This window comes from Tetrao urogallus, assembly GCF_951394365.1.
Source record: "Tetrao urogallus genome assembly, chromosome: 6".
Taxonomy (NCBI): domain Eukaryota; kingdom Metazoa; phylum Chordata; class Aves; order Galliformes; family Phasianidae; genus Tetrao; species Tetrao urogallus.
In genome coordinates this window covers 53,241,278-53,500,331 of record NC_136819.1, presented here as the reverse complement: position 1 = coordinate 53,500,331, position 259,054 = coordinate 53,241,278, and the positions used below count along the sequence as shown (strand labels likewise).

Sequence of the window (259,054 nt, the reverse complement as noted above, 5' to 3'; positions counted from 1 at the left end):
GAAAATCCAAAATTGTCAAGATTATGAAATGGAGCCGATTCATGTTCAAGGGTGTGTCGAGTTACTCATCATTGGAGTAGGAGCACTGAAATCTTCCTAAGGATTCTTTCTGACAACATATTTTCATTTTCTGTTCAGAGGTGGAGAAGAAGCCACAAGCCACAGATGTTCATAGTTTATATTAATTATGAATTCTCTTCAGTTTCAGAAGAGCTGTTGGTAATTACTACAAATGAAGTCATCGCCCAGAGGCCAAAATTAAATCCATGGGCTTCCTCTGCAACACGATGGGAAAGGCAGAAGCTTTTACAGAGTCCAGAATATTTACAGGATGTTGAGGGAGCTGCTGGGAGTTAGCTAATAGCAAATCAAGTATGAGAATGACTCTGAAAACCCATCCCACACTTCAGGCAGGGCTACAAATGATGTACTTTGAGTTATGTGCCATACAGAATCTAGCCGAAATCCCAATGATAGTTGGGATTACAAATAATTGGGAAGAGTTCACCTTTTCACAGGGCGTCTGCCCACTGTCATTGTAACTGTTTACCACATAGAGCTCTTGCCTGGAAAGGGACTTTCTAAGCCTTTTTTAAAATATGATCACTGGTATTAATTCACTGTCATTATAGTTCTCTTCACTGCAGATAAGTGGAGAACATCCACAGTATCACAGAGAACCTTCTCCTTTCATTCTGCTGAAAGTACCAGTGAGACATCTCCTTCAGTCTTCCATCTTTGGGATGCTATGTGCTCTGTGTCCTGGGGCTGAGTCTCAGGAAAAGGCCAGGTGCTCTCAGTGATTCTCACCACAGCTTGCATTACCAACTGCACCATTTTCCAGATAATGCAGCCCATGTATCCCAGGGCAAATCAGAACCAGTATAACCAGTATTTTGAATGGAAGCAGTACTGCAGACTCTCGCTCTGAGGGTTGTGTGATCACTGCTGTTTTTCTTAATTGTGAAGAAAGTGCTCAGGATTATGTGGGTGTGTGCGATATTCCCTCAAATGTAAATTAAGCTTTAAAAATATCATCGTGAAGTGAGCAATTAAAATTTTAGTGGCGGATGATTTAAAATATGTAGGAGGATTTAGTGTCTCGCCCTCAGACATCCGAGTCCTTAAGTCAAGTGCATTGTCACGATGGATCAGTTCTAGAATATTTACTTGGCTCGGGAAGTAATGGGGACTCAGAGGGATCCACTGGGCTCAATTCAAGGAAACTACCTAGTTTCAAGGTAAATCTCCTACTGTGGCAACTGCCTGACCCCATGGTTGTCTGAAAATTCCTGCCACCTTCTCATTTGTCCTGGCAGTGGCACAGGGCACTGAGCAGAAATGCCCAAGGATGCCCAGGCAGCAGTGACAGGTAGGGCCAGGATCTCAGCTGAATCCTCCTGTGGTTCAGACACACAGCAAACACACGACCTCATTCCACCTGAAACCTTTGGGAGCTCATTTGGCTAGGTATGCTCTGTGCCTCGTGGCACCGAGTTTGTCTCTGTTAACAGAAATATTCAAATATTCACCTAGGGGGTGAGAAATCTAAATTCAGTTATAGCTGTGCTAGGTGATCTGAATTGAGGGGTATTGGGAGTTCCAGTTCTTGCGTTGGAGCCCCCTGAATCCTGCCTTTGGATGGAATGAAAGTTAAGCAGCTGAAGGTTTAGACTCAGGGTGTGAAAGTGGTTGGAGCCGGCCAAGGACGCGAGATTGCTGATTCACAGAGCTGTGGTGCAGCTGTGCTTAAAGCACAGAGAAGAAGCAGGAGTTCTGCGTTAATTTGCCTGCACACCTCCTAATACCACCCTCGTGATCTGCTATGGTTGCTGCGAAGCAAGCAATGAAATGGGATGTACAGAAAGAGAAGCATAAATTATGGAGGGAATGGGAGACTGCTTATGTGTTTGATCACCATGTTTCTGGAAAGAAAAAAGTCATTAAGCAAACTTGGCTGGAGGAACTTGCAATGTAGGTTCAACTGCTGAGAAGCCATGTTCTCAGGATTGTTTTGTTTTGCCCCTTTATTGTGCTAGAAACTACATCCTGCTGATGAAGGAGCTTTTAAAACCAGCTTAGCCAGGCTGGTCTAAGGAAGGCTAAACAGTGTTCATGAAAGGATTGCAGTTGTCATGCTCCCCCATCTTAAATTTTGCTTTTTTTCTGCCTAATCTCATGTTTTCCTCCTTATGTCTTGTAGATTGAATGCTTACTATACGTAATGCAGCTTTGCCATATGTGGCTGTCCTGCTGTCCACCTCTATCTATGTATGTAGAGGTGTATGCATGCACACCTCTTTTAGTATGCTTTCTTACCATTAGCTCTTTCTGCTTTCTCACCTTTTGTTTGCTTTTGTTTGCTGGGAACCTACCTAGGTCCCACCTAGGACAGAACTCTGATTTTTTCTGGTGAACCTGGACTTGGTTAAGACACTGGAGATGCACACTGACCCAGTTGCTTGTGAACATACTGTATGTCCTTGGATGAGCGTGAGAATAATTATCCAATGTCATTTACACAATCAAATCATAAACAAATCCTAGCTAAAATGATTAAGTCTGTAGATAGAATCACAGATTTCACATTATTCATATGAAAATAGAGCTGACCCTTCTGTCCTAGAGAACTTTGCAGTCTCTGAGTCCACAGGCTTTGAGTTCCATGGTAATGCCAGCTTGCTCTGTGTCGTATCCAAAGAAAAACAGAGAGAGCAAGACAAACTCAAAGTAAAGCTAACAGCCCTCTTTCAAGTGCAGATTTAATAAGAACACCTTCTTAGCTCAGCAAGATCTCTGCCCTTCCTCAAAACACTCAGTAGAGCAGAACCTGGACTTTTATTTTGAGAAAGAAATGGAATGTGAATGGTGCAAGGGGCTGTTCATCATGCTGCTATTGCACACCATGTAAAGCAAAATCTTGGCACGCTGTGCTTTGCTCAAGTGGCTGACAGTAGTGTTTAGCTAAGTAACAACTGCCTGAGAGATTTTTAATGAAAATGCTGTATTTTTTCTATTACTTAACAAGCTACTTTGATTTTTTTAACAGTGCTTGGAAAAACCACACTGCAGGATGTCAGACTCTCTTACCATGAGCTCAGTGTCTGCTGAGGTGCAGTCCACAGCACCCCAAGAACACAAGTAGATCAGTCCCTGAACTAAAATGCAGTTATTTTTGTCAGAGCATTCCAAACACTTGCAGAAACACGGGAAATTGGAATAAATCTCAAATACAAACCTCAGATCATGTTCTCTGTAAGCCTGGCCAAGTTTTATTAGTTGTATCCCTGAACCTGGGCCATGTCTTCAACAAATCTGATATGACACAGCTTTTGACTTAAATGGTTTAAAAGCATAAACTTAAAATGCTTGTACAAATAATTACTTATTGCCTTCTGGTTTCAGCTGCATTTTTGGCCACAGACAGTTACTAATTTAAATGCTCTTTTCATGCAGAGATGGAGGAAGCTTGTGTGTGGGTGGCCCTTGGGAAATAAAGAATGAACACTTGCTTTCTTAGCGTTGAAATACTTTCTGCAGAGATGGTGAGGTAAGAACAATAAACAGATTGAGATGTAAGAGAAATTATTTAGGTCCAGGTTTAGAATTGCTTAATAGGCCTCCAGGGCTCTCCTAGTTCCAAATAAAGCTCAGAGGAGCCAGAAGTTCTTAACACCTCTGAAAGGCATTATGCTGTTACCAGGAGGTGAAAACCTTATAAAGGTATTTGTTCTCTCTGAGCTTCTATATGAATAACACATAGAAGTTGATCCTTTGTAGATCAACTGATGAGAAGTGCCAGAAGAGCTACGTTCCATCAACACCTCAGGTGAACTTCTGAATAATTTCCATGTTGCCTTTCAGACCCAGAAAGTTTCTCATCCCTCTACAAAAACATTTTGTTGAAACCACTGATGTATCCTTGCTGACAATTAAAATCTAAAGTATTAACTTGATAAAATAAAACTGATGCTTTGTAAGAGCTGTTCTCAAGCTCTTCCTCATGAGAAGCACTAACTGAACAGTGCTCAGAAGAAAAGTGTAGGAAGTACAAGATTATTACAACATCTCCTCCCATTGTGCTGGAAAACTGATTTCAAACTCATATTCATGTCTTCTAGCTATGCCAAAATAGTAAAAGCCACTGCACCAGAGTGTGCCGTGTATCGTATATTTGGCATCTGACTGCTTCAAAGAAGTACAAAAACAAAGCAGAGGATCATCGTGAAGATAGCAGGGAAGGTTTCAGGAGAAATCCCTGCTAACAGGTACTGACCCACTGACAGCAAATCCAAACTTCACATGGCCAAGGGCCACATGGCCAGCATCTGTAGTGGTCACCTCCTAGGGCGGCCCTGGGGTTAGGAGGTGGCCCTGGCTGGGCTGGGAGAGGTGTCCATATGGGACAGGTACCCATGTGGAAGAGGTGTCCTTGTGAGAGAGAGCTGTCCTTGTACCAACCCCCCTGCACACCCAGGCTTGCTGCAGGGCAGGAGCAGGACCTGGTGTGGAGACTTCAATTCTTGCTTCCCTGTGCTGTCTGTTCTGAGTTGTGCGTATGACCAGCCCAGTAAAGATGGCAGAAATTCATGAAGGAAACTGTTTAAGAAACAAGCAGGGCTGGATCACAGCTTGCTTCCAAAGGAGGCTTCAAACATCTGAATAGAGCTCCATGGCATTTCACCTGAGAAAAGGTTGGTATAAAGAACCTGGCTGGCAGAGGAGTGCGAAGTTTGCTTTAAGAAACAAAAACCGCAGGACAGAATTTGCAGACTGAGGGCTAAAGGGTGGGCAGCTGCAAAATGTTATCTAAAAGAAGCCAGTGAAAAGATACGGAATGGCTTTTTCATTACTCTGTCTGGGAAAAGATTATACAGAGATTAAGGGAAGGGCATGTTTGCAGAGATAATACAAATTGAGGAACAGCCAAGAGATCAGAGGTTGCCGTAAGTCTCACCAACCAGCCTGTACCTCTCACCCATGAAGGCACACAGTGCAGCTCCCTCCAGAGCCAATGCTGCCAGCACAACACAGGCAGGCTTTACCTCCACTCTGGGCAAGTGCTGTAGTTACAGGGAGCAGAGCAAGGACACATGGGTGGAGAAAGTACCCAAAAACAGTGAATTAGAACTGCGGAGGTCTTCTGGTTAGGTGTTTTGTTGTTGTTGTTGTTTATGCTTGGGTTTTTTTTTTTTTCTTTTGTGATGTTTATGCTTATGTTTATGCTTAACTTATATTTTGTATCTAATTTTCCTTTACCCTCTTCTTCCCTCAGAAATCTGCTGCTGGTCCAGGGTCTCTGCATATCTAAAACCATATGGTGTAAAAAGATGGCTCAGGGCAGAGCCTTGGATCCAAGCGGTGCAAATGAGCATGTGGCAACTCAGAGCAAGCAGTGCTGCCAGGCAGAGAAAGGTCTGAGCTTGATTTCCTTGGTCTTTTACTAGGCTGAGATTATCTCTGCTGATTCTCTGGAGATGAGAACCATCTAGCAGATAAGTAATCAGGTCCAAGCTCTGCTCTTTGCCACTTTCTAAAGCAGAAGTGTTGCAGCCTTTCTAGCTGTCTTTCCTCTTTGAAGTTGTACCTGGTGTGCGTAAAACTGGGTGCAGGCTTAGCAGAAGTCTGCATGTGAATCTGATGTGTGTTGCTGTGTTTTGTCCCACAGAGTTATTGATGCAGGTTTTCATGCTACTGAAATGTATTTGTCAGGAGAGAGATCCATGTTTCTCTTCTGCGAATACGTGGCCATTCTCATAACAAAAATTGAGTCCAAGATGTGAAAAGAAAGAGATGACTGAAGTGAAAGAACAATGCAAATGCTGAATTCATCCCCCCAGATTTTGATGTCTCGCAGTCTCTCTCTCTGGATAACTCATCTGTGTTGTGCTGTCATTAAAATACTTACTATTTGACATGAGCAAACTTATAGAAAATGTATGGATCTTTTTTTTTTTTGCTTTGTCTTTTTCATACAAGTATGAATTTGTGATCTTAACCTTCCCCCAGTATTGTTATGAACTCATTTACCCTCACCAGTGAGCTCCTCCACGCTTTTCTTTTAGAAAAGACATTGAGTGGAAAAAGATACAGCTGAGAAAGGTTCTCTCAGTGGCCAGATATTTTCAGTGTTTGTACATGAGTCAAATTCTGTAGTTAAAAATGTATCTACAGTACAGTAAGACAATTGAAATGGCAATAGAGACTTGAAGAGTTCATGCGCTGAATGATATCTCAGTTCCCTTCTCTACTTTCCTGCACTTTGCTGCTCACACATGAGAGTAGATACAGTATGCATGCAGTGACTTTAAAGAAGGTGATGTACAATCCCAGGCAGGAAATCCCAATCTGATGACATGGGAAGTGGTGCCAAGCAGGAGGGTGTGCATCTGAGCTGCAGGCCCCACTTGGGTCTCACACAGGGCAACTGTGTTGTAGATTGCAATAAGGGCCATTCACTATTACTTACAGGACTTAGGAATGCATGCTATTTCCTACAAATAGGAAACTTACAAACATGTTAAATAATTTGTCCGAAGAACAAAATTTTGTTTTCCTTCACTGACTGCTATATATATGCTATGTAAACAGTAAAATTGTTTAGATCTATTTCAGAGAATTAAAAGAGCATGGAATGAGTTTGTCTTACTTTGCTTGCCACCTGTTTAAATAAATGCAGAAGTTACTGTAGACCCAGCTGTCCAGAGCCTGGGGAGCAAAGCCCATGCGTCATCTGTACGATTGATTTTAATCCTCATCATGCCATGGCTCTGAAGCACAATAAATCAGTGCCTCGGCAGAGCTCAGGAAGAGCACTGGCTCAAAGCTGTAACCCAGCTCTGGATATCATCAGTCACTTTTCTGAGGATAACTTCTGCATCTTCTAAAAAGAATGAGGAAATCCATTGGACTGGGGAAACAAGCCAATGGCAGTGGAGTGAGGCAGGTCATAAAAATGTAAGAAAGTCTGTGTCTTTAGAAAGGCTGAGAGGGGACAGCAAATGGTCACCATGGTTCCACTTCTTTGGGACCATTCACATCTTTGCAAGCAGCAGGTTTACTTCAAGGGCTGGAGTGAAGGCATAGCTCCTCTCAGCATATCAGTGATTAAACTCAAGCCATTATACAGAGTAATAGAATAGGTGGCATGTTCTTATCTAAATGGCATGTAATCTTTGCAATGTGAAGTTATAACCCATATGCCAGAGGCTTGCTTTTCACAATGTCAAGGTCTTTGCAGCCATGTGCGCAAATTGTATTGTGTTCTCATTTGCATTTACTCATTTACATTTACTTATAAATTGTGGGTGAACACACAGATCAAAGAGTTTGAATTCAGTGGGGCAGAGGTAGAATCATAGAATCATAGAATCACAGAATCATAGAATCATTGAATCACAAAATGGCCTGGGTTGGAAAGGACCATAGTGATCACCCAGTTTCAACCCCCTGCTATGAGCAGGGTCACCAACCACCAGACCAGGCTGCCCAGAGCCACATCCAGCCTGGAAACAGGGAGAAGGGGAACACCATGCTGAGCTGCAGCTGGGTTGGACATCTGCTAAATCATGAACTCATGCAAGCAAATACACCTCCCTAAAGGCCACCTGTATGATGTGCATCCAGCTGTGGGGATTCAGCAAACCTTGCCACCACCCACCTGCAAAATGTCAGTGCAGGAAGGAGCGTAGGGCAAAGCCCTCATGTTTTCCTGTGCCTGTCACAACACTTCAGGCACTGGATGCACAACAGCTTCATGTCCTTCCCCAAAATGTGGCATTTACAAGCAAGTTTCACCCACATGGGGCACCAGAGTCATGAAGGACAGCACCTAGGATGTAGATAGCCCACAAATGTCACGCTAAGTGTTGTTCTCATCCTCAAAACTCCTGACTGACGTGAGGATTCCCTACTTATTGTGTTCTATGGGCACATGGTGGGGTTGAAAATAAGGCATTGATGGTAAATAAACAAAAAAGAGTACTGCTGCTTGGTCACCTCAAGCAGGGAAGAGGAGAGATCTCCTGATTCTTGACAGGGAACTCAGTTATTGGCACAGGCACTTTGTTCTGCGTGGAAGGAACAGGAGCCCTGTATTTGTGAGCTGAACAATAGCATTAGTGGAAAAAAGGGGTGGGACTGAACACTCAAGGCTGCCTGCAGGCTGCTGTGACCTGCAAGGCACAAGCTGGCACACACAGGAGGGCAGAAGGGCTTCCAGCTTTCACGTTTGTGCTGGGCAGAGAATGGTGCCAGTGTGTGCATGTCTGCTGGGTTTCTGACCACAGAAAATGCATACAAAAGCATATATGGTTAAGTGTGAAATATCAGTCTGCCCTTAGAGATGATGCTGAGTTTCAGTATCCCTATAAAGCCTTAACAAAGCATCCAACTGCAAAAGGCAAACAAAAGAAGGTGTATGATGAGGAGGGTGCAGCATCCTTCCTTGCACTGACATCCCGCCCCTCTGCCCCCTCATAGGACCTTATACGGTCTGAGATCTTGCTGCAGTAATGGAAGAGGACACGAGGTTTTATTGCCTATCTAATACACTCCCTGAGTAGAAAAAATGAGTCCAGTATTTACCTTGAGATTTAACCTGGACACCAAAGTAATCCTGATCAATCTGTGTTTTCTATCTGTGTTGGGTTTTAATGAGCAAAGTTGAACTGCGGAATGCTTTAGCTTATTGTGTAACAGAAATCATTACTGAAGGCCTTGATTGAATATAGGAAGTATTTTTTGTTCAAAATCTTCATATTTTATAATTATTCTTTGCAGCCATAGAAATCTTTAAAAAATTTCCTGATATAAATGAAAACTAGGCATTCTTTTCTGCACATCACCAAATTCAAAGCAAAAACAAGGCAGAGTTTTCATGTATTGCTGGGTCGTGTTCTTTGCACAGCCTGTGGGAGACTGGCATCCCCATCATTGCTGCCCCATGGTCACCTTTCCTTGGGGAACCTCTGGTGCTGCCCCTGGAAGCTTCTTCTCTCTCCATTTTTCTGGTAGGGAATTCAGATCTTGGAGACAAATTAAACCAGTAAGGAGTTAATGTAGTTGAAAGGCTACACACGTGATGGCATGAGCCAAGTGAGTTCTCCTGGTGCCATCACAGTGGACTTTCCCAGCATAGTCTCTCACGTGTTTCTAAGCTCATCATTCACTTCCACGTGGTTCTTATCAGGACTATAAAACTAGCTACTGCTTTTTAAGATTTCCAGGGAAACACCCCTCCCTGTAACTTCTCTTTTGCTCCAGCTTCACGTCAAATCATTCTTTTAAAGCACACAAGGCAGCATAGATAAAAATTCCTGTCTCTCATGTTTTCATGATTGCAAGGGGATGGTGCATACTGCATGCTGTTATTCTGCACTTAGGCAAGCATGCAATAGATCAAACCAGCCAAAAATCACTTTCTTCTGTTGCTTTCACCTGTCAGCTTTAAGGCTAGAGCAAGAAAGTTTGATTCCATGATGTTTCAAACACAGCAGGGCCGGTCTTCAGACTGTCCTCCCTTCCTGAATGGAGAAACTTGGGGTCACACGCCATTTACAAATATTGGGATACACCTTCAAAACATTTTGTAGAGGCATTTCCAACAGCTAGTTCCAGTGGTAGCAATTCCTGCTTCAATAAATTGCTCCTGAATGCTCATCACTTGCTGGCCCAGAGTGATCACTGTGATTCACACAGCCTAATAGTGAAAGGATAAAGGTGGAAGAGCTTTAAAATAAGAGAAATTCAGATTAGATGTTAGAAAGAATTTTTTTTACTCAGAGTGGTGAGGCCCTGGCACTGCTGCACAGAGCTATGGGAGCCCCATCCCTGGAGGTATCCAAGGCCATGGATGGGCCCTGGGCAGCCTGAGCTGATGGGGGGCAATCCATGGTAGGGAGTGGGACTGGATGTCCTGTAAGGTCCCTTCCAACCCAACCATTCTGATGAGCATTTCAGCTTGCCCCGCTAGATGTCAGTATTGCTTCTGCAAACCGCAGGAGCTGCGGCAGACACCAGGATTCTTACTCTTGTTCAATTGCATTTGCTTTTTTGGATATGAGGCACTCGTTTCTATACGAGCCACGGCAGCCCCACCTTAACACAGCCGTAATATTCCTGATGTCTTCAGTGCCTGTGTCCTGGCAGCGTTTGAAGCTGCGGGAGCATCCTGGAGGATGGGGGTCTTGTCTTCCGTAGGAGAGTGCTGGGCAGGAAAGGAAAGAATATTTCCATCAGTCAGTGTTTGTTCAATGCCTGGCCAAGGACAGCACAAGAAACTGATAGGAAATTGAAAAAGAAAAAAAAAAATCCATTTTCTTCCTCTTACCTAATGAAGGAAGAAAGAAGATGAAGTTAAGAGCTTTCATTTCTGAAATCTTGGAACCCATAAAAGGTAAAAATCCAATCGCAGAAAATGTTCTTTTATTTAAAAAATCAGTTAGTTTTAATATTTTAAAAGCATAAGCTCTTTCCCGATATGTATTCAGGACATTTAAGATACAGTAAAAGCACATTTTAAAGCAAATGATCACTCATTTTTAATTGTAAGCCAACCTCCATCTAGTCTGACCTAGATGAAAAATAATCCCTTTTTTATACCTTAAGAAAAAAAATCATTCATCACTTCTAATAGTTTTATTAAGGAGATAATTAGGAGTCTGAATAAATGCATGTTAGATACAAACTCCTCTGAACAAGTAAAGGTGACAGGTGCCCTCCTGGTTAGTCACACCTCATTAATTCTGGCTGTCACTGAGATCAATCCTTTAACAACTGAAATAACTGTAAGGACCCACTGTAAAATGGAAATTAAAATAGCAGCCAGTTTTGTTTTTTTTAACCAAGGTTTTTCTGATTGTTAAACTCTGTCACCGTTAAAATTCATCCTTTCAATCCATCCCTGGAATGTACAGCTAATTGTCCCTTCTAAACACAGTGCACAGTAGGCAATTGCCCTTTTGCATCTACGTCTCTGGATTGAGCTTTTTCATTGAAATATAATTACAAGCGATCTTTGAAGTTGTCATCAAAATGAAGGATTAGTGGCACTGAAAATGAAGGTTTAATGACATGAAATAAACATCGGCTGTAAGCAACCTCTCTTTGCACTTCTAGCCTTTCACCCCTTTCCCACTTCCCTTTTGGACTCACTGATAGCGAATAAGGAGCATAGAGCCAAATTATGCAGTGAACTTTGTTATTAAAACAGCATGAAGTAATACTTTGAACTGGAGAGATATTTACATTTGTTTTGGTCCGTGGTAGCAGAGGAATAAAAGAATCTCTGTGTCACCCAGGGCTTTCTCAGGGACACTCACAGATGAGCAATCTCATTGCTTCAACGAGCACATGCTGTCCCACATCCAGCATTCCTTTGCTTAGACAAGCAAGAGTCAAGCCTCATAATGAGATGTCTCCTTATATCAAGTAATATTTATAGAAATACAATGTGCTTATGCATGTCTGCCTGCAGCCTTTCTTGTATTACCGGTGAAACCTTGACCTGGCTTCTCATCCCAGGCAGGCGACACATCCAGTTCATTGCACATCTTGTCATCATCTTTGGTTTCCTCCCACTGGCTGGCATTGCAGGTCTTGCTGTGGTCCCACTCTCTTCCACCTGAGCCTGGCCACACTGGAGGGATGGCTTTAGGGTACAGCTCAGCTCATTGAACTGGTGAATCCAGTTAAGATTTCCACTTTGAGTCAGGGAGCTAAACCAGCCAAGCCAGACGCTGATGTTATTCTCTGTTGGTTGCTTTATCTCCCTGAGTGTGGTCAATGAGTTCTGCACAGCCACACATGCCATGGGGAGGGAAAAGGGAGCTGCAAGCAAGCAGACATTCTTAGACATAGTATAAAACAATGCATATTACACCATGATGACATGACCATGTGATTAATTTGTTCATTAAAGCAGATCAGGTTAATCAGAAAGCATCCCAAAAAGTACCTCCACAGACAGCAGTTTCCTGTTGTGTCTGTTGCTTGACATGACCCATTCTGGGGCCTCCCATCACTAGATCTGATGTAGGAGGGTTGGATTTGATGACCTTTAAGGTCTTTTCCAACCCGAGCTATTGTATGGCCCTATGTGGCACAGCTGTGATAGTTCAGCATGGGATCCCATCTCTGTGGCTGCCTGGCTTAGATACAGAAGTGGCTCACACTTACCTGCATAGGTAGAGCTGCCACGAGCTGCAGCCCTGCTCCTCCTTTTCTGAGCTGTCAGCCATGGTCCCATGCATTGAATCTGGTGACTCAACAGAAAACCGCCCACATGCCTTCCTCAGGGCCATTTTTCAGATGCATTGGCTCATTTAGGCTGAGATATATGAATTCCAGAAGTGCCAGTCCAGTGGTGAAGAGGTGAAGACCAGCTGGCTGGAGATGGTAGGGAAGAAGCAGCAGCGAAGTCTTGTGTTAACCATCCTCTCTACCAGAGCCACATCCTCTGCCAGGATTTCTTTGTTCTTCATGCCTATGTTTCATCTGCTCCTTCTCATCTGTATGAGCTTCTTCTCTGCTGGGAGCTCCTCTGCCCTCTTGCTCTGGCCATCCATTGGGACCATTTTGACCCCAGCCACCAAACCCCAGCAAAGCTCAGGCATGGCTTCCATCAGAGGCTGGGGCTTGTCTCACCTCTGCCCACCTCAATGGGCAGGCAATGGGCACAGGCACCTCAAATGACACACTCAACACTACAAACCCTCATAATAATGCATTCCAGAACTATGATCATCATGAAGTTTCCCTCGCGCCTGCAAGGTGTGCTTTTTTGAGATTGCTTTTTCCAACACCAGCAGTACATGTGATAAATAACAAAGCACTGTGCTGGCCTGTATGTCAGTAGATATTCTGCAGAAATTGAAATCCAGAAAAAATACTTATTTCTGCAGAACAAGGGACAGAGACTGGGGAGATGGTGACCAAAGCTGGGACATGATCTGCACGTGGGGGGTGGGAGAGGAGAACTGTGGGGAGCAGGCCTGTGTGGTCCTTCACAAGGATCCCAGAGCTGTATGGAAAAATAGATGGAGAAAACAGGCACGTGGTGGGTGTTGGCACAGAACTGACCAGTGCCCTCTGTGAAGCAGAGCTTTGGTGGTGCAGTAATTCCCCCGTGCCTGGTAATAGGGCCTCAGCAGACAAAAATAGCTGGGTTTGTCATGGGGAGGATGACACTGCCAGGTGGACTGGGCCATGCTGCAGGGAGAGCCTGACACAGTCAAAAAATGCAATAGCCTCTTATTTAGCACACATTTCATTTGGTTTCAGGAAAACTATTTGCCAATCAATACAAAGCCATTTACTCAGGAGCTGGAGGCTTCCTGTACTGCTGCAGAAGGTTCAGTAGCTTGGGAACCTCGCAATGGGCTTAAGGGAGAGGACACAGCCTATAAAGCAGCTTTCAAAATAGATGGGTGTGTAAATGAAGGAACAATTTAAAGACTCCGTGTGACGCTCCCAGTCAATGCTTATCAAAACATCAGAGCTGTCCCATATCATCTATAACAGATGACAGTTCACTAAATATATCCAGGATGCCAACACAAACATCACTAAGTACCAAAACAGGGGATCACTGCTCCACGTGCTGATTTTCAGTCTGCTCTGCACAAAATTGGAGCTGAGAGGACTCAGAAAAAGTCACAGTTGTACAGAAAATGTTCCGCTATACGCAACGGCAACTTCACACTACCTGTGCTACTCAATGAGACTTTTCATCTAGAAAACAGTATAGATCAGAAAATAATAAGGGTAGTGAATTAAAAGTAATAAGTTATTTATATCTTCTGCCCCGGGATTCATTATAAATATTGTCTGCTTTTCAGACATGTGCATATATACTCATTGTTCTGCACCTTTAATTGAACAAGTACTTAGCTCAGATGCTTTTCTGCTGACAACTCTGTGGAGTTACACTAGTAATAGTCCTGACAATTGCTTACTAGTGTTTGCATTGAGGTTCTGCTATGAAACCTAGAATCAAAAGATATTGCCTGAAATCCAATCATAGACATCATAGTAAAAGAACCTTCTTTAGTCTTTGTGTACGTATGAAAACATCAACCTAAAGGAGTCGGGAACACATTTCCTACTGAAATTTAAGAAGCTAGCGTCTAATTCCCTCCATTCTTCTTGCAAATCTCAGCCAACTGAATCATCAGTGAAGAAATACTCATTTTAGTGGGATTCCTAAACAGCACAGGACTCATCCCAAGTAAGAGCTACACACAGAGCAGGGCAGTATCCAGGCAGATTTGTGTTTGCCTGGGCTTTAATCTCCTTGCAGAGAAAATTCCAAACTTGAATGCATGGAAAATTGGTGTTGCTAATCTTATTTTGCAGGAGAAAAGTAGCATACCTCAACCAGCATCTGGCAAGGTACAGGCTTTTAGCTTCTGACTTAGAAGAAACCTTGTATGCATACACACTGCACTGGTTGGTAGTATCTAGGATTACATGTTTTTCCTTAGAAATTTAAAATATGCAATACCAGCCTGAATCCCCTTTTTCTGTATTGTTTACCACTGTGTAGCAACAGCAAAGCAGCACACATTTCATAGGCCATAAAAATCAGAATGTGCTTAATCCTTTTCTCACACTAGATTTACATTCGTGCCCCTGTGAGTAAAGTTGGCAGTAAAGATGTTGACAGAGTGGATGGCTGGCCAGGGCCCAAGGGCACACATTTTTGAAGGTAGTGGTTGAGATTACTCAGTTTTGTTGCCAGAGAAGTCTTAACCCCACATCTTTCTACTGAGGGTTTTTTGTTCTCCATTGAATCATATTGGAAAGCAACTACCTGGGAGTTGCTGAACAGGGCCATGCTACAATCACTGAGATACTAGCATCTAATTCCCTCCATTAGGAAGGTAGGTGCCCTGAACATTGTAATATAGTTGTTGGCCAAAGCAAAACTATTGTGTGTCTTCCCTGAGTCCCAGAGAAAGGGTTTCAGGAATGACAGGAGGCCATCAAACAAAAAGATGCGTCGGTCCTTGGGTGCCTTCTGCTGTCCAGTTCTGCTTTACAAGCCCCTGGTGCTTGCAGACCTCCTGTTGGAGCTTTTTTGCAAAGAAAGTGCTTACCCATTTCTTCTATGTCCCTGAATTCAAACCTAGTATCCAAGTGCTGCACCGTAGTATTGCAGCTTCTGCTTTGGTCAGCTGAATAGAGGGTTTCTTGGCAAGTTTCTCTTACCCAACTTCTCTGCAAAAACTGAGATACCACGCTGCTGCTGGGGTGCAGGGTGCTCCAAGACACCAGCCAGCCCTGGGGCGTGAGGGTAAAGCTGACAGGATCAGCATAGCCTTGATGGCAGGCTGCTTATAGCCCTCTTACAAATACACTGTGCTGCAGCTGTGACGGGCTAAAGATAAAAGATACAGGTTTTTTTCATTAGACTAACTTCATGAAAAAGTGAATAAAACTTCAGGGTTTAAGATAAAGGGATTTCAAGTCTAAAACCTTGCCTGAGTTCACTGATAAGATCAGGTCAAGGTCTGATGATCAGTCTAACAAGCTTCTAAAACTGCTGCACCCACACAAATCATCAGGAATGCAAGGCAGTGAGCAGGACCTGAAAAGGTGAAAAATTTACTTTGAGTAGCATAGATTCACTAATGATGAACCTATTACAGTTTTCCTACAATTTGCTGCAACTTTAGCATTATTAACCTATTTTTCTCTTCTGAAGCTGTGCTTCTCTGTTCTTAAATTAGCTGGTGACCTAACAAAGTATTTAAGCATGTGTAACTTTAAACGTGCAAGTGCTGCCACTGACCTCAGCAAGAACAGTTAGGTGTTAAAGGCAACGTCCCTACCTAAGCGGTCTGCAGGGTTGTTGTCTTATACTCTGAGGAGAATGTCATACATAATGCTTAGATTAAATGGGAGGGGAAAGGGAGCATTCCTAACATGATTACATTCAGGCTTCCTTTTATGTTTTGCAGAGGAAAACAGTATGCAAATACTGCACGTGCCTGCATGGATTCAACCTTTATTTCCTCTTTCTTGATCTCCCTAATTCTGACAAATACATTGCCTGTGGTTGTTGAGCAAGCATCTCTCCTCCAGGGACTGTGCCATGGGCCATGTGGGGGAGGGGGCACTGTGTATTTAAGCAGATCCCTATGCCCCTTGTTTCTTTCCCCCTCCAATGCTCTTGCTCCAGCTGCACCTCTGCAGAGATGGGGTAAAATCATACCTGGGCACTGAGCCAGAGTGAAAATAATGGGGATGAGGAAGGTGCTGTTTTTTTTTTTTAAGCCATTTCTGGATCTGATTGACTACACAACTGCACAAAGAGCTGCACCAGCATAATGGACGGCATGTAAGGCAACCAAAGTGATGCATGCAGAACCACCTTGCTTCCTCTGTGATGCTGTGGCAGCAGGGAGGAGGGAAGGAGAATCCAAAAATGAGTTTCTACTCTCACCTGTCCCCTTTCCTGCTTCTCTATCCTGCATGGGTTGGGGTGAGAGGAGTGCAGCCAGGTGTGGTCATGGAAGTTTCTGGTATGGTGCTGGTCCCTTATTCTCTTGCTGTACCATCCTGATACCAGGTCCAGCTCATACTGTTTGTGTCCATCTCTCTGCTGGATTCTGCTGCCCCTGAACTGTACCTGTTTGTGTATCCTTGCTGCCACCAAATCCTGAAAGCAATCCATCTGAAAACAAAATACTGTTCCTCTGAGCTAGTTGTCATCTAACTCCCAGCTCCAGCATACACAGTGTGCTGGCACAGCACAAAGGGTTGCATGCAGGAGAAAGAGGAAGGTCAGTAGGCCAAAGGTTCATTCTGGCACACCAGAGTGTAAACGTGGCTTGGAGTATCCAAACAAACAGAGTTTACACAGACATCACTATCCTTCAGAGTTAACATTTTATCCAGCAGACGTGGGGAATTTGCTCTCTCCAATGCTGGATTCCAGTTGTGCAAATTCTCCATTGTAGGAGGGACGTCCCACCATGGAATTCATGTCCTTATCTCATGACAGCTTGAGATACCTGGATGCCTTGTATGGGACACACCTTGCAGCACCCAGCTCTGCGTTTGCTGGATGGAGTGGTGTGGGAAAGGCAGGACACACCCACAACTCTTATAAAAACTTCTCATTCCCACTGTGTTCACCTTCACTACTGCTGGTCGAGCTTTGGTTGCCCAGCTTCCAGCTGTAATCTTCCATGAAGACTGATCCACAGCAGCTGCTTGCTGGCCTCCCATACACCTGTCAGGTCTGCAGCAGTTCCTAGCTGGAGGACTGTGCCTGAAAAGAGATTAAAGCTTATTTTCAGAGTTTTAGGTTGTACTGTGTAATCAACAGATGTAACATTTGGATATAAAGTAGGCGCTTATGACTCAATTTTACCTCTGAGTCTCACAATGTCTTTTTAATGGTGTTACTATTTAATTGTCTGCATTATGTCTGCCCAATAGCATCACTTAATGTAATACTTTCTGTTGTGCCTTCAAAGTACTTTATAAGCTAATTATGAAATGAATAATTTAAGTGTAAATAGACACTGTGTGTTTGTATTTGACAAAGCACGTCAGAGAGCTGCAGCACTGTGTAAGCTGAACGAGGAGCTCTACAGCTTACGTCAGAGGGAAAAGCATGGAGTGGTAATGCTCCACTGCACAAAAGGCTCCATGAGACTTTTTCTGCAGTTCCAGAGGGCAAGAGCTTTGGAATAATTATTGAAGTAACAAAGCTTATATTTGATGTTACAACTTTTTCTGTCCCGTACTTAAACTCAAGATTGAAATACATCAGCCAAGGCTAGTAAACAAGTTGAGGATGCTCGTTTCACTTCAAGCCTATGCACAGCGGTAAGCATAACACAGAAGTTAGGAAACTACAGCAGAGGGCCTGAATCATTGGATCATAGAATGGCCTGGGTTGAAAAGGACCACAGCCAACCAGCAGACCAGGCTGCCCAGAGCCACATCCAGCCTGGCCTTGAATGCCTCCAGAGATGGGGCATTCACTGCCCCATCCAATGCAGCCCTCTGCCTTCTGTGTCTGTGGAGTATCAGACAACACCGTCATTGTATAAACTCGATGGGAACCCCAGTGCTCGTTTAGCACAACTCCCTAGTTGATTTAGTACAACAGCAGCATGAATCAGAGCAGGTGCTTGCCAAAGCAGAGCAGTCAGGTTATAACCAGCTTTGGCTGGCACTTCTGCAACAAACTGCATTCTTGACTCCAGCTAAAAAGCAGGCAGGAAGGTACAGGGCTCACTATTGACTGGAAAAGAGAAAAAAAAAAAAAAGTCTTTACAGAAAATCAAGTGCCCAAATTTGGCAGAGCTTTAGACACACCTATGGGCATAAAACACTTGCCTAAGTAGTCATGAAAGAGTGAAACATTTGGTTTTCTAGCCTCAGTAGCTTTAAACTGGAAGAGAGTGGATTTAGACTGGGTATTAGGAAGAAATTCTTTACTGTGAAGGTGGTAAGACACTGGGACAGGTTGCACAAAGGTTATGGATGCCCCCTCTGTGGATACATTCAAGGCCAGCCTGGATGGGGCTTTGAGCAACCTGCTCTAGAGGGAGGTGTCCCTGTCTATAGCAAAGGGTTGGAACTGGATGACCTTGAAGGTCCCTTCCAACCCAAACCATTCTGTGACTCTGTAATTCTATGACCTTATTTGTTTCCACTTAGGTTGGCTGACGTTTTATCAGCACAGATTCATCAAACCACGGAACCATTAAGGCTGGAAAAGACCACTAATATCCCCAGGTCCAACTCCACCATGCCCACTGCCCACGTCCCCCAGTGGCACATCTCCACAGTTCTTGAACACCTCCAGGTACAGTGACCCCCCAGTCCCTGTGCAGCTGCACCACCACTCCTCCTGAGAAGAAATAAGAAGTAGTTTTTGGGAAGCTACCTTTTCCTATGGGTAGCTCGCTGAACTCTGAAATCTCACTCTCATTACCTGTACCCTCTAACTTTGTGAAGTCCACAGCCGAAAGCTACCCAGTACCAAATGAAACAAATAGAAGGTATTTCTTCCTATCCTTACAAAAAAAGGAGAGAAAGAGAGAAAAAAAGAAGCCCACCCTCCTCCGAAGTTCTGAAAACCCTTTAAGTTGCTGTGCCAACACAGTCGGTCCCCATTCACCCCCTGCACGCAGCCCAGGCAATGCCAGCTGCCGCCGCCATTGCTTGGGACCCGCGGAGCGAAGGTGGCCGTGCGCGGATGTGTGCGCGGCGCCGAAAGGAAAACCGCGGTGCTTCGGCCGGGAGCGGCTCCCAGGCGGCGCCGTGGGCAGCCCCGCGGCGGGAGGCGGAGGAGGCGGGGCGCGGGCCGTGCCGTGCCGTGCCGTGCCGTGAGGGCTGCGGCCGCTCCGCCTCACCGCCCGCGGGCGGGGGGGCGCGCTCGCAGCGGCCGGGGCGGGGAGCGGCCGGCGCCGGTCCCTCCTCCCGCCCGCGCTCGTTGCCGCGCCGCCGCCCGCGCTCGTTGCCGCGCCGCCGCCGATGTCCGGACCGCTCCTGCGGTGAGTGCGCCCCGCCGGATCCCGCCCGGCCAGAAGTTCGGCGCGGCGCGGCCCGGCCTCGCCTTTGTGCGCGGAGCGGCCCCCTGCCCCGCCGCGCTCCGCCGCGCTACCTGCCGCTCTTTGTTCCCGCCGCCTTTGTTCCCTCGGTGCCGGCTGCACCTTCGGCGCCGCCCGCTTTCACCCCTACCCCGCTCCCTTCCCACCCTCCGCCGCCTTGTAGCCGGGAGGAACGGACGAGAAGCCCTGGGGCCGAGCGGGCCGCCCGGCGGAGTTCGCTGCGGGACGCGGCCGGAACCGGGCGTGGGATCTCCGCCTGGAGCAGCTCCGGGCCTGAACCCCGCGCTCGGCGGGAGGCGGCGGGGCTCGGGCAGAGGGAACGGAGCGCGGTGGGCGGGAGGGCGGGCGGGCAGCGCTCGTTCCCCCGCAGCTCCGCTTCGCGTGGGGGGCACGGAGCGTTGTGAAGTCCTCATCTCTTCGGTGTCGCGTTCAGAACTCAGCGTGGTTACTTGTTCGGGAGAAGTTCCCGTCGGAGCGAAAAGCAGCAGTGACTTTCCCGTTAGCAGTTACGGAGCCGCTCCCGCCCTGCTAACAGCTGAGGGCTCCCCGCGCTTCCCGCTTCTTTCTCTTTTCCTGCCCCGGGAGCCGTTGGTTCCTGCAGCGGTTGGTGCTGAGCGGTGCCGGCGTGCTCTGCGGCACGTGGGGACCTCGGGCTGTTGCTTGGCAAGTAGCGTGGCTCAGGTGCAGGGCTTGGAGGGAAGGATTCCTCTGTCCCACCTAAATGATGAGAATCACAGAATCGTACAGATTCGGAGGGACCGCTGAAGCCCAACCCCCTGCTAGCACAGGTTCCGTTCAGTAGGTTGCATGGGAAAGTTGACTGGGGGAGGTCTTGAATACCTCCAGAGAAGGAGACTTCAGCACCTCCACGGGCGGCCTATTCCAGTGCTCTGTTACCTTCAAAGTTAAGTCTTTCTTCCCTTTTTGCACATGAGCTGCTGCAGGAATTGAGCGGTAGAGCAGGTGCACATTCCTCGAGTCCGTCCAAGTGCTCAGGCAAAAACCGTCAGTGGGTTTGTTTGAGAGCTCTCGCAGCCTCTCGATCCTTTCTTGGACTGGTGCACCTTTCAGGATGCAATATGTTCCACCTGTCCTCTCCCCCCTTTTTCCAATCGTTTTTGTCCATCACAGCTCTCGGGGTGCTCTCCCATCATGGAACTCAGAAGTGCCCCGTGCAGAATCTTGGCTCATTTGTGGCTTGACTGAAGTGACAAAACCTCCACTCACACCTCTGTTTGAAACGTGATATTTGAAAATATGTGCAAACCTCTGGCACCTGGTGAGCTGTCGTGGCCTTTCACCACCCCTGCGGCTGTTCGGCAGAGCAGTGGCAGCTATTAGTGCTGCCCACAGTGATGGTCCCCACCATGCCACGCTTACAGCTACCTCACCTCACAACCAGGGCGGCCCAAAGAACTGATTTCCAGGATGGAGCAGGTGGGATGGGAAGGGCTGTGTGGGGTGGGAGCAGATTACCTGGAACCTGCTGGGAAGGATGGGGATGAGCTACAAAGTGCTGGGAGTGAGGGGCGCTGGCAAAGGGGTGATTGCAGGGGCGATGAAAACACTGGTGGTAATTGCAGCCAGTGCTGCAGTGATTGATTTTGCAGTAGTGTGTGGTTCCCTTTGTGCTAGATGCTGTACAAATATGTATTCAGAAGTGCAGGTGGTTGTTCTTGTCGTCAGAGTGAAGGATAGTGAATGATAGCTGCCTTTTTACTACAGCTATCTATAGCAGTGTACATCAGAGTTCCTTTATTTAAACAGATACTTACAGATAACTTCAGGAAGCAAATATATCTTAGGTACTGTGGATGTCAACTGAGAACTATGCAGCTTAAGAGGGGCAAAAAAACTTTTTCTCCAAGTAAAACTGATCAAAAATTCACTAAAGTAAGTGGGAACTGTGTTGGTGTGAGCAGCGCTTGTCTAGTCCTGGAGTGTGCTGTGTTTTAGTTATCTGTCAGACAGATTATAAGCACAGACACAATGAAGTAATTCAAGAAGTGGCGTGCCTTAATGATCTAATAGGCTTAAAATGCTTTATCTCCCAGGCTGCTAGTTTTACGTCATCAATGAAAGTAGTGAAAGCAGTTTTTTACTCTCGATTTTATGTTGCTTCTTTTGGTAGGTTTTGGGTAAAGCTGTTTCTTGTGTTGACAAGTCTGCATTTGAGGGGAAAATGGGCCATAGTTTAGCCCTTTTACTGAGTTCATTGTAAGCACTGTAACATCCCTTTACCAGTAATTAATTCCATAAACAGCGAGATCAGTTCCGTTTGGTTTCCTCACCATCTGAATATAGAAATGAATGAAAGAAGAAATCCCAAAGAGTGCAAGAAGAAGCACAGCTTGATAGATCAGGTATAAAGAGGCCCATTCATCTGAGTTTATCTGTAGTACAGGGATATGCCCTTACCCCATGAATCATCTCCTAACATCTGTTTGCAGCTCTGTTTTCTTAGCAACTGCGGCTCTGTTAGATCTGGATTCTCAATGGCCGGGTTTGTACAGGGAGATGTGAAGAGACGATCCAGACTCTCACTACTGAAGCTGTGCCTTTGAGCCAGTTCAACCCATTTGTTTTCTTCCCTGGAGCACAGTGAATACTGGTTTTAAATTCTAGCAGCTGGGATGCTTATATGTGTATGTGTGCAAAGAGATGCTTATCTGTTGCTTACCACAACTGAAGTGTTTCCCCAGCATTACCTGGCAGCGGTGGAGAACTAGCCAGCTGGCTGTGCAGTTGCTCATGTTGAAGGAGGTGAGCCGCTTGTACCACACTTTCCCCAGCTTCCCCTCAGTTTGTTTTGAGCTGTCACGGGGCTTTTAGATGTGGGAGAGGATGTAGTCTCTTCTTGCAGAGTCAGAGAAGCATTTGAAACAGAGACAGTGATTGCGAGAGAACACTCCTAGCGACCTGCCTGCCGGAACATGCAGCTGGATTAGTTGGTGGGATTATAAGTGCGGAGTGCTGTATGAGTAACACTTTGGGACTGGATCCATAAGCTGTGATTAAGGGGAAGGTGACATTTCGTACACCTCTCACCTAATCTTCCTTTGCCTGAATTTCATCTGTGACTAGTGTGGGTAGAAGGAATACTGCTGTAATCGAGATAGAGGTGGCCATGCAGCCACCGGGAGATCAAGTTTATCTGAGTTCTGTTGACTTTGCTCTGAAGAGGTTTGGGGCAGATTATTCAGCTGGAGCTGAATTGATCTGGACCACAAATATGTTATGGGAGTACCACAAGCTTGTCCAGGACCGTAGATCAAAACCTGGTGGTGTATGTTATGTCATAGGACATGGATTTTACTGGTTGCCCTTCCTGACTTGTGTCCATGAAGCATGAAGGGTGTTGGCAGCAAGTAGCTGCTGTGAAGGGTGAACTTATTTTGGCTTGGGATAATGCTGAGAGCGTGAAGACCACTGCATTTGTTTGTGAAGGGATTGTAGAGTGGAAATGGGAAGACTGAAGAGGTTCTGCTAATACTGGCCAACTTTGCATGATCTTCATGGATCACAGGACATGAATCCCAGTACTAGTGAGCATATGAAGAAAGCAGTCTCTGTACATCACCTAGATCACAGTTTTCATAACAGCAGGTAAAAAAATCTGCTTCTCTGGAAGTGCTGAGGGCCAGCATAGAGGGAATGGAGAAAAATCTTGTGTTTCACTTAGCTGAGCGCATGGAAATGGAGAAGAAAAAAGCTGTGCTGGGGAAAGGGCTGTTATCTGCCCATAGGAGGGGAAATGGGGCAGAACTTTGACTCTGGTCTAAACCATAGCCCCTGGTCTGTCTCAAAGAGGCATGTTTGCTTTCTCACCATCCTGCAGCCTGCTGATAACTCCCCACACAATGCAGCCAAGCAAACAGGCTTGAGACATTTTGCTGACCCTGATACAAGAGGTACTCTTTGCAGCAAGGGATGGGGGGAAGGGGGAGAGAATAATATTAGGTATTTGAGCTTTAAGATTCAGGCTGCAAGTTCTATCAAAGGAAATGACAATTAAGATGGAAAACAAAGCACTTACAATTACTTTCATGGTAGTGTGGGGAGGAGGCAGAAATGTGGATTTTACAGGAAGAAGTTTTACTTTTTGGGTCTTTTGACTTATTGATTGCCAGGAGAATCACAAGAAGTTGAAATGAAATGAAGGGTTGAGATTGGAGAGGTGAACACACTGCTGCCTGTGCCCTGTGTGTCTGTGGCTAAGGAATGGTGTACAGCTGGCCACAGTGTGCTTGTAAAAATGTTGGAAGTGGACAGCTTTAGGAATTTTTTTATGTGTTTGTTGGCATCAGAGAGAACTCTGCTTTGTGTTGGGTTGGTTTGGGTTGTTAACATCCACCTGGGTGATGCAGGGAGGGAAATGACAGCTGCCCCACAAGCAGCATGTCTTACTTATTGGGAGCTCTCATGAAGCAAGCTTTGGTTGCAGGTATATTTCACGAAAGCTTGAAGTTCAGTGATTAAACCATAGAGTCATAGAATATCTCAAGTTACAAGGGACCCATAACGAACACTGAATCCAAGTCCTTTTCCATACAGGACCGCCCAAAAATCAGTCCATATGTCTGAGAGCACTGTCCAGATGCTTCTTGAATTCCAGTAACCTCGGAGCTGTACCCACTGCCCTGGGGATCCTGTTCCAGGGAAATGAAACTCTTCTAGCAGAACTAAGCCCTCTCAGTGAAGGTAGCTGTGTGCCATCCAACTGCGGGATGTTGGGGAGGAAGGGATATGCTGGGCACTTGCACCTGGTGCCTTTGGGGAGGCAAACCTTCTCACCTAACTGGAAACACAGAGGTACTTCTTTGTTTATGTCCTTTCTCTCAACTTAAATTGTGAGATTCATCTTGCCAAACTACAGCAAAGCTGTCTGCATGCGAGACAGTAGTCTAGACTCCTTTCATAGTCACCAGAGAGGAGCAAGTGCTTCTGGGCCATGATTCATCCACACTGACATCTAAAAATACCCTGGATGAACTGCCCTAAAAGTGCCTGTTCCTCTCCATTGTTTCTACAGTGTCCAAACAATGGAGGCACATGGAGGCATCTCTGTTGGAGATGTTTAATGTCAGGAGAGCTGAGCCTCAGCCAAAATGTCTAATAGCACAGCACAGGTTCTAGGAGGGCTGTGCGTGTCCTTGTTTCTGTCAGATAGGTTGTGCTGCGTGAGGCAGTGGAGCCTTGAAGGCCTGACCTGGAAGCAGAGGGCAGACAGCAATGTCCTGTTCAAAGCCTTCCTTCTCCCCTAGTCATTCTCTGGATTTGGGAAGGCTTGAAGCTGCACCTGCAGCGCCAGACAATCTTCTGCTATAAATAAGAGGCCAAAGGGGATTTGGAGAGTGGCTTTTTCAAGGTCGCCCCTCAGGTTAGTGGCAGTGATGATGACAGCAGGCTCCCAGTGGTGTGCTCCTTCCCTGTGCTCCCTGCTGCAGCCTTGCAAGCATCCGTGCTCCCAGAGTGACACAGTGAGTGGTGATGGACGGCACCTGGTAGGTAATCATCACCTTTTCATGAAAACTTAATGCAAAATGTTAGGTATATTATTACATTTCTGTAAAACTCATGCTTCAAGCACATCACTGAATTACTGTGTAGCCGTTGGGCTAGTGGGGATAATTGCATGCATGCTCAGAAATGGTTAAACCTTGAAGGAATAAATGTGCTGCACTTCAGGCTTACAGTAGTTGAAGACAGCGTGTATGGTTAATTAATGATGCATGGAAATTTTTTAAGCTCACCTGAAACTTGCAGTGAGCCAAGCCATTGCAGTCGCATGGGCAGCTCTGACCTGGTCTGCCCTGAAGCGTGGCTACTGCTGCAGTCTTACTTACCAGCATGGAAGAGAAAGCATGGGTTTTCTGGGAAAAGCCTGACTTACCTGTGCAGGTGAACCATGGAAGATAGGGCTAAAATTTCTCCTGTGTAGAAAACTAGTTTGCAGCAACAGAACTTCCTTTTCCAAATGAACTGAATATCTAAGGGAAGAGTTTGCTGAAGGAATTTGCTCAACTAACAGATACAAAGTACAGGTGCGTACTGAGCACTAAATGGACCTCCTGCACCTCCAGTTTCAGACAAACACTGGAGCATTCTCCTGTCTTTTTTTGGTAAGGGAGAGAAGAACATGTTAACAGTGAAAGAGAAAGAACTTGTTATGTGAGGCTGGCTTTGATTCCTGAAGTTGTGCTCTCGGGATCTGTGGTTGAGCTGTGTGAGGTGAAACAAATTGCAATTTGATCCCAGGGAGGAGAAATGAGAGGAGGAGGGAAAGAGCAAACTATTAAATAAGAGCTGGCAGGAAAGCCAGCCTCCAAAAATAAACATTGAAGATCAATTCCAGGTACTTCCTGGTATTGTCATTCTGCTTCATCAACCACTTTGACTGTAACAAGTGGTTGCGAAGTTAGCAGGCTGACAGCTTTACAGTTGCTTTTGTATAAAAGCGTCAACAACAACAATCCAACACAATACTTTTTATTAAAAAAAAAAAGAAGAAGGAAACCTTGTCTGATAGATTGTTTGCAAAGCTGTTTCTTACGCAGATTTGGGTGGGATGTTGGTGACGAAATCCTCCTGGGATGGAGAAGGCAGAACTTGTTATTGCAAGAGGAGAGTAAGAGCAGAGCTGGCTTCGTTTGGGGATGGAGAAAAATTTGAATTTTCTTCCTAATTATGTGCCTGGGGTTCCCAAAAAGAAGGAAACAAAGTTGTGCAATGAAGAGTGGCAGTGCCTTGCTGGTGCGGGCAGGCTTTACCTTCTACAAGTGAATGCTTCCTGTTTGGAAAGCTTGGAAGCAACTCTTACCGTGTCTCTTCTTGCAGAGGATCTCAGAAAAGCTGGTCCTATGTTTTACTGTACTCAAAGCAGGTGCATGGATTGTAAGGAAACCAGAGCATATCCTGTTCCTTGTATCCTGCACGCCAGCTCCTTGCTGGAGTTTCACCAAGGGCAGCAGCTCCAAGAGAAAGTGATGCAGAAGCACACATTGGCGTGTGCAGTTGGCCAGAATGCCAGGCTCCTGTTGGCTGTGATGCTGCCAAGGCTGCCTGGCTGGCTGGGGAGAGCATGGTGCAGTGGTGGTGCTTACGCAATGCACATTTACTGTTGCTTGATTGGACTTGTCCATAAGTAACTGTATGTTAGTAATTCTGCTGCCTTTCAGTGAGGGAAATGCGCAGGGCTCATGGGCATTTGTCCTGCTTTGTCTCCATGGTAAGAAATCCAGATTCTGAAGGAGAATAACAACCTGGGCTGGTCTGTGGTTTGGGCACTAGCAAGAGGACTTAGCATCCTCAGGTGGGGAAAGCATGAGATAAGTTAGGCATCCTACTTTCTGAGCTATTTCCTATTTAAGAAAAATAGGAAATCACTGCAAGAAAGACATTGAGGCCCTGGAGTGGGTTCATAGAAGGGCAACAAAACTGGTGAGGGGTCTGGAGCACAGACCTTATGAGGAGCAGCTGAAGGAGCTGGGTGTTCAGTTTGTTCAGTCTGGAGAAGAGGAGGCTCAGGGCAGACCTTATTGCTCTCTAGAACTACCTGAAAGGAGGTTGTAGTGAGCTGGCGATCGGCCTCTTCTCTCGTGTAACTGTTGATAGAACTAGAGGGAATGGCTTCAAGCTGCACCACAGGAGATGTAGGCTAGACGTTAGGAAATACTACTTGTCTGAAAGAGTGGTCAGGCACTGGAATGGACTGCCCAGGGAGGTGCTGAAGTCACTGACCCTGGAGGTGTTCAAGGAGCGTATGGGTGTTGTGTTGAGGGATATGGTTTAGTGAGAACTATTGGTGATGGATGGATGGTTGGGCTGGATGATCTTGTAGGTCTTTTCCAACCTTGGTGATTCTATTTGGAGTCAATGGTTTTGAAATTGCAACTGAATATATATATATATATATATATATATATATATATATATATATATATATATATATATTTTTTTTTTTTTGTATAGCAGGAGTGATTTGTTGTAGCAGGTTAGCATATACCAACAAGTTTTTTCTTGGGCTTTCTATGAGCAGCTTGGCAGTTTGTTCCTCTCTGACAGCAGTACTGGTAGGAATCAGAATGTTGGCCTGGTTTTTGCAGCACACAAAAAGTTATTCTTCAGGCTTGAAACTATGCTATAAATTAGAGATTTACACTTGCATGGGGATTTTTGTATTTCATAAAGCAAGTAATTCTTTGAAAGCAAAGCGAAAGACACTTTGTTGAGAGTAGAAGACAGAAGAGCTCCTTGGAAACTGCTGAGTTTGCGGAGTGGAGCACCAGTTTTCTATCACTGCAGAGTGTCCCACACAGGCATAACAGGGGTTATCATGGTCCATGGGCTCTTTCTGCATGTGCAAAACCCACACAGGCATGTCAGTGTTCAGGTTTTCACAGGCAGGTGTCCAAAGGAGATCCTAAGTGGCAATTTTTTGGGGAGATTTTAGCTGTAGCTTAACTGGGAAATGAGAGGCTCACTGTTTGGAGGGGCAGCCCCTCCAGGTCAGAGCAGGACAAGCAGAAGTTAGCATTGCTGGAGAGAGAAACTGATGAATTCACAGCTGCCAGGCTGGGTTCTATCATTTAAATTATAATTTGCCCTTCAAATTTTGGCAAGCTTTTGTTACTGTTTGTTGGACAAATCTCTCTTTTGTGTTCTCCTTCTGCCTCTGAAGCAGCAAGCGCTGGTGGAGCACTACTTGCAGCAGGATTCCTCTTCTCTGCTATATTTAGTGATCAAAACAAGCCCGTGATCTTTACAGGAATACTGCCAAAGCAGATAGGAGTTGCATGAGACGTGCCCTTTCTCTCTTGGCTCCCAAATACATATTGCATTTAGCTTCCCTCCCCTCTCTTGACGTTCCCGAGGGCTCTGCCTTCTGAGGTCTGTGTGCAGATGTTGTGTGCTGCTGTCTCCAGTTGTTTTGATCTGTAAGAGGAAGTCCTCAGTCCAGCAAAGACCCCTGCATTTATATCTCTGCTATCTCTACCTTTCCCTTCTCTAAACTTCCTGAAAAAGCAGATTATCCCTTTTCAGAAAGATCTGAGAATGGCCTTATGATTTAATTGGGAAACTCCAAGCCGTTACTGCTTAAGCGAGGTTCACTCAGCAGAATAATCTGCTTGTTAACCATCTGACTGTTTCCTTTATTCAGGGAAAAAGGGAATTAGTAAGGCAGTGGGAAGGAAGCAATTTTATTCCTTCAAAGGCAGAGTGTTACTAGCAGCCTGATTCTTGTTAGTGTAATGTCATTCATAAAGAATAGGTATAATTATTACTTGGCACTATTTTAAATACTTTTTACAGTGTATAAAGTGGTTTCAGTATTGGTGGCAGGCTAGCTGTGAGTCTCTCAGAAAACATCAAGCAAAGGTTTTATTTTTTTGAGGGGAAATAAAGATGAGTAAAAGAAACAAAAGAAAAAAATTAGTGTTTTCCAACCCATTCCAACCAGAGTCCCCTGTGTGACAGCTGAAGTGGCTCTGCTTGCAGCCCATGCCCTGCCTCTTCCCTTCCAATTGTAAGGAGAGACCCAGTTCAGGAAGCACAGAGGAAGGGCTGCAATGAGCTGTTTGCACAGTGCTGCAGGATGGGAGCAGCAGGCCTGAGGCCTGCCTGTGCCCACACAGTTGGGTCTTGGTCACCTGGGAATGGCCTAGATCCTGGGATGGTTGAGTTTCTTGCGTTGTGTTTAAAAAAACCCTTCCCTGCAGCCCCTATCGATGTGGCTATGGCGTGGCTTGTGGAGTCGCAGGGAAGCGCGTGCCTGTAGCCCGCTTTGTGGAAGCTGTTCCCATCTGGCCTTGTGGCAGCAGAGCACCATATACCTGTCGTGGCACCTAGCTGGAGATTTTGGCACGTTGTACTTACTGGTTGTGATGTGGAGATTGAATTGTCATTCTGGCCCATGGCCTAACCACCACAGTGTTTTTGGCCTCGTGTGTAGCGGTGTGCTGGACGCGGCGTTGGCCTTCTGAGCCTCCAGGCACCCATTGCTCTACCTTTTTACGCTAACAGTTGTGACTACGGGTTTTGAATGCTTTTTATTAACGATGAAGGAAAACGTGGAAACCAGTTGGAAAATCATGTTTTCTTCAGCTTAATTAAGTATGCTTCAGCAGTGCAATTCCTCTTGGGAACAGATAAATGTGGGATAGGCTCTTGTTCTGAGTGCACAGAGCAAGCAAATGCATCATGCATCTCCGTGGGTCAAATCTTCAATGAGGCTTAGCTCATGTTAATAAAAGCATTTCTGTGTGTTAACAACAGCATGGAATTAATGCTGTTTTCAAACTGTGTACTTGTACCAGGATGGCTGATATATTACCACCCCCCAAAGAAAGAAAAGGTCAGGAAAGACATTTTTCTAACCATGTTTTCAAATTAATTAATGCAGTGGGAAGATCCATTGTACCTCTGTAACAGGAAATATTACTGATGTGTAAATCAAAGACAAACCAGCAACATTTGCTGGCCTTAAAAAAGTGGTGTAGCTTTTGTATACTCAGACGCTTGTCCTGGCATGTTTTCAAGATTATAAATAGATTACTGGGAAGTCCCTGGATGAGAAAAATGTCCTGTTGCTGGTTGTCATAAATAAACTAACATGACGTGTCTTGGTCTTGCAGCTCTTATTCTTTGGAGGAGTCCTTGCTTGTGCTTTTAATTTCAGTGTGTCAGTTCACATGAGTGAAGACTATTTCTGTGGCAATGAGGTGTAGTTTTGTGTCCATCTTTATTTCTTGCACATTCAACATTCTCTGGGATTGGTTCTTTCTGAGCAGTTGTTTGGCCTTTTCCAAGCTTTTGCATTTTGAATTCCTTCACCTCCTGCTGCTTAGATCTTAACAAGACCCAAGGCCAGACCTGTGTCTCTAATGCAGTTTCTTACAGGGCAGATACCCATCTAAAAGCAGTGGGTTTTTATGTAGAATCATCATAGAATCATAGAGTGGCCTGGGTTGAAAAGGACCACAATGATCATCTCATTTCGACCCCCCTGCCATGGGCAAGGTCGTCATCCAGTAGACCAGGCTTCCCAGCCTGGGATCAGAAGGCTCTACTCTCTTTTCCCCATCACCTTCAAAGTGATGGAAACGTAATGGGAGACTTTTATTTCCTCCTGAAAGCAAGGAGAATGTGCCATTTCACTTACTGGATGGTGACAAATACTTTTTTTTTTTTTTTTTTCTGTGAGAAAGTAGTCAGTTCATCAAGCAGTGAAAATCAGGGCAGATCTGTCAATGGTGTTCTTCTGAGTTTTGTTACCTGAGGTTCTGGCTTTGAAAAGAAGGGGATCTGTACGTCTGCTTTGTGATCTCATTCCAGCTGTGAAATTGTATACTGTATGAGGCCACCCCAAAGAGCAAAATTGTCTGGCATTCTAAATGTGAGAAGAATGAGTATCACTTTGGAGTAGGACTTCCAGCAGAAAGAGTGCCTTAATGGAAAGGTACTGGAAAATGCAGGCACGGAAAGCCCCAAAACTGGCATTTAAAAGTGGTGAAACAGTTGAGGAGGAAGGATGACATCAAACTTTAGTGCTATGGGAAGTGACTTAAGACTTAAGAGGAGTGTGAGCACACTTGAAGTGAGTGGAAATGAGCAATCATTGTTAAAACAAAACAGGCAACCCATACATAGAATCATAGAATGGCCTGGGTTGAAAAGGACCACAATGATCATCCAGTTTCAACCCCCTGCTATGTGCAGGGTCACCAACCACCAGTGTCCAGCCTGGCCTTGAATGCCTCCAGGGATGGGGCATCCACAACCTCCTTGGGCAACCTGTTCCAGTGCCTCACCACCCTCTGGGTGAAAACCAACCAAACAAAACCAAAACCTCAAATCCCAACTCGATCAGAAGGGTTTCTCTTTGGTAGTTCTTCAAGACATGTTATAGTGATTTGAATCCCAGCAATTTGCCTCTAAGGAGACTACGTCAGACTTACAGAAGAACTGCTTGCCAAATGAAGGTTCAGCAGCACTCTGTTAAGAAGGCGAAGGATCTTCAGTCCGCCTGCATTGTGGAGTTCTACTTCCTTCAGACAAATTTGCCAGAGATAAAAATCAGCCGTTTCTTGTCGTGACATCAGCTCAGCTAACACGTGAGTAATAATAATCTGTTGCTAGGAACAGCCTTCAGTTTACAGGCAGAGGCCTCTATGGAGGGAAGGTCTAAGTCCCCGGGTGAGCCATAAACAATCAGCAGCACTTGAAAGAAGGAAAAGTAAAACCAAGTGGTTGGAGATGTCATACAAAGATGTCTGTAATACCTATTGCAACACCAACTGAAAGCATGTAGCCAACATAATTGGGAAAATATGAGGCATGTGTCTGTAAATACAGAAACAATGAAGCGGAGACTTACTGACAGCGGATTATAACATTCACCATATAAACCTCTAGACAGGCTTGTTTGCAAGATCTCTGCTTTCAGCTGGAAGGAGTGCATTTGTGAGCTAATTTCATGCCATGTGATTTTTTTGGGATTAGCTCCCAAAGAGGGCTCTGAGGGCACATCTGCCCAGCAGGCTGCAGCACAGTGCAGGGACGCCCAGGGGTTGGCTGGTACTCACTGGGATCGTGAGGCAGCATGGAAGTCGTGCCAGCTAGTTTACCTTGCCATCTTAAAAGTGTACATTATCATTATTTCTTGTAGTAATTTTCATCGTTAATGAGATGTGCATTTTGTATTTTAATTGTAGTTGCACACGTCCTTTGAGAACAGCAGCACTTCTGCCACAGAGGAGCATGCTGCATGATTGCTGTTTTGTTCAGACAATGAAACCCTACTGCTCTCTATACTTGGACTAATTGAAGGATGAAATCTGTAATCTATAATGATCCAACTTGTTCTGTTAAGGCTACAAAATCCTTGCTAGTGAATCTGCCAACATCCATCCCAAACTTTTCCCCCTTTTCTTTGAGACAAGCATGTTTTTATAAAGACGCAGGTGAAGAAAAGTGTCTCTTGAAGTCTCACTGGGACTTAAGTCTCACTGGAGATGTGGAATTTAAGTCAGTGTTGTCTGTTCTCATGATGATCTCTCCAGAATTTAAAGCTGGGGTGTATTTTTAGGTTAGTTTCTGAGATTTCCAGTGTGTTACTTGCTCTTAGATTTCTTGGTCTCTCAGCGTGCCCTTGTTTCTCTGTAAATGTTCTTTTAACCAACTGATGTTTCAGCTCAATTTGTGAAAGAGAGATTTCAAGAAAGTTGGGTTGAAATTATGTATTATGAGCATACTGATGTAATTCCCACCATTGTGAGAACTGCAGGAGAGGTAAGGGAGGGAGTTCTGTACTAACACCCACTAGCAGATAGCCTGGGTTTGGGATTTAGAAGTGTCATTGTCATGGGGAAAACTTTGGTTGGCGTTGAACCATTTGAGTTGCATTAATACCAGACTACACAAGGGAGGAAACACAAAGCATTCTTCTCACCTTTGGTTTATCTCCACTGAAAAGGCATGCTTTTCTTTGCAGTTTGTTTTCAATGCCCTGGATGTCTATTTCACAGTTATTCAGCTTTTTGTGGAACTGAAGGATTTGGTTTAGCTCTGCGGGTGCTTTGAGTTGTTTTAAAATGAAATAATCAAATGCAGAGTTGAAAAGATGATATAGTTCCTGAAGCCTATGAAATGCATTGCTAAGCAATTTTACCAACACCTCCACAGATTTATACCCATCAAAGGTTGACACAGTGCAGTTACACTTAACATGCTATATTTGAATGAAATTCTGGGAGTAAGGGCAAAAGGATGAGCCTCTTGTCCCTGGGTAATCCTGTCTCAGACAATCTGTACCTTGAACCTTCTAAAGAGTACTAATCCTTGCAGATACGTCCTCCAGGAGTGTGTGTGTGTCTCTCTTAAAAGCATATGTGGGGTCTTCTGCTGGGGCAGGACGGGAACCAGAAGCAGGGAAAAATGCATGTGCTGTGTTAGATGGTGAGAGGAAGGTTTCAGGGCCGTGGAAGCTTTGGCATAAACTTCTCATGTATTAGCTCTGCAGTTTTATAACCTGTGCTGAGGATTTATGGAGTGGATTTTTGTTTGGGAAAAAAAAAAAAAAGAAGAAAAAAGAAAATTCATCCTCTGGATAAAGAGGCCTTAGTTTGTCCTTAATAGAAAATAGAATCATATGCTTTTTTTTATTTATGCATGTTCTGTGATCATGTGCCATAATTTCATTGGAAGGGATCTCTGGAAGTTGTCTCATCCTACACTCCTTGCTCAAAGCATTAATGCTTTAAATTTTGCTGCTTTACAACCTGTAAGCTTTATTACATTTTATCAATTGCATGCCCAGAGATCTGAGCTGAGTCCCACCTTGTGAAACAGATACAGGCATGTAGAAGGAGACACTGCCTGCTGTGTTGTTGCTGTAGTTGAGAAGGGATGTGGACAGAGGAGAAACGCTCGCAGAAAGGTTAAAATTGCACTGGGCTTTGTTTCATAGCTTTTGCATCTCTTATCCTATTATCACAGAGGTATTTTAATGCCAGATCCTGTTCTCTTTCTCTAGACTATATGCTCCAATGATTTCAGCATTATGCAAGCCAGGTGGACGTGACTTAGCTCTATCTGTGTCACCATATCAAATTTGGATGCGAAGAAGTCAGACAGATATGTGTGTTTTCACTGCTGGTGATTTGGTGCTGCATCATGTGCCTGTTTAGTTGAAAATAAGGTTAAAGCTGGGAATAAACCTGTGATAAAGGGTAAAAGCATGCATTTCTACTGAAGTTGAGTGTGTGTCCCAGAGCTGCGGGGGAAGGTATGTGGCTTTGAGACCTCTTGCTTGTGGTTTATACTCATGTGGCAGTGGTGGGGGTCTTGCTTGCGTGCTTCTTCTCCTATCCCTCTTTTTTTCACATGGCTATAACATTAGGAAATTGAGGCAGTGCTTTCACCTGTGGATTCATTGTTGCCAGTATTTTCTATTTCTTAATGTCCTAGTTTTAGCCAGGTAGGGTTAGTTTTCTTCATAGTAGCTGGTATGCTTCTATGTTGTGGATTTAGGATGAGAATAATATGATGAGAATAAGAATGATGTTATCATGAGAATGATAACACACTGATGTTGCTGAGCTGTGCTTATACTAAGTCAAGGTCTTAGCTTCTCCTACTGCCCTGCCAGCAAGGTGCAGGGAGCTGGGAAGGGGGACCAGCCAGGACCGTTGACCCAAACTGCCCAAAGAGATACTCCATACCATGACAACACGCTGAGCACTACAACACTGGGGAGATTGGTTGGGGCTGCCCCTGCTTAGAGACTGGCTGGGCAGTCAGCAGGCAGTGAGCAGTGGTATTGCGCATCACTTTGTTTTTTGTTTTGTTTTGTTTTCTCATTTCATTTTTTTACCCTTCCATTCTACCTTTTTTCCAGTCCTGTCTTCCATCCCACTGGATGGGCAAGAGTGCTGAGCTGCCCAGAGCGTTGAGCCACAGCACTTAAACAGCTCTGGAGGCCTACGCTTGGCAACTGGAAAAGTGAAGGTGCAGGGAGTGCAGCAAACTCTGCCTATATCCTGTGAGCATAAAGCTGGAGATCTGATGGTGTGGTTTGTACCCCCTGTTTGGTTCTTGCTGCTTTCTGAGTAGCAATCACATAATCATAACAATGTTATATAATAACACATATCTAACATTATACAGTAATATATATACATATATATATAACAGTAATAACCACAAGATGTTAAGGTTTCCTGACATGTTACATTTTTAGGATTTGGTTGTGTTGCTTGATTTTGAGAGGAGAAGGAAAAAGTTTCCCAGGAAAGATTGTATAGCCTTGGGCAGAGGCAGTGCTGCTGGGGGAACTGGATTCTAGTTTAACACCTACTCAGAATTCCTGCAAGACACTTGCCCTGGCACTTATCTCTAATTTTTTTTTATCAGTGATAGCTAATTGTGTGCTTATTTTCTGGTTGTCTGGCTTGAGATTCAGAGCTTGGGAGCAGAAGGGCCCCATGGCTGGATCGACAGCCGTGAACTCCGTGGCAGAGGACCCAGCAGAGATTTCCATGGCTGCAAGCTCCAGTGTCCTTCAGTAAAGGCACAATCTCTTTCTGTTGTCCATTTCTGAACAGTTCCAGTCTTAAAATGATAGAAGGCCTTTGTGGCAGCTGGATGTATTGAGAGGCTTTGTTAAAACCCAATATTTAGTAATCTGATTTTCATTCTAACTTGAAGGCAGAGTTTATTCATATTGTCTTGTTTGTGTGCCTGTCAGAGATTAAGTAGTCTTTTCCTTCACTTCTGGGTAAGCTAAGCAAACTAAGCCCTTATAAAATATTGCTACCTTTTCTCAGATAATCCAGATAGCTTGTGTCTTTACCTTCCCCAGCTGGAAATACCTTTTCTGGTATCCGGTGCCTTAAATTTTACTCCTGTATTATTGATCACCTGCAGAAAGATTGTGTGCTCCCTGCCAGCTGGAATCAGTGCTTTGGACATGCAATCTATTGCACTGTGAAAACAGAGTCAACTTAGCAATCTTTTTCACCTTGGTGCTCTCTGCACCTTTGCTTGCCATTGGTGGAACACGGGCCAGATTCAGGAGGTGCTGCAAATGGGAATTGAGTGGTATCTGTGAAGTGTTCAAATAGCAGTGATGAGTGCTGTGGAAGATGTTGTGAGGAGCTTAATAATCCTGTCAGCAGAGCAGCTCTTGAATGAAGCACAAGGACACGCGTTGCTCAGGGTGTGAGGAAGACCAAGTATTGAAAGCTCCTCATGACACCGGTGTCCTTAGTTGTGTGCAGGGAGTGAGGGAAACCTGTTTGTGGTGGAGTGAACAGACTTCATCATCATTCATGTGCACAAGGAGCAGAATGAAAATGTCACTGGCTTTTTTTAATGTTGTATTCCCTTACTCATCAGTTTTGACCTGTCATTCTGACATATACCTGGTGGATGGGTTGCTAACGTGTGTAAATCCCAGCACTTCTTATGAAAAGGGCATATTTCTTTTAAGAAACAAAGGCTGCCTAAAGCGAGCCTTTATTTCATCTTCAGCTTTATTTTTGAACTTGTTTAAGTTCTTGATAAAAAATGAGCTTCCTGCAGGGTCAAATTGAACAATATTGCTACAGCAGTAACAGAAACATTGTTATACTTCTATGAAAGGCATAGCATATAACTCCCTGAAACTGAATTAGAGATAAGGGGAGGTATCCAGGGACAGGAGAATGGAGGAGCTGGAGAAAAAATGTACTTCATCATGGGGATTAAGAAGTAACAACACTGTTAAGTAGAACCAGCAGCTGTGATTATCCACTTGTGTTAACTGCTGCTTTTGCATTTCACCTTAATCTTTGCAGATTCTGCATTAATTGTTTCCATTCTGCGACAATCATCTGTGCATGAAGGAAAATACAAAGATGTAAAGAAAGCCTGGGAGGTTTGGCAGCAGCAGATCTGCAGAAGGCTCTGTGAGCCTTTGCCAACCTGGCTTCCTAAAAGGAAGCGTCTGTGTTTGTCTTTCTCTAATCATAGCTTTTGTTTTCATGGCAAGACACACTCGCATCCATGGTTGTGTTGTGGAGCACTGCTGGCCTCTGTCAGACATCAAGTGAGCAGAGCTAAGCAGCAAAAAGAATTGATTCATGCAGTAGGAACATTCACTTCATTCCATGTGAGCTCCAGAAATGAAGTAAAGAAACCCCCAAGTGACACCTAACCTGTGCATTCCTTCACAACTCTGAAATCAGCAGCGTTAACACAGAGCTCTACTGATTATCTTTTCTTTTTGTAATTTCAGTTTGGAAATTGATTAAAGAGTCTCCATTGGATTTAACATGGCATCAAATCAGTCATCTCCCTCAACAGAGGAGCAGGCTTCCTCCGAAATAGATGACCTTTTTCTATCACTGCAAGGTGGGTTGCTGTAGTTTTCTGTGCCTTCTTGATGTGGATTTATGGTGAATTTGTGACCCTGGGCAAGTTGAAGGGAATTCAGAGATACCTGTTAGAATGTAAACCTGATGTTACAGTGTAGTCTGTTCATGCCTGTGTTACTTTGCTAATTTTTCTAACTAATTTTTTTGCAATGAACTGAAAGGTTACAGCTCTGATAGTACTTTCTAATGGTTATTTTCAGAGCCCTTGCCTTTTTTGGTGCATGTGTCATTGTGGGTTCTTACACTTTGTTACTCAGAATACATGTTACAGTAAACTGTTTTCAAGGGACTGTTTTTGCCAATGTGAAAGCAGTTGTGGTATTTCATTAGTTTCCTTGTTTTCAATTTGCTGACAATTAGTTGGTTGCACCAAGCTGTCTTAATGAGTTAACTGCAGTGCTATTTCATTTCCTTTCTTTTTCTTTTATTTACTTTTCAGTCCTTATTGCTTTATCCCATGCACGTGTAGAAAGCAAGCTCATGGACAGAACAAGTAGAAAAATTAAGTGATGTTTTAATGGTCATCAGCACATCAGAGATGGCCTATCACGTAGGCTTTATGGATTTTCCTTTAAGGATTTCCTGGAAAGACTGATTTTGCTCCAAGTGTATTCATGAAAACATTCATTGGTCAGGGAGTCAAGCAGCAGGATGAGCATGGCAGGAAGGCTGATCTTCAGTGTGTTTAAAGCTTGAGTATTCTAGAACAGATGAAGTTAAGTCATGTTTCCACAGACCTATTTGCTTTTAGTTTAGTTGAGAGTAAATATGTTAAAAACAGATGGTGTGAGAGAATATCCTGCCAAATTACTTTTACAATCCATCTTTGCACTAATGTTGCCATTGAAGCCACATGTTTTGATGAGTGACTGTTAACAGCGGTCTGAAACCAAACGTCTTTAGTGGTGAACTTTCTTCTGTTTTGTTTCAGTATGAAGTTTTCAGGACAGAGAGCAAAAAGCCGTAGCAGATGAGTGCTAGCCTGGCTGTAGCACCAAGCACAGTTAGTGAGAAACACATTTGCTGTGCCTGGCACACTCAGCCATTAGTACAGAGACCGAATTGACTATACATGAAATAGGTTTGGGCAACACTGTCTAGCTTTAAGGCATGGAAGTGAGATATGTGGGATTTTAGACCAGGGTTTTATTTTGAAATAATACCACTACTTTCTGGAAAGTGAAATATGTCCAGTGAGAGTGGTGTTGTTTGATCAGTATCTAAATGAAAGAATCTTGCTTATTAAAAATGAAACAACTAAATAATTTTTCTGTGCTGTAGTAATTTGAGCTCCTGGATTATGCTGATGTGGTGCAAATTGGAGCCAAGCTGTGTGTGCTTTTCTAAACACTTTGAGAGGTCCTTAGAAAGTGATGGAAGCAATTTTTGTAATGTCTGAAGATGCAACAAATTTTGTAGACATGTTTAATGTATTGAGCACTGATGCTGCAGCATCTGATCTGGGTCAAATAGACAAAAGGTGATACAGCTGCAGTGAATCACTAGAAACACATCCTGTAATGTGACATACAGAAACTATTAATAAATCTACTACAGATCTGTAGTGGAAAGGATCAGATAAGAACGTTAGGGTCATTCAAGGAAAAGGGGCTGTTTTAATTATAGGGGATCTTGAGGTGGGATTTTTAAAGCAGCCAGAGACTTTGATTACTTTAAATCTGCAGATTCACCTGGAGAAATACTGGAGAAATGTCAGATTTAAGAAGTGACTGCTCTTAACTTTAAAAAAAAAAAAAAAAAAAAAAAACAGCTCAATTTTTGTGTGGCTGAAGGTGGTTGTAGTGCTGGTTGTGATCTGCTTCCCAAATTTTTAGATTATAAATTGAGAATATGTCCAGTACTGTAAAAAGCACAATGTAACAGGAGTTAGGTGTAACCAGATGGCATAGGAAAAGAAAAGTAGGCATGAGGTCTTGTCTGGATTGCTTCTACTTTGTTCTACATTTGATTTTTTTGTGATTCAGTCTTCTGTTATTTCTGAATGGCAGTGATGTTACAGCACTTGTCTGACACATTTAGTGGGTCTTGTCCTAATTAACCAGTCAATTTGGTCATTGTGAAGTTATATGCCTAAATATATAATAAAATTGTTAGCTTTTTTTTTTTACTGCATATAGAACCAGGCACTTTGTTTAGGTAAGATTTGATTGTGATTTAAGTCAAAATCTTCTGTAGGAGGCCTGCATACCTTCTGGAAGAAAAGGAAAGGAAGGGGGGACAACCATAGAGTTGGAAGCGGGACCCATGAGGATCATTGAGTTCAACCTGTCTCCTCACAGGAAGAACCTTAAAATAAGTAATAAAGAGGTTACTTCTTAGCAGCCATTATCATTATACAAAGCCTATTAAATTAATGCCAGGGACTTAATACTGTACAAGTCAGCTTTAGTGGACTTTCTGTAAGTGTGTTCTCAGGTAAAAGAACGTTCAAGGATGAACATTCACTTTTCTTTGTAGAGATCAGTCTTAAAAAAATGCAGTAAAGAAAGTCACTGAGATATGGGTAAAAATCATCTTGTTTGCATCTTTCTGAGCAGCTCAGTATTCTAAAGAGGTACACTGAAGCTTTAAAAACATGAATAAAATAGGTAAAATGAAACTGTGTGGTCTCTAACACAAAGTCCAGACATTTTCAGTTGATGATGCTAGTCACAAAGTCATGAGGCTCCTCTCCTTTGGTAAGAGAAGGTCTTCTGGTGTCTGGAGAGCTGCTGGAGATCTGTCTGCTCCGTGGTGACAAGGCTGAGTGTGGGACTGCAGCAAGGGGACTGCAGCCACCAGAGAGTGGGTGGCTCCAGCAGACACTGACCAGTTTTGTTACTCTCTGGAGCTTTCAGGATGTAAATCCTGAAATCCTATAGGAGGGTGCAACTTCCATCTTCCTCCAAGGAGCAAATACTTTCCCTTTCCAGCCCAGGTCAGCAAACATAGCGTAAGTGTCGCCTTTCCCACCAAGGCTCTACAGAACATTGTTTTCCATTTTTTCTCCACACTTTCTGTGCTAATTCAGACACAAGAGAGTGTGTTTTAGCTCACAGAGTTTGAAGCATGTATTTACTTCACAATTTAATTAACTGTACGGGTCTTAATTTTTGGCTGTTCTCATTGACCTATGTTCATGCTGCTGTTTATTGCTGTAACTAGGGGGATAACATAAGAACATGGGTACTACAACTGTTTCAGAAGAGTGCTTAATGAGATAAGTGAATTATGTTATTTTCATGCAGTTAAACCTGATCCTTTATGAATAATCAAAAAACTATTCCTCTCTGACCAAAATTAAATGCTTTGATATGTATGGATGGATTTTATTGTGCAACTTGTAGTAGATTGCACTCATATCTGAGTAATTGACTTAAAGGAGGATGTTGCTCTGACACACGCTTAATCTTCCAGAGGTCAGGGAGACTTATAATTCTTACCCAACGTTTATTTTGCTCCAGCTTTATGCTTCATCTGTTGAGGCTGGCATGTTATTACAGCTACACGTTCATTTGTTGATTATTTTTTTTAAAACAAAGTGATCCAAAAAAGTCCATTAAATGCTAATGATTTTTCAAGGGTGACTTTTGCAAATGGAAAAGCTCCCAGAGGAGCTGCACTGAAATTTACGCCCTGTTTGCACTGCCTGGGTGAGGAGCTGGTCTGCAGTTTCTGGATCTGAATGGCTTCATGCCATGAGATGGGGCTGACTGAATTGGGAGATGCATGAGATTGGCTTGAAAAAAATCCCTCCCGGATATTTTGGCCTGTTTATAATGCCCAATGAAAAAAAAATAGATTGTGTAGTTGTGTAAATATGTTCCTTGCTAGATAAATTTCAGTTTGCTGAAGGCATTGTTGAGCCAGAGCTTGTTAAAAACTGGCATTACAGTGACTGAGGGGAGTGGGTTGCTTCTGAGCCAGTGGCACAGAGATCTGCTTATGTTTAAGTCCCTGCTCCAGTCTGGGTTTGCAAAAAAAATGTTAGAAAAGCCACGTAAGCCCTTAGCATTAAAGGTACGTTGATTTCTAAATGATGTGATTTAGAACCTTAAAGAATTTAACCTGCAACCTCTGTCTGTGCCCCCAAACACTGCAGTGCCTCACTCCAAGGGCTGTTCTGTTAGTAAACACTGTGATGACTCAGAGCTGCTCCAGGATCCTGGCAATGAGACCAGTGAAAGTATTTAAGAAGGCCAGGAGTGCAAACTCAGTTTGAACAGGCTTCCTGAGTTAGCAAAGTTTTGGGTAAACTGGATCATTTGATTTCAAAAGGAAAAGGAGATTGAGAGGAGATAGTGTAGAAAGTTCCCAGTTGCTGCACAAACGGGGCAGTAGTTAATTAGTTAATACCTGAATGCTGTTTGGATTTAAAAAGACCCATTTCTGTAGAAATATTTTCATCATGTTTGTTGGCTTCTGGAAAAACTTAATCTTGACAGAAAATATTGTTTGTTTTTAATTGCTTAACACCATGTTACTGAACATAAATACTGGAAATAACTCTGTTCCCTTGCTTTCCTGTCTGCTGTAAGTGAGGCCGTGTTACTGTGTGGAAGGGAAGGGACGACGTAATGGGCAGGGGGGAGAATTCCTCACCACTCCCTGAGCAGACAAAGGCATAACAATCCTTCTGGTAGTTCCTGCTGTTTACTTATGTACCTGCTTGGTGCTTTAGTTTGTAGCAGGAATGCTCTTTTGAAGGAGCTCTCCAAGTTAACCATGCTGGCCATGCTGTCGTAGAGTATGGAAGTGCATATTTTGGATGCAACTGGAATATGTGTTCCAAAAAGATACCCCAGTGATTGTAGCCATTCAATCTAGAGCTTCTTGGGTACGTGCTTTTTTTCCCCTGGTACATGTGGTGGGTACACTGACTTCTGACCTCAATTCATCGAGCTCCTGATCTGTTCCTGCACGACTTCCTCTTGTATATCTATCCTCAGGTGACCTGTGTGGTGGAAGGAAGATGCAAAAGCAGCACACACAAATGGTAATTATGCCAGTCAAATCATAGGTGGGAAGATGATAGAGTTGTGTTCATTAATTTCAAAGAATTGCTTGAGTTTAAAGCAAACAAAAAAAAATGCCACGTGGTTGTAAAGGATTCAGTGACAGTGAGGCACCAGTCCTCGCAGTAGAAGAAAATCTCTTGGGTGTTTGGTGACTTCTTTTTTACAGGCAGAGTGGAGCAGGCTGCATCTGCTGTGCTGAGCTGGGGGTTGCTTCCCCCGCTCCCTGACAAGGGAGGGAGTTATTTCCTTGGAGCCATCTCCCACCTCAGGAAAGAAGGAACAAAGGGCAGCCGCGGAGAGGAGATGAGTTTTAACTCTGGCTTTTTTGTGTCACCATCAGAGGAAGGCTGACATTCCTGCCCTTCTCTCTTCTTCCTCCCAGGAGAGCTCAGCGCTGCCATGGCCCCTGCTGCAATCTATCATGTCCCGTGCTCCAGCCCTTAATGATTGGCCTATTTTATAGCACTTGCTGATAGCTCATTGCTGGATAAAACAGCTATTGTCCTGTCCGACAGTATATATTGATTTACAGCAAGTCTATGTGACACGCTTCTTCTGTGCTATTCCTTTCTAAAGAGTTGTTCTGAAGATTAGCTTTAAAATGGAAGGTGAAATGTGATAGATTTTGGATGTTTTCAGATTAGCAGGTTCTCATTTTGTTCTCTCAGATTTACCTTCTGCCTTGGTTAGTTGCATCCCAAAGTGAAAGAAATGATCAGAATTTTTTGATAGCTGTTTTTATTCTGGGTCAGTGGCACTTGAAAACTAGGACAAGATAAAACCAAGGTCACTTAGACTCCGATAAAAAGGTCTGACAAAGAATCCATTCATCCTCATAAAAATAAAAATCCGTATTAATTAACCACGTGGCAGAGATAAGAATTTGAGACCTTGATTAAATCATTAGAGCCTCCAAGCAGTGGAGTCAGGGGAAATGCATTCAGCCTGAAAATTGAAATATGACTGCCTGCCACCGTGCCAGCAGCACATCTGTAACGAGCTGTGTTGTACTGGTAGGCATAAAGTTTTCTTATTGATTCGTGAAGTTTTTTTTTTTAATTTATTTCAATTGGAAAATAAGCCAGACTGCAGCTGAGGCTGCAGCTACCTGAAAGGCAGGCTGGTGAGTTGCATTAGGCTATGGCTGTAGGTTGTGGGAACAGAACTTGTTCTTACACACGTGCAGCAAAATAACTGCTTTCTCCATTTGCTTGTGAGATGTTTGCCTGTGAGCCGCCCATGTGAATCAACACTTGTAGTACCTGGCCCGTGTTGTGTAATGCTTCTGTATGTCAATAAGGAGAGATTAAACCAGAACAAGACCAAGTGTCTTCGTCCTAATGGTCTTTCAGTTACCAACTCTGAAAGCAAGTCCTCTAAATTGGTAGCAGCCTTTGACAAGAGCTACACCTGGAAGAGTTGCAGACGACTGGCAAAGCATTTAATATTTGTTTTCTGCTTCTTTTCAAGTGCCAGAAATTCCAGCCTGATAAAAGAGTGCAACTACTTGGTAATCACTCATTAGGTAATTGGAATAGCACCCATACAGGTATTAAACCAAAGGGTGTGGTTGGGTCCTGTGCTAACATGAAGCCAGTAACTCCATGCTGTTTATGTCCTCCGAGTGTGTGTAGTGAATATGATTGGTGTGTAGCACATGTGTGCTTACTTTCTGTTTTCCAAACATTTTTGTCCACGTCTTTAAGAATGCCTTCATCTTTATGGTTCATCACCACCTCTGTGTTATTTAAAGAAAAGCACAAAACAGTTGATCGAGCAGAGGAAATGAACTGCTCTGTCAGGACTGTAGTATTACAGGTTGATCACAGAATTGTTAAGGTTGGAAAGACCACTAAGATCATCTAGTCCAACCATCAACCCTCATCGTGCTTACTGTCAGTGTCCCTCGGTGCCACATTTCCACAGCTCTTGGACACCTCCAGGGATGGTGACTCCCACACCCCCCAGGGCAGCGTGCCAATACCTCACTGTTCCTTCTAAGGTTTTATTTTGTTTTGTTTTGTTTCGAAATATCTAACCCAACTAAAGAACTGATGGAAGACCAGTCAGCTCCAGGATGCACAACGGTCCTCAGTGCATGCAATGCATGAATGTTTTTCTAGCTGTTCATCCACCCGATGACCCAGGAGGTCACTTATCTGCATTACCTTGACCGTGGCTTCCATAGCCTCTCCTCCTGGCCACCATCGCAGCAGGAGGAGGCCTTGTACTTTTTCTCTGTTTGCATCTCTTCTACCCATCTCACCTCACCTCCCTGGTGCCTGAGGGGAAGGCTGGAGGCAGGCAGACAGGAGGGGCTGAGCTTTGCCTGAGGAGCTGCCCTAGGTGTGTACAGAATGGTCTGCCTCAGCCTCTGGCAGGGGGTGGCTGAATAGGCTGTGAGGCTGGCACAGGCTAAAGGTGGTGGTTTAAGTGACTGGAACATCTGCTCATCAGTGTAAGCTTACGCTCCCTCAACAGTCCACATGATGTGTTTGTAGTGTCTGTGTGGAACCAGTGCAGCCCTATGGGTATTGATTCAAAGGGAGGGAGGGAAGAAGAGGAGGCAACCACCCTTCCGCAGCTCCAGGCAGGTCCCAGAGGCGGGCACTGCTTTTTGGCTTGTTCTTTGAGAAGCCAGCCTGTCTGCTTGCAGTCAAAGCTGATGTGGAAAGGGAGAGAAAAAGGAGGTTGTGTTCATGTGTGCTCCCAGGAGGCTCTGGGATGGCAGGCAGAGGTGGGCTGTGGGTTTTGTGTGTGGCAGTGCCTGTGCAGCATCTGGGTTAGCAGTGAGATGGAAAGGCTGTCATCTCAGCAGCCAACACCTGCTGTTATCTCAGGCACACAGCAGGGATGTATGCTTTTCACAGCCCTGTCTTGGCATCTATCCTGGAGGGGACAGGAGAGCTAGACTGATCTGCTTGCATTGCTCAGCTTTCACACACTGAGGAAAGGGAAGAGCAATTGAATATCTGTAGTAAAGTAAAATTAGGACCTGGCTGAGTCTCTGGGTGATGGATGGAGTTATTCTACATGGATTGTTGTCTAGGATGTTGTGTGCACACTGCTGCTTGCATTTCCTGAGCCTTCAAGAAAGCCTTGGTTGCTCTTTGCTGTATCCAGTAGAGAAGTATGGTTGATAATTGCAGAGCTCCTTACATTATCATCTGTGCAAGTTAAAAAAAAAAAAAAAAAAAAAAAAAAAAAGAAGAACACTAAGAATTGAGAAAACTAATATTAACCTGTATCTACTCTCATATCTGGAAGAACAGACCTTAGCTTTTTGAGAAAGAAAAGTAAAACCAGATGATTTTATTTTTTCATTAACCATTTTGCTTTTCTTTTTTTCCCCAGTGCAACGAGAGTGTACTCAGAAGAAAACATTTACAACCTGGATAAATTCAATATTGGCAAAGGTAAGAAGGGTATTCTTTAAGAGAAGAATGCTTTTTGCCTTTTTTGGTTTGGTTGTGTTCTTAGGAGATTTTTTTTTTTAAATAAACAAAATGAATATAAGATTTTAAGCACTGTCTGGGTAAAGTAGCCCATAGAAAGCATTTGTTTATTACATGTAACAACACTGTATTGGTGATAGTCCAAGGAGACTTGCAAGAGGTGCTTTGTAAGAAGTTGACAGTATCTTTCTTGCTGATTTTGTGAAACAAACTTTTTGCTGAGTTGTGGCATGAATATCAGGGTTTTAAGAGTTTCTAAATTTCTGGTTATTATTACTGTATTTAGGGAAGTATTACTCACTTATGCAAACCACAAACATGAATTTAATGAGATGATCACAGAGCAATTTATACTGTGTGCTGTGGCTCTGAATTGCTCAGATAAAAATCCAGTTTTGGCTTCTCCTTGAGGAGAAGCCATTGAGCTGATGATAGATTTGCGTTGTCCATGTATGGGTGAAAGAGTGACAGCTTAGTTATTCAGCTCTGTAGTCGTATTTGTATTCAGTATATGTTGAAAATGAAGTAAAAATATGAATTAACTGCTAATATTAACTTTCCTTTTGTTCAAAGTTACTTCTTTTTGCTCCATGTCTCCTTGAAAAATATCATAAATGCTTGAAAATGTGTCCTAAAGTAACTCTTATAAATAAAACTCTGAGATGAGGAGAGTGGGAATAAGAAACAAACACAATAATGTGTTAGAAGGAGCTGGATATGGCTGATTAGATGCAGGATTTATATTTCAACTTATTGAAAAATAGAAGATACTAAACAGTTTCTTAACAATGAAGTGTAATAATCTTTCATGTTCTATAACGTGTTGAATTTAAAGTGACTGAAGATGGTGTCACATAACACTGAAATTTATTTTGCAGCATACGCCTCCTTCTGTTATCTCAGACCTATATACAGACATTCAGCAAGGACATATGCTTTTGGATCTGTTGGAAGTGCTTTCAGGTCAACATCTGGTAAGACAGAACAATGCAAATATTACCTCAATGCTTTGTCAAATCCAGAAGAAATTGCAGGATAGTCTTGATTGTAAGGACATTAACAATCCCCCTGAAGTCACAGAGCTATTTGCAAGTAACTTAAGCTTATATCACTGACACTGAATCACACTGAAATAATTTGATCCAAAGTCATTCATGAATCTTTGCAAGACTCTCTGTATCAAAATGGAAATAAAATTAATTTTTACAACTAAGAATGTAACATGTTCTTTTTGCTTTGCAGCCACGGGAAAAAGGATTTAATACCTTTCAGTGCAGAAGCAACATAGAAAATGCTTTGACGTTTTTAAGGAGCAAATCAGTGAGTATTAACTTCAAAATTCACAAGTAAAGTCAGTTTAGCTGGTGGAGCGTTTTCTTTGTTAACAATGATCCTTTTTTCCCTTCCTAGCTCAAGCTTATAAATATTCATGTTGCTGACATTATTGAAGGAAAACCTTCCATTGTGCTTGGCCTAATTTGGACAATTATATTTCATTTTCATGTAAGTATTTCAGTAATGCAAAGGAGTCTTTCAGCAGAGGAGAAAAAGCACAAAAATATGTTGGCTTACATGGCTGCACAAGGAAACAAATTAGTACAAAGCAGAAGATTGTTTTCTGACATCTTAAAGTGATGAGTCAGAAAAGAGATGCACCAGTGCATCCTGCCTGTCTCTGAGCTGCTTCTCCAATGTGATGGTAGCATTACAACTTGGACATCATTTAACTGAAAATGGTAGGAAGTGCAGATATGAGATTTTTAAAAATAACTAGTTAAAAATCAGCTAAACTTTGTCTTGCTAAGGCCCGTGATGATTAAGTTCTTAATGGAGCACCAAGTGGGGCAATTAGCGTAGAGTGGCTCACATCCATCTCCCCCAGGGGCAGACCCCTCTTCAGTCTTGGCTGTGCTGAAGTTGTTTTGTGAGCCTTTGTGTAATTCCTACTCTTTGTTTTTCTAAAACCAAGTATCAGAAATGACATGCAGGATGTTGTGATGTTTCCTACACAAGGTACTGTGTGCACATCTTGTGTGACAGGACATTATGGGGAGAAAGAGAAGTCTGAAAGCATATTGCATTGCTAGAATCCTGTTGACTGCAGAGAATGGTGGAACCAAACAGTTGTCTAGCAAGAGCCCTTTTGCTTTTGGGATCTACTGGTGATAGGGGCTCAGGAAGGAATCTATAAGCAATGTTCTGTAACTATTAGTTGTAGCCCATGTTTTTTCTTGGTAAGGGTATTTTGGTGCTGGAGTATTTGTGCTGTGCCTAGGGGTGTGCATTATCTTTTACCTAAACCAAGCCTCTCTAACCAAGTGTAGATTTCTGAGGCCAATTGAGTAGGTTTTCCTGCAGCCTGAGCAAGCAAGCAAGCAAACTATGAACGTGACTGATAGAACACAAGACAGCACAAAACACAGCTGCTATTGGCTTCCTTCTCTGGTACAAAGAGTAGGGAAGAACACTGAGTGAGAAAATCCCTTCATGACATTGCTGGTACCCATAGTATCACATTAATGCCTTGGGTGAATATTTCCTGCCAAAAATATCAACTGTTCATCTTGAATGGATAACGTTTGGTAATGGTTGATAAACTTTATCCAAACTTTGGGGGCAGAGGACTGCTTTTACAGCTTAATTGAGTCCTTTCTAATTCTCTGTGCTTTTTGCCATTAATGTCTTGGAAGTTTCCACTGTAAGCTGGTTAAATTTTCCCATCATCTCTGACAGATTGAAGAACTTGCCAGGACACTTGCTTGCACTTACAATCAGCCTTCTCTTGATTGTCCAAGTACTGTTGACTCCTCCCCAAAGGCAAGGCGATCAGCTAAAAAGAGTGCTAAAATTAAGGAGCGGTGGAAGATATCTGCTACAAAGGCTCTTCTGTTTTGGGCAAAAGAACAGTGTTCACTGTAAGTTTCATCCAATACATATAAATACTATTTTACATTTTGTATTTACGGCTTTTCCCTAAATGTGATATTTTTCCTTTAGCCTTAGTGATGGCTTAGCAGAAAATGCTTCAGAATTCAAATGATGTTATCAGCACTTTTAGCATCAATCAAAGCCCTAAGCGTTATGAAATGAGCCCTTTAAATATAATGAAGTGAGGCTAATCCTACCATTAAAACACCACAATGTAAATTAGTTTGTTTGGCTTTTCTCTTTTAGGAGCTTACAGTTTCCTGTGTGATAAGTCTAGTGGAATGCTTACATGATTTGCTAGTTTTAATCCTTGTGGTTGGCACCAGTTAACAAAGTTGCAGCACTTACTTATTTTTTAAAAGGAAAATTTGGGGTTTCTAGGATTCAAACATCACTCGTGGGACTTGAGACAGACAGAATGACAAGTATTCTCTCAAAACACTGCATGATCCCCAAGGAGGATCCTAGAAAACGGAACAGGTCTCAGTCCCTAAAGTCTTTGTATGTGTTTTTATTCCCAGTGTTCACATAGCTTTGTTGACTTCAGTGGGAGCATTCACAGCACACAGCCAAAATTAAACATATATTTGTTGCAAGGGACAAGATATACGTTTTACATTTTCTTCAAGGGCTACTGCAACACTCAAAGACATTTCAAATACCTCTTAGAATAATGTCAACCATTTTTCCCCAGCTTTTTGATAGCTTTATGTTCTAATAACATTCTACTAGTATTTGAAGTTGTTTAGTGGCAGAAAAAGGCCTTCATCAGCACAGTTTACTTTCTGAGTGAAATTTTTAGTCACTGTATTTTACATTTTCATTGTGTTTTATCAAAGCAAGATTGACCAGCATGTAAAAGAGAGACCTTTGTCCATTTAATCATTCTTTTTTGATTGTTTTTTATTTTCAGCAGTATTACTGTTTTCAGCAGTATTGCTCTCTGTTCTGTAGCATCCTTTCTGAATGGTGATTGCATTTAATAACTTTGTATCAGTTAATCCTATAGTCTTTGTTAATGAAACAAGTCTTTTTAAAATCCTGGCCCATTGTTTTGTAGCTAAGTTTTAACACCTGAAGCCCTACATATTTTCCACTCAGGAGCATACTCATAATATATGAACTGCTTCTGGAAAGTAGTCCCAGATTGCACTGTGGCTCAGAGCTTTCTGGTCTCTCACAGCATTGTCCAGGCACTGCTTAATGGAAGATGTTTGAAAGACACCAAGTAAGAAAAGAATGTCTCTTCTGTGCTGATAGTTTTAAGGTCTGGATTTTCTGTAATGACAAAAAGGATTCCAAATCTCAGTGATCTGATGGACAAACGCCTTTATTTTATTGCAACAACTTCAGTGTGTTGCTTGTTATTTCTCCAACCCGTGGAATGTATTGACTGTGAGAGCGAACATTGCATTCAGAAGGAATACTGAATCAATAATACTTAGCTTCAGAATGCAGTATAAGAAGAAAATATTGTAGCATTTTGCAAAACCAAGTTTAGGAAATGTCATTGCAGTGATGAGCATTATTGTCTCTATGGTTTTCTGACCCAACTTTTTCAGAAATGTAGTGACAAAGTTCTCTGTAACTACTTTGATTTATTTTATGTATCATGTTGCCAAATTTATATTGTATTTCTGAATTCTCACTCATGACATTTGAGTAAATGTGCTGTTGTGTTTTGTTTCTAATCATTTTTGGGATAGATATGGTTCTATCAATGTGAATGATTTCAAGTCAAGCTGGAGAAGTGGACTGCCTTTTTTAGCTATCATCAATGCCTTAAGACCAGGTCTAATTGATTTGGAGAAGGCAAAGGCTAGAAGCAATAAGGAAAACCTAGATGAGGCTTTCAGAATTGCAGAATTGGAGCTCAATATTCCACGGCTTCTTGAACCAGAAGGTAAGCAATCTGCTTTCCTGTAATGAGTGAGATTAATATAATCCTACACGTGTTGATTTGTAATACAGGCAAAAAGTCAGGCTGTGTTCAAGTTTGAAATGAAATATTGATCTTTACTGTGATGCTCTAATCTGCAGTTCTTTTTTGTGTAACTCAGAGGATACTTGGGATTTTTAGGATTTTTGAATTTGCAGCATGTGCAGGAACAATATGAAGATGACAGAGAATGAAACTTTTCCTTTCATGGGAGAAACTTGTTCATTAGTTTCTCATGTTATATCAAGGTGTTCCCAGGGAAAGAATTTCATTACATACTCATTTCTGTCAGTGGTATATTATGTGAGCTACTGCAAAATAAACATATTTATGGAAATGTGTTTTAATAACTGCACTGCAGTGTGTAATCATGGGATCAAGTCTAGAGGGCTGAATAATTGGTGTATTGGCTCTTGTAGATGTTGATGTTATGAATCCAGATGAAAAATCAATCATGACTTATGTGGCTCAGTTTTTACAATACTCCAGGAATATGCCCGAGACTGAAGACATGCAGGTATGTAATCTGGTTTATCACAGACATTCTGTAACAAATGTGCATTGTCACTGCCAAGATTCTCAGTACTTCCTTTTCGCAGCTTATTGCATGATGCACTAACAGTTATCCTCCATAGTTTGATCCTCTGATTCAGCCGCTGACAGTGTTGAATTGGCTTGAACCTTCTGGTTAGCCAAGACTCAGTGTGATAGATTTTGATGGTGCTGTTGAAATTACTGTGCAGGTGGTCTCGTTTTTAGTTTGTGGGTTTTTTTTGTTGTTTTTTTTTTTTTTGGTTGTTTTTTTGTTTTTTTACCAAGGATGTTTTTAAGCTTGATTGTTTTCATGTGCACTCTCAAGTCAATGTGTGAATACAGATAAATTTGCCAACATGCAGAACAATTAGCTTTAAATTTAATAGCTTGCATGTAGAGTGAGCAGCAGTTGTTGCTTGCAGGCTACGCTGGTTAGAAAACCAAGTTGTCTGTTGTCTATATTCTCCTATACTATGGTGTTTGGAAAACCAAGTTGTCTGTAATCTATATTCTCCAGTAGCAAGGGAGTTGGAACTAGATAATCTTAAAGATCCCTTCCAACCCAAACCATTCTATGATTCCTATTAGAGTTTATACATTAATTGCCTCAATTAATTGCATTAATTCACATATCTCCGTATCGTTAATGTCCTTCCACTAGGGCTGCAATCAGGCTCTTCTTTTAAGATGGCTTTGTATATCCAGGAGACAAGTTTAAAACTTTGGCCTTGCTTTATAGTAGCAGCTGGCCCAAAGCTCATTAGAGTCCCCAGGAAACATTGTTTGTTTTTCACTGGCTTTGAATGGGGTTATCATATGCTCAGTATATGTTGCTTTGTGGCACAATGTGAATTAGAAACAAGGCTTTCAAAACAGAAACATGAAATTTTCTGCTCTAATTACTAGGATAAAGTAGCAGAGACCTTGAGCTGGTTGGCTGTGCAGAGAAAAAAGTTAGCAAATTTGCTGATGGACACAGAGAATGAAACTTATTACCAGAAGTACAAAGTAAGTTGTGTTTTGTATTTAACTGCTTTTTCAAAAGTAAATATGAAGAATGTTCTGAGAAAGAGACTTTCATCTTCATTGCCTAGGCCAAAATGCTAAATGAAACAGGAGGTGGAAACCTTGAATTCAGTAAATGCTCTCAAATGATTGAGGGAAGAATAGGGTAAAATTATTTCTCTTTGGAAACAGATATATGCTGTTTCATTTCTGAGCAGAGCAAGGCTTTTTGGAGAGAGCAATGTGATGTCTTTTAATTAATTGACATAATTGAGAATGTGGACAAGATTCCATAGGCCCTTCATAAGGTCAGCTTCTCAATTGCTGTGATAATAATTATGGTAGATTCAGCTAATGACATAGAGGAATACTTGAAATGTTGACTATAGATTGTGTCTGAAGTAAAATTTCCTTTGGTTTGTATTGTAGTCAGAGTTGGTAATAAAATAGCCTGTATGGCCATAGAGAAATGAGTTTTCCCTCCTTCTTGGTTAGAAGAACCATGTCCTGACAGCACTGACAATATGCTAAGTGCAGATTTTAGTAGAGAATGGCACTTTCAGATGTAATCCCTTGCCTTTCCATGCATCACATCCTCTGAATTTAATGGAGTTCCTACCAATAAGTTCAAAGGCAGTATTCAGTTGCACGGGTTCCATCCAAGTTATCTTCTATGAATTACTCTTCCTTCTTATCTATAGGAAATGATGTCATTTATGGAAGCATTTAACCAAGAAAAAAAAGCATTTCTGCCCCTATTATCATCAAAAAGAAGTGGAGCTGAGCTGAGCGAAGGCCAGCAGCAGATGAGGGAAGAATGGAGTAAACTCGTCTCTCAGGTCAGAGGCAATTCCAGCTCACCTTGTTGCATGTGTGAATGTGATTGATGTGAAAGCCTGAACTTAGCCCAAGAATATACACATGGAAAAGCAGGGGAGGTGATACCTTTCTGCATCAATGAAAGCAGTATTGATCCTGAACCTGAAGTTCAGACAAACTGGTGTACAGTGCCCAAGAGGAGTCTGAAAGGGGCTGTGAATTACATTCCTGCCTTTGCATCTGATTATTTTTGAGCAGCCTTCAGATCAAAGGTTTTGGTTTATTAATGCTTGCAAGGTTATTTGAAGACAAAGTTATGGCTCATAACTTTGCAGCTAGGAGAAATATGATCATGTTTTTTTTCCCACAGTACAAATTGTGATGCAGTTAGATCAGGTTGGTCAGTGATTTACAGTGAGTTTGGCTGTGTTGTCTCCCTCTGTTGCATTTGTTGATAATTGCTCTTTATAGAAGAAATGTCCACTTGTCACTTCACAGAATCACAGAATGGCCAGGGTTGGAAGGGACCTGAAGGATCATGAATCTCCAACCCCCCTGCCACATGCAGGGCCACCAACCTCCACATTCAATACTAGACCAGGCTGCCCAGGGCCCCCATCCAACCTGGCTTTGAACACCTCCAGGGATGGGGCACTTCTTATAACAAACAGCTAGTCCAGAGCATCCCTTGTTCCCTACTTTTTTTTTTCTGGGGTGTGTGGAGCATCAGCTTACAGAACATACAACTGTATCTTAGGGATGGAGAAAGGAATAATAGTGACAAATTTAATTGCTTGTTTTTATTTTTAAGATTAATGAATGGAAAGCAGAGCTGGACCAGATGTTGCCCTCACCTCTGGATGGTATTGAGGCCTGGCTTCAGAAGGTAGAACATCTGCAGGCAGAAGATTTGCCTGATTTGCAGGACCCATTTAAAGCCATGTCTCTCTTCAGTGAAATCATTTCAGTGTTTAAGGTAAGCTGATCACAGAGGAATGTTCTCCTTTAGTCTCACCTAGTAAAGTACTTATCATGGAATTGCTGTTTACTGTTTTGGAAAGTAGTATGGATATGTTTATTTTCTGAAGATGAGAAGCCTTCCAGAAGATACTGTTGATTTTTGTGGGTTTATTCAAGTAACTGCACAGGTCTGTAAGGAAGGCTTCTGACTTCATTGGAGTGAGATTAAATTTAAATGTGAAGTGAATGAGAAAATTATGCTATTTTATGTGGCTCCTGCAACTTGTTTGTTAAGTAATAATGCAGAGTAATTGCATCCTTATCTTTAAATCTAGGCTTGATACTTACCTGTTCAGAAAAGCACTTGCACTCGGGGTTACATTCCATTATGTTCACGCAGCTATGTGTTTAAAGTTAAGTATTTGCTGAATCACTCTGTTATTCCCTTCAAAGCAATGGAAAGTATTCTGATACCTCAGTATCATGCAAGTTATTTACTGTGATCTTGAGGTCTTTACACTGATAACATTTTAAATGCTTTGAATTAGAAAACTTTAAAAAGCATAAGTGTATTGGAGCTTGGTTGGATCATCGTGGTACCTTACTTGTGGTTTTTTTGTGAACAAGGTGAAGTTGAATATTTTTCTAAGTATCTTTGCTGTTGGTTTGAAAGAATAGGAGCAGGAGGTTGTTGTGAGTGGCTTGATACCACCACTTCTTTGAACTGTTGCTAGTCAATTCCTGTTAGGAGAAATGCTTTTTTTCACTAATAATGGCTTTACCAAACATTGTCCATTTCTTCTATGATTTTGGCTGTTCAGGATAAGAGTTAGTAACGTTTTTAAGAATGAGACAGAGGGAGACATGGTTGATTCAAGGCTTTCATTTTTTTTTTCTGTTGACATGTGGATACCATCATTAAGTTTCTTAAGAAAAATAAGCTGCTTTGGTGGGATAGGAAGGCATTCTGCTGAAATTTCCTTTTCTTCCTCCTTTAATCCAATCTTTTTAGTATGGTTCATATAGAGATCTTGTTGCCAAAGTGGTGCCTCTTGATAGAAATTCTGCTTTCTCTCAAGAACTGTGAAATTACTCAACGGTGCTCACAACTGGTTAATGTCATATGCTATCAGCATGAATTTGTTGAGCATTCAAATAAAGTATTAGGCAAGTATGATACAATAAGTTTATTCAGCAGGCTTTGCTTTTAGGTTTTGCTAACATATAACAAGGAAAAACTTAATATCCTGAACCCATTAAAATGACTCATATTTGTTGTAAAGATGATATTAAAAGTGAAGAAGAAAACCTGGTGGTGTAGGTTGTGTAGCTCCATGCACCTCGCATTTTACTAGAGGCCTGCTGGTAAGAAAAATTATACGTTGCACTTCAGAAGGTGATTTGATTGATAAGACTTTCATTACATGTTAATCAGTAAAGACACTGAAAGACTGTCTTGTCTGTCTTGTTTACTCTCACTGTAGTAGCAGATGACTTGCAGATTCTAATGTGGTTTAATACTAGTTGATTCTAGTATTGATATGAATAGCTTACTGTTTCCTTTTCTTCCCAGGGCTTGATGAATTGTTTTGATTCTCACTTGGACACTCTTCAATCATTTGAGAATAAAGATGAGAAGAATATGCCACTAGTAGTGCCTGAAAAGCTAGAGGAAATGAAAAGAAGGTTGTGATACTCGAATTCCTTCTACTATGACTGTGTTGTATTCTAGTTCTGCTGTTGACTTGCACATAAGTTGTCCATGCCTTGCAGAAAAAGAACATTTTCCATTTAAGCACAGAATCACAGAATCACAAGAGCACAAAGGTTGGAAAAACCTACAAGATCATGCAGTCCAACCATCCACCCATCACCAATAGTTCTCACTAAGCCATATTGCTCAATACAACATACAACCTTTCCTTGAACACCTCCAGGGTCAGTGACTCCACCACCTCTCTGGGCAGCCCATTCCAGTGCCTGACCACTCTTTCAGACAAGTAGTATTTCCTAACATCCAGCCTAAATCTCCCCTGGCTCAGCTTGAAGCCATTCCCTCTAGGTCTATCACCAGTTACATGAGAAGCACATGTTGACTGGTATGTTGAGCACACAGTTAATTTGTTGGTCCGTGAAAGTCTAATTATTTGTACAAAATGAAGCACATTAACAGGAGCTTTTCAAATGCTCTGGGCTAGTGTGGATAGGAAGTACCCACTTGGGATAGAAAGCAAATTCCTTGAAAACAAGGATTTTTCTGGATGTGGGGATTCTGCGTCCAATTTTTATTTTTTACCTTTTTGGAAAGCTGAAATTTACAGACTGTGCAACCCTATATAGCTTTTGAAGGATATTTTCAAAAATGACCAGTGGATCTATTCACATAGCATGAGATTCTTTGACGTACAGATAACAGATGCCATTCTCTAACTATTTAAGGCTGCCCATAAATTAAGCTACTATCTTAAAAAGAAGAAAAAAAAACCTGTTATCTTAAAATTTTGTACCACAAAGATCTTTACATGTGGAATAGTAGAATGGTTTAGGTTGAAAGAGGCCTTAAAGTTCATCTAGTTCCAAGCCCCTCCCATGGACAAGGGTCCCAACCACTAGATTGGGCTGTCTCAGGCCCCATCCAACCTTAATATCCCCTCTTTTTGTTTAAAGCCATTTATTTCCAGTTGTCCTATCACTATTAGACTATGTTAAAAAAGTTAGACTCCCTCCCATTCATAAGATCTTATCTGCTGAATAGTCCACCCTTCCATATCTTTCCAACTTAGAGGATGTGACGTGGGACATATATGTTATTCAGGATTTTTAGGCTAAAATCTCTATACATTAATGCCTTCTGCATCCAATGATTTGAGTCAACTTTTGGAACATTTCACTGTTTGCAGATTCAGTGATATTCGTTTCACAAACTCCAGCTCCCTTCTTGAATACCACTATGGACTGTGCTCAGCATTTGCCAATGAGGTGACACTGAAGCTAAATATTTGGGATGTGAAATATGGGACAAAAGAATCTGTGGAATCACTGCTAGAAAATTGGAATGTAAGTTTAAAATAATTGTTTTTCGTAATCACACTGTAACAATAATTCCTCTTCACTCTCTCTGATTCAAAATTGAGTTCTTCCTCATCAGTGAAAAGAGAGAGGCACTTCCCTTTCCTCTTTCACTCCTCAGGAAACCACAGATAGCAATGTGGTCACCCCTTAGCCTCTTCTTTATTCTAGACAACCCAAATACCCAAATGTACTCAGCCTCTCCTCATAGAATATGCTTTTCAGCCCATTTGCCAGCTTTGTTGGCTTTTCTGGGTGCTGAATAACAAGTATCTTATTATCCTTTCAAAATGTGAAGTTTCTGAAGAGTTTCTCTGAAACTTTTCATGCTGGAAAATCCCTACTTAAATTAGTGGAAATTTCATCAGAACCCTAGTAGAAGGCAACAAGAAGTTATACAAAATGTCCCTCTGTCCCTCTCTTTTTTAAGTTTTTTTTAAGTTTTTTCTTTCCAATACTAACATTACCCATAAATGAGGTGGGAATACAGCATTAATCTGTGCTGAGTTTCTTGATGTAGTTGATTTCATAAATACTTATTACTACGTTTTTTCTGTGGTTGTGGTTCATGGAGTAAGGTGCACTTTAGAGTACCTAAGAGCCTGAGGACCAACCCACTCATTCCCTAAGTAAATATTCAAACCATAAGTCTCTTTCTCTACTCCCATTTCTTCCCTTTTCATCTCCAGTTCATATCGTAGTGAATCTTTTTGAAATAAGTAGTTCTGACTCATATATGGCTGTGACTCAGTCAATGGCATTCCAGAGTTTATATTTCCCATTAAGCTACTCTCTGTGTGAGCAGAAAACAAACAGGTCAAATTCAGGCTAAAGAGTTTAGATGAGTTGCTGGATAGGCTTTGTTTAATTTACGTTCAACTCCGAGCAGCCTCATTGCAAAAAAAATGTGTCCCAACCTGTATTTGCTAACATTAAGTTTTATGTGGGTTAGTTTTACCTGTGCCAATTCTTTTTCACTTTGGGTAGAATTTCATTGAAGAAAAGAGACTTAACACACAGCTGGAAACTGCTGCTGACATCTGTGAAGACTTGAAAAACAAAAACTTAAGCAACCTTGACTTAGGTAAGTTCCTGTACATAAACTCATAATGAAAACCTCTGTTTTGAACTGATATGCTGTCTCTAGTTTTAATCCCCACTTAGGTTTTTCTGTTAAGTACTAATTCTATTGAATAAATCTCTCTGTTTCCAAATGTGTAACATTACTTTCTTTTTGATATCCTAGCTGGAGATCCTCAAGAAATTAGCAAACTTTTTAAGACAGTGGAGTCAAAGATTTCGATGTGCAAAGACTATATTTCCAATGTAAACACTACACTACAAAAAGTCCTGTCTTCCTGGAGTAGTTACACAGAAAACCTCTGCTTACTAAAGACATGGCTGGAAGAAAAACAAAATGAGTATCCAGTAGAGGTATGTTGTTGGATTTGTTTTACTCACGATGGACAGAGACTCCTGGAAGGAAAACATTTTACATGACAGTGGTTGTACTTGCTTTTCTGTTCCTCATTTTGGAAATCAACTTGTGGCTGGGCTCTGCTTGAAATTATTTCAATGCTTCTCTCTAGGTCCCTGTGGAAGTGCTGGCAAACTGGAATTCAGTGCATGGTTCATTAAATGAAGCTGGAAACTATCTCATTGAAGTCAGCAAAGAGCAAGTTGGGTCGAATATTGCCAAAGAGCTGAAAAAACTGAATAGGAAATGGGCTAAATTCATCAAGAAGACACGCTTTGTAAGATAACAGTTTCATAATTCCCTTTTGACAAGCAGCCTTCAAAATCATCTTTTCTAAACTTATCAGCTTGTTAGTAAGAGCTTAATAAATTTTTTCAGTCAGCTGAGTATTTCCAGTTTTAAAACAAGAGGAACAGAGAGTACACAGAGGTATCCCATTCGTAAGTCTTTGCAACACAGTTAAATGCTCTTTGTAACAATCTAGATAATACCAATTTTTAAAATCAAAATTTTAAAACCACTTTAAAGGGGATAACTTATTGCAGGTTAAAGCTTTTTGTTTAGTTACAGAGATAGAGATATTTCATTTATTAAGAGCTTGTGAACCTTTGCTAAATTCTGTAATCCCTTCTTCATCTAGAAAAAGGTAATTATAGCTGCATGGATATTTCTAGGTTATTCAACTTTATACCAGCTCACTTGACAGGTTTTTAGGTGGCAGTAAATTCCTATACAGTCTGCTTGATGTTATGTATATTACTTTTTCTAGAATAATTTCACAGTAGCAGCATTATCACTCCATCTGGGACTGTTAGAGCTCTTAATTTTCTAAGTTGAGCCTTTCAATGACATTTATTAAAATACTGCTCTGATGTTAAATGATGGCAAAGAAATACAGTATTTCTGTGGGAGATGAGCTTAATGAGAATGTTAATAAGAGGCATATTTGCAAGAGTGAGGAAATCTGGAGTTGCATGTAAAAGCCATTATTAACATTTCAAGAGATGTTTTTAGGAAGTAATTCAGGAAGCAGAAATAGACAGTCTTGTAAGTGCTTAAGGACAGAAGGGATTATTTTTCTGGTATTGCACTGGACATTATGTAAATATGTGTAGGTCAACATAGTGCACGGGCAAATGCTTGAAATGTGGCCTGACTATCAGTACCATTCAACCATTGCCACCATTTGGCCAACACCAGCTATCATTCCCTTTGACAATTCCCTGGCATAACTTGGGAAATGCTGTATCACAGGAGTTCTTCTCCATTGTAATGTGGATGTGGCTGCTTTCTTATAGGGAAGGGGAAATCCATGTGGGCACAGGTTGTGTTGCCCTACCTGCTCCCAGGGTTGAAAAATCAAGCCTTGGGTGATTTATTTACCAGTGTAAGTTTGGTGTTTATTTGTCCTTCATTGCTTGTTGAGTGCAAAAGCAGGAAAGTAAATTTGATGACTGTATGTTACAGGGGAGTAGTGGATAGATCCCTGTGGACTGATGATGAGTGTGAACGTCTTACCCTACTCTTTGTTCATAGCTTGGTGAAGAGAACACAGACGCTGCTGAAAAGGCCAAGGAGCTTCCAGGAGGCATGGAGAAAATTGAAGAGCTCCTTGGAGGTGTAGAGAGCTGGGCCACAGAGACTGAATGCCTGCTCAGTGAGATTGGTCACAAGACACCTGTGGAACCTCAGATGGAGGAATATTTGCAGGTGAAAATGGGAATACATTCATACACACATACAGCTTAAAATACTTGTTCATCAGATTTTCATCTTTCAGAGTGGATTTATGACTTGGGTAAAAAGCACCTTCATCAATGGAGAAAAATTGCAGATTTTATGCTGTAACAAGAGGTGGTAGAAAGTCAACCAATGGTAGTATTTTGGTATTATTTCCCAGAATCAGTCCTAGATGAACTAGCTACAAATGAGTCTTCTGGTATATGCGTGTTCAGATGATAATTGACAAGGAAGTGCTGTTGTTGCTACTGATTGGTAGCTTGCTCTCTAGTGATATTAATTAGTCATGTGCAGCACAGCATTTGCAGCAGATTGAAATTTTGGAAGGTGCTGAGATTGGAATTTACAGTGCTTTCTATCATGCATCCTTGCTTGGGACAGTTTGGCTGTATTCAATGCATTCCTGTCAAAAACTGGAATACCTGAGGTATTTGCAGCAGCATCTAGGGTAATCTGTGTATCTCAGTTTACAGGCTGTTGTTCTAAATATCCACAGTGAGCACTGCTGAATTTTTTTGTTACTTCCATTTCTGTCTGTTGCATCCACTGTTTCTCAGCCAGAGATTACTGTTTCTCCCTAGCAAAGGGTAGGTTGGAAATACATATGTCCAACTCTGCAGCTTCACTTAAGCAAATAAGCTTATGTCTTATTTAAATAAGCAAATAAGCAATGTCTTATTTACTTTCTTGTCCTGCCAGTGAAGATGAGACTGAACAAAGACACTGGGCTTTGCACTAGAGAAGCAGAAGCACTGTCATTTTTTCCTTTTTCCCTATTTCTGCAACACAGAATTGTGTATAGTCTAGCGGTAGGAAGGTGGCCACAGGGTTCATTGAATTTCTTCTGTCCAAGTGCTAAGATTAAACACAGATGTTCTTCAGTAATTAAATCTATGTACAGTAACTGCTGTAGTTTACTTTGAGTTTGTGCCTTCTTGTTAGTTTACGGAATTAGGAAGTGTGAGGCTATGAAATGAATATATTCATCTTTTTGGGCATATATTTATAAACTAATCCTCATTTTGCAGTACAGCACCAGTTTGTTAAAAATGGTGAATTAAGTAAAGATAGCCTGACAGCTTCCAAAAATATGAATGATATTGTGCCTTTATGTCTGTGAGAAGAAGAGATCTGGTCACTAATTGTCCTCAGCACAGTAGGTCAGGGACCCCCTAAAGCACTGATTATCATTAAAAGAATGCTAATTCACAACTTCAAAAAGGAAAATGTGTTGAATATTCATAGATCAAAACAATTCTAATATGGACATTTCGTGATAAATATTTAAATATGGCACACTACTTTTTGCATGCAAAATACCCAACTGCTTCCTGCCTTTTGGCACTCATTACCACAAGAAAGTCTGAGTCTTGATTATGTGCTTACTTTTGGATGACTTCACGATCAGATTATGCATATCCAAATGTGTGGTTTGTGCTTTTGGTAGGCTGTTCAGATGAGAGACTGTGTTTAAAAAGTTACTTCTGATTGAGTCTGAGGCAAAGTACTGATGATATCACATTGAGTTGAAAGAATGTGTAAGCAAACAGAATCCCCTGTGGATGGCAGCAGACTCTCTCTACATAGAGACTTTGTAGCAAAATACACTGGCTATTGTTGGGATATCTGATTTTGTTCTTGAGCAAATATTGGCCATGCATGATTAATGCTGGCTTTTTCATTCAGTTTCTTTAAACAAAAAGGCGTAAATACTGTGAAGACTTCTAATGCTTTTCATTCAACCAGAGCTTGGCTGCAAGGGGAATTTCATGCCAAGAGCAAGTTATGGCAGTAGAAGAGATATTGCAATCTCTGATGAAGAATGCTTCAAGTCAGATGTCCCAACAACATTGTCACATCGCTGGGTTGCCAGCACGAATTAAAGAAGCCAGAGACAGAATAGAGGTACTCCTTTTTTATTGTTATTATACGTTATACCCACAATTTTTAGCATTATGTGATTAGGAAGGTTCCTTTTCATTCATGTAAAACAAAAAAAGGTTATACTGTTGGAATCTATGTCCTAGACTCTTGCCAGGGACAGAAATTAGAACATTTCTAAGATCAGTATCTCAACTTGAAAAACTTGAGTGATGTTATGAAGCAATCACATTACATAATTGATGCAACTTGCACATGTTCTGAAAGGTCTCTTTCTTTCAAGGCTGTCATGAGTGACGTGAACAACATCCTGCCCAAATCTGAGAAGAAACCCTCACAAAAGGCAGCTTTACTTAATTTTGAAGAATCTCAGAAGGATATTGAGGTTTCCATTTCAAAAGCTGTGGAACTTGTTAGTCAAAAATTAAGTCCTGAAGTGCATATTTCAAGATATGAGGTAGGTTCGTTTTCTGAGCCAGCTGGGTGGATTATTTCTTAGTGTCATTTAATGTCTAAAAAGCTGAGAAAAATATGAGAATTTTTGGGGTAGTCTTTAATCTTTTTTTTTTCCTGCTGACTATAAACTAAATTTTTAGTTTAGTTTTGTTAGTGTATGTTGACAGGCAGACAATTTGAATGAGGAAATACGAATCTGAATACCAGTTTATTTACTGCCCTGTCTTAAATTATTCCATCATTCTCAGATCCCTGTTCTGAGCTACCACAATTTTTTTCCTGATTAATAATTAAGATTTCCATCTTGAAACATATGCCTGAATTCTTGGACAAGTTATTAAAGTATGATTATAAACGCAGAATCTCCACTTCTTTTTCCAGTGGCTAAATGGTATAGAAAGTGTCAGATGTCAAAATTCTGATCTGTGAAAGGGGTCCTTAGTGAGGTATGAAACATGGAAACACACCCAATATCTGTGTTGCCTCATGTTGCACAGTGAGTTCTGGGCTGCCCTATGCTGGCAGCTGCACAGAGCTCACGGGGTCCCCTTGCATCAGTGCAGACCTTTCACATGCTTTCTGGGAGACATGGGACATGGCTGTGTGTGTTCTCTGGTCATGAACAGAGTTGAGGAACTTTAGTCTTTTTTTCTCTTTGGTACCACATTTTCCCCTAGAATGGGTCTTAAAGGAACAATATTTGCTTTTGTCTATAAAACATATTTTGACAGCGTCTGCAGCTTTTTTGCAAATACGCAAGAGTGGATAATGCCCTTGTTTTCAGTCATGCAAGGGCCATCCCAGCCCATACTCGCCATCTATGTGTATTTTATATGTATCCTTTATAGGCTACTGATGACATTTTATTAGGTTGATAAGCTACATTCAGTTCTGTTTATCTTTTCTAATGCTGCTTTGTTTTGCAGGAAGCTTTTAATGCTCTGGACAATAAAGTTCTTGACAATTTTTTTAAAGCAGTTGAACAACTGAAAAATATTTCATCTGATCAGGAAAAGCTGGTAGTAGAAGAAAAGAGTGAAGATATTCGTAAAAGATGGGAGGTGAGATAATATTGGAAGGAGACTCCGCTGTCTGTTGTCATTATGCTTGGCATCTTGGAAACCACTTTTTTTGTCACATTGTTTTCTGAGACTTAAATTTGCTTTGTAATGCTGTGTCTCCATCTCACAGAGATAATGTGTTCTGAATTTTGCAGGCCGTTCATAATGAAATTATATCCTGCATCCAGCTCCTATTAGAAAGGGAAAAAAAGAAATTTAACACAACTTTTAAAAAAATCAATAAGCAATTAGGAAAAGAAAAGAAACTCCTGAATATGAATAAAACCAAAGGGCTCATCAAGGAACATGAGGTACGTGACCCTTTCCTTTTCTGCTCAGTTATTTCTCCTTCTGAATGCATTGTCCTTCCTGCTCCTGCTTCCTTTAGTGGATGTAGTAGCTTGTGTTTGTGAAATAGAGCCCTTGTGTTATGTAAACAGAGAGCAGAGGCCTCCAAAATTATGTCAAATTATTTCATTGACTTTCTGACTGCAGACAATAGCCTCTTTATTTGCCTCCTTTTTGCATAGATGTTATCTTTTTTTTTTCTTTTTTTCTTTTTTTTTTTTTTTTTAGGACAGTCTTGAGGCATAAAACAGATTTATTTGTGCAAAGTGTGAAAATAAGAAGTGATTTTGTGTTTGTGATTTGCTACAATTGTTTTGTTGAATAAGATTGATGCTTCTTCAAGTGAGAGTATTTTCTCACAGTGCAGTAGATCCACTTTGTGGAGCATATAAATTAATCAGAGTTAGATGTAAGGCTTTAATTTTTCATTTGCTGGGGCATCGTGAATCTTGCATACTCCGTAGGCGATGGCTGTTACGCTTCATTGCTGCTAGCATTTTTGTTCATCCTCTTTGATATGTTTTGATGTGGCCAGTTTACCACTTAGAAAGGTAATAAAATGCTCTCTGTTGAAATTCTGGCCTTTGCTGAAGTAAGCACAGTTTTTGTGTTTGCTTTCAGTGAGTTTATTCTGACCCAATAGTAAATATCCAATTGAAAAGAAAAAGGAACATTCTTAGGTGCATTACTTCTGCTCATATTTAGATTTTAATGTATCTTAATTTCAGCATCAAAAGTAAAGTCATTGATTGGGAGTATTTAAAATACGTTTTCCAATTCTTTTTTTTTCTGTAGTCAGTATTTGAAATGTCAGTGTGCAGATGACTTGGGATCAAAAGTAGCTAAAGTTGTAGTTACAGAAGTAATTTCAAAATCAAGTGTGAGTACAGACTTGGAAATGCAGCTGGGGAACACATTCTCAGAAATCCCGGTTTCTTTCTTGGATTTATTTGAGAAAAATATCAAGGAAGATAAATGTTTCTCTCATGGTTTGACAGCTTATACTTTAAATCCATTCATCCGAGAAGACAATGTGAAAAATGTACAGAAAAATGTATAAGAATAATTAGAGTTGCCTATCCTTACGATTTAATATGAGATTAATGTATTATTTTCCATTGTTTAGGCCTTTTTTTCACATGAAGGCAGCCTGAAAGAACTTAGCAAGTCACTAGAGGATCTTAAAATATTGGGAAAACTAGCAGAAGAAACTGTCCCAGAGCTACAAACATTTGCTGCAGACTCTGAACAAAAGCTAGAAAAGCTTCACCAAACCGTGGCAGATACTTACACAGCCTTGCTGTCTCATGCTGGAAGAAGACAGCCATCCAAGAAAGAGTGGGTGACTGAATGCATGATGTGTTGTGGCCTTGTAAAAATCAGACATGTGGGCAGATGTTGTGATATTGTGAATGTACTCCCATGTACATTACTAAGGGCAACTTCACTTTTTAAACATTTAATACTGAATTTCATAGTCTAGCAGCATTTGATTACCTTTCCACACAGCTGCACTGTTAGGTTTTAATCATGAGCCTGGATTTCTTTTTTCACCTCTGTATTTCATATTTTGTTCTTAAGCTGAAATTTCTTTTAAACCATAGGAGCTCCATTGTTGCTTCTGAGAATGGAGAAAAGCCCAGTTCTACCCAACAAATTGATTTCCTTTCAGTACAGGAGGTAAGAAGTCAATACTTACTGTTAAGAGACAGTGCTCCGTCTAGAGGAGATTACTGACAAAAAGAAAAACTGACTGCTTCTGTTGCTATTCTTATTGTGGCAGATTTCTGGACTCTTGTGGCAGAACAAAAGCCCGTTTTACTTGGGAACCTAGGAAGAGTACATGTTCAAAAGTAACATACAGGGAACAGCCCTAAGCATCCTGAAAATATGTGAACCTTCAATCTTGTGTTATATTTTGCTAAAGAGTGCTTTTCAGCTGAAAGAGCCATATGTGAAGCTGTGTTGAAGTTTAAATCCCACACAGTGGCCCAGTAATTTGAACAAATTTCTAAGGACACAGAGAAGAAAATTAGTGAAGAGTTGGAGGCATTTTCTTTAGAAAAATAAGGGGAAAAACAGAATCCATGTAATTTCTTAGAAAAAAAATTCAGAGAGAAGACATTACTGTTTATGATGTGGACATCACAGAAGATGTCTCATTTAGGATAAGCATTCATGGCAGTGAGGCTGTAGGTAGCTCATCAGACAGCATCCAGACTGTTGGAAGGGTTCCATTGCATTTACGTTAAGTTGGCAGATGCAGAGGAAGTGTCTGTTATCAAGGAAGGTCTCTTGCAAAACTATTTATATTGTTCCTGATAACAACGATAAATTCTGCTCCATTGTGGGTATTTGAAGTATGAAGTGTGTAACAGGTGTCAGCTGACATGAAACTCAGGGGAGCTTATTCTGGAATCAAGAGCAAGAGATGTGCACAGTGATGTGGTATAAGCAGCCTAAAAAAAAGGTGCAGAAGGCAGTGCCTTTTGGTTTCTGCAGCAAAAATTCACACAAAAGGTGATTGCCAGAGTTATGATGGGGCGGTTGCACATGCAGAGGGCCAGCATTAGTGTGGAAGGAATGTATGATCTGGCTGCAAGTCTTCTAAAATCTGCTTTTTTGGCTCATTGTTGAGATGAAGCACACCTTGTGTTCATGAATGGTATCTCTCATCTCCTTTGGCACTCATGAAGCATTGCTTCTTTCAGGAGATTACAGACATCTGCTGATCCTCTCTCTGTTTTGGCACAGTGTGATGCAGAAGTCATTGTTATCTTTTTTGTTTTTGACTTAGACATCAAGACCCTCTGAAAATACGGCTTTGGAAACAGATATGAAGCATCACAATGGAGAAAGCTGTGAGAAGATGTTTGAGGAAGGCAGTGATTCGCCCACACCAGCTTTATTAGAGAGGTAATATTTATAAGTTAAAATGCATGTATATTAAGAGATGATACAGTGCTAGATATTCATAAGTTAATAGACTTTATGAAACGTTGGATGCACTTTTGATATGAAGAACTCTGTTCTTGCTCTACTTCTGCTTACTTAACGTTTCCTTGCTTTGGATAAGGAAGTGCTGTAGTACCTAAATGACACAAATATCAGCATATTATAGGAAGAACACTTAAAGCTATTACAATTTTTCTTCTGCTCTTTCCTTGGAACAGAGAAATCTGCATCCACCTTACCAGTAACACCAAATACAACAACATTAAGGAAAAGAGACAAGTTTTTAAAATACTTCACATTGTTACCTTTATAAAACTGAATTCAAAGAACGCCAGAAGGCATGTGCACATGAAAATTATCCATGCAAACAATGTCCCAGCCACTGTATATATTATTCATTTATGCCCATTCATTTGCAACTTAGGTAAAAATGTGCATTTGCAACAAACTGTTTATTTTATATGGCAGTCTTGGTTGACAACGTCCAACTTCTGCTGTGTTCCATTAAGCTAGAAGTAATACTCACACTGAAAGTGATTGTATCTTTCTTTAGCTATAACACACAAAGAAGGAACCTGGAGGAACTTTTACAAGTAAGCAGAGATAAAGTAGCATCTGGCTTTACTGATGAAATAAAAGGCACTTCATGCCTTCAAAATAAATTGCTTGAATTACAGGTAAGACAGACTTCATCTTTTAAAAACATACTTCATGCCATACATGTAGAGCCCTTACCTTCTATGCATTATAGGTGCTGTCAAAGGATACAGAGCATCCTTACAAGCAGGTTTATTGAAAACAGAGAGAAACTGAGGGCTTAACATTTAGCACAGCCTAATTCCTATTTAGCAGTGGAATTTTGCCAGTATTGCTAAAAGAAGAAATTGGTGGCTATCAGTTTGTAATTTGCAAGATCTAATGGAAAGAACAACTGCAACAAACAGATAGCTAGATAGATAGCAGGAATGGTAAGTGATGGACCATGGCCAGGCTGGAGGAGTCTTCAAAAGTAAACCATCAAATGTCAGTGGTGGACATGAAGAATGAAACTGTTCCAGGACTTAGAACTTCAGTATATTTGTGAGAAACTTAAGGTGGTGTTACAAGGCACATTATTGGTGTTAGAGATTTTATTATTGTAATTTTTCAACTCTTCCATTGGAATGAACACAGAAGCTTTCTAGTGTGTTAGAACTTGGTTCAGTTCGAAGTTTGAATTTTGTTCTTTCAAAAACAGTTAAAATGAGATATTTTCTATTCATTCTTGTTTAAAAATGATTGAACCAGACTTATCAAACATTTCTAAAACGTAGTGCAGGCATGTATCTGACACACAGAAAATTTCATTCTAAAAAGCTGACAGATTCACATGCAGCTGAAAATTGAGTTTTTTGGAAAAAAAAAAACCCTTAAAGATGATGTTTTCAGCTTTTTCCATAGGAACTCTTGTGACTGTCATTTAATGAACTAGTCACTCTGTTGCACAGAATGATATTAAATCAATTAACCCTGCATGTCTTTTAGATGGTAGAGAATGATATCAATTCTGGTTGGGCACAATTGGGAAACATCTCATCTAGCTTAGAAAACCTTGTGGACGAAGTGAAGCAAGCTGCTATTTCTGAGACAAGAGGCAAACTAGAAGGAGAATGGAAAGAACTTCAGGATATTATAAGTACCAGGTATAAAATAATGTTTCATGATATTAGCAAAGGAATTGTTCATTGTAAGTAAAATGTGTGTTTCAGAGTGAATAGCTGTGTGTTATAGGAAGTGTTTGTGTATTGAACAGTGTTAACTGCCTTTTGTTTTAACTTCATTAGACATATCTTTTTCTTAGTTATGCATGGCAGATAGTGTGAATCTCTTCAGGAAGCTCAGAGTGTAACAGTTCTGCAGTATCCTTGACCTCATTTTTATTTCCTGCTACCTTCAGGTTAAATGAGCCGTGGTTCACTCTGCTTCTCATATTTATCAATGGAAAAACTTGTTTGACCTCAGGAAGAAAAAGAATTGGATCAGTCATGCAGTCAATCACAATATCTCTGTCGCTTTTTATGCTGTAAAACGTCAGGTGTCTTGTCTTGCTACTTTCCCAATTTGTGTTTTTTTTACCTTTCTTATAGAACTAATTCTTTAAGGACTGCCTTGGAAATTGTTTTACCAATAGAAAATGAGTCCATTCTTCTATGTGAGTTAGATCAACGGCTGAACAAAAAGGGAATCCAGCAGTTTAATCTGGTGAACAGTGATCTTGCTTACAGAGAACTAAAGGTAAGGGAAAAGACTGATATGCAGAGACAGCATCCCAACCAGGACAATTCTTAATATCTCTAGGAACTAGAGGACTGCGTAGGGTTTCTCACTTAGGACTTTTGCTCCATTCACAATACTTCCCAAAACTTTTGATCTGATTTGTGTCTGAACACATTTTAATTCATTTACTTCAAATGCTATTGCTCCTGTAGAGCCCGATAGGCACCCTTGATAGACTCTGCTGTAAAAGGCATAGCATTAAATGAATATTTAATGTTTGGTCAGGACTTCCCTTTGCTACAGTTTTATGCTATCCCCACTTGGCTGTATGTCATTTTGTATGTGATGTAAGTAATGTGGTGTTAATTAATGAGCTAAAGTAAGCTGCCTCGATCACATCTGCTGAGGGATCTGAGTGTGCTGCAGGGTTGGGCTTTTTAGCTGCTTTCAGTATCTTGTTCCTAGACTCTGCTCTGTCTGCTAGGTGAGCTGGATGTTGTTTTGTTCCTGATATGTTGTTCCTTCTGAACACATAGGCTGCTACGCAGTACTGAAAGTTTGCGTTTGTCTGCTCTTGGCTCTCAAGCTGAGTAGAGTTTCAGTCTCTCAGGCTCTGGGGCTGAGTTCATGTGCACGCTTTGTCTGAGATGACTCCAGGTTGGAAGGATCCTGCATTTTTTCCTAGCTTTGCGCTTTTGGGGTTTCACAACACTGCTGTACTGCTGTTCATCTGAGGGCTGCATAATCCTTTAACTAGGTAATGAGCAGGCTTCACAAGGAGATTTTAGATGTATGTGAATCTCCTCTGAAAACATAGAAAAAGCAAGCATAAAAGGTGGCAGCAATAGCAGTCATCTGTGTGCTCGCCTGTACTCCGAAGTCCCAGGACTCTCATCAGCTTTCTGTCTTAGTCATCTGGTTGCTGGCAAGGTGATTGGGCTTTTCTCATAATGCTGAACAAATTCTGTCTGTGGAATGCCATTTTATTTGATTTTTCTCTTTTAACCCATCCTTCACCAAGATCCAGACTAACAACTTTTCTTTCTTAACCACTTTATTTAGCATATCTACTGTATTGCTGTGACAAAGGCATTCTGCATTAATGACTTCAGATTGCTTTATACAGACTTAGGTTTATATTTCTAACATGATGTTATCTCTTAGCAAACGGTGAACTGAACATATAGGCACAGTGATACAGATTTATCAAATCAGTCAAATTTGATATTATTTCCGTAGCTAGATCTTCCACAGTAATAAATTGTAATGGAAATTCCAAACACCAAATTCCAAAAGCTGTTCTCCTTCACACTTTTAACAATATTTATACATATGTTATATTTGGATCAGTAGAATTTGTTTTTCATTGGTTCAGCTTGAATACAGGATACAGACTTTCTTTCACTTACTAACACTGTTGATGTCTTTCTCTACTGCAGGAGCTACAGAGATCCATATTAAATCAGATTGAAGTGTGCAAACAATTGGAACACCTAGATAGCTCAGCAAGCGATGAATTTAATCCAATAGATCTGCAAGCTGCAAGTAAAATTATGTTTTATTATCAAAACCAGCTTGAGGAAATGAGCCGTAAAATGCAAATCCGAGAGACAGTCCTTAAAGATCTGGAAGCTTTTATGGCCTCGTTGAGGAAAATTAAGTCTTCTGTCAAACATCTCATGGATCCCTTAGGCCAACCTGAAACTCAAGGAAAAACATGGAGAGAGGCTGCACAAGAACTTTCTCATATGGCAAAAGAGGCTCAGTGTTTGGATGAACGCTTGAAAACAGTTGATATCTGCTTGGAAGATGCTGAGTGTGGGAGAAATACTAGCTGCGAAAAGCTTGTTCAAACTTTATCTGAAGAGCTAAATGTGACTGGTGATCACTCAAGTGAACAGATGCCTATGGAGGGAAATGATTTATACAAGGTTTTTTCCACCAGAAATGAGGAGCTCCTTAAAAACATTCAGGATCTACGTGATAGAATTAACAAAATAGGTTTGAAGGATCCAACAGTTCCAGCTATTCAACAAAGGTGAATTGTTTTTTGAAGCTCTTGTAATTAAGTAATTTCGATGGACTCAGGGGTTCTAATGACTCTTTGCAGTAGAACACTGAAATCTGACTGTGTCTTAAAGCCTCTTCATAGCACTGAAAGACTGTGAATTGTGGTTTATTCTCTGATTTAGAATCTAAAAAAGGGAAGCTTTTCCATTTATTTTGTTTTAAACACCATGTATGTGCTTCTTTGAAGTACGGTTGATGAAGAGGAAATAGGAGCAGGCTGATTGTTACAGTCATAGTTTTCAATAACAAAACTCAAACAGGGAGATAGCTCTTCTCCCTGAGCATCGACATGTTATCTAAACCTCTGAGTAATAGTGTTATTTTACCATACCTTGAGTAAGTCACTCACGTTTCCTGCATCTCAGATGGTGTTTCAGAGGAGTTCTCTGCAGCCTTCCAAATGATGAGTAAACAGTTCACTACAGTCTTAGTGTGGGGAAACAGGGAGGGGAGTTTATGGTTGTGAAATCCCACACTATGCCATAACTTCCTTTCTTAGACATTGTTTAAAGGTAGCTGGAGTGCACTTCACATTTTCATACAAAATAATTGACTGTGTTCATACAAAACTCATTGGCCCTAAAAAATTTGGGGTTGCTTTCTCAAACGGCTCCTAGATCAGTATAACTCCTCTGGCAGACTGTCGAATTTCATGATCTGAAAATGAAATCACACTTTTTATGATGTCATTGAATATAGTAAGTGTGCTCAGCTCAGGATGAAATTCTAGAGGGCTTTGGTAATTACATTTATAGAAAAAAAATCAAGACTTGCTTTCATATAAGCCTGTATTTCATTATTTTTTTTTTTTTTCCTAATAAAGGATAAAGTCATTAGTGGAATTGGAAAAGGAATTAGATTGTTCTGCTGTTGAAATGAAATCTATGCGAGAAATTGCTAATAAGCTCCTGCAGATGAAAGAGGAAAAAGCAGAAGAATCAAATGAGCAATGTAGAGTTACAGAGAGATCGTGGGAGGATACAAAACTCTTGCTTGCTGAATGGTAAGGAAAACAGTTGTGTTTTAAATAGTGTTTTACAAGTGAGAAGTTTGCTTATGAAATGCATCAGCAAAAAAGTCTTAAAAACATGCTTCAAAGTAAGTGAAATTCTGATGCAGTAGGAAATGTTACTACTACAATGCTGTAGAATGTCATAATGCCAAGAATGGTACATATAAATTTGCAGCCAAAGCTCATTAATATTATTTATTTTTAAGGAATCACAATCCTGTCGTGTAAGCATTATGTAGTGATATGTTGAACTTCATAGGTATCAAAAAGAAAATTCTGCCTGTTTGTGTCTTTTATGTTTGCTGTGGTTTTCATGCCAGTGCATTCAAAAAGAAGTCAGTCTGAACCAAATCAAAGAGAACACCTGTCTTAGAGTCAGAAAAAAACTAAGGAACTAAGGAAATTTGTTTGATAAGCAGAGGAGAGTCTGGACTCCCTATACATACTATGTAGGAGAAAGAAGCAGGTAGGAGGCTTAGGCTGCTCCTTTTATGCATAGTCAGTAAATAGTTGATCTCTTTTTTTCAATAGCCAGGAGCAGTGTGCGAGGGCTCTGGAGCTCCTGAAGCAGTATCAAAGCTGCAAAAGCAGTCTAACCAGCATCATCCATAAACAGGAGATTGTGCTTTCACAGCAAAATTCATACATGGGGAAGGACAATTTGAACAGACTGATAGCAAAGGTGAGTGAAAGGAACTTAATGAAAAGTCACATGAATAAACTTTCCTGGGAGTGTGGGAGCATTCCGTTGTATAGGGTTGTATACCTGGACTTCAGGATAAGTGTTAAGTCTTTGCTTTCACTTTGGCTTCCAAAGTACTTTTAAGGACTATACTCTGATTTGAATTGATGACCGGCTTTACTTAGTAAATCATGTTCTTGTTAAAGGGGATTTTGATCTAAAACGGAAAAAACGGTTTTGATCCAACACCAAAACAAGATGAAATCTTGTTCTGCCAAAAAAAAAAACAAACAACAAAACCCACGTCTCAAAAGCAGCAAGACTTATTTCACCCATACTCTTCAGAACATTTTTATATTTTCTATCAAGTTAAAAACCTTCTAGTAGGTAGTTTGCAATTATAGAGAAGCAACAAAATCTATTCACTGCTGAAGAGATGGTTTAAAGCATTGTAAACGCCTCAAGCAAAAATAATATCTAATGTAACTCCTTGTGGGCTGCTTGTTTATCTGCTGTTGTTGTAACGTATAACCAAGAATGAGGATCTGCATCCTCTCCCTGCTCAGGTCATAGACAGGGCTGCAGGGTTTGTCTGCACTGCACAGTGCTATATGGAGATTTTCAGCTAACCCTGAGAAAGAAGCTGAAGAACAGGAGCTGTAAGGCTGTGTCAGCGTGACACAGCCACTGAAGGACTGGACCATGACAGATCGATTCTGCTTCCAAGACTGGTACTCGTGTGCCTTGCTGTAATCATTATCAACTTGCACAGAGCCTGCTTGGGGTTGCCAACATGAAGCTGCACTGGGATTCAGACTTCTGGGAACCAGAACAGTTTTGGCTGGCCTGACAATTCAGTATTTTATTGAGCTGTGTTTTCAACATTAATCTCTGATGTCATACTGACTTTGCTGACCAAACTGTGTTGTGGTTCAGATAAAAGCTTGACTTCTAGCTACATTATTTTTGTGTAAATGAATGCAAGTACTGGATATAGGCATCCATAGCTAATGGATTGTGGAACAGCTAGCAGCATTTCCATTGTGACCATTTTGGTGAACAGGTTTCACCTTTCCTGGTTGGGTTACATGACAAGCTGTTTAGATGCCATTTTTGGCTTTGTGGTGAGAGACCAACCATAGTTCAGGAACGTTTGCTCTCAGCCAGTGCCTGGGATGATTAAATTTAAGAAGGAGCACAAACATTTTCTTCCCTCGTGGTGGGTGCTCGTGTGCATCATCTGCCCTTCAGCTTGAGCAGGATCTTTTCTGATTTCACCAGCGGGACCTCTGGCACCTCATGTTGCTTGAGCTTCCACTGCAGGGGAGCTTGCTTGCATGCCCCAGCCCCTAACCTTCTGGAGCCCCTTTGCTTAGATTACAGCTCGTACTCCTCTGCCTGTTTTGCAGCTGCCACTCTCAGAATGCAAGTTTGCAAGAGCTGCTGCATAGTACTGACATGTCTTTGAGTATTCATTGCTTGTTTGTAATTAAGTATAACGGTAACAGAGGAGATCATCTGCCTTGCTGAGAGTTGTGCTGCTCTGCCATCCCTCCCCTGGTCTCTGGTTGGCAGGCTCTGTCTGATGAGATGCTTCTCATCTCTGCGAATTACAGTTTGCAGTAGCCTAACGCTAGAGGTCAGTGTTTCTTTTCCAATAGGTTTCCGTGTTGTTTGTAAACACTGACGTTACAATCAAGCACAAAGAAGCTGTCTCGTGTTTAAGTAGAAAATAGAAAAAATGGACGATTTTATTTCTGGCAGTGGCATATTTGACCATTCTGAAGTGGAATCTAAGCTTTTATAGAAATAGTTCAGAACCTGGGGATCCCAGTGCCAGGTTATGAGGACGTAAGATAATTATTACATTGTACTTGCTTGTTTTTGTAACGGAGATGCTGTATTTGGATATACAGTCTGCTTGGATCTTGTGATTGTTACTTTTAAATCAAGCTGTGCTTTTAGGTCTCACAGTAAGAAGTATACTATCCATAGTTCTCACTCAGCTGTTCTGCCAGCAGTGACAGAATGAAGAGGAAAATGTTCTTATCAGCATGGCAGGGATGCAGTGGCAGAGAATACATTGCTAGTCTCATTATATTCTGTAAAATAGGTTATTTCATGTAATGCTGTTATTTCTCTAACCTGAAAGTAACAGCACATCACTTAAAATGTTTTGCTGAATAAACTGTTTTAAGCAAACATGCTTGCAAATATGCTCTTGGTCTCTTTCACAGATTGAAGAGGCAAAAGAGGAATTTAATGATCGTGCTGAAGATGTAGACAAAATAAATCAGATCTGCAAAAACCTTCAATTCCAGCTCAATAAAATGAGAAGCTTTGAGGAGCCTCCGTTTGAGAATGAGGCTAACATCATTGTGGACAGATGGCTGGATGTATGTAAAAAGTAAATTATCGGGGTGGTCTTATCCGCTGTGCATTACAGTAATTGATTCTGACTCATGTGTAATATTTGGAATAAATTAAGTGCAATATGGCAAAGATTCTTAAGAAGGAAATCCAGAGCAAAGTTTACAGAGTGTGCATTGGTGTAATGATTTTGATAGTTTATATCATGGCAATCTTAACAGCAAATGGTTGTGGGAAGTGCAGAAAGGCAACATTTGTGCTTTCAGCATGAATCTGTAAGCTTCCATAACAACTTCAGTGCATTTAGACTTTGGAGTCAGTCGGGAGAATTACAAAGCTGGTGCTGTTGGGGAGAAATGTTTGCCATAGTCGGTCTAAGCAGTGCATCAATACTGAGATTAGATGGCATTTACTGAGAGTAGATAAACATTAATGAGCAAGGCTCCTTCCTAAACCTGCCTTAAAACTGGCAAGCTGCCGTTTTGATTGGTGTGTTTAGCGACATGTGTAGCAGGGATTTAAATATCTTCTCCATGACTGGTTTGCTGTGAAGACACATGAGATTTTTTTCCCTTGCTGCACATATTGTTTATGTAGGTGCTCAGATTATATTTTGCTCAGATTTTATTACGCTGCCTTTGTTTTTGGATTATAACTCAATGTTTTGTGTATCCGTGTGTGTTTTTCGTGTATAAATCTCCTGGTAGATCAATGAAAAAACTGAAAACTATTGTGATAATTTGGGAAGAGCTCAGGCTTTGTGGGACAAACTTCTTGGTTTATCTGGCACAATCGATGCATGGGCAAATGCAGAACTTAAGAACACGGAAGGCCGCTGTCTGACCGATGAGGACCTTACACAGCTGAAGGTAATTTGAATGAAACTCTTTGAATTCATGTTGTAGTGATGTGGACTTCTGACTGTAAAAATGCAGATCTCAAAGAGGCATGAGCTCTGCAAAAGCAGTGGAAGTCCTGATATTTGCAGTTTTATCTCCCTGTACACTTTCATCGAAGACAGTGCATAATATATAGGAGATGCAGGTCTTGGAAACTAATATGTATGTGTAGATGTCTATACAAGCTTAGTGGATATATTAAATCATTAGAATTAATGCAGCACTATAAATGCTTTATTACACTACAGAAGTCCCCTCATCCCTTTGTACTGTGTGAACATAACAGTGAAGTCTGGGATTTTATGGACTAAGTACAATGGTGCACAAACTTCCTTGTACCTAGGGAAGAGAGAAAAGAGTGTGTGTGGTTACTAAGAATCTCCATGGGCAGGCATCCATCAGTAGAGCCTGGGCAAGGCCTGCTCTTGCCCCTTTCACACAGGTTCTAGCATTACCTCTAGGAATAGGGGTGCAGTAGATGTAGAAATACATGTACCAGCTCTCTGTCATTGAAGAGCCTCATATATGGGGGATGAGTATTTTAACTTCTGACCTTACTGTCATAATTGACCAACTGTGCTGCTCTTTTGTAGCTACAGCCATTCTCTACTATACAGGAGTAATTTCCTGCTTGAGTGGGCTTGAAACATAACTAAGTCCCATATTTGCTAGTTTAAAAATATGCAGGCAGCTGATTCTCAGTGTTTATATACTACAAATGCCCTGTTTTTTTATTGTGCTTACTGCAGAACTGTTGCTATCATTCTTAGTGCTGCTCATTTGTTTTAACTTGCAGAGCAATAAAAAGCTAAGGTGTTCTTGTTATGTGCATCTTCCCAGTGAAACAGTAATATGCTTGCTGTGCACAGGTGGATGTTCTGTTATTGTTTTTCCACCGTGTTGTTAGAGTTAACCTGGGGCAGTTCAGGTCCCTGAGGGCTACACTAAAAATACACCATCTGGCAACTGCATCTTAAGAGCTATTTTGTTACCTGGAAACTGTTGAAGCCCACAGTGATGTGACCGTGCCTCCGACGTGCCTTCCTGCTGGTGCACAGGAAGGGCTGGCTGTACTGGAGGTGGCTGAGGTTCCTCCACTGCTCTTGCACAAGAAGATAGTTCTCAAAAGAAAAGGAGGGAAAGGGGAGGGGGGAGAGAAACTCTCTTTCCCGTGAACTGCTGTACGAGTGGAATAGCAGGAGAGAAAGGCAAATTCCGTGCATTTGTAGTTTTGTAAATTCTGAAGTTTCCAAAAGGAGCCAGGTTTGTTTATTTATTTATATATATGTATGTATATACATTTTGAAACATATTAATTGGAATTAGAAGCTCAGTGCTGCAATGTTACACAGGATTGAAACCCAGGGTCCTTTGTGACCACTCAGCAGAGCACAGGTGTATGTGCTTTCCTGAAACCTATCCAAAAGTACTGAGTAATGAATTTTTTGACTATTTAAAAGTAGTTTCAATATGTGTAATGTCAGAGAAGTCCTTTCCCCTGTAGGCATGATGGAAATGGAAGTGCTTCTAAGGGCTGCAGGGACTGGATGGGTCTTGAGGATTCCTTGTGTAGAGATTGCAATAGAAAATTTTGTCTTGAGGGAATTTGGGATCCTGGAATCAGGCGCAGTGTGACTACTTTTGGCATGTCATGTTTCATAATTTGAAGCTGATATTTTACTTCCACATTATTGGATGGTTCCAGAATCCATTCTAACAAGTAGAGATCTTTTTATATACATGGAGATTTATAATAAAAAAGCGTATGCAGGGTATGTTTTATTTTATCTCATCCCTACCAAAATGCATAATCAGGGGATCAGTTCTTGACTTAAGTCTATGAGAAGATTTCAAGATGTATTACCCTTTTGGTAAGCATTAAGAAAAGCATTAAGAAATGCTTAGAACAAACATACAAAACAAACCCACAAAAATTATTTTCCCACAACTCTGCTTGGTTAATATAGAAGTAAAATAGTTAAGATTGTTAAATTTATGCTAGATTTGCGCTGACAGCTACTTTTGCCTGAGAAACCCGGAATATCTCTGACCCCAGAACCAAAAAGTGTCAACCTAAATTTCTAAAATGAAAATCTGTGAGTAAGCAGCTGTTGGACCAATGGGAGCTGTATATGCTAAAACAAGGAATCAGAAAATGAGAAATATATTTTTCTAACAGAAACATGAAAACTAAATTTGAATGAAAGAGAGTTATAGAAGTGTTTTTTCCACCATTAGGCATGCTTATGTGTCCAGGAGCAGAAACTCCAGAAATTTGACAACACAGTGGCTGAGATAGAAGAACTTCTAAATAGTAATGAACCTCCATTGGAGCTCCAGGTAGGAAAATGGTTTTACAGCTGATGTGCTGGTATTCATGATTACAAGACCTGCTTCTAGCATCACTTTTGCCGCAGTGATTTCTCGGTTTGACTTGCCCAAAGAAAACTGTGGATGTTTTGTTGACTGTTAGCACTAACACTTCATTTGTTGTCTTTCTCAAGCTGTCAGAACCAAACCTGCCATTGTAAACACAAAAGCTTCTGTCGTGTGCCTTTTATGGGCTCAGACCTGATCCAACTGTTCTGCAGTCCTGCCTAAAAATGCCAGCATGTCGTTTTTTCCTATTGGCAAAGAGCATGGCACAGAGGGACTTTGTTATCCCCTCTGTGGATCCCGTCAACACAGCATCTTGCTGGTCTATTTTAAACTGTACCTTTATGTGTGTGTGTAGGTTTTTACTAAGGGTGTTTGTTATGTTATTTTTTCCTTTGGGATTTCACAAGGAAACATTCGTCTTTTTGTGTTAACATCACGCATCAAAGAATAAGTCCTTCTCCACTGTTTGAGACCAAGATTCCCTAGGCTTCTGCTCCCTGTCAGATGTGTGTTGAGCTTGACTTAGTTTGGCTATTTGTGCATTTATCCTCAACAGACAGTGAAGTCAGAAGTGTGAAGTGAAGTGATCAGAAATGCTTAGGACTGGAGTAGCAACTGCATGCAGTATATTCCTCAAGAGCACCAGACATGCTCAGCCCCCTGGGATGGGGGACTATGATGTAGCTGTGATTCCATTCAGTTGGTGTCTCATGCCAATCTGCAGAAGCTTTAAGGGAAGGGTTGTTCCCCGTAGTTGTTAGCCTTGGGCCAGACTTCCCCACCTCTGCTCTCCTTGCCTGTTTTTAGAGTCAGCGTGGGAAATCCCCACTGGGATTTCTGCAGGAAGATGAGTCGCACAAGGGATCTGGGATTCTCTTTACCCTGGCAGCTGAAAGGCATGTAAGGCTTTTATTCAGCTGAGGGTCAACGCTGGAGTACACCAACAAATAAATTTGGTGGCAAATCAGTACATGCATCACTAATGAAGATAAACAGAGATCATTCCTCCTTACTGTATTATTGTTCCATTTGTGGGGTGGGAGGGAACAAACTGTGGCTAAAGTGTCTGGACTGCAGCTCATGTAATTGCTTTCTATGTCTATTGTGCAGTTCTGCAGCATGATAGGAAATCAATCTACTCTAACTTCTGACATTATTTTTTTTTTATTTCTAACGTGAAGGTTATCAGATCATCTATTGTGCAAAAAATGGAGTTAATAAAAGACCTTTTGACAACGAAGCGGCGTACCAGTGAACTCAGTGTGAATACAGCAGAGCTAAAAGGAGATCTTGATCTGGCCAAGACACAGATTGGAATGACTGAATCGCTTTTAAAAGCTTTATCCCCTTCCGACACCTTAGAGATCTTTACTAAATTGGAGGTAGTGTGCCACCAATTAATCTTTTACACATCTTCTACAATTTTGTTAATTGTTTCTGTGTACCTGTGGTAAGTTGGTAAAGTAACTCAAGAGAAGAACTTCACTGGAATACTTCCTAAAGATGATGGAAACATGACGTAGAAACCCATTTTCACTGGATGTTATCAGATGTAGTTAGTTAACCCTTGCAGCTACTGAAAATGGTTAGTGGTAAAAATTCCAGCAGTGTATTGCAAAGGTATGTTGAAGGAGACGTGGCAGTACTGGGTTGTGTCTTCACAGGTATTGGAATAAGGAAATTAATTATTTAATTCTTTATTCCAATAATTAATCTCCTGGTTATCCTGAAGTCATCTTTCTGTCCGCAGGGACTTTACAGGCAGCCTAAAACGTTTAGGAATGGAATAGTGCATATGGCAGCTAAGGCATTATTGGTTCTAGGTATTATGTGCTCTGGAACATACTGTGTTATGATGCCTCTCACATGTCTGTGTGATGAAAACTATACACAAAAGTGTGATTATCTATGCATAGAGATGTAAACACACGACTCAAGTAGAGTTCAGTTCTTATTTCTACCTACTGAATGCTTTCTTACTGTCAGTGCACATTAAGAAATTATCTTGACGTACAAGCAGGAATAAACCATGTTGTAAAAATCTGTGATTGGTAATAAGGCAGCTGTACAGTAAACATCTGTTCTTTTTTAACATTAGGAGATACATCAGAAAATTCTGCAACAAAAACATCATGTGACGTTACTCCAAGAAGAGACGGATTGTCCCGATGTGGATGAATTGAATAAGCAGCTTAAATGTGTCACCGATTTGTTTAACAAGAAAAAACACGTGTTTCAGGACCACTTTATTGGTGTTTTGAATCGTAAGTGAACATGTTTCACATTTAGGTAGCTTTCTCAGTTTGTAGGTATCCACTGGATCAGTTTTGTTGCAAAATTATTTGATTTTGGTTCCTTGTCAAAAACAAATTTATTGCCAAAGTACCAAGATAAGGATTTGGACAAAAATGGCTTCTGTTTCCAACAAAATTCAGGAACAAATGTCAAAACATTTCATTAAAAATGTATAAAAAAAAATAAAACATATTCACTTTTTCCAATTATTTTTAATTTAGATACAAAAGTAATCTCATTGTCAGATGAGTAATATTTGTTTGTGTAGAAAGGAGAACAATTCATAATGTGCTATTCCAGGTCTTATTTACTGAAACTGCTGTGACTGCTGGACCATCCTTTCCCCAGTTTATTAAACATATAGCTATGTTTATTGTCAATAAATGTTGAGTAAAAAGAAGTATTAATTAAAGCATTTTCTTTCACATTGTGTATAGTGAAAAACAGCCTCTGACAGCAGCACTGATAAACGCTATTATTAATTGTCGTGAAATGTTCATGTTAAATAGGGATTTGGATTTTTTTTTTTTCAGAGTACAATTAATGAAGGAAATTGGAATGTCTTTTTTCAGGTCAGTGCAAGAATTTTAATGATTGGTTCAGCAGCACTCAGCTGTCTTTGAAGGACTGCTTTGACCCCTCAGAAACAAAACAGATGCTGGAAGAAAAACTGCAGAAACTAAAGGTAAAGTATTAAAATACTCTTAATTTCTATTGCTGGTTCACCTTGAACTTTTACTTTCTTACACAGGAGATTATTCTGGGGAGTTCACATAATTGGGAATTCACATAATGTGATTTGTAACTTCAGGCCCAAAGAGCATTTAATGCAACATGAAGTATTGGGACAATAAGTGGAAAGTAAATCTGAGTTAAAATTGAATAATATAGTTTTCAAATTCAACTCAGAGTTGGTCATGTAAGAGACAGGACAGTAATTAATGTAAGTCAGTGGACCCTAACTGCATAGTTCAGTGTGCAAAGATGCAGAAAGTCAAATGTGTCATGGGATATGACAGGGAATGGCTTAGTGGGCATGGTCAGGGATTGGCTGACAGTTGAACTAGATGATCTTAGAGGTCTTTTCCAACCTTAATGAATCTATGATTCTGTAGAGGTTAAAATGAAATTCTGACCTGTACTGGATTATAATGTGGGAAACTTGAATTCACTTTATGAATTTTTACTCTAGATCAGACAGGAACAATAGAAAAGAGACAAAAATGCACTATGGGCAAGAAGCAATCGCAGCTTAACAAAAGAAGACATGGTGATGTCAGTGCTAGACGTGAATGCTACTTTTGCCTATTTCTGACTGTTGTTTTGCCACTATGAATGAAATCCAAGTTGTTGTCTTTATTTCCTCCAATTGAAAGTAAAATAATCAGAAAACTGTATGAATAACAGACAGTCATTGTCAGAAAGAGGAATGTAGGACATGTTGGTGATAACTGGGGTCAAAGTACTCTTGAAGCTTAAATATCCTAGAACCACTGAATGGTTTGGGTCAGAAAGGCACTGTTGAAGACCATTTAGGTCAGGTCAAGGCTCCCACCATGGGCAGGGGTATCTTTCACTAGGTCAGGTTGCCTGGAGCCCTGTCCAACCTGTGTTTTGAGCACCTTGGGGTGGGATGGGGCATCAACAACTTATCTGGGTAACCCGTTCCAGTGCCTCACCTCACCATCATGAAAAAAAAAGTAGCAACTTGTCAGAAGTGGGATTCGAACCCACGCCTCCAGGGGAGACTGCGACCTGAACGCAGCGCCTTAGACCGCTCGGCCATCCTGACTGTGTGAGCTGTTGTGCAATAGCAACTTTCACCAACACGTTTGTGCTTTCATTCAGCACTTCACTTCTGAAGGCAAAGATGGAGATATCCAAGAGGTTAAGACTCTGCTGAATAAAGTGAAGCATTACTTGCCCAAAGCAAGCATTAACCAACTTAGCAGCCGTGTGAGAGATCAAGAAGCAGAGCTACAAAGGCTGATATCCAAGTGTCAGAAACGGGAAAAGGAACTTGGTACTTCTCTCCAGCAGCTCAATAGGTATGGAATTAGTGTCAATTCTGACATTTTAATCGCAAGTGATAGAAAAGGATTAATTATTAAACAGCCATAGTGAGTGACGATTTAACGAAATTTTACTGAGTGCTTTGTTATATTCCTCTTGTGATGTTTCTCTACATAGTAGAATCAGTGTCACATAGGAGCATACAGTGATGTATTTCATGGGAGCACGTGCTTGCATGTTTCAGTGACATGAACCAGGGTACTTAAAACTATCCATAAGCTAAGATTTAAGCTTGATCAGGTGCTTGGTGTTTGTGCTTCTCAGGAAGACAGCATTGTCAGCAGGTTTTACTTGTGTAACGCCTCTTATTTTGACCTGCACTCATATTTCTTCTCTCTTTAGCCTTCAAGAAAGCAGCACTGTCTTAGAAAAATGGCTCACCACTCAAGAAGAAAAACTGTATGAGATCAAAGAAGATGAGACAAAACTTGAAAACCTGTATAAGACATTATTAATGCAGAGGTATTGTTGTCTTTGAGCTCTACCTAAAGAAGATTGCTCTGTGTTGTTATGAGAAATAGATGTTTGTTCATTTCTTGTACTTTCAGAGAACCATTTGATTCCTTGGCTCAGCTAGCAAATTCCTTGAGGGAGACTGGGCTGACAGAAGATGAAATCATTTCAGAAACCAGTGATCTCGTTAGTAGATATCAAACACTAACGACAAATGTAAGTGAGATGGCAGGAAATACTCAGGGACTTGCAGTGGATGAACATTTCAAAGAACTTGCCCAGGATATGTCTAGTTGGATCAAAAAACTTGAGAAGGCTATTAATAATCTGAGCTCACAGGAAAGTGAGTTGCCACCAGACAGAAGGATTAATCAGATAAAGGTATCGTGTTATTCCCATTGCACTACACAGCTTGCACTTACTATAAAGCAAATGCTTGATGAGTTGATACATTATAAAATATGCTACCACTGCTGATTGCTTGTGTTTTGTGACTTGCTTGGTGTGTGAGTTTGTGGGAGTGTTTTCTTCTTGTTTTGCTCCTTTTCAGTTTTGTTTTTGCATAGTTCATAAAGCACGTTAGAGGAGATTTGCTGCTACACCTCTAGATGGAGTAAGACTGAATTCATAGCTAGGGAGGTGTGCTGGTGGCCATCCACCTTTCCATCATAAACTACTCCAGAGATGGAGAGGGAGGTCAGTAATATGGCTGGGGCATCCAGAGAGCCTCTGCAAAATGTGTAGATTCTTGGGTGTGCTACAGTGTTGTTGGATTGGGCTGCTCTGTTCTTTCACTGAGTGATTCTCTTGGGCCCCCATGTCCTCTCTGTTGTCTTCTTTCTGAGAACCTGAGAGGCTCCTAACAGAATAGCCAGAAAAGAGGCTGTTTGTATTTACATTTTTCTTATTGTGGAAGGGATAGTATTGTGATAAATGTGTCTCCCTGAGATTTGGGTTCTTTTACTGCGTCAGACCAGTAGTGGTTAAATTTTGTCATGTAGAGAATAACTAATAAGTCTGAGCTTTCATATCCCAAGCTTTCTAAATTAGATCATCTGTCTGTTAACGTATTTGTTATGTGATATATTAGAAGGCGAATTCTTTTTTCTTGAAATCAAGAGTAAAAGACTTTGTTGGTAATACCTTTTATTCTGTAACCCAAGATTGTTGTGTTTATACTGCTTCTTGTTTAATACAGGAAATCATGGCTCTCAAAGATGCAGGAGATGCCAAAATACAGAACATAGTACCTGTAGGAGAAATGTTAATAAGAAATGACAAAATTAAAGAGCCAGAGATTCAGCAGACTCTTTCTGACCTCCAGAACCAGTGGGAAAAGACCTGTCAGTTAGCCACTGCGTACAGAAGGTAATTTGCCAAGTGTAATATGGATCTTGTTCTTACAGTGAGGAGGGTGCACTGATTTAGACCTGTGGTGGCCCTTCCCTATGTTGTGAGCTTGGCTTAGTGCCCCAGGCATCCTCCTCAGCAGAGCTGTGATCTACTTTTGTGCATACCTGATTCAAAGGGAGAGTTTGATGTAAATCCAGCAGGCTGGAATTTTTAAAGTAGAATTTTAACATCTGGATTATTCTGGTTGGCTGAGACACTTTCTTGGCTGTGGCAGCTGTTCTTGCTGCAAGTTATTTTCTGACAAAGTCTGTTCGTAGGAAGTCAGCAAAGGGAGCTGAGTGTGCCTGATAATCAAATAGATCCTTTAAACATGTCACATGGTTCCAAGTGTGTGGTGAAAACAAACTGAAGTTGAGATTTTGCAGTTGAAGGCAATTTCAAGGTGTTTGTCTGCTGTAACGTCCTTGAATGTTAGAGCAGTTCAGTAAAATCACTGGGAAATTTGCTGTTGAGATAAACAGAGCTAGTGCAGGCCTACTGTATGCTTTTAAAATTACCAGGGAATGAACTATTAGAAACAAGTACTCTTCAGAGTATTCAGTTGCCTTCTGTTATTAAACACTCAGTACAAGCAGTACAAGTGGCATTCAGAAAGATCAGTGGCTGCATTAGATCCAACTTAACAAAATGCAGACACCCTCTTCACAGTACATTAAAGACTGGAGTTGAGGTGCTCAGCAGATCTGAAGAGATGTTCAGGACCTTGCAGGATTAGGCCTGTGGATAGCAGATGTGATACATCCAGCAGCATGAAATGGGAACACCGAATTTAAGGCAGTGATGTCTGGGAAGCTATGCTCTATTTCTGATTGACCCAAAACTATGAATCTTGAGACAAAAAAAACCCGAAGCACTGAAGCTTTACTTTTATTGTTATTTTCCCTGCTGTACTTTGTAGAATAGTAACCAGATTTTATTTGTTTGGATTTTTTTTTTTTGTGGGATCGTATTTTCAAATGTTGGCATTTAAGTTCCATCTGGAAAATATTGTAGTTTCATCACTAAATGTGAGCGTATAACTGTTGATTAATGGCCTTTTGCCCCACTAATTTTAGTTGAGTATTTTCTGTGGACAAGTATAACCCGTTCACCTTTGTTTGATCATAGTGGGTATTTGGAAAGCAAACAAATTAAAATCTGATGTCAAGGTCACTGGATTGTGACAGCACAATCCTTATTGTGTATGCTGTTTTTATGGTCTGTAGATCTGAAACACTCCCCCACCACCTCCACCTTGACCAAAGCAATGTTTCACTTCTACAGAACATTCCCTTTCAGGAGACTGTCTGAAGATGTTTTTAAAGGAAAAATATGTATAGTCTTACTGTAGTTTTGAAACAGGACTTCTGGTGGAATAAAGAGCTGAAAATACAGAGCATGAGCATCTTACCTCAGATAGTAGAAATTATGGGTTTGTGGGTTACAATTTAAGGCACATGTAAGAGGGTTAGTCACTTGTCTTCTATTTAGGTCCACTTCAACTGCACTAACTTCAGTGTCTTTCATTTTCATACCTTTGAAAATTCCAGCCTAAAGTTGATCATTAATTTAAAATCTGAAGAAAAGTATTCTGTATGCTGGTGCTCATTCTAATGATTGACTTGACTGTAATTTTTCATTTTTTAAGTAATAAATGCAAAATATTTTAATATTAAAACCAGTATATTTTTCTTAGCCCTCAAGAGCAACTTCTGTTCAACAGGGAACAGTATGAGCAAAGCAAAGAAGATCTGAGACTGGCTCTAATTGAACTGAAGAAACAGCAACAGGAGATGGATTTTGCCCTTCAGCCTGGTTTGCTGGAGAAGCAAGCTCAGTTGGCAAGTTACACCAAACTCTTGCAGAAAGCAGAAGATCTAACTTCTCAGTTTAATGAATTAGAAAGCCGAGATCACGTACAGAGCTTTGCTGAGAATCCCTGCTTCACAGAGGAATCGTGGTTGGAATTAAAACACCAGCATGAAAATCTGCTCAGCCAGCTACAGGTCGGAACCCTACTCTGTGTTCTTATGAGAATGTTGGTGTAAGAAGTCTATCCTACTGTTTGCCTGTAGGTCTCATTCAACTGACAATTTGATGACTAAAACTAGAAGCAGTGAAAATTGCTTTGTAAAGGGGCAGGGGACTCCTTTCTCTCTCTTACCATTGGAAAAAGAGCACGAGTTCATAGTTTTCACTTCCATTTGCAGAAGAAAAAACATTTAATCAAATGAGAGCAAGACAAGTGTGAAGATAATAGTTTATAGCTTTGCCAGCAGATTCTGATAGCTTTGATATGAAGTATCCATTCCTAGAAATCTCAAGGTCGCATAATTGTTTTCTCCTTTTAGAAGAACGAATGACTTTCTGGATGCTGTTTGTTACTGTTTTCACCCAGTTTAGGTCCATGTGTGTCAGTTAGTGTTGGTCTAATCCTAGAAACTCCTTGATTTTTAGGCTGCAGTGGAGACCTTGGGAAGACATGTTCAAGAGCACCAGCAGTTTCAGGATATGGTGACAGGCTTGAACACAGAGCTAAAAACTGTTTCCGAAAAGCTTGCTGATGGTGTGAGTCCAACAGTGGAACAACCATCCACTGAGCAAAAAGAATTGAAATCACAGGTATGTTACAGGTTTTGCATCATGGAGAAAGTAAGTCCATCCCCTGGGTGTTTGTAGAGATCATCTGATTTATAAAAGATAAGAAAGGATCAAACTGAAGAACCAAGAAACACTTCGAAATCATTAAGTATGTGTTGTATTCCTTTCATCAAGGTAAATATAGACCTGAAATCGCTCTTAATGAAGGTCCACTCTTAGTGGGCTTTTACTGTCAATTAAACAGAAGGTAAAATTGTCCTCGTGTCAAGCACGTAGACTTAATTTGGTTGGTTGTAGATTTATGGGGGGCATAATGAAGAAAGAGATTGTCAAATTTGGTGTTAGTATGTGTCTTCAAATTAGCAAGAGAAGAAGGTTTATGTGAGTGTCAGTGAGCTAAGTTCAGTTGTAAGAAGCGTCTTTCACAGGCAGGTAGACATTCTCCTGCAGTTTGGTGGGCCTGAAAACAGTCTTGTAGCTGTGAGCATAGGTACAAAAAGCTGAAATTGTAGCTCAGATATTGATCACTGCTATTCCTCTACCTCCAGAAATTGCCATACCTTTAACAAATTCAAAACTGAGCAGTAAGAGAGGTAGGAATTATGTTCTTAGAACTTGACTGGGTCGCTGTGCACCTCACGGAATTCTGCCTGTTTGTTTTATTGTTGTCGTAATGCATATTGCTTCAGATGATCACTGCTTGTAAAAATATATGGCTTACTAAATTTTAGTATGTGATTTTCTGCAGCAAATAGGACTTCCTGTACTTCTCAGCTTAGTTTGTTGTTCACAGTAAATATTTATGATTTTTGTGACTGACTTTTGATCTTAGCGTTAAGTATATTGAGTGAATATATGTTACAACGGCATGTTTTCTTCCTGTTCAAAGGAACAACAAGCACCTCTTTGTCAATTTGAAGACATGCTGAAGAAGATTTTGGTTTTAGCAGAAACTGTTAAACAAAACACTTCTTCACCAGGACAGAAGTTTATTGAGGATGAAATTGAAGCACTTCAGAGTGAACATAGGAGTCTTGAAGAAAAACTTGAAAATGTCAAGCAAAAGAAAGAAAATATTTTCAGTGAAGCCCTTGAGTTAAAAGATGATCTCACGGATGGAGTACAGATGGAGAATAAGCTGAAGAGGGAGATGCAGATCATTTCAGATACTCCTATTGCTGCAGAAGAGGGCACCACAACAGCAGAGTTAAGGGAGTGTTTGGAAATGCCTACTGTGAGTATTTTTCCTGACAATAATGGCAGTGGAGAACTGGTTCAAAAGAGGCATGGGTCTTAAATGCCTTTTGTATGTTGCCTTTTGTATCTTGGTTATATTTGTATATTTATTATATTTGTATTTGCCTTTTGTATATTGCATCCTACGTTCTATCCCCCCATTGCATCTTACTATCTATTCAAAACTGCAACTTTCAATTCAAGCACAATCTGCGTGCAACTAGATAAAGCCTCCTTTGTGGGGGGAAAAGTGTGTAGACAGGAAAATTACAGATGTGCCTCTGCCAAAAAATCTTAGTCCTTTCTTTTGCAGTAATTTCAGAACTTAAAGAGTTTCTCATATACAGTTAAGAATTGCTAACAGCTGCTGTACAATATTTTTCCCTGTTTGTTCACATTTTAAAAATAGATTCACTTTTTAAATATTGAAGTATATTTGCAGTAAAACAGCTTTTGTGTTATATTGTTTCTCTCAGGGTCAAGTTGTAATTGGGAGTGTATTGGAGAAAGAGAAGCAAAATGGTTCTCTTTTGGAAGAAAGCAGGGTGTTGTCAGACAGCCCGTTACAAAGTATCCATCAAGGAAAGGACAGATACAGCCAAACTGCTCAGGTACCTGTCTAATATGTTTTAATAGGTGTCAGTGTGAATATATGTGTGTCTGTTCAGTGACAGTGCCTACTTAATTCCTTAAAATTTATGGTCATACAGAGATATATTTTGCTCGTCAGTTAAAAGGAAGGATACAGGCACAAAGTATATTGTGAGAGATCACTAATCTGGAACTGCTGGTCTCTAGATCACCTCAGAATAATTACACCATAAATAACTTCATATGTGGAAAGCTGAAGGAGGAGTCTGGAGAACTCCCTCATTGCTCTGACCATCCATTAGTAGCAGCTGCAGGCAGAGAGATGACCATTGAAATAACTGCCCATAGAGAAATGTCTGGAGCAGTAGAAATAGAAACTGTTTCATAAGATCCTGGCAGACTGATCTGAGCAAGTTTCCCCAAGAAACTGTGTTCGGGTTACCTCCATTCATTAAGCTAAACTGAAGAGCAGGTAGGAAGATTATGGAGCGCAGTGTTCTTTGGTAAGCTTGAATTTTGGACTGCGACTTCTACTGGTTGTAAACATGTTGTGTTTTTCAAACCAGGAGGAAGCTGATAAAGAGAGCCCGGCTATGGATAGATGTGATGGAGTCCAAGAGAACCTTCTGGACAGAGCAGATCTGGAAAGGCATCAGGATGACATTGGTATTGGAAGTGATGAAATAAGAAGGGAAGCAAGTCCAGTGAAGGTAATCAGACATGAAATTAAAGAAGGTGATTGAATTTGAGGGCGTATGTATACAGTCTTGTTGCAAAGGGGATGATACTACTAATAAATAGTAAAAACTTGATATTCTTACCTGATGTGTGGTATACGCAGATTAAATATGCATTAAATTTCAGAATCCTTTCTTGTAAGATTAAAATTTGCATGGAGGGATTGTTTTGTTACTGTGAGCTGCCACAAAGTGGCTTTCTGAGGACATGATATTCCAAATCGCTTGTCTGTATTGTGATGCCTTTAAACCATTTTGTTTGAATACTGTTATTTTGCTTGAGCCTCTTTCATTTATTTAGATTTCTTCTTTACTTTGCATGTATGAGGTTGCATTTGAAATGCTGTGTTCTCTTTTGTGCACCACGATAAAGGAGGAATTTTGACAAAATAGAGCTGGAGCTATGATGTGTGGGAAGAACTGTGTTCTCGTTGGAGATAAAGAGCTAATCCAGGGGTCTTGTTACCATCATTACCTCCCTGAAGAGTTGTTATATAGATGATGGAGCAGGGTGTTTCTCAGGCTTTTAGTTTTAGCAAACAGCACGAGATGCTCAAGGCAGTGTAGCCATAACAAAATGGAGCACAGTGTGCATTCATGAACTTGCTGAGAATTGGGATAAATTAGCTCGTTCTGGGTTGTGGATGGACTGCTTTCAGTACATATCCTATCTGACCTGTAGCCAATAGCCTAGGTGTCCCTGCAGCACAAATAAATTGCCAATTATGTGCTCTCCATCGTGATGTGCTGTAAGTATTTTCCATTCCTTATTTTGTGTATACGTGGCTGTGAATATCCTGCCTGGTAGCTGGTTATGTGCCTAACCACAGACTGTCTACAGTGCAGTGCAAGATTGGAAAAGCCTAAGCCTTTAAAAAATGCATTTGAGACAGCATCCAGGGGTACACAGTTTAAGGTCTTGCTTAGAATAATGAAACATGAACAGCGTAGATCACAGGTAGACCACTTGCAATCTATAATTTTTCTCAAAAGTTATAATAAAAATTCAGCACTGCTTCTTCTAAGTGGTTTTCTTTGCCATAACCTTGTACACAAAAATTTAAGAGATGTAATTGTGGCTTTTCTAATTCACCTATAAGTGTGGGCTTCATAAATATGCTTCTCAAGTATTGTAATTACTACTCAGTACATTTGATTAGGGCTTTTTTGTTACTTGCTTCTTTATTAGTATCATTTTTACAGCAAAAGGAGAAACCTGCTGATGTCAAGAATCAATCCTACGCAGAAGATGAGGGGCAGGTTCAACAGAGCTTGTGCTTGAAGAGTCGAGTCCTGACACCTGTAACAGCTGAGACAAATGGTCTGGAATCTGACCCCCCAGTCTCTACCCATGAGGTAAAACAGATTCTGGTGTTTCAAGTTGCACTTGTCAGAGTTATTGGATTTTTGTTACAGAGGGCTTCAGCTGAAGTTCTGTTATAACTGAAGAAGTAATTACTGTCACAGGGAGATCAAGCTCATTGTGTATAATTCAACTTCATGTCCACAGTAATTTTGAACTTTATCTGAAATACTAGCAACACTTCTTTTATTTTTTTTTTCCAGTGGATCTGTTCAAAAGAGCAGTGTTGGTTTTCCTAACCATCACAATCAGTATTTTATACATAGGCCTTCTCTTTGAGTTGCTGTTCGCTACAAGGTTCTGTGTTACTGTAGTCAGCTGTGATTGTCTTTGCCATCATAAGGAAGGGAGATCAGAAAGCTGAAATCCAAAAGAAAATAGAAAAAGAAGAATTAATTAAGAAGTTGAATGAATAATAAGGTACTTTAATAAATGGCATTACTAAGTGTATTCTTTAAGAATAATGGTGTTTCAGCACAAATAGCCTTACTGAGAATTCCCTGAGATTATTGTTTCTTGTTCACCCTGTCCTTAAAGTTCAAGATGAAGCCAGTTCCAGTCTTTGTTGTTAAATCTATAGGAAAGTCTGCCTTTCCATTGGCAAGTCGTATTTGGGACTTTGCGTAGGGAAAGGGCAGTAGGTTATGCTGGCTTCCTGAAGAAATCTGCATGTCCGGATAAGAAAACAGGATATAGATTTTGGACTACGCCGTGGACAGAAGCCAGAATCATATTTGGCATGTATCCCCATTATTGACAGTTTCCCACAAGCCTGCACTGTGAACAGTGAGTAGCAGAGCCCTGAGTTTATTCCTGAAGAATAGCCCCTGTGTAGCAACCTTCATTCCTCTGCATTCTCAATTTTTCCTCTGTCTCTCACCACCTGATGAGCTGAAAAACTATGGAAAACATTAAAAGCAATGTGCGGGGAGACTGACACCAGCTGTGTATCTGTAGGTCCAGATGAGTGTGAGAGGCTGAAAAGACCCATGTGTGTGTACAGCAGGGAAGGGGAAGACAGGGTAGATAGACCTATGAATTTGACTTATCAGTAGGCTGAAGAGGGTGCAAGGAAGATGTTACTTGAGGAAGGAGTTTCAAACTTTCATGGAGATTTCTTAGCTAACAATGCTTACAGGCCAGAATGACTGCAGAGGTGGGTGGTAGTGATGGGAGGGCTTCCTAGGAGGAAGCAAGAGCAGGATTTAGTCATGGCTTAAACATATGAAGCCAAGCATTGCAAGCAGAAAACTTACCATTTTAGGAGTTCTTCAGAAATAAATGTACTGTTTTGCATTGCAGAAGGAAGGTGCAGCAGGGGTTGATGAGAAGGAACTATTTCCTGGAGTGCAAGTAAACACTGAGTATTTTGAGGAGGAACAAAAGGTCAATGAGCTGAAAAATGAAGTGGCTGAGCTGGATATTGTGCTTATAAATGAGCAACTGAAAGAGCTGGAGGTATGGAAATTGCAAAGCCCATTCCTCACTGTTAATGTAGCGATACACTTACAGAAGTATGATTCAGTTGGGCAGAACAAAATTGTTGCATATTATCTTGACTGAGGTTTGACTCTGTGGTTTAGACAGTTGCGTAACAGGTAATCTACAAACACTGTGCCTTAATTGCAAATATGTCCACATGAATGCCATCTTTTGTACTGATCTTGTGAAGTGTGCCAGTGGGTACACCTGTGATTGCATGTGTGCTTCTGTGATGTGTGCTCATTACATGTAACCAAGGAAGTGTATGTATGTGAATGTATCAGTATTCAGTGCTGAAGCTGAAAGTAGTTAAGATCTTCTTCTAATCCTTCCTGTGATGGGCTTGATTGTAGAATTTACAAACTGAGCTGGAAACGTGGAAAGCAAAATCTTTGTGTCTGAGTCAGGAAACGTTTCCTGATGCAACACGATCAAACGGAGCAGAGCTGCAAACCCCAGAGCCTGTGGTGCCTTGCTGGGACAGGCTGCTTCAAGAACTGGATGCTGTTAAGGCAGTAAAGCAACAACAGTCCTGTTTGGTTAATGAGTACCAGAAAAATCTTTCTGCTGCTCAGTCCTCAATGAAAAATTTGGCAACAGAAAAAGATAACATAAAAATGTAAGTATAATTGTGGGTTTCTGTTAATAGATTGCAAACAAATATGGTCCTTAACTTAATGTTTCTGATACAACTGATGTGGGCTGAATTTCATGCCAAGCTTCAATAATGCTGAGACTCATGTTTTATACATCTCATTAATGTTTGACAGAAAGAGAACTCTCACAGGTTTGTAAAGTGATGTTACAACTGTACCTGGAGTCTTTAAACTGAATTATTACTGATGATTCTCTACTGTAACCTTTTAGCAACATCTACTCACTTTTGTTTTTAGGCAAAACAAAGAAATTGGTTGCTTTGCTAAATATCTGTATGGATGCCATATTAAAATATTTTTGCAAAATATGTCAGATATGAAATATTGTTTTTTCTTTAAAATGAATTAGCTAGGAAATTGGAGCAATATTTCTTTTTCAAGGACTCGTTAATTCTAATTCTTTTGCCAAATTTAGTAACTCATAACTCTGAAAAATTAACTTAATTGATAGAAAGGACACAACAATAAATAACTGTAGTACCAATCCAAAGGTAACCAATGCATGCAAAACATTTAGTACTTTTTATGAGTTAGCCTTCAAAACATGGAACTTGTCCATCAGTCACAGTAAGGTAACACATTAATTAGAAAACTTAAAACGATTTATAAGATTGTTGATTTGCAGATTGGAAAGAACTGAATGAAATTGTATCTGCTGGATGTATTTTAGAAGTGAATTTCAAAATGCTCTTGGAAATAAAAGACAAGCAGATGCCTTCCCCCAGATTAATTCTGAAGGAGTGAGAATTTTGGAAGTTTTTCTTTTAGCCAAGTTTTTTTCTTAATCGAATAGCAATATAAATTGTTGTTAATTCACTTAGACATAACTTAACAGTATTGTTTATTTTTAAAAAGAGAGACAGCTTTTGTTTTAGAAAGTGGCACATTCTGTTGTATTAGTATATGCTGCTGTTTTAAAGAGTACATGTTGGAACGTACCTTTAACTGCAGAGATATCTAGAAATAGCTAACGCTGTGTGGATAAGCAAGAAAGTCATACTGTTATGGTTGTTAGGACACTTGTGAGAGAGCATTAAGAAAGATATATACGTGAATGGAAGTGAATGAATCATCTGTGTGATGAAACTCTCTTAGAATATGTGTAGGTCATGTTTATTTTTTCTTTATAAACCTGTTCATATTTTTGACAGGGGTCCTATGAATAACGCAGTTCTACTGGAGAAAATTAAGGCGTGTGTACAGTCATTACACAAAGAAAGAGATGTTTTAAACCAGCTGAAAACTCAACAAGAACTTTTGTCTCAGCATTTAACGTGCATGGACAAAGTGTTAACTGCAAGCCAAATGAGGCAACTGGAGCAGTGGTGGCAGCACATGGAGCAGGCAGTGCAGAAGAAGCATGATCAGGTGTTGGCAGAAATCAATGAGTTTAACACGCTTATGGATAAAGCACAGGATATTCAGAGATTGATACAAGAACAGTATTTACAAACAGAGTTGTGTTCCTCAGCTGGAGAAAAAGCCAAATGCCCCATAATTTGGACTGCAGAGTTACAGAATATTAAACATGGTCTTTCCCTGTTAAAAAGAAAGATAGAACTGCAGATGCAAAGAATTTGGAGCGATGAAGAAAAGATAGCTCTGGAGAGCTGTATACAGGATTTACAGAGCAAACTGGAAGCTCTGTCAGAGCAATGTACTCCTCAAGATGATGTTCGGATCACTGGTCCTGTTGTGAAGAAACAAGACATAATGAAGAAGCTGAAAGAAAATATTTCATGGGTCAAAGATTCGCTGTCCTCTCTTGATCAGAAAGCAGCACTTTTCCCCTGCGATGTTAAATCCCAGATCAGAAATTGTGAGCTTATGAGGAATGAAGTTCTAGATAGAGAGTCTGTGATTGAAACACTGGGTAATGAGCTCCAGCACATCCTTCCCAACTTGAAGCCAGAGGAGATCTCTGATATGACTTTCCTCCTACAAGCATTACAGAATTCATACAAGGCTCTTGTTTTAAAATCTGTTGAAAGATTACAGCACCTGGAGCTTCAGCTGGAAGAGAGGCAAAGACTTATTGCAGAAGTAGAGAAAGTTCACTGTCAGCTTCGAAATGCAGAGACACTTGGCAAGCCTGATATGAACCAAACCAGCACTTGCTCAGAGTTAATCAGTCAACAGGACATTTTAAAGGAGATTTTAAAGGACATACAAGAGATTGAAGGGCTTATCTCATCCCATTGTGAAGAGAGTCAGGTCACAGCTGGGGAACTGAGTCTATCCGAACAATTATTTTTGATTGACCAATTAAGAAGTCTGAAAAATAGAGCAAGGAAGACACAGAGGCAAATTCAGAGTAAATGTCATGAAGTGGGAAAAAAGATAGAAGTCTACAGAGAGTTTGCAGAAGGAATAACTTCATTGAAACAAGAGCTTAGTGATCTGCAGTGTAGTGAATTGAAACTGGAAGAAGAACTGACGGGGGCCACGCAAGAAGTAAAGAATAAATGCAAAGCACTTAAAGAAAAAGTATTATCCTTACAGTCTAATTTGTCACAAATAATGAAGTTCAAAGAAATTTTTGAATGCATAGGTCTAAATTGGGATTCATTACAGCTGGATGAATTGCATGAATTGCAAACTCAATTTTTTAAAATTAGAAATAAAATTAAAGGGAAGATAACACATTTTGGTAATGTTATTAGGGAATGTGATAAGTTTCATGCACTGCTAAATGAAATCCAGACTATGACATCTGCTGTAAGAAAAGAAGCAAATATATTAAATGATAGATCTAATTCTTCTCCTGCTGAGAATCTTATATCTGCACAGATTCTGCTTCAGACAATTCAACAGATTTTGTGCTTAATCCAGGAGGTAGAAAATCAAATAAACAAAAATGAGGTTTTACACACGCTATTCAAAGAATCAAAGAGGCAAGAAATAAAGAGCCTGGAGACAGATGTTGAGGAATTGAGTCTGTTTCTTCAAAACTTGGTCTCTAGTCTCCAGTATGTAAACAAGGAAGATATCCAGAATGTGGCAGACCATCTATCCCACGCCATAAGGCATGTTCAGTTAGAGCTCCAGCAGCCAATAGTAGTAGACTTGAAAATGATGCAGTATGAAAAGATGCGATGGGAATCAATTCAGAATATGATATCAGCAGAGTTTTCTGCTATTAAATGTATAATGGAAAAAGAGAGGGAAAGTCAAGAAGAAAAATCTCTTGCTGCTGGTGTAGAAACAAAATTAAGAGCGCTGGCAGATCATGAAATACAACTGAAGACAGACATTGCTGCCCGTGTTGTAAGTATATTTAATAAAAGTCTATGTCCATGTCTGTTATGAAACTTATGATTCTTATGTCCTGCCATCCTTTGCTTTGGAATTTTCCAGTATTGGTAGCTCCTTTATACCCCCTGTCCCTATGTTTGAAGGCAATCAGCACCTCTCTATGGCTACACGGGTAATAGAGGGCATTTGCTTTACGAGTTTGGGTCTTGAAGACAACCACGTGAAATTCTGAGAAGGCCATTTGGCCATCCAGAGGAGCACAGCAATCTTTCTTGATTGTTCTTTGTCTTTCAAACACTTTCAGTCTGCTCTGGAGGAGGCATGTAAGGCTGGTGAGCTTTACACCAAGGCTGTTGAGAGGGCTGCCAAGTTCCTTGAGGACTGTGAAGCTGAAGTTCATTCTGCTGCAGCAGAGCTCAGTAGTTCAGAGGACACCTATCAAACCCCACAGTGGATACAAGAAGAGTTCGACTCTGCAAAGGCTGACATAGAGCAGTTGTACTCCAAGCTGAAAAACCTGGTGAAACCAGAAGACAAAATATGTCTGGAAAATACTTTAAGAGAACTAGTCAATAAAAGTTTGGCATTAAAAGAGAAGATTCAGAGAAACGAGGCCGACAAACAGAGGTAGGTTCATGTTCCTAGATCGTATTCCTACCTAGGACAAAAAATGGAGATCTGTTTCTTCTCTTATAGAGCCAGGTAATTCAGCAGAAAGAACTGTTACTTGTTGTGCCTATGTGTGACTTTAATGGAAGGAAAATTAACAGATAATAATTGTATTTCTAAAAAAAAGTTTGAAAAGAATGGAGACTTAAGGGAAGACAGACAATTCTTTCAAGCAGCTCTGGCTGATGTGTTTCATATTCTTACCTACATTTCTTTATCACTGAGATATTTGTACCTGTATCTCTTTAGTATCTCAGATTCTGGAGCTGAAGTATGTAAAAAAACACTAATTGAAGACAGTTTGCCAAATAATTAGTAAGTAATGCTAGTTTAGAAGTTTTTTTTACTTATTGTTCTAGTGGGTGTTATGTTTGCAGAAACAATCAAACATAACAAATTATAATTGGTCTTGTAATTGTTTCCTACAGATATTTGGAAAAATACAAAAGCTATTCCAAATGCAAAGATAAAGTGTGTGATGATCTTAACAATCTGGGAAAGATGCTTGGGAAGTCTTTATCCCAAACACCAATGTCTTATAAGGAGGCTTTGGAGAACTTACAGGAGTGCAAGGTAAGAGAGGATGTGAAGAACTTGAAAGACTCATGCAAAACTGTGATGTAGTTATGCAGGGCATACAATATCAGAGTAGCAAGCAGTGCATTTATCTTGTATTTATGTATATACTAAACCACAACATGTATTTAGGTATCTGTAAGTGGACTGGATTACAATGTGCCATGTAAAAGTACATATTATTCTGGAAAAATCAAACATTACCTGTGCTTTAGTCGGTGTTGCATTTCTGTTCGAATTCCTCATTGCTGCTTCGCAGGACCTGGACTGATCAGATTTCTCAAATTGCTGTTATTTTCCCTAGATGGGAAAGTCAGAGTACTTCTACATCCCCATCCAGGACTCTCTTGCTTTCTCCTCACCATACCTCTGCTACAATGAACCTTTCTGCTGTCTTGTAGTACTCATCGTATTACAGACTCTTCATTTTGTGTGTCTGTAACTAGAGCTCGTTCATTTCCCTTCCAAATAACCATAAAGTAAAAGCAACCTAATTTCTCGTGCGTGCTGTTCTTCTGATTGTTTTGCTTGTTTTATTTCCCTTTTCTCCATAGTCTCAGCCAATACAGAATTCCCTCAGTGAAACTGTATTTAGCCAGTTCAGTGAAGTGATTGCTATTTTAATAGAGGATTCTAATTGTGTTACTTAATGCTTCATTAACACTTCTGATAGGCTGTATTTATTTATTTGCTTGTTTGTTTTTGCATAAGATTTTAGTCTCCAACATTGACTCTGCTGAAGATGATCTTGTGAAGCTAAGGCAGGTCTCAGGAGAGCTGATGAGATTACGCAAGGGAAGTGACAGGGCCCTGGGCAGAATTGTAACAGCACTGTGGGAAAATTGGCTGGGTTTGCTCGAGGCAGCAAAAGAGGTGGAAATCAACTGTGAAGAACTAAAACAAGAATGGAAGTTCATCAACGAGGAGGTGAGTTGCCTAACAAACAGTAAGTTTAGAGGAATGTGATTGAGCTGAGACCCTTAGATAGTAAATCTACCTGTGCAGGACTGAGATCAATACAGAACATTGCTTTTTTTTCCACACTGATCAGCCAATTACCTCCAGACTTTCTTGAACCTGGAGTCAGAAATGATGGGGATGTTTACAGCATACATTGTCTGAACCTGGCATGACTCTGTGTGTGGCTTTGTTCTTTGTTAAAACAAACTCAATGTTTTGCCTCCCATCAGAGGTTCAAGCTTTCTGGATATGCAGTTCCTATTATTTAGTTATGCATATGAGTAAATAAATAATACAACTTATGCTGATGAATTTAAAAAGCACTTGAGCTCATTCTTTGGCATGCTGTTTACTTAGCTGGAACGAGAAGCAATAATTCTTGATAAGCTCCAGGAAGAGCAGCCAGAAAGTCTTAAAGAAAAGGAAAAAGCCACCAGAGAGGAACTGGTAGAATTACTGGATTCCGTGTATGCATTTGAGGAGAACATCAGCAGGCAGCAGCTCCTCTTGCTCTTACTTCTTCACCGAATAAGGAACATCCTGAATACATCTGAAAACATGGAGGCAGAGACTGCCCTTCCTGCCTTATGTGAGATAAAGACAATGCAAGACCGCTGTAAAAAGTAAGTGGTACAAAAGGTTGGTGGGAGTTATAACATGGGATTACTTGTAAGAGCAGCATTTTATTAGATATTGAAGAATATATGAAAGATGTATTGACTTAAAAAAGATAGTGTGCTGAGTCACACTAGTGCTCCATCTAACCCATCTGCTGTCTTCAGAATGGGCAATGAGAGACACTAGTTGGGGGGGGAAGACTTGAGCCTGATCAATGATGTCATGCGGGGCTGCAGCTCAAATGTAGGAGAGAATATTAGTGTTCATGATTGATTTTGAAAGCTTCAAGCTCTAGTGAACTTGAATGAGATGTACAAGTCTTCTACTCTTCTGAAAGTCAGACCTTGCACGTTTTACACTATTTTTACCTTAATTAGTGCCTTAATGACTGTTTAAGATTTACCTCAAATGTTTTTTGCAAATCTGAGACTACAGTCACCCTTCTGCATGCTTTATTTTTTACATGGAAATCTTTGTTAATGTCTTTTTTCTCTGCCATGGCTTTCAGACTCTGAGATTATGAGCTGTTTTCTGGAGCGTCATTCCTGGTTAAATAGCCATGCTGTCTGTTTAGCAATGTCTGAAGACTCACTTTCTAAGAAATTGAAGCATAAAGGGCAGACACTCAGAGATTTAGTTACATAAAATAACATGAAAATACAAGCAAATGTTCTGGATATTTACAAAAAATTCTACATTAGGTGTGGTCTGATAACTTCTACTCCGTAAAATCTAACACAGTGTATTCTTGCTGGAAATCTGTCATAGGTTGTATGAAAAGACTCAAGACCATAAGAATTTGATACAGTCTGAGATTCAAGAGAGGAACAAGATCACTGAAGAAATAAATGCTGTGAAAAATGCATTACAGAATGCTCTATCTGTGCTCTCCCAAGATGCTGTTGGAAAGGCAGCACAGCTAAAGGTTAGCAGTTGCCCTGTGACTCTGTGGGAATCTTTGGAATATATTCTCTTTTATGTTGGGGCTTGAAATTGCTCCAAATAAAATTAGTTGCAAAGTATGTATATCCATATGCATACTGAGTTAAAGAGAATGAGTCTGGCTCAACGGGAAACGATTGGCCTGCCCTGGAATTGATTTGCACTCTTCTTCCTCTACTAGTTCAGTTAGCAGAAGCCTTCATAGATTGCTAAGAGATTCACAACCAGCGTGCCTTTTAGGAAGGACTGCTCAGTGTATACCTTGTGCATTTTCCTCCTCTGCATATCTAACCAGGGCAGCTTTGAATGCTCTGGATCTGATTCCACATAAGTCAATTAATCTGGTAACTGCTTTGAAATTGTGATCAGGACCACTGATCCCACCAGCCTTAACTCTGCACAATTCCAGTACATTTTAAAATACATTTCTGTCATTTCAGTATATTTTTGTTAGCCTTCTTTGAATACTGGACTTTACAAAATGCTATTCCTAATAGTTCCAGAATCTTGGTTTATATGCGTCTATTTATTTATTATTTCAATCATGTTGATTTAGTGTTATTTTATTTATGTTCTCTTAATTTTTAGATCTTGATCAAAATTTTATTTTTACTATATTTAAGTTATTTTTAAACTTTAGAATGTTATCATTTATTTATTCTAGCCGACTAAGATCTGTAGAGAATTTGAGCTCTGTCAGACTAACCCCCTGGGAAAAAAAGGTGACAGTTTTAACAGCCAAATGCTTTCCAACTAACCAACCTGTAAAATGTGGGCGTGCATTTGTATACAGAAACCAGTTTGCAGAGACCTGCTTTGGACGTTTTCCTTTGGACACTGGTTTTGTAGCTGATATTGTAACTGATTCTTGCAAATTCAAGTTGGGGAATCTGTAAAGTCCTGTAAATACTGGCATAGTGTTAATTGGTACAAGGGCTTACTTTGCTGTAGAATTAGGCAAACAGATGTTTCATGGTTTCATTTCATTTATTTATTTATTTCTATCAGAGCCAGTTGTCTTGAGATGACAGGAAATAAATCAATTTCAGACTCTCACGTATATCTTATGTGAACTGTATTGTATGAGAGAAAAGATTCCCATGCAAAAACTGGGAGTTAATGGAAAAAAAGATGTTAATTTTAATGCCCAGTGGGAGCTTTTTGCCCAACAGCATCGTTAACGTTTGAGTTTCTCTAATAGCTGAATACTGGGAAAAGGAACCATAAAACAGAACTTTCCAACTTGAAACTCTAGAAAACCTTCAAAACAAATGAGTTTCTTCATTCTTTCTGCAAGAGGACTTGGGTCAGATTTTATTTCTAGGCCACAGGCTCTAGACAGTTGTTCAAGTTTCTTTTATCTCATAAAACCAGCATTCTTCGTGCTGGACTGGAAACTACTGCTTTGAAAGGAGCCCGCTGTGCTGCTCTGCATAATTGCCTGAAAGCAGACACTTCAGCTTGAAATCTGTTGCTTTTTGTGGCTTTTGTGTTGTTAATAATAATGAGGGAATGAACATTGGCTATTAAACATCTTTAAAAGAGAAAATGCACTTTTGGCAGAAGGGACGGCACAAAGGTTAGCATTTAATGGTTGGTGCACTTTCTATGATTACATTGTTACACCTGTCAATAAATACCAATACATCAGTTGCCCGACATGGAATAGTATCAAGTTTAATTAATTCTTATAGATTGAAAAGCATCATTTGATTAAATGAGGGAGTATTTCTTGAGGTTAATCTGCTTGCAGAGGTAGTCAGAGTAGGATTTGTGTCTCAAAAACAGCTCTTCTGACTGATACTCATGGCAAGAAATCTAAACCACAAGATATCTGTATATGTCTACACACATGCACGTGTGCTCAAGAAAAAAGTGGGTAAAAAAATCTCTATTTCATAGGAAGTTCAGAGTGTGATTGATAAAGAAAGTCAAAATCTTAAGGATATCATGGAGAAACTCCGGATCAGATATTCTGAAATGTACACAATAGTTCCTGCAGAAACTGAAGCACAGCTGGAGGACTGCAAGAAAACTTTACAAGACTTGGAAGACAAGGTAATTGCTTATGCGATTTTCATACATACTTCTTTGTATTCATCCAGCAAGATTGGATGAATTTTGTAACTTCAAATTTAAAATTGAAGCATTGATTATTTTTTAATTCACCTTTTTACTTCAGGTGAAAGGGTGTGCTGAAGAAAAAATTCCTAATGTTAACTGTCTTCTTTTAGAGTAAACTTCCAGTAAGCAGCTGAATATAAAATGGTGGTGGTGTTGAAAGAGAGCATGATAGAACCACTAGCAGCAAGGTCTTGGATATGATATAGATGTGATTTTCTGTCCAGTCTGGTTCTTACACTGAGCTAGTAGTCAGAGTTGGTTGGAATATAAGTTAAACTTAACTGAGAAGAGTTTTTACAGTTGAGTCAAAAGACTCCTTTGAAACCACTTTTAAAAAAATAAACTTGCATGTATGGTAAAGGATCACAGCATGGCTCTTTGTACCACTTCTTGGGACATGACAGCATTCCTTCAAAAGCAGGCAGAGTATTTGGGTAACTAAATTACAATGAGATGCTTTTTTTGCAATGTTTTCTGTATAAAGGGAATGTAAGCAGTTAACTGAAAACAAAATTAAAGGAAAGTAATGTAATATTCAAAGTTTGGGATGAAATTCTCTTGTGCTATAGTTATTGTTTTTATTCATTTCTTCTCAAAATAAAAGAAAAATTCAGTTAACTTCTTGCAGAAATAATTATGCCAATTTTGAAGACTAAATTGTAGTTAATTTGATAGAACCTGAAAGTTTAATGAAACAATATTTAAATCCAGTGACTCTTTTTGTCTGTCAGATTATTCATTTGTTTTATGTTGTATTGAATATTTAGAGACCTATTCGTTACAGTTTCTTAGCTTTAATTAGGTTTATTTTTACAGCTTTCATTTCAAATTGGAACAAGTCTTTTCAGAACTGACAACTAGATAGGAGAGAGAAGGAGAAGGAGGAATAAAACAGTGTTTATGCTTTGGGTTGATTTTTGTTTTTGGTTTGCTGTTTCAATTTCTGAGATGAAAGATTATCCCAGTGCATATGTTACATGTTGAAGTGCAAGAATTGCCCTGGAAACATTTCGGTTTTAAGTAGAGGAAAACAGTACAGAATGTATTGGAATTTTTTTAAATGCCTGAAGGAAGCCAGATGAATTCTATGGGAACTGGAGATCAGTGTAGGCACATAGCAGGAGGTACCAGTCTGTGCTAAAATGAATTAACTTGTCTTATTTTAATGGCATTCTACTTTCTTCTAAGTAAGCTAACGTAAGAATGAACATAAAATATATTTCTGATGCCATGCATTTTATGTGACAAGTACTATAAATTCAGACCACTAAGAGCTGCTGAAAAAAAATCCTGGATGAGCAGAACGTTGACAGATACAGCAAATTGTCTGAGGAACGACTGAAGTCTATTGAACAGCCTGCTTTCGTATTTCCAGCTGTGTCACATTGCTCATATGTGATTCTGTTCCATGTTTTTGCTTTGTTTTGTAGAAAGAAACTACCACTGCACACATCAGTAATTTTTCATGCTGAATATACTTCAGGGTAGTAATAATGATGAAATGTTTGGTGATTGCAGTCTGAGTTCCTTTTTCCACAGAGTTGTAGATACAAAGTATGGATTGGACTTCATAATTTGGTTTGTATAAGGACGAGTACCCAAGAGAAGGACTGTAGGTCTTTTTTCCTATATATTTATTTTAATTACTGTAGTTTTATCAACACAGTACCTTAGTATGGGTATTATATTGTTCTGACAATACCTGTCAGAATCTTAATAAACTAACAAGTAGAAAGAAATAAAAGCAAATAATTTACTAAATAAGTAACGTTCCTTATTTCTCTTCCCACAGAAGGATAAGTATTTCAGAATAAGTAGTGACAAACCTGTGTAAGTGGTAAACTAGAAATCTCATGTAACCATGCAGCATAAAGCTGTGCAATGTGACATGCTGTTGAGCTCCATAAATCCCAGGCCTGCAGCGCAGGGAATTTACCATGATTTAACAGTACTGATAGCTGACCCTAACAGCTAGCAGGTTTTAGTGAGAAGAGACATCACCTTGGGCAAGCAAGGACTTTCTCACCCCCCGCAGTTCTTCTAGTTCATGGTAACCTGGTACCTCCTTGTGTCTCTCAATTGTCTGCTTCAGCACTGACTCAATACCCGCGAACTTCTCTCTTTCAATTGGAAATTAGGCCCTTTGGTGTTTTGATTTGAACAAAAAATCCAGGGTTTTTTTGTTCAGACATTCACTACACATTGATGCTTCTCAGCGTCCTTATTTCTTAAATGGAAGAAATAATCAAGGCACTGCTGCAGATGAGAAAGGAGTCAGCTGAATTCAGGGAGTTGCAGCACCTTACTAGTTTTTGGTTCATGATTGCCAGTCATTTTAAGGAAGGAGAAAATGTTGAACAAGATGGGAACATTCAGTCTGGTCACGTTGATGCTTCTCCCAGGAAATGTAATTCCATTCTGATGTTTTCAAGTGACTCATCAAAAGGAACATAAAAAGACTTCTAGTATTTTTAGTGAGGAGGTACACAGAAACAAGTGGATCTTTGTAATCTCCACTATCATTTTCTCTTTACTGTGACAGATTAGCTATGAAAACTTGCAGAGTTCTCCTCAGTATGTGCTGAAAGGAAAAGCAGAGACTATTAACAATGGCCTTCAAGCTATTGAAAAGATGCTGGAACAGAAGACTGAAAGTGTTGCAAAAGCCAAAGAAGTTCAGAAGGTAATTTTGCCTTTTTTTTTTTTTTTTTTTTTTTTTGGTGGGCATTGAAAGATTTTTGGTTGCTTTTACAGAACCCGGTTTATCAGGAGTATAAAGCTGTCTCCATTCATTCTGTGTCTTTAATAGAAGAGGTACAAGCAAACATTTACGTGTTGAACATTTACCTTTTCTTTCTCACAGGAAAATGCATGCTTTTATAGCTGTGAATCATGCTGGCAGATGCAGTGTTCTGTTCTCATTGTATCAGTTGAAAAAGCTTTGCAATTCCACATGCTCAACATGAAGAAAAAATAACTTTCTGCCCAGCCATATATTTCATTTTTCCTTTCTTTACATGCAGCAAATCTGGGATATGCTGGATCTTTGGCATTACAAACTCAATGAGCTGGATGCAGAAGTGCATGACATAGTAGAGCAGGATTCCTGCCACGCACAGGAGTTGATGGATATCTTAATGACCCCCCTTCAGCATTACCAACAAGTCTCACAACTTGCCGAGCGCAGAACAGCCGTTTTAAACAAGGTAGAGGCAAATGTGAACTTCAGATTTTCTCAAATTTGAAAAATTTATGTTGTTTTAACAAAGAAGCCAAAGCAATAGCTTTACAACAAACAAACAAAACAAATAAACGAACAAAGACTTCACACAAAATATCATCAAAGGTTCTCAAACAGATGAAAAGCCCAGAGTAGGTGCGTTGACTTAACATAGCTAAGAATTTCTGGAGTGACAAACATTGCCTCCAGCTTCCAATCCAAAGGACCAACTCTGCATTGTGGTTGGTATGCGTTAGCATGGGCAATCCCTGCCCCTGGATCAGCAGTGTTACGATTTATGATACCAACGTGTTACCTATTTAAATAGCATTGCCACATAAATCATAGCAATGTCCCCATGAAATGTATGCCCATGGACACCAAAATTACTCTTGTTTAGAAGATGAAACTGTTCCAGAAAAATTTCAATTGTACTTCTCTATTTTACCATGCTAATCTGTCCTTGATAAAATGCATCCGGTTTGCTTCAAGTCTTGCCTATACATGTGTTTATCCTAGGCAGTGAATAGAAATGTATTTGTGCCCTTTTATAAAAACATGCCATTTACTAGGCTGCCAACAAGATGGAAGAATATGATGAACTCTTGAAGGACATGAAAGTTTGGATAGAAAACACCAACAGCTTGCTAAGAGCAGGTGTTCAGAATGACTCTGCAAAACGACTACACAAGTACACTGATGGCCTTCAGGTAAGTGTTAGTGCAGATGTCTGTTCTCATTATAACTAGTTGCTGTATAAAGACACAGTTTTGCATTCTTCAGCCTTACTGATATAAATAATTTTCCATAAGTACTTTAAGTGAAAAATGGTTACAGTTTAAGGGCATGAAATAAAGATAGGTACTTTTCGGTGTTGGATTTAATTATCTTGTGTGCTGAAATGGAGAGCATGCATCTACCAAAAATATACGACAGTGTGCTGCATGGCTAAAATCAGTTACTACTTTTCTAATAGGTACAGTTTTGTACCTGTTCTGTGTTGTGCACATGATCCCAAATAGAGTGGTATTTTGAGATCTGTGCGCTTACCAGAAACTTTGAAGTGAATCGATGTGCAAGGCAGTTCTCAGTGTGTCTTGAAGGTAATTCTGACTTCAAGAATCACGTTTGTAATGTTACAGGGCCAGGCAAATGCCAAGATGATTTCTAACAATATCATATTTAAAATAGAAGTTTTCTGTATGTCCACTCTTTGGCTTACACCAGAAGAAAAAGTTGGTGATCTGAACAAGGATTGTTCTATTAAAACTAACCAGAATTTCTTTCCTATATTACAAGAAGAGATCGACATTTCTGGATCAACATGTTACAGGTCACATAGTAACAGCGAGGAGATGGTAGTTAACAAAATTTGTGTAGTTTTCCCAACAAAAGCTTATTTTCTTTTGCATTTATGTTTTTTATGTGGTCTAGGCTGGAAAGCTTGTGGATTTAGAAACGTGCCCAAGGCTCATAATAAAGTTCAGAGATATGTTCGGTCCTTTTCTTCAGGTGGCAGAAAGCTGAGTGAATCACAGATATTGCTTACAACTTCTTCACTATTCTGTATGAAGACATTTGCTGTAATTAATAAAAAAAATCATGCAGATACCTGCAGAAGATGGGAAGAATGTTCACATCATGCACAACTGGCCAGATATTTTCTGCAGAGCTTCAGTTTATTTGCTAACTGGTGTGCAGGAAACCCTTTTCATGTGTCTGGCTGACATGTATGTACTTGGGGTCAGCCTGATGACTGCAAAGAAATTTGGGAGGAACCTTCTTTGGCATCTCATACTTTTCTGTTTTGGGGATGAGATCTCAGAGTTTAAAACCTTCCTCTACATGACTCATGATCACGTAGATTTATTTTACCTAATTGATTCCCTAGTAGTCATAGCAGAAGCCCCTCAGATTTCTGCCTGCAGGATGCAACAGTTTCATTAAGCACGAAGTGTTTTAATCTGAACTAAGCTTTTGGAAGTACATGCACTGGTCAGTGATGTACAGGAAATTAAACTGATTCATTCTGATCCAAATCGCCTCAGAGCTTTGATGTCACCAGTGATGGAGGCAAACTAATTTCTTATTTTGTCTGTAGATGGCTTTGGAAGACTCAGAACAAAAGCAAAATCTCCTGCACAGTGTTTACTTGGAGCTGGAGGAGCTAACGCCTGTCTTCGAAACAGACAGTATAATGCAGCAGCTGAATGAAGCAGAGGAGGAAGTAGCAACGTTACAGCAAGAGATAGCAGAGATTCTTCCACAGATCCAGCATGTGGCCGATGTAAGTTTGGTTGATCTGTAAGTTCTTTTTATCAGAGCATCACCAAATGTTATTAAATACAGCTTACATTGTCTGCATGTGTCTTAGTTTCAGCTGGAACAGAATTGGTTTCTTCGGAATGTCTGTGTGATACTTTGTTTTGGTTCTAGGAAAAAGGCTATGTTGATAACGCACTGATACGTATAGCTCCTGCTAAGCAGTGTTTTATAGAGCCAAGGCTCTGTGAGGTCACATCTGGGTGATGTGCCTGTTTTTGGCTTTCTCGGTGCAAGAGAGACATAGACATTCTGCAGCAAGTTCAGGAAGAGCCACAAGAGTAGTCAGGATCTGTAGCACAGTACATGGGAATAAAGGCTGAGAGAGCTGGGTCAGTTCAGACCAGAGAAGGGATGGATATAGGGGAGAGGCTGCTGTTGCCTGCTGCTATATAACTGATGACTATAAACAAGATAGTGCCATACTCTTTAGGGAGGTTGGTCAAGCACTGTCTCAGGGACTCAGAGTAAGGGTGAGATCCCCATGGCAGGAGGCTCCCACGTCTCAGCAGGATCAGGTCCCAAACAGTCCATGGAGACCTTATAAGATCCCTTCCAACACAGTTTGTTCTTTGACTCTGTCTTCATGAGAGTAGTCTGGGAGCCATACTGTATGCAGACCCATTTTCCATCTGACATAAGTCTTCATTTAGAATGCATAATTAGACCTCTTTCTTAATGGTAAATATCAACAATGAAAATTTCGTTGTCACCAGTAGTGATTTATAATGTGATTTTTCAAGGGTATTTCAGTTCCACGCTTGGGGTTTAAAATAGACTAGGTGACCATAGATTATTACTTCTTTTAGATGTTATGACAACGCATAGTTTGTGGTAGCTAGCCTTTTGGTCAGCAGCAGCTGTTAACACGTCCTGTTAACACATTCTGCATATGCTGCATTTGTTTTTCAGTGTTTCTTTTTAAGTTTTGAGTAAATGCAGAAATTCATATTGATTTTGGTTTTTTGAAGGGAGTTTCAAAACTATACTATCTACAAACATTCTTTGTTCCCAAAATCTAGGAATTGGATGCCATTGAATCTCATGTAAAAATGTTTGAGAAGGATATTATGAAAATGAAGACAATCTTATCATCAGAAGATCTGTTGGAACTTTCTCCTAAAGACCAACTTAAACATGGACAGGTCTGTGAAAACTCCTATGTACGCTTTTTCCAGCAAAAGCCTGTTTTGTGAATACGTAGTGCAATGACTAAATTTTTAGTGTATGACTTTGAAATGTCAGTATTACACATACTCCAACTCTCAGGTCAATGATAGTTATTACAAACATTATTTCAGCTACACATTTACAGTAACAAGTAGTGAAATCCAAAAGGAGCACATTGGTTGGGCAAAATACTTCAGGGGACCTGAAGTCTGTGCTGTATGTGTCTTTTAGGAGATAACTCAGGACCAGACTCGTGCTTGTCCAGGATGCTGGACATCTATTAGTTGTCAAAGGTCTTTAGATATTCTTCTGGAAAGTCTTCAGCTTTAGTTTCATCTGAAGGGAATAGAATTTACATATACCTAGACAAGTGTGCAAAATGAACTCTAAAATGAGGCTGTTGGGATATCCCTTCAAGAAGCACAGTGCTGGGCTAACCTAGAACATTTGAAACTAAAGCACAGTTGATGACAACATACCAGTAGACAGCCAAGTGTGTAACTATAGTATAAAAGTATTCCTGCTGTATTTGACTCTTTCATTTTTGGGAGTGTTAGGACCTGGTACATTCAATAAATATTATTCCACTTATCATCAAACAGTAACTAATATGAGAGTCTGCAAATCAGGCCCTATTTTCCCAGAAATAGAGGAAAAATGCAACAGATACTTTTAGAAATACAGGCTGAAGGGACTCATCGCACACCTGTTTCATGCATGCAGAGAACTCTTGCTGAGGTGAGGTCTCTTGGCCAGACAGCTTTCTTTTCTATAAAACCTGAAATAAAACAAAGCTTTATGGTATCTTCTCTATCAACTGCAGTCCACATTGTCAGCTGACTGACATGCAAAAATTGTGGTTTTTGTTTTGGGGGAGGAATAAAAAATGTTGTTATACCGCTCACAGCGTTGTTATCCAGGAAGCAGTTCTCTAATGGCTATATTATGCAGAAAACCTAAAGTGATATTTCTTCTAGAAAATAATATTCACCCACTGCCTGATTTTAAGTGGAAGCCTGGATAATATGCAGACAATAACAGAAAAATCCTGATGCAGACTGCTTGTGAATGAGAGAATAAACATCTCTGTTCCAGTTGTGGTTATTTACATGAAGTCTTTTTGTGGGGGAGTCTAACAAAACTATTAGTAAGAAAAGGGCTCAGGGCTCTTATTTATTCATTTTTCCTTCTGAAGTTCTCAGATTTTAGATTTCTTCAGGATAACAAGGAACTTTTGAGTTGCTATTGGATTCTGTTCTTCCAAAGCTGATCACAGAGCCTTCTATAGAACCATGTATTTTGTATATTATGTAGTATGTAATTGCACATATTTCTGCCATCCAGAACTGGCAAAGGTGATTGCAAAATGCATCCACTCAGAATGAAGGGTTATGAGAAGCTGTCTTTGATGGGAAACTCGGCTTCAGATGTTTGTCCTTGTTTCTGTTTCTATTCATCACCATCTCAGCTGTGTTTCTCAGCAGTGATAGGACTGTTTGTAGGACCTTCAGAAGAAGGTCAGCTTTAACACAGAGCATCTTATGGGCAGTTTGCAGTGCAGGAAAGAAAAACCTGAGTTATCTACAGTGACAGCAGAAAGATTAGGCCATTTTTTAAACTGTCTTTGTGACCAAGATTCAGTACTTTAAAATGTCATGCAATAAGATAAGTAACTACTCTGAATATGACCCTTTTATCACTGTGCAGCACTCATGTATTTATATGCAGACAAAGCAGAACTGTAAATGCAGATTGTATCTTCCTCTTTCTTTAAAGAGCATCACCATGGATTTTCATTTATTTGTTCTAAGAGTAAAAAATTTTTCCTTCTTAAATAGAAAACGCAAAAAAACCCCTACTCTTGCACATCGTGGGTGTAAATTTGATTTTTTTCACAATTCACTAAATCATTCATCATCTATCCTGTGTCCTAACAGGTTATACTTGACCATATTGGTCCTATGCAGAAGACCATTGTTCACATACAGTCCTATGAAGAAGACCTTCAGCTGCCAGGGGTGAAAAAACAACCTGTCTCAGTCTTCGTAAGAGCAAGACAACTTTTGAGAGAATTGAAAAAAATAGAAAAAATTACTAAGGAACAAAATGAACTGCTGGAGGTAATTGATTTGCATTCATTGATGTTATTTAATTTCATAAGATATCACCTCAAATGCCTTTATTTTACAGGCATGTAGTGCACCTACCATGTTCTCTGTGTAATGTTTTGGGGGATGTTCTAACTTTGTGTGTGTGTGTGTTTGTGTGTGTAATTGCACATTACAACATGACACTGTAGATAGAAAACTGAAATGAGTTTCAGTTGGTGCGTTATCTTTGCCTATTTGGTTTCCCAAGCCTACTGTAGTAAAGCAGAGTGATTTAGACCATGTAGTTTCTACTAAACATTTCAGAGCCCAGATGTACACAGTGCAGCTAAAATGTGAATCTCTGCCTTTTGTTTTCAGATTGAGAAATTAAGGCATGCAAAGAACATCGCTCTTGTCAGGCTGAATCAGCACAGATTCTTGAAGGGAAAGTCCCATCTCAGTAATTTGATCTGCTTTTACAATAAGGTCGACCACTTAGTGGACAAAGGAAAGGCTGCGGATGTAATCTTTCCAGGTTTTAGTAAGGACTTTGTTACTATTCCTCACAGAATCCTTCTGGACAAATTGTCCAGTTGTGAGGTAACAGGTGCATGCTACACTGGGTGACAAACTGGCAGAACTGCAGAGCTCAAATAATTGTTGTGACTGGGGCTCCTGGTGGCCAGTCATTAGTGGTCTTCCCCAGGGCTTACTCCTAGGACCAGTCCTCTTTAACGTTTTTATCAATGATCTGGGTGGAGGAGTTGAATGCATCCTTAGCAGGTTTGATGATAGTAAATAGGGAGGTGCTGTTGACTTCATGGAGATTTAAGAGGCTTTGCAAAGCAATCTAGATAGTTTGGAGCATTGAACGGTTTGCAACAGCATGGTAAAAGAGGTGATTCTCCCATTATACTTTGCATTGGTGTGTTCTAACCTTCAATATTGCTTGTAGTTCTGGGTCCCCAGTATAAAAGCAATGTTAAGATATTTGAAGGTATCTGGAGGAGGGCAACAAAGCTGGTAGAAGTTTTGAAAGGCACATCCAGCGAGGGGCTGTGAGGGTGCCAAGTGAAGACCTCATTGTTTTCTGCAGCTTCCTGAAGAGGGGAAGTGCAAAATGAGATGCTGTGCTCTACTCCCTGGTCTCCAGTGACAGGACGAGTGGAAGTGTCACAAAGCTGTGCCGGGGGATGCTGGGAAAAGCACCTTTATCACAAGAGTGGTCCAACATTGGAACGGGCTTCTTTGAAAGGCAATTGATGCTCCGTTCCTGTCAGTGTTAGAGATGTTTGGATAACGTTCTTGATAGTACGCTTTAACTTTTGTTTGACTGCACAGTGGCCAGCCAGTTGGACTAGATTGTCTCAGTAGGCCCCTTCCTCCTGTTCTTTTCAGTTTTAAAAGCACCAAGGGACAAACCCAAGCATGCTACAGACATGCATGCCTGGAGTTGAAAATAGACAGTGACTCTGAGATCTGTATGATCCCTAATGTCTTGGGGTTTTAGTCTTCATACCTTCTTAGGTCTGAATAATTGATATGGTAAAGCACACATATTTCAGATAAAAAGTTACCAGATTAAGTATTCAGTAATGTTTAGAATACTTTTATCCCTTGGAATCCTGGTGCGTTGCCATTACTGAGTGTTACCATGAGACTTCTAACTCCTTTATGAAGAGCGTTGGTCTATAGGTCAAGGTTTAGATTTTTTACCTTTTTGAAGCAGCTGTAATCTTTTTTTTTGCTCAGCATTTGCCTTTATTTTATAGACTTCCAAAAATTTGTAGCTGAGTAAAATTTCTTTGTGAGAAAACAGGTTGGAAAAATGAGTTCTTTGCTGCAGTGATATCCAGCTGTGCAAAAAAGACTTTCCCATTCTGTTGAGTGGGTTGAAAGTATCATTCTGTCGCCACCTAAGAGATTACAAAGGATACAGATATTAAAGGATGGCATTTTTCAGTGCTGCATTAGAAGAATAGAAGGTATTCTAATAGACAGAAGGCCACACTGGAGACAGGCTGCCTTTGCAGATACATACTTTATTTTTTTCCCTGCTTTGTGAATTAGTTTGACATTTTAGTGCTTGGATGTGGTTGCACATATTTGCTATCTATACTAGGAACTTCTGTATAATTAAGTTTCAGTTTAACACCTGAAAAAGTCTGACAGAAACAAAACCTTAGTAGATACTGCAGATGCTTCAGGGTAGGGTTTTAGGAGACTTAATGTGTGTTGCCCTTTGTGCTTCTCTTATAGCCTGTTAAGAGCCACACCTATCACTACCTAAACAGTGTCATCAGGAAGAGGAGCTGGAAGCCACAGTGTTTTACCAGTTCTCTGTGCAAAGGAGTGGCAGTATTTGCATATTTGATGATGTACTGTTGACATTTTTTTAGTACCTGCCTTCACACTCCTGGCAGCAGGGCCTATTCCACGAATAGGTCTTCTAGTTGCTAAGAAAAGCAAAATTTAAGAATGAAGTAAAGAGAGAAGCATTACTTCTTGGTACAGGTTCAGTACCACAAATAGGACATAATGTGTGTTCTTCTGAGAAAAGGATAAAATAAGATTTTCTGCTCCTTGATGGGAGATAGGGAATGGATGAGTGATCTGCAGGAAAGTGACTGCATTCATGTATTGGTCTGATAGTGGAAATTGGAGTCTAAATACAGAGTATTCTTTAGTTAGTCAAGTAAAATTGAGATACTACTGAACAGTTATGAGAATTTGAGAGTGTAGGTATGGGTAAGACTCTCTCTTTTGGAAGTACTTTTAGTTTCTTATTTAAGCTGAGTAGCAGAATAACTACTTTTCTTCCCCTTGTCTTAATGTATGTCATTAAGATTACAGACTGCAGTTAGATATCTTTCTTTCCAAATTGGCTTTTTTTTTTTTCAGTGGGAAAAACACTTTTTGCCTTTTGAAACTTGTAACTTAAAAACTAATAATGCAAAACTTTACTAACATGTGGGAGTGATTGCTATTGCGAAGAAGTGAATGAACAAAGTAACATTATTGTTCATAGATAGAGATTCTTCGCTCTGAAAGGCAGAGCCTGTGAGTGCTTTGCAGACAAGTTATCTCCTCCCAGGCTGCTCACATGCTGCTGTCAGCAAAGTAAGTTTAAGCCTGCTGTCTACAGAGTTGCATTTTCTTTGCTATCTTTTGCAGCCGCCTCAGGAAGAGTCTATTGATACTCTCTGATTCTCAGCCCACATGCTGAGGAACAAAGCTACAAAATGTTTTGCAAAGTAAATGTTTTCGCAAGATATTATTATTTGTATATGTAACAGTTTCTTAGTTACCTGAGACATTGTGATAAGCTGTGGCAGGCAAACATTAGCAATGAATGTGGGGAGACTGCAGACTTCTGCATGGAGTGCTGATTGATGAGATTTTGCTGTTACTGTCAAATGAATAAAAGTGAATTTGGCTGTTGATGACATATAATAGGCTTTCTCCATAAGTCATGCAAGAAGAGGAAGCTCACACAAGATGGAAATATTTATTTGATACAAACTATTCAAATTGTTAGAAACTGTGGTTGGCTTATCTTCTGAGCTGCAGTTTCTGCCTGGACAGCACAGTTCATTTCTGGCCGGTGCAGAGCTAGCTGGCAATAACAACCTGAACACTAATTAAAACAGGTAGGCTTTCTAACTTGATATGAAACCAGCCAACCCTGTAATTTCTCTTTATTTTCAGCTTCTCATAAATTGTGGTAAATGTGGTTAAATATGTTCCACTTTGCATTTTAAAATTCATAGTCCTTCTCTAGAGTAGGCAATGATATGCTTCCAGGCAGGACTCTGAACGTGGTGAAGATGGAGTTCTGCAGGCTTAGCAGAGCAAGCACAGCTTCTTTTACATCTAACTACAGAAGGAAAAGAGGTTTGAGCACTCTTTGGTGCAATTTGCATTACTGACCAGTTTGTTTATGTCCTAGTTAATACAAAATTATTTCAAGAGTTACTGTTTCACAGGAAGCTGTGAAGAAAACAGAAGAATGTGAGCAAGAGATTGAAAAGCTGAAACAATTCCTAAAGAATCACTTGGCTGAAAAATCACATGAATATCAGCCACGCACTCAGAAGACTTCTTGTCCAGAGGTGGGTTTCATGTCATGCCCTAAATTTATGATAACATGTAGCACTGATGAAAGTAGTGTGCTTTTGCTCCCTGCTCCAGTCAAGCAGTCAATTGAACACTGTGGTGTGGTGTGACTGTAGGTACATAAGTTGCTGTATACCAAGAGATATTATAATTAGTACTAGTTTCAAGTTGGGCATATGTTTGATGTCACTGGTTTTGATGTGCTATTTGTACCTGAATCAACTTCCAGTGAAAATTAAGTGCTGTTTTCAGCTGTTATGGTGAAACAGTATGCAGCACTGAATGCTTGCCTGCGCTCATCATCCTGCTACATGTTAACTGGGGTAGCATCTTGGGATAGTGCATAAAGAGAGCACTGTGTCCCTTTCTGATCATTGCAGTGTTACTTTTGGTGATTCTGGTTAGGGTTTGATCTTCTAGGTCCCTTTCCTCATCCTTGCTGACATGCTGTGTGTTCATCAGCTGGTGACAGGTGCTGTTTTTTGCCAGCAGTTGGGTCCTCACTGTAATGTATGAATTGCTTATTTGATGCAAAAGTAAGAAGTGTTTTAAAGACAGCACTGCAGAAGTCTGGAAATGACTAATTAAGTTTAATGAGTATTTTTATAAAGTGCCTCTGAGTTGCTCAGCTTTTTGCAGTCAGCAGCAATACAGTTAATAAACATACACTGTACTTAATAACTATAATCTCTCAGTTGTTTCCTAAATACATAGTTGCTCTGCTTTCAGGTGATTGGATGTTGGATGCTAGTACTAAGCATGACTCGTTTCCTGGCCCTTGTTTTTGTCTTTGAGCATAAGACTTTCTGTTTAATATCTCTTGTTTTAGAAGATATGTTTCACAGTTGTAGCATTTCATTGATAGATGTGGCACTGGAATTGCCCATATTATTGATGGGCTTCAAATGAGGAAGTTGTGTCAGTAAAGATTTGGCTTCTTGCCTAGTTAAGTTGGCAAAGCAGTAGCTGACATTTGTGCTATAAAGTCTGCTCCTGCTGTAAAACAAATACGAATATTATTCCTAGCAAACATTTATAAATTTATGGGAAATTGGCAAATTCTTCTTTTCCTGCCTTCACCCTCCTAGTCATGCAGCCACAGTAGCATTGTTTATGGAGGAAGCTGTAGTCGAGACAAAAACCAGCAGTCTTACTGCTTTGCTCTGTCACAGATTATTACTTGCATAGCGTTATTCAGACCATGATAGAGCAGCCTCTGGAATCAGTGTCTTTATTATTTTAAGCCTAGCATCAAAGCTTCCTCTGATGGACAGATCCCATTCTGCAGTGGGGTATTTAGCTGATTTTTAGTTTTCTAATCAAGCCATAGTACTTCAAAGAGCTTTAGCACTGCCAGTAATGAAGGGGGTGAGGTATTTTATTGCTTACCCATCTTGGTCTGTTACTGCTTCTGCTCTCTTTGCTCACCTGGAAAACAAGTGGTGAGGAAAGACCCCTAGAAAAGGGCTTTGAAGGCAGAACGCTGACTAGAGTAACAGTTATGAACAAGGAGGGAAGCTAGGCAGATTTGTTTCCCTTTTGTTAGTGCAGGGTTATCTGGGTTATTGTTTAGACCCCGCAGAACATTAAACATGTTCCTTGTACTTTCTGAAGGACCATATCTCCCAGTGTCATATTCTAAGACGTGGGATAATTCTTGTCCCTAGCTGTGTTACTGAAACCCTCCATTTTGTATTTTTTTTTTTTTGTTTGTTTGCTTCTGTTAACTCAATTTATGCAAGGAAGACTCAGCCCTGAATTACCCCTAGCTGTATTTGCCTTCATCTAGGCTACCCCAGTTGTTCTGTGTCAGGTTTCCAGAAAAGGTGGTTGAAAGTAATATCGTCTGCTTTGACTCACAGAGTAATGTAACTCAGCTACATTCCCTCTGTCCTGAGGGAAACTCATATTCCCCTGGCTACGCAAGACCTAGTTTGATTCATTTATCCAGCCTTCCACATTTCCTTCCAGACTACCAACTGCAGCCGTACAGGTGGCAAGCGCCATCCTGAACAGAATCTGCTGCTATTGTTTTGCATGTTTCAGGACATTTCCTGCACTGACAATGGGGAACTGTCCCAAAGCTATGAAAAAGGGAAGAGGGCAAATAGACCCATTCTCAGTAAGACGCAAGGTGTCAGTTGTTACTTTACCTCTTGTTTAACTAAGAAAAACGCGTACTTACAGATGTTGTTGCTCCTTAGGGAGAAATGGAAGCTATAAAAGAAGAAATCATCAAGCTGTGTCAAAGAAAGGAAGATATCCTTACCGGGATGAAGAATTCAATGTCTGAGCTTCACCAGCGCTTACAGGAAGAAGTGCCTGAACCAGGAGATGAGCCCACAGCCTCTGTATTTGCACAAACTGACTCGATAGGGGCTGATGTTTCCGATGTGCAGGTGAGTGGAGCACCGTTTTGTGATCACTTGCCCAGGAGGTGAAGAAGAAAAGTATAAAGCCCTTCTTTATCCAGAAGGAGTGGCTTTTGAGAGAGGAGCATCCCTGCAGCTGTGAAGCAAAGTTACTTCTCTCCTTTTAACTGGTCCGAGGAAGACTGGGTATGATACCTGGCTAGGAGAAGGCAGGAAGGAGGTGTGCCTCAGGTTATTTTTTTTGCATGAGCTGTTTTAACATGGAGTTTACACTAAGTGATCAGCAGCAAAATGTTAAATGCACGTATTTACTGATAATGATCAGTCGTTGAGGATTTTTCAGTAAATTCAGCAAAATAAAATTTGTCCCAATTACATCTGTAATGTTGAAACACTACAAAATATTGAAAACTCCCAGTTTTTAGAGGTGTTTAGGAGCTGCAGCTGTTATTAATTAATAACTTATTGCTTTACTTAATTACTTATAAATTACTTTAATGTCTGGTGTCAAATGCTTGGTGCTTGTCCAAAAGTGGTCCCCACGTGGTAATTTTCTTTTAGTGTACAGGCAAAAGGGCAGAGGCTTTTACTGCTTAACGTGAGTAATTGAACTGTCTCTTTTGTGTATTTTGTAGCTGAAGAAGAGAGGACTGATGTCCCTTCTGCCCTGTTTAGATGAAGAGTCAGAAGATGCTTTTCACAGCAAGGTAAGTTCAGTATATGTCTTACATATACAGATATATATGTGAGATAAACTGGTTTGTTACAGATTATAAAAAAGTGTAGATATGAAATAATTTAGAGTGAAATGAAGCCAAGTTTGTTACACCAAGAAAAAGTACGAAGAAACTGAGCTTGAATCAATGTCAGTATTACACAGTAACTCATTCTGTGATGTGTGGTCCTGCTTTTGATGGAATTACTTATACAGTAACATCTTTATGCATGTGTTAGTAGCAAACATGAGCCTAAAAAACAAGGTTTTGAAAGTGGATTTTCTTTCAGACAAAATCAGATAGCCTCTGGAGAAATGCAGGTTAGATGGTAGCCTGGCTACCCACTCTTTTTTGGCGCAGTTTTCTTTACATACTGGACTTGGGGGTTATTTTGTTTTTAGCAGACAGGAAAAGAGAGAGAGTGATTTGGTGTAAGTTTTGTGGTTTTTTGTTGTTTATTTGTTCGGGGATAGCATGAAAAAGCAGAGGATACTCTTGAGGTCTCTGGAGTGTCATCCAGCTATTGTTCATCTGGCAGAGCCATTAAGCAAGGGAGGAGGTGAGATTTGGGAAACATAAGGTAGATAAACAAGGCAGAAAGAGCTAAGTGTTAGTAAAGGTTTGCAGTAATTTACATTGCCTGAAGGGATGCTTGAGCTTCGTGTTCACAAGCTAATGCTGAGTTGATGTTACTTTCAAAGGGAAGTACAGTCATGGAGATAGATGTGAGCTTCTGGCCCTCATTAAAATACAAGGAAAAGTGTAAGGAGGACAGTGCAACCTCTTGGTCTTCTGGAACCTTGTCAGATGGTGGTGCACAGGTAATGAACTCAGATTTATTTCAACAGGGCAGGAACTCATCTTTGTGGAAAGTGTTTGCAGAAGTCGTAGGTAATGCTGAAGGCTTTGAAGTAAGAGAACCATAGAAATGCAGGGCAGTAGCATTATTAAGTTGCTCTGTCTTCCACATCACTCTGAATTTTTTCATTTTAAGTGTTCTTTCCTGTTCTACAAGCCCGAAGACAGAAAGGTGCATTTGTTAGGAGTGATTCATTTCATTAACTCCTGGGGAGGCAATAAAATGTACAGTTTGTTAGGAGATTATCTGTGGAAGAGATTCACTTTGTCAACAAGATGATCAACATCTGATATTCCTGACCAGCTACAGTTTTGGTGGTGTTTTGCTATGTTCTTCACAGTGTCTTGACATTATCTGATGTGTTAGCTACAGTTGCTGCTTCCATGTATCTATGTTAAAAGCATAAGAGAACTTATCTCCATGAATGTGCTTGGTCCAGGACTGCTATGCATTGGAGAGCTGCTACTTTTTGAGGTCTCTCGAGTACAGCAAGGCAATAATGATCTAAATATTTCCACGGTTTTCTCTTTCTCTACAGGATGCTGCTGAGATAGTACGATCATGCAATAAAGACAATGAGGAATCATCTTTGCAAACTCCACAGAGGACAGAAAGCCCTGGCACAGGTCATGAAAGTCAGACTGTGGTGAGTTTGCAAATCTGAAGTAGGCTGAACGAGGTGACCTTCTGTATAACCCAGCTACTGGTACTGATAATGGTACTGGAGTTTGTGGAAAGATTAATGATATGGTAGGATACCTACAACCCTTAATGGGCTTCTTCAGATTGCTCCTTTGAGTGAAAAAGGTTATGTTCTGATCTCCTTGAAAATTAAGTTTTCTAGGAAACAAGATGGAGTATTGTCAGGAAAAAAGATGCTGGCATTCATAAAGGTGTGAATGGGAGGATTAAGGTGATAAAATCTGCATCAGTTATTGGATTTTGAAGTGGCAGTTAAAGGAGAAATGAATAAGAATAACCCTCCAATATTTTGCTGCTTTGTGGAAAACATGTGCTAGCTTATAGAAGAACGGGCAACAGCCTATAGGTTACATGCAGAAGAGCGTATGGAATAGTCTTGAATAGTCCACCAAGGCCAGGAGCAAAAGACTGGTAGCAGAGCAGCCTCAGCTCTAGCTCTTAAATTCTAGCAGCGTGGAAGAAGCTAGAATCCATCATTGCCTGAGGCAGGAGCACGTTCTCAAGTCACTTTGTCTCTCAGTGCTCCTTGACTCCTTATATCATGCATGACTTTCAATATATATAGTTCAATAATGAAAAAAAAGGCGTCGGGAGAATTTGACGTGCCCTTTTTTAGTTTCTCATTCCTGTGCAGGAAAATAATACATAGCTAAATGTTAGAACTTAGCAGCTTTTAATTGCATACTAATATTATAAACAATAGCATTCTGCCTTGTATGAATGAGTGTATCATACATGGCCTGTCTGTACACGTGATCTCTGTGTCCTTTTTCTTTGCTACTCTGCAACACTGTTGGCTTCTGCTCGTACAGGATGTTTGTGAGCTCCTTTTGCAAGCAAAGGAGATGAAGTCACTCCAGTCCCCAAGCACAGAAAGTTGTTCAGCTGAGCTCTCGCTGATTCTCTGTGTTGTACTGAGCTGAGATACTTACTGCATTGAGTAAATCTCAGTTGAGAGTAATTGACATTTAGACCCTTTTATAAGAGAGACTTCATCTCCAGGTCAGGCACCTAGCAAGATAACATATACTGGTACTTCTGTGTGCCACTGTGTTTGTCAGCCGCCTGTCCTCAGGGGCACCCACAACCTGTTGAACCCAGTTATAGAAAAGCTCAGCAGAGCAGTGTTCAGAGGCAGACACAAGGCTATAAACCACAGTCCACCTCTGCTCCTGCAGAGAAGGCTGTCCTTCCTCAATTCACGCCAGACAGCAAAAAAGCCTGCAATATTGCAAAATCTTTTCCATTTCAGAATTTTACTGCTCTGTCCATTTCCACGTGCTATATAACTCCTATTAGGAACTTTTTTTTTTTTTTTCCTTCTGCTAGGTGATTTACTTGAAAGATCAGTTGCTATTTGGAGACAGGAAGGCATTTATTTTTAAAAATGCTGTATTCATTTTTTTCCCTCAGAGATGTGTTGAAGTCTAGAGATCTGTGGCATTGATTATATTCATGTTCTCCATTCAGAACTTAAGTATACACTAACATTAATTTATTCCCACTATCTTGGTAGTTGTTAAATGATACGATTTCATTGCTCCTGGCATATTTTCCTTCCAAACTCAGTTCTAGCAGCCTACAATGTAACATAGAATTCAAAAACTTGTTTGAACTATTACTTGTCAGGTAAGCTTTGGTAACTGTCCACTCCATGTCCTTTATGATCTCAGTCTTAGAACACGAACTCTTAGAACACAAACTCATGATGTGTGTGTGAAGCTGAACGATGTTACACCTGCACACAAAACTGGTTTGTTTTATTCAACTGATTTGGCTGCGTATCTGAGTTTCTGTTTCTGTAAAGAAAGGGAATGAAGTTTCCTGAAGCACTGTTATTTACCTGGGGAAGGGCAGAGCATGCCATAGATAAATGCTTCTGTATGCATGTGTGTTCTGTTTAATACTTAGTTATTTTTTTGGCATTGTCAAAATACGTTTAGTTTAGTGAACCAAAATGTTTTGCAGTCCCATTGGATTAAAAAAAAATATATATATATATATATATATATATATATATATATATATATATATGTGTAAATATATATATTTTTTGCCCAAACTGGCAAAATATAATTAAGTGATGAACAAGGACAAACTGGCTGAGAACTAAAGCCAAAAATTTCAAGTGGAAGTTGAAGTAAACTGGTACTTTTATATCTTCAGTTGCATGTACATCAACATACTTCCCTGTTTCGGAATATGTACATTCAGACTATTTCCTATGTTTAATGACACTGCTGCAAGGTATCTGAGAGGGAAATCAGAAGAGTAATGATCAAAGTAAGACACTGATACCTGAACCAATGCATATTGGCACTCTGGTTTTAGCACAAGGCTAATGCACTGTGACTGGCCATCTCAGTGTGTGTGAGTGCTCTGGAGCCGTGGGAGCGGTACAGGTGGTTTTCAGCAGAGGCGTTGTGCTTCATTTACTTATTAACTTCCTTTATTTGCATGTGCGTGGATATATACAGAGCTGTGCAGGCTTCTAAGCAACTGCTGGTATCTCCAAGCACTTTAGACTTCTCCTTATTACGGAAGTATGCAGTACTGCTTCTTAAAGCAAAGCAAGCGAGAGAAAAGAATTACACAAGATAGACTTAAAAATACACATTATTTTTCTGTGTGATGTAGAGCCTGAATAAAACTCATTTGGCTGTTGGAACCAAATGCTTAGAAGGAACTTCTAAATGATGCACAACAGCTTGCTTTACAGTTTTAAACTGCATGGCTCTTCCATCCAACTCCCACAGCAAAACATCTCTCCTCAGGGGAGAACTGGTTAATGGTGAGTCATCGTGCTTCCTGTGGCTCAGGTATACCTGTGCAGATGCAAATTGTGTCTGGAAACCTGTTGCACCAGATCCTAGATCGCCTGCCTGCAGAATTTCCCTTCCTTTTTCTTTTATCTTTAATTATTATATATTTTTTAAGAACTCTAAAGTCGGTGACAGAGTTGTTTTGGAGCCCTGTGAATGTGAAAGTTAAACATTTCTCACTGGTAAGGAGTGGGGAAAGAAAGGAGAAGAGAGAAAGAAAGGAAAAAGAAAGCAATAGGAAGATAACTGTGGGGTTTTTTTTCATGTGCTTTGCTTCAGAGTGTCACGCCGCCTCCTGTCCCCAACGCCACCCAGGGCTCTCGAGGGAAAGAGGGAGACGCGGAGGAAGCAGTGGATGGTGGTAGGCCTGAGCCAGAAACAATCCTCCAGGCGTGCAAGGCCCAGGTTGCTGAGCTGGAACAATGGCTAGACAAAACTAAGGTGTCCCTGGGCTCAGACCCCCAGACCCCCAAAATGCAGCAGATGGTGGAACTGCAGCTTGGTGATTTCCAGGTAAGAGGGAGCAGCCTGTGTGCTGCTGGCCATCCATGAGCGATCCTTCCCGGGGGTTTGTGAACGCAGGAAAGCTAGTTACTGCTTCTCCTCTCCCTGCTTATTCAGCTTCATTGCCCTGGCAGACAGCCGGAAGCTGGGCTTCGGTTTCAGGTGCAGCTTTCCTAGGGCTCAGTTAATAGCTGTTTTTAGGGTGGTACACAGTGGGGCTGTTATACACCTGGAGGATTTAGTTTGAGGTCTGAATGTTTCTACAGCTTTTCTTTTTCTTTAGTTTATTTTTGAAAATATGGCTCAGCAAAGTCTGCATCCTCTCTTTAAGGGCAGCTTTCTGTTGGTCTCCGTCGTGATAATTCAGCAAGAATAAAGAATTTTTTTGTTTTGTTTGGATATTTTCACTTTTTTTTTTTTTTTTTTTTTTTTTTTTTTTTTTTTTTTTTTTTAGTGTGATTAAAAGACCAGTGTAAAATTTGCTCCTAAGCTGTAAGTTCTTTTGCACTTCAGGACCCCACAGCTGCCAGTGAAGGGGGAAAGACAGATATTCATCCACTTGAGTAGCCTGTATTTGGTTGTACTGCTGTAGGTCTAGGATCTTCCATTTGGAAATGGATGGAAGACAACAGAGCTGACGTAAAGTACTGGGCTGGGTGGTAGTCCTGGCACAGCTTCCTTTCTCTGGCACACAGATTAAAAGAAAATGTGCAGGCATGCAGCTTTGGAGTTCCCCACGGTGCCAGGCCGATATCCTCATCTGCTTGACTGATGAACTCTGGGAATACATTTATGTAGCTGGCTGTATCTCAATCCCATTCAGGCTTTGTGTCAGTGTCGGCTTTGATAGGGCAGTCACAAGCAATAAAATCAAGCAGACTTCAGGCAACGCTCGGCCCTGTTGAGTTCCTGCCAGCTTTTAGCAGTCTGGCTCAATGTTAATACATGAACTTGACAGGACAGAGGAGCAGAAAAGTATTTTTCTATCCTAATCAAGATCTATGCAGAAAAATATCCAAAGCACAAAACAGGAGTGGTCTCTGGATAGATAGATAGATATGATGTAGAACAATTAATTTATTGCAGTTGATTACTTTGCAGTTGAGCTGTGGTTTCTGTCTCCACATTTAACTTTATAAACATGAGTTTGAAGTAATGCAGAGATGTAATTCGATTCAGAACAATGTGAATCAGCAACCAAATCCCAGCAGTTTCCAGTGGCCTGGCTAATGCGTGGTACCAGTACTGTGTTTTGGTAATTTAGGTTGGATGATTGTATGTTAGGAAGGATTCTTTGCAGATGGGAGGGGCTGCTCAGGGAGGTGGACTGCTGTCCTCAGCTCCACTTGGCCTTAGGATACACATGTCCCTCTATCACTATTGAAAGCCCAGGGGCATTTCAGATAAAATAGTTTCAGAGGTAGTTGTCACCTTAAACTGAGCTATAAGGTTGTAAATTTATTCGGCTGAGACAGACTTTACCTTTTGCTGATTCTGTTGTGAAGCCAGTAGCTCCTTAGGCATAACTCCTTAACTCATCACAGCAAGATTTGTGTGAGGTTTACCAGTCAACACCAATGATCTGTCTCTATTTGGTGCCCAAAACTTATTTTAGAACTGATGACCTCCTTTTGAAGGCTGCCCTCTGTACACTGATGACATTGTATTGTAACATGAGCAGAAATTCTGCCATGCTTCTGGTTGATGAGATTAGAAGGAGTGAAAACTGGCCTTACAGTGAGCATCAGGTCAAGGATTTCTTCCTCACTTACCACAGTTTTGCAGTTTTAGTAGTGCCTCGGCCTCACGGTGAGGTCTGTTTAGCTCATACATCCATGGAACTTGACCCTTCCCAAGGGTGATGTAGTCAGTCTGTGCTCTGCCTTCTTCTCTGATGTGGTGTGTTGTCTTCTTAGTTATTCCAAATGAAGTCTATTGGTAATTTCTGCTTCTCTTTCTCGTTACTTAATGTCTGAGTTACACAACTTCCCACACAGAACGTGTTCTGAAACAGTTTTGTCTTTAGCACTGTATTAAATGCACTTTATTGTTCATAGCAAAAAGAGGCTATTATAGAGAAAATCCAGGGAGCGTGAAGCTATTGCTAATTTTTCTTCTTTCTGTTCATTTTAGATAGGGTTAAGTGTAAGCACTGTCTTAAGAATGTTATCAGGAAAGGAATATTGTACTTCTAAGAATGAATAATTGACTCCTGTCACTTCTAGGTGATGTTATCAGAGATTGAACAAAAGGTTCTTAGTTTACTGGAAGATGGTGGAAACAGTGCAGGCCACCAACAGGAGGCAGAGGAGCTTTCCTTGAAGCTGAAGGAAGCAAAGTGTAATTTGGAAAAAGTCCAGATGATGCTTCAGGATAAATACAGTGAAGAGCAGGTAAAGCATATGAATTCTGTGCTGAGGAAAAGTGAGAGTTCTGTAGTAGCACAAGAACAGTTAGAGCTTACCATGTGAAACAAGGAAAGGAGAAGAGTCAATCGGAAATGTCAGACTTGTTATTTTTCCAGTTTGCACTGCGGTATGATGATTTTTCATTTGCAGTAAGTAGTGGGACTTCCAATGAGTCTTTGAGCTACATCTTTTCAGCTTGAAGTGCTCAGTGGCAGTAGCTGAGATTTTGTGAGGAATGCAGGAAAAGGATAAAAATGTTTGATGATGTATTTTGTTTGCTTTCTTTCAAAATACCATCATGTTTGTGATAGTATCACAGCAGACAGGCCTTAAAGCAGTAACTTTCTTCAAAGAACACCTAAGTGGCATGAGCAGTGACTCAGCTTTCCAGTACCACAGCCCCCCAGGTAGACCTGAACAGAAACTGGACAGAAGTGTTCGCATGAGTACCAGCTGCTTTTGCACTGCTGATTTTGTTTACAAGTGTTCCAAAACAGCTTTGCTTTTGCTATTTCCCCAAACTGCACATAGAGATTCTGGCCTCTTGTCAAGTCTGGAAGCCTTCCCACAATGGGTCTCTCTTTACAGATTCCCAGCAGGGAGAGGAGTGACCCAGAGTCCCTCAAGATGTTGCACTCCAATGGCTCTAGCATGCCCCAGCTTGGCCTCACTGAACAGCCTTTCCTCCAGCAAAATGGTTTTCAGCACCCACAGGTAATTCTTCTGCCTGTTCTATGTCCACAGAGCATGTAGGGGGCTGCTGTGTATATTAGCTGCTGCAGTTTTCACTGTGGGATCAAGTCTGCCAAGGGCAGGTACCTTATACACCTCTCCTAGAGGATTTGCGGAGTTAGAGGGGATGGAGAAAGGCCTCCAAGCCCTGGAAACTCTTTTTTGTCCAAAAGGTGTATGATACTTACAAAATTGGATGGTACCCTTGTCTTTTCTCACAATGATTCAGATGGCATCACCCACCCGATTTCATGTGTTTATAAGCGCTGATGTAATTTTAAATCTGAAACTGCTTTTGCAGTTTTGCGTTTGGGCCAGAGGAATACCAGTCATCCATACAGACTGGAAGGAGAGTCCTTGAGAGCAGCCCTGTGGAGAAGGACCTGGGGGGTCTTGATGGATGAAAAGCTTAACATGAGCCAGCAGTGTGCTCTTGCAGCTCAAAATTCAAATGGTATCCTGGCTCCATCAGAAGAGGGGTGGCCAGCAGGAACAGGGAGGTGGTGTCCCTCTCTACTCTGCTCTTGTGAGGCCCCATCTGGAGTACAGAGTCCAGGTCTGGAGCCCGCAGTACAAGAAAGACAGGGAGCTGTTGGAGAGGGTCCAGAGGAGAGCCACAAAGATGATCAGGGGACTGGAGCACCTCCCCTACGAAGACAGGCTGAGGGAGCTGGGCTTGTTCAGCCTGGAGAAAAGAAGGCTGGGGGTGACCTCATTGCAGCCTTTCAGTACCTAAAAGGAGCCTACAAACAGGAGAGGAATCAACTCTTTGAAAGGGTAGATAACTGCAGGACAAGGGGAGATGGTTTTAAGTTGAGGGAGGGAAGATTTAGGTAGGATGTGAGGGGGAAGTTCTTTACAGAGAGAGTGGTGAGGTGCTGGAACAGCTGCCCAGAGAGGCTGTGGATGCCCCGTCCCTGGAGGTGTTCAAGGCCAGGTTGGATGGGGCCCTGGGCAGCCTGGTCTAGCATTAAATGGGGAGGTTGGTGGCCCTGTGGCAGGGGGTTTGGAGATTTGTGATCCTTGAGGTCCCTTCCAACCCTGGCCATTCTGTGATTCTTTTGAAGATGGATTTGACTCAAAGGCTTTGTGAACATTCTCCCATGAACCAACTCGGAATGACTCCAAGGTCATCGTTAACATTATAAGATATCCTGTGAAACTCTGTGCTCTGTAAACTACTTCTGTTTTGCTAACTGGATATTCTGTAAAAATACATATTTATAGAAAATTGTTTGGTAACATCATATTTAGACATTACTTGCTTTTTTTCCTGATAGAGGTATTCTTAATTTTGCTTGCTATATGGATTCATGTGAAATGCGATTGGAAAAGCACAATAATAATTTCAGAGCAATACTGCAAACACGATTTTTATTGTTCGTTCTGTTCTCTGTTCACAGGATCTGAAAGTAAAAGCAGCAGAGCAGAAGAACCTCATTGACTTCATTGAGTCATGTGTGGAAAAAATGCAGCCACAGTTTGAGGATGGTGTGAAATCAGAACCCAGGTACAAAGCAATAAAATCACTCCCCACATTCAGTTATGTACAACTTCCCAAACCCACAGAAACTTTGCAGGAGCACTGTTTAGAGTGATGTGTGCTTGTAGAAGAAAAATTGCAGGAGCTGGGGGATTTCTACTGTCAGCAGTCTGGGGAAACTGAGTGTCGTTTATGTGACAGCTTCCTTGATGCTGGGCTGAGTGGAATGCCCACAGTCAGTCTTGATGTCAGGCAGGACTGATGCCTTCCATGAGCTGAAGCAGGCCAAGCAGAGGACAAGTTGGGTGTCTGTTCCCAGCCATGCATTTGGTTGCATTCTGTTTTGGGGACAGGTATAATAGAAACTAGTCTTACACCAGCAGTTTTACAAGTCTAGTTTTGTTTATTCTACTTTAGTATTTGACATTCTAATAATTTTTTCTTAATACAGCAATGGGGAATCTGATCCAAAAAGCAAGCAGGCTGATCCCACCTTAGCTCCAAAGGACCAAACGGGTAATAAATGGCAATATTTACAACAAGAGCTTTCCTCAAAGATGAAGTCTCCTCTCTGCCAGCTTGTGGAACCTCAGGTCCGTTTCAATTCAGTAAAGCACTCTTTGTGCAGCCTGTTGGTTTGGGTGAAGATAACTATTAGGGTACCTTCCTTGAGTCATTATATCATGTCTCTTCTTCATCAGATAACTGAAATCTTTGCAAGTGCTCTCTAGAAGAAATTGTTACTGCATACTGCTTTTATGATTGTCTTTTAATTTTACTTTGAGGTAGATGACTCTGGAGCTATGACTATGAAGTAGTGTGGGAACACGTAGGTGAATTCTGGCAGTTAGCATTCAGAGCTGATGTTATCTGCTTAATTCTTTTAAGGAAATTAGGCGAGTTATCCAGCCAGCTCCCAGCTGATTTTTATGGATGTGGATTAAGTCTCAGTTCTTGCAAGTGAGAACATTTTGGTCAGAAGAAACTCTAGCTTGAATTTTCTTCTATGATTCACCATAGCATTCTTGCATTCTCTCTGACATATCAAAGGTGGATTTTATACTGCCATAAGAAAGTGCTATGCATTTATTCAGAGCAGACTGCAGAATTTTACTGCTTGGAAAAAGCTAGCAGTTTTGTTCACATTCAATTAGAGTGACTAGATTTGTCCTCTGAAAGAAGAAGAGTACTGCATTAAGTGGAAGAAAATCGAGCAAGTAAAAGGATGAATGACTGCTCATACTCACGTACTGCAGTGGGCAGCAAGCCTGCTTTAATACAGGCTACAGCCTGTAGCCCCTAAAAGAGGGAATCAGAGGCTCTTTTTTTCAGTCATGCTCTGATCAGGGCACAGCCTAACCAATTTATTCTTGACAGCAAAAAGGGAATGCTATCCTAGTGTTTTATATTAATAACTTGACACTTCTATTTTAATGTTTTTTGAAAGGGATGTTATGTAGTTACCCATAGCCCAGACATCATTTGAGCTGTTCACATAACTGCAGCCTTCTCTTTCTCAACATCAGATTACAACAAAACTGAACATGCTGCCCCGGGGCGCGTTCCCAAATGCAGGAGCCTCAACCGTGGAAGAGCTGAAAACATACACTGTGCAGCTGGGAGACCTAAGCCAAGAAGCAAACGTGGTACATGCACAGGTAAAAATGGCATGTTTTAGCATTGCCAAAAACACCAGGAAATCTAGACACAATGCACTGTTTGGGCATTGAGAAATATAGACAATAATCTTAGTATTGCAAACGGGACTCATTGTAGTGTACCTTTTGCAACAGCTGGGGGGTATAATGTACATTCAGCTTAGGATTTTGAGGAGAAAGATTGCAAGTTTCAACCATGACACTTGTGCTACCTGAATCCAAAGACATGCTAGTATGGATAAAGATTGTTCCAGATTGTTCTTCAGGCTCTGTTAAATGAGGACCCTGTAAATGACTTTAGTAAATAGGCAATATATGAGCTGACAAGGCAAGTTCTGTTGTGCCTGTTTCTGAATTTAGAAACCTGTGAAACTACATCCGCTCCTAATACACTAAAGGTCACTCTCAATTTTGGCCTGGACAACTCTGAGTATTGCATGTATATAGCTGTCCCATCCAAGACTGTCCTTCAGTATTTCATGAACTGCATTTTATTATTATTAGCTGACTAAACTTCTAACTTTATGCAAGCAAACAAATCTTAGGTGTGCCTTGGGTTAAAGTACTGAAAAATTCTGACTTGCCTTTACACAGGAGAATGTGGCAGAGGAAGTTTCTTCCAATTTGGACAAAAAACTGTTTGAGCTACTTCTGGCAATCAGCCGGTGCTTGGATAATATGGAGGAGATGTTAAACACCTCAGTCCTCTCCACTGAAGAGGCAGCCGTGCAGCAGGTTCTTTATGAGGTAACTTTCCTAGAACATCCAGGGGAAGGAGGAACCATGGTGGATTTCTTTTGCAACAAAAATGTATATGGCCTGACATTTCCTCTCATTTTTGCTAGTATTACATGGGAGTAGCACAATCAAGTTATTTGGTGGTGCACAGATCTGGGCCTTTTGCCCGTTAGCAAACTACCAGCTCATGTACCACTGCGTTTTACAGGCAGGTCTCCTTTGACAGAGACCATTTTCACTCATGTTATCTTTTTTCCAACTCTTTAGACTCTTTCTGTTGAGCTGCAAAAACTTCACGCTGACCTGAGTGATAAAAAGGATGATCTTTTAAAGTCTATTACCTGTGCTGGTGGGAGCACAGATGTGTTCTGTGAGTGCTTTAACAACTTACAGGCATGGTTGGAACAGACTCAAGCTGCCACTGCTTCAAGGAGCAATTCAATGAAAGCTGGGCTGGATCATAATACCAGTTATCAGGTACTGCACTGCCAAATGCACGTCTTTTTTCACAGCATCTGTTAGACTTCTCAGTGTTAATGCATTCGGGTTACAAATGAGGCATCTGTAATGGTCTTTTTTTTGGTACTGAACAAACTTGTCTTGGTCTCTCAAGAAGCAAATTTATTTTGCTTTTGCAGCGCTGTTTACAGAGCTGACTGCCTTAGAAGCCTTGATCACAGTAGAAAATTTGCATGCAAAGTATAGAAGTAACTCGGAATCCCATGTATGCTGATCTACAGGCTAAACCAAGTTTCTGCGGGGAAGGATTAGGCCAGGGAAGGGTTTGTGCATCCTTTCTTCCGCCTCGTGCATTCAGGAATGATCAAAGTTAGTGCAGTGCCAAAAGCTCTGTTGTTCTCAGAATATATGTTACGAGATGCTGCTTTTTGGGTGCAGTGTGTGCTCTACAGCTATCTGGAGAGATTGGTTGGTTGGAGGTTGGTTTAACCCTTGGTATTTACTGTTCCTTGAGATTTTGTGCCACAGTAACAGAAAGTGTGCCACAGTCTTGCAAAGTTATGTTTTCCTTTCTGAAAGAAAGAAGAACTTGGTCTTTAAAATACATTTTCTGATGTTCAGCTGAGCTGCAGTGGCTCATCATCAAGTCAGCTTATCTCTGTGCTGCTGAATAATAAAATGGTTCCTTTGAAGAACACAGTGGTGTTGTCTCCAAACAATAACAGGGCTGATACTGCTATGTTTACTCCTGCAGAATCCATTGAGCTCCATCAGTTGTCAGTAATAGACTTATTTTGTCATTTTCAGAAGAGAAGAATTTGTTTCTCTGTAAGTTTCACAGATCTTTACAGTCACAGAAGATCATTGTGACAGAGAAATCTCGGTTTTTTATACGCTGACAGGGAATTTCCCTCTCTAAATTATTCCTTTGAGCCCAGAATGTGTATGCTTTTTTGTGTGTTAAAGTGAAAAAGTGCTTTTTCTGTAAGAGAGAGTTGTCTTGTTTGCTGTATTTTTGTCTGCTTGTTACTATACTCTTGTATGTGATACACTTCTGACGATTGTTACTTTTTCAGAATGAAACTAGGCTGCTTTATGATCAATTAACTGAGAAAAAAGCTACTTTGCAACAATGTTTGAACTCAATTCGTGGACATAATGTTTCTGAGCAGCTTCAGGTAATTTCATTTGTGGGAAAAGAAAAGCTAGTGTTGCCAGTTTTCTATGATTTACTGTTTTATATTTTCAAAAGTTTGAGTCTCACTTACGTTTTAAGAATGAGAGAATGAGAGAGTTCAGTATTTATCACCCCTTTTTACCTACTCATCCCAGCCCATAGTTGGACTTAATTCCAGTCCTTTTACTAACTGATGGGGAGGAACCAGTCTCCCCACAACCTCTTAGAACAAATACACCCCAAACTATGGCAGAGAAGAGAAAATGCTACACAAAGTGCAGCACTCCACACATTATGCCTTCCTGATATTCAAAGCTCCGCTTTTTCTTCATGGAAATAGGACTGCAGTATTTGTATCTGCTCATTCAGGAGGTATAAGCACTTCATCATAGTGTGGCATTTGACCAATTAAAGTTTTCTTCAACCTCTGTAGGGATTAGCAGAGAATTAGAAATGGACAGACTGCATATCCTCCCCAGAATGCTCATCTACTTGCTGCTGGAGCAAAAAAGGGGTTCCACAAACATTTTTGTTACGGGCTCATAGCCTTGTTTACAGGCTTATTTTCTGCCAGGCTGAAAGCCTTTTCAGATCCCAAGCAGGGGCTGCTGCCTTGAACATATTCTGTGAAGCAGTCACTCTTAGAAAAAGAACATCAGCAGTACATAACTTCCCTTTGTTCAGAAAGAACTTGTCTCAATCCATCCCTGATAGAACCTTTCCAATTCATGAGAAAATGGTATTTTCTCAGGCCAGATTCCTTCTAATAATGGCTGTTGAGTTAGTAAACTGAAACATGTTGAATGTCATACTGAGACACAAGCCTGTATTTCCTTCCTGGCTGTGCCACGCAAACCCAGTAAGGTGTGCATGAACAGTCTTGTCTGTTCATCTCATAAACTTATATTTTGTCTTTAATTTCAGAAAACTGATGCCTGTGCTTTGGAACTGCAAAACTTTGAAAACCAAGTGGCAAAACTGAGAGGCTATGGGGAAAGATTCCAGTTACCTGTCACCTTAATCCAGGAAGCTTATAAATTAGAGGTAAGAACACAGTACAGTTTCTACTTATACAGCAAGGTTTGATTTTTTCTCTGCAATGTTTTTTAAGCATCAAAAGGCTGATAGTTATTTTGCAGTCTGGGAATGTGCACTTGGATTTGTAGGATTCGTTTATGTATTTCATGAATCACTAAACTTTGTTCACACTGCAGGATGTGTTGGATGACATGTGGGGGATTCTGAAAGCAAAATATGTGGAGCTGAATTCTCCTTCCATCAGTGAGAGCCAATATGAGGACTTACTTTGTGGGTTTGCAGAGCTAGTTGCTATTGGACAAGAGAAGATTGCACAAGATGCAAAGCAGCTGACAAAAAGCAGAGCAGCGCTACAGTCTCACCTGGAAAATCACAAGGTATGGGATTCTCTTCACAGCCCAGCTCCGGTCAGATGAGCACAGCCAGAACACTGTTTAACGAGTTTTCTTTGAGTATCATAGAGAAATTATCTGATAGCATACAAGAGGGACTGAAGTTCATGCAGAAAATAATGCAAAGCTTTTAATAATCCAAAATAGGTCTCACTACAACAAGAAAGAGAAGTTATTACAACTGCAGTTTTGGTTGTATATTAAGATCAGGATTTCAGTTTTGCCAGTATATAATGTGCTGTGACTTACCTCAGAACATAATGATGTGTGAAGAAAACATGTCCTTCCAATTTTTTATAATTAGATTCCTGAAGTTGCTGTCTAACAATTGAGAGCTGAGGCTTTGCTTCCAGCATTCTATGTCCTCGTGATCCGATGGAGGAAACTTAGTCATAACAGCTTTTTTTCTGAAGGGAGGGTACTTCAGATCCTCCTCTTGTCAGTCCACCGTTCCCTGTTCCCTGTGCAGTGTGTTTGATGGAAGATCCTAAGAATACACGTGCATCCCCATTGATTGTCCTGCTGCTTGATAAGAAGCCATGACCAATGCTAGTCACTGCAAAATATCTCTGTCATGTTAATGCCTTGATTTAACTGCTCCACGTAGCTCAAACTCCCTACAGAATTGCTTCAGGATGCCAAGCACTGCAGATCACTACTTTAGAGCCATAAGAATGATGCCTGTCTCTTACTCACAAATTACACTTAGCAAAGTAAAATGTTTGGAATGTATTTACAAAGGAAAACAAATATAGAATGGATTTACATTCCAAACTTACACACGTTGATTTACAAAAGAAGAAGGAACTGCAAAACTAATTGTTCCTGCCCTGGCTATCGAGACTTATCAGAGCGCTCACACAGTCTAGGATACAGTCCTAAAGTGAAATCCTTGTACCAGTATTAGTTCTTAGTGAAGAAGATCTTGATGGAAGTATAATGTTAAGTCCTTAAAACATTTTCACGGCGGAAAGTATTTTGTTGAGATTCAGCTGTTTCCCAAGGGCTTGGCTGAGCTATAACTAAATCAAGCTCTTTGTGTCCTTCCCACTTCTTAGCCCTTAGATCTGATCATGCCTGATGATTGGAGTTATCTCCCATCAAGGTTAGAGAAACTGAGTAATGGCTGTCTGGTGACAGCCAGATCCTCCCCTCACACTGAACTCAAGTATTGTTAAAACTCTTCCATTTTTGTACTCCAATATCTTTGTATTTCATATGAACCGAAGGTGTAAATGTAGATGATTTTTCTTTATAAATGCATAAATGAAAACAGTATATGCAACTCATCACTGATTCCTAGTCTGACTGCAAGAATTATCAGTAACCCATCTTGGGCTGATGCAGCATTTGGGTAGAAGGCTGCTGATCTAGCTTTGATAGACTCTGAAATCGTCTGCTTTTCTCAGTGAGCCTTCTCTCTCTTCTGCATACTCTTGCCCCAGGTGCATGGTTTCTCTTACGTGGCAAGATTTAATTTGTTTTTTCTCAGGACTTTTTCCACAACCTCATGACTCACATGGCTTTCATGCAAGCATTTTCCAAGAAAGTGAATCCCTCTGTCCTGCAAAAGAGAGAGAAATTCTGGAGAGGGCTGGTGAATGAAGTCAGATTGCTGGAGCAGAAGGCCAGCCAGTACGGTATACACTTAGAGAAGTTGTTAAAGGTAATGAGCCAAGAGAAACCCACGGTAAAAGCTGAAGGGAGAAGGAAAGGGTTCCTCTAGAAGCAACTACCACAACAGTGATTCTTTCTCTAGTAGCTGTCCTTTCATATCTCTGTTGAATAGCAACTTGTTCTCTGTGTGGCAGTAAACTGTTTTTTTGCCTTGAAGCACCTTTGGAAGTGGGCATTTCAGTCTGTTATTGTGATGTGGGTGGGACTGCATGACTTCGTTGCAGTAATTTTGTAATGCCTGGACTGACAGTAGAGCCATTGTAGTCATGAAATACTGGTGCTATTTTAAAATTAAATACAAAGGTTGCTCTTAAAACCCCCCTAAGGAAGTAAAAACTGAAGCATACCTCTTTCAAACTAAATATCTTGAAGATATTCATTGAGTTATTTTATCTGTGTGAAAATCATGTCTCGCTTTAGTACTTTCATTTTGCTTAACTGCTTATGTGTTCTGCTTCATTAACACAAGGGCTGCTTATGCTAGATTAAGCATTAAGTCTGATGTAGTGAAAATGCCCATGTGTGTTATATTAGTGATGTAATTTGTTTTTTAGGAATGGACTGAATTTGATGATGAATGTCTAGCATTCAATAAGGAGTTAGAGGCACTTGCTTCTATGTTGCCATCTGTGAATTTGGTTGAAGAAACAGAAGAAAGATTAATGGAAAGGATTGCACTTCTCCAGGTATTGATGTCTCTCTAACTAGTTTTGTTCTTGAATCTGTAAGGCTGTCAAAAGAAAAAAAAATTAGAGTATGAGGAGAAGCCAGTTTGCAGGGCACTATTTGTTGTTTTAGTCTGTGTGGTTATGTACACTGGGGACTTCTGTGTTACCTGTTATCTCCCATCCTGATTCCTGTCTGACCAATGAAAATAAAATTCCTTTTGTAGAAAATGGCAAGTAGACTACTGGCTTGTTCCCAACTGCATGCCTGATGGCAGAGCTACACCTTTATTTAGAACATCAAGTCCAGCTTAAAACATCTAAACTGTTTGAAACATACAAATATAAGGATATAAAAGCAGCCTTTGTGGTTGCTTTATAAAAATGACAAGTAGAGTTCCATAAGCTCAGTGATATGTCCTCCAAGAGAGATCTGCATTCCTCACAGGCTTGACCTTCCTATGTCTTCAGAGGACCTACTCTATTAGAAGTTTGGGAATTAGGTCTGTAGAGAGTCCAATTTTATATTTAGACCCATAGACCATAAAGTCAGAAAAGAATTACTGTGATTCAGTGTACCTGATTGTATAAAAGAGACAATGGGATGTTCTCTGAAAATTCTGAGCTGTCTTTTGAGATAAATGCACAGTAGATACTGACAATCACAGTGGCCCTCTGGTGCTTTTGATGCCCATCACAATGATATCGGAGATGCATTATATTTGCATAGCCAGTCATTGTGAAGTTGTTTGGTTTCATTTATTTCTTGAGAGTGAAGGGCTAGTTAAAAACTTAAATCTTCATTTTCTTTAATGACATCAGAAACGAAGTAGTAAAATTTTGTAAGATGTTCCTGGGAGAGGTTCAAGCACTGGAGCTTCACAGTTTCAAGGACAAAGCAAAATAAAATTCTCTGGAACATAATTCCTGTTAGACAAATATCCCTATTAATATTAAATATTCTGTCTGGAGAGAAGTGAGAAACTTATATATCATATAATTGCTCTTTTCTGCCTTCTCACCAGGACCAATCTCCTTCCCGGAATTTCTTCTTTTCCCTTTAATCATTTTGATCTTCCAACGAAGTGTCATTATGGCACAGTCATGCTTTGTTTTTATTCAGCTGTCTAGGCAAGCCCAACTGATCCTGTGTCTTTGATTTATTATCTTCTGTTCACTCTCATTCCTCCTGGCCACCATCACTCAATACTTATCCCAACAGCTTCATTCAAATGTCTGGTAACATTTTTCTAATAAGATAGACATAGAGGCCCTACTAAAAACAGGAAGGCAGTAATTTTCTGCTGGCGACGGTCATATGTTCATATGTGGCAGTCAGGTCTTACAGCTTCAGTTCATAGCCTGAAGTTTACACACAGTGAAGTACAGATTGCTTCAGAATGGAAAACAAAATACATGACAGATTGAACGTAAGATTAAGATGTTAGAACAAATGATACGTGTTTTGCTAGTCATGTTTTTGAGTTTTAAAATGTTAATTGTTTTACAAACTTGCCATATTCTAATAGCAAATCAAGAGCACTGTTGATGAGAAGCATGCCAGGCTGTACCAGATGGTGAAAGAAGGGAAGAAATTGCTGACTGCTGTGAGCTGTCCAGAAATAACAAGTCAGATCAGGAAGCTGGAAGAGCAATGGTTGTCCTTAACCAAAAAAGTTGGCAATGAACTACACAAACTTCAAACATTACTCAAACTCTTGGTCAGGTGGGTTATAACTCAGAAGGCAATTGGAGATACCAGCTTGAAATAACTGATAGGCAATTATGAAACGATGTAGTGCCTTTTACTTCAAATCAGAAAAAAATAAAGCAGTGGTAATCAGAAAACTGATCCTTTATTACATAGCAGATCTTCTTGCACTTGCTTTGTTTCCCATTTACTTTTGTGGGAACAGTTTTGATTGCTGTCACTGTTAAGTCAGAGTACAAAGGTGAAAGTTGCATTGTGCTGCTGATCATATATTTGAAGTGCTAACAGGTGCTGCAATCATGGTGACTTAAGTACTTTGACTCACATGAATGCAAGCTAGCCTTTATTCCCAAAGGCATAGTGCACAACTCCACATGTAAATGATCCCCCTTATAGACACTCAAGACCTGGTTGAAATGCTGCCTCAAGCTGGATTTCGAACCTCTCTGAAGGGGAAAGACTCAAACATGCTCTGTGCTTTCACATGGCTCTAGCCAAGTGTCAGTGTGTGAGAGGTGTCAGAATAGCACATGCCTCCTTACAGTATGGGCAATTTGGAAGGTGAGAAATACATCCTAGATTTAGGTAGGAGACATATGTCTGTGTTTTGTTTCCTTCTTTTAGCTACAACAGAGACTCAGAGGAGTTAAGGAAATGGCTGGATTCTGCTGAGCAGAGAATGAAATTTTGGAAGGAGCAGTCTCTCAACGTGTCACAAGATCTTCCCACCATCAGGGATAACATCGACAGCTTGTTTGTAAGTCTGATCTCCTACCAGATTGAGGTGATACATTATGACTTCTAATGCAAGTGATCCTTTTGAGTGTTTTTTGTATTTACCATAACCCAGAAGCTGCCAGCAAAATATGATACTGAATGACAGCATGCCCCAGAGCTACTCCATTACCTGAATGGAGAACATTGAGGCTGGGAGGCCACAGAAAAACTTCCTTTAGATTGCTAGGCCAGCCTGTGTAAAATCAGAATGGGATCCTCTCATAGATAGCTCCCAGTTACAATATATCACAATCCAGCCAAGATCTGTTAAGCATTTATAGAATAATAATAGCATGGCTTTTGTCTTGCTCCTGATGCCAAATGCCAGATACAGCAGTTTAGCTCAGCTGATAGGCCTCTTACCAACTGAAGAGAACTCATGGAGCAGGAATGAAATCACTGAGACTGTGGGGTTGGTCAGCCAAAATCAGGAAAGAGAAAACCTGTAGAAAAGCATATTCTAAATTTCATGTCCTTGCATGCTCCCTGGTGCTGTACAACCAGCCAGGATTTTCTGCCTTGATGTGAAATCTGACAGAGCATTGCATTGTGGAGGTTGGATAGGTAGGTGTGAGCTGGACAGAGATTTGAGAGCTAGGGTTGCTCCCTTGACCTCTGTGTGATTTGGAGATGGGGATATTTCTAATCCCCATGGAGCAAGAAGTAGTATCCAGCATTATACCAGGCACAAGAAGGCCTTACATATTGCCAGAACGTATTGAATTTAGATTTTCTGAACTTTACAGACTTGCTAGAATCCATTTAAGACAGTTCATCCAGTAACTGAAAACCTGGTTTGTCCTCTTTATCTAATTAAACATATAATTACCTTCTTTTAAAATTCTGTCATGCACCTCAGACATTCTCTAAGGAAGTTGATGACAAATCTTCCCTGAAGTCTTCTGTGGTGAGCACTGCCAACCAGCTCTTTCATGTGAAGCAGGCTGATACTGCAGGACTTAGGTCATCTTTGGCAAAGTTTGAGCAAAAATGGGGAGAACTGATTACACAGCTCCCAGCTATCCAAGAAAAGTTGCACCAGGTAAGGAGAAACTCTCCTGCTATCTCTCAGTTCGAGCTAAATAATTATTTTAAAATGCTACTGGGATTCAGCTGGCTGCAGTATAAGGCCTGCAAAGCAACTCTCTCTTAATTAGCTGTCTGTCTTGCTTTCAGAATATCTCTAACATTATACTGCTGTTTAATTATTACAGTGTTTTGCACATATCATCATCTTTGTGCTTTTATATGACAGTCGGTTACAATTAGAAATAATTTTATTTCAAATTTCTGAGTTCTCTAGCGTTTTTTTTTTCAATGTAAGTCACATCTTCTCTGAATCTCAGAGCTCACTGTAAAATTCATAGCCCCATAATTGCAATTATAATGTCTGAGCCCTTCTAAAAATGCAAGATGTCATCTTCCTTGATATTTCAACAAGTGGAGTGTGGAGGATTAATTGTATTTTTTACCCCCAGCTTCAAATGGAGAAACTTTCTTCGCGGGAAGCTATTGCTGAACTAATGACTTGGCTGGACCATGTGGAACAACAGCAAGGACATGAAGAACCAATAAATGCACAAAGTAGTGTAGCTCAAGTCAGAAGTCTCCTTCAGAAGTACAAGGTAAATGGAAAACTGAAAGTCCAGGCTTAGCTTGTGACTGTTCTGCTGTCACAAGCATGGAAACAGCCTAAAGACACTGTTATATCCTCATCCTTGCTCTCAGGAGGGTTCCCCAAACAGCCTCAAAGGTGCTTTCTGTTATGAAACCTTTTTGCTTCTCTGCCACACAAAACACTGCCTGCCCTGCATACAGCTTCAGCCAGCTGTCCTGTAATCTCCTTCTTGTTATGCAGTCCAGTCTGTCTCACTCATTCTCTTTCTCTGGCATTTACATTATAGGATGTGTTAAGCAGGAAAGCTTTGCTTCCTTACAGAGCTTGTCTCTCCATTTGTGCTGTACTTCAGTCCACCTTTTCACCAAGCAATACCTTGTAATTTTGGAGCACTGTTGCAAGAACCCATTTAACTGGAGAACTTGGATTTTGAATATAATATTTTATCAAGAGAGAGGACCTGCTAAGAAAGAAGGAGCAGGTCTATGACCCTGCATAGAGGCTGCAGCAGACTAATGACTGTTTAGATGCTAAAGCTCCAATAACAGAGTTTTATTGCTCCAGTCTCAGGAAGGGTTCACACCATTCTTGTACGTCTGCAGATGTCAGGGAGCCCAACCTCAAGGCACAAATCCTACATAGATCTATTTTTTCTCTGGCCTTGCAGGGCTACCAAGGGGTGCTCTGGGCTCAGGCAGGACAATGTTTCCTAGCCTCTGGTGGCTGCTGTTCTCAGGTGCTTTGATACTGCCCACTATGTCACTGGAACTGATCAGATTAAAACTGCTGAGCTCATTGTTTTATGCTTTTGTTCCTTTTTGGTTGTTTGTTTTAATTCCTCCAGGAATATGTGATGGAAATGAACTTTAAGCAGTGGATGGTAGATTTTGTGAACCAGTCGCTCTTGCAAATGAGCACTTGTGACGTGGAAAGCAAGCGGTATGAAAGGACAGAATTTGCTGAGTGTCTTGGCGAGGTGAACTTGCGGTGGCACAGGCTGCAGGCATCCCTGAACAGAAAGGTTTGATTGCATTTAATTGCTTTCTGTCTCACAACTCTGATCTTGGCAATACCAGTGCTCTGTATTTTGCAAACACTCTTTCTCCAAAAGCACTACTGAACACAGATTTTTATATTTACATTCAAAGTTCAATTTAGAAAAAAAAAAAAATACTGTAGTCTCAAATTTTGTCATGGAGGGGCAGCCCTGTTTCTGCCCACCCCTAGGTTTGTGTAAATTAGAATGTTCTGTAACTTTTAGATACAAGACCTAGAACACCTTCTGGAAGATGCTACCGAAAACGAGAACAAAGCACAGACTTTATGCAACTGGCTGGAAGCACAGAGCGATCGAATGAGGTCTTTACAAACCCCAGCAAGTCTCATCTCTGCGCAGAACACATTAGATGATTGCAAGGTAAAATATTGTGTAAGTGGGATATTATTGTACAAAATGTACGTAACACTTCACTTAAAATATAAAATATACTGGGGGGTCAGAATGAGAGAAAGACAGGTACCTTTGGCTAAAATATTGCCCTATTCACAGCAAGATACAGTGCTTGGGTGCAGGTGGCTAAAATGTTTCATTAAAATTATTTGCTCAATAAAAACGAGATCAAAATTTGATAAAGTTTTAGGGACAGAAGGCTGGGGAAAGAAAGATCATGACTTTAAGTGTAGCTTTATAGGGAATTGTTATGGCCCACTGTGTGTGTAAATATTTATAATTGTTGTGTAATGAACATTGTATTAAGATGGAGTCTTTCTGCATCTGGAGAGCTACGAGGAGGCCTACATGGTGGCTGAGGAATTAGCTCTTGATGATCTCTTCCCAGACATGATGTCCATACTGACACTAAAGGTTCTGGTTCTACCTGCAGAAGACTGCCTAAGCAGCTGCTGTCATTTTGAATTCCTACAGACAACTGTTCAGTACTGGGGCTAAAATGGTGGTGGTGCTGCATGGCCGAAGAAGACTGGTTTTAAAAAGTCGAGTTTATCTAAGCTCTTTACACAGAAACGTTTTTCTATGTTGTCATTAATAGATCTTATTTATCATCATTGTTACAGCTTTTACTTCCTTCTCTCTCTCGTTTCTCATTTAGGACCTAGAAAATCAGCTTGCAATTAAATCCAAAATGCTTGATGAGCTGAAGCAGAGTATGTCTTTGAATGGTAGTACAGAACAAACCCCTGAGGTGTTGTCTTTCAAAATAGCTGACCTGTGTGAAATGAAGGACAGTGTGGTCGGCCAGGTAAATGATTTGATTGCATTTCAGAATTCCTCCAGCACATATACTTTCCACTGTTGTTATTAATTTTCTTTATGAAGTATCAGAAGCTGGTACAAAAAACAAAACAAAACCAAAAAACCCACAGAGTATTCTTAATCTTAACCTTTCAAGAACTTCCATTTCAGTCTGTCCCATACCAGAAACCAATGTGTTTCCAAAATGAAGAAAGAAAAAAAGTTTGATGTCAAAACAGTTTGAATACACTGGGGGGAGGTACAGAGACCCATCTGCAGTTTAAGAAAATAAAGAAATGGCATGGATATTTTTCTGTTATCTTATGCTTTCTTACTTGATCTGCTTCTCTAGTTTGTACTCCGGTCTTCTTTGTCTGGAATGTGCTCCATTTGCACTGGAGCTTTTTTGCCTCCCAGCTGCCCTTTCCTCTTCATGACTGGATGGCTTCCACTGTCTTCAAACCCTACATAGTCCTCAGTTGCTTCAAGGAAAAACAGGCAGATTGGTTTTCCATACAAACTGACTCCAGCACAGTCTGCATCCGTAGTTATATTAGCTTTAGACTTGAAACTGATCTTTCTTACCTAGGTGTAATTGGTAGATACAAAAGATCTAATAATGGCTACAGCTAAGGGTTTTAATTTCTGATAATAAGTAGCCATATATTGCTGAGGATTATGTGTGATCCAGCAATTCTGTTTATAGATAAGATTCCTTTATACTTTTTATTACAAGTGCTCTGATCTCATTCCTCAAAACTTTGTGAAACTTGAATCCTTTTACTTGAACTCTTCCATATGAGACATCAGTCCAGGATGAGGTTGCACCTTCTTGCTTAATGTCTCAACTGAGGTTATGTAGTTGTTTCTCATCTAGAAAACAGATTTGTGGGTATGTGCGTGATGAAAAAGGAAAGTTCTTCATTTTGGTGTGGAGCTGAGGTTTGAATTTGGCAGGATTAGCAGCATAGTGATTAGTGATTCTAATTAGAATCTGTAGGTCATGTTAATTTTAGTATTTTATGACTTAAGTGTGGAACTTAGAAACTGCAGCTTGTTACATCCTAGTTGTTTGCACGAGCAATGAAACTCAAAGCACAGTCTTCTTCCTGTGTACGACTGGCCTCAGCAGGAGCCTGGCTGTGACTTCAAATACATGGCTAAGGAGATGTAGTGCCTTGCTTGTACTATCCATAGTTTGATCTTGAGACTGTGAATCTGAGGCCCGGAGACATTTCATGAGTATAATGTCTTTCTGTCTTCGTGTGGGTGGTGATTTGCTGCAGGCTACAAAAAGCAATTAGAGATTCTTCCCACCTACACCATGATTCAAATGAGAATAATGTTGATTAATCCATTTACTCCTGTGTGCCTGGAACTGTGATACTGTGCTATGGTGATTCACGCAGTCTATTTAGTGCGCGCTATGGTTTGGAAAAGCTTTCATCTTCCATTAAGTGGATGCATAGCTGGAACTGAAATCTGTCACCTGAACAGGTTCCATGGAAACATGCTTTTTGCCTTGCCCAGTTTGCCAAAGCACCTGGTAGTGGCATGAGTGAAAGAAGATACTGAACTAGATTAATGTTTCATCTAACCCAGGACATACACTGTGTTCTTACCTGATACTGAAGGGTAAAAATGGTAAGTCACACTGAAGGAGTGTGGAAACTTGCTTGCCCCAGGGCAACAAGATTGCAATAATGAAAGAAGCAAAGAGAAAATGAGAAGGAAATCTCTCATTTGACTGCGCAAGAGAATCCCATAGTTCCTAGACAGTAGTTTTGGCAGGCTGTATTGTTAAGAGATTGTAACACAAGTTGTTTGTTTGTAGGTTGCACAGCTGAAAACCTCAATGCAGTCAATACTGGAGCAATGGAAAGTATATGATGACATTTATGCAGAAGTCAGCCTGCTGATGACAAGATATTTGTACTGCATAGACCAGTGCAAGCCCTCTGTGCCATCACTGGAAGCTTTGAAGAAACAGGTCAAAACTCTCCAGGTAAATCTGCTGAAGTAGCCTTAATTCTGTGCTTACTTCTGTGCCTTCAAACAAACTTCACTGAGAAAGAACCACACATTTTTCTCTCAAGCAGCTTCCTTTTTACTGTAGTGCCTCAGAAGTCAGTGGATTTTTTTTTTTTTTACTTATTTATTCTTTTCTCACCAGAGACACTGAGGCTTGTTTCTAGATTTCTCACTTTAAACTTTGCATTCACTAAGGAAATGAAAGATGTTGGCTCTTGGCTCATTGGCTGAAATGGAATTTACCCTTTCACTTCCATTTCCCAGGGAGATGACCTGCCATCACGCTTCAGCTAGAGGAGATACAGTGCACCAGGGGTGTGAGAGAAAGTTGGGCAAGGAACCATGTCTCTAGATTTGTGGGTTGTCCTGCTGCTGTTATAGAGGCTGAGTTCTTACAGTGGGCATTCTGACTGGCCTTGGGTCTGACTGCTTTAAAAAGATATGGCTAAAATCTTCTTACCTGTCTTTACACCTGTGTCAGAGTACCTCTTTTGGCTCATCTTCAAGTTACATCAGCAGTGGTGCATGTCAGACCAAGATGGTAAATCCTGGGCACATCTCAGCAATAAAGTTTGCTTAAACATTTCCACTCTCATCTAGGAACAAATAATAAATAAGAGGAACTGGGGACCTTCTTACCTCTTTCCTTACATCACCTTATTCATCTTTAATCTGGACCATTTCCTAATGTGATCCATGGCAGGGTTCTGCAATCTCCTGTGTCAGGAGGAGAGGAATACAGAGGAGATGGAGACATGAGTTACTGAGCCAACTTTAACACTAATAGAAATTTCCAAGGAACAGCAGAAAAAACAAGATTCTGATTCCTAGTGCATTAATTTTGTAACTTCAAAGCAATGGGTTTTCACTTCAGTTGCTGACTGACATAAGCTGACTGAAGAATTTTTTCACTTTGACCCCTTCTCTTTTAATTTCTTAATTTTTAGGATCACACATTACATTCTTTGCAAACTTTCTGATCTGTGCTGCAGGTGTGTAGCATTATTGCTACTGTATCCCTTCTGATCTATGGTGGAAGCTATGCATGTGTCACTGATCTTCACAACTCATTTAAATAATCCGTTTTGCAGTCTCTTCAGGATGAGTTGGAGAACAGTGAAGAAAGTTGGGCCAAGCTCCAGGCAGCTGCCAATAATCTGAAGAAGAACTGCTCCCCCTCCTTTGCAGAGATTATCGATCAGAAGTGCACAGAGGCACATACCAGGTATGCTTACAAAAAAGAGCCACATTTGTTAGTATTAAATAAAATTGCTGAGGTAGGATTTCAATGTATGTCATGTTTTTAAATCTGTTAGCAATGCTTGGCTGTCTCGGGGTACCCTTGTGAAGAGTGGCTGATGCTACCTGTTTTGTGATGGATCACACAGCACTAAACGATGCTGTGTCAAGTGGCTTTCAGTAACCCGAATGTGAATGCAAAGAAACTCCCTTAGGACTCCTACACCAAATCATATTCTGATTCATGAAGTGCATCTCCAAGCAAAATGCTCTTATCATAATTTGATATGTTGGCAGGTGGAGCTCAGTAAATGAAGACATCACAGATCAGCTGCGGACAGCACAAGCAACGCTTCAGCTCTGGGAGCCCTGTGATAGTTTATGTACTGAGGCAGCAGCCAAGCTACAGCAGCATGAAGAGCAGTGCACTCAGCTTTTGGATGCCCGCATGCCTGAAGATAATATGATAGAAACCCTGAAACAGAGGATACAGGATGTAAAGGTACATGAATAAGTTTCTGCTGCCTTATACAAACCAGGATTTATTTACAAAAAAAAAAAAACCCAACAAACCATCAAATCTAATGAATGCCTTCTTTTTCCCTTGCACCAAAAAAATAATCCAGTCAGTGGAAAACATGAAATCTGTTTTTTCCTATTAACAGAAACTTTTCTTTCCTTCAGATACTTTGACCAGGTCCCGAGGCCAAATCAAACTACAGTTAGCATAGGGACCAAAGAGGAGCAATAATATTTAGTCTCTGTCCCTTTCTGCTCTATACAAAAAATCATGCCTATGCTGGAGAGGATCATTAAACCAAAGATGATTTACTTTAAGCAGCACAGCTTGGGAGGAGAGATAATATCTACTAGATCAGTAGCTGTCAAAAAAAAAGACCAGTTTGCCAGAATACAGGACCACCTTGAGGTCTCTTACAGTTGTCTTTAACTTGGTTTTATTTGATTTTGGTCCTTTTTTTGGCCTGGTCTGATAAGTTCACAGATTTCTGAGCTCATTATATTATTCCAGACACTGCTGACTTTAGGTAAATTGGATTTCATACTGAGACCACAGAGTACATTTGACTCTTTCAGGAGGCAAACTGTCGTTAGGTTCTGACATTTTTGGTTTCTTCAAAATGCAATAAAGAAATACAGTAATCCTTATTTCAGAACAGAGCAGAGATTTGTCACACTTTATGCAACTTTATCCACATACTGGAAGAAGTTCAAAGTCTCCTATTTTGCATGTAGCCAACTGAGAAATTTTCTGTTAAGGGAAAGAGAGCTCATGTGTTTCTTACCATGTCAGAAATAACTAAGAGTGGCAAAACTTAGGACAAAGCATTTTAACTTCTTTCTGGTCTGTTAATAGCTGTGAGATGTAAACAAGTTAGCAAAGAGGCATCACGTTTTCTGGAAATTTTTGGAAAGATTTTTGCACCTACTAAGCATGGCATAACCACTAGCATGCCAGTAAATCTGTAGGTCCTGTTCTAGTTTGCATGAGTAGGATATATATAATTTATTGTATTTTGCAAAATGAATGAGGAATTGGAAGAATGGGGAACAGTGACATCGAGTTACATGTATGTGAAATTACATGTGCATTTTAAGTTGTATTTTAATCTATCTAATTTTATCCTGTAGTAGATATTACCACAATAAATACAGATAAAGTCCAGTGCACAGTGTAAGAAATCAGAACGGTTTTTCTCGTGTGACAAGGGATAGGACACAAGGAAATGACCTCAAGTTGCACAGTAGGGGTACAGGAATGATGTCAGGAAGAATTTATTTGTGGAAAAGGAGGTTAGTCATTGGAATAGGAAAGTGATGGAGTTGCCATGCCTGGAGGTATTTAAAAGGTGTGTGGCTATAGCAGTTACAGACATTTTAATGGTGGACATGGTAGTGTTAAGCAGTAGATGGACTTGATGATCATATGGGTCTTTTCTGACCTAAATGGTTCTGTAATTTCAAATTATTGACTTGCTAAAGCAGTAGCTTACAATATGATCCATTCCAAAGACAGAGGTAAGGATCTAAGAGCCATTTTCCTTTTAAGGGAAGCATGTCTGTTCTTTACCATCAATCAAAAGCCTTTGTTTGATACAGTAAAGACAATATACAGTGGCAAATTGCAGGGAGAGACATGGTTAAAAGTAAATGACGCTTATAGTCAGTGGTATTTCACAATGACTTCTTGCTATTCCTTGTCCAGCTGTCAAGTTTGTAACAGTGATATTTCTCAATTTCAGTATGAGCCAGTTTCTCCATCTGCTAGTGTAAATCTGGTCTGTAGAGATGGATGTGCTAATCTCTCTCCCTGATCCGTTCTGTAAAAACAGTAAAGCCCACTGCCTGCACCGGTGTTCCATTGAACTTTGGCCTGAGCCTTTCCCAGCACTAGAGTCAGGGGGTGCAACTCCTGTTATCCTCTGAGTGAAAGTCTGAATTTGGCTCACAGAGGAGATCAACCAAAAGAGCTTAGTTACAGCAACAAAAGATACTAAATGAAAATGGCACATGAATGAAGATCTGATTCGTTTGCTGACCTTTTCTTTTTTAATTTCCTCTTCTCTCATCAGAATTTACAGAATGGTCTTCAGAACATAGTGGGATGCCGTTCCCAAATTTCTGAGTTGGCTGATCAGATAAAACAGCAGGCTGGGACAGCTGCACACGCCGTTGTGTTGGAGAAGCTGCAACCGTTCCAGAGAGCATCCTATTTGGAAAAGATGTTGCAGAGGAAGTTAGATGAATTGGAGGTACTTCTATGAATAGAAAATTAGTTGTCAGAGTGTGTTAAATTCTTCACTGGAGTCCTGTATTCCGTGAATGAAAATGAAACTAAAATAATAAATTAAAACTCAGGTTTTTTATAAAAATAAAACTCGGTGGTATGGTCAACTAGGTAAGGAAATAACACTTGAAGCCAAAAGGACAGATGAAAGAAGGGTTTCAGCCTCATGTCTGCTTGCGGTGCTATAACAAGCCTTTGTAAGTAGACTCTCAGATGATTACAAGTCAGGAAACTCTTTTTATTATGAACTTTAAGCTGTAAACATTCTCAGCTCTGCTTGGAACAATCGTAAGGGCTCCAGTTTGCCTCAAAAAGAATGAAAACAGTGTACCTAAAACCAATCCAGATCTACAAGAACGTATTCCAGATGCCCACATTTCTTCCAGATATTTAAGAATCTCTCAAGAATTAGAGATTCTGTTTCTTGACATTTGCTTTGGCTTAAATTTTGCACTTACCCAGTGCAAACAGTGAATTTCCCTCAGTGAGTTATAAATACATTGGAAGTTGGATTGAACATCTGTTTGTCTTCCTGATAGTACTGCTCATTGCTTCTTTTTGTATAGCAAATATATATTATTAAACCAGCTCATAATTAATGTAAATCTGCAATGTTCATTCTAGTTCAATCTTTTACAACTGGAGGATTTTAAGAACTGTCTTGAAACTCTGGAGGGTCATGTGAAGAATTGCACAGATGCCTTTGATAGTCTTCATCTAGACGGAGAAACAGACAACTCAGAATTGCTCATGGTATGTTTGATTTCCCTAGTACAAAAAGATGAATAATCAGGATTTAAGAGCCCCAATTAAGGAATTATATGTTCTAAGTATCATAGATTTGTCACTTGCAACAGAGTAACTGTAATCTCTTCCCAAAAAATTGTTAAAATACATAAAAATTAGCTGTGTGTCACAAGAAAAATGGATTGTGAGAAGGAAATTCACATGGATTTGGAGTTGATGGGAGATCCTTTTTCCCAGCTTAATTCTGCAGTGACCTAGTCTTTGTACCATACACACAGGGTACAGTTAATCTGCAAGTACCAGCACGTGTGTATCTGCTCAGTACTATCAAGAAAGTGGGCCTCCTGTAAGAAAACTGACCTGTTTGTTTCCTATAAACTCTAAGGTTAACATAAAAATGTGGTTTCTTGGGTTAGCATTTTGATTGCAATCAAATTCCCTTTTACTTCCAGAATCACACTCTAGAGCTTGCTGCCCTTTCTCCAAGCATAGAGAGTTTGAATGAAGCAAGCATTAAGCTGCCCCTCAGTGACTTCATCCTGAAGAAGATGCAGAGCCTGACTCGGCAGTGGAGCCAGAAGACAGCAACTGCTTTGGAACATTGCAGGTGTGAAAGGCAAACAAAAAATGTCGTTACTGTTTTGTTTTCTTTGAGGAAAATGAAATTAAAGCATGGGAAATATTTCTAGCTGTTCACAGCTTTCTCAGGGAGTTTCTACATTGGATTTCTACCCTTCTAACTTACTCCAGAGTATTTCTGTGGTTCTACAGTTCTGTGACATAGTGGCTAGTTCTGTTCCAAGTCACTTGAAGCAAAAACGTAAAGGGCTTTAAGTGAAGAAAGGTAGAAAAGTGCCAAGCAAAACCCTACTGTGTTAGCATTGGTAACGGCCACGTTAATGCATATGCAAACATATGCAGGAAACTAACCACCAGCAAAATAGTTCTTGAAGATTTCTTTTGTTTTACAGTGTGCTTGAGGGAACTCAAACTGATGAAAAGAAATTCCTTCAGAAATGTGAAAACTGGATGAAATTCCTAGAAAAAATGAAAGAGGCCCTGAAGACAAATGTTCCAGGACGATTTGAAGAACTGCAAGAGCAACAGAGAGTCTATGAGGTAAAGCTAACTCTGAAAATCAAAATATCTTGAATGATGAAGGTGTTAGGAAATCCTTGGAAAATACTGTTCCTTTCAAATTTACATCTGTGTAGAGTTTTACAGAGCATTTCATTCTTTTGAAATGTGACTTTGTACTTATCCTGAGAAAAGCTCTGAAATGTGAAAATTTTAAAATGAATGGATTGCTTTCTGCACGGGTCAGAGCTTTAAGAGTGTATCCCTGTGGTGCACTGCAGAAGCCCTAGCTTTTGCCAGCCCTGAGCTTGGTTGCCTCTCTGCCTGTCCCACAGTCCTGGAGCCCATGGTCCATGGCAACTTGCTAGGCAGTTTGCTGAGGATTTGGCAGGAACCTCACCAGGTCCTGGGAGAACTGCATTTTAAAGAAAATATCTTCGTGGCAGTTTTCTTTTCTGACCAGCTTGAAGGTTTTGGTGGAAATCTGTTTTCAAACATTTGCTGTTGTTAGAGGGATACCCTTAACACCTGTATGGGAAACTGGAGAAATAAACAAAATACTGGTAAAAAGTCATGTGGTAAAAGTTTAGTGTCAGAAACTCCTACAGTGAGCTTTGTGCTACTGCAGTGGGCAAGAGCTTCACAGTACCCCAAGGAACTGATGTTAATTCCATGTGGTATAAAGTCTCTGCGTGTTAATGATATTCACTGGGATCAAGTAGGAATTCTTTGCTCCCTCTTATGCTTCTCCAAATCAGTTCACTTGTTGCAATAAAACGTAATAAAACAAGTACAGCAAAGGGTGGATTCAGCCTTGTGTCACTTTTTCATACCTTTCTTATGGTTTTCAGTCTAGATTGCATTTCTCATGAGTGAATCCAGCAAACATCAGCTCCTTTTGTGTTACCACATAGGTGCAAATTCTTCCTGGTATTATGAAAGTGTGGAATCTTTTAGGGTGCATACGATGATAGCACTGGAAAATACTTTTAAAAGTATTTTAAAATTTAAAATTTTATGTGCTGTCAACGCAGAGGAGCAGAACCAGCTTTCACAGCAAGGATTGTGCAATGAATAGTTAAAACTGTTGTTCTTATGGTATTTTCAGATGCTGCAAACTGAGATTTCCATAAATCAGCAGACATTTAATTCTATCATAGCAAAAGTTCTACTGTTCCTGGAATCTGGAGAAGCAGAAAAAAGGTAATGCATTTGTTTTTCTCGTGAAGATCTTGCTAATTCAACGAGTAGGTTCTCCTCTTTGCATTCAGGATTAGACACAAAGTCAAATTGCTGACCAGATTTTCTCTTTAAATGATCTCCTGGCGCGTTTTGCAAAAGTGTGAAGGAGCTGCAAACAGAAACACATGTGCTCAGGCTCCACTTTTGATAGTAACTGGATGTTCTGCCAAATAAGATTAGTTAATTGGTCCTATACATGAAGCTTCCTTGTCTGCTGCTGCTTCCCTGCAGTTGTTTGAACAGTGTAGTTGAGAGGCCTACTTCTTGCAGAGGGTAATGAGAATGCTGCATGTAAAGGTCCCTTTCTCTCTTCCCAGACCTCCTCACTTCAAATTAAAGTACAGAGGTATGAGACTGTTTACACTGCCCCAAGCTCAAATGGTGGTGCATTAAGTCATTGACCCCACACGATCCAGAACACAACAGCTAAACCTGTTTTTTATTACGATGTTATGCTTTTCTCTTAATCAGTGTAGAGAAAGAAGAGGCACAAAATGTTTGTGAGCAAAGATTCAAATGCCTCAGGCATTTCTGCTGTGAAGATAGCACTCCTCTCTGCTAGAGCTTGCTTCCACAGAGTTGGCAGGACAAAACTTCAGTGGAAAGTCCATAGCTTGGCTTAAAGATGCCAGGGAAAATAGGGCTCAATTAAGTGAAGCTACTAGATTTTTTTGTTGAAGCTAACCCCACAAACACATCTGTATAAGAGCTAATATGGGCATCGTGATCTCCTGTAGAGAAACAGAAGGGATAGCCAGGGGCTCTCTTTAATCATTCCATCTAGATGTGATGGGTCATCTAAACATGTTGCAGGAGAAGTGAAACTGTTCAGGTGGGTTCAATAGCAACACTGACCCTTTTCACTTTGTAGTTACATCCCCCTGCTATAGGATTCAGTGATGGTTGAACTTGCCATTATAGGCTGTTAAAGGGACAAATCAATTTTGCTGCACAATGAGACATCTTGTGTCACCTGCATTATCTTCCGTGTTCTTCAGACAAATATTTAGTGCATATTGTTTCTGTGATTGCTGTACTTCGTATGTTGCTATAACTCAATAGCAAGAATGACTTGCATTATCTATTTTTGTATCATGTAAAAGTTATTTTGCTTTGGAAATGGACTATGTAGAGCAGAGCTAACCTTGTGGATGTATAGAGTTTTTTGCTTAGTTGGGCACTGTAATAGGAATTTTACAATATTCCAAATGTAAACCCAACATAATTATTGGAAAATACAGCCTTGAGGTCAAAATATTTTACCGCTCAACACCTGTTGTCTGCAGGACAGAGTTTATTCCCAAGCTCACGTTGCTGAAAGAGCAGTGGCAGAATGTTATCTGGTTGGTTCAGCAGCGGAAGAAAGATATCGATGGACTCGTGAGCCAGTGGCAGCTCTTCAGGGGTTCTCTGCAGAGCCTCAGCAGATTCCTTGCTGATACAAACAGCTTCCTCACAGCCGTCAAGAGCCAGGACTGCTACAGCCTGTACCACCTTAGAAATCTAATTCATGATTTCAAGGTATTGTATGTCTTTCTGATGAATCTAAAACCTGTGATTTCCCTCAGATTGAAACTTCTCTCCAGTAAGAAGAAAGAGCTTTAAAAAAACCTGAATGTGTGATGATGTGTGTCGTGTGTGTGCAGGAGTGGACAGGAGGTGCCAGGAGCAGAAGGCAGAGAACTTGCAAGGGCATCTGTCCCTGGGGCTACCACTCTAGAATGCACTGAAACCAGGCAGCAATTTTTCAGAGCAGTGCATTCTGCATTTTTCATGCAATGGAAATCATGTTTCCCTTTGTTCATGCTGGCTGTCTTGGCTTTTCACTGAATTAACCTCCTTGTTTTATAGGAAAGCTAGAAGAATCAGTGAACTTGGTGGTTGCTTAAATAAATCTAAAACATTTAAAAATGTATTCAAGTCCTCTATTTGTGCTTCCAAAGTTTATCATGTTCCCACACACCTAATGTTGAATTAACGCATTACCAGTATTCCATTTGGTGCTAGCCTTGTTTCATTTCATCTTTATTTTTACCTACTGTTTAAAGATGATTTTCAGAAGATTGTACAAGTTAATGCTCATGCTTTTCATTAGTGAGAAAAGCTAGAATATCTTCTCCCTTCCACTCCAGATTGCCCTTCTTTCCTGCTTTTGCTTTAAGGAAAGAAATGCTGATCCTATTGCTTGTGTTACCAACTAATTTGAGTCAAAAGCAAATTAATTATTGATGGCTTACTTGGAGTATGTCATGATTAACAGCTTAGAAACTGTTTTTCTTTTAAAGAGTAAGGCAGTGATTCTTCAGAGGTGGCAAGGAATGTACTCCTCAATCATTGATGTTGGTGAGAAGTTGCGCACTGACTCTGATCCTGAGACCAGCGCTGTTCTGCAGGAGGAGCTCAGCCAGCTGCAGCAGAGCTGGGGGGACACTCAGGTCCAGCTGGAGAAGATGAAGACACAGCTCAGCAGCATCCTGCAGGTAGACAGTGCACTCCAAATGAGGAGCAGCATTTGCCATCAGGGCTTGTGGGAAGCTAAAAGCATAGTCCTTTAGCTCTCCAAAGGAAAATGAAGTTCATGTCCATTTGTTACCATAATGTACGTTCCCACTCTGATTGTTCTCAAGCATCCATGGCCTCAAGCTCTGCTTTGAGGTATGAAGCCTGAGCTAAAATTCAACCTAGTGGGATTTAACATTACTTACTGCTCTACCTGATGCTGCACCTGTAAACAGAAGGGCAGATCATATTTATTTCCTTGGAACAACAGATCTGCTTGCATGGCCAGACTGCACATAGGTATACCTTACAATTGAATTCATCAGTGATACGATCCCTATTCCCAAATTTATGCTAAAAGCCTCTCATAACACATAACAAAATAAGCAGAAATGCTCCTTAAACTTACCTTTCATGACAACAGAGGGTGCAATATTGTCTGTAAAACCATGTGCCAAATTCCTGTGGGTGTATCACTGTGTATGAAAAAGAAAATCCAAACACTAGAGCCTATGATTATTTACTTCAGTGGGTTGAAGATACTGTTTTGGAACCTATCCATATAGTGCATTATGTCACATCTGTGTCCAGCATGTGCTGTATCTTAACCTTTTATAACTTCTTGGGTCTCCTTGAGCAGAGCTGGGATAGCTGTGAAAAACATACCAAGGAGTTAGAAAGCAGGCTGCGAGAGCTGAAGGATGAAGTCAAAGATCCACTTCCAGTCGAGCATGAAGAACTCTACAAATCCAAGGAACACATTAAGGTACTGAACGAGCATATTGTGTTTGTATGGATGTAGTCTTTGCACATCACTCAATCCCTTTTAAGTCAGTTTCACATCTTTCTGTGCCCCTGAATTTTTCTCCTTTATACCATCCCGATTGCTGCCAATCTGCAGAGTGCAGCTGACCAATCTGCATGCAGGAGAGAGATTCTTCCTGCAAAAAAGTTACTGTTGTAATATTTTTTTCCTCCTCACTTCCCACCATCTGAACTTATAAAATAAGGTGGTTCTCAAACAAGATGTTAAAACTCCCTGCTCTCAGCTCAAGTTGGCTGCCATCCTAATGCCTGCATATTTTCTTTTGTTTTCCAATCTGTTTGGGATGGAGAGCTTCTCAGGCAAGAGACCTTGCAAGCACACAAAGCACTGTGCTCACCTGTGGCATCCACAAATAATTAAAGAGAAAGAAAATTAGACTAAGGGAGTGGTGTAAGCCCTTGCAGCCCAAAGTACTTAATGAAAATTAAATGGCAAAGCATTTTCAAGGGATGGGAGACGTTATTTCTGGACTGGTCAGTCTTTCATCATTCTTTTATGAAGTGAATTGTTGACCTTTGTGGTGGGAATAAATAAGCTTTTTAATGAGCCAAGGCTTTGTACTCATTATCAGCTGTCTGAAATCTTCTTTGTGAGCACTGGCTGCCTTTGCCACAGCAGCAGTGCTGGCTGCAGTGCTGAACTGTTTGTGAAATGGCAACAGACTGCTCCTGCCTCTAACTCCAAGCAGAGAAATTTGGCTACAGAGATACCAGAATTAGACAGGACCTCTGCAGCTGCTGCTCTGGGATATCACAGCAGAATAAAATGCCAGGAGTATAATGATAAGAAATTGACTTCATTATTGCAGGGATTCAACCTTTATCAAGATAAACAAATGCATGTCTGTGCATCTATAAGCAGCAATTTGTTTTTGACTCGAGTAAATGTTTCAGCCTCACTATTTTATTTTATTTTATTTTATTTTATTTTATTTTATTTTATTTTATTTTATTTTATTTTATTTTATTTTATTTTATTTCATTTTTTTCCTCCCATGTTGAAGCAGACCAGAAATTGCTTTTAGGATTTAGATAAAGGACTGGATCTGAAGACCTGTGAAAATACTCACAGGGCTCAGACCCAGCACGCATCTCCTGACACTTGCAATTTTTTCTCCTGTAAAATGAGGTCAACTGACTTCTATGTAAGAGTTTTTTATGTCAGAGGAGCCAGTGACCACCTTGCAAAAGAGGACCTAATGTTTAGAATCTCTTGTTTTCCAAGTTGCATGCAGTGCTTCTTTAACACCAATCAGGAAAGTGCATAACCATGTTGCAAAGGGAAGGGGAGTGGGAGGAGGGAAGCCAAAGAAGAAGTGTTTATGTGAGCGAGCAGTTTAAAGCTCCAGATTTCTGAGAAATCTAATGGAATGGCTGTGAAGCCATGCATTAGCAAAGGGAACCAGGTTTATTTCCTAAGCATATAAGTAACCTACCTGAAATTGGAACAAATGCAGGCAGGAACAAATTGGCCAAAAGAAAAAATTGAAAATCCAAAGAAGTGGTCACATCTTCCTGGCTGCAAAATTCTGTCCTGAAGCAGGGGGAACTGCTGGGCTCCAGCAGCGTTTGGACAAGTTTGGCCACAGCAGAGGCTGCTGCTGCACCAGTGAATGAGCAGCAGTGCTGCCCTGGGCTCTGGGTCAAGCCCTGAGCCAAACCCATGGGGTCCCCATCCAGTCCGGCTGCAGAGTGCTGCACAAGCACTGCACATTCTCCTCCCCCACAGGCCAGGCAGAGGATTAGAGAGCAGGTTTGGAAAGCAGAGGAGCTTAGTGCCAAGGCTTGTGCTGGGTGTTTCCATGCAGGAGCTGGAGCAGTCGCTGGCAGACTGGGCCCACAACATGAAGGAGCTGCAGGCCATGAAGGCGGAGCTGGCACACTGCATCCTCACCGAGGACATGATGGTGCTCCAGGAGCAAGTGGAACATTTGCACAGGCAGTGGGAAGAGCTCTGCTTGCGAGTAAGTTTTCTGCATAGCCTTTTTTTATAGCGAGGTGTTCATAGGGCAAGGGAAAGCAGCCAGCAGATGGGGTTTCTTTTGGGGTTGGGTTATTTTTGCAGCACGGGGAGGGAATGGAGCTTTTCCTGGGGCAGCTGAGTAGGGCTGAATTTTCTGAGTTTTCTTTGTTTCCTGGTGACCGTGCTGTGATTTATTTATTTCATTGCAAACCCTTTGAAAGTAGTAAGTGCCTGCATTGCATGGAGCCCAAATGCAGCTGTGTGCTGCCATAGGTGGCTTTGTTCTGGGCCGCCAAAGGGAGAGGGGGAGGGAGAGGGAGAGGGAGAGGAGATAAACACAGGAACTGCCTGAGGGGTTGAAACTGGGAAAGAAAGGGGGATGCCCTAGCGATCTGGTGTCAAAGAATGCCAGGCGGGTTGATAAAGAAAACTTAAATGTGTTTAAATGCAGACACTGGGTTTTAAGCACATTCTGAACTGGGTTGTCCTGTTGCAGCAACATGCTGCAAAACGTTTGCGTACTTTGTGTCTTGTTGTTATTACGCTTAATTTAGTTCTGCCTGTAAAATAACCAGGGAGAAATTACCAGCAAAGTCATATGATCTTGATTCATCGGGTTATTATGCACTTTGAATGGCTGTTTACTTTGCCCTGTCAACAGGATTGGAAGAAGCAAAATACTTCAGGTTTTAAGTTGTTGGGTGACTCTACATGTCAGCAGCCAAACTGTTGCCTCTCTTTACTCACAAGCTTTTATTCCACAGTTTGCAAAAAAGAAGTCCTGAAGGAAGTTATTGCCTCACATCCAACCCTTACTTAGGCCAAGGTGAAGCAATGTGTGTGGGAACATTGCCAGAGCAAGGAATGAACAGCTCTGTTTATTCCACAAACTCTGATGTGATGAAATAGTTATTTGGGTTTCTTTTTGGCCTTGCAGCAAAAAAGGATTTAGTATCTTTGACAGTTAATCTACAACCAGTGTTGTCTGCTACTGTTTCTGAGCCCTGAAGATAATGCCAGACACCCCTCCCCTCTCCCAAGGCCATTAGATGTAAATTAGAATGCCTGAGCCATTTACCTAATGGAAATCTGCAGTTAAACCTATAAAGAGAGTAGTTTGATGTTTTTTTTTTTTTGTTTTTTTTTTTTTGTGAACTGCTGATGAACTTTGGTGAACAGCTCTGAAAACTAATCTGTGTTATGTATGTACCCAACTACAGCCTATCCAGGTTGTACAATAATTTCAGTTCAGATTCAAGATTCCTACTTGGATTTCTGGAAGGAACAGTATTTTGTCCTGTCTACATTGGAGATATGGTGTGAAATAAATATTACAGAAGTTTTAGACTAAGAAAAATCCTTAGTGGGAGGAAATCGATTCTATGCTGCAGCAGAGGGATGTGCTGAAATGTTTGCACGGCCCTAATGAGCTCCCAGAGAGCCTGCATGGATGCTCAGAGCCAGACAGAGACTTCACTGGTTCTGCTGCTAGCACAACTGCTTTGTTTTGGCTATCAAATTAAAGAAATCAAGACGTATTATGTAAAAAAACATCAGTATTTTTTAGTGCAGTGTAAATGGTGAGATGGGAAAGCCTTTACATGTGAGGCATGACTGCAGCTGCCACGGCCCAGATGTCTGTGCTGCACTGGGCAGGGACACAAACACAGTTAGTGAGCAGATACACTCAAGGGATTAGTGTTTACATTGCTGCCCTTGTGAGGTCTGTGTAGGTTAAAGATTTAACTGTTTCTATCAGTGAGTCCTGTCCTACCAAATGCTAGTCCTACCAAATGCTAGAGGGATGCTTGGTACACCTGCAGCCTGCTGTGAGGCCAGAGACTTCTGCATTACACGGGTACAAAGCTGGAACTGGTACTGGGGGCAGCTGGTTTGGGGAGAAAGTGCTCAAAGCAAAGCATGACTCAAAGGGCTTGCGTTCTTAGAAGCTTCTCTGGGATCTTTTGCCTCCTTCCTGCTTTACTCCTGATCTGTATTGGTTAGTTGACTAAAAAGTTCCTCCTAAATGCTGTGTTTCCCCATGCTTAGAAGACAAAAATGGAGTCAAGATCATCTCAAGATGTAATAACAGTATTGCCAACGTGCATAGCCTCTTCTGTAATCAAGTCATTTCACCTCCTAACAAAAGAGATGCTGTGGAGGAGCGTCCCCTTCACAGGAAGAAGTGATGGAGGAGGGAAGAGATATTTCCCTTCATACCTCTCAGAGTGTAAGGGAGCATCCCAGAAACAGAGTCCCTCTTAGGATGTAGGGAGACTTTCCCAGCTCCCTGGAGTTTCTAGGAGACTTACTCCCAAGATGAAATTTGAAGATGGTTTCCCTGTGTCCCAAAATAGCACAGGCCTCATCTAGGATGCTCCTTATTTCAGAGGGTAAGGCCTTATGTTGTGCCAAGGGAGATTCAGGTTGGATGCTAGGAAACATTTCTCAGAAAGAGTGGTGAGATACTGGAACAGTCTGCCCAGCGAGATGGTGGAGTCATTTTCCCTGGAGGTGTTGAAGAGATGTGGAGATACGGCACAGAGGGACATGGCTGAGTGGGCATGGTGGGATGGGTTGACTGGTAGACTTGGTGATCTCACTGGCCTCTTCCAACCTTAATGATTTTGTCATTCTATGATCTCCTAACTGAGATTAGCATGAAAGATTTAGACATGCATTTCATCTCCCTATTCCCTTCTTTAAAGTAAATAAATAAATAAATAAAAGACAAAAGCAATATAGTGAGAGAATATCAGTTGGTGCTTAAGACGCACATTGGGTGTGAGGAGGAAATACTTTCCTTGCCATGGTGTGGTATTTGGAGTGGCTATTTGCAACTAAGGCAAGCAGGGTTATGTTCCATCTTCTTTGCACGAAGTTATGGGTGTGAACAAGGGATTTCCTGTTTGTTTTCTTTCAGTAGAACTTACACTGCTTTTCACTTTTTGTTTCTCATAATATCTTAGTACAGGAATCTAACAAAGTAGATAAAAATGAATACAAATATGTATTTAAATCCCCAACATGTGCTATCAGCTAGTAGAAGAGTAAGCCTGCTCCATTCTGCGATGCTGGAGCAGTGACACTGAATTTGCTGCTTCAGGTAGCATCACACCTTAATTTTTCCATCTAAACAATTTGTTCATCCATTCTGACATGTGTAACTTTGAGGAAAAAAACACAGTTTTCAATAAAAGTTTAGATTCTCAATGAAGTTTTTTTACAATTTCTCCGAAAGCTGATGAGCAAATGGGAAGAAAACAGGTATTTCTAGAAATTAAGAAAAAACATCACCAAACCTGTAGCCGTAGTATCAAAATTCGTCTTACCTGCATGTTTCTTTTTTCGTGCTGTAGTTGGGGCCATAATAAGTACTATGTGGTAATTATATATTTTATATTACCTTGTTTGGCATCTTCTGATTTCCGCTGAGCAATATTTAAACTGTTACACAGTGTCATTATTTATAATGCTGTCAGTCAATGCAGTTCTTCTGAAGGAGAGAATCTGGTGTTTGTTAGACAACTTTTGGCCTTGCTATCCAAAATAGCTTGTAATGACGATCTGCTCGATGGTTTTGAGTAGAAAGCTAGCGATACTTAATAAGTGCTCCTGCAAAATGAAACATAATGGAATGCAGAGTGGAAATTAGAGGGTTCATAATCAACTGTTTTCCTTCCTGAGAGAGACGTTGCCAGCATTTCACTTGTGTGCTTATCCATAGGTGTCGCTCCGTAAGCAGGAGATCGAGGACAGACTCAATGCCTGGACTGTGTTCAATGAAAAGAACAAGGAGCTCTGCTCCTGGTTGGTACAGATGGAAAGCAAAGTGCTGCAGACGGCGGACGTTAGCATTGAGGACATGATAGACAAATTGCAGAAGGTAAGTAGCATTGCCACTTTTCTACAATTGCAGCCTGATAGTTGGTTGTAGAGCAACCATTCTTCATCTCTTCCTTGCCTCCCAGAAGCAACAGATGCTATAAAAGCAGCACGTATAGGCCTTTGTCAGAAGATGAGCTACTCTGTCCAAAGCTCTTATCTTCTTGGCATTCAGACCTGGGACAAAACGCAAGACAGAAATGCCACCTAACTGCATTTGGGCATGATGTGAGTTGTGCTGGTGAGGGGCTGGACTGAGGCATGCGTAGCACGGCCCAGAGCTTCCTTGCTAGGGATCGCTGATGTTCTGGGAGCATCTCACCACTTCCTCCCCTCTCACTGTTACACAGCTGGCAGGGAGAGGACGAAGAAAATACTGAATGATGGGAGGTGTTATAGGAGGCAAATGAGAGATTATCACAACCAAAAATGAAATCTAATTCTGCCCCTTCTCAGTACTCAGTGCAGTTAGTGATGTCTGATCCTTCCATATTGGTTTGATTTTAAACAGGACATTTTTGTTGTTTAATTATTATTTCTGACTGCTGTTCTTCCCCATGGCTTAAAGCTCTCAATGTCTAATCTCAGATCTGCTGTAGGTATGAATACTGGCAAAATAAAGCCACCCCAGACTTGAATTAGGGTTAGTTTGATTTTAAAAAAGAAAAGCAAAAAGCTAAATCAGGAAAGCGGAGGCAAGTTTAGAACACTTGAAGTGCTGTTTTTAGAATTAACTCCTGGCATTTGCAAGTCTTTAGCTGCTTATTTTTTCATAGTGGCTTCATTGTGAGAATATTTTTCCATTGAATTTTTTGTTTTTCTCTTGTTTTGTTTTGTTTTTAAGTGAACCGATTTTTATATACTAATATAAAAACCTTGCAATCCCAAGCCAAACCAGTCCTCAGACATGGGGAAAGAGAGTTTTGTTTTGCTTTGCCCGGAAATTAAGCAGTGTTTGTTTATATTTCTCAGGATTGCATGGAAGAAATAAACCTGTTCAGTGAAAATAAGCTTCACTTGAAACAAATGGGTGACCAACTAATCAAGGCCAGCAACAAGAGCCGAGTTGCAGAAATAGATGATAAACTCAACAAAATCAATGATCGCTGGCAGCATCTCTTTGATGTCATTGGAGCACGGTAAGAAGATGTGCTTTCAAGCTTTATGTGAAACAAAAGTCAGTGGCTCAACCATCAGAGACTTTTCAATTCTGTTAAAGTTGACTATTAAGAGTCAAGTTAAAAAGTAATTAACCTCTTATTTTTTTATTACTATGACTTATTGCTGTATTATGACATCAAACAGTTCATCTAATGCTAGAGGACAGGATGTGAGAAGTCATATAAAACACAGTTTTAATCGGGGGCTCTATATAAAGAGTCTGGGTGATATCACATCTGTCAAATGCATAATCATAGGAGTCCATCTGGGCTCTTCAGATCCATCACATTAACTAGCACCTATGAGGTTCCACCACAGATCGGGAGGAGGTCACTGAGCTGGTCTCACTTCCTGCCTGAGTTTATTAGTAATGCAGAAATAATAAGGCTAACACAAAAATTAGCATTGGCCTCAATTTATCTCCTAAGCTTTTGTTTTGCCTGTAGCCTGCTTCCCTGGGCCTTCAGTCTGGTGAAGTGGGTGGCTGTGTTGAGAACATAGTGCTTAAGAGTGCTGGATCATAATCAGGAATGCGATCTGAATTAATGGTGACACATGAGCCATGAATGATTAAGCAGAAGCTGCCTTCTTAAGATGTAACAGGTTGCAGATAAAGTCTTGCAACAGCTCATCTGTCTCCAGATACACTTCTATCTGATACTGTGTAGGAAAGAACATTTTGCTCTTATAACAGAACTTTTTCTGTTCTCATCTTATGGTAACGTGTCACTTTTCAAACACCTTTATGATCTTTTATGTCTTGTGTTAGTTTTGCATCATAGCATTTTTTAAATGCAGATCAAAATACATGTTTTTTTTTAAACTGAAGTAAATATGGCACGTTTCTACTAATATTTAGGAAAGTATGCTAAAGAACTTCTGGGATGGAGGGAGATCTGGTACTGTTATTCAGGAAGTCTCTGCCAACAGAGCATTTGTCTTTTTACATGGGATGTCTTCAAGCTGTACCTTCAAGCAAATGTATGGTAGTGCTTTGAGGTACCTTTGTGTGCATTTGCCTAAAGCATCAATGTGGCTCTCAGTATTGAATATTCAAGAGGATATTTCAGCTATTGGGTGGCTGGTGTGATGACTTCTGACAGTTCCTATTTTCTCACCTTTAAATGTCTGGAGTGTACCAGCTGCTACCTGTGATGTCTATCAATTTTGCATTCAGGACCAGGATAATGAACTGTAAGGAGATGAGGAAAGGTTACTTTAAGCAGCAAGTCCAAGGTTATCAGGCAGCCCAGTGGGCTTTGCTGATCCTCGTGGATTTAATGCCTAATGAAGGTTGTTCAGAGCTTGGAACAATTCTGCAGCGTGAATGCAGCACATCTCCTCCCTCACCTTGCTGTGTGAGGCAGGGCTGGCATTTGAGCTGTTTTTAGTTGCTCAGTTATAAATATCCTCCAGACTCTGTGAGAGTTTATTTTGCTCTGCTTTCAATATTGTGGTGTATTATAGGACACTAAGGAGGAGGCACTTCTGGGTAGCATCTCCTAGTAGCATGAGAGGTAATGAACTTAAGTTCAGGTTGGATATTAGGAAAAATTTATCCTCAAGAAGAGTTCAGGCACTGGAACAGGCTTCCCAGGGAGGTGGGGAGGTCACCATCCCTTGGAGATTTTCAAGAAGAGGGTAGATGTGGCACTGAAGGGCATGGTGGCGATGGGTTGACGGTTAAACCAGATGATCTTCGTGGTCTTCCCCAGCTTGAACAATTCTATGATTCTAAGCTCAGGTGCTGTGGAGGAGACAGTAGTTCTACTCCTCCCAGGTGCGACAAAGGCTGGGCCCTTTGAGGGAGCAGAGCAGAGCGAGTAACCTTGGAGGTGGGATGACCTGTGAGTGTGGGCTGTGATGCTCCACGCACCATCACCTTCCTTGTCAGTTTTCTTTTGCAAAATCCTTTAAAAATAAACAACAAAAAAATTAAGTTGTACTAAAGGAGCGTATGGAAACAGTGTGGTGGCAAAACCTGCATCAGCCTTGTTGCATGAAGACATTGCAATCCACATGTCTTTACAGGATCTCAGCCATCAACCATTGCTGATTCCATTCAATGCGTAGAATGAGTTGGCAGGAGGAAGGTTACAAATAAGAGGTTTTAAATTCAAGGAGGGAAAATTTAGATTGAATATCAAGGAGAAGTTCTTTACTATGACAGTGTGAGGTGCTGAAACAGGCTGCCAGAGAGGTTGTGGATGCCCCATCCCTGGGGGCATTCAAGGCCAGATTGGATGGGGCCCTGGGCAGCCTGGTCTGGTATTAAGTGGGGAGGTTGGTGGCCCTGCCTGTGGCAGGAGTTTGGAGATTCATGATCCTTGAGGTCCCTTCCAACCCTGGCCATTCTATGATTCTGTGATGGTTGGAGGCTGTAGAGCACAGTACAGAGATTGTTTATTCACTGCTGCATAATGGAGAAGGGACCACAGTGCTGTGTAGCTGCCAGCATGACAGCACTGAATCTCATGCTGTTCTTGCAAGAGGCCTAAGTGTGGGCAGTCAGTAATGTACAGAGCTGTGCTATGAATTGGAGGAGAAAGTATCTGTTGAAGATCTGTGTGTTAAAGGCTAGCACTTTATCCTGGACGTTGAATCTTTCTAGTAGAGAAGCACTAATGACCCTGTGGCTAGAGGGTATAAAATAACCCATATCCACAAGGGAGTCTAGTTGAGACTTATAGGTGATATGAGTTCTGTGGTCTCTAATGTCTCCATGGCTGACCCAGCAACTTGGGTGACATCTACCTTCCCTATAATGCAGCGTATGTGTATGTCTTTGTAATGCCAAAATGAAAGCAAACCAGTCTCAAGCCAATCTGTCAATACAGAATGTTCCACCTGGTAGCTTATTTCACCTTTTAAAACCAATAAATGTCCTGGGACAGATGGGCAAATTAGGTGAGCTCCCCATTTAGTCTTTGAAGTGATTCTCTTAGTTCATGGTGACAAGCTCAGATTTGCCATATGGCAACGCTTGCAGGACTTAGCACTTGCATTGTATGCCTGTGCTCAGTTTGTGTAATGACAAAGCTGTGCCACATACGTTGCAGCTGGAGAGTGGCATGGTGCAAACTTGGAACAGTATCAAAATGTTCATTTTCATGGGGTAAAATGCATGAAGGCAGAGCAGTGCTTGGGAAAGAGAACAAATGAATTCTGTGCAGCTCAGAAGATACTCTTAACAGTACAGGTTATTGTGCTGAAGTCTCTGCTGATAAAGGGGGAATGTGAGTGTACCAAGAGGCAGAAAGAGAGCCTTGTGCTGACCATGAAGATGGGCATCAAATATCTCTCTTTTCTTTGGTCACTGACCTTGTGGCAGCACTCTGTGAGAAAAAACATAGCATGCTTGCACTCCCACCCAAGCAAAGGCAAAAACAACAGAAGAAGCAGTGCACTGGCTGCATGCATGTGGGCAGACAGCCAAAAACCCACGGAATGGCATTTATATCCCTGATGTACTCTGGAGCGGCACTCCCAAGCTGTGCCTGCTTTAACCAGAGAGCATTGGCAGGAACCTGCACTGTGTACACAGTCAGAGGTGTATCCCTTGTTGTCCTTCCCTGGCCTGTTTGCCACCAACACAAACTCTACTCTTTGCTTCCTAGTTCAGAGGGAAGGGTTTGCTGCCCGTGCTGCTGTGTGCACAGAGCTTGCAGTCAGACAGGAGCAGCACCCATTGGTTGCAGGTGGGCATCTTGAGCCTTCAGGAAAATCTCCACCTTCCTCTGCGGCTTCTGGTGGTTTGGGCTGTCTGGACAGTAAGAAATATGCATTTGGGGGGGGGATTGGAGCTAGATGATTCCTTCCAATCCAAGTCATTCTATAGTTATGTGTTTTCTGTACCTCCCAGCATCCTGCAGCTCTCGGCACTTTCATGAAGCTGTGGAAGATGGATGCCATTTCTAAGCTGCTCTGGCTGTGAGCACACTGTGGTGTGTTTCTTGATGTTTCATGGAGGAAGGCACATTGTTTGGGTCTGTAGCAGGAATGGGTTAAAATGACTGACTTAATGCAAGCATGAAAATGTGGGGAAAGTAGCAATGCCACGTGTGCCTCTTTACCATTTTAATAAATCCTTGGCAGTTAGAGCTTTTCTTTGTAACAGCCAACAGCCCTCATCATGGGGTCCAAGAATCCTAAACTGCAATGACTGGTCAGCCCCTTGCTTCTCGCATTGAGCTGAGGAGATACAGATACAGGGTTGTTTTCACTGTATACCAGAAAGAAATTATATAAAGTTCTTTACTCAGAGGGTGGTATGTCCCTAGCACAGAGAAGCTGTGGATACCCCATCCCTGGAGGTGCTCAAAGCCAGGCTGGATGGTGCCTCACCGGGTGAGTTGGACTAGTTGGTCTGTAAGGTCTCTTTCAACCAAAACCATTCTACAATTCCCTGATAAATTCCCAAACAGTCAGAAGCAGCTCAGGTTGCAGTAAAAGAGGAGTTAGCTGAAGCTCTCCATCGTCAATGCCTTGTGCTTGCAACGTGGGAATGCTGCTGAATTTACTGGGGAGCTCCAGCGAAATTCTGCTCCACTCTGTGCTTTCTCTTGATCCTTGCACTGCAGTGGGTCTGCCCGGATAACTGCCCGGATGGCAGCAGGCTGCACCTTGTAGGTGCAGGGATCGGATGAGTTCACACCGCCCTCAGCTGCTCTCTGGGTGCATTTTCAGCCACGTTGCTTGCCCTTTGGCAGGGCGGCACAGTGAGCACCACGTGGCAGTGTACCGTCCCACCCCACTGCAGTGCAGCTGTGCTCTGAGCTCAAAGGTCTTCCTAAGATGAGCTGCAGATGAGCCCTGCACAGCAAGCGAAGCAAAGTGTGCTGCCGTGGTTACACCGTACAGCCATGTTCAGCAGAATTTTACTGGTTTGTGGCAGCACCACTGTAAAATCTCATTCTTTGTAATCGTTTTGGTGCAAAAAATAATAATAATGATGATCTTTTGTGGTTGAAATATCATTTGCAAAGCGCCTGCTTTCTTTCCTTGCTCTCCAGGTTCCCCGTCCTTCAGGGATTACGGTTCTGTTTGGAGCTGTGACAGGATTCATTATCGTCTCAGGCAGGATGGTTGGGCTTATTGGGTTATGCAATGCATGCTGAGGTGTGCTGGGAGCAGGGGGAGCTGGCTGGGCCGGGCATGGCCACGTCTCCCTGCTGGTCCTTCAGGGAGGGTTCTTACAATTTGTTGTCCAGACCAGTTGTGCTGAATGCACCTGACCGTCCCTGAGCCATAGTCAGGTGGAATGGAGCCTGAGTGTGATTTATCTGTGCAGTGAGAGGTGTCTGCCTGGTGCTTTCTCTTCTGCCGTGTGTTGAATGTGAGCGATTGACAAGCTCACACAGGTCTGCAGATTACCTGAATGCTGAGCAGCCTTTGATTTCCAGCCCATTCCTTGCATTTCTGGGGGGATTACCACAACTTTTATTTTTTGCCTGATGTTTGCTGGGTGGGGAATGACTTTTAACCCAAGGTTCCATGACTTCCGCCTTATTTCCCTGCCCCACGATCGCTGGTAGTCATAACACACAAATTATGACTGTGTTTTTCCACAGATGAGTGATACCGTAAAAGACATGGGGCTGTTTTGTCCTCCAGGCTCCTTGCTCAAGAGGCCTTCCGCCTGCACTGGGAGGTTACAGAGAGGACAGGGCAGTGTGTGGGAGATTTAATTAGTACTTAAAGACCTGGGATAGAATGGTACAGGTGAAGAAGAAGAGCGCAGAGGAAGTAAGGATACCCCGTGTGTGTGGTCTGTGTGCGGATGGACCTTTGCTTGATTTTGGGTTTGCTTCAATTTGACTCTGCTGCAAATCACCTGGGTGTGAGGCTCTGCACGAGCAGAGAGACGAAATGAGTGCTGAGAGCTGCTCTGTCAGTGCCGAAGCCTCCAGCCTGCCACCGTGCTGTCGCCGGCCGTGCGCGGCTGTGCTGCCTGCGTTCCTTCGTGTGTTCCTTCTGTTGTGTCAGAATAGAGCTCTCGTGGGTTTGCTTTGAGGAGGGATGCGGCCGTTTGCCAGGTAAAATGCCGAAACGCAGTGGGACTCATTGCTGCCGCGGGCTCCCCTGCTCAGGGGTCGGGGAGGAGGACGGGCAAGCCCCCCCCAGCGCGGGATGCTAAAGCAGCGAATAAATAGGGCATCTGTGGAGGAGGGGTTTCCTCATCCGTGTGTGCCGTGGTCGCACAGGCGCTCGCTCGGTCCCCTGGCAGCTTGGGATTTGCAGGCTGAGGAATGGTTGCTTCTTGCAAACCGTAAGTGCTGATTCGGGCTCGGTGGTGGTGGGTCGTGGGGCTGGGGGCGATGGCTCTGCAGCACGGGTGCACCGGCGCCTCAGCGCAGTTCCCCTTGGACAAGTGGCCGAGCCAGCGGGCTGTGTGCGGGGCTTAGGAGGAGGAACGGCCCTCAGGGCCTCCGCCTTCAAATCAGACGTTTTGGCATTTTGCAGCCGAAGCTGAGGAGATGGAGAGCAGCAGCCTTTGGCTGGCTGCAGGGGGATGTGAGACGAGCCGTCCTCCTGCATGCCCATGTGTGCTGAGCTCACAGCCCACGCACACAGGGCTTCCTGTCATGTTAGCAGCACCGCTGAAATGTCCTCACCCTGTACACAAAGACCTGAAATTCACCATTGGCATCACCACCCGGAATCGGGTCTTTTGTCCTTCACACGCTCAGCTCGCCCTGCACCTCGCTGAACAAAGGTTCCGGGTCTCGTGCATCTCATTTGCCGCAGTAAACAATCCTGGCAGCTGGCAGGGCCATGGCAGCCCCTCCGCTGTTAGAAATAAATGGAGGCGGTGTCTTTTTCTGCCTGGCTTGCATGACGTTTGTGTTGTAGAATGACGGCTTGGAGTATACATCAGGATGTTTTTCATCTCATTAGACCCTAAATGCAAACGTTATTTGTTACCCTTTCAGCTCAGGGAAAGTGCCTTTCCCTGCTGCACTTTGACAGCTAATGGAATGCAGCTGGCAGGCATTTTGTCATCTTTTGTGTTGTGTGAACACACTTCACTCAACCTGGAAGTGCCTCATAGTGGTAGATAATTCCTGAGTAGTTACTACAAAATATTCTGCTGCTTTGTGGGGCTGTGCAGCAATTCAGTCCCAAACTGAAGAGTCCCTAATCCAGTTTTCCCGCAACCCAATGCTGGCAGCTTCACTGGGCTGTTAAGGGCCAAATCCAATATCGAGTCAGGTCAGTTAGTCCTTCTGTTCACTTTTGCAGCCAGCTTTTTGTTATAATCTCCTGCTTTTGTTCTTTTTCTGCCACCAGTATTTTGGTGGAAAGATGAAGACGAGTAGCAATGGGGCTTTGTTTGACTTATCCCATGCATCTAATGTGTTTTTCTAAGTACTTTTTTGAATCAGGATGCCTTTAGAGTTGAGCCCTTGGCAAAGAACGAGATATTTGAGTTGGGTTTTTTTTGTTGGTGGTGGTTGTCGTTGGTTTTTTGTTTGTTTGTTTGTTTTTTGAGATTGTGATATTATTCAGTTTTATTTTACTTTGCTTCTGGGAGTATGCTGAAGTGGTGAAAGGTAGCAACTTAATTCCCATTAGGAAGCAAACTGTGTATCGCCAGGTCTTCATCTGGGAAACAGTAAGTTTTTCCTGTTTGACTGAATAACTTGAGAATTTATCCTTCAGCAGTTCCATTAACAGTAATGGTGGCATGCTTTAGGTGACAAGCAGGAGCTCTTGAAGTTTCATTGTGTGTTGAGTGATTGTCACCTGGACATGGGGGAGCTTTTGCCCCAGGTTTGGGGGCTGCACATCTCCCCCCCCAGCGCTCAGGCCCATCTTTCTGCACCATTTGTTCTCTCTGGATGCTTCTCAAGAGAGTCTGTGAGATTTCTTGCATGCAAATAGCAAGTAATTTACAGTGCAGATGAGTGTGATTGTTGCAAAGGTGTAGGGCTTTTATGGATCTAAGTAGTATTTTTTATGCTCTTTTTTTGATCTCTAGCCAGGGAAACGGCAGTTCTCTGACTTCTGTGCAAGTTTGATGAGGATGCTCTGCTTTCTCATCATTTCACCTGTTGCTTTCAGTGTAGGGCTCTACCCTTTGCCTTGGGCTCAGTGTCTGTGGGTTGTAACAAGAACAGATTGGCCAACGTGAACATCTGGAGAGGACTGCCTTCCTGTTTACAAAATGCACTAATGTGAGCTTCTGTTAGGGTTTTTGTTCTCTTCTGGCTGCTTGGATGAAGTTTGAGATTGATGACTTAGGTCATTAATGGTGGTTCAATGACTGACAAATGCCATATTCTTCCCAGAATATGTAACAAATTAAATGAGATATTTACAGCAGTGCATCTGTGAAGGCAACTGCTAGAAAATAAATGCAAGTTCATGCTACCACTCTCCTTGAAGCTGTTGTTTGTCTTATTTGTTGGATATGCAGTCAATCATCAAGGCATAAATGTTTAATTATAATTGAATATGCCTTAGTTTAGCTTTGGACCACCTTGTCCATATCCACCTACCTGTTACCCAGTGTGCAGGTTGAATAAAGTAACCCATGGCTTATAACCCATGAATTTTTCTGTAATGCAACTTTAAGACAGAAAATAGGTGGATACAGATTGAGAATGGAATAAAAGAAGCAGAGGAACAATACTGTGTCCTGAACTATGGACTCAGCACATAGGCAGTGGCATCGGATGATTCCAACACATGCATCTCTTGCAAGACATTCTCAAAACAGAAAGCCTCTGTACAGGAGAGCAGCAGTTACCTTTGCAGAATGACAGCAGTTGTTGGTCAAAAGTCTGATAACAACCACGTTTATGCCAATGTGCTGACATATTTAGAGTTTTCTGTTTTGAATGGTGCTCTTTGCTTCATCTGCCATTTAGGGCAGCAGTTAAGCCTTGTTTCATTGGTCATGAAGTCCTGCAGAATTAGCAGTTGCAACTGTGCAGGTGTTTGGCTTGAACTTTTTGCGGCTCTTCTGTTGGTTCCTTCTTTCTGTATTCAACACAGAGCCCATACTGTCCCATCTTTCCAGTAAGAAGGGCTGCCAGGTCAGTCATCTGCCTTTGGTGAGCCACAGGCCTGCTGAGTGTTGTAATCAAGTGGATCAAGATTGGCTGGTGGGACAGGAGCAGGGAAGAGAGTGGAGAGAGAATTAGGTCTTCTTGGGCAATTTATTGCCAGCCTGTGACAGCACAAGAAAAAGCTGTATGGTTACTGGAGTGTGACATCTTCATTGAAAACCACTTAATGGAAGCAGGACCAGTAATGGGAAGATTTATGCAGCAGCTGTTTGGTTAGAAACCAGATGCCTTCTGCATAAAGGGCTGAACTTGAGAGCAGAATTCTGAAAAGAGCTTGTTAATGAAAGCAAGAGCTGCTGAATGCTTTTGTCACCCCCTGGCTTCTTCTGACAGCTGCAGCAGTGGAAAACACCGTTGGTTTACACCAACAAGCAGACTGCTTTGTGCTTTTCACCAGTATCAGTGGCTTTGCAGGTGAACCACGGACTTGGGCCAGATCCTTCAGGTTGGCTTACAGGGTTGGATCAACCAGACTAGACTAATTTTACATTCTGGAGAGTGCACAATTGCTAAATACTGTCTCCAGGAGTCCTACTTATAGGATTATTCTCTTCTTGGCCACATTGTAAAACTGCCTGAAAATTCTCCTGAAAGTTCTGCCTGACCCTTTCAAAACAAGAGGTAGGGGAAACTGCTTCCTATGCTGATAGTTCCTATGAGACCCCAAATTTGCTTGCCTTACTTGATACCGTGGCAACACTCAGCAGAACTGAACAAATCCAGCACAATCATTCCCACATCTCCCTAAGTATTTAACCTTAAATCAAGTGTCCAGCTGACGTCTGTGTCCTGTTTGGTTGCCTTAAGATTGCTAATAAGATCAGTCATTGCTCGCAGAGTGATATATTCATCGTGGATTAGCTATCCTGCATATCTCTTGTTGTATCATATGCTACAATGGGCAAGCACAAAACCCACTCAATTTCAGGCAGTTTGGACTCCTCTAACACTGTCTAGAACAACTTGGCAGCCAGGCAGGACAGTGGGCAAGAAAACTCATTTTTTTCCTGCAAGGAGGGGCAGGTCCTTTGCATGAAGCCTGCAGCCCGGAACGCTGTGAAGGCACTTCTGCCTTCATGTAATCTGTCCCTGCCTGCACTAGGTGAGATTACGTCTCCCCCCTCCCAGCCCCATTCCTAGCTTTGCACAATGCTGCTGTGCAAACAAGTGAGTTAGGGTTCATCTTGGATGTCCCAGCTGCTCGTATTGTTTAGCTGGTGACAGTTCCCTGCTCCAACATTTGACAAATAGGTCACAGTAGCTGGTAAATGGGAAATGTTTTGACCTTTTCACACTTCGTACCAAACTTGTAGCACTGAACTTGATTTAGACTAGGCAGTCACTGAAAGCTTAATGCAGAAATTGGTGTTTTTAAAATCTCATATGAGGTCCAAAAATCCATCCCCAGGTGTAGGGTCAGAATGAGACAACAGAGGGATGAAAGAGGCCAGGAGGGATAGTGTAGGGAAATGATGCCAGCTGGATGGGCTCTCTCTAGGGCAGGGGAGAAATCATTTCACCTGACTCCAGTTGGTGTTTGTAGTACTGCATTATAAACCAGTGCTGTTCACGGAGAGAAATAAGTGCTTTTTGGTACAGTTCATCCTGTCTTATAATCTAGATGTTTAAAACAGGTCTGATTAAAATCAGGATGTAGAATTTATTATTTTTTTTTTCTTAGATTAACTATCAAAATGTGGTTGGCAACCTCTGATATCAAACTGAAGTGAGAAGAGATGTATTTCATCCAGTATTGGGCTTTTTAGTAATTGTTATTGGAAATGGCAATAAATGAGAATTACAAGAAGACACGTGAGAGTGGTGAGGTGGTTTAGCAGATACTCCTCCAATACATGAAGATAAATTTACAAAAATCTGTAACCGGGCTACTTGGGCAGTTTGAGAGGTTTGTAAAGGATTTTGACATGGGAATATTTTGTAAAGGATGTAAAACGTTTGTCTGTGCTTTGAGAGCTGTGCTATAAACAGCTGTAAGAAAACTAACTGCTATATACAGTTTATTTGCTTGCGTGGTGTATTGGATATTTCCCTTTTTCAGTGTTTGTTGTTTTGGTTTTTTTCATTTTCACCCACTAGGAGAGTCTGGCATCACTCCACACATTTCAGTTTCTTGCTTAGAAGAACTTTCAGCATAGCGCTGTGAGGTCTGAAGCTGTTACAGCTCAGGCCTTCTCAGGAGTCAGCATTCGTTTACTCAGGATGTTGGACATTTGGTGTGCGCACAATTCTGTTTCCACTGGCAAGCAATACCTTGCTGGCAGTCCTTCTGCTTAGGGTAGGCCTGGTGGTTGATGGAGAAAGCCTTGAACATCATTCACAGCAGGTACACTGGGGCATAGATATCCATTCCAGTTTAACTGAGGCATCTCACAGTACAGACAAATGCCCAAGAATGAGCTGAAGACCTGAGCAACAGATGAGTGAGGCTACAAATTTGACACTGCTCGCTTAGCTTCAGTAAGTAATTCATACAAGACCTTCCTGCATTTGTAGAGCAGAGGCTTACTGAGCCAATTTAGGTAGCTTTTAACTAAAATATGGCTCTGGTTTACAGACAACAGGTTGGTGTGATAGCACGTCCTTCTGAAAGTCGTGCCTGTTGTCACCTTCTGCTAACATAACTTCCACTGATTACAGATCTTTGTAACAAAATGTTCTTCCTGATTTGCTTAGGGTGAAGAAACTGAAGGAAACATTTGCTTTCATACAACTTTTGGACAAAAACATGAGTAACCTTCGCACCTGGTTGGCCCGGATTGAGTCAGAACTTTCTAAGCCTGTTGTTTATGACATCTGTGATGACCAAGAAATCCAGAAGAGACTGGCGGAACAGCAGGTGGGAAATAGGAGCAGCCAAAGCGAATGAGCTGAAAATTTGCTGACAATTGGTCCTAGTTTAAAATCACGTTTCTCTTTTCTTTAGCCAGGCCTTCTAACTTTCACTGCATGTTCCTGCCAAGATGCATTATGAGGATTTTTATTTGCTTGTTGTTATTTCAGTATTGTAAGTGTTGGTCTGCTCCCTCTTCTCCCCTCCATTGAAAAATACCCACAAAGTACAAGGAACAGCTTTTTCACATCAGAGTTCTTGCCCAGTTAAGTTCAACCTTATAAGGGCTGGACAAGGCGCTTTTTGTTTAAAACCATTCCCCCTTGTCCTGTTCCTATCAGACCATGTAAAAAGTTGTTCTCTCTCCTGATAATAAGCTCCTTTAAAGGAGTGAAAAGCCACAGTGAGATCTCCCCACAGCCTTCTCTTCACTGGGCTGAACAAGCCCAGCTCCCTCAGCCAGGAAGATAGATGACCTAGGCTCAGCATTGCAAAGCCTGAATCACAGAAGCAAGCTGGCTGTGACAGATGTAAGTGCTGTAATATGAGGTATTGCACTCTCTAGCTCTCTCCCCTTCCTTCTCTACTTGCAGACAGTATTGCCACAGGATACTGTGGGATGGTGCATGAATCCTGCTGAGGCATAAGTATGAACTAGCCTAGCAGTACTGGCCATTGGTGTAGTGCATGTAGGCTTTTCTCCAAGACAGTGACTTATCAAGGAGCTTTTAAAGATCTGTGCTAGTTTTTAAGTGCTGAAGATGGCAAGGACTGGTTTAACTGAATGTGCAAGCTTTTCCAGTGAAAAGTAGTTGGTTGAGATGTCCTGTAGTAAAACTTCTTTCTCTAGCAGCTGGGGAAGGAAAAAGAGCTTCTCCAAAGCACAGACTTGCTGGTAGAGCAGCATAAACTGTGTCAACCTTTCCTCTGTGCTATAAGTCTGCCCAGGTTCTCAGTGCCTCCTTAGGAAGGCTGGGAATCACGTCTGTCTTTTGACTCTAACAGGAGTATTAGCCCTGAAACTGAAGATCAAGAATAAAGCTGTGAAACGTGGAACTTTATGGCATCTGCTTTTTAAGAGTGTTCTTCCCATCCTTTCCAACTTCTATCTCTCTGGCTGCTGCTTATTTTTCTAATAAAAGATCCCTTACTGACCCAGACCTGAGGGCTGTGTGCTCTGCTGGCTGCTCTCAGTTGCCTCATGTCCCAGAGATCATGGGAAGAGCCTGTGCCTCTGTGACAGCAGTAGGGATGGCTCCCACCAATGCCAGCAGCTGGTCAAACACCAGAACCTTTGGTTCTGTGGTCTCATGGCTCCATCTGCACTGGGAATAGTATGTATAGTATTTTCTCCCCATCCAAACCTTTTGCATTTCTCAAAGGCTGTGATAAATTGCCATGCAGAGAAGAAAGATGGGTGCATAGGAATTCTTTTCCAAACTAAAGCCATTGCGGCAAGAGCCATCATTTGCTGCTCAGAGCTATCTACTGCCTTATTGTTTGGTTTCTGTCAGTGCAGACCTGCGGGCACCTCCAGACTGCTCCTACTGTAAACTTTTAGCGGGTTGCGCATCAGAAGCTTGTGCTGACTAAAAAGACTGTAGGAAAAACATACTAGCAAAACTTTTATCTAAACGCAACAAGTAAAGAGATCCCTCCTGGTTTTGTCTGAAGGAATATTTCAGCAAGTGCAAAGTGTTGGTGAGAAATATGCCCTGCAGGCTTTGTTTGTTTGACATCCTCAGCTGGAAAAGCTTTACTTGTTCAGTCTTGACTAATGACATTTAAAAGCATTGTGCATCCAGAAAGATGTTTTAGGGCGTGTTTGTTCAGAAAGATGAAGTTTGAAACATGAATAATACTCGTTTTTAGATTTCAAGTTGATTTCACCAATGCAGAAGTCTAGCAGGATGTAGACTGCTTAAGCTGATGGAAAAGTACCTTTTTGGGCTCAAGATACGTTCTTGGCCTCATGGTTTGGTTGTGTTTGTCTCACCGTAATGCAGTCAGGTCATTTGGAATAACAGCTGTGAAAACAGCAAGGATTCTGCCTGGGGTTATTGCATATGAACCCAAGCATGAGCAAAAGTAATGAAACTGTCTCAGCACCATGTCGTAATGTAAGTAAGATGGTTTTGTAATCTGTGTTCCAGATTCTCATTTTTAGAAATATGGTTGTAAATCCAGAGTATTTTAACAGATACAGAAGAATCTCTCTTTGTAATAGCAGTGGGGTAGAGCTGCCTTGAGAGGTAGAGACTGTACTACAAGAACACTTCTGCCTTGTGCTCAGAGAACAGCTTTGAATCATTAGTAAATTACCAAAAGTGATGCAGGGTTTTCTTCTGGCAGTCTCCTCTGTTTAAAGATTTTGGTATGTTATCACAAACCCCACAAGCCAAATTATTGCCATTTCTGGCTTAGCCCTTCTTTCAAGTACTCATATAACAGTGAAGTCTTCCACAAGGTGATACTCAGCTCCTTGTTAGTTTCAGGGAAGACCTTCCTTCAATTCTTCTTGTATTTCCTACAAGCAATGTCTGGGTGGGCTTTTTTGGTGTTGTGTTGGTTTAATTTCAGTCAATAGCTAAACCAGGTCTGCTTCATCTGTTCTCTGCAATCAACCTTTTAACGGGAGTCCTTGCTGCTGTCAGAAGAATATTTGTTAGTGTTTGCTGTTGCTCTGTTTTATTTTGGTTAGAGGCTCCATTCCCTTCCTTAGGAAAGCCAGGAATGGGCTGAAAAATTGAAAGAGAGTGGGCATTGTCATCTCAGTAATATTCACACTTGGTAATGTTGTGCAGAGTTACTTTTTCAAGATGAAATACTTTGGTAAGGCTTTCTTTTTGTGTTCTTCACTGACTTTGACTTTCTGAATAGTTGTGTGTACAGAAAGAGCTACCAGAATAGGATGGAGAAGTGAAAAGAAACATGCAGTGTAGGTAAGGCAAAGGGTCTTTGCCAGATCCTTTAAAATAGTCTGTTGAAACAGGAGCTCTGGAAGGGCAAAAAAATGGAATCATAGAATCTGTGATAATAAGGGCAGTAAGAAAAGCAGTGTGACACTGGCTGTTCTTTTGCTGCGCTTCTGCAGTTTGTGATATCAGTCTGTGAACATGCAGTTACTGAAGTACAGGAAGTGTACAGTGAGTTCTCTATCAAGTCTCACACTGTGGTAAGCTGACAGGACATACTGTCATCTGGTACAGTCAAAATTAATAAGTGTGCATTTACAGTGTGTGTAAGGTTTGGATTTTGAATGCATGTTAGAATTGTCCATACTGTTCATGAAACGTCTGTGCTTTCACTGAGAAATCCATCTGGACAATTCCTTTTTTTCTATGGTAGTTCTGTCCTGATCTGTCTCCTATGCAGCCCATCCCGTAAGCCTTCGTCCTAAAGCCAAATAACCTTTTACTGACATACAAACTGCTCTTTCCCCATCTTCTGCAGCATTTTGAAAACGGATGTCTGACATCTAGCCACATGTATTGCCTTCCACTAAAACCCTTCTTTTGTCGATGCAGGATCTGCAGCGGGACATAGAACAGCACACAGCGGGAGTGGAGTCTGTCTTTAATATTTGTGAAGTCCTGCTGCACGATTCCGATGCGTGTGCTAATGAGACGGAGTGCGACTCCATCCAGCAGACTAGCAGGAGCTTGGACAGACGGTGGAGAAACATTTGTGCCATGTCGATGGAGAGGCGAATGAAGTAAGTCTGTGCCCAACAGCTCCTAAAGCAGTTTGGGTCAGCATTCTGAAGAAATGCTTGTGCCACAAATCGAATTTTGAAAAGAAATAAAGAATGATATAAGCTTGTGATAAAACTCTTCCGTTTTTGCTTCTCCCTGTCAGAATTGAGGAAACCTGGCGCCTATGGCAGAGGTTTTTGGATGACTATTCTCGCTTTGAAGATTGGCTAAAATCAGCTGAAAGGACAGCAGCTAGCCCCAACTCTTCAGAGGTTTTGTATACACATGCGAAAGAGGAGCTGAAGAAGTTTGAGGTGAATTTTTAACAACATGTTTGTATCTGGCTGGGCAGTCAGACTGCTGAGTGCTTCCTGCCTCTACAAAATGCTCGGATTGCTGAAAAATACATTCTGCAATTTGAAGTTAACATACAGCTACCATACATTATATAGCAGTATTATGGCTACCACATATCTCGCTGGTCTGTTTGTCTCATTTATTTTTTTTATGGGGAGAATATGAGACTCTGATCCAACACAATCCCTCTTACAAGTTAAAGATTTATTTTTATTTTTTATTGTTGTTTTTTTCTTCCTAATGAGCTAAAGCTAAGCTAATTAAGATGATTTTAAATATGGGTCCTTCTCTGGGCTTAATTTTGTAGTTGGAAAGACCATTGTTTTTGTTATTTTTTTTTTCTAAGGGGAGGAGGCATCTTCATCTCTCTCGATGGATAGTGTTATCCCAGTTCTTTCTCTTGTCAGCAAGGGGGCTGAGTTTCTCCATTTGCTCTGCAGGCATTCCAACGGCAAATCCATGAGCGGCTCACTCAGTTGGAGCTGATCAATAAGCAGTACAGGCGCCTTGCCCGCGAGAACCGCACTGACTCTGCCAGCAAGCTGAAGCAGATGGTACATGAAGGCAACCAGCGCTGGGACAACCTGCAGAAAAGAGTGGCTGCCATTCTGAGGAGGCTCAAGGTAAGTGAGTGGTGAGGTGAGGGAGTTAAGGAGCACTTTCAGGTTCCTGTAGGAGATGCAGAAGGGCAAAACACGTATTCAAGAGCAACTGTGTTGTGTTGAGTTGTGTCTAGATTTACCAGTGTGGGAGAGCACCTCTGGAAAGGTCACCAAGTACGTGATGCAAACGTGTCCTTGGCAGATGGGTTCTTGATAAGTGAAGAAGTGTAGGTGGGGAATTGGCCCAAATTTGGGAAAATGTGCTGCGGGCCTTAGCACTCCTATCATGCTCTCCTTTGAGTCATCCCTGTCGTGGCTAGATCCATTCATACACTTGCATCTTTCCAAAAATAAAAGGCAGAGAGACAGAAGGTCCCAGTATACAAACATTCTGGAGTTCACAATGCAGCTCTGCTTCCTTCCAAGTTATGATTCACCTAGTGGGCTTGAAGCATGGAGGTGTGGTGGAGGGGTATGTGCTGTCACTGCCTCATGCTATGCTCTCTGCTTAACAGAAGAATGTTGTTGAAGTGTACGTGTGACTTTTAGACAACTGCCCTGTAGTTGAGGATGATTTTTCCGAAGTCAAGTTGAACTGATTTCTGGGCAGATTTTCCCTGATGTTCCCTCAGAAATCTTGTCACTGCCTGATTTTTAAATATAGCAACACTGCAAGCAGTTGACAGGGATAACTATTCATTCCCAATGGCCGATGGATGAGGCTGTGAGATATCTGGAGGGATTTGATCAGTGCAGTTAGGAGGTGTCATGTTTGGGAAGTTACATAATTCCCTCTCTGAGAAGAAAATCCACTGAGAACTGGGGCACTGCAAGCTGCAAGGCCGTTAGCAGCTTCCGTGGGAGATAGTGGCAGAGGGCTCCTCCTGCCTTCCATGGCTAGCGGTGCATCCACTGCATCTGTGTCAACATCCACAATCTTGCCTCTCTATTGTTTTACTGATTTTTAATTACCATAGTTTTAATTACTTGAGTTTAATTAGAGATGAGAATGGCTTCCTTTGTCTAATTTTCCTCTAAATTTAGAACAAATGAAATGATTGACCCTTAGTCCAAATGACTTGCAGTGTTGTGGGAGAAGGTATTTTTGTTACGCTGCGTGGAAACAAGAATTATTTTTATAAAAGCACGTTGCCCTGCTGAAGTTTTATTCCCTCTCCCATACAAACAGTGTGATGGCATACAACACTTCATGCCAGCATCACTACGGGAAGGGCACAGTTGGTGTACATGACATGCTGTCATTTTTGTCCTGAAGGCCACTAAGGTGAACAGCAGCTGTGAAAAATCTTGTTTCAGGGAGCTCCCTTGATTTTTTTTTTTTTTCAGTCAGTAAATTCTTGTAACGGTGGCTTCTTTCTTTGTATTCAGCACTTCACCAATCGCAGAGATGAGTTTGAGGCAACGAGGGAAAACATCCTTGTTTGGCTCACAGAAATGGACCTCCAGCTGACAAATGTGGAGCACTTCTCAAAAAGTAACTTTGATGACAAAATGCGCCAGTTAAATGTACGTATCCTTAGAAAGCAGCTGTTTAGTAGAACCAAGCTCATCTTATAGGGCTGCCCTCTCTTGACAGAATCACCTGTTTTTCTGGAGCTTCACAACAAGCAACAAGCTTTTGTAAGGCCTAAAATACACGTTGGCTCTTTGATACCTTCTTATATGCTGTTTTTCCCCTTTTCTCGTACACTATTAATTGCATTGGGATGCAGATTTGAAGTTTTGTAGGCTGTAAGCTTAACCAGACAAACTTCTCTACTACTGAGAAAAAGATTTTGTGTACCCAATAGAAAAATAAACTGATGATCTGAACTCTCACGTTGCAATCCCCTGCAGGCTCAGGACAGAGCAGTCATACTGATGTACACACGTGGAAAATGCCACTTCATTTGGAACTGTAATCCTGCTAGTAAAATAAACCTCTGCACCTCTTCAGTTAAAAGATATTTGCCAAATGAAATTAGCCAGCAATGCCAATTGCTGCTTTTCCTTTTACTGTACTAAGAAATGGACAAAGTTTAGGCTATGAAGGGAAGCTACGGATGTGGTCTAATTGTTTTGTATGTTTCAAACAGGGTTTTCAGCAGGAAATAACACTGCACACCAATAAGATTGATCAGCTAATCGTTTTTGGGGAACAGTTAATTCAGAAGAGCGAGCCTTTGGATGCTATCCTGATTGAAGATGAATTGGAAGAACTTCACAGATACTGCCAGGAGGTGTTTGGGCGAGTTGCCCGCTTCCATCAGAGGCTGACTTCAAGACATCCCGTAAGAAGCAACAGTTGTTTTGATACTTTGGCAAGATTCTGGTGTTTGAAAGGCAGTGCTTAGTGCTTATCCCCAGCAGCTTGACCAAGCATACTGTGCTCACAGGAGCAGGAAATCCCTCAGCAGCTGTACCAAGTTTGCTAAATTTTTGCCATGTCTCCTTACTTCCCTCCTGTTGGGTGTCCATATGCACAGAGTGGATGATGGCACGGAAGTAACTCACGTAGTTAATATTGACATAGCAATGATTTGAGGGCTTCAAAAGCTTTATCTTGTTTTTCATATCACTTTGTTTTCTTTAATTCCAATAAGGTGCTTACAGTACCTCGTTATGGATTTGTTTGGGATGTCCATCAGTCCCCTTTCTTAGGGCAACTCTGAGCTGGGGGAGCAGCAGGCTCTTTACTTTCTGCTGGGAACTTTTAGTTGACACCTGGTTTGCTTTGGGCTCAAAAAGAAAGAACATTTATTTGAAAGGCAAGTGGGATTGGTAACATGAACATCTAAGAGTAGCTTTTCACCTGTACCAGAGCATCGCTTCATTGCTGACCCATGCAATCTGTTTGGAACTGGAGACCCCTCTCTGCAAACTAGAGAGAGATGCTGTGGTAGTAGTTGAGCGTCTTGGAAGAGAAGTAGCTGCTGATGTAAGGATTGTTTTGGCAAAAGAGGAAGGGTGCAGAAATGATGCTTCTCTTTGGACATGTGTCTTGGGTTACTGCAAGTCACCACAAACTTTCCCCAGTGGTATTGTGTCGCTGAGTTGGCAGTGCAGATCTTTGACAACTATTGCTTGTTAGTAATAGCTAATATACAACAATATTTTACCTTTTTAGGGATTAGATGATGAAAAAGAGACCTCTGAAAATGAAACAGATCCAGAAGACTCCAGGGAAATCCAGAACGATCCCTGGCATAAGAAGGCCATCAGTGAGGGGCCCTCTTCCCCACAGTCCCTTTGCCACCTTATGCCGCCTACTCAAGGTCATGAAAGATCAGGCTGTGAGACTCCTGTCAGTGTTGACTCCATCCCACTTGAGTGGGATCACACAGGTGATGTGGGGGGCTCTTCGTCTCACGAGGATGAAGAAGAAGCGACGTACTACAGTGCTTTGTCAGGTGAGAACCTGTTGCTGCCTGCTTCTTTGGAGACAGTTGCAGGATGTCCTTGTGTGTGGAAAGGGAGGGGGATTGAGGACTTGTTTCTACACTGTTGGTTGGTTTTCAGGTACTGTTAATAGATGTGAGCAGTCTCATCTCTTAAGTGTTTTCATGGAGGGAATCCTGCTGTCCAGCCCTAGTTTAATTGTAAGAAACAAGGTTTTAAGAACCCTTAGTTTTTAAAAATGTCTGATGGAAATAGTGCTGATAACTTTTTATTTTATTGCCTTTGTTGTCCCTTATTGTTTCAGTTGTTTTTAATAGCTGGAAAATACTGCATAGTGAGGAAAATGACATTATTCTTTTTTCAGATGTAGAAATCACTGAAAATCCTGAGGCATATCTTAAAATGACCACAAAAACTTTGAAAGCATCTTCTGGTAGGCACCTGCTAATGCATGTGTCTGAACATGGCGATCTCCCTGTGCTGCACGCTATATTCCTCAACCTCTCTCATATGTAATGTCTGACCTCCTGCCTTGTGTGGACACCATGCCTCATCCTGCCATGGTGTTCTTACGCTGCAGTATTCACATGTGCATTACAAAGCGGTCGAAAACATGCCATTTAGATTTTGCCAAGGTGGTTAACGTGCATTTCATTGTATCGATCCAAAGTCTTCTGGTACTTTCTTGGTGGTGTGCTCTGGGTAGTATCACTTTTTTGGTTGTCTCCAATTTTAATTCTGTAATTACTGAGAGTAGTAGTTCCAATTCTGAAAGTTTTTTTTTGCGTTTTGCATCGTGTGCGACGGAACCGTGCGTGTCCTGTCTGTTAGATGCAGAACAAGTGGTTAGGACTTATCTAGACTCATCTCTGCTGAAATGTGTTGCAGATATGTGCTAGTATCGTTAGGATGCAAGCTTTCCAAAACCGCAGTGCAGCCTTTTTCATTTTTGTGTATTTATTTGTTTTGAACTCATCCCTGTATTCAAGCATTTTCCAGAAGAGAACAGAATGTCCCATAACTGCATGGCTGTCATCTCATTACCTTTGAAACACTGTTGATGTTTTGCAAATGTGCATGCTTTGCAAGGAAAGCTGCAAAACTGTCGTTTTTATGCCATAACGATGCCATTTTATTTAGAGCGCTTTCTAACTTAATACAAAGCAACGGTTTCCTAACGGAGGAGGGAATTTGCACTCATGGCATTCGGCCTTCATTTTATTTGTTTCAGGAAAGGCTGTTTCAGAAGCTCATCCCTGGCATTCTCCAGAGAGCCCTGTCTGCAGGAAACACCGATACAACCAGGCAGAGATTGTTGGTGATGTGCTGTCTGGTCCAGAGACGAGCACCCCCTATAAGCCAGGCTATGTGAGTTGGAGGTTCTTTGGGCACTCAACCTAGGCTATGTGTAGCTCCATCTTCTTCCCTCCTCCAGCATCAGGGAAAAGATTAGTTGGTGGCAGAGATGTTTGCTGTATGGAAACAGACATTCTTTCTGGTGACTCAGGGAACCGTTGAGGGTCTCCATCTATGCACTCACTAGAGAAGTTTCTCCAAAGCAATTCAGAACAATCAGTCAAAAAAATCATAAAACCATGACAGAGGACCGTCCTCTGGTCATAGTATAACTCTGGGAGAGCTTACCTTCCCAAAGAGGATGTGTGAACATCTTCCCTTGGTATTTACTTAAAATATCTCCCTTAAAATATCTCCCTTTACTAAGCAGACTGATTTGGAGAGTCCTTTTCTAGCTTGCAACCCACTATCTAATCTGCTTCAGGGCAATAAAAAAAAATGACTCAGTGGGATTAGCAGTGAGGGAAGGCCTTGTTGTCTGCTGGTGGCTGGTTTCCAGATGGGGCTTCACCAGCAGCTCCCAGGCTCAGTGGATCTGGATCAACTGTCAGCCCTCTTTCATACACAAGGCGGTACTGCTATATGGCTGCTTTTGTCACCATTAATGGTGTTACATATTACTGAGAACTGGAATCTAACAAGGAGCATCAGCAGATGTAAGCTGCCTGGTACACGTAGTGCCACTTCCATGTCCACTCTTGTAATAATTAGTGTCAACATGGTGTTTGTTTCCCAAGAAACATAGAGAGCCAGCCTAAACTCTTAGCAGAGAAACAGAAGCCCAGTGCTAAATCTGACTCGTGAGAGCTCAGCAGCAATCCAAACACAAACGAAGCTTGACTTTGATGACTTGTTAACACCCTGGGCTCACCCATCAAAATGTCATTCCAGGTGAAGCAGCTCAGCTCTGCAAGCAGCAGCAGCGTCAACAAGGAGAACAGCACATCTACTAACATGAGTGATGAAGAACCCCAGGATGACCAAGAGCTTGTGACTATGGCAGCTGCAGAGAAGCAGTCAGGTACAGAGCATTCAGGCAGTGTGTTGTAGTTTTTGCCTTGAGGCTCTTGGGCATACAAAGCAGAAATGGGCCAAAGGCAGCACGTTTGCCTTGGGAGTAAAATACAATTAAATTGCTCTAGTCCAAATGAATGCATTTTGCTAAGAATCACTGGGCTGCGTTCTCACTTCATATTTCCAGCCTGAGTTTTCTGTTCAAAGATTTTACATTTTCTGCCAGAATTGAGATTTTTCTTACTCGTGTCTCTTGACTGGTTGGAGTGAAGTGAAAGAATTTCACTTTTGTGTGGATACTGAGTACCTCAGAGACTTTTATTCAGATTTCAGAAGAAGTCTGTTTCTTTGTCTAAAACAAGGTTGCCAGACTTCATTCTCTTAGCTATTGGAAGTCTGTACAGCAAGACACTACAGCTCCCATACACAGAAATGTTTTGTCAAAGCTGGGAGTGTACTTTGTTCTTCACTGTATTCGCTGCGGTCCTTAATTCAAAATAGGCCAACAAGATGGTTCTCTTGACCTTTCTGGACCCTGTTCCTGGTTTCAGGTTCTTGAGACTGTAATAAGATCGTGTCTGCACTGCAATTGTAAAAGCAAGTTAAGGGCAAAAAGAAGAATGCAGCTATATGCTGCAGCTTGCTGAACTTAGCTTCTGATATCAGAAATGGACCACGTTCCATAGGTGGGGTGAATAGGAGACCCTCTGACAAAGGCTCGCAGAAACAGTGCTAGTGATTGCACAAGTGCTGTCTGCATCTCCTTCATCTGTGAACTGGTGAAACATAAACCCAAGTCCAAACTGCTGCATCATACTTTGTCCCATTGTCGTATCTATCAGATTACAACAGGGTTCACTGAATTCCATCTTCTTGTACTCGTCCTAAGCTTCCAGCTGAATCAACACAGTCCTGAAGTAATGTGACAACAATTCTATGGCATTACTATGGGTAACTTACCCGGTAGCATGCAAAGTTACTCTGTTTTATCTCAAGAAATAAAAAATGAAGTAGTAAATGGCAGCACTTATTTGGCCCTAGGTAGATTGGAGAGTAATTTGTCTTTGAAAACCCTTGCATCTGTTTTATGGAATGTTCATGTAAGCATTTGTTTTTCTGTCACTTGTAGGCATTATTGATAGGTGGGAGCTCATCCAAGCTCAAGACCTCAGAAATAAACTTAGGATAAAGCAGCACTTGCAGCAATGGCAGCAGGTGAACTCTGATCTCAGCGATGTCTCTGCTTGGCTTGATAAAACTGAGGAGGAGCTGGAAGAACTGCAAAAAGCAAAACCTCCTACTAGCATGCAGGCGATGGAACAAAGGGTCAAGAAATTGAAAGTAAGTTATGACACGCTGAGAAGTGGGATTTCGAAATGCTGATGCACTTTATTGTTACCTCTTGTGCTCCTAGGGTATGTTAGCAGCACCAACAGCTGTGTGTATACACACACAGGCACAGAGGAGCTAAGCTGTGTTGGCTAGGACTGATGAGGCTACTTAAGCAAGGTGCCGCCTTCATCTGTAGAGATTTGCAGGCAGCCAGGCTTAAAAAAAAAAGCTGCTCCTTTTCTGTTTTCTTACCAAGACAATTTATTCTCTCTGAACAAGAACATTCGACCCCAAACATCGCTCTTTAGGCCTTTTCCTGTTAGAAAAAAAAACACAGAGAAAGCCTAAAAACTGAAGGTTTAGACTCTCCAGCTGGCAAGTGTCTGGCCCTGTCCTGCGGTGGTTGGGTATTCTGAAGAGTGGTACTGGCACAGTTCTCTGTTCTGTGCCTGTCCCCTCTGTGCAAACCAGAAAGGGATTATAAATTAATCAAAATAAAAAAAACCCATCAGCCAAGAGTTTGCAGCCGGTAGCCATAGCTCATGTTTTGGTCTTGTTTTGTTTCTTTGTAGCTCCAACAGACTGTGCAAGATCTGCCCTAGAGCTCTCTTTTTTAGCAGCATGGTATTTGCAGAAAATCTTAGCTCTTAAATAGCATTTTTGCCTTAGCAAGAATCGGGTTGAAAGATACAAAATTTCAAAATGTGTGGTTGTATTTTTCAGTCAGCAAATGTAGATTTCTCATTTGAATAGTATGTATTAGTTAAAACCAAGAAACAAGGTAAGCTCATTAATCAGTCTCTGCTAATTTTTAGCTGAGTAATTAATAGAACAGTTAAAGACACATTACTGTGAATGTTTGTCAACCTCTGAAGTCTTGTTGTGTTGCCTGCTGTGACTCGACATGGAGATTTTGGAAAGGGTCCAGAGGAGGGCGACTAAGATGATCAGGGGGCTAGAGCACCTCCCCTATGAGGACAGGCTGAGGGAGTTGGGCTTGTTCAGCCTGGAGAAGAGAAGGCTGCGGGGCGACCTCATTGCAGCCTATCAATACCTGAAGGGAACCTACACCCAGGAGGGGAGTAAACTCTTCATAAGGGCTGACAATAGCAGGACTAGGGGAAATGGATCCAAGTTGAAGGAGGGAAGATTTAGGTTGGATGTTAGGGGGAAGTTCTTTACGAGGAGAGTGGTTAGGCCCTGGAACGGGCTGCCCAGGGAGGTTGTGGATGCCCCGTCCTTGGACGTGTTCAAGGCCAGGTTGGACGGGGTCCTGGGCAACCTGATCTAAATGTGTATGTTTGGTGGCCCTGCTAGGCAGGGGGGTTGGAACTACATGATCCTTGAGGTCCCTTCCAACCCGGGTGATTCTGTGATTCTGTGATTCTGTGATTCTGTGACTCTCAGCTTCCATAAATTAAGCAGGACTAAATAAGGTCTGCAGGTTGAACTGGCAGGGTGCATTTGAGTGTGAGGCTCAGCAGACTTAGGTAACAAAATGCCTCAGGTTGAGCCCTGCTTCTCTGTGCCAGCCTGGCTCAGGCACCAAGTGCAAGGGAAGGTTTAAGTGATGCCTTGCTTGTGGCAGCAGGTGCCTCTCATCAGGCTGGAGTTGGGTGCACAGTTTAAGTTCTGCTTTTCTCCTGTGCATTTGCTGAAGAGGAGTCCAGATGGTTGTAAATCCCCTTCGTAGACAGCTTGGGTCTCTCTTGAGTCCCTAGAAGAGCCAGCGTGCATAGGTATAAGACTGTGAAGTTTATGAGGTATCAGTACATCCCAGTTGCCCTGGATAAGGATAAAACCAGTCTGACTGCTTACTGGTATTTAGATTTCTCTGTGGGACCATTTGCATTGTCTGATATCGAAACGTTGCTGCTTGGAGGGATACAGGATTCTTCTTTGGGCAAAATGTGGCTGACAGTGGTTTTCAACAACTGGGCTACAGATCTTGAGAACATATAGATTGCTTTTCTGACTGGTCTTTGTAACAGATTCTCAGTCAGAGCTGTGTTGAGTGCAGAACTCATCCTGCAGCTCTTACTTTTATACTGCAAGAGCCCACAACTTCAAAAAGACTGATTGTCCTTGAGGCACACTGTAAACTTTTTGAGGGACCGAGACATTGTTTGTCACTCTTAAAAGAAAAAAAAAAAGTGAAATCTACATTAACATTACGTGGAATTTGCCAAGTCGTGGTTGTATCATACATCTGCCTTTATTTTCCCCTACAATTTTAAGGGAGAGGAAGAAGTCAGGTAGGGTGGCCATTCAGCAAGACCTTGACAAGTCAGAAAGGGGCTAACTAGAGAAACTAGACTCTGACTAGAGAGAAGAGAGAACTCTTCACAACAGAGATGTACTGATGTAGGACCAGGGACCCACATTCAAATTCTCCATCCTGTGAGATACTTGGAATTGGAGTGGATGAGGCCCTGAGCAGCACGCTCTGAGATTGATGTTGCCCCTACTGTCCTTTTCAGCATTATTTTAAGGATTCTGAGGGTAGCTAAACCTCTGTAAATCAAAAGAAATATCACACAATGACCTATGAGAATATTTGTACAAATGTCAACAAGAGACAGAAATGCTAAGCACTGAGGAAGGAAGGGCAGAAGGGGATTAGGACATAATGCTTGTGACTAATGGAACAGGCCCAAACACCTTTGTTTTCTTTGAAGTGAAGAAAATAAAAAAGAGCACCTACTTTGAATCTGGTACCTTTTCAGACACTGTTAAGGAACATGTTAAACAGCTTTCCCCAATACCTGTCTCTGTTTTTTTGGTGAGGCTATGTTATGGCACATAACAAACAAGTTTTCCATTGTTCTTAGAAGCTCCTAATCCTCTTTTCCTACCAGGACACACTGAAAGCGTTTGATAACTACAAGGCGGTGGTGCTTTCAGTTAACCTGAGCAGCAAACAGTTCCAGAAAGCGGATGGCACAGAGTTCAAAGAGCTTCAGAACAGGCTTCGGAAGGTGAACTTGCGTTGGGAGAAAGCCACTCACTCGTTGGACAACTGGAGGAAAGGTTTACGGCAAGCCTTGCTGCACTGCCAGGTGCATACAACATACAGCTTATGTGGGAAAGTCTTCTGGAGGATGTTACTGTGGGATAGATATGGGGAGAGAACACAGGGACAAACTTCTACATGTTTGCAGAATGGTTGCTCACAATGGAACACCTATTTCTTTTCATGATAAACTTGACTTGGTTGGGTTTGAAGGGTTTTACAAAAATATCTTTGAACTGGAAAATACTTTCCTTATCCTATGAATGTACTCATTTAACTAAAGCCTCCTTGATTATTAATTACTTGTCAGCTCTTTCTCATCTGGGCTGGGTCTCCTGTTTAGAAAATGCTGCAAAAATATATTTTTTTCTCTTCTTTCTTGTTCTTCTCTTCTCACTTCTTCCTCTAGGACTTCCATGATCAGAGCCAAAAACTAATCCTGTGGTTAGCAAGTGCCGAAGGCCGAAGGAATGAGGCACAAATCACAGATCCAAATGCTGACCCGCATACAGTACTGGAAAGCCAGAAAGAGTTATTGGTAAGTAGAGACTATAGCACTTCTTCCAGTGAGTCAATAGCTCCCACCACAAAAGGAATAGCACTATGCTCATTTCATAAGCAGCTGTTGCAGCAGTTCCCGTGTACTGCGCTTGGACAGGCAGGTTGAGTTGTTCTTCAAAGCTTCCTAAAGCTCATCCGCTTATGGGAGCATCCATCAAGATGAAAGTAACAGCTTGTTGCACTGTTTTTTGTTTGTTTCTTCTAAGCAACTGGAGAAAGAGCTGCTGGAACAGCAGCTTAAAGTAAACTGTCTTCAAGAACTCTCTGCTTACCTGCTGCTTAAATCTGATGGCGAAGATTACATTGAAGCTGATGAGAAGGTCCATGTGATTGGAAAGAAACTGAAACAGCTTCTTGAGCAAGTTTCACATGACTTGAAATCAGTACAAGGATGTCTGGTGAGTCAGTTTAAATACTTGTTCAGCAGTCTTTTTTATTTATGAATGATAACGTTCGTTTCAATTCAGTTTTTTATAAATACTTTTCAGTAATTCTACCTTCACAAGCTAAGAGCAGTCTTGATGTAAGTAAAAATTTTAGCACAAGACTAGTTGGTTATTGAAATAGATGGCCCTGTGAGGTTGTGCAGTTTCTATCCCTGATGGGTTTCAAAGCAAACAGGAGAAAGCCTTTAATAACCCAGTCTGATCTCATGGCTGACCCTGCTCTGAACAAGAGATTCAACTAGATAGACTTCCTGAGGTCCCTTCTAACCTAATTTATCCTATGAGCTTCATCAAGTATCAGACTAGGAGTGTGTAATGAACTCACAGAAGTTCAGTACTCAGCAGAAATATGCTGCTTATCAGTGAGAACTATCAGATAGAGAAGTTTTCGAGTTAATACCTGCACGTGTTTGTTCCTTAGCAGTGCTTTCTGGTTGAGCATAGCAGGTAACATTTTGTTATGCTAGAGAACCAGAGCATCTCTTTACTGCTGGTTGTGCTAAAGAAGCTGCACAACTGTAGAGAAAAAATGGAAGATGATTCTGAACTCCCTGTGTTTTGAATTTTGATGATGCATTTTAAAGAGGGACATGTGGTTACCTTTTAGGATAGCAGAGTATTCCTGCCAGTTCCAGATGACTTGGACTCAGAAGTCTATCATCCAGTTGCAGTGAAATCCAGCCCTCCTGTGAAGAAGGCTAGTATTTTTTTATGCATTTGTTTATTTAAAATACTTCACTGTCAGCATATGTGTGTGTGTGATTAGCTTGAAGGTTCCTCAGATGAAGTCATTTTACCTTTTAGATGTGTATACCTTATTACAGAACTTACAGCAGGACTGAAAGCCTACAACTGCCTTCTTTTAAGAAAGAAATTCCTTGCTATAGTTTATGAATTCTGGTTAATAAATACTATTTCTCTCAACAGATCACAATAAGGAGAACTTCAGATGGCAGAAAAAACAGCAACACAAGGTATGAATTTGTATTAACCCGAGTGGTAAGGCAGCTGTTCCTCTTAAGTAAGCTAACACAGAAGAAGATGGAGCTTCTCAGCTTCTGCACTGCTGTGCAATCTGAGCTTGTCTTCCCCCTTGAGAAGATCTTTTTAAGCCAAATGGGGGAATATTTGCTTTTTAAGTAAGTCACCAACAACCTTGTACAAAGCAACTTGCACCTTAGAGGCATTTAGTGAAAACAGACCATGAAGGAAGAAATGTCACCTCCATTATGGTAGGGTCTGTTAAAAAGATTGATTGTGGTGACACAGGCAAAACAGAGTCTTCTCAGGCTGGAGCAGTGGCTTTCCATGGTCCATTTCCAAGTACTTGGAGTGGCTTGTTTGACTGCAGGGAAAACATGCATTTGCAACCCAAAAAATACATTTAAAACCCACTGATCTGAGCTATTTTAAATAAACATTTCTTTTCCAGAAGTATAAAAAAGAAATATAAGGCTAATCTAGTGGCTGGCTTCCTCCAGAGCAGTCTTGCATGCTTTGAAGTTACACTTAAAGCGTTCTTGTGCAGCGCAGCCCTGTACCCTGGGAGGTACAGGGTATGAGCCCCCGAGAGGCAGTTAAAATAACTTCTTAATTCAAACTCTGAAGTGCTGTTTCTGTGTGTGTGTGCATCTTCTTTTCAGAGCTGAAAGCCACGCACAACCGACTCACGTGGTCCCTCGGTCCCCCTCCTTCTTTTACCGTGTGTTACGAGCAGCTTTACCCCTACAGTTGTTCTTTCTACTGCTTCTTCTCCTGGCGTGCATGATTCCATCTTCTGAGGAGGACTACAGCTGCACCCAGGCAAACAACTTCGCCCGTTCTTTCTATCCTATGCTGCGATACACCAACGGGCCTCCACCGACATAGGAAGAAGCCCAGGGATCTCCATTATACCAAAACACACTCTTTGCGGTGCTTATTTTTATGCTGCTGGCATCAGTGAAATGGTGATATCACGTAGTTAAATACAGAAACCTGTATGCTGTGTTAGTTCCCTAAACAGGCCACTACAGCCCCCTCCCATCCTACACGCCGCTGCCCAAGCCTGTGCTGCAGCTCAATAAAGCCTCACATTTTAGCATTCTCCGGTGGATGGGAATGTGTTAAATTTCACATCTCAAAGTGTATATCTTGAGAAAGTTTCAGCATTTTTGTATGGAAAATGAACTTTTTCTATAGATTTTTAAACCTTAAGCAACACACTTTATACTTCGATGCAATAGAACACTATTTTGTAGCTGCAGTGCACTTAAGCTTGCAAGGTGATCGAATACTGAGTTATTAGATGCAGAAACTACTTCACAGTAATCTCAAACGCAGCAGTTGGTCTCGGGTTGGCGCGATGAACAAGCAGTTGAAGAGGCACTTTGCCTAAACCGATTACTGCACACACTTCACATGACTGTATCTTTTGGTACTGTGATCACTGGGTGGAAATAGAAATCTGCATCTTTCCAAATCTTTGTTACTGTGTTTTATTCATCTGACACATTCAATAAAAGGATGCACATTTGTTTTGTTTTACATGTAATTTTCTAGTGGTTAGGACTGCTGTGTTGTCTTTTTGTACCACTTTTGAAATACAGAATTGTTACAGTGCATGGAAATGCTTTATAAATGCACAGATTTTCTAGATGAACACAATTATGTAGACTATCCCTGATGTATGCAAATACTGTAATGACTTTTTTAATGAAAGTTTGTTTTTTTTCAGATTTTAACCTGCTGAATAGTGTACAGGATCTGGGGAGAGAATTGTGCATTTTTTTTTTATATATAAACTCGCTGTAAGATTCTCCACCTTAAACAGTGTAGGCAATGGCTTGAGAAACATTGTGTACAGTCAGCTTCACCATTGCTTCTTGGTTGTACAGTTTGAGTACTCATTAAAATTCTGCCACTGTCTGCAGGGAGTAGCGGTGTGTGTGGCGCGGGGCAAGCAGCGGTGTGTTCCAGCAGTGCTGACCCTTCCACACCCTGATAAGTCCACATATTTGCATGCTCATGCAGCCGTGTCAAAAGCTGCGTTACCGCTCTCTTGCTCGTCAGGGCAAGAGAAGAAAAATTCCAAACTGGAATCTGAGTTTCACAGCTCTATAGTACCAGGAGGTAGGAATGGGCCCTCTTCCCCCCACCTCTCCTTCCTTCACTTCCTCCACTCTCATCATTTTATGTTTTGAAAGCAATTACTTTCAGATGGAGCTCATTTAAGTTTCTGGTTCTGCAGAAGTCAGCCAACTCTAGCCATTATTTCATTGCCGGGTTGTCACAAATGCCCATGCAAACCTTTCTGCCGAGGACTAATAGTCACTTGCTGACATGATATTCAGTTCTGCTGCCATTAAGCAACTTAAGCAGGGATAAAAATTGGAACAATGCTAAAAGGTCAAAGGAGAATTTCATAGCCTGCAATTTCCTTATTATATACAGTTACATCAAATTGTCAAGCTGAGGTAATGTATAATATGAGGAGCTTTTATGAAATTATCTCAAAATGTAGCAAAAAAAATAAATTCTGGGAAATTAAATGTTTTTCCCCCAGTCCTATTTTCAATAGTTTTACCTCGGTTGATTATAACTGCCATACCTAGGCTGACTCTAATGTCTGCTTCAAACAAGTCATTATATATATATCCACCCAGCTCCTACTGTCATCCTCACTCAGGCACTCAGGCTGGAGTTGCTCAATGAATAGGGGAAAAAAAAGAAAGAGGGCAGAAGCAATAGGGAGAGCAAGTGCACACGTGCACAGGCGTTGTACAAAGGAGTGAAATGCCTCCACCTGGCTTTGGGTTGAAGTCATCTTTGTGAGGGAGATGAGATCCATCTGATCTCAGCTGTACCTCCTTCCAAAATCACAGAATCGTTTGAGTTGGAAGGGACCCTAAGGTATCTAGCCCAACTCCCCATAATTAGTCAGTGAACAAATAGTCCTCCACTTTCTGCTTTCAGAACTGTTACAAATTGGCACCCTTACAGTTAAATTCAAATTTAAATGCCTGAAACCTACGGAGCCACTTGGAGCTGTGAAACTTCCTAAGAAGTCCCACAAATCCACCTACAGCATACAAAGAAGTGTGAAGGTCAGGATGAGACACTTACTTACCCACAGACACTGTGATTCCACACATCATAGGCTCCAGAAAGCAGACTGAGATCAGCTACAAGAAAGAAATGAGCAAAACCCCACATATTTAGGTTTTGTGATACCGGTTTATTCAGCCACAACAGTCCACAACTTAACAATGCGTGCATCACTGGCAAAATACCTTAAATTCACAGAACTAAATAGCTGAGAGACAGGACGAAGGTTGATTTGTTTGTTTTTCCCATCCATATTACAGACATAAAACAAAAGGTGCCAACTTCACTCCTAACACTGTTTCCACTCCAGACTTGTGGTGAGGACAAACTACTGAAACTAATACCATGTAGGAAGCAGGACTCAGAAAATTCACATAAGAAATGTGCAGAAACAACTGTTCATGGATACGGTATCTCTTCACTACACAGCACTGTGACGAGTAAAGAAAGATCTGTTCAAGCAGCAGCAGAAGCTGGCATTTTATACCACTGCAGTCTGCTTTTAATGCACTTACATAGAAATCACTGACACTGAACAAAGCGTTAGTGTAGGTGATCTCTGTGCTAAAAGAAGGGAACAATAGTTACAAAATATCCATATCATCAATAAAATGAAGCTTTGGCTATGAAACATACTACGCCTTTTAACTCACCACTTCAGTTCAGTAGTAAAACACCAACAATAATAATTTACAATACATTTTAGCAATCCACTTGCTTTCCGTACTCCCATTTACAAAGCTATCCTTAGTGTTAGTTTAGGCACTGGGTCAGCACAATATACGACTGCATCCTTAACTTTGCCAAGTTATAATCTTGCAGGACATAATAATGTCCAACACTTTCTTCTTAGAAGAATGGTGACAACAGCCAAGGCATGTCCATGACTCCTGTCCCTGGCTGTGCTGGCTTACAGTAGCCAAGCTCAGCTATTCTGCCATCCAGGGAACTGGCCAGAAGATCAAAATTCAACCTTAAAAACCAGTAATTCCTGTGACAGGACATCAGACTGTACTCAGTTTAAGGCATCTCAAATGAAGCCGTGCACATCCATACCTTGCTTTAATCATCAGCTGTCAAGGTACAAGCAACGTGTTTGCCATCGGCAGTTTTTTTATCTTCATGGGAAAGGACAGGGAGGGGAGAGAATTGCCTCTTTTTCTGCCACGATTTCTCAGTGCTAAGATTAAAATAGGCTCCTTAGTAACAACCACATTTTTAATATATGAAGGATAAAGCACAGCCTAAGAAAGAACACTATTTCATCAGTGCACAGCTATTTTCTATCAGTCAGACAAGGAAGAACAACCTTGGACACAAAAGCAGGCTCTGGCCCTGCTTTTAGAAGCCATTTGTGTCTAGCCCGAAGTGAAAAGCTCAGGCTTGCTTTCTGTGTAGTTGGGACCCAAAGGTGCCAGGAATATCCTGCAGCAGAGCAGTGCTGTGCCTCTAAAGAACCCCATCACACCCATGGGTCTTCAGCAGTATCAGTGTGCTCAGGCTGAGCTGCCCTTTGAATCTTTTGTGCCTGTTTGTACACATATATTTGGCATCCTCTGTCAGCAAATCTAAACTATATATTCTCCAGTGATGTCTAAACAAAACAATAATTCTTACCTTAAATAAAGCTGACCACTGGTAACAGTTCAAAAGGATAAAGAGGCAACTTTCCAAAGACTCACTGCATTTCTAGGAGCTCTTTAAACCACTCTAATGATGCAAACACAGTAAACGTCTTTGATTCTCAACATGCCATCAAGGGGAAAGCAAAAACTTCCGGCAGTTAGAAGGATGCTCTCCGCTCATCACAGTGTTCCCTGTATAGCATTCAATCAGTAAGGAGTTAACTGAAAAAATCACAGAACTGTAGGGGTTGGAAGGGACCTCTGGAGCATCTCGTCCAACCCCCAGCTCAAGCAGGTTCCCTAGATATTATGGCCCTAACCATATTTATACAGACAGTATGTGCTATCTGTCTTGCTTTCCTGCATGTTTCATAGGAGCATCCAGTCTATCAGGCACTGTCTCAGGGGAGGACTTTCCCACTCATCTTCTCCCCTCTGGCAGCACCAAATGTAATTTGCAAAAACACAGAGCTCTGGAAAAGGTGTAGCATTCCTGGAGATGAATCATAAACATGACACCCTCATCGCAGCTCCCAGAACTGCAGCACAATTCAGGCAGAAACAACCACCTCTGGCCCAGTCCCGCTCTGTGGCAGATGCTGATGTGCAGCAGGGAAGGGATGCTGCAGAGCAGCCGCATTCTCACCTCCTGATGGGCCTCTGTAGCTCCTCAGCTCCGTTCTTTCCTGCTGGACATGGAGATGCTCCCTGTACAGGAGCTGAAATGCACCGACAGCTCTGCTCAGGCCTGGGTTGAACACGGATGTTCTCCTCACCTGGGCTGCAGTACATGAGAAGATCTGTGGGATACAGACCCACAGTTAACACAGCATCTTACTCAGGAGTCAGCGTTCATTGCCTTATCACAAGGTCCTTGTTTATCAGCTGTGCCGTGCACCTCCCTCTTTACCCACACATGAACATCAATCCACAGATGTGACAGCTATCGGGTTTTGCCCATTTTAAAACACTGGTAGTAGCTTTTAATAAAACAATGCTTAACGAAACAAAATCTGTTGAAATCACATCCTGTTCCCTTTTAGACTGTGAGTAGAAACGTGTGAATCACAGCGTGGCACAAATCTGCAGCACCGCCCTTCTGCATCAATCCAGAGTAAATTGGCATTTAGACATTTGTTGTATGACTGATACCCACTCTTTCCCAGTTTCCCAGACATTTGCTTCAGGAGTGCACATAAACTCGGCGCTTTTATCGCGAAACAAAAAATAGCACTTCAATGTTTCTTTGAAAAATTGTATTAAACAAAACAAATACACAGGAAAAGGAAAATCAGAGAAAGAACACTACAAAGCGGGAAGGCTGGGAGGTGATGGCAGCCAAAGATATCTTCTCACAGCAAAACTTCCCTCAAAATGAATAAGGAGCCAACGAATTCAAGACTGTACTTACATTTTTTTCTTTTTTCCTTTTTTTTTTTTTTTTTTTTGTAGTAAATATTAAATATTTTAGCAGGGCACTGCTATATTACATTTCTTATGAACAATAGAAAGGTAGCTAGTAAAAACTGAGACAGCAGCAGCATCTGGTATAGTACAAGATCAAAAACAGGACAAGAGATCTGTGCAACTCACTGACAATGCTTGATGCCCCTCCAATAAAAAATACTGTCCCGGGCTTCAAAAAACACCAGGATCAAGGGTCTGCAAGATACTCAAAGCATGCAAAGGGGGAACGGCGCAAAGTCCCTCATCCAGAAGACTTAGGCTCCAAATGGACTTTTGGGGTAGTCCCAGTTTAATGTCACCACACCCGCAATGCCAAAACCATGCATGTATTATAGTAAAACACTTCCACTGATAGCAACTGCAATCGTAGCTCACATCAAAATGCAATACTGGTAGTGACTGGAACGAATGGTGCCATTCTGCTCTTCGCTGAGGTGGTCAGATGAGCTATTTCCCTTCTTTATTTTCCTTAGCAGGTCTTAAACACATGCAGAAGGCAGCACACAGGGAGGCCTCAGCCTGCATCCCAAGTGACATTCAATTCAAACAAGCCATCGCACCTGTCAAACAAACTTCCGAAGGATCCTGCACTAAATATGGAACAGCTTCAGGTCTCACGTGCTTGGAGAACCAGCAAGCAGCAAACCTGAGGGCAGCAGCCCAGCTCAGCCTCCCATTCCCCACCCCTACGGTTGGGGCAGGCAGGACTCAGACACACAGGCAGTCAAAAAAGGGGAGGGAATGCAGGCGTTTCCCCACTGATCTCACAAGCCCCGGTTGGCAGAGCACATATGAACACACACAATGTTCACACAGCAACCTTTTGTACCTAAATGCTATAATAGATTTAACACCATTAATAAATATATAAAACAACATCGTCATGTCACAGACAGAACACATTTCAAAAGTCAGCACTGACTGAAAAAGGGGGCAGTTTTGTGCTGCTTTAAAGCGCTGAAGAATTGTACACAGGTAATAACACAGGTGTTAAGAACTTGCTCACAGAATGCAAATGTAAGCTTGGTTTCACATTTCTGAAGAGGCTCCGAACTAGCCCAAGATGTTATTCAGAATGGCCCTCAAATGAGGGCCCATGCAGCCACTGCATATTTAAGAACAAAGGAAACTCCTTTCCACTGTGCACATCACCTGCAAAGCAGCGTTGCCCAGTGCCCAGCACACACAGGTAAGCAGATTTGTCCCAAATACTGCTGCTGTATATTTCATACCACCTCATACCGAAAAAGATCAGTTAGTGCTTAAAAGGATTGGGCTGGGACACAGAGAGCGAGGCCCTGACCCCTGGCCCCCACACAGACCTCTGTCATCTCAACCCGGTTACTTTATCTTTTTGTCTCAGTTGCTTTTAAAAAGGAGAGGCAATAATTCCCTGTCTCGCAGGACTGTTCTGAGGCTTAATTTCGTAAGGTGCTTTTAAGAGTCTCACAGAAGGCACTATAAAAGTGCAGCCATTATAATGTCAGAAACAGACAGAGGTGGGCGCCTCGCAATCTTTTCCCAAGATATCCCATTGTGAATCTACAAGAGATGAGGACTGGCACTAGGTCACACTCCAGCAGTCCCATCACAGCAGCTTAGTTTTCTCCCATAACTTTCAGCAAATGGAGGCTAGGGACAGCCTGCATATTGGCAGTATATTTGCCTGCATATTGGGGCAGCCCTGTACTTCTGTTCAGACCTGGAAATGTGAAACTTATTCAAACTCAGGATGTGTGACTGGGGACTTCCTTTGCCCTCGGAGTGTGTGCGCGTTCAACATCTCCAGCAGCAAGTCATACACTGGGACCACATTTTTGCACTTCATGCTCAGCAGATGCTCCATGCCCTTGTTACTGTGAAGAAAAACAGACGACAAAGTCAGTGATATGTATGACCAGCACAGAGAAGGAAAACACAATCACGGCTTCAAGAGTTCCTTTTTTATGAGTTAAGAGATGTAGCTGCTGCAGACTGTGGGATCACATACTGCTAGCAGCAACAACAACATCCTAATGCTCTAAGGCTACAATCCACCATCTAGAGAACAAAGATTCGTGCTTTCCAACACAAACTGTCTTCAGAAAATGATTCAGATGTATCATTCCCATTGAGATGAAAGAGAAAGCTTCTTTGGTGCCATAAACGTGGGAGACCCATGTGCTGCAGCTGTAAACAAAAGGGGAATTCACATCACGCAGCTCTACGAACCACCTACTTCTCCCAGCTGGCTGAGCAGAAATACCATATGATATTGGCCAACTTCAAGCAGTTTGCTTCCTCTCTGCTTGTCCAATGTTAGGTCTTGCAGATAAATACAGGCTTTAAGAATCCTCTTTTTTTGGTCACACAGCAAGGTATGGTGACATTTTGCTGACTTGAAATCTCTGCAGCTGTATCATTATTTGGATTGACAGGGATGGCTATTGCTGAAGTACAGCAGTTGTACACACACACACACACACACGCATCAAGGTACACTCAGAGAGTTTTAGGGCTGAAAACCAAGTGCACTTTCTCAACACCAAATTAATCACAGAGAAACAGCAGCAACCAGCCAGCACACAGCTGAACTACTGGATTGGTCTGGGAAGGAGGCAGTGCATCCCAAAAAATGATGTTCTGCTGCAATTCAAGAGCTAAAAGCCTAACAAAGGCCAAGAGGAAAGCAAAGACCCCCTCCTACCCCTCCTGCCCTCCCTCTGCACTTGAAGGTCCTGCATCACCATGCAAGACAGGTGAACAGCTGATCTCTGGGTAATAATTCAAGATGACAGAGACCGAAAATTAAAGCATCTATTTGCAGCACCTTGCATTTGAGACCACTATACTGCAAGCAGAGATGAGAAACCTAAGGTGGTCTGGGAGCTGGCAGGGAGCAGAAGAGCTGCTTCACATGAGGAAAGCCATCGTTGCAGTGCATGGCAAAATGCTAGGGTTCTGAGTAAAAGGACCAGTTGTGGCTCCCAGGATGCACAAAATATTTGGCCCGTGACAAGTACAAAGTTCAAACCATACCTCATTCCTCCAAAATCCATGCTGCAGATCAGCTCTGAAAGGGACTTCTGGACAGAAGAGTTTTGATGGCTGGGTGTCGTGTTTCTTTTACTATTACAATTTATTTTTATTTTGTCAAAGGGCTGAATTTGTGTTATTGTTGCTAAAGGTTTCAGGAGAGTACGTAGGAATGCTTTAATACAGTACAGTTCAGAGAGCATTTTAATATTAACACAACACGTTGAGTGCCAACCAATACCTGATCACATTGCCTAGTTAGCCATGCTAGGAAGGACAGTCTTACAAAAAGAGAGATGAAGAGGGTCCTTCAGGGGCACTGTGGAATTCTAGACCGACTCTGTCACTGTAAGAAGCAAACACAACAGCTGGCATATCCCTCACGTTCTGCGAGATTTACCTTGCATGTCTGACGTGGGAGAGCAGCATCAACAGATTGGCCAGGCGAGTTGTCTGCTGCTGGGAGGGGATTCCGCTCTTTGCAATAACCCACACCAGAGCATCTGTGACCACATTGAGCAGGTGGTGCAGTTTTCTGTTGCTTTCGGGTTCTTCTGCTGACAAGGGAAACATGCCTACCAGAGGAGACAAAGAAATCCTGCTTGTGAGGCACAAAAAACTATGACTTTGGATTGTCTTCCAATGCAGTAATTCACAGGATAAGAAAAGATGTATTTCCTGACACACATTCACATACCCCAACACAATACAAACAGTGCTGCATGTAATATGCCAAGCTTCAGCTTGTATTTCTTTATCCAGATGGGATTTCTACATCGATTGCATAGTGATTAACTCTCCCAAATCCTCCCAAGACAACACATTGAACACAGGCTCTTCAGTCAGACTGAGCTCTCAGTCTGTGGGGAAGCAGACGTGCTTTCCATTCTCCACAGTTTTTTCCTTTGAATCACATTGCACCACGCCGTTTAGCTTCTATCATGATGGAAAAACAAAAAAAACACCTTTCTTCTCCAAGTAAATCCAAGGGAGGAGGAGAGTGGCTGTTCTTACTGACTGCTGTAGGCTCCCAGCAGCTCACCACGGTGCCACAGGACAGCGCCTGCCTACTGTGAGACACCTCAGAAGTCAGTAAAAGCAGAAGAAAGGGGAGTGGGGTGGAGAAAGAATAAATTGCCAAGAGGAAAGTCTGGAAACACTCACTGGTATTTCTTGATAGAGAATCCCAAAGATGCCTATGGATGGAGAGAGCTCCCAAACACCTTGAACACCAGAAGTAACAGATTAACCTTGCTAAGGAAGGAGAGCCAAGAGAGGAAAAGTGTTTTTTGTTTTTTTTGTTTTTTTGTTTTTTTTTGAAAGGTGAAGCTTTTAAAAAAAGCCACGGCTAATGAGCACTTTTTTTCTCCCTTTGGCTAAATAAAAATAAATGGAAGAGCTCTGTTGTCAGTTGAAGTAATGGAATCTGTTCTACAAACAAGTCAGAAAACAGCTGGACTATTCCCCTTCGGAAACAGGGCTGAGAGTTACACAAAAGCTTCATGCTGAAAACAGAAGATGTAAATAGTATCATCATTCTATATACAGATGGCTTTCAGTTGGTTTCTTTGTTGCTGTTGTTGTTTTCCTTTTGACCTTACAAAATGTTCTGGGGAATAAAAGGATTTTTCTGCAGGCTGTAGAAGGCTGCAAAGCAAACTTTCTGTCCTCACATTCATCTTGCAGAACTGTTGAACTCTTTCTAGCATTTGTACTAATTATCATTAAATAGCAATATTTCAGCACAATTGATCGCCACTCAGTTGAGTAAATAATTTTACTAGTACGAAGAACAGGCTTGTATAGGCATAAAGAAGTATAACCCATGACCAGGATCCACGGAGCTCTGAGCTCATGCAGTTATCTGGAGCAGGATAGAGACCCTAAACCCAGCAGACAATATGGCTTAGAAGTTTCTCGAGCAAAAACCCTTATGATTTGATGAGGTCCCTTTCCAGCGTTCCCTTTGAATTACGCTTTATCTCATTTGATATTTCTGTCCTTTTTAGACACTAATTTCCCAGCCGCAGTCGAAATAAGTATAATTTGGTGAGGCAGAGGCAGAGGCAGTTGTGTACTCACTGGAATTGAGGAGGATCATTGCCTTGACACACAGATACTCCTTGTGCTGCAGTTTCAGCTCTCGGAACCTCGAGGTCATGGCCAGAAGCATATCAAAGATTTCCAAAATTCCCTCTACGCATTTCCCCTCGTCCCTATGGAAACATTTAAAATGTTACCAAAAAAGTAGAGTTAAGGAACTCTGACTCAGCCAGATAAAAGCCATAGTGCAAAGAATGCTGCAAGAAGCCTATCTGTCTTGTCTGTGGGAGCATTCAGAAGGTTCTATCAAGAAATATGAATGGAAAATTACAATGGCGTGAAAGGTCACTACCTCTAAGAAACTAATTTTCTCTGTAAGGTGCTTAAAGTGCTTACAGCGTTGACCACAGGTAAGTGCAACCACATTTCTGTAAAGAGGCTTTAACTTCACAACCAACAAAATTTGTGATAATCAGCTTTAAACTACGTACTACAGGGCAGAGCTCACCATCACCTTGAGTAATTTTCCAGATTGGGTTCACGAGGAATTGATGCCACAACCTATGACATCCCTGTTTGTACCTGACAAACATCTAAAGAATTAATAATTAAGCCCCACTAAAGTAAGTTTCTTGGAGCAGTAAAATAACTCCTACGACCCTCCAAACCATATTTGCTTGTTGAAGGTGTTCACGTTTGAATAGCTTTTGATTTTGTCTGGCTGGTTTCATTTGTTTGTTTATGGTTGCAAGTGAATGGTGATTGTAACCTCCAGTTTGGATATTAGAAACAGTACTGTTTCCAGTTCTGAGGATGAACTGAAAAAATACATATAGCTTAAGCCATTTCAATTGGCTTAAAATGAATCAGAAGTAATTTGAAACCACTTAAATTAGTGCTTCAGATTTTTTTTTAAACATACTGGAATTACAAAGCAGTAAAGCTCTATGATGCTCTATTCAAAGGGATGCCCCTGCACCACCTGTAAGCCACGAGTTTTGCCTGCAGTGCTGTTAACATGAGGCACACTTAAGGACAGTCGTGCAGGATCACTCCTGGCTCCCAAAGGGAGGTGCTGAGTGCCCAGGCTAAGGCAGGTAACACTACCCAGGAGCTGAAATGCAGCCTGAAGAAAGGCAGTTGCCTCAATACTGCCTGGCTTCTCACGTGCCTCTTGGCAAAGGAGAAATTCAAGCTTTGGAGGAGGACTGGCAGCTGCCAGCGTCAAGACAAAGGCATGAGCATCAGAGACGTACGTCTACAAAGGGTAGATTGTGTGGGTAATGTAGCTAAAGTTCACATGAGTATATCTTAAAAGTAATACAGGATGCCCAGACGCTTGCTAGCTCCCACTCCATTAAGTCCTGTGGAGATGAAGGAAGTCAGCTCTTTTTGGCTCGTATTAGCTCTCGAGAAACTGAACATATCGTACATTTTCAGCAATTTCTTATCATTGCAATGAACAATCCAGAGTGTCCTTGCATTGAATTTTATATGAGAAAACCACAATTTACTTCAAATCTTCTGTAATTCAAATTTATTTCTCTTAGTAACCCATTTTCCTTTCTGAATCTATGATGGCGATGATTATTTAGCTCGAGCCCAAATTGGTGCAGATATGAATTTCCCTAGGTTGAAAAGGTTAAGAGAGATTTTACTCCTTGCCAAGAAAGCAGATTCTCTCTTTTTACCAATGTGAAGCCCAAATCAAATTGTTCTAACATGCTAACATGGAAAAACATCCCTACTAATCCATATTCTTCCCCACTGGCACATAGCTATGGATAAGTAAGTTTTAAGCTTGCAACACTCCACTTAATCTTGAAGGAAACTTTCAATATTAAACATCAAGTTACTTTTTAAAATCCCTTTTGGCTAGTGCTACAAAGCTCATCAATGTAGCTATGAAATCTGCACTAGGTACAGGAAAAAAAATCTGAGATAAACTACTTAAAATAAATGGGGAGAAAATCTATTGGCCGATGGAAGCTGTTTGATAAAGGAGCACATCGTGTTGATGTCTACAATTTAACATTTGGAGCCCTGAACACTCAACAGGTGAATTCTCAAGATATAATTGTTAAAATACAAGTGAATGGCATTGTTAAATTAAATGTTCACATCATCTCCAATATTTCACCCACTTCCTTTCTCCATTCATCTCCCTCCAAACACACAAACTGAAGGGCTCTCAAGAAGTTGATTTCTCTTACCTGTCTAGTACAAGGTCCGGGGCAAAAATTAATTTCCCAGGATGGTCGATTGATCTCCACATTAAACCAATCATTAAAACTTCCATCCAGCAGCTCTCCAAGAGCCTGACTTGGTCATAGAGGCTGAGATCAATAAAGCCTAAAATGATGAAAACAGCATCAAATAAATGAACTTGTTTACAGCTCTGTTTTTATAAAAATGTCTTTAATATACAAAAAAAAAAAAAAGAAAAAAAAAGAAAAAGAAAAAAGAAGAAACATGGGTTGTGAAGAAAGACAGAAAAAGAGGTGTATCAGAAGTGTACTGCTGCCATCTCAAATGGGAACATAAATAGTTGTGATTATTTGATGTGAGAATTGACACATCTTCCACAAAACATTTAAAATGATAGAACCATAGAATCCTTAGAGTTGGAAGGGACCTCTGAGGGCCATATAGTCCAACCCTCCTGAGACAAACAGTGACACGACAGCTCAATCAGGTTGCCCAGGGCCTTATCCAGTCTTGCTTGGAAAGTCTTCAGGGAAAATAAATAAATCAGAGCAGTGCTGAAGCACAATTGGCATGTAGGTGAACGTAGACCTGCCTTACATGCGGGCACCTCCTTAGATGACAGCCTCAGAGACTTCTTGAAGGTACCAAGGACCCACTATGGAAATTCACATCTATTAAAGATGTATTGCATTATACTGTGGAGGACTCCTACAAAAACTTCTACAAAAACAGACCATTCTTTTCCTATAACATATAAGGTTGCTGTTTGCAGGGTTGTCTCTTGTTTGGACCTCAGGAGGCAGCCACGTTTCTGGGTTTGTTTGGTACCTATGAAAGAAGCTACATCTCAGTTGCTCTGTGTTATCACCTTACTGGTAAATGCCGTGTGTTGACCGATCAAAAAAAAAATAAAAAAGGAAGACAAGGGTAGTTGATGATGGTAGTGATGTCTGCATTGCCTTCATACGTGGCACCCCAGAAGCAAGAACAGAATTGATGCAATAGGGCATAAGCCCTTTTCTAGCATTTAGTTATCTCTAGAACTTCCAGCAAGCGCCAGATAATATGGCAACACAGCCAGAAGAGAGAAGTTGTTGTTGCTTGCCCCTTCCTCTGCAATAACATACAAAGCCTTAGAGAAGGTGTTGAACTCCATGGTTCTCAGGGGTCCCTTCCGACTTGGGATACTCAAGGTTCTATAAATAAAGAAAAATAAGAAATGCACACATAAGGAAAATAGAGAATTAACAACAACAACCACACAGAAAATGGAGAAGTGTCCACCACCAAAAGGCAAGCCCAAGAAAAGCAGAGACAATGACTATCAGTTCTGCACTCAGTCTGCACCTCTGTTCTAAATCAAGATCAGGTCAAAGTTTTCAAAGCAGAGACACTTCAGATAAGACTGCTAACAAAGATGCTGAAGCTTTAGATGTGCTGGTAACTATTGCTCCAAATGGTGAAAAAATCATCACAGGGCTCGGCCATGGGAGATGGGTTTCCTGCAGATCTTTTTGGACAGTTCTCTGACATCTCAAATGTGCGCCACACATTTGCGCTGTCATTAAATCTGCTCCCAGTAATTTATATAAACGCTTCATACATTTTCAGCTCATTAAAGTGCTGCCCTGGAAGACAGTCGGTGTCATCCCCAGGTTAACATAAGCTGGGTAATGCAAACTCCCTCTTTGCATCACTGAAAGCGCTGCCTTCACACTGAGAGCCTTACTCCTTTACTCCAAGAGGAGCAAACAGGAGCCCATGAGCTGTGCTTTCCCTCACGGATTTCACTGTCAAAGAATTTACTACAGAGCTCACAGCCAATGGCAGATTATCTGCCAGACCCAAACCCTCATAATTTAAAAAGTGCTTTTAGAAAAATACCCATGGAAGTGTGAATAGGATCAACCAACAGGGATGGTTTCCTGGGAAACAACAGCTCAAAGACATTTCAGGGGTTTATTTAAATCAACAGTTACAGAGGTGTGCGCTGATTTCTACACCATAAACAACAAGTTATGGGGTTGAAAAACAAACCCCAGTAGAGCTGTCAGACCAAGTCCCAGTTTTCAGTGCAAAGGTAATTAGAGATTCAGATGTATCCCAGATGGCACCTGCTAAATACGCGTTACCAACAGTATGATTTATGAACATCGAGTGCTGCTGTAAGGACTATTCCTTTCCTCTTTCTAGCAATCGTGCTTAAAGGTTGAGGATGGCACATTAGCATGACAGCTTCTACTGCAGAATCTGAAGTCCCTTCTCATTTGCTGCAGAGTACATTAAATTGCTCATTTTTCTGTGGCTGTAGAACCTGTCCTTTAAATTCTGTGCTCTATAGCTCATCCTTCAATATAAATTACTAAGATATCCTGCCCTCCTCTTCTTCTGGGTATGCAGTAGCTACCCAAAGATATCACTCTGGCCAGCAACTATGTCGCATAATGAATCCAAACTTCAATATCATGACAACGTTCCATCTTTCAGCCATGTGAGTACAGCCATGAGCTCCATTCAGCTCTGTTAAACTAGGTCAACCGAGTCAAAGGCAATTATAGAAGCTATGTTATACCCACTGATAACATTGAATTAAAATCATTGGAAGTCATGAGAAAAAAAAATAACAATCCAGGTGTTGTCTTTTACTTTTATGAGCAACAAAAAGACTCAATCCAACAAGCTGACTCCACACCAAAAATATACTCACAGAGTGAGACTCATAATAATTTTTAATTTTTAATGACCTTCTTTTAAGTAAAGGAAAAAAACAGATTTAGATTTTCTCTTCAGACAAACCTCTATCAGAATATAGCACATTTAGCACTAAGATATGAAGAAAAGAATAAAAAGATTTACTTTTACTTAAAGATGGTCATCAAAGCAACATCCATCTACTAATTTAGAAGATAAATATATTAAAAGTATTGTAAAATTAGTGCTCACTGGACCACTAGTCAACAACTATTTTTTTTTTTTTTTTTTGCATGGATTCTTCAGGGAAGAATTTGCCAACTGAAATCCTATGGGCTGAGCTTCATCACCTTATTTACTTTAAAGGAAGAAATAAATCCATGTTCAAGAAGATGTTGTAAAAGCCACATTATACTATGATGTTATTTGTAACTGGGAACATACTGCATTTCACATCTATTTTGAGCAATTTTCTAAAATGGAATTTATTTCTGTTCTGTGTAACATGGGTGATCACAAAAAACAAACACACGTGATAAAGTGTAAACATTCCCAGAAGCTGTTCTGAAGAACTTTGATCGCCTCAACAGGTTTTCTTCATACAATTCTCTTACTGCCAAGAAAAAGGTTTTACTACTGACATGCATGGAAGACAAGCTAAAAGTAACCAGTGTCAATGGACAAGGCTTAGGACTGCTAGGTGCAATGCAGAACACATCAGGTGTGCAAGGTACATGCAGCTGTAGGGCTCACTTCCAGCAGAGCATCGTATATCAAGTTAGAGAATAATCCACATCCGTGGATGCAGTTACATTCAAGGCAACACGTGTAATTGTAAGCCAGTGAATGCTCTTTGCATGACCAACAGCCCAAACCATGTTAATTTTTGGTTTGAAGGGAAACACAATAATTCTGAGATCAATACAATGTACCTCTTAATCTGATTCTCTCATGTACCAATTATGTCAGCTGAAGCAGTTGTGGAGACTCAGTTCTTGGCTACAAAGCGATTTTCATCAACTTCAATAGAAAGCCTTTATTAGATTTCAAGGAAACCATTTGTGTTGGTTTTTTTGTTTTGTTTTGTTTTTTCCAATAGCAGTCTACACATTTTAATGAACTTAATCAGATTAACCTGGCATTTAAAGCTGGTGAGATAAAAATAACACGCAACATCAACTATGCTTTTTAGCAACCTGAACAAGTACTTGGCTAACAACAGATATCAAATTATGGGCAAGGCTGTCTTCTGATTCAAAACGCTCCCAAGTGAAGTTCTGAGAGCAACAATTTGTCCATTACTGCTACAGGACTTTCTACAAGACACTACACATTTACAGCACTATGCCACTAAGGCATCAAATGAAATAGATAAAAAAGAGGTTGAAAATCTTACCAGGAATTTTTTTGGCCCAGCCAATCATGTGAACCAGCTCTTTGTCTGCCAGTTTTGTCAGGGACATCATCATGGAGGCCTCAGTGAACGGCTTGCTAGGACGACTCACCAACACATTGGGAGGCTCAGCTTCAAGCAGAGTTAAAACAAACTGTTCTGGACTGACTGTGCTGAGGAGGATCTCTTTTACACGGGTTGCAGCCTCATTGTACTTCCTGGTTTTGCCCATGCAATCCTCCGAATTACGATGGCGGCGCAGGATTCGATACCCACAGCGTTCTCTTCTTGAGCCTGACACAAGAGGTACACAATTGCATTGAAATATGTTGCTCTCGCTGTTGCATTGTACAAAACCACATGTTTGGGGAGGAGGGGAAAAGCCCCTCAATAGTGGATGTTCTAACATTAAACATCAAGTTTCGGACTTTCTAGAGCTTCGGCATTGACCCAACTTTGCTTCAGAGGAGCCTCCTGAAGAAAAAATAACTGAAAATAATGTTTACTTTTGAGTCTACTTTACAAGTCCCTGGGAAAATCCCATTGACATCAAAAAGAGATAAGTCTTTAAATGCAACTAATGAAAGCTGTTTAATTCTGCTAATAAATTTGCTTTTAAATGTTAATTGGAAAAAAAATTCTAAAGTATGAGCCATGAATAAATATCTCAGCCAGAAGCACAGCTGGGGCTCACTGCCAGCTGGGTGCTCAGCTAGGGACCTACTGAAAGGTAACCTGTCTTCTCCATACATCCACTTAAGCCAGCAGGAGTTTCCCCAAATGAATTAGGGTATCTACAACTAGACAGAGCAAGCCCCCACTTTGGAGTTACACGTGCAGATTATTATTTCTCTTTCACAGAGCAGTCCTCTTACAAAGGCCTTAAGTTATCCGAATGATTTGATACTGTTCGTTAAGACAACATCAAACATTCTCTGCCTATCAGTATTATTGGTGGGATCACTGTAACCTATTCTCAAAGAGCAGCCATGGAAGGAGGCTAAGGGGTTTAAAAACTGGGCATTTGATGCAGTGCTCAGTCATGATATCTGTTTCCCTCACACCTTTTTTATTTATTTATAAATAAAATTATAAATAAATATATAATAATAATAATATGTAAATAAACTTTGGCAGTAACTAAAGTGCAGGTTTTCATCACATTAGAATCATAGAATCATAGAATCATAGAATCACTAAGGTTGGAAAAGACCTAAAAGATCACCCAGTCCAACCGTTCACCTATTCCCAATAGCTCCTACTAAACCATGTCCCTCAACGCAACATCCAGTCTTTCCTTGAACACCCCCAGGGTCAGTGATTCCACCACCTCCCTGGGCAGTCCATTCCAGTGCCTGACCACCCTTTCTGAAAAGTAATACTTCCTCATGTCCAGCCTGAATCTCCCCTGCCGTAGCTTGAAGCCATTCCCCCTGGTCCTATCACTAATGACACGAGAGAAGAGGCCGACCCCCAGCTCACTACAACCTCCCTTCAGGAAGTTATAGAGAGCAATAAGGTCTCCCCTGAGCCTCCTCTTCTCCAGGCTGAACATTCCCAGCTCCTTCAGCCTCTCCTCATATGGCCTGTGTTCCAGACCCCTCACCAGCTTCGTTGGTTTTTTTTTTTTTTAAAAAAAGTTATTTAAAAATATTAAATTATTAAACAGATTCATAGGCTTGAATCCTCCAGCAGTTAATATTTTCAATGTCAGTGAGAAATTTTCCTCTAAATCTTTCAAAAGACAATTTTTTTTGTGCTAGCCAACGCCTTTACTGACACGATATTCAAACACTGAATTTTCACATATACATAGATGCCAGTGGTAGCATAAATCTATATCAGACCAACATTTATTATTCTATTAGCAGAAACCGTGGAGTCTAAAAGCACAGTAACAGGTTGCCTCATTTTGTTTCAGTCCCATAAAATACACAAAAGCATCCTTTCATGTAGCGCTGCTATCTTGACAATACTACAGCTAATTAAGTCTTTTTGGTGTGCTGTCCAAAGCAACATCATAGCCACAAATGTGGTTCTTCTTTATTATTCTTGATATACTTCATAAAGTACGCAAAGAAAAAGGAGTAGATGAATAACGAAGGTGGAAAAATCCCAAAAGTTCCAACCAGCACCCTGACTATCATGGCTATCAAAGAACAATGACCAACCTGTAGTCTGGAAATGACACCCACCAGATAAGTTAGGAGGAAAAGCTTTTCAGTTCCCTTGTAGTAACCAGAAGTTGCAACGCAACCTCTAGCCATACCAGAGGATCTGTTTGTCACCTACCAGTAGGGCCATGGGTTTGGACCAGTTGCCAGAGACCCATTTGCACGCGTGCATATCAGCAAGAGAATGTGTGAAAGAAGAACACAGAAACCAAAAGTCAGGTTCTGATAACACTGATGGATGAGAGAAGGTTTGAGTACCAGACTCCGTTTCCTGTGGCCGAGGGAAGTAGGGGCCAGCTGCCTGACAGAGTGTTTAAACCCAGATACTGAAGGGATACATATTGTATAAAACCATATATGTGCCACTACTTGTATTTGCATAAGTGCTAGATGTGGTGTCTTCCAATTAGCATGGCTGGCTCTGCATATAGGTATTGAGTTTTTGTTAATGGCAACAGCTGCTCATGTTTGCTGTTAGCAGATGCAATTATGTTGCAGTTTCCCTTCTATCAAGCTACTGGACTCAGCAATTCTTATTATTCCTAGTCCACATCTATCAGTTATATAGAACGTGAATTGTCTGAACTCTAACGAGGCAATGCAATTCTGGCTCTGAGTTTCATTTAGCAAAGTAAGAGTTCATACATTAGCCAAATTAAAAACAAAAAGGGGTAAAGGCACACACACGCAAAAACCCAATCTCAGATGCTATTGCTAAATTAGATGTTGGGTGAATGCAGACTCTCAGTGGTGGATGTTCCCAGATGATGTAGCTTGTCAGATCACAATCCTGTCTTGTCTTCAGCAGCTGTCAAGCACCATTTGAGTCAACCTGTGAGAAGGACGAGATGTAGAAGCCAGTCAGGTATAACCTGAAGGCATCAAAAGGACTGGCTAAGGACTAACAACTCTGACTTGACTTTACAGGTGTGGAACTTTCAACTACACATTGTCACAATCCTCACTTGCTGTCTATTCAGTAAACCACATCAGATGTAAAAGGGAATTGTAAAGAAGGTCTGAATATTAGAGAATGCCCACTGCCTGGAAGCAGATGAGGTTGGAGAAGACGAACAGGCAAAGCAGGTTCATTGAACAGTTCTCTGACATGGAGGAACCCAAGTGGAATGAAGCATTTGGAGCAGTGTTTGGAACCAGTTGGAAGTACTGGTCTGAATTCTAAATTCATTGTAGGAAAGGATGGTTTTGTATCCTGAGAAGGAATGGGATGAAATGGCTTGAGTACTGGCAGGACATTCACACAACCACTGTATTGACGGAAAATAATCAGGGATTTGCAGAACTACACAGTCCTAGTTTAGCTGAATGAAATCTAGTTAGATGCTGCCCGAGAAGCTGAGCAGGGAAGGACAACATACCAGCAGAGAGAAGTGAAGGCATTCTCTCATGGTACATTTACAAAATCAACCTTGATTATGACACTCAAAAAAAAAAAAGTTTTACCTGTAAAACCACAGAAGTCACAATCAGTTTCATCATCTTTCTGGACAAAAATCTTTTTTTCCTAAGAAAGTCAAAGGACAGCGAGGTAGAGACTAATTTCTACACACGTGCATGGAAGATGAAGTGAGCTTTGCTAGGCCTCATTTTTGGGCTGACACAAAAGTCAAGAGGAAAGTCTGAATGCATTTCATCAGCTGCAGAAAAACTATCCAATAGCACAGGGCCTGCAGACTGTTCTGAAGTCACACCATGCACAGAAAGTATGTTGAGTATTTTCCTTCAGGAAGGACAAAGAGGAAAGGTCAGCAATGTTGAAAACTGAAACAAAAGTACAACTGGAGGCAGAACAGAGAAGCACCAAAGTATTGGAGTGCTCTGTTTAGAGAAATCCGTGGCTCTGACTTCCATACAAATGTGCATGGTAGATAGCTTAATCACCAGGAGAGAGCTGAACAAAAGCAGGAAGCAGTGCCTTGCTGAAGTGTTTTGAAAATGGGCACCTTGAAGGACAGAACAAGAAAAACAGAGCAGACTAAAAGCTGTAGGGAGACACACTGTGGAGAATGAATTTTCTTGGGCTATTAGAAAATAACAGCTGCTCCATGACATGCATCCTTCAATACCTGCTGGAAATGTGAATCCTCCAAATAGAAAATGCATGAAGAAGAGCAGCCTTTGAATGAAACGTATGGAAGAGTAGTGCAGTTGGCTGAAGGGACCAGAAAAGCTACTGGCTGAAGGGGGAGTTAGTGAGATAAGGAGACGTCTGGTGATACAATGAGGAAGAAATTCCAGCAAATTGGACACCTGTCACAAGCAACATGAGCTCAGGCAAGAACTTGCAACCTACTGATCGATCTAGTTCAGTTCCTGGTACTGAAGTGAACCCAGTGCTATGGGACTCAATATGCTCTGATCAGCTGTCCTCAGATCTTTTGAAAAGGGAAATTAAGAAAATAGATAAATAAAAGGGATGTGTGAAGTAGAAAACAAAATGAGAGGGGAACAGAATACTTAATTTTGTGTGTGTAATTTTAATTGCCACATATTTTCAAAGCAGACCAAGTCTGATTTGCTGAGTAGTGTGCATAAAACACAACTCATCCATAACTAAAGGAAACATTATTTATGTCCACATTTAAATTTACTCAGCTGATATGTGGGAAAAAAAAAGAGAGCTGTAAGATTACACAGCTAAGAAAGCAACATTTAAGCTTCCCAGTCAACAGACACATTAAGTAGATTTTCCTATTAATCCAACATTTAAGCAATCTAAAGGAATTTCTATGCTTCCTATTTAAATGTGAGGCTTAGACAGGACTGAAAAATTTTGCCTGTACATTTATTAGCATCCAAAAAGCATGTGTGCTGATAAATCTGTAGGTAAGAAATAATTATAGACAACCTTAATGCTTAGCTTCAGTATATAGAGATATGAATCAACCCGTGTAAAGGCACGGCATTAAAATACTTACAGTTTCCAAGATTAGAGACTATTACTGAAATTGCCACAAATTCCCTAAATACACTTAATAGCCAATATTCATTCAAATAAAGGTAATTCAGGAAATTGGAAAAGTGCATAAGATGATCAAATCTCTCATTCTTCCTACTGCACTCCTCTTATTTAGAGCAATTATTTGCACGAGAAAATAGCTGTATTCAGCTGAGAACACTAGACTAAAGGCAAGACCTCGAGTTACAGCACCATAAGCCACATGGGTGAATGATTGCAAGAATGTAAAAAATAAAACACACTGAAAGAAGTCACTGGTTTTGCTCAGCTCAGAGCAGAGGTAGCCAATGGGAGATCTCACGGTGGCCTACAGCTCCTCATAGGTAGTGGAGGGTCAGGCTGGATAATGGAAAAAGGTTCTTCACCAGAGAGCAGTGGTCACAGCATTGGCTCTCTAGGGCAGAGGGTGGCCCCCAGCTGCAGGAGCTCAAGAAGAGTTTGTACAATGCTCTCAGACATAGGGTTTGAATTTTGAGTGGTCCTGTGTGCAGTCAGAGGTTGAACTTCATGATCCGTATAGATCCCCTCTGACTTGGGATATTCTATGTTAAATCCTTAGAATTTTTTCACTCACCTATGGACAAACTGCAAACAGGAATTACTGGCAGTATAGGACTGCACGTTGCTCTTAACGTCGATTTTGGTCCCTGACAACTGCTTATGTAACTAGTCAGTTCAGTAATGTTTGAGAGCAAGTTTTTATTAGTAAATCATTACCACTCAAGTAACCTTTGAAAGGAAATGCAAATGTTCTGGTGAGTATGTCTGTGTTCATAGAGCACATAGATCTGACAAAGATGCTGCAATCAACCAAGAACATATGAGAACAAGGGATAAAATTACTGTAATTTCCAAAACAACTGAACTACAATTAGTACATTTCATGTCCAGAGAATGCCATGAAACATTTTTCTCTGTGTACTTTCTGTGTGAAAAATAGTTCACAATATCTGTGCTATGTAGAGCTATCCAGAATCTTCAAGCAGCAGGCAAATAGAGGAGAAAAAGAGAGCTAAGTTCTGAACTTCAAAATTCGTATCACACAGAAATCCTTCTGTAAACTGAAGGAGTAGTACCAGTACTCAGAGGCAGTATCTAGCCATTACCTTTTAATATGAATCATCAGTGTTCTCATTTTGTCAGGGAGGGGCAAAGCACAGCTCTGTCTTTGGAAGAATTAAGTCTACTCTAATAGGAACAACAGGATACTGAAGACTTCTTACCGAAGAATGTTTATTTTAGCCTCGGGAAGCAAAAAAAGAAAAAGCACAAGCATATTTGCACAGAAGGTAGCTAAAAGGAAATGATAAAGCAACTCCCCTCTTCTTTCTATACCTTGGACAAACAGCTCAGACCATTTCAGGATCCCTAGGTAAACATCAGAAAGTTCTAAGAGCAGATCTCTTTTATCATGATCTATTTTATTCAAGTCTTCAGGGCAGAATCTACTTTTAATATATTTGTAATAATTGTTTTCCTTGTTCCTGATGACGGTGCTTTCTTTGCAATTAGTTTTCTACTATCACTCCTAATACCAAAATTTAGCAGCAGTTGACTTGATTAGAACAGTAGGCAACACAGGCTTCCTACAGAGAAATTTACAGATACAGTGTCTAAGACCCCGTGCTTCCAGCAGTGTGATAAATATTCTGTTAGAAAATCCATTATCACCTTAGTACCTCCAAGCCAGGCTCCACTGAAATGTCTGTGGATTGTCAGGTTGACTTCTCTACATTTACAAATGCAATGACATTCAAGAGTCTTCAAGCCAGGAAATTCCAAAGTAAAACTTTCCTACTTTCTCCTGCTGTATTGAAAATGACATATACTATCCAAGTACATTTACGCACAGAAACATATACAATATGCACACAAACACATTTTCCTCAAGGTGGCTATTTATACTACACAAAATCAGGATTGAAATGTTTGATGCAAACAGTGTAGAGTTTATGATGAGCTTTCATGAACCAGCAAAGTGGTAATTGAGGCTCTTCTGCCACTTCTGCCGGATAACAAGTCTCCCCAAGCAAATATGCACTGACAAACCATTCCACCCTACCCAATGTTTTAGCAGAAGTGAACCAATGCATTCACTAAGTGACCTGGGAAAAGCACAGAGACTGGGGAAAAGTCTTCATTAAAAAGAAAGCATACACTTTCATGGCTTTCTATGGCATAAAAGTGGTAATAAAGCATTGCTTTAAAAAGAATAAAAAAAGAAAGATAATCACTCTGATCTGCAGGAAATGTCATTTGTATTTCAGTCAAGAAATACACTTTTTAAATCTGTCTGGTTTAAACATCTCTCAAATAATGGGACCATGTCCCTGTGCATCAGCTTTACACATAGGTGTCTCTTAACTCATCAGGGAACTCAGACAATTCAGCTTCAATTATCGGGCATGCAATTTTTAGATTTTTTTTCTTTTTTTAATTAACCTCTTAAGGTTCTCAAATTAAATTCTAAAAATTCTCAAGTTTCAATGCTACTGAAACTAATTTAAAAAAACAATTATTTTAAAAATATGACTCCCATTACGTATTATATTTAACATATCAGATATAATAGATATGTCTAATTTATCTGTACATAAATGAGTTTTGAAGTGTCATTAATGTTGCACAAACATTCATTATGTTACTTGTAACACCTTAGTGTCTGTGAGGTCTAATCACAAGTCAGGACTTCCTGGACAATTAGGATAAAAGGATTCATCTGAAGGACGTATTGTGGAGTTTCACCTTATGCCACAGTAGAATCATCTTTTTCAGAAGCCCTCCAAAGCTGAGGCTTGATAGCAAACACTCTCAGAGAGACACAGTAAAATTCTCAGTCATACAGTTGAATAGGAGACAGCAGGGCTATTCAGAAAGCAAAGTTTCAGAAAGTATCCTTTTTGCAAGAAGGTTTTCCTCTCTGGATACCAGTCAGCACAAGTAGCTAAGACCACATGAACAAAAAACACCAATAAAGGTGAGATACATCAGTGCAGAAGAAAATAAGAAAGAACTAGCTGCCTTGAGTAACAGACATTATATGTACCTCAGGAGTACAAACACAACACAAGGAACAGTTGAAATTGTGGCTCTAAGGTGGGAGTTATCAGCTAGAATTGAACAAGGAGGCTACAATCTTAACAGCTCACTGAATGATTACAAAGTGTGAGTGTGATACAGCCGTGGAAAAGGCGAACAGCATTCTGGGCTGCATGCAGAGAATACCTCCTGCAGACATAGCCATGTATTAATGCTGCTACAGTGAGGAGAGCTCACAGGAATACCTTCTACAATTCTTGTCATCAAAGTGCAAAATGCATTACTCCATCCTGGAGATTATTATGGGACAAGCTACCCTAATTTCCCAAATCTTTCAGTAGACTGTTTTACAAGGAGATTGCTTGGTTTATATAGTCTAATAAAACAAAAGCTGTGAGGGGATATGACTGTAGTCCATAAACACAACCAGAGCGTTAACAATAAAGAAAAGAGCCTCTAAGCCACAAGACAGTGTTGCCACAAGAATGAACGGGCATTATATATTTGTCAATAAATGCTGGATGGAATTCAGAAGAATGTTCCTAATGAAAGGTATCATATTCTGCAAACAGCCTTCAGATCAAAGCGGTGGGAGGGTAAAAACAGAGGCGAGCTTTGAAATAGAAATAGGTATCTGCATTAAATGAGATGAAATGACATGCATGCCTGCTAATCACCAAGGACCAGGTGCAATGACCTTCTCCCTTCCATGCTAGTGCTCGTAAGTAATGTTTTCCCAGCCTACTTCTATCATGAACACTGGGAAAACTGTAAGAACAATAAACCTCAACTATAAAAAGTACTTTAGATATTGAAACAACTTTCAAGGGATTTTCTTCTTAAAAGTAACCTTTAAAACTCTAATAGTGAAGAAACAGAAGTAAGTAGAGGGGAGTAAAACAAAAGGCTGGACAGTGCAATGATAAACAGGGATAGTTCACTGCTTCTTTTGATGAAAGAACAGAAAGCCATCATATGAAAGAAACCCATGAGAAGCAACAATAAGAAAAAAAGAAAAGTACCCCCTAACCCTCTTTAAGCAGATAAAGCCCCACAGAAAGAGCCTGGAAAACTGATGACTTGTTCTTTACAAGGCATGCAGTCAAGCTGAAGAATTTCTTGCTATGGGGTGTACTAGACGCCAAGACTTTACAGCATTAAAAATGGGGACACTTCTCAAGTCATCATTTGATTAACCCACTGAGACCTAATAAAAAAACTTCTAGATCACTAACTCCCAAACTGACAGGTTTTGGAAGCTCAGAGTTTTCTGCAGTAGCTTCATATAGATATTAGTCTCGCTCCTATTTCTCCCACTTCATTCTTTGTCACCACTGGGAGCAGGATACCAGGCTAATTTACTACTGCTCAGATACAGCATTGCTGCTGTTGCATTGCATTCAGCCACAGGGCATAGTACAGGCTCATTTATCCCCACATTAGAAAGGATTTCAGTTTCACTTGAGGCTCAGGCAGAAGCATTCTTGGTTCCCATTCTGCAGAATACAGCATGCAAATAAGCTTCATTTACAGAGCTCAGCAGAGGAACAATGGTTTTCCTGCATTTAATTTACTTCCTGCTCCTTTCCACAGGTTAAATTCAGAAAAATTCAGTCTCTTCCTGCTTTAAGAATTGGTGCATTCCTACGTACAAAACTTGCTTAAACCTTGCCTTGTCGTGGCTTTTTAGAATTCTGGGGATCAGTTAGGGGGGAAGCTGTACAGAACTGACTGAAGGTAACAAATTCCAAGTAAGCAACATTGGCACACAGAACTCACCACATTTCATCATTCCCACTTCATAGCATTTCCGTAGCCGGCATGCCTGGCAGCTTTTGCGCCTGTTTTTGTCTATTGTGCATTGATTGGTAGCTGGGCAGATGTAATCATTATGTCCTGCAGCAGAGTAAAGGAGAAAAATTTAACATCCCACCAATCTCTCTTGGCTATTTCCCAAATCAGGGATTTTAAGCATCTCATCTATTTCTTATCTAAGCTCCATTAATTTAAACAATGCAAAATCCCATATTTGTCCTGTACTGAAAACATCAATCTGTGGCCTTAAAACGCAACCAGAAAGGTCAGCTTTTACTGTTGACTGTTAGACAACCAAGCATCTTATAATACCAACACATTATTGAAAACGAGACATACACTCTTGTGGAAATTTGCTCCCAGTCTAGAACACCTTACTCTATATTGGGTTTCTACAGATGGCAGAGAGCAGAATTTGTCCTCAGCACATTTGGAAACAGCAGTGCACACAACCTCAGTCTGCAAAGATTTAAGTAAACTACACCACTATTTACTGAAATCTCTGGCTTGGTGACTCCCAGGAACGAAGAAGCCTTTGGAGAACTGACCCTGATTGAAGTTCTTTTTATGGTTGTTATTTTGAAAAATTCCTTTAAAAGCCTGAGAAAGAAGACTGGCATAAATTAATGCATAGTGTACAAAACAAAGAAAATCAGAAGCACAAGGTATAACTTTCATATATTATCAACAAGTTTTTATTTGATTTGCACTAGCTGTCTTCCCTACTTCAGGTCTCACCCCACTTCTCCTCAGAATCTCTTTACACTGTTGTATCTAATTAACCAACAAACTGGTTCAAAAGTTTATTCCTATAAGCTAGACCTGACTATTAAGTTGATCTAAATGCAACCAAACTACCTGTTGCCAAAAACTGTAGATCTCTCTTACAGTCATCACCAAAGAATACAAAAATATTTAATAATTTACATTTGTTAATTTCCCTTCCTCTCAGGTTGTTTCTCTAAGTTTTTTTTTTTAAACATTAAGAATGGATCAGACAAAGATAAAGCAGACTACAAGTAGGGTGGTTGTTTGTTTGGTTTTGTGTTCTGCCTTGATTCATGAGCAAGTCCAAGAGCTCATGTCCCCAAGAGTAATTATTTAACTGAACCCCTGTGACCATTTCCTTGCAAAATTAAAATAATTTTAACCTTGAATTTTTGAACCGACAGAGTTTTAGAAAGAAGAGATCAGGTTACAGTTTGTCCCATTTCCATCTGGGATACAACTGAAAAACAAATTACTGTTTATCACTCTTCACACAACACAGGGGGAAAGGAAAAAGCAGCTCTCTGCTGCTCTATAACCTAAGCACAAGGAGCATAAAGTGGTTTAAAACTCCCATGTCCTTGAGATCGTTTATTTTGCAGGCAGATGTTCACAGATATGGAACTGATATACGACCAACGTAGACAAGCAGGAGACCACACACACTGCCCAGTCATAACGTTTAATTTCAATTCTGGGCCTCCCATAGGCCAAAAGCTAAATGCTTGGCTCCAGGTGGCCCATAACTTTTTGATTTTTATAAGCAGCATCCTTCATAACAGTGGTTGCAACTGAACACTCAATAGCGTTTTATGCCAAGAACTTTCACTTATTTGAATCACAAACAAATATTACCTGACAGGGTACATTAAGGTGTACAAAAGAACACAGTAGGCAAGTTGTTCATGACCACAGTACGTGTGATCAGCACAGAGCAGGCAAATAATTTTCCTGACAGAAAACACTTTGAGACTAAATTCAGTCTCCATTTGTGATAACTGGAGACAAAGTTATCTTCAATTATTTTAAAAAGTCAAAAGAACTTTCACCAATTTGTAGAAATTGTTATTCACCTGCACCGAACTTGCACAATAAAGCGGAAGGGCAAACTAGTTTTAAGTTTGATTCTAATGGTGACACCAACTCTGCCACACTGAGCCAAAAGAAAATACCTCAAGACTGCTGAAGGCCTCATGCAGCAAAAGAAGAGAACATTACAGAACAAAGAACAATAGAAGTTTCTGTGTTGGTATCTGTAGTTAGCATTCAATGTCAATTGGATTAAGTTCCACGAGGCCTCCAGACACGATCAGAGCCAAGGATAAGAAGCAGATGCGATACTAAGCTGGAATACAGTGCATAAGTCACTGCCTGTAGCCTGCGATAGCAACCATGTAGATACTATATGCTATGACTCAACAGTTCCAAACAATATACTCTTGTTAGGAATAACGCATCCAAAAACATTGCTTGTGAGAAGTACCTCCTCTGCATCTGCTATAACAAATTCACAATTACTGCATCTACTTTGCAACACAAAATGAAATCAGATTCATAGGTGTGCAGTGCCATGCCATTGAGGCTATTGCTGCAGGACTCTCCCATGAGTCCCCCTACGTGCTGCACCTCCTCTCTAAAGAAATGAATTGCTTGCTTTGTAATGTTTCCAGATGTCTATGACAGAAGAACCAAAAGACAAAGCAATCAAATCATACATTGTTCTACTTACACATGCAGCACTGCACACCAGAATTTTAGATCAACACACTACCAGAGCAAGTGCTGCAGTCTCTGATCACATGAAAAACTTACTTAAGCTAAATCATCAAAAGCTGATTTTCCTACCTTGAATACTTCTTTTAAAGAATGCTTTACAGCCTTCACATGACCAGACTCCATAGTGATATCCTGAAGCATAGTCACTGCAGACTGCGCAGAAGTGGGCGTCTCTTTTTGAGCCAGGATTACTTGCAATTGGGCTTGTACAGTCATCACCATTACTTCTTCTTTTTAATGTCTCTCTGATAGAGAAGAAAGACGTTATAAAAGGAAAAAATGAATCCAATCCCATTATAGCTATGTAAATCTAGCAAAGGATTTTATTATTTTTCACATGCAATGTGAACGAGCAGCTCAAAACGTTAGATGTCTGTTCAAGGTGACCACCAATGCTGATTCCTGTAACAGTGGAAATGAGGAATAAAAGGAGGTAAGAATACAAGGATAATGGAGAAACATCATCAATCAAATGCTTTCATATATCAGAAAAATACGTATTGCTCTGCATAAATTAATAAGATGCATTTCTGAAGTGCACCGAGTTGTTCCAACTTATTGGAATTATTCTTTGGAACTCAATTAACATTAGAACAGAATAAAAACATGGAAGAACAACCAACTTTTGACACTAAGATCCAGTAAACAAACAGAAAGAGAAAAGGAACTCGGATCATCAGTAAAGCAAGTTTTAGGCATAGGAAGGACATCCACTGTATACTTCTCTGGACACCCATTTTCTTGGTAGTTTTAGCATATCTTACCTTCATGTCAGTACAGTATTTGAGCTAGAGAGAAAATATTGTCACATGCATACTCTCAGTATCAGCTTGACAAAAGGAAAGCTGTGCAGTGAACTTAAAGGTATATATTTAAACACAGAGGCTTCTCATGCAGAGTTCTTCTCATGCTCCCTTCCAGCAGTATTAAAGAGAAGAAACATCAGCTGGAATGAGACAGCAGGTTGCACAGTTTGTGAGACTTCTGAAGAGCAAGGGTACACTTCCAGAGTAGAAATGTGCTCACCAACAAGAGCAAAATTAAACAGAATGGTGGAAATATGTTGAAATTGCTGTAATAGAGACTTTAATCAACACATTAAAAGTAGACTTTCTGCTGGCTTTGTGACAGGAGGTAAGGACAAAAACACCTACATGCCAATGAAACAACTACCAGGTCACAAGAATTTGAGGACAATGTTCTCCAGTTTTCTAATAAAAGATTTGGGGGGGGAAAAAAAAAAAAAAAAAAAAAAAAAAAAGTGCCTCTCTGAGCAAATTCCCAAAGAGAAAAGTTACAGTATTTATCATGAAATGAAGTTACAGCAAGATTTTTTTTAAAGTTCATTTATCCAGCTGTTACAGGGAATAAAGGTGTTTAGATATTTAATGAGTCTGGTCAATGACACAAATACAGCTAAAGGATTTCTGAATCACTGACAAATTTCCCCCTCTGCTACGCTGGGATGATCAATGTGAGGAAAATTCCTTTAGAATAAAGGTACTGTATCATGCACACATCCCTAACAAGTTGCTAAAGCAAGAAGGAAAATACATTGCTACTCTTTTCTAATTCCCTGTGTTTGGGAGAAAAGCAGTTTGGCTTTCACATCAGTATCAGAGGTTGCTCTACTTAAGAATCAAGATCCAATTGTTAGAATCAGAAGAGAATCCAGATCAGTTAGAGAGCATCTCAGTGACTGACTGATAATCCATAGCAAACTATGTTTATTGCCCTCGTTAAGGCACAAAGCTGCTCCCGATGACAATAAAGAAACAGTACAAACTGCAACATCACACAAAAGAGTGCTGCTTTTTACCTGCCAGTCATCACAAGTGCTTCTTTATCTGCTTAAAAGTTTAGCTGCAGCCACTCTGCACACATGCAAACTACATGACTTCTGCCTACTGCAGTGAACAGCTTGCGGGAAGAGCAACAATCTGGAATGCAATCCTCCCACAGGCTCATCGGGCATCAAATCTGCTCATCAGCAATAGCTGTGGCAGCACAGCGGGAGGTTCGAAAGCAATTATTTTGTTACTGGTGTCTTTATGGACAAGAGAGCTAGGAAATAGAGAGTTTTAACTTATGACATATATGCTCATTTCCCCAAGGACACAGCAATCAGGCAGCTTACCCAGACAAACAGCCTCATGCACGGTTAGAGGTCACTTCCCAATGTACACAGGACTGATGTATTCAAGCATACTCAACAGAAAAGTGATCTCCCAGGTCCTCCAGAAAAACTGGTAGGTGGCTGTGTGTCCACAGTGCTCCTGCACCAAACCATGCAGGAAAAAGGGGGATGTACCCCGGCTGCAATTGAGGAGCTGCTTGGATGGAGATTTATTGCTTTATTTCTGCAGGAGGTCCTCTCTATTTTTGATCCATATAGAATCACAGGATCATTTGAGTTGGAAGAGAAGTCTGAAGGCCATCTAGTCGAGTGAACAGGGACATGACAGCTCGATCAGGTTGCCCAAGGCCTTATTCAATCTCTAATTGAAAGTCTTCAGGGTGAGAGAGAGAAATATAGTATTTTTCCATAAGGAGGATTAAGATTTTTATTTTGTTTTTAATGTCACAACTCGATTATCTAATGATCCTCATTTGCCCCACCCCTGGAGATGTTCATGCCAAGCTGGATGGGGCCCTGGGCAACTTGTGCCTGATGTAGTGGTTGGAAACCTTGCCTATGACAGGGAGGTGGAACTAAATGACTTTTTGAGGTCCCTTCCAACCCAAGCCATTCTATGGTTCTATGATCAATGGTGACAAGATGATTACCCTGAAGGAGAAGGAATCAGCAAGACTATTCAGGCTATTCACTATCTATCATATCTCTTAACTTGTTCTAGATTTCATAGAATATCCCAAGTTGCAAGTGTTTGATGCAGATGTCACACTTGGAAAACCTGAGCTGGGATTCAACTTTTTATTAAAAATGAAGAACAGTGGCAAAGATCTGGCCTGTCAGTTAGCAAGATTTGCTCCTGGCAGTCATTATGAACCATGATTTTTTTGTTCTTTGTTTGTTGGTGTTTGTTTGTTTGTTTGTTTTTTAAACCTAAACTATTGTACTTTAAAGAGAGAACTTTAAAGAGAAAACTAAAACTGAGAAAACAAAAAAGCAAAAAAAAGGATGAAGCAAAAAATTAACAGTCCAGATTTTATCACTTCTTAATAGGATTCCCTCCCACAAGCCACTGGCTCATTCATTCCCAGGAGATGATTCAATCTTATACGAATGTAAACCGTACAATGACAAAGGCTGAGGGTTCATCACTTCCTGTGCTCAAGCTCTTGCCCTGGTTAGTGCACCATAAGTCTAAGAAGTGTGTTAGCAATTGGAGCAAAAGGCAGTAATTATTTGAATCTCTTCCTTTCTCCCCTGACCATGAGCAAAATGCTGTGCAAAAGTCAGCTGAAGAGTCATTTTCAACTTTTACTTTCCTCAGCTTCTAGGGACAATCTCCACCACAACTTCTGGAAGCACTGATACCACATAACTGTGAATATTTCTATCTCCAAAGCACAGGTCCCCAACCCTGATTAACATACCAAAAATGATGCCACAGGTATTAAGGGACATTTTTGCTCTAAACTTGTAACTGCATCATAAAATTGAAATGCCAGCCCATCACCTCAAAGGAACCTCAAGATATTTCCAAGTGCCCTACAGATGGGCATGATTTAAAATAATTAAAGGAAACAGCAAAGGAGGATAACAGAAATAATTACGGCTTCAGAGCAGAGCTTCGACAATGTATGAATACAGTATTGGGGCACAGTGGGGAAGAAACTGACTTATTTGTATATAACTCAAGCAAGCATTGCTGGCCTGCACAAACCATTCATGTACGATCAGAAGCAGAAGGAAAACAATGGAACAGAAGATGTTAAAAGGAGGAAATTAAATTCCAGAAACATCTCCGGCAACCTTCTTAATGTTTTCCAGTACTTGTGAAAAAGACATATCTATCCATTTTAAAAATAAATCTTTTGTTTCTTTAATTAAAAACAATTTAGGAGATGAAGGCAGAAATCAATTTCAGATGCCATGCCTGATTATTCTTAAATGTTATATAATTACATTCTCACATTTCTTTTCTCTTCATGTCATTTTACTATAGATGGATTGCATGGAAACATTGGACCAACAATGAGGCTGTTTTTGTTATTTTCACTACCTGCAGGACATATAATACAGATACAAATAGCAAGGTCTGGAACTTGCATCACCAAATTATTACCATTTTATGCAAAAAATAAAGCAATATATATACATATACATATATATATACACACACACACACATATATATATACACATATACATATATATATATATATATATCAGCTCTACAAAGGCTCTAGAAAAAGCTCATGTTTATTTTTCCTTGGAATACTGCAAAAAAAAATTTTTGTTGAGCTACTGCTACAGATTAACACTGTTAAATCAAAATGTTACGCAGTGCAAGTTAAATAAATTTCTTCATATAAAGAAATTATTTGCAAGGATGGGAAATGTGTAGAATTCAGGTTTCTTATTTTAAGCTGATCTACAAGAAGTTCCAAATTACACAAGATCAGTTACAGCAAAGCAGCCCTCATTAGTACAGCAAATATTAACTGAAGTTTACAACCAGGGAAAATAAAGCCCTCTCACACTGAGACTCTCTCTTTATTCCTAAAGATAAAAATGAACTGTATAATAGCCCTAATTATGCACTGATCATAGGATGGCCTGGGTTGAAAAGCACCACAGTGATCATCTGGTTTCGACCCCCTGTTATATGCAGGGTCGCCAACCAGCAGACCAGGCTGCTCAGAGCCACATCCAGCCTGGCCTTGAATGCCTCCAGGGATGGGGCATCCACAGCCTCCTTGGCAACCTGTTCCAGTGCCTCACCACCCTCTGTGTGAAAAAATTCCTCCTAATATCTAACCTAAACCTCCCCTGTCTCAGTTTAAAACCATTTCCCCTTGTCCTATCATTATCCATCCTTGTAAACACTTGTTCCCCCTCCTGTTTATACTGATGTTTTTTCATACTCATCATTCAACCAACTCCCTTTTCTTCAACTACAATGTTGTTTAAAATTATTTATACCTTGCAATGTTAGTCTCTCCCTTCCCCCAGAGCTATTCCTGTTTCAATCCCAAGAATTCTTCCTTCAAGGCATAATCTACGAAGATGTAGTGTCACAGTCATTGTTCCCATGGCAATAAATAAGATGTTCACGACATTGAAGATCTCGCCAAAAGATGAGGAAAAGTACATTTTATCTCAGGCCATGTAGCCACAACAGGGAATTGCAATTCCTCCTTTATGTGTTTGCATGTTGAATTATACATCATTTTTTACAATTTCTAAAGACAAAGGAGGGGTTACAATGCATCATACTAGGACAAATGAACCATTGGAAAGGTCCAGCTACCAAATAATACAGTGATTGCTTGCTCCTGAGAGATAAAAATCATCCACAAATTAAGATATCCAATTACATTGATTTCTCTGCTTTAAATACAGTCATAAATACAGGCACAACAGTCCATAGGAACCCAAACAAACAGCAGAAGACTTGAACACCAGACGTACAGGTTTACTTTTAAATAGGAAGCCACAATGCAGAGCATCAGAAGGTCTGCTCTTGCCATTGGGTTCTTCCACTTGGCTTGGTCCACTATCTGGACAGTCCAGAACACTAACCTGGATCTGTTTTCCCACTTTCTCAGACCTATCTGTTTTGAAACGTTAACCAAAGTGGGAAGAGTTTGGATGATAACCCCACTCACCTGCTCAAGGAATCCCTTTATATGCTGGTGCTATTTAAAATAGCCTGTCCCAACTCACACACCTAACACCTGAAGCAGATATGCACTCCAGAACTGCCTCTTACTCTTCTACTCCAAAGGCAGACTATTCAAGTGGCCATCCTGAAGATTCCTGCAGTCCACAAGTCTGAATTAGGCTTACATTTTACACCTTAGTGCTGGGCAAACAATATAAAATCCATCCATTGCAGAAGGGATGTGGGTAGTAACAAAATTACTGACAATTGAACTACAGCCAGGACATGCTATTTTTCATATCGTCAATGACTGAAGTTAAATAAGGAGCCCTATGAACAAACACACAGTGAGTAAAACAGGAATTGCCCCTGCAACACCCTCTGCTTTTATGCATAAAAAGCTGTTGTGAACATGAATGGAATTATTTTGTCAGCTGATGATGCACGCACTTCTCATGGCATGTAACATCGGTGTCTGCGCAGCATGAAACAGCGTTTGTGCAAATTCAGTTCTGAGAAATTCAGCCTGTGAATCTGCTGCTCACACTGCCTTAATGAAAAGCCAGTTCAGAACAGCAACAAGAAGTGTCAGACTTTTTCTAACCACGAGGCGTGTTGCTGTGTGGCTGTTAATTCTCAAAACAAATTTAAAAAGATAAACTTCCCTTTTGCTTTTCTAAAAGTCTTTGTAACTATTTGATGCAGAAAAAAACCAAACCCACAGGAATTCAAACAACACTGTAGGAAAAAAAAATAATAAGAGCCTTTACTCCTTTCACCTGAAAGGACTTTAAAATAAATTCTATTTCCTAAGTTATATTAAAAAAGCAATGGCAAAGTCACCGGAGCAAATTGGTGCTTGGTGGGGGTTTTTTCTTTGTTTTCCAGATACACAGAAATACAACGTTTTTAAAAGTAATAACAAAAAGACATAAAGGTACTAAAGAAGCTGTAATTAACTGTTAGGAAAGTTCTGAAGAAGTGAGTGGCACTCACCTAGTGACGGGCAGCACTGGTTCAAGAGGTCTCACTTCGCACCACGGGCTCTTAGGCTGCTCTGCATACAGAAGTGATGACTGACAGTGCAGTGTCAGAGGGGAGAGGTGGCCAGGAGCAGACCATAACATGTTTGGGCTCGATGTTTGCCTCACAGATGCACTCTCAGAATCACCAAAATTGCTGGCTATGTTGTAATTCATCACAGCAGGACTGCAGAACGCCACTGCAGAATATTCATGCCTGTTTTCCACATAAGACGAAGAGATGTAGATTGGACTGTGTTCTGTTGTCAATGCAGACTGATTACAGCTGTAGGGAACTGGAGAGCCAATACCAGCAGGTGAGTTTTTAATTTCTATCTTATTGCATCCAACATCCTGAAGTGGCAGCAACTGAGAAAAGTCCTTGTGAGAAGACGCACAGAGGGACATTTTGATTCGAGACCAAAGGTTGTTTAAATATTCATCCTAAGAGGTTAAGGTGGAAAAAACAACAACCGTGAATTAAAAACTAAGAAAGCTCTGTCTTAAGTCTTCTCTGTAAAAGATATAGAGGAATTCACAAAACAGAAAGCACTGAAAACATTCTGCAAAAACAGATTACATACCAAATGTACTTAAACAGAGAACGTTCAAGTTTGCTACCTTTATGAAGCAGAAAGTTTTCTAGAACTTCCTTAAAATAAAGGTGACAACACTTGTTGAGTTCAAACATCATTTAAAAGTAATAACACAAAAATGTATAAATTGAAGCCTGAAACAAAAATGCATGTGACAGCTGGGATCCTAAGCAAAACAATTCACTGCAACCAGGGTAAAGTTGCTCCATGTCAGTGGCAGAATTACCCCGTGGTGAGTAATTGTGGAATAAGTGTCCTAAGAAACCAATTACCTTCAAAGAAATTCACCACCTCCCTCTTCTCCCACGGCAAGTGCGCTACTGAAGTATCAGCCTTCCTGTAGCAACACGAGTGTGTAAGAGGTGTTTTGGAACACAGACAGAGACTTTACCTTTCAAAATCATAACTTTGCTGCACATCCCTGTCCAGAGAGGGAGAAAGATGGGATGGACATCAGTAAGCAACTCTGTCACTGAAAGGTACTTGGATACAGCACCACTGAACAGAGCCATTATAAAAGCAGCTGTCATGAAATGCAGATGTCACAAAGTGCAGGAATTTCTGAGTTGACAAAGAGGAATTCAAGCAAATCCATCAGGCCAGGAAGTTTTATAGTTTCCTGGCATCCTGCACTGCCTTTACTGCCACTCTTCATTCTTCCTTCCATCTGAACCAGCAACCAAGGGACCCTAATACACCTGCAGAAACACTATCTGCCATATTTAGGTATACCCAAATTATTTACGGTAAATGAAAAAAAAAAAAAAAAAAAAGAAGGAAAAAAATGGAAAAAAGAAAGAAGCCACCAAAACACCTCCTAAGATATAAATCCCATCCTGGAACCATCAGTTTAACAGCAGCATTTAAGAATATTTAAATTTCATTCTTTGTTGTGGGCTTCACGTGCAATTCATTCAAGTTCCAGTTCCCAGAAGTGATACTCCAGCACACTTTTACAGATGGCAATAAGAGATTAACATGAAAAATCCTGGAGTAAATAAGAAGTCACCCACACTTTTGCTATTCCAGAAGTGACCGAAGTACGGCTGCTAAATATTCTTACCTTTTTTCATCTCACACAACCATAAAATAAAAGGATAAAGATTCAAACATATGTTTCCTGAAGCAGCAGCTACCTCGCTGTCCCAGAAATTCTCTGTTAAATGGCATTTCTAGTATGCCATCTTGGTGTACTGATATATTTCCTCACCTAGAGACAGGACTGATGGTAGAAGCATCACCAAAAAACATGGGAAAGTCTTCCTGAATAAAACTGACAGTTTAGGGCTCTTCTCACTTCACATTCCATTGATGAAACTGAAGATATACAGCAAAGTAACGAGGAACTCATTCAAATCATCTTAGGCACTTCAGACCCAGCTGCTGTTTATTCCTTTGTGGGAAACAGGAAAATGAATTATCTCAGCAGTGGTTCATATCCAGCCGTTGTTGCACTGGAACTCTGATGCAGCCAAAGCAGGAGAATGTGACCTCATTTTTCATACAATCTACATGCCTTATGTGCCCTTGCCATACACTCCTGTTTCCCTTAAGAGCTCAAAAAGCACTGAAAATCTCACATGTTCTTTTGCTTGCATTTTATGGACAGCCTAAATAATTTCTGAGCAGAAAATGATGGAACTGAAAAATCAGATTATTTTCAGCAGTGGTTATTTTCATAGTGAATACTACAAATTTGTTCAGTGAGTGCATAGAATTCAAAATGTATTTAAAGCTTCCGTGTAGGTAAAGCTGAGTACCACCTGGGATCTTAGTGATACTCCACAAGAGCATCCTTCAGCGTTACCCCAAATCCTTCTGAGAGAAGGACCTGAGAGGCATTACAATGACATCTCTGTTACGATCACCTAAAGATGTTCTGCTAAAATACTGCAATGGCTTTGGCAGCAGGCAACTGGCTGTACAGTTTCCCTCAGGAGTGTAGAAAATGCATGCACGTATGTATAAGCAGAGGGAACATAGAGTTGGTACTAAATAATGCCACGAATCCAAATCAGAGGCAATCCACTAGAGTGATAGGGAGGATAGCTGCCTATTTAGCAGGAGGCTTTATTCTCTCCAAAGAATAGCAGGCAGTACTTAGAAATATACAGAGGACTTAGAAGCAGCACAAGTCAAGTTTCAGAGGGAGGAGTCAATGCAGGCATGAGGAGTTCATACAGCCTTCCTCCAAAACACACAGCTTGTGACTTTTTTTTACTTTACTTTACCAGAGAAGGGACTTTGGGTTCCTGAAGGCTAAAGAAAATAGTCTTCATCAGACTTCAATATAACAAATAAACTACAGTAATGGCTTAAGATAATTAACTTGATTAGCAGAAATTGTTTAGCCATGGATGTACATGAGATCATATTGTTCATACACCCTTATACTCAGAAGATTCAGAACAGGAAGCCCAGAGCCTCACAAATAAAGCAAAGTTGCAAAAACATTCAGAACTGCACAGAAAACTGCCCAAAATAACTGCTGGACTGCAGAGCTGTACTTCTCGAGAAAGAACTGCAGATTCAGGTAACCAGAGCTTAAGATTCAAGTCTACAGAAAACAAACTCCACTAACATCAGTACCTCAGAAGGAATCACTAACACATTTAAGCTGAGGATCACAATAAGAAGTCACAACAGGATAACTTTGTCCCATTTCAGTATGATGCTTTCTTATCTTAAACACTACTCATTAAACTAAAATTAACTACTCTATGAACCAAACTGCTGTCCCAACTTCTCTTCCTTCTCTGAAGAAAGGCTTTTAAAAAATCAGAAGTCAACTTTAAGTACATTATTTAGATCCAATCTATCAGCACTGCGCTAGATCTGTACCAGGCCTAGAAACAAAACAGGTATCCATTATTTATAGAGTACAGCCTTCTTGACAGCAAGTGTTTCAATCAGGTATGAAACAACTGAAATGCCACAAAGAAAATAACCAGTCTGGCCAGTCCAGTCCAGCAGCACTTACCATTCACTAATATAGTACATAAAGAGCAGCATCCAAATCTGATGTAAGACAAAGTTCCATGGGCTGCAGTATGCAAAGCGACCACTTTCCATGAGTATGCAGGAGCAAAAATGTGATGTTGTCAATGTCATCCACAAAAAAGTGAGGCTTCTGCTCTTGAAATAGCTCTACATATTGAATTCAGTGTATGTTGACAATCACCATGCAGCGAACACCAGATCAAGCACAAGAATGCTGGTTTGGATGTCATAGTCAAACAGACACACGGGTAAATAATTAAGCCATCTGACCTACTGGAACAATCTCAAATGGGTATCTACATCCAAATGTTGGTAACTGCACATTGTATACACCAAATACCTTTTTGAAAGCCTTCCACAAAATAGCATTAGAAAGGGGTAAATAAAGGGAAGAGAGAGCAGGCTGTCATGCTTTAGAGCTTGATTGGAAAAAATACAATAGCTTTTCCTAGAAAAACACAACAGTCTGCAAGTAAACTTGGATATTCTCAGGCACTATTTCATCAGCATAAATAACAATGTGCTTAGAATTTTCCAGGCAAGACACATATTTTGAGCAATTTTTTTTCTTGTCACAAAGATTATTTCTTTCTCTGCTAGGTTTCAGTTAAGGCATAATCATTCTTCCTTCCATTTGAGTACATGTGATTCAGCAAACATGCATTCCACTGCCCCACAGCATGAGCCTCTCATCTTCTTGGAAAGCTTTGTATTAATGTTCTGCTAAGTTAAACTTTGTGCATCTCATTGCAAAAACAAACCAAAGCATCTTCGCAAGAACGGATCATTAAAGCAAAGTCACTGCTGATGCATAAAATAGCTCTTATGCTTCGAGTTTTGTGGATAACTTATTACTCATTAAACACAGCAGTGCAAGATACTGCCAACAGAAGGCATGTGAGCAAACAGGTTTATTATTTATTACCTGAGTTAAACTATAAGCAACAAGTAGGGGGTAGAAAGGAAAGCAAAAACAAAATAAAGCTCTTTTCAGATCCACGCCTGCAAAACAGCAGCCTGTTTCCAAAGAGATCAAGACCACCTCTGAAGAAAATACTGAAGATCAAAACCATAGGGGCAGGAATGCTTTGAAACATTAAAAGAACTCAGCACCCTTTGCCCTGTTTTAGCCTTTGTGTTACTGAGAACACTGACAACTTTCAGGTTATACTAAACATTCATAAATATTTCAGGGATCTGGTGCATGACACAGACAGGGACCAAAGGAACCAGGTTTGGTCCTGAGAGAAACACAAAACTGAAGGAGGGCTGAATTACAGTCTTCTACTATCTGAAGTGGAGTTACAAAAACTAAGCAAGATCATTAAACAGTGCACAAATGAGAACAAGAGATTAGTCACAAGTTCGAGCAAGAGAAAATCTGGTTGGACATAAGAAAATGTTCTCCACAATGAAAACAATTAAGTAAAGGAACAGGATATTCAGGAAGGCTGTGAAATCTTCATTTTCGGGAACATTAAAAAAAGGAAAAAAAAAAAAAAAAGGAAGACTGAAGAGAGGCTGAAAATGACCCTGAGCAACCTGACCTCACTTGAAGCAAGATATTGGATTCATTGCTCTCCAGATATTCCTTCTCACCTAAATTTTTTTATGACTGTGTTCTTTCACTACTAGAGGCATTCGTAGCTGAGGAAGTTCCATTTTACTTGTGCTGGAAAAAGAGAAGAATGACAAACGATAATTACCCAGGACACTGGCCACCTCATAAACTTCGTTCAAGTGAAGAACTGTGGGTCCTGTGCAAAGATGACACTTTATGATACATGAAGAGAGCCGTAAGATTTACTGCAGTAGGATAAGATCACTAGCAGGTATGCTTGATTCAAACCCTGGTTAATATTCACTACAGCAGTTTTTAGCCTTTCAATTTATAAACCCTTACAATGCTATCAGACCTCAGAACAGACTTAAGATTTCTATGACTTGCATTTCTTAGGTATATTTCTTAAGCTTAGAGACCTATAGACCAGAAATTAAAAGCCACTATCCTGTTCAAGAATATAAATGAATACTGAGAGATCTCAGCTCCTCTACTTCACATGCCATTACTTCAAAGCGGGCACTCGAGTACGTGTTCCATCAAAAAGAATATTTGGATTTCAGTGGGAAAATTCTAACATGCTACCTTACAAAAGAAGAATCCATTAGAGCTATTAAACAAGTAGCAATTATAATCATTAGCCCAAGGATTTTGAAATCACACTTCAACCTACAGCAGTGTCATGGCAAAAGCTAGTACAAAGAACATCACACTTGTCTGATAAAAGAAAAGCATCTTCTGATGCAAGGAAGGGCAGCAGAGAGCAGAACAGGCTGGCCTATAGCTGGGACTTGTACTTTCATTGAACAAGGATGTTTGTCTGCATCCAGTAACCCTGAAGCACACTTTGGTAGGGGATCTCAGCACAAAATAATTAATTTAGTTTATTCTTACAGGGTTAATTCTGAGCAGCTAATTCTTGGTTTGATTATCAGATTGTAGCTCTGTGCCAACAGCAGGGAACATACCAGTTCCTTGTGTCCAGGAAGATCACTTCCTTCAACCACCATGTCTCCCTTAATGAGAATGCCATATAACTATCATGGCTTTCCAGTCATTAGAAAATCTTGTATTGAGGGACATCTTTAATTTGTATGACTGATGAGAAGCAGAGAGTCGAGCTCAATCATCTGCCATCAGAAAGGGAGGCTACATATGGAGAAAAAGCCACATTTTGCCCAGTAGGGCTTTTACACAACTCAGTGGGTTACTGACTAACTGTGCCTTAGTTATTGGCATGGCAGAGACATGAGCTGGTGCAGGGGCTCTGACTTGATTCAAGTTCTTTTTGTTTGCTCTTACAATTCCACATCTCCCAGCATCAGTCTCTCCTGATGCTCAAATAAATAAATAAATCAGAAACAAAAAACACCGCTGTGTTTATTCCCTTTTCCCACAGCAGTTCCCCCATGCAAGTCTGCAAGGAGATACAGAAGGCAGATAGAGAACAATGCCAGCAGCAACGCACTCATGTCAGACAGAAATTTAGAAGAGGAAAAGGAGAAAAGTCAATATTTGGAAAAGACAAAACAACAACAACAAAAAGAAAGAAAACAGAAAATCAGGCAGTAGGAATACAGCAGGAATTGGCACTTCCTATTCTCTCAGGCAGCAAGACTGTCCATCTCACCTTCTGAGGAAAGTATAGACAAGAGATTCCCTGGCAGCAGCTGTCCAAAACCAGGCATAAAAACCACTGATGAGACTAAGAGCCTCCTGGCCAGCAAACAAAAAGAGTAAGGTCATAGCTGCACCCAAAGCCCAGCCCCCAGCAATCTACAGGCAACAAAATCAGTTATTTGGGAACATGACTTATTCATCTCCCCAGACAACATGAACTGGTTTAATTCAGCAGAGCACACTGTGCCACCTGAGGATCTCACTTCCCATAGCTAGAAAACATAGGATGGGGGTTTCTGCTTGGCATGTAAGGCAGTAAATGCAGGATTTAATTTCTCCTGGCTAAGTGGACGCGATGCACCGACCGTTCCCTTGAGCATGCCATGCCTCAGGCTCCTCAAATAACCTTTCCTTTGCAAGCTGTCTGAGGCTGCAGAAAACCCTCTTTGTTAACCTGCTGCTGGGGAGCCATTTGTCAGAGCTGGGTGACCAGAAGAAGGAAAAAAGCAGCAGTTTTTCCCTCTCACACCAATGGTGAACAGCCCTTACTCTACACTCTCCTCCCCTAAATAAAAGCATTTCTTACTCTGATTTTTCCACACAGTCTCATTACTACACAAATTATTTAAGCTGTAAATCTAATTGGCTTAACAGAAGAGTCTGTTTCACCACTGTCCTTCCAAGAAGAACATGCCACTTACAGTGCTCTTTTTCCATTCAGGCAGCCACAAAAGCTCCAAGCTTTGTGACTTGCTTCAGTTCTGCAAGTGCTCCAGGAGTGCCCAATTTGCAGTTTGCTCTGCTCAGCATGCAAACACCATTTATAAATAAGCGTTCAGTTGCTTTAGACTTTACTGCACCAAACAGTCTTTTTTTCTGTAGACATAAACATGAATAAATGACTATTGCTATAACTGGATGGAAAACAAATCTATGTATGGGCACGTATGAAATACAATACAGTTTCAGCTGTTTTTCTGATTTCCTTGTTAGAATTTATGTATAACACTGGTTCACTTGTATTCAGTCTGCTACACACCTTCCCACTGGAGGAAAATAGAACACTTTTAAAACACTTTTGTCCCTGCAATTTTACTCTAATTTCTCTTTTAAAAATCTTATTACTATTTAGTTACCTAATATCCAATTTTACTGATTTAAAAGACCTAAAACTGTCTGAGAAATTAGTAATTATGCTGTAACCTTTCTTCACAAACTCAATGAAATAACACAGAAATCAAGGTATTGAATATTCTTGACTTTGCAAGCTATGACACACTGTTCTAATGCAGCACAGAATCCCAAATCAGATATCTTTAATGTCATCCACAGGTGACAAAAGGCTTTGGGCATGTCTTAGTCTGTTAAAGACAAAAAACCTGTTCCAGACTTTTCTTATTAAACTGGACATGAGAAACTGCCTTTTACTGATCTGTGGGTAAAAGCCTGACTCAGCTGAGTTAGTCAGAATCTTGTTGTTTATTAACACAGGAGGGGAACCTGTCCAATATATTAATCAAGACAAAACTTGAATGCTCTCTTAATTCCATCTCAATAAAGCTAAAAAAAATTCATCCTGGGATTTCTGCTCTCTGAGCTTCCTATTTCCTGTCCCTAGAGGAATGGACCAGCAAGCACTTCCACGTGAATATTTCCTGCAGCTAGCAAAAGTGTGCTGCAGAAAACTGAAGAAAAGCAGGATAACAGAGTGGTTATACATCCTATTGAGCTCCTGGATCTCCCCACCCCTTTCCACCGCACATTTTTTTCTACTTGCCCCTTCAAGTCAATATTCTAGAACCAGAGCACAGAGTATTTGAAAAGAGCACATAGTAAACATGGCTTCAAAAGGGTTTTAATTAATACACTTCAATCCATTCTTTACCAGAATGTTATCACAGAAACTCACTGTCTGACTCTCACTCTGAAGGCAGTTCTGCAATTGTAGCTTTTTCAGACAGTCTCTATAACTACATATTGTTTTTCTTGTGACATTCCAGGTTATCAGGTTGCCAACAAACACGTTCACTGGGATGAAAAATAATCTTTCTAATTTCACTTTCTCCAGCAAATACTTGGAGGTCAAATAAATTAACCGGTTCTCGTGAGTTACAGCATTTCAGAGATCAGCTGTAAAGAAGTATCAGATTTAGTCTAAGATTTTTATGGTTATTTCTTCTTTAATAGTCCAAGGAAGCTAAACTGTTCACTTACACACATGGTTACAAGTTTGAGAACAGAGACTCTACCACTGTCTTACACTGACACTGGGTCGCTACCACTGTGCCTGCAAAGCGCATCGCGTCTTATTTAAAAAGACATAGGAAAGTTACAAAAGGAAAGCAAAAAAAAAGGAGGAAAAAGAACAGGGGGATGATTCTGTTTAAATTATATTCACAGACTTGTAAAGGAATTTTGCTGAAGTTCTGAAACTGCAAATAGAAGTTCTAAAGATTTACATTACAAGTCAGAAATGCTGCTTCAGTGAAGGCACTGTACTTCAGTCTTCGATCTGTTCCCTTCTTAGGGGGAGAAAAGATGAACAAGGAATTTCAAGGATATGGCTGAGGAAACAATGAGCTGCTAAAACTCAGCATATCAAAATCAAGTGCTAAATGACTATGTTCAGTAGGGGCTTCTCAAACATATTGAGACTTTCACTGCATATACGGTACGGTGCTTCATTCTCCATATGACAAGATAGAAACATTTCCCAAAAAGACATTGCACATTCACTAGCCATTCGTTCTGGATTACATAATCTGCTCTTTATCCCATTTTTCCCTTCAGATTGGAGTTTGTTTTCTCCAATAGAACTCCACTTTTAAAACACCCGAGATAAAATGATGAGATAATTCCTGTCTTTGCTAGGCAAAAACCTTTATTAGCATTCAGGCAGTAATTCCAAAGGATTTGGTAAACAGGTGTGCATGTGCACCCACCTTTCATTATCGTTAAATATACCCTCTAGCATTTCTAAAAGCAAACTGAAGAAACAGGTTTGTAACTGCCTGTTTACTTTGAAAGATGCTTTTCAAAACTCAATTTACTTGTACAAGAATGGAAACCTACATCACTGACTTGAATATGGGAAAACTAGCAGGACAGACACAACAGCTGTAAAAACAAAACCTGAGATATTAAGCAATGTGATACCTGCAATCTGAAGAGTCTGATTCAAAAGTTCGGATAAATCAATAGGGAAACTTCTAATAACTCCAATTTGCTTTGGATCAGGCCCTACAAATATTATGATGCTAAGTGGCTTTAACCTTCTATTAGCATATTCATTTGTGCACACTGGCAATAATAATAATAAAAAAAATTACTTATCTGCGTTCATCAAAAGCATTCCTTCTGCTTTTAGTGCAGCAATCACATTCCAATCAGCTTTTTAAGTCAAAGTACTAAGATACAGCAAACTTCTACAATTTTCCTTGAACCCTCAAAGAATTTTAAAAGCACAAACCTGTTGAAAATCTGCATAAACTATTAGACTTTAAGAACAAATGTGCACTGGAACTAAAGCAAACTCTCTCAATATTTTAACTACCCCATTTCACTTACAGAGTTTACTGTTCATAAATCCAGCACCTATCAATTGCAGAGCTTTGGCAACATTGAAAATAATAAATATTGCATTCAATATAGCACGTACCTGATTGACATTGAATGGGGTTTCTGTTCTTTATGAATGTTCTGACAGCATTACATGTCAGCAAGGTTTTCACATAGCAATTCTGGATTTGTTTTCCTTCTTTCCTTTATCTCAGATTCTAAAGCAGCTGTGCTCACCAACACTTAGTCATCAGATCTCAAATATGAATCTTTTCAAAGCAATGTGATGCCAGCTCATCAGTGCAAGATTACACAGATACTATCAGTGTTTCCTTTCCCTGTGAAGGCAAGACCTAAACAGAAGTTCCTCCTCCTCCTTTCTGACATAACAAGCTTCTGAATTTGTCGTTCACTGCAGTTAAAGCTCTTACATTACTGAACCATTTCATAAGCCAGTCACTCTCATATTTAGCACAGGAATGTGAATGATTAACTAACCAGCAATTCTGGAAGAAAACACTGACATTTAAAAAAGCCACATCAAACTTTTTTTTTATTATTATTATTTCAATCTTTGTCACAGGAAAACCTGAAATATAACTAACATTCACTCTGAACCAGCAACTTAATCATCTTAGATATTTCAGACATTCTAAATAAACAACTTTGACAATGTTTTTTAACACCCACTACAATAATACCTAGGGAAAAGAGAGAGCTGTTTTTAATGGGGTTTTTCTTTTTTTTTTGTTTGTTTGTTTTTTTTTATTTTTGTTTTTTGCTTGTAATGTAATTACATTCTTTTTCAAGCAAACCAAATTAATGAGAAGCTGTTTAAGGTGTTATCTCTATTTTACCAAGTTAACATTTATTCAAAGAAAACTGAAGACATGCATCAAGGTACAACTCTCAGTTATACACTGGGATTGCTTTCAAAGTGTTTGATTAGTTGCACAGCACATTAACCTCATTTACTCTAGGGAAGCTGACATGCTCATAAATTTGTTTGGGTAAAGCATCATGTTATTCATCCTTGCATTTTAGATGCAAACATACCTTCAAGTCTACATAACCTTCCAAATATTTCATCTGAATTTGGAGGTTTGACTGTTGTCAACCCATGTAGCTGCAATAGCCCTGCCACCTTTGCTATCAACAGCTTCCCTGCAAGCACAGCCAACACCAAGTCAAAGCAGTATTACTGTCCACTCAGTCTGCTGTTCCCATAATTACTTCACACTAATGCCGTTTTGCTCATTCAAGAAATTAGCATTAGATCTGCATTTTTACCTTGTTTCCACATTTTTTTTCCTTGAGCTTCCCATCTCCATGTATTTGCAAGTCCAAACACTGATATTTTTAATCTGAGATTTGCTTTGGCTGTAACAGATGAAGACTTTTGCAAGCTATGGGGGATTCAAATCCAGCACTTCTTGATCACTGAGTTCTTTTTACAGCCTCTGACCTGTCTATTCAATCCTATTTGTGCCTGTGGTAGCTCTTAAACTCTGTTTAAGGGTAAAGTCATGCTCCTGACCATCCAAATACAAATGCGTAGGAATGTAAAGGTTTATGGATACATTCTACAGAATGGCAATTTAATTATTTGTTCCTAAAAAGGCTTTCTCCTTCAGGCCCCAGCACAGCTCCCTGGTCCTGCAAGCTCCTAAATACTGGTCCTTGCTAAAGCTCCCCTCCTCCTTTTACTTATCTATTTTTAAGCAAATTCCTTTTTGCCCCTTTCACAGGACAGCAACAGAGACTATGAAAAGCCCCTTTCTCTCTTACAAACAAATAGCAAAAACTTAAAAAATCTGAGAGCACAAGGAGGACAATAACTCATTGCACCTGAGGGTTTCAGGCAGCCATTAGACTGAAGTTAGACTCTAAAGGACATCAGTACGGTCAAGAGATCCATATGGGCACCTTTTGCCCAGGAATTCGACTACTAAAACAGGTAAACTAAAACTGACTTTCTTTGGGCAAACCTGCCAGAAACTACAACAGTCCCTATTGTCAGGCACCTCACAGCACAGCAGGATTCTGCAGAAGATAATTGTTCTGTATTTGAACTGCCATCAGTGACTCCAAGATGTGTTACCACAGGAATATTTACGATAGAATATACAGGTTCTGCTTGGCAGAGAGTCCTGACAAAGATTAAAATATTACAGGGTCTGTAGAAGTGTCCATAAAATGCAGCCCCAGAAGGGGAACAAGGACTACATATACAAAGCATTAGAAACAGCTTTAAGTAGTTACCTACAAATTGTATTTCTATTCTCCATTCAGATCTTTTGTCAGTTGGGAGCCACATCTATTATGGATAATAAAAGCAAAAACCTTCAATCAAAGCAAATTAAGATTTTATTAAGAAATCTGTGTGTTAAATAGCCAGATGGAATAAAGATTCACTAGATAAACAATCAGGAATGGGCTGGCATTAGGCAGCAGGCAAAGAAAAAAAGTCAAGTTTCTTTCTCTCTTTCATATACATACGAAGTATGCTAATATTTCCTAAAACAATATAAAAGGAGAAGGTCTTTAACTATTACAAATTCCTGGTTGGTTTGGAGGCAGAGAGATGATAAGAGAGACGGTGTCAGAACAGGAGTTTCTCTGCATTGAAAGAGATGATCAGACACCGAGTTACAGCAGTTTGTAACTGGAGCACCCATCTACCAGACATGTGGAACTATAAGGAGCCTTGAGATGATACATAGACACAAAACTAATCCAGATAAGAGCTCGAGATGGTAGCTCCCCTTTGTTTACAAGTGCACAAGGAGAATACACTAACACCAATAAATTCAAATGCAGTTCCCTTACAGAAAGATGTTCTCATGAATAAAATGGGTAAGCTTACTGATTAACAGCCAGGCCCATTACTGATGAGTGCATAAATTCTGTATTGTCCCAGCTGCAAGGAGTTACTTACACCATTATTAACTTATTTATGGTGAGCAATTCTGGGACCATTGGGGATTTTACAAGAATGCAACCTGCCTCTTGTCTGTGAACTTCCCAAGTAACTACTGAGTTTTCTTCTTAGCGTTCCTACTGTATTTAGCACTCCAGGTCTCACAGCCACAACTTGGCTTTCCAGCAAATTCACACGATATGAGCAATTTAAAGAGTGGTTTGACTTCAGGATTCACCTAACAAAGAACCTTTTCACCACCTCCCACAAGTTTTGAAGCTGTTACAATAAAAGGATAACACTGAAGGAGGAGTGAAGAAAAATGGCCAGAACAAGACCGCAGAAAGAATCTTTTTTTGAGCAACGTTCATTAACAATTACATTTTCTTCCATGCCTATTACTAAATTGCTGTAGCAAGAAGGACGCAGCATTAAGATCTGCAGAAATAATTGTCATAATTATACCTAGAAGAATTTGAAGGAAACATCAAAAAGGCAAAAGGCTATATTTCTCATCACCTGTGAGTATCTTGTGGGTCAATACCTTATACTCTGTTACCATGGCTTTCACCCCAGTACCATACACTTAATTTCATAACAATTCCTGTATAAAAGGGAAAATCACTTTTACATGGGAAGGTTTATTTCCACTCCACACACACAAAAAAACCTGCCCTGAAGAATAACACTCTCACTACCTTTAGAAGCCAATGAAGCTTTTAGTCACAGCGTCAGACGTTCTCCATGAGGCAACCAGTTTCCAGCTGAATGGGGGCATACCTAGATACCAAGAGGCAGGGTTCAAAGGCTCTCTCCTACTACAACTCAATCTACTTTCTGCCTTCATTTAAGTCTTTCCACATACAGTGCCCAGTCACAGCTTAAGATCTTATATCATTCTACTCTACCTTCCCTTAAAGATTTGGCCCTTGACTATTCTGTTATAGTAGAACATGTCTGTTAGGACTCATATCTCCTGAAGCAGGAATTAAGTTATTCTAAATAAACACTAATTTTCTTCTGAAATCTCAACTTCCTTGCAGAAGATGTGGAGAAGGCAACCATGCTCCATAAAAACCAAGGACATTTTTTCCCCAACCTGAGTTGTTTTTAGAGATGCCAGATACAAAATCCTTCCTATGGCATGAGTGCTTTCTTGTCTGTACCCAACAACAGAGATGACATGTATAAGGTATTCTTGATGTCATGGAGACAAACATTCATTTCTCGCTTTTCCTTTTCACCCCTTTATTAATAGAGATGTTTATTCATTTAACCTAACTACATAGAGTCTCCTGGATAAGTTCAAGAAAAAAAACAACATATATAGTCTTATAATGTAAAAGCACTTGGAGGTATGTTTCTATAAAGCCACAAAGAACTATTACTTACATGTAATAAATAGATGAAATTAGATGTGATGCCATTCAGAGAGACCCAGCCAGGCTTGAGCAGTGGTCCCAGGTGAACCTCATGAGGTTCAATATATCCAAGTGCAAGATCTTGCACCTGGGTTGTAGCAATCCTTGATATCAATACAAGCTGGGGAGTGTAAGGACAGAGCACAGCATTACTGAAAAAAACTTAGGAGCACTGGTGGATGGCAGCTAGATATGAGCCAGCAGAATGTGCCCTCGCAGCCCAGAAAGCCAACTGTATCCTGGGCTGCATCCAAAGCAGCACGGTCAGCAGGGTGAGGAAGGTTATCCTGCCCCTCTGTGCTGGTGGGACCTCACCTGGAGTACTATGTATGGATGTAGAGTCTCCAGTACAGTAGAGATACAGACCTGTTGGAATGCCACAAAAAATGCTTCAAGGGATGGAACACCTCTTCTACAAGGACAGGCTGAGAGAGCTGATGCTGTTCAGCATGGAGAAGAGAAGGTTCTGGGGAGACCTGAGAGTGGCCTTTCAGTATCTGAAGGAGGGCTGTAAGAAAGAAGGGACAGACTCTTTAGCAGAATCTGTTGTGATAGGCCAAGCGGAAATACTTTCAAACTAAGGGAGGGGAGATTTAGGTAGGATACAAGGAAGAAGTTTTTTACAATAAGGATGTTAAGGCTAAGATGGTAAGATTGGTACAGGTTGGCCAGAAAAGTGGTGGATGCCCCGTCCCTGGAGACACACAAGGTAAGGCTGGATGGGACTCTGAGCACCTGATGGAGTTGTGGATATCCCTGATCTTTGCAGGGGGGTCAGATGACTTTCAAGGGTCCCCTCCAACTCAAGTGATTCTATGATGAATGTGAACCATGCAATTACAGAAAATGATAATTTCCTTGAAGGATGTGACTGATGTCATACACTTATTTATTATACCTACTCAGCATTATTAATAACTATTTCCTTCTTTTTTGTTGAGAAAACAGGCAATGGTGAGGTAAAGAATAGTTGGGCAAGATAGAAAAGGCCTGCTAGCTCAAACCAGTAACTAATGAAGTTGCTTCAATACGGGGATAAAAAGTAACTGGTTGCAGCTAATACCCTTCCATAGTTTTTCAACAAACATCAAGAACAGATGTCCTTAATTCAATGTCTTTTTTACAATGCAACTAATATACTCAAGCAAACAGAAATATACTTTCTCTTCTCAGTAGATAACCTGAATCTAACTAGAAAAGCAAAGTTCAAGATGCAGAAGATTCTGCCAGTGGGAGAACAAGAGAAGAGAGAGAGTTACAAAGCCAGCTGAAGTGGCTGAAAGATTCCCAAAGTATTTACAGCAATTGAAGCAACTGAGCTTTATTCTTTGATCAATACAGACACTTAAAAACAACTTGCCCTTTAAGGAGTCTGCTTAAAAGGAAATAAAAACACAATAACACCACAGTTTGCAAAGAAAAACAAGAGCTTTCAGTACGTTACCACAAAGAAGCAGATACAAAAGGTAGTGACTCTTCCCACATAATCTTTTTATTCATTGTTTCCAGTATCAGACTTCATTTTGCAGCAAGTTTTAGTTCAACTTCCCCTTTAGAATTAATCAGTCTTCAAGAGCAGCAGCTACTGACAGAGGTCAGATTGGCTCATCTCCACCTGTCTGTCAGTTTGCTGCCATCACCAGAAGCAGTCTTTCTTCCTTGCCTTCTCAGAACCTCCTAATTCCTCCCTGTTCCTTATGCTGAAGCTCATCCAACCCAACAAAAGTTACTTGAGCTTGGAAACTTCACAGAAACCTATCCCAGCAAAAGGAGAGGAACAAAGGGAGGGAGAGTTTCTCTTTTTTTCAGTCTTACTGCTAGGCTAGTAATATAAATCTGCTCCGGAGAGGTCAGAGAAAGCAATAGAATAGTTAACCAGCACAAGCAAGAGTGGAGGAAAGACTGCTCCTTTGGATGACTACAAATTGCTCAACTAGATCCATTCCTTTCTTTCTACAGGAACTTCTAGCTACAGCTCTAGCACCAGCTGGATAAAATTAGATTCAAGCCAAGCCACAGTTCCTATATGAGCCCCATCATCCCAAGCTGCCAAGCAGCCCAAACACATTAAGAACCATCATGTGTCCCTATTTCCCTAGGTCTCCAAGCAAACTCTTCCTTGCCACATCCGATCTAGCAAGAGAGCAGCACAATAGGAAACAGAAATCAGCATGAGGTGTCAGAAAAACATCAGGGTATGTTCTAAAGCTTGGAAGACCCTTTTGTTACTTTGTGCTAACGTGTTTTTCTCCCACAGTGCACTCCTACTGTAGTGACGTTTCACTTGACACTTGCCTTCTTCCACTTCCTGACATCAAGACTGCTGGAGCTCAAAATGCATTTGGAGAATGCTCTCAGAAACATGGTTTGATTTTTGGATGGTCCTATGTGGAGCCAGGAGTTGGAACAGTTATCCTTGTAGAACACTACCAATTCAGGATATTCTATCATTCAATGATTATGACTTCTCAAACCACATCCTTTTCCCACCTTCCTACATTCACCCTCCTAAAGGAAACACCCTTCTATTACTATTGCCCCATAGCACAGACTAGGAATACAGGTTAAAGTCAGATGATCAGAAAAAAATCAAAACAAACAAACAAACTGAAAAAGTTACCACTTCCTCGAGGAAACCTAAGAATAGAAAATTTCTAAACTCACATACTTCTAAACAATAAATGCAATAATAAAATGTGAAAATGTATTCAGCAGAGTAGTGAAACAACAGCGTCTTATGCAAGGCTGCATTTTGAGGAGTTTATGACTAGCTGTGAGCCACAAATGCTTTTTCCTCCAGCAGGGTCTTGTAAACCAAATCACACTGCAAGCAACAGAATGGAGCTACCTGAAATAGAACCAACCCATGTGAGAAGTAGGTTGTGCTACAGCCTAGCTATGATGCTGCTAATGATCACTATAGAGATAGTAATTGAATAGGCTGAACTAAAATTATTGCAAAAGTCTGTCTTGCAAGTTGCCTTCACCTCCCAGGTTGGAGTTCTTTCTAATTTCTTTTAAGACTGAGAAAGCTGTAGGCTCAGAACTGTTTTAACAACAGAAATAAAAACTAAAACAATACTCCTTTCTTCCTTGTTTCATGAAGGACACGCAAAGAGAAAGAAAGGTTACAGAGCAGCATCAGTGACATGCAGAGACATAGCAGCAGGACATATCCTTATATGACTTGCAGTGCAATAGATTCAATGTCAAGCCCTTGGGAAAGACAGGAGGGTGCTGCTAAGAGATACTAGAGCCGATTTTGTTCTGAACTTAGTAGTGCTGAAAACATCCTCAATCTGGCCTACTGCACTAATGACTGAGAGCCTACAGCTCAGGCTCACCTCAGCCCAATAACCTGCAACCTCTGAGATCAAAAATCCATTTTTTGACATGTAAAATTTATCAATCTGTATTTCTCAGAAAACCTACCCAACCTAGCAGAATTTGGCAAAACAGAATCAAGCACAAGAAGGAAAAATGATCCAAGTCTGGTTTATCAGAATTTTTACAGACGTAGACTTTCTCTTCACTTACTATTTATAATTCAAGAATTGCTCTACAAGACTAAGTAAATCCTACAGGTAGCAATGCATTCTTCCAAGTACAACTGAGAATGAAACTAATTCTTGTAAATCCTCAAGATTCCTTGAAAAAAATATCTTGCTCATATCTGCTCTTAAATATGAGCAAAAGCTATAGATTAAATTTTTCTTTCAATTGTATTAGTGCAAAATTATTAAGAAAAAGATTCAGAGATAGCACCAGCAGTGCTAGTGTTGATACCTTCTGTTAGACTTTCCCTGACACTCCAAAGAGCAACTGACATCAAGGTTTGCTAATGAAGTTTGCTAAATTTTAGTTGTGCGGGTTGAAGTTTGCAAAATAATGTGTTTCACAAGTAATTTTCCCCCCAAAAAAACAATAACAACAACTTAAGCCTTTGAACAAGAGTAGGAAGAAAGTCTGAATGAAATGCACATTGCAGTCTGACAGTGAAGCTTTAGTACTGGTGTGCTGTAGTACACAAAGAGAACATTTTGGAAGGCATTAAATTCTGACAGTGACTGCAAGACTTCTGTATTTTCTCAGGAAAGGAGCTCCAGATTTTCAACAAGGATCACACCTGAAGGATGGTGGAGCTAATGCAGACAAAACAGGTTTGCTCTGTAATCCAAAATCACTAAGAATTTAGGCACCATCTTAAATACAAGTAGGCTTTGAGTACATTAGTTTAGGGAAAATCCTCTGCAAAAATATATTGGCACAGATGTTCTTTTCACTTGTTACCTTGCTAAATAAGTTCTTTACAGAGAGTGGTGAGGTGCTGGAACAGCTGCCCAGACAGGCTGTGGATGCCCTGTCCCTGCAGGTGCTCAAGGCCAGGTTGGATGGGGCCCTGGGCAGCCTGGTCTGGTATGAAATGTGGAGGTTGGTGGCCCTGCATGTGGCAGGGGTTTGGAGATTCATCATCCTTGAGGTCCCTTCCAACCCTGGCCATTCTATGATTCTGTGTAAACAAAAGGTAATATGGGAAAGGAGAGGAGTGGAGCCTGATTTGTTTGAATTGTTGAAAAAACAAACCTTCAAGGAAAAAAAAAAAAAGAAAAAAAGCCATAATCTCAAAGAAGGTCTGGCTATTCAGTTAAGGGAATCAGAAAGGATAGTCATCTGGATGACTGGCTGCAGCTTCACACTTACTCTATTGAGCTGTGGCCTATCTGTTGCCTGGTTGCTCAAGGCTGAATGGATTGAACTTAGATTTCCTACTGAATGGGCAATAACAATGGGGAAAAAGAATAGCAGCAAAGAATCCACTAGACCATTCCATCTTAAAAACTTTGCTTAGTGCCACATAATACACTAGAAGAATAAAATCCAGTCTTTAAAGTCATTTGTCTTAACTTTATTATCCTTTTTTCCAGAAGACATCTGTTTCCTCTGCTGCTTAGCATGTTAACTTGATAAGGCCAGACAGTCAGCCCAAGTACCTCTTTCAATGCTCCTGCATTGATTCCCAATCACAGTTCTAAAAGAGGACTACGTGGCTCAGTACAGCATTAGGAAGTTAAATACAGAATACGAGCAGCACCTAAGTGAATTCTGTACTGGCAAGCTCAGTTCAAGGAATTTCTAACTATCCCACACTTGATGTTTTTAAGTGCTCATTAAACAAATTTGTTCTACGAATTTAAGGTCAATCTCTGCTCTAAGCCCATGCTTTTATACTATCTGGGGTCTGCAGTCCTTTCTCTTTAACAGAAACATACCGCTGACTTACAGAATACACATAAAACTCTGATCAGAGTAGCAATTAATCAAAACAGTTCTTTTTCACTCCTCCTGAAAGACTCTCCACAAAAAGCTCCAAGCAATTTTTGTTTTTTTCTCTCAAGCTCATGCTAGAGGCACTTCTCTTTTCATTTGCCTCTTTCCTTCCTTACTTTAAAGCACACCCAACCACAAGCAGATCAAAACCTGCCAGATTGTACTTGCACTCCAAGTGGTCTCAGAAGTATCTTCCTATGTTTCAATTATCGTTAAACAAAAGGGCATATCACTGTTCCCACTTTCAACCAGAATGAAAAGCAACTGGCATACCAATCAGTCTCAAGGAGATTTTTACCTAGTCTTTAAGGATGTGAAAAGCAATAACCAACAATGGTAAGTTTTCAAAGGGCAACTTCCATCTAAAAGTCCAATAACGCAGAGTGCACTTGAAAGGATCAGGGCCTGGACGTGTAAAATCAGCACCCAAAATTGAGAGAAAGTTTTGACATTTTAACCTTAATCTTATTCTGTCAGTTTCCTCATCTAGAAGATAAAGGATGGAGCTCTGAGAGATCCTTACATGAAACAAGGAGGCAGAAAGAAAAATAAGAAAGGACGCTCACAAAATCCACGTGACTGTGAATGCTGGGAACAGCAGAGACAGCATTTACTTCTGATGCACTGGATCTGAAAGCAATAAAAAGAATGTTGGAGAACAGCAACATTGGCTCTAGCTGAGTACAAACAGCATTGCTACTTCTCTCCCAGAGCTATTTCATCATAAACATTGGAGACATTTCACAAATTAATTTTCAATTTTGTCAGTTTCTGCCTGGGCAGCATTATGAGGAAATGTAATGATAGTGATGGTAGGAATTACGAAGGGAAAGAGCAGAGGTCCATTCCTGAACAAATTTAACATAAAATAATTATTCTATTCAAGTATTCCATGCAGACAAAAACTTTGCAGCATGCAGAATAAAGGCATCTGGTTGGTTTATCTCTTTTCAGAGATTTATAGAAAAATGTCAGTAGCGTGTCTACCGAAAGACAATTAAATATATACACATATATACAAGTATATACACATAGCTATAGATAGATATATATATAAATACATACAAACTAAGGCTAGTAAAATTTTTCAGGAAGACCTGAAAGAGAAAGAAAAACGTCAGGAACTGGTTAAGGGGAAAAATAGAAGGATAAAAGGCAATAATTAATTGGGTTGCCTCTTCCCTTCCCTTCCTCACATGGGGTGTCCATGTGAGATGAAACCAAAGGAAAAAAAAAAACTTCCTTGCAGGGAGCAAAGGCAAACAGGGATCTGCATTTCATGATCTTGTATCTCAGTTTCTCACCATATCTCTGAAAGGATGACACTAAAGCGACACTATTGAAAAAAGCTGTATTAAGATTGATATTTAGAATTTAAACTTGAGTCATTATTCCTGGAGCTATTAGAAGTGCCTAGGCTCAAAATGGCTAAAAACAGTTACTAGGAGCTGTGAAGTTCTAGCAGTGACAGCATTTAGGACAACTGAAGAAGACTTGTAGAGAAGGGAGAAGCTGGAAGGGGACTACATTTCATGTTACAGAAGAGAAGAGCAGCTGCAGCTATCCGGATGAGTGGAAGTCACCCATTTCCTTCGAGTTCAAATAAAATCTAGATATGAAAGTGGGATGAGTCCTGCTGTACAATTCTGATTCCTACTTGAAGAAAACAAGTATTTGTCAGGAGATTTGGCATTTAGCCAGTTTCAGAGATGCAAATACACATAAGGATCACCTTATTCCACCTCTGCTTCATCTCTATGTTCACTTCCAAAACTTCAGCAGGTACAAGGAGGAGTCTGTTATTAGGCACTTGCTGAAATGCAATTGTTACTGGATAATATACCAGTCATCAATCCATACAAGAGTCCACACCAGAGCTACCATGCTTCTCGGAGACTCTAGCAGGCTGAGGCAGCAGCCCTTCCCACTGAATGCTTTGGAAGATTTGAACCTATTTTGGTATCCACACCTCAAGGCTGATGACTATAGTAGGAATTAACTGAATACTGCTGGTTAATCCACTCTCCTCCAAATGTTAAACTAGGTTTTTTTAGTGTGTTCAGCACTGAAATAAGTGCCTGTAATTTTAAAGCAGGTAGATTTCTATACGACATATTTGTGACATTCAAATTATTCCTGCCAATGCCTTTTGCAGTCTTAGAAGAAAGAAAAGGCCAGCACAATGAAGGATGCTTTTGTGTAATTTACACTGTTAGTTTCTGGTTGATATTTAAACTCTTTCTTGCACATGCACTATATATTCTGCCTCACTGACCAGCAAATTGCATTCAGAATCTAATTTATTAAATGGTTTCTGCTGTCAGGAGAATGTTCTCACTGTAATAGTGATATTTTATCCTGTCAAGAAAATGATTACGCTAAAACATCTTAGTAAATACCATAAACTACCCAATAACATCAAAAATTGAAGGTGTACAAAGGCTATCCAATTACTCAGGAAACTTCCAAATTTTCAGGTAACAGAACTCATTTTCTTCTTGAATGAGTAATCAAGGAAATATCATTTTCTTTTATACTGATCATGGTACAAGGTACAGCCTAAGGACAGGAGCATAAAATGGTCTATTACATTTTCCTTATTAGTATTAGAAAACCATTTTCAAAATTATTTATCTGTTTTTTGTTGGTTTTTTTTTCTGGGAAAGGAACCTCTTTTCTAGATTTTTTTATGCCCTGTCTCCAAATTCGTAGCTGTATCAGGATAGAAGGACTTGGTCTCAGTGAGAAGTTCTGCCCTTGCTGAATGTCCTGCCATTAAATTCAACGGGGCCAGTAACTCTACTGCTGTATAGGATTAACTACAGGAAGATTATTATTTGGCACCAAGAATCATCACAAGGCTTCACTGATGAGACTTTGCTTGTGGTGAGTGTCAAAAATAACCAAAGCAGAGTGAATACAAAGAGCACAGCCAGGATACAGTCATCTAAATGTCCTGAAGCTTGTTAGCAGAGCTTGCTAAGGTTTTATATCACCATAAGAAGTTTAAGTTTGAAGGCTTCTTGTTGACAAATTCCGTACCTCGTGGAAACTAAAATAACCTCTGCACTGCTAAAGGTGTGCTAGGAGCAGTCTCAGCATTGCCTACTATCTTTGTCTTAGCTGCACCCACTTGCCAAGGTCCACTCATGTCACATGGGGAGGATCTCAGGTGTGGAGCACTACAGTGCCAAACTCCACTCTCATTAGTAAAACAACCTTGATTAAATGTGGAATAGACTACTGACATTTACCAGGGCTGCTCCAAAAGTAATGCCCCCTATTTTATTATGTCAACCAGTGATATCAGAGGTGGATGTTGATTGTATGGCAGTAGAGATTGAACCTTCTTACCAATATTCCGTCACATTTTGTTGCTGTGTAACAGAAGGCAACAGAGGGCCATTCTAACAAAATAGCACCTGATATGGAAGGGTATATGAAGCAAAGGTGCATCACTGAATTCCTCCACACAGAAAACATTCCATCCACTGAAATTCACTGACACTTGCTGATTGTTTTTGGAGACCAAACAGTGAATGTGAATACAGCGAGGCAGTGGGCAACGTGTTTCAGCAGTGGTGACAGAGACACTGGATCATCTCCACTGGGGCAGATTGTTATTACTGCAGCCTTTTGTTCATTGCTGGCAAAAACACACAGCTAATGGTAGTGGCTATGCTGAAAAAGAGCGTTTTCTAGCTGAGAATTTACTCTATTCAATAGTGTTATTGCATTGTGTCTGCAGTAGTTTCCATTGAAATAGGTAGGAGGCATTACTTCTGGAGCAACCTACATAGAAACACGTCAGCTTAAACAAGGCATTTCCTCACAGAAGTCACAATTCCTAGCCTTGGGGAAACAAACTCTTTTACCAAGACACAGTGTGCAGTAATTCTGGAATTGCCTATTATTTCCCAAGTTTTATTTTTGGGGAGGAAAAAAGACGTATACTCGGCTAAGAGACCGAATTCTCTCCCGACTGCTACTTGTATTTCTTTTGATTTTGTTCCTTCAAATTTTGTACCAGTTTAGGCTACTAGGACTATTTAGACTCTCATAACTGGAAAGTATTTACAACACAATGTAAATGCTTTCCTTGTTCTAGAATGAGACTATTAATCTGCACAAATGTGTGTTGTTTTTTTTTAATGACTTTCTAAACCATGAGAGTTTGCTTGTTGCCTATAAGTGATCATAAATTATTCCTTATAGTTTGTAGCCCCTAGATTTCTCTGAAGCAAAGCCTAAGGCATGTTCTGTAATAAAATTCCAATGGATAAGATGATAATAGTCATGAATAATAAGTGAGAACTCGCACAAAGTCTAGCACTTCCTGGCTTTTATTTCTTCTCCTAGTAATAAACTTGAAGTTCTTTGGTACATTTACAACTACTATTTTTCATCCAACATGTCATGTGCTCAGAAGCATTATGAAGAACAGTGATACAGAAATACTAAACATTTTATTTCTTATTATGAGAAATAAAATTTTGCTCCCAAACTCTTGGGAACAACTTTTCATCTCCTGCATTCATCATTAACCTGCAGAGAGATGAGATAGATGAGAAAGAAGGACAATGCAAAAAACATTCACCTAGACGTTCGCCAAAGCTTTTTTTTGGATGGCAACTGGTCACTTGTCATCGTTTCATCTTCTACTATTGTCCAAATATAATGGAGTGGGAGTCTTGAAACTGTGCAGATAAACAGGCAGGAAAAGGAGGTGTGTTATTTTCCGAATACTGTTCACCTTTTATCACCCAGCCTCCAAAATGAAAGATTACAGCACCAGATGAACCCAGTTTCAGGACTCTATGCGATAAGCAAGGGAGTAAAAAGAGCGTACTTCCAAATAAATCTATGAATCTACACAGCTACGAGATTAGCATTGCATTAACAATTCCTCAAACAACCTCTTCACACTTTGTACTTTAAGTGGATTAAAGGAAATATTCCATGTTACGCTTCAATTCAATACTTTAAAATTTGTCATACATGGAAAGAACACAATTATTAATGAATACATTACATTAAGCTAGATTACTGGAGTAAAGCCTACCAAGTAGTGCTAAGAGTCCGAAGGCTATACATCTGTAAGTCAAAAACATGAAAAAATAGAAGTAGTTCTTCACCAGTTTCAGAAAGCCTACAAGCATATGTAGCTCTCGCTGCGATTAGTATTGACTGTACAGCCCTGGATCAAAATAATCAAAACATGTTACACAAGAAGAACTAACAAATACTTCCTCTACTGTGACTTTTATTATCCACCATTGCAGATATTTGAGGCATATACTCTTGAAGCATCGGAAATGACCGATTTGGTCCAAATGTTTGAAACAGAGATCACATAACAGAAGGTAGACTGGAGTCTACTTAAAATACGTCTTTAAGATGACAGAGGGGAAGAATTGGGGAATTTTTGCAAGAAACTGCTAAATGATGGACAGTGCCAGCAAGTTAATGGAATGTAATTAGAATTTCAAGTTCCTGAGATAAATCCCTCTCTTCATTGCTTACTCATTCCTCACCAGCTATAAACAGTGAGAACCTGAGAGGTAAAGTTAGCTACCATGAGTGATTTTAAGAGATTCTTTTTCCAGCTTACCTACTCCTCTTTCAGAATAGTTTTTTTTCTTCCACTGTGAGGTGCTCAGATTCAACATCTCGAGGACTCAATCTCATTGACTATCTAACAATCCTAGAGAAAGCTCACAGAGTTTCAGGACAGACTGATGTGGACAGTAACATCATTACAGGTGATTACCTGCAGTTTGAGAAATCTTTTAAATAATAGATCTGGGCAGGCAGACATAAGGAAAAGTTTAGGAAAAAAAAAAAGGTGGCACAACTTCCTGATTTACTGGGTTCTGAGTTCCCTTAAACATTTCCTCAGATATGATTCACAACTACACATATTCCTATTATGTTTTTTCTCCAGATTTACTTTCTTGGTTATTCTTAGGATCTCTCTCTAACGCTCCTATATGCAGCAAAAAGGGTAAGGCTAGAAAGATGGCATACAACAAATAGCTTAGTATTACTACAGAAAAACCCTAACATTGAACACGGGCAGAACAATGAGAAAAAGAGACATTTTAATAATCCTACTTACATATTTCTTCAACAGTTGGTCAGTCTGTGTGTAGGCTCCTCAGGAAATGAACATGTCTTTACCTTACAACTTCCATGATATTTTGAACACCTGCAAATTTGATCTAAAGAAATTAAACATAGGAAAGAGAGCTACTCTTTTATTGCAATTAAGAACAAAGCCAGATACAGAACCCAGCTTGAAAGTAGTGGCCATACCATTCCACTTCTTGTTTTAGCAAGACATTTAGGAAAGCTCTGACATTCAGTAGGAAAAAAAAGAAGCTTTGAATGCAACATGGACATTCTAATCCATTCTTTAAGTAATTTCAATTTTTATAACTGGTGCAATCATTGAGTTGATGTACTAATATATTCATAACATTCTGTGAGGCCTACAAGCTGCAGTGGACAAGTGAATGTAGATATATTCTCAGCAATATGCTCATAGCAGAATTGGTGTGAAGTAACCAGACCGATTTTTAGAATTAAATCATACCCAACTCAAGATTGTTTTCAGTTAAACCTCAAAAACGTTCTTTGTCCACTTTTTAAAACTCTGGATAAACCAACTCCTAATTGTTCCTTTTAAAGGAATAATATACTTACCGTGATTCCTCTCTAACAAACAGTAATTTTCTTCTGAAATGTATTGTGTATCCATCTTTGTGCCAAAAATATCATTCTTTCAGATTGCTGAAGCCCCTCAAAAACTCCTTAAGCTCATTATATGAGCAAAGAGTCAACTTCTATGAGCTAGAGCTTCCAAAAACGGTTTAATAAGCTTTTTAAGAGTCTCTTAAGAGACCTTAATGATTTACTTTAGTGGCAATAGGCAGACAAAAAGTACTTGGCACTTTTTTTTTTTAAACCTTGTCTTGCTATTTCTTCAAGTGTTCTTTTAGCTGTGTGCAGCTCATTAGTCACTACTTCCAACATACACTGTCTTTGTCTTTCTCTATTTCATAGTCTGCAGGTATTTGTTCTGTTTTTGAACTGGCCATCTTTCCAGATACTACTTCTTTAGACCTCCACAAGCCTTCCAAAAATACTTGGGAATCTTCTCTGAAGGAAGCTTCACTAAAGATTCACATATTCTACACTACTTTCCCCTTTTGTTTCTCTCAACATCACAGGGCAAAGGGACAGTTCAAATCTGCCCAAATGCTAACATGAAATAGATATCAGAAACAGACATCTGAAAAACACATACAGATCTGTACACCATATTTCACTGAAGCACTTGAAATCCTCTTGTTGGATGAAATTTATACTGCAGAATTAAATGAAAAGCACTGCATCCAGTGTTAAAACGGAAGATGAAACATTCTACATTTGAAGACTCCCTATAAGTCTTAAAGGAAATGGCAGTTTAAATTAGAGAGATCCATGCCAAACTATTCTATGATCCTATGCTTGCACATTTCTGGAATCTTCATTGCACAGATTTACTGCGTCATTTTTTTGGCTGGTGTTGTATCAGTCAGTCATGCAGCTGTGGCTCAGGAGTGCAGCCAACCAAAGCAGGCTTGGCTAGCTTCAGTCTTGTCCTTGGAGGAAATGGAGTTTGAGTTCCATGCTTTTTTCCCCCTGCTCTTTTGAGGAAGTTTGTAGAATTAGACCTTGGGAAATATTTTGCATGTCTCTAAGAAAATATTTTTGTTATTTTCAGTATTCTGCATGGTCAGTATAGCTTCATCTCTCTCAACAGTACAAAAATCACATCAAGGCATTATTTCTTGGGCTGTGAAAATGGTCACCATAGAGTAATACCAAGTTCACTTTAAAAAAACCTGCAATCACTTTTCCTGCTTATTACACTGTGTATATTATTTTTATTTTCTAATATAAAAATCCTTTTATATTTCTTTACCTTTTGACTTTTTGTTTCACAAGGTAAGAAAAAAAGAATGTTCTAACTCATGCCTGAGGCAAGGAGAGCATCTGTACTTTGTGTTCTTTATGGCAGAATTAGCTTCAGGTCCCTACAGCATCATCCAATATTCCCATAACTTAGTAGTCAGAAAATACCTGGGTGCTAAAGCTCAGCAACAAGAGAAAGTAATCTGCTGCTGAACTTGAGAACAGCAAGTACTGTCCCTTAGCACAGTAGCAGTTTGAGGTATCATAAATTAATGCTATTTTTCTTACATCAGCGTAAAGAGAACATCTTGCTTTCCTTCTCTGCTAAATAACATAGGTCTTTACAGTGACGCTAGCCAAACGATAGTTGTCAGAAGAAGCAAATAAGAAGAATTCTCTACCTTTACTTGGAGTTACTGGTTGTTTGATGAAGCCAGCTGCTGCTAAATCTTCCCTTTATCATATTTCTTTAGGTAAAGTCACTTTATCTCACCTACTAATTTTAAATTTCCCATCCTGCTTTTTTAAGAGTACAATGCCTATCTTCTCCAACCAATGTTGCAAATCATGTAGTTAAAAAAGATAGGTACCTGATGATAGTGCTACAGTTTGCTCTCCTACTTATGGCTCAAGTTGGGGAATGAAAGAAATATTGAAGTATATATAGTGCAATAAGGTTATTCTAGTCTTATTCAACAGCAAACACCTTTTGTTATTTACACAAACCTTTAGTGTTCTTGTGGATATACTAAGTGAACAGCAAGTCAACAAAGGAGTTATTTTCCTTCTGAGAAGCCATTGATTACACTGGCCTGGAGTAGCTGGGGAGGATGTTTCCTCTAAGGACAGACATTTCACCAGCTGGAAATTGCTGCACAAGAACATACTAGTTACAGTAGGAGCCCAGGTGCACAATGCTTCAAAGAGAGTATTATGTCTCCCTAGAACCTCTTCTTTCCAACAAATATATAAACAAACAATAACAACCATGGTTGCTCTGCCAGCACTACTCTATCACTATTTTAACTAGAGTTTACCTTCTCAGGCAGCAGTGGGGAGAGAAATATTGCTTCAGATTTATAAAGGAGATCCTACTGGTTTTTCTGAGAGGAGCTGTTGATTCTAATCACATACACTAAGATTTCAGTCTCAGAGTCAGCATGTTTGGCTATCTGTTACATGGACAAAAAGACCTGCCATGGTAGCCCATAGCTGAGCCCACTCATGCACTCTAAAAACCAGCCTCAGGTAGGAGTTGTTCATAATCATCTCTCAATAATTATTAACACCTTTTACATTTCCATACCACTATGGATATGTTTATTCTGCATAAGTACAAAGCTGAAGCAGAAGATTTTAAGTTTATCCATTATTTTACCTGAACATAACTTACAACTGAGTATCACCACTTACCTCATTATTTGCATAACCACACAGCAGGTAAGTTGCACACAGTGCCTTTACCACTCCTAAGGAGTATTATTTCATCTGAACGCCAATTGCATCCAATGACCCAGAAACATGCTCCATGCATGCTGAAACTGCTGAGAAGGGCACAAAAGCTCCTTCATCTCCTATTAAATCAGTGCTGGTGGATTTGACCAGAAACAACAATAAAAACAAGTGTCCCCCAAGAAAGAGGGGACAAAAGGTTATTTCCCTTGGCAGCGCAGAGGAATGCAGCAATGAAAAATATAGCGATGGAAGTCACTGTGATGATTTCCCTCTCTGCAAATAAAGAGGGAGTTGAATACTCTTACCTTTCTTAGCTGAAATCCTAGCCTCTTACCATTAAAATCGCATAGGAGGATAACCTGTCTCTATCTTCTCAGCTTCTTCTCTAGGCTGTTTCCACTTTTCTTTCTCCCTCTCCATTGAATCATCCAGAATAAAACATAAATAAGAACTCTTCAGAACAAGACCAGCTGCAAGTAGAATCTAGGGATAAGCAAATATCAAGAAGGTTACAACTGCACATATCTCTTGGATATTTCTTGACTTCTGAGAGGAAGAAAAGCTGGTTTAACTTAGGAAAACTTTTCAAGGAGTAGTTACTGCTCTTTTTAAGAAGCTCCAACACATTCTAGTTGTGACTGTGAGTGCGAATATCTTTTCAGATAGATTTTAACAAGGACAATAAAAAGTCCTATATATTAGACACAAGACTACATATGACAGTCCATAATAGTTATTTTTTCATTGAAATAATTGAAAATGGTCATTAAGACACAGCTTCAATGTAGCTTCAAGATTTCAATGCTGTTAAAATTCATCCTCCTCAGAGGAAACAGCCAATTATATGGTTCAAATACTGCTTCCACAGCCATTACTACTAATGAGAGGCAATCCACTGCTATTTGATAGATCATACTACTTAAACACACGTGATAGCACTCAATATAAAAAATTTTGAAGTAGCCATACTCCAATGGTATATGAGAGAGCATGCTTGTATATCACCCATGCTGCCTTCCACGACTTAGCTGGACTCTATTCATTACTGCCCAGTCATACTGTCTTTTCAACTGTCCTCCTGGTCAGAGATACCATTATTAATTCTGATTATACATCACTCCCAATGCGGGGAAGATAGCAAGACAGGCTGTGATCGGGTAGAGTTCTGTACCATAAGGATAATGCCTCAAGTGCCCCCAGTCCTACCACTGGTTAACCTCCTGCCCAGAATAAAGTCTCTAGGAAGAATCTCAAACTCCTACTTAAAGAGACTTTATAGGCTCACAACATTCTCCACAAGAAGTGAGTGGCAGTCAGCACTTAAATGGGGTCCAAGAGAGGTGCAGCCAGGCTCCACCCCTTCCAGTAGCACAGGTGAATTACCTCCACCTGTGCTCCCATGGCTGACTCATTGCTCGCCTCAGGTGGTCAATGAGGTTCAGGCCGTGATTCAGCAGTTCCTGTACACTTGCACATCCCTTAGCTGCTCTGTGCACTTCCATAATATATGCTGAATGATGCATTAACTCTCTCCTAAATCCAGCCTGAGATACTTAATGGGTGTGCTGGATCCAGACAGGTTATCATGGTTCCCTTTCATTTAGAGCATTGTGTGTTATTCAGTTACAGTCAAACTGCTAACAACCATAACAGCTGTAGAACTGACACTTATGGAAAAAACGTGCAATTCTACTTCAGATAGTTTTTCAATTCTGACTCTTTCCCTTAGTTCCCCCTACTGAGCGTATAAATACTGATATTTGACTGTGACTCAACAGTGGTTACAGAGGCAGCAATTTATTTCAACTACTTGACATGAGCTTTCGAGGACTGCATGTGAGAGGACTGCCAACAGTGATCTTTTTATGGTCTGTTCCTAACTCTGACTTTGTTCCTTGTTAAGGCATTTCTTTGGTTAACCAGCTGGTTTTGGAGAAGCCAGGCAACAGAAACAAAATGATAGAAAAGGAGAAGCACCTGCCAGAGATAGAATCACAAAATAGTTGAGGATGGACCACGCTTCTACCTCCTCATGCTCCCTTTCTATTTTTGTTTTTCCT

At 40.7% G+C, this 259,054-nt stretch overlaps 2 protein-coding genes across 2 annotated transcripts; one reads left to right on the top strand and one right to left on the bottom strand.

Moving 5' to 3' along the window:
- Positions 1–37,390: 37,390 nt before the first annotated feature.
- SYNE2 (spectrin repeat containing nuclear envelope protein 2) lies at positions 37,391–191,708 on the top strand (the record flags this gene model as incomplete). Its single annotated transcript, XM_079537488.1, has 117 exons — positions 37,391–37,469; positions 45,865–45,926; positions 46,844–46,939; positions 47,208–47,285; positions 47,376–47,468; positions 48,699–48,880; positions 50,600–50,796; positions 51,252–51,349; positions 52,273–52,374; positions 53,073–53,210; positions 54,002–54,166; positions 55,724–55,836; positions 57,051–57,207; positions 58,207–58,303; positions 58,466–58,653; positions 58,809–58,973; positions 60,233–60,406; positions 62,183–62,341; positions 62,601–62,774; positions 63,700–63,834; positions 63,990–64,145; positions 65,309–65,520; positions 65,787–65,862; positions 66,980–67,098; positions 67,691–67,814; positions 68,662–68,819; positions 69,264–69,411; positions 70,833–71,431; positions 72,287–72,466; positions 73,007–73,157; positions 75,395–75,553; positions 76,235–76,396; positions 78,665–78,766; positions 79,987–80,187; positions 80,904–81,069; positions 81,673–81,785; positions 82,949–83,148; positions 83,516–83,635; positions 83,722–84,007; positions 84,825–84,994; positions 86,715–87,024; positions 87,476–87,640; positions 88,509–88,853; positions 89,332–89,466; positions 90,013–90,156; positions 91,387–91,539; positions 92,849–93,004; positions 93,382–93,647; positions 94,836–96,951; positions 97,244–97,566; positions 98,037–98,181; positions 98,896–99,111; positions 99,502–99,767; positions 100,531–100,687; positions 102,607–102,762; positions 105,371–105,511; positions 105,852–106,034; positions 106,621–106,758; positions 108,150–108,335; positions 109,393–109,515; positions 111,478–111,660; positions 115,617–115,742; positions 117,951–118,145; positions 118,754–118,825; positions 119,536–119,655; positions 120,232–120,339; positions 123,497–123,730; positions 125,947–126,114; positions 126,718–126,843; positions 128,265–128,371; positions 128,796–128,937; positions 129,871–130,002; positions 130,597–130,749; positions 131,008–131,217; positions 132,276–132,377; positions 133,301–133,420; positions 133,591–133,791; positions 135,299–135,472; positions 136,038–136,169; positions 137,678–137,874; positions 138,484–138,616; positions 139,496–139,678; positions 140,115–140,261; positions 141,099–141,275; positions 141,516–141,671; positions 142,363–142,512; positions 144,340–144,510; positions 145,628–145,761; positions 146,073–146,277; positions 148,367–148,546; positions 149,206–149,334; positions 149,781–149,935; positions 150,300–150,447; positions 151,514–151,608; positions 152,934–153,168; positions 153,933–154,127; positions 154,787–154,912; positions 156,780–156,935; positions 160,662–160,820; positions 161,792–161,958; positions 173,749–173,911; positions 177,433–177,620; positions 177,764–177,914; positions 178,398–178,580; positions 179,949–180,086; positions 180,656–180,850; positions 181,687–181,969; positions 182,323–182,391; positions 183,190–183,326; positions 184,206–184,335; positions 185,458–185,669; positions 188,519–188,719; positions 189,083–189,211; positions 189,441–189,632; positions 190,288–190,377; positions 190,608–190,654; positions 191,324–191,708. 117 exons carry the CDS (start codon positions 37,391–37,393, stop codon positions 191,547–191,549), a joined length of 21,015 nt encoding a protein of 7,004 aa, XP_079393614.1. The 3' UTR covers positions 191,550–191,708.
- A 6,867-nt stretch (positions 191,709–198,575) lies between these two features.
- Positions 198,576–227,984, bottom strand: ESR2 (estrogen receptor 2; the record flags this gene model as incomplete). Its single annotated transcript, XM_079536870.1, has 8 exons — positions 198,576–198,714; positions 200,274–200,448; positions 201,956–202,089; positions 204,130–204,268; positions 208,212–208,502; positions 218,181–218,297; positions 220,830–221,005; positions 227,551–227,984. The coding sequence occupies 8 exons, from the start codon at positions 227,982–227,984 to the stop codon at positions 198,576–198,578; spliced, it is 1,605 nt and encodes a 534-aa protein (XP_079392996.1).
- Between the last annotated feature and the right edge of the window lie 31,070 nt (positions 227,985–259,054).